General features: G+C 42.3%; 2 protein-coding genes and 1 non-coding gene across 6 annotated transcripts; 1 reads left to right on the top strand and 2 right to left on the bottom strand.

Annotated features, from left to right (window-relative positions):
• Nucleotides 1-15,358: 15,358 nt before the first annotated feature.
• Nucleotides 15,359-37,604, bottom strand: Wrnip1 (WRN helicase interacting protein 1). The gene is made up of 7 exons (XM_028881210.2): nt 36,597-37,604; nt 34,395-34,586; nt 32,934-33,175; nt 21,572-21,801; nt 17,640-17,795; nt 16,903-16,982; nt 15,359-16,093 (listed from the first exon to the last, which is right to left on the bottom strand). The coding sequence occupies exons 1-7, from the start codon at nt 37,401-37,403 to the stop codon at nt 15,818-15,820; spliced, it is 1,983 nt and encodes a 660-aa protein (XP_028737043.1). The 5' UTR covers nt 37,404-37,604; the 3' UTR covers nt 15,359-15,817.
• Nucleotides 33,161-136,629, top strand: Mylk4 (myosin light chain kinase family member 4). Of its 4 annotated transcripts, none has more exons than XM_028882536.2 (15): nt 33,161-33,237; nt 56,870-57,140; nt 108,087-108,165; nt 108,495-108,933; nt 110,153-110,442; nt 112,256-112,361; nt 116,225-116,318; nt 116,398-116,507; nt 117,734-117,875; nt 120,808-120,878; nt 121,653-121,781; nt 122,456-122,608; nt 127,803-127,881; nt 131,276-131,341; nt 134,853-136,629. In XM_028882536.2, exons 1-14 carry the CDS (start codon nt 33,182-33,184, stop codon nt 131,315-131,317), a joined length of 2,061 nt encoding a protein of 686 aa, XP_028738369.2. In that variant the 5' UTR covers nt 33,161-33,181; the 3' UTR covers nt 131,318-131,341; nt 134,853-136,629. The 4 variants fall into 4 exon arrangements, with proteins under 4 accessions (XP_028738369.2, XP_037061736.1, XP_037061737.1 ...); XM_037205841.1 differs by having other exon boundaries at nt 131,279-131,341; XM_037205842.1 differs by lacking the exon at nt 33,161-33,237 and adding an exon at nt 54,833-55,027.
• LOC114702236 lies at nt 81,437-81,541 on the bottom strand. The gene has a single exon (XR_003735943.1). It is a non-coding gene; the product is annotated as a U6 spliceosomal RNA (small nuclear RNA).
• Nucleotides 136,630-288,358: the final 151,729 nt, after the last annotated feature.

Here is a 288,358-nt window from a genome sequence, read left to right on the forward strand (position 1 = left end):
AAATGAACAGAGTGTGGAGAGAGAGAATGCAGTGTGGGGATGGCCCTAAGGGTAACCTTCAGTGTGCTATCTTTTCGAGACAGGGTTTCTCTGTGTAGCTTTGCGCCTTTCCTGGAACTCACTCAGTAGCCCAGGCTAGCCTCGAACTCACAGAGATCCGCCTGCCTCTGCCTCCCGAGTGCTAGAATTAAAGGCGTGCGCCACCACCACCTGGCTCAGTGTGTTATCTTTCATACTTCAGTAAACCAAGTGCAGGAGAGGGTGCAGGAGAGCAATGCACTGCGAGAGCAATCGGATGTTACCGAACGAGGTTTTCACAGTGCGCTTGCGCCAGCCCTTTCTTCGTTTTCTAGACTTACACCAGATCCTGTTGCAACTTCATTTCAACAGAAGAGATGGTTTCCCTGTATTTAAAAAAAGTAAATATTTTAACATTGCACAATATTTTTAGTCAGTTTTAAAAGAATGAAGATGCACTACAAATTTTAGTTTTCAGTGTAAAATATCATGTTAGTTTAAAATATTTAAGAAATTGAGATTCCCCTCCCCCACTTTCAATAAACCTAAGTTTCTTCTTTTGCCTTTCTCTTGGTGTTTTGAGACAGAGTCTTGCTGCATATCCCAAATTGACCTCAAACTTAACAATTCTCCTACTTCAACCTTCCATGTGTTTGTATTTCATGCTTATGCCACTGGTTCAGCTACCTACATGCTTTTTTATTAAGACAATACAGTAAATATTAGTAATAGTTACCTGATTTCACCTGATGAGATACCTATACAAAAATGTTAGAATTTGTGCATTTTTTAATTAAGTGCATGCGTGAGTGTGTGTGTGTGTGTGTGTGTGTGTGTGTGTGTGTGTGTGGTAGTGGGGGTTTCTATGTGTACATGGGCTCATGTGTGTTTGGGTGTGTATGTACATGTGTGGGTGGAAACCAGAGACAAACTTGGGTATCATTCCCCAGGAACTAGCCACCTATTTAAAGATAGTGTCTCTCACTGGCCTGGAACTTGCCAAGGAAGTTAGGCTAACCGGACCAGCAAGCCCCAGGAGTCTGCCAGTCTCTGCCTCCCTGGAGATGGGATTACAAGTTCAAACTGCTATGCCTGAGATTTTTTAAAATGGGTTCCGGGCATCAAACACAGGTCCTTGTGGGGCAAGGAAAATATTTTATCAACTAAACTGTATTCCTAGGCACCACTAATTGTTTTTGTGTTTAGTTAATAAAACAGCTTTCTAGTAACTGACTTGATTAGCCAATTGCTTTGGATCAATTCTAATATGGGGGCTGGTACTTTTAAATCTTTAGTATTGACTGCCAACATTCTAGGAAGCTTAACACCCCCTCTGTAATCTAGCAATCTTACCTTCTAAATGTCTTTGTATATTTCCTTTTGCTGTCGCAAAATACTTGAGCTAGGTATTGGCTCACTGTTCTGGAGGCTGGAAGCAAAAACCATAATATCAGCCTCTGTTCAACAAGTGAGGTCCTTTCCTGCTGCAACATCACATGTAGCAGAGACACCATTCTCCCAGATTAAATCATAATTCTATTGTAACCTGCAGTCAGAATTCCAGTTTACCAAAGCAATTCTTGAATTCTCTGGAAGGGCAAACAAGTAATAGAGGAAAGGGGAGTAGTCTACCCTAGTCTTCAAATAGCCAGAAATGAGAAACTGACAAGTTGATGGAAGAGAACTGCATCCAGTGAGAAGCCCAGGAGAGAATGTGGGAGTTAGTGGTATAATTAAGGTGGTACCTAAAATCCGGGGAAACAGGGGGCCTAGCAGATGTTAGGGCAACTGTCTGTCCTCTGGGGGATAAATCAGTCTCACTTCGTACCCTGAAATTTTTTTCAGCTGATTAAAGAGTTCAACATAAAAACCAAAATTCTGCATGCAAAAGTACTGGAATAAATAGTGATGTGCTGATCTTCATGAAGAGGGAAACTCAATTGAGAAATGCCTTCATGGGACTGGCCTGTTGGCAAGTCTGTGGGGGCATTTTCTTGATTAATGATTGATGTGGGAGAGGCCATCCCACTCTGGGCAGTGCCACCCTGAGCAGGTGGTCTTTGGTAGTACAAGAAAGCAGGCTGAGCAAGCCATAAAGAACAAGCCAGGAATCAGTGTTTCTCTGTGGCTTCTGCTTCAGTTCTTGCTCAAGGTCCCTACCTTGACTTTCCTCAGTGAAGGATTGTGATCAGGACACGTAAGCCAAGTTGCTATTGGTCATGGTCTTTATCACAGCAATAGGAAGTAACTGAGACAATTAGAGACTGTATTTAATGTCTTTGAAGACTTTGAAATGGGACAAAAGATGAAGGAATCAAAGTTTATGACGGGTAGAAGTTTATTTGTCTGATTCTATAAAAATGTCTATCAACATAACAAAACACATACGCACATGAGTAGAATCCCTAAGACATGTGACCAGGAGAGATGCTCATTTCAGCCATACATTAGGGATTAAAAGTTGATTAGATTGTCTCTCAGCCATAGCACTCTATGCTTCTGTGATACCTAGGAGGCTCAAGATCCAAATGGAAAGGTCTCTGTCCATCTATCCATTCAACAGGTTGATGAGAACCTAATACATATCCCTTCTTGCCATACATAGTTGCTGAATATTAAACTATGAATTAGACACAGTGAATTCTTGGTAAGCTGGCTATTTGGGAAGACAGATCCTATCATCAGTTACTGTGGTAAGAACACAATGCAGAACAGAGCCCCAAAAGATCAGTCAGTCTTGGAACTGAGCACCATGTGTTATTCTGCAGTTCTCTTTGATGTGTCTTTTAATCAACCATTACAAGCAGCAGTTTTGACAAATAAGGGTTGTCTTTGACTTACAAAGTTTATAAAACTCTTTTAAAACATTGTCAATTGTAGGGGCCATGGGAGTCTTTGTGTTCACAAGCATGCGTTAGGGGAACCTGGAACATTAAGCACACAGAGCTGTTCCTTCAAGAGAAGAAATGCAAAACCTATTTTCTGCCCAGAAGGTTGAAATGGATGTCCTTTCTAGTCTGGTGACTTTTGTGCAATCTGTGTGGCCAGACACTTTCCTAAACTGGATCCTCTGAGACCCTTCTCAGAAACCTGTTTTTCTCAGTCAATCTATAGAAACTATCTTTATGGAAGGTATCACATGTACTTTACAAAGAGTTTCAATGTAGTCACGTCGGATCTCATTTAGCTTACTTTCCTCCTCGGAGAGATTTAGGTCTGCTTTGTTGTGTACATGAGATTGAGTTAATCATCGCAAGAATAGTTTTCACCAGTTGTTCTGAGCTTAAATACTCCTAAAACAAATGACTCATGTTCAGACCCCCCAAGTTTGAACCAACTCTAGCTATTTAGTTGTGTTGCCTCGAACTTCCTTCTTTCCTTTGGTAGCTTGTCTCTCTGCTGCCTGTGAAGGTCACAGAGGCCCCCACAAATAATGATTTGATAAATGAGGTTGTCTGCAAGTTGACTGGTACTTTATGCTCAGCACATTTATCTAGGATAGCTCAAAGATGACTCACAGAAAGAATACACTTGTGTACTTGGTCACCAGTCAAGAATGTCACCTTTCAGCACTCCAGACGCTACAAGTCCCATCTAGAGACCATCAAGGTATTTTGTCCATGCACTGTCTTCATTTCATAAGCTGTGCCTCGTGTGTGTGCATGCACGAACAGCATGATCGGTCCATTTTGAGTGAACACCTTCCCTTGGGTAGAAAGCAGCATCCTTTGGGACTAAGGCAGTGTATTTGCCTTTCAAGGGTATGCAAAGTCACAAAGAATTCTCACCTTGAAACAAATGACATGAAATTCAAGGGACAAGAAGGGGAATAGTAGGATGGGAATAGTGTGGGTGTTTGGAGATAAATATGGTTAAAACACCTTACCCACATCTGTCATAATGAGACGCACTATTTTGTGCAATCAATATACACTAACTTAAGAAAGAATTTGGATCTTACTTGTTTTTCAGGCTCTAGTCTTCCCTTTTCTCTTAGATGTTAAGAAACATTGCCCTGGATATAGGCAATCTTGTTTCCAGTTACACAGGAAACCATTGTCTTCCTGAGCAGTTCAACCACAATTCTGTTGTCATGACAAATCAAACCCTTGGAAGCCCTCTTTGTCAGCTACGTTTTTGGAAAAAAATAAACTGAAATCTGCATCGCGTGACAAGCCCCAATGAAACCAAAAAAAAAGTGATTGTTTAGTTTATACTGCTAAAAATCCCACCAATCCAGAAATCAACTTGTTTGTATAAGAAATGTACCCCTCCCCTAAGAAAGACACCTGTCTCCTTGGCCTTGCACTTTACCTTCAGCTTTGAGAACAGAACTTCCTAGTCCTCTGGGGGAGATTTCACTTCATCTTGATTAAGAATATTGGCAAAGATTCTAAAAGGAAGGTATAGATCATATGGCATGGTACTTATGTACCAGAAATTATTTAAGCTTCATAGAAGCTTGTTTTCTCCTCTCATCCAGCTAATGAGTTGGATATAGCATGTCCTCACTGTATAGATGATGAAACCAATAAATAGATGTTACACAAGTTGTCAATGGTCCCACAAGGCAGCATTCATCCCAGAGAGTCTGCTCCTCCTTCTGTGTGCCGACACTGCCTGCAACCTCACCCAGCAAAGGGAGGAAGAGACCTTTCCAAATGTGTCAGGACAACTCTAGTTGACTAAGCTTTGCTACAGGTCTTGGAGGTCACTGCCCAGATCCATTTGTCAATGTTTCTGCATCTTGGAAAGTGCTAGCAGCTGGAGACAGGGATGAGTAGTGCAGACATTGCTGGCAGAAAGCATTTTAACAAGGAAAAGGCAGGATAAGGACTCCAAGCATAAAAGCCAGGTTCTGTGAAACACAGATTCAAAGAATAAAGGAAATGGTCCATCACAGAGCACAATCCCACAGCCATGGAAATGAAGACTGTGGCCCAATATATTATAATGCTTCTTCAAATCCAACATCTTACAGACTTCATGGGCCTGTGAATACATGAGACTCACTAGTCAAATGTTGGTGATCTAACCAGTACCAGGATGATAAAATAATTTGGCATGATTTGGTGTAGGGAACAGAGGAAGGCTTGAGTGAGTGAAGTCTGGAGTGAATGTGTATTTTGACACGGGCAATGCATTGTAGGGGACACCCAAAGCCTCTCTGAAACATGAGAAATCAGAAAAGTTGTTACCCATATGCTCCAGGCTCAAGAGAAACTGCAAGGCATTTCCTCAGGAGCTCTGGTTTGAGTGTTTAGGAAGACTGGTCAGTGTGTACAAAGACTCGCAACTGCAGCTTCCTCCTCCCCAATGTTTACAGCCTGACACTGCTCACCCACAGAGACCTCCTACTCTGGGATTAGCTATCCCCTCCCCCTGTATGAACCTTATAAACAGGCTGTGGTTCCAAGCTGGCACAGTAGTGGTTAGAGAACCAGCAATACCCACCCCCATCCCAGTTTCACTGTCCATGTGTCTGTGTATCTGTTTTCATTCCCTAGCCACCACTAGCTGGGGTTCTGGGGGCCAAGCCAGTAGGACGGCAGCAATTCCACAGTAGGGTTCATTGTGTTAAGGAAACATACTACAGTCACAGTGCAATTCTAAAAGGGCGAGAGACAAAGAATTCCGGCTAGTGAAGCAGATGTGCAGTCCTCAGAGCAGCAGAGGTTGTGTTTGCAAGATGGAATGGGTGAGCCGGATGCTTTGGTTCTTCAGTGTCCACCCTGATCCAGTCATGGCACAGTCATTTCTAGCTCAAAGATTTATGGGCTAATATAGAAGATTGCCAAGGGGTTATTACTGAAGGCTCTCTCTTTGACAGCCTACCATGTTGCCTGGCAACAATTTCCTTGTTGATTTCATATCTCTTCTTATCATTGTTTCTGTAACTTCGGCAAATCTATCCCTATTCTGTTCCTTCCCACATGAAATGAAGTTCCTTTATATTCTGGGATTGCCAGGCAGCAGGAGAAAATGATGGACTCATCAGGCTTAATTGTGACATGAAAAGCCAGATACTTAGCTATTATTGTAGCCTCAACTTCAGATTGAGTTTAAAGCAATTCTCACAGCTCCCATTGACTATTAAAGCACCACCTGCAAAGCCTGTGACAGCAATCACAGTCAGGATGGAAGAAACCAGGATGTGAAATCTCAGCGTTCAGATTCATATGCTGGGAGGATTTGGCCAGAACTAGACTACCTACAGGGCAGGGGAGGTCTGATCTTTGAACAACATAAAGCAGGAAGACACGGGTCCTTTTTCTAGCAGTCAAAATGCTGGAAGAGTCTTAAGTAGATCAGGAGGAATTGGAGGACTGTATCCCGACAGAATTCAGGTTCATTTAAGCCAAAAGGAATTTTGTTTTCATGTGTCTATGTTTGTGGTCTGAGTGCATGTATGTATGTGTGGGTACACATGTGGTGTGGGTGCAGGTACATGTATGTGGAAGCCCAAGGTGTCTTCCTTGATTACTCTACTTTATATATCAAGGCAGAATCTCTCACTAAGCCAGCAGCATGCCATTTCAGCTGGTATAGCTAGCCAATTTGCTCCTGGAATCACCAGCTAGGTTTACCAATGGTTGCCATACCTACCCAGCTTGTACATGGGTTCTTGGGCTCTGGAACACCAGTCCTCACACTTGCCTGGCAATAACTTTGTCCTCTGGCCTTTTCCTATGCCTCCAAAAGAGAGTTGAACAATTAATTATTCCTTGTGGGTCTTGGAGCTTCTATGCTCTGAGGTCTCCGGCAAATGCCTAAAACTCTGTAGCCAAGCTGCATCCATTACCTTCGAATTTTATATACCTGTAGTTTGAAGATGAAATGTTTGGAACATTTGTCCCCAGTGAATGGTGCCATTTTGGCAGGTTGTAGAGACTTTAGAAAGTAGGTCCTAATGGCAGAAGTCAGTCACTGGGGTGGGCAAAAGAATGCGCAGCTCCTGGTTCCTGTGGAGCTGGCTGGTTTCTGTTTTGCGGTCTTCTGTGACATGACCAGCCTCCACCCCGTTTCCTTGCTATGCTATGGGCTGCTCCGCCATGCCTTTCCTGCCATGATGGCTCCAAAAAGCTTCTCTCCCTGAAAATGATTTGGCATAGCAATGCGAAAGTAACCAATATAGGCCTCTTTACAATAAAAAATGCTTGCTGTGAAAATAATCTTTAGTTGCCATTTACATCGTAGTGACAATCAGTCACTTCTATGTTTGTGAGGACGAAGAATACAAGTCCAATATTTGACAAAAGAGGAATCCCGAGGGCTCTGGGCTCAGGAGAAAAAACAAAATGATGCCTGACTTGGACACCTTGCTGTACTATGACTTTTCTTTCTTTCTTCTTTTCTTTTCTTTCTTTTTTCTTTTTTTGGTTATTCGAGACAGGGTTTCTCTGTGTAGCTTTGCACCTTTCCTGGAACTTACTCTGTAGCCTAAGTTGGCCTTGAACTCACAGAGATCTGCCCGCCTCTGCCTCCTGAGTGCTGGGATTAAAGGCGTGCGCCCCCACCCACCAGCTGTACTATGACTTTTATAACACCGAATCCACAGATAACAATTACAGATGTATCTTGGTTTCTCCTTCTTTCTTAACAGCATTACCATTTTCATCATCCAAAGAGCTGTAATTATAGATCCTTGGGGCGGGGGCTTATTAAAATCTATGCAATAACGGAGATTCAAAATACATTGAGACAAAACTGATAAAAATGAAAGGAGAAGTTGGCAAATCTACTATTATAGTTAGAGATCATGGCACATGTGTCTGGGGAGACAGGACTTTTGAAATGGATTGACTTTGTAAATAGGATGCTTGAGTTGGGTGGAGAACTGCAGGATAGTTCTTCAGGGGACCTTGGACCAATATAGTCCCTTACCTACTTCTTATTCTTAAAAACCTGCATTCCCAAGGATGTTAGGAGTACAAGAGCCCGAGAAAGAGGACTCTTTTCTAGAAATCAGCTGTCTTTCTGTGCTTTAGTTCAGCTTGTCAATTAGCCCTGGGAAAATAAAGCCCAGGATAGTAGCATACTTTCTGGTCTCTCTCCGTGGTGGTACAAAGAAGGCTTTCATGGTAGAAAATCCATCCACTCACGCATTCCTTAGCCTTGGGGCTCAGTTCCAAGGGCACCCTGGGCTTCCACTGTCTCATGTTGCCTGTCTGTAACTCACTGCCTGTGAGTATGTTTATCTTACTAGACGCAGGTAAGTGAAAGCCAGTGCATAGTAAGATGGCTTCACAAAACCTTTCTAGACCTGTTTCCAGCAAAGATGTAGAAACAGAGGGAACTAGACTGAAGATCATGGGAGTTGGATTAAGTATAGAGTGGAGGGGCCAACTTTGTTACTTGAATGCTTATCAAAGTGTCCTGACTCATCACAGTCTCTCTTCCACAATTCACTTTAAAAAATGTGCTGGTGTTGTGCTTGCAGACAGTATTAAGCAATTAATTCAGTGAGGGCTTGGTGTTCCTAAGACTGCATAATTGGAAGAAGTTATGATCAAATGTATCATCTGTCAAATTGTAATTCTGATCTTTTTATCTCACCATGGTCAAGTTGCTGTCACATTGCAGGAATTAGATTAAGTGACTCAGATGTTCCTTTCCTGTCCTATGATGATATGTCCTGTGGCTGAATCAGAGATTGTCACCCAGCTCCACATATTTATGTTTTAAAACACAAGGAAAGCAAACCTCAGAAGGACATCACAGAATGAACGTTCAACACACCCTGGCTTTGCAGGTGTCAGAACAACTACTCCTGGACAGGTCCTAGCACAGCAAAGCAATGGCAGCCACTTCTATAAATATTCAGGACCATAGAGAAACACCTTTACTATGACCACCAAGCTTACTACACAGGGGACTTTGAGTTCTATGACAAATACTTTCTCTGTACCCTGGCATTTTGTAAGTCAGTTAGTGCATGTCACATACAGCTGTGGTGATGTAGATTCTGAACTCCCACATTGCCATGGTCTAGCTCCATCACACACCCCACCTCACTTGTGTTTTTGATGCAGCTACAGCTGAGAAACGTACTGCACTGCCTGGGATACAAAATACACGGCTTGCTTAGTGACAGGACACATTTGTTTTGAGACAGGGTCTCTCTCACAAAATGAAGGAGTTGATTCCCAGATATAGTATCTGGGAATAGCAAAGGGTATAGTATAATAATACCAGCAATGTGGTAGACTTTTAAAGTCATTATCAGAAGTAATACAGACAGCCATGATGATAATTTCACCTCTCAAAAGGCTAAGGCAAGATGCTCAGTGCTGCAAGGTGAGTCCCTGAAAATGTCAATCTTCAGTGATGAGTTTCCACTGCAGTTAAGTTCTGAAGATGAAGAAGGTGAAAAATAAAGATGATTACCTTGAGCATGAAATGGCCCAGCTAGGATTTGTATTCTAGTAGACTCACTCCTGGCCCATGCTCCTCACTGTGCATGGATGGCTGGGCTGCCGACAGAACCTTGGGGATGGGGGCAGAGGGCAAGGCTGGGCAGGGGGAGTGTGCAAAGGCCTCCATTTGTCCATTCTACAAAGTCCGGCTTGTAGGCTGTCCATCTTATCACAGCCTATGTGGGTGGCACAGCAGGAGGTGTGCAGAACATGAACTGTGTGCCCCCTGGTGGCTCTGACTGCAGCTGTCAAAAGTCACATGAAGACTGACTGCTCTAGGCTGTAGAAAATCATGAGGGGAAATAAGAAAAATCAAACCATGAAACAGGTGATGTAGGTTCCCAACTTTTACACGCACACATGCATTTGGAAAGTACCCAGAGGACATACACTGAACTATTCATGATAGTTACCACTGAGGCAAACTGTTCCCTCCTCCCTTTCTTTTATTTTTGCAGTGATCAAATATTGCTTTTGTAATCAGAGAAATAGGCTCTATTTAAAGATGTCACTTTATTTATCATGTTGATCACAAACACTGAAAACAACCTTGGCCTGCATTGGTCACTGGCAGGTGAACTGGGCTGAGGTACAGCTTCCAGAAGAGTTTGCTCCAGCCTCCGCCTGACTCCCGCGGGAAAGCAGCCGTGAGGACTACATCTACATAGACCCCAGGGAAACGTTATCCATTCATTTTCTTATTTACCAAGTATGTACTTTCACATCCTATATGCTAAGCTTGGTGGAAATACAAGAAGAAATCAAAGGCAGGGTGTAGTACGTAGCTATTCTAGCTTTGATCTGGAAGTTCCAACCCCCCACTGAGGCTTTGGTAACTGTCATGCCTACAAGGCGGGGCCGAGAGAGGACCCTGAAGACCCGAGATCCAATGCGCTGCTCTCTTGGTTCCTGGAGCCAGGATGCTGGAGGTAGACCGAGCAGAGTTCTCCAGAGAACACTGCTGGACTGCGCCACACCTTTCCCAGACCCTGTAAACTATCCCTTCACTTGTAAGTTATCCCACAAAATAAACCTCCCTTTTAACTACGTGGAGTGGCCTTAATAATTTCACCAATAGCAGGGCCCATTCAGGACCTACACAAGCTTTCTGTTTCCTCCTGTCTTCCTTAGTTACAAGTTCAGTTTGGCCGCTGTTGAGGGTGTGACATCTCTCTTGGGTGTGTTTAAAGCTTGTAACAAGTGGTCAAGAAGCGACCAACTTGCATGTGTGGTTTACATCTGGTATTTTACTGTTCAGATTTTTTTTCTAGTCGCTGAGGTGTGCAGGAAGTCTTCTCTAAGACAGCAGTTGTATTCTCCACATCTCCCTTCAGCCCCACCCCTACCGCCACCCCATGCGTGTGATGTGCATGTGGTGGGGTGCACATGAAAATGCGTGTACGTGCACGTGGAGACCTGAAGTTGATGTCAGATATCTTCCTTGGTTACTCTCTACTTTATGGGGCAGTTTCTCAACTGAACCCAGAAGTTGCCAATTCTGGTCAATCTAGCCAGCTTGTCTCTGGGTCCCATCTCTGTCTCCTCAGTGTTTGGATTGTAGGTGGCCATCACCCCTGCCTGGTGTGGCTCTTTCAGTGAGGTCTGGGGATCTGAAGTGCAGCCATGTTTGTCAGAGAACAGTTTTGTGAAGTTGCTTCTCTCCTTCCCCCTTTCCATGGTATGGGAATTGGAGTTAGAATGGCCCCCATAGGCTCGTGTATTTGAACACCTGGTTCCCAGTTGGTGGCACTGTTAGGGGCATACTTAGGAGGTATGGCCTTGTTAAAGAAGTATGTGATTGCAAGTGCGATTTGAGTTTATTACTTGAGTTTCTTTTTCATTTATGTGTATAAGTGATTTGCCTGCATGTATGTCTGTGTATTGTGTGCATACAAGACCCATGGAGGTCAGAAGAAGGCTTCAAATCTTTCTGGGATTGTGAACCACCAGGTAGGCGCTAGGAATCAAACTTGGGGCTTCTGCAAGAGCAGCCAGTGCTTTTAACTGCTGGACTCACACCATTTCCAGTTGCTCTCTCTACTCCTGCTTGTGGCTTGAAGATGTGAGCCTCCAGCTTCTTGTTCCAGAAGCCATGTTCTGCCCTTGCAATCAGGAACTCTCATTCCTCTGGAACTGTAAGCCAAAATAAACTCCTTCTTTTTTAAGTTGCCTTGGCCATGGTGCTATCATAACAGAAAAGTAACGTAGGTTCTGGGGATTGAACCCAGGTCTCCAGGCTTGTATGGAGCTGTTATCTGCTGAGTCATCACACGCACTACTCGTACCCAGAACACTGTGCTTTCTAATGCAGTATTAATAAAAGCTGGGTTCTCATTTAGAATTGGCAAAATGCCCTAGTTTGAAGATGTGTATCTTGAAAAGATGAGTGATTATTTTTCTTACAGCAGCTGGAGAGGTTCTCTGCAAGTCATTTATATAACATCATTGAATCTTAGTATGCTATCCCAGGGTAAACAAAACCTAACAGACCTGGGATGGAAGGAACGAACTGTTCGGTGCTTCCCACTGCCATTTTAGAATCTCATCATGACCTTAACACATGGCAACACAGAGGAGCTGCCTCCAGTTGGCAAATGTCCTGACTCCCTTATACACTGAGTCTTACTGAATTTTCCTTGGTATGGGCTATACTATCACATTCATGTGTGCTGTGGTACATGGTGTCTTGGACGGTGAAGATCTGCCTTTAAAAAAACGGGCTTTCCTATTTTAAGATTCATTGAATTAACAAAAAGCACTTCCCAACTTCCACATGACTTTACAAATGAGGACTGGAACCACGTCTGTTTTATACACCATAATGTCTTCTGTTGAATGACTAGTAAAATGATCTTGGACAGTTCTATGGTCTGAAAGCTTGAAGGACAGTGTTCAAGGATCTCAGTGGTACCTCAAGAAATATATCAGAGGGAATGGAAGACTCATTTTGAATGGAACCACTTTTAGGTTCCATGACAAATACACTTCTTAGCTCCAAGTGACTTCATTTCCATGTTTAGAGTTTCAATGCAAACCAATGAAACACTGAGTAGTGAATCCTAGAGAAATATCAGTAAAGCTGATGCATTAGTCCCGTATGAATTTCAGATTTTCCTACGCTTCATCAAAATTATAAAAATCTTGCATACTTCCCTAGAAAAAATGAGGTAAATGCCAGGCATGGTAGTGCACGCCTTTAATCCTAACACTTGGGAAGCAGAGGCAGATGAATCTCTGTGAGTTCAAGGCCAGCCTGTTTTACAGAATGAGTTCCAGGATAGCCAGAGTTACACAGGGAATCCTTGTCTGGAAAAACAAAAACAAACACAGACAAACAAACAAACAATAAACCAGGAAAAGAAAAATACAGTAAATAGGGGAGTTAGTTGCCACATGATGTTATGAGTCAGAAAGGTGATGGGAAAATCCAATGACGAAAGCCAGGAACCTGCTTATTCTCCAAAGAAGTTGTCTCAAAGTCTTGGGGTAGTCATTCACAAGGAGTTGCGTCAGGGGCAATCTCTTCCTACTCCAGGCCACTGCAGGACATCTGAAATGGAAAACTCCAAACAGCCGACAGTTTGAGTCCTGTTTAGTCACCAGAGGACACACCTGACTGATGCTGTCTCCCTGCTTGATACTCAGCATGCAGGGAGCTGAACCTTCACCCACAGGCAGATAACAAAGGGGGCCCCCTCTATCTAAGTGGAAAGTCCCAAGGACTGACTTCCAGGGTTCTCAACAGAGCCTGAACAGGAACAAAACCAACATACTGCCCTTCCATCCGTGTTCAGAGCTTCCAATTTCATGCTTGACATGAGGGCAGGAAAGTGACACAAGAGACCAAAACAAAGGAAAAGGAAAAGAAAAAAATTAATCTTAGGGAGTTAAGCAATCATCAAACAAGTAATATAATAAATACAGGCTTCTGAGGTGTCAGGGGGAAGACAGGACAGAAGAAAAGAATGAGAAGAGGGAGGTGGAAGGGTGGAGAGGAAAGTACTTAAGAGAAAAACAGGCCCTGGGAAATTTAAGACAGGATGGCGGCAATGAAAGAGTAAAAACTAGAGGTGAAGAATTTTCCCAGAAACTAGAGTAAGAATGAAAAATGAACAGGGGTGGAATTAGAGCGGAGGACGGTAGAGTACATCCCTCCCCAGTGAACTCCCCAGTGGTGTTCCAGCTAAATCTCCTCACCTCCCCACCCTGTCCAGCTCATTCCTGATTCACTTTTCTATGTAACACAATACTAGCTTTTCACTCAACAAATGCAAAACTGTCATTCATTCATTGGTATTTCTAAGATCAACAAGATCGCTTAGTGTAAAACAGGCAATATTTAATGAATTAGACAGAGAAAGGTCCCTAAAAGTGTAAGACAGGAATTTCCATCTAGAAAGGTCCTACCAAATGCACACAAAAACTATTGAAAACTTTTTACACACCAGAAACAGAAGATTCTAGAAGCTTTGTTTACAAAACAAGGATACCAGATCAGAATGTCCTCAGACTTCTAAGTAACACATGGGAAAGTAGAAGACAATGGACAACTACTTCCTCACCTAGCATGTATTCCCAGTCAAACCGTCAGACAAGTCTAAATGTAGACTATAAGCATCACTTGCAGTCTTTAAGGGTCTACACTAGCTCTTCTCAGCACCCTTCAATGATAAAGCTACTGAAGGAAGTATGCTACCTGAGCAAGAATGAAGTCTCTGCCTTTCTAGGTTGATAAAACTAGATATCCTGGCAGTGAGACATTGTGCAGAAAACAGTTATTCTCACCAGGAAGGCAGAGACACTCTCAGGATGACAGGTGACATCAACTCTCAATTGCCTAAGGAATCTCTAGGAGACATTACATTAAAGGAGTAAGAAGAGACCCACTAACTCCTGTGGAAATGTACAAACTGGTCCTCAAAAAGTTTGAGAAAAATTAGCATCCAGCCAAATCTAGTGATAGTGACATAACTTCAGGAAACACAAAAAATAAACTGTATTTACAAACAGAGCCACATGTAAATAAGGACTACTAGTCTTGGGAAAATACTTGTTGCAGAATTTGTTTAACTATGCAAAGATGTGTTGCATTTGTTTATGTAAAGACATGTTGTATTTGTTTATGTTGCGGAATGTTTAACTATGTGAAGATGTGCTGCGTTGGTTTATGCTGTAGAATATTTATCTACATAAAGATGTGTTGCATTTGTTTAATTATGTAAATATATGTTGCTGCTTTACCCTGCCTGCCTAAGGCACCTGTTTGGTCTAATAAAAAGCTGAACAAGCCACCTATAGCGAGGGAGGAGGTATGGGCATGACTTCTGGAGAGGGAGAGTAAGTAGGAAGAGGAATTTAGGCTGAGGGGAGAAAGAAAAGGAGACAACAGGGAGACATCAGGGGCCAGATAGACTCAGGAAGCAGGAAAGTGGGACATACACAATGAAAGGAAAATAAAAAGCCCCAAGGCAAAACACAGAAACAGGTTAAATTAAGTTAATTTAGCTAGTGGGACAAACCTAAGCTAAGGCTGAGCATTCATAATTAATAATAAGCCTCAGTGTGTTTATTTGGGGGCTGGAGGCCCAAAGAAAAATTCCAACTACAAGTACTGCAGTCTTTCATAGGCCACTTAAAGCTACACAGGTACAGTCCTTTAAAACAAACACACACAAGAGCTGGGTGTAGTGGCACACACCCGTATAATCCTAGCACCAGAGGAGCTCAGTGAGGAGGACTACAAGTTGAAGGGCAGCCTGGGCTACACAGTGAGACCCTGAATGAAAAACAAAAAATCCAATTTTCAGAAAAATTCCCTGCCTTCTCAATCTTCTGGTGTTTTCTCATTCACAGTATCCAGTTCTTGGAAATGAGATGGTGGCAGACGCTGGTGCCACCAACCCAAGGAGGAGAACATTGGAGAATTGAAGAGTACTTTGAAATAGTTTTATTGGCTCATAAGACCTTTGCATATAAAAAAAATACCCAAATCACTATGCAGTATTAAATCACAATTACATTTTCTTTTACCAATTGAAACTACCCAGAATATACATTTTTAAAAGAAAAAAAAAAGCCTACTGAACAGAATTTTGAAATGACATTATGACTTAAATACTATGACAAAATAGATAATTCCTTAAAACATTAATTAATTGCACAAAGCTGCCAGGTATTTTCATAAGCATAATCATTGCACAGAGTGCAAATGAACACAATTTCAATGGTACACATTTAGCTGAAGTAACCACCTCCACCTATGGAACTCTTAATATCTGGCATAAAATGTTGGTCTGTTTTAACTTTTCCCAGGCAACCGTCTCCAAGATCCAGTGACTTCTGGCCTTCCTCAAGGTACAAGCATCTTATTCATGGCCTAAAAGTCAACACCGCCTCTGCTTGAAGAAGTCAATTCCTCTCAGTTCCTCAGGCAGGTAGTCCTGGTCCACAGGCTCGCTGTACATAGGGTTGTACTTGTAGCCTTTGCCATAACCCAAATCCTTCATCAGCCTGGTGGGTGCATTCCTCAGGTGCAGGGGTACGGGAGGCAGGGGCCCCTGATGATTCCGCAGACAGGCTTTCACATTGTTGTAGGCACTGTACACCTCAATGGATTTGGGGGCTCTGGCAAAATAGACCACACACTGGGCCAGAAGCACCTAGGACACAGAAGGGCATGTCACCAGGAAGATACCATAAAGTTTATGTTTAGCAAAGTACTTTATGCTCTCACCTAGTTAATTCTTCAGAGATTCCCATGTTTGGTTGTTTGTTTTTAGATAATTTTTATAGCCCCACCTCCTTTCACTTAGTCTGGACAATTAATAACAAATGGAGAAAAAGTCCTATGATGTGAGAGGGAAGCTAGACCGGTGGTTCTCATTTAACTTAAGAACTTCTCACTAAATCAAGTATTTCTTAAGCCCTGATTCATAAAACAGTTGACTGGGAAAGATGTCCTGCATGGAGGTGAACCTGTAATTTCCTGTCCCCAGAAAGCCTGGAACACTTCTGAGCCGCAGGACTCCTGAGGACAGTTTGAAAACACGGTCTTGTTTCAGGTGATAGTTCTATAATCTCAGTCATTCAGGAGGCTGAGGCAGGATGGTCTCAGGTTCAAGGCCTACCTGGGCTAGGGAATGGGTTAAGGACTATTTTGAGCAACTTATAAGACCTGTTTGAAAAAGTTAAAATAGAGTTGTGGATATAGCACAGTGGTAGAGTATTTGACTAGCACGTATGCATTCTGGGTCCAAGCCCCAATGTTACAAAGCCAAAATCAAACCACAACTTCATTGATAGGAAGTTCTCATGTCTCTAGGAGGCTAAGAAAACAAACAAACATAACCAAGTTTAAAAGCTAAGCAGCTTGCTCAGTGGGCCTAACACACCAGTGATGAAGGCAGAACTTACATTCAGATCCACAAAGGACAGGACAGATTTGCAAAGAACTGAGCTGGTATCTTACCTCACACTCGGGCATGCCTATAAAGTGACAGCCTTGGTAGGCAGCAACTGCTTGTGCTAATGCTGATGGATCTGCCAGACCTGTCATGCATAAAGAGACAAAGTAAAGTGTAAGTCACAGCACACCGTTGATCCGACCTGTCAGGGCAACAACTATTGCATGCAGGCTTCGGAACAGGACACACAGCACAATTACACCAATTCATTTCTGATATCCAACCACATTAAGCAAGAACTATTTATTGAGTTATTGTTGGTGTCAAAAATGGCCTCTTGTGGATAAATATATTCTAGTAGGAAAAACAAGAGACTACATATGACAAACAGAAGGTGCAAAGGCCATGAAGGCATTCACAACGTTTTATGAAAATATAAAGTCTACAAGATTAAGAAAACAAAATCTTTCCTGATCTCTGCCTTGAATGGTGTCCAGAATCTCCCATTTCTACCTCAAGAACTATCCAATGAAAACCTTAACATTTGGCTCCAAAGCAAACTAGAAAATATCTCTTGCATTTCGATATTCTGAATGATCTTGAAAAACCATTCCTGAAGAAACAGAAATGGTGACTCTATGAACACCATCAAAGCACATGCACATGAAGATACAGACCACTGAGCTCATGACAAATCTTCCTTTTCCTACTTATTCTGCATGATTACATGACTTTCTTGGTCCAAGAGTAACCACACATCTCCTCTCAAATCCCCCACCCCTAAAGACTCTCCTCCACTCACCAATGTCCTCGCTGGCAAACCTCACAAGCCTCCTGGCCACGTAGAGTGGGTCCTCCCCTCCCTCCAGCATCCGTGCCAGCCAGTACAGGGAGGCGTTCTGGTCAGAGCCACGCATAGCCTTGTGCAGGGCGGAGATGCAGTTGTAGTGCTCTTCTCCTGCTCAGAGAGAGAGAGCACTGTCACGTGCCTGCCTTGTGTGCCTACCTGGCGTACAAAGCAGACTCAAACAGGCCCCAGGTACGCTGGGGAAGGCAGGCATGACAGCTGCCCTCCAGCCATATTCAGTGAGGTGAAACCTGGATTAATGAGCCCCAGAGGAGCTCACTCAGGGTCCCATGACTGTTTCCTAGCCAGGTCTTGTTCAGAGGAGAAACTCCTGATGACTGCACACACTGGGGACACACAGATACAGCTGGCAAAGGGAAGGGAGAAGACAGGCATTGTCAAGAGTGGTCTCTACCACAGAGGATTATCAGAGACCATAGAGGTCGGAGAGAAACTCAGTCATGGTTCCATCTTCTGCCCTCATAGTCTATTTGAGTAAAACCAACCGGGCCTGCTCATAGGCATCAGAGAGGAGGCAAAGTGGGAGGGACAGCTATTAAAGCCCATTTGTTCCTCAGTGTCACTGCCAGCTGACACCCTGGTATCTAAAGCTCATGGTCATGAAACCACAGACTGTGTGGGGACACTTGTGAGGCAGGATCTGAGGAGACTGGCAGATGAACTAATGGTTCTTATCCTGAAAGTATTGTAGTTCCATCTTAACCACTGGCTTCAGTCCATCCTTAATCCTCGATTCACAAGCAAATCAGCAAAATGTACTTTAGAAAAAGCACTTAAGTACAAGGAAATTAAAGCTAACAGTTGTCAAAAATAAGCGGTGCTCTCTAGACATGTTCCCGTGTCTTTCTGACCATCCTGTAAGCTTAAGGACACGACACCTGAGAAGGCAAAGAATACTGGGCCTACAGAGAAACACCTGCTTTGTGGTCAGTATGAGCTACAACAATGCGACTGTGTTCTGGTGGGCACAGCACTCTGGCTCCAGGAACAAATCCCAGCAGCTGCTAAGATGACATTTGGTCTTCAAATAGAATGACAAGAAACTGGCCTACCAAAGGGAGAATAGCTGCTAGGCTGATTGCAGGGCCCCCAAACTCCAACTCCCAAGGAAACCCAAGCCAGATCAATGGCAGGAGCCCCGTTACTAAACTTTCATGAATAAGCAGTGTCCCCTCCTGGGGCTTCTTCGATCAAGAGAGCCATGGACCCTGCCTGGACTGAAGTGTCCTAGATAATCTAGATGGTTTGGGTCCCTTTCTGCCTCTCTGGTTTGGATGCTCCAAACCCTGAGCCCTCTGTAGGGCAGGGCCCAGGGTTGGGAAGGCATAGGAAAAACCTCTAGTCCGCGACCTTATCTGTCAATCCTATATTCTCTAACACAAGGTTACTCATCTTTACTGGGTTAACACGAGAGGTAATCCAACTGGTACAGTGAACCAAAGAACAGGCTCTAGCCTTAGGTAGTTTAGACTTGAACCTCAAACTCACTATCAATGCAGACGTTGGGAAGTTTCCATGCTTCAGGGTTCTCACTGGGTAAAATGGGGTTGTTTCAAACACACAGACAGGCCTTGTACAGAGCAAGCACTACAGAAGAACTAACTATACCTGCTAGTGTCAATTACTAGCTTACACTAGTAATAACTCCACTTTGCTTTTATTATATACTGCTTGATAGTTGGAGATTTTATATTATTAATCTAGAAGCATTAGGTCAATGCAGGGCAGACCCTTTGTTATCACTCAGAAATTCTTTCACTCTGATATAGAGACATTTGAACTACTTGCTGGGTCATACTAGTGGGCAAGTGTGTTGTGACATAAAAAGAAATAATAAAAAAAGTCTTCTAATGGTAGGATTTTTTTTTTGTTGCTTTTTTTGTTTGTTTGTTTTGTCATCAGTTATAAAAAAGCTCTGAGTCTAAGCTAACACATTTCTAGGGCAATGGTTCTACAGTTCTTATTTATGGAGTAACTTGTAAAAGCACATTTCTTGAGAATGTAAATTATGTGTGTCCGATAATCTCACATAGAGCAGACATGCTGGCATTAGTGGGCAGTGTGAGCACACTGGTATTAGAAGGGCATGATGTATGGGATCCTCAAGGCTGTGCTACCAGATAGCTTCCACCGCCTTCAGCTCCTCCTGGGACAGCGAAGAGCTAGAAAGAAGATGATCCCTCATACACAGCTCCCTAGGGCTAAACACCTCCAAGAGTGACTTCTTTCAGTAACATGGTCTAGGTAGAGAGACCTTAGTGACTCCACCATGAGGCTAGCATGGAGGCATATGCAGGCAGTAAGCAAGCACATCTTGGGAAGTACATAAAATTGGATTTGAGGATCAGTTTTTAGCACATGCTTTATGAACGGAAAAATTTTATGTAAAGTAGGGATAATATTAATAAGCTACCTTCTAAGGTTGTTTTGGAAATCTAAAAAAGAAAAAACTGTAAAGCACTCAAAGATCATTCATAAACGTTCTATGGACTTTAACCAGTGGCCTGATAAATGTAAGATAGTTCAGTCAAAGGAAAGGCTCTTCTGGGACACTCACAAGGGGAGATAAGGCCATTGCTACTGAGCCTCCTAAAAAGGCTAAAAGCAAAGTGTGGAGCTATGCCTAGATGTTTTACTTCTCTGCTTTTCAAGAGCTGACAAGACATTCAAGGGAGAGCATGGGAAAAGGCCCCCGGCTGAGACCACACCCAGCACAGCACAGGTGGGACAGGAGTGTTCAATGCGTTCTTAGCACCATTTTCACCACCCAGTACTATCAGCTGGGGTGCTTTGGTCACTCAGAAGTGCAGCAAGCCAGCTCACTCATGAGAAGCAGTGGCCAGGACCAGAATCATTCTCCAGGCCCTCCCCAATTCTCTAGCCAATCAAGAGAATTCTCATCATCAAGAAATACCAGAATGAAGGCATAGTCAATGTGAGACCTGGAAGGTTCAATTATCAACATCTTTTTTCTGGCAGGACTTTTAAAGACATGGACGTAGTTATGCAATACAATACTATTCAGAGTCATACAAATGTTCTAGAATAGGGGTCTGCCTAATCTACAGTAATCCATCTTCATTCTACCTTTCATAAAAAAGTTACAAATATGCTGTGCTTATGATATTTAATATTGCCAGCTCACAGACTAAATAAGAGCTGGGATATCTGCCATCTATAAGCATGTTTCTACACAAATACCTAGTACACACTGCAAAATTAAAAATGTTGAGGCTACTACAAAACAAAACTATCAAAATCCTTGTAAACTTATCTTTTAGACTGAAAATGGAAGATTTTAACTCTCAAATAAATCAGTAAGTCTTTACTCACTTACTGTATTTGTAAATGATCACAAGAACCACTGTCAACTGAATTCACGTGCTTTTCAAACTGCTATATTCTACCAAGTGCCACCAGACAGCAAGGAAAATCTCTATCTAACAGCCTTACAAGATGAAGCCTCCAACTCCAACTAACTTTTTTTTTTTTTTCAAGGCAGGGTTTCTCTGTGTAGTTTTGGCACCTGTCCTGGATCTTGCTCTATAGACCAGGTTAGCCTCGAACTCACAGAGATCTGCCTGGCTCTGTCTCCCAAGTGCTGGGATTAAAGGCGTGCACCACCACTGCCCAGCGAAGCCTCCAACTTCAAAACCCAAGCTCTTCTTATTCTTATCAAAGCAGCTTGTTTTATGCCTGTTTTCAAAGGTCAGCCCTGTGTGTGAGGCTTACTTCTATTACAATATGCAGATCAAATTAGGAATCTAGGGTATGCTTTGGAGCTGGCTGAAGGTTAGAGGCTGGAAATGAACCATGGGCAGACACTTGTCCCCAAGTTCTACATTTCCCCTATCTCAATTCCTCACCTGCACGGTCATATAAAATGTGGGACCGCTGTAGGCCTTCTTTCACATCATTCTCAGTGATCAGAACTCGGCTAGGAGAATAGGTTTGACCACTCTTCTTACAGAACATCTTCCTAGAGCTCAACCTAGCCAGCACTGCCAGTTGGAGTCCATTCAAGCCAGTCCGTGCATCTCCATCACTGAGGTAAGCCAGAGTGTCCACTGCTTTATCTTCTATGAAAACAGAAGGCCTGCAATAGAAATCAGTGTTCATTAGCAACACATTCAAGTCATACCTCATTTTGCAGCACATCTTAATTAAACGTTAACTTCAGTAAGCATTCCAGTTCAAAGGTTTTGCTACTTATTCTGAATTCATATTATTAACCTAGATAACTAAGCATTTTTAGACTAAGGACTGACCAGATTTTCTAAGTCCTGAGGGTATGTCAGTACACTTGACCAGACATGAGCTACAGGGTATCTCACTCTATCTCATAAGGTGAGGCTTGATATCATATTCTATCTTATGAGCCAGAGAAGACCTCACTGTTCCTTTATACAAGCTTGTACAAGGTAGGACAAAAATACTATGCAAAGTCACTGTTGACAAGTGGGTTGTCTGTTTTTAGCCTATAGAACAGTGAAAACTACTAGATATGCTAGTACCTCATGATAGTGTATGGAAAGCCTATTTCAAGGGTAAATCACATCCGATGACACAGGAACACACAGATCACCTTCCAGACAGGGTAACAGCATCATAGCAGATTACTCTCTAATCAGAAAGCCCAAATCCCTCATTTTACAAACAAACAAGGATCTCAATTGCTCTGGCACAACAGACCAAGGATCAGGCCTTTGGAATTTGGGCTGTGGCATTCCTGGATGGCTGCATATCACTTTCTGTGGGTACCAATCATACAAAATCTGCCCAGTGTAGTGAAGAGCAGCAAGTATTTCACTCTCCTGGGAACTGCTTAGAAGACTCTCCCAGAATTTGAGTAAGCCACCTAACCTGTTAGGACTGAAATTCACACTAACATTTATTAATTTACACATTTTTTTCTGTTTTTTTTTTTTGTTTTTTGTTTTTTGTTTTTTTTTTTTTTTTTTGAGGCAGGGTCTCTCTATGTAGACCAATGTAGCCTTAACTTTAGCAAATGCCTACCTGTTTCCCAGTGCTGGGATTACAGGCTTCTGTCATACAGTCTGGACACAATCACACTTCTAAGTTCAGACATGCATAAGGAAAGTCAAACAATGATTATTTTTCAAGCCTGATTTAGTAAACTTTCTCTTCCCAATCTAGTTAGCCATCTAACACATTTCATTATTTAGGATACTTCTGATGAGTTGATAGTTGTATTTTTTGAAGGAAAAATATGCTTTTTAAAATTTACAGTACATCCTTGTCATTTCTTCAGTTGACATTATTTCTAGTAACAAGTCCCGACCACAGCTGACCAAACTAGTTACCTGGAAAACAGTGCACAGTGAATGGGCTGGGCTGAGAAAAGGTCTTGAATATGAAGAGGGGATTCTGCTTGTCTGCTGCGGTCAACATAGAGTTTATTACTATCTACCCATCCACAAAAGTGACCTGCCAATCTCCATTTCATTCAGGGAAAGATTTGTGTTTGATGTTTTAGAAACAGCCTCATGGGAGGGAGATAGGAAAACTAGAATCAACAAAAAAACTCACTAAAATTTACTTGTAAAAAGCCATAATGAAACTTAATCCTTTGTACAGTATTAAAAATAATTTTTAAAATATGACATTCTTCTCTTTACCAAAGGTGTCCCAGATTTCATTAGGTGTCTTAGGGTTTCTACTGCTGGGATTAAACACCATGACCAAATGCAACTTGAGGAAGAAAGGGTTTGTTTCATCTTATACTTCTAAGTAACAGTCCATCACTAAGGGAAGGAAGGATGGGATCTCAAGGCAGGAACTGAAACAGAGGCCATGAAAGAATACTGCTTACTCGCTTGCTCTCCATGGTTTCCTCAGCCTGCTGTCTTATACAACTGAGAACCACCAGCCCAAGGGTGGCATTGCACTCCATGGGCTGTGCCCTCCCACATCTATCATTAATCAAGAAAATCTATAGACTTGCCTAGAGGCACGCACTTTCTCCATCCCTGTGCCCAAATGACTCTAGTATGTCAAGCAGACAAAAAAAGTAAGGGCACTACAGTTCTCATATGTAGCTTGCTAATACTACTTTCTTCTCATACTCTTAAGGACCACCTAAGCCCCATAGCCCTAGTGACTGGCCTTCTTCCTTTCTAAAGGCAGTTCCAGTCAGTAGACACTTCACCAGGAGATTCAACACACATCTATCCTACACCCATTAGCATTCTGTAGAGCCTAGGAAACATTTCTCAGCAGCAGAAGGGATTTTCTGGAAGATGAACTAAAAGAAAATCAGTAGACACACACTAAAGAGGACATGTAAAGTAAGGACCAGAATCAGAGGGGTGTAGCCCATTATGCCTGAGTGGGAAGGGCATGCTAAAGAAGTAAGGGCTGGGAGGAACCAAGTCACCTAACTACCTCCTTTCTGCCTTGGAACTAAAAAGCAATGCCTTCCATCTCCCAGGAAATCTTCCTAGCAACCCAAAAAGTGGGGGCTGTCAAGCATGAGGTGTGCTGTTGATCACCACTTTCACCTCAGCATTCCCAATAAACACTGAGTGCAATGCTTCAGAAGGTCATTTTTTGAAATTATGTTTATTATCATACAAAGCAGCAGAAGTGGGGGTCTGTCCTTCTGTTGCAGTCCCAATGCCTGGTAGATATCAGGCATTCAGTGTTGTATAATGAGTGGACTAATTTAGCTTTCTAACCATCTCATGGTAAGACACTCATTTCTTAAAAAAAAATATGAAATCTTATTTTCTTATTAAAAAATAAGATTCCTATTTCCATAAACTAGAGATAACAATTACATTGTCATTTGTTAATTTTCTTTTATGATTCAACTAGCCATTAACAGTATAGCTAATTTTTAAAACAAAATTGGGATTATACTGTATAGTTTTACATTTTTCAGATAAATAGCTGCTCAGACCTCACTTCTAAAGCAAAAACATATTATATTAAACCTCCAAAAAGTCAAAGGGATAGAAACCACACATTGGCAGACTATTTTAAAATTAGCACTGTGGTATATGCCCCTCTCATGAGTGTGTCCTTTATTGTTTCAGATTTATCAACAGCACACTGACTAAGGCTTCGAGAGTGGACATGGGGTTTATTCTCCTGGGAAAATTAGGACCCTTCCTTAGACATTTGAACTCTTAACCAAAATGTATGTGTGTGGACATATGTGTTGGTGCATGTGGAAGCCTGAGGTTGATACCCAGTATATTCCTCAATTGCTATCCACCTTATATACTGAATCCAGAGTTTGCCTATGGGGCTAATCTAGCTAGCTGTCATTACAGTCAAGAGCACCACACCAGGTTCTAAAGTATAGGTCATTCTGCTATTACAGTTTGGAGTCACAAGAGTCATCACTCCTTCATCCATTTAGATATGATTCATATTCACAACGTCCTCCGTCTGTCCAGAGTATTTTAAAAACAAAATAAATCTGTCAGCAACTCTGTCCAAATAATAAAAAGGGGGCTGTGCTGATGACACTCACTGGTCATAAGCAAATCACAAAATGAAAAATCTCCTCTCAAGAATACTGTGCAGGAAGTTCTAAGGTTCTACCCACAACTTAGCTACGCCCTGAACTCCTGCTTTTATAAGCTTTGAAGAGTAATAATAACATAAAGTGTATTAAAATACTCTGGGAGCAGTGATATAGCTCAGCAGGTAAAGGTGGATGGTGTATGTGCAAGCCTGGAGACCTGAGTTCAATTCTGAGAACCTACATAAAGGAGGAGCTCCATGATTAACAGGCACTTGTGTGTGCGTTCACACACACACGATTAATAAAAAATTTAGGGGCTAGAGAGATGGCTCGGTGGCCATGAGCATATAATACTCTTGCAGAGGACCCAAGTTTGGTTCCTTGAACTAATGTGGTACAGCTCATAACTCCTTTCAGTCTTGCTCTCAGGGGATCCAACACCCAGTTCTGGCCTCTTACAGCACCTGCATACATCCACACTGCACAAGCCTACATAGTGACACATTAAAAAAAAAACTTTAAGCCGGGCGGTGGTGGCGCATGCCTTTAATCCCAGCACTCGGGAGGCAGAGGCAGGCGGATCTCTGTGAGTTCGAGGCCAGCCTGGGCTACCAAGTGAGTCCCAGGAAAGGCGCAAAGCTACACAGAGAAACCCTGTCTCGAAAAACCAAAAAAAAAAAAAAAAAAAAAAAACTTTAAATAATCAAAAAATATAATACCCTGTGACTGAATGAGACAAGGAGACAATTTATACTACGAATGATAAAACAGGAGCCAGTGAAATGGCTTAGTGGGCAAATGTGCTTGCTGCCAAGCCAAATGGTCTGAGAGTTCAATTCCTGGAACTCACATGGAAGAGAACTGACTCTCAGAACTTGCCTTTTGTCCTTCATACATATATACATCACACACACACACACACACACACACACACACACACACACACACACACACTCGGGGGCAGGGGGATAAGATGGGAATGATTTCAATTTGGAAAGAAGCTTCAAATATTAGAGAATTATGGGTAAAATCTACTTTAGGAAAAGGCTGACCAAAATTTCATAGCATCCTGGAATAAAATAATAAACAGTAAGTTATACTGTAAAGTAATAAACAGGGGCTGGTAGGATGCCTTAGTAAGTAAAGGCTTTTGCTTAAGCCTAAGTTCAGTTCCCCGAACCCACATGGTGAAAGGAGAGATGAGATGGAAGTTGTCTTTTAACCTCCACATACACTTCATGGTATGCATGCACTAAAACCCACACACAAAATAAATGTAAAGCAAAATAATGAAAAATAAATAATATGGCCATGTATGGTAGCCCATGACTTTAGTCCCAGCACCCAGGAGGCAGAGGCCAGTAGCTCTGCGTTCAAGACCAGCCTGGCCTACACAGCAAGTTCCACAACAGCCAGGGTAATATAGTGAGACCTTGTCTTCTTTTTTAAACAAACAAACAAACAAACAAACAACAACAAAACATAATAAAAGCTCTGTAATAAGAAAAAATTGGCTAAAACAAATGCATTGGAAAATACATTCTTGGTTAACAAGACACAGAAGTAAAACAGAATTAGAACCAAGCTTCTCCAATTGGAGAACAGGCTTTGGTCTTAGTTGAAAACGCCTTCCTCTTTTCTAGAGGCCTGAACTCTTTTCGCATGTTAGTTTTTGTTTGGGGGTTTGTTTGTTTGTTTCCAACACATGATACTGGAAAGTGAAATTCCTTGTGACTTCATGGGAGAACCAAAAACAGCCTGGTTCATGTAACACAAAGAGGCCAGAGCTGACATACCTGTAAAAGCGCAGTAAGCGGCACTCCTATGGTGGTGTAAGCAACAGTTAGCTGTGAGGCTGAACTTAGGCCCACTCAACAGGAGAGAAATCATGCCTGGTACTAGAAATCTAGCCACCTTCCTGGGACTAGTGAGACCACAGATCTTAGAAGATAATCTACTACTGCCACTTTGCAAAACCAGCATATCTTACTACATTTTAAATCTTATCCGTATACCTACAAACAAGTGCAGCTATCATGCCTCATCCAAGAAGTTTCTCTTTACAGCAAAGGGAGACCATCATAGAAAACCACAACTATACACAAATGCAGAGATCGACAGATCACGGGGAACCCAACCCCACTGGATACATCTAGATCACAGCTCTTGCATCTAGACTCAGGGAACATCACATTGGACAGGGAGGTTTATTGCAAGGGCCAAAACACCAGTAAATCTGCTGTAAAATATTATTTCCTAGAAACTGCTGCATAAACAAGACCTGGACAATGGTAGTATCAACAGGCATGCTAACCTAGAAGGGAGAAAATTTCACAGGGTCCCACCCCTACACCACAAACTGTGTGACTGCTGGAGAGGGAGAATTAGCCTCTGGGAGGGAGGGGCTACAGGGAGGAAAGGAAGGGAGAAAGCAATGCAATTCTATTACAAATGTATTAAAAAGAGAAAATACAATGTATTCTATACTCATAATTTACTCTAGTTGGTATCTTCTACTGCAGTGTTTGACTACCTTTCTTTTGCTCTTTGGTGGTAGAAAACATGTCAAAGGCAAACAAAATAATTAAAAAAGTAAAACTTGCTAGGAGCGGTAACTCAGTGGTAGAGCATGAGTTCCTGTTAGTAGGCGTGGGAGTGTGAGAAGGGGAATAAACAGCATTTATATAGCTCTCTTGCTTGGGGGCCATGAGGCTACCTTGTTTGGAATTCCTGGATTATAGAGAAGAACCACAACTCAGGCACAGCAGTCTACACAAGGATAGACAACTTGTTCACCTTCCACCCTGCTCTTAAAACCCTGCCTAGCTAGACAATCAGGCAGCCATTCTGGTTTATCATCTCATCCTCTTCATCTCCACAGGGATGCACTCTATCTGGTTCACAAACAACTCCTTCTTCAGGTGTTCTGCATATACACAAGTCCTGTGATCTTTATAGTCTTTATCAGCAGCAAGCAGAGTAGGGTAACAGCAGTAGTTTATACTCTCATTCTCAACAGTTCAAGATCACCAACCACAAACTACACTCAGCCCTCGCTTTCCTCCAAAATTAACCCAGCACACAGGTAGCACACTTCATTTTTTGTGTCATATAATCAGAACGTGTTTGCTATTCAACACCTTGTATCCAGAATGTGTTTGTAATCCTAGCATGTGGGAAGTAGAAAGCTCTACAGATCAAGTTCAAGGCTAACCTGGTTGCATGAGACTCTGTCTCAAAAACAAACAAACAAACAAACAAACAAAAACCCCAAAATTTAGATAGATGACAGACAGACAGAATGAACCTCCTTCCCTTTTTGAGATAGAGTCAAATGTAACACAAGCTAGCCTTGAATGAGACAGCTTAGGATGACTCTGAACCTCACATCAATCTTGTCTCCACCTCCTAAGTGCTGGATTATAGACATATGTCATCATGCCATTTTTGCAGTGCTAGAGACCAAACCTAGGACCTCCTGCATGCTAGGAAAGCATTCTCCAATTAAGCTACATTCCCAGTCCCAAGAGAATAATGACTTAATATTTTTCTATTGTTGTTACTTAGCATGTAAGTTTCAATTGTTGTATCCTTTGTTTGTACTGTTTTAGACAAACAAGTACATTGATCTCATTATTAGCAAAGGAGCTTTAATTTTTAGTGGAAAATTACATGTACACTAAACAACTGTTTTATAATAATTTTAGCTGGGTGTAGTGGTACATGCCTTTAATCCCAGCACTACAGAGGTAGGTGAAACTCTATATTTGAGACTAGCCTGGTCTACAGAGTGAGTTCCAGGATAACCAGCGTTACAAAGAGAAACCCTGTCGAGAAAAACAAAAAATAAACAATAAAAAAGTTGTGAATTATCACCAAAGTTTGATTTGCATACTTGTCTTATATACTTGGGGTCATATCAGTTATTGGATGACAAGGGTCTCTAGTGTACAAAGTTTAAGGAACTCTCTTGTACACATGACCATAGCAGAGTCTTCTGGCTTTTATCACACTACATGCTCTCTACAGGCACAGGAATGTACTTTTCAGCACTCAGCCAGTATCTAGGATATGCAGGACTTTCAATGCCTCAAGAATGCTGGGATTAAAGGCCTAAGGAATTTTTTTTACAGAGCATGCAGGCTGGGGTGGAGATGGGTGGAGCTTAGTGGCTAAGCTTATGAAAAGACCTGGGTGTGAACCCCAGCACCAAAACAAGCAAGAAACTGAATACTTCTGTCCTACTGTAATGGGGATGCACATGTATACAGTGTGTGAGAGAAACAACACCCAGAGTAGTCCTAGACACTGTACTCATCATCTCACACAGCCTTCAACAGTCTAGAATTTCTCTAGTTTCTATCTAGAGCACCAAAATACAACATATCATCACAATGCACACTCACTCTTCCCAGAGAGGAACCAATGACTGGGGTCAGAGTCTTTTCTTCTAGCTAGATCAGTGTAACCAAATCTGATTAGTGTGTTTAAGAATGAACACACAGTTGATACCAGTTAACAGAGATGTGAAAGTAAAATTTTATCCTCAATAACTGAAAGACAACATATTTTATTCTCATGGTCCCAGTACTGGAGTCACTAAGCCGTCATGGTCAGCTTTCTTACTATATTACCTATATTACTACAAAAAAAGAAAAAAAAAGGGCTGTAGTTCCTATCATTGGACATCTGCTGCATAAACTTTGACCTCTCGTGGCTTTATTTAGAGAGTAAGCTGATGGGTGGGGGCATCCTCCCAGCTCCATTTTTGTGTAATTGACAGTTGATCTCTTACCACCATGGCCATTGCTAACTGAACATTCTCATTCATTCATTAAAAGTAGTTAGGGGCCAGAGAGATGGTTCAGTAGGGAGAGGTGCTTGCTGTGTGCCTGATGGCCTGAGTTTGATCCCCAGATCTGACAGTAAAAGGAAACAATGGGAAAGTTGTCTTTGAACCCTACACAAGTGCAATGGGATACATTTGTTCAGTCTCCCCTCCCTGGGTCCACACCACATGCACATACACAAACCACACATGTTTACAATTACACAAAACAAACATGCAATTAAAAACTGTAAGTGCTGTAAAGTGACTTAAAAGGTTCTGGGAAATAAAGAATTGGGTACAGAGGACTATTTATTACATAGGGGCTTGGGTGGCTTCTCTAGGCTGCCAGTAGGCAGATCAATTTCAGATGCAGCCTACAAAGTGGTACACACCTTGCAGAGAATCTAACAGTAATAACAAAACCATTTAAACTCTGTCTGTTCTTTTATTATGACTATGTGCTGACTGCTGTAAACAATGCCAGCAATAAAATACTCTCTGGCAAAATGAAAAAAAAAATTATTCTTGGCAATTGAGGTGGCAGCTACTTATTTCAGGAAGTCATCTAAAATATGTTTCTTTTTCTGTGACCTATGACATCTCCTAACTCTTGTCAAAAATGATAGCAAGTCGGCCAATGAATGGAATTAAGGCTAATACTTATTTTACTGTGCTTGTAGCATATAAAAAAGGATATTTTCATTAAAGCAAAAGGTTCTCATACCTGGACAACAATCTCCCATGAAGGACTACACCAAAGAGTAACCATATGGCTCATATTAAAAGCTAGAATTTATTCACACCCTAACCAAACACCAAGGATGCAAAATATGCTTGACAGGGTGCTGGGGCTATAAACAAGATAATCTTCTGTTTTCTTAGCATTGCTAGGAAGGTGGAGGACAGAAACAAGCAAGAATGAAAAGAAGCCATAACTGGGATCAACTCTAAATGAATGACAGAGGAAAACATAAGAAAAACGTGTTGGATATGGGAGGTTTGCACTGACTGATACAATTTTAGCAGGTTAAGAGTGGCTGACTTATTCTGTATCTGACTCCTAAGTTTAGTAACTATATGAAATTTGAATTATTCTGCTGGATCTTCTCACACTTCATGTGCCTGCAGATCGCCTAGAAATCTCTTAAAGCACAGACACCCTCCTCATGAGGATGAGCTCCACAGTTCTACTGACCTCATTTCAATCATGGCAAAGCAATGCGTGGAAAACCTTGAAGAACTTGGAATGACACGAAATAAAAATGACCCCAAATAAGCAGGACATAACACTGCATACACATTACAACAACCAGCACACAGGATAATAATAGTTTCCTACAGCTTAGGCAATTTTCTTTTCTTCCCTTTTTCCTTTTCAATTTGTCTTTACCACATGCTGACATGAGTCTAAATTTGCCCCCACAGATTCTCTGCATTCTCAAATTCAATCAGTCTTTGACTGAAAAAGAGGTTTTTTTTTTAATGCATTTTTACAAACATGTGCAGATCTTTTCCCCTTTGTCACTAGCTCCTAAACAATAGAGAACAACAGCTATTCAAATGGCATTTATATTGTATTAGGCATTATAATCTAGGGAGGGTAGAAGCATAGCTCAGTTGTATAACATTTGTCTGTCATGAGCAGGTATTGGTTGACTGCAAAAAAAATTAAAAAACTAAAAACAATCTAATCAGAATTTAAAGTACATGAGAATGGGAGAAAATGTGTGTAGATTGAATGCAAACACTGCATCTTTTTATGTAAAGTATGCAAGTACGTGATATTAATTTGTAAAGGGTCCTGGGACCAATCCCCTCTCAGGGACTGAGGAGACTATACTGGATACAATGACCTGAGAACTACAAAAGCCCAGCCCACAAGGACTCCTGATAGAGCACAATGGGCTCAGAACAGCAGGCCCCACACTTTTTTTCTGCCACAGTCCTAATGGCCATTCTACCACAACTATACTCTGTAATAAAGCAACCTCATTCTGCCCAGGGATCCTCGGCCTTCAAGGTTTTCATGAGGCATGGTGGTGGCATTCTTCCTACATGTAAGACAGGAGCAAATGGAGAATCCAGACACAGAGAGAACTGCTGAAACCCAAAACCTGAGTACTTTAATCCTCACTGAAAAGTGGCCCCAGAACTTGGCCTTGGAGCAAGCACAAGCAGCTGTTTGGTCCATGGCATGAGGAGGTGGGCAACAGCCTCTCCTCAGACCACATTATGTTCCACCGCATTATTTCAGCCAGCACATAACCAAGGACTTCTGAAGAACATTTCTAACAATAAAGAAAACCTCTGATCCTAAAACTCAAATGGATTAACCATGACAAACGCTACAGGGTGGTCATGACGCAGAGTTAAGGAACAAAAGGGATGAGACAGCCTCTTATTTGTCACTTTCAATTAACTTCCTTACTTTCATGGAAATGAGTTTTGGAGTATGCAAAATGCTGTAAGTCACTGTGTGATTAGATCTACATTAACTTCCCCCAATACTTTGAAAAACACACTGTGGGGCAAAAAGAAATCAGAATCTAATACAAATCTCCAAAGGTTTGTAAATTAATTCTAGAAGTATGTATCTATTGCCTCTATTTAATAAGTGGCTAGGAGTCTTTAAAATAAGGTTTCCTATAGTCTTTCTACAACATTAAAGCTCAAAGAGATGTAGACATACCTATCAGTAGCCATAAGATGCACCTAAGAAGGGAAGCCTGAGGGAGGTCTTGAGGGCAGGAGTAAACACTTTCCTCCTTTATTTTCCTTACTGGCAGGACAGTTCTTCTCTGCCACCACTGCTCCACTGGCTGAGGCCCAGCCCTCTTTGGCCCTCTGCCAAGAGATTCTCAGGGAGGTGTGGGCGTCCAGGAGCTGCACACAATCTACTTACTCAGAGCTGCAGTTGCTGCTGTGGCTCAGAGGGTCAGTAGGACGGCTAGAGTCGAGGACATGGATTCCCAGTGAGTTGATAGCTCTCATTAAAATAGTCACCATTGCCTCTACTGGAAGCTTCTCAAGAACAATCACCCGACAACGGCTCAGAAGAGCGGCATTGACCTGGAAGGAAGGGTTCTCCGTGGTTGCACCAATCAGTGTGATCGTCCCACATTCCACGTGAGGAAGGAAAGTGTCCTAATCATGGGAGGAAAAGAGAAGACAGTGATTCTACCTAACAGCCATGTGCAGAATCCTAGGTAAGTTATCTATTCACTCTTTCATTTTCCTAATTTTACCTTTTCAGTATACTCCTCAGATATAGCAGATCAATTTCAAGAATATGCCTCTTGATTAATATGTGTAAAGCTCAACTTTGGGGTACAGTGTCTGAGCCTGGTCTTTGCTGGAAGAGTATGATAGAATACCTACCTTTAAGTACAGTTCTAACAATTTCAACATAAACTACTTCTTCGCTTAGAAAAGCACCTTCTACCCAATGATGAACTAGTACACTGTGTGTATACTTGTACATCAGCTGTTTACAGAAGACCAGTGTTAGTATTTCTAAAATGTTCTTCTCCTACAAGTATTCAACCATTCTGTTACTGTTCTTAACAAACTGGTGAAGAGACAACCACCAGAGTCTGTCTAAATGGGAAATGCCAAGTCAATGGTCCCATATGAAACCCTGAAGCCAACACCAGGCAGGACGCAAGTGTCATTTTACTCAGAACGATTCAAACCAGGAGAAAGAAGCTTTACTAGTTTTGTGGAATATTTCTAACTGCAGTTAAAAAGCTGCAACAATGCAAAGCAAAGAAAAAAGTACGCCTGAACAATTTTTTCCTATTTAGGTAATTCAAAACAAAGCTTTACATAAAAACAAATTGTATCATTTTATTTCTAAAGGCCTTAAAATAAACATTTAGAACATTATCGTATAATATTTATCTTGACAAGAGCTAGAAGGCACAGAAAACAGAAAATAATTTTGAACATAAAAATACTGGGGAGAAATAAAACCATGAATTGGGGTTGGGTGGGGTATAAGAGCCAGAATCTAGGGTTTTCATAAGCTTGATAAGTGCTTTATACTCTAGATTGTTCAACTGGTCACATTGTCTTTTTAAAAGTTGGAAACCGGATCAAAAGATCCTTTTCTTACACGGACAGTTCAGAGATAAAGCAATCATCTCATTTATCAGAGGGGGAAAGCATTCTCTTGTCATCTAAAAATACTACAAAAAAAAAAATTAAAAAAAAATGGCTTGATGGGTGACAAGCCTCTGTGTCTTGAAGACAGCTAACATCTGTTGCATTTGTATACTGCTTTATACTTTCCAGAGTGATCTTACATTCTATGTATCCTCGTTTATGCACATAACATCTGAAAAATAGTAAAAAATTAACATACCTGCTGAGATTTATTGAACCGATGAATCTCATCAATAAAAAGGATGGTTTTCCTTTTGAAAAAGCTCTTTTCATTCTGAGCCTGCTTTATGACATCTCGCACGTCATTTGTCTTGGCATTTGTTGCAGACAAGGTCACAAACCTTATGCTGTGTTTCTTGCTGTTGTTGGCTATGATGTGAGCCAAGGTGGTCTAAAAAAGGATGACATACAGAGTTTGAAAAACTCGCCAGACAGACTGGGCAGCATGCTTAGGTACCACAAGCAGCACCCTGAGTACTTAACCAGCTACAGTGAACATGGAGGAAGGCTGAAGTACAAAGACTACAAAATTTACAATAAAAATAGGAAGATGGTTAATTCTGACCGCCCCCCTCTCCCAACAACTCCTTTTGATTCTTTTTTGGTAGACTCTTTTAAGATCTTATGAATCCCAATAAAGAATAGCAGTCTTGATTTAGCAAAGCCAGGGTGACAGCTGTGACCTCTCACCAAAGAGAAAATTCTTTCTCCTTTGGCCAAGAGTATAATGTTGAAGGCCCCAGGATAAGAGTTGATCCCCAAACCAAGCTCAACTGGGAAGGCAGCAGATTAGCTGAGAAAAGCAAAATGAATGGTTCCTGAGGGCAAGGACAAGCAGCTAGCAAGTGAGACACCACACGCCATTCTGAATGTCCACTCTAGGAGGAAATTAAAAGCAGCAATTTGATCTTATTAATAGTTACCAGAAAACAAAGGAAAGACTGAAGAAAATCTCTTCATTCAGTACCTGGCACTTAATGGGTGCTCAATAAAAATGTATTTGCCATTATTATTAATACCACTGTTAGCAATTCAGTATTAAAAATGGGAATTTTTAGGTTGCTTACTGAATGACAAACTGTTCCTGAACAGAAAGGTGGCGCTTTTTTTCTCAAAGTTGTACAGCTGAGTGTCATTAGACACTGGCTGCTTGGTAACAAATCCCAGCTTACCTGTGCCTTTTGGAATTCGGCTCCCATGTCATACAGGCTTATGACTATCACCAACGGCCTCACTGGGCAGACTTGGCCCAGTACATCTCTTGCATTCAATCCTGCATGACTCACCTCTCATCTCCCTGCAGACTTTTCTAAAGCCTACAAGCATCAATAGCTGAAGAGTCACTCATGTTGTCACACAGATGTCAGAAGGACCACTAATGCCACTGATCAAGCCCCTAAACAGAGTAACCAATCTGGGATGGGTAGGCAAGGTGCCAGCAACTAAACAATCAGCATTGTACTTTGGAGGCTGGAAGTGTAGCTCAATGATGGAGTACAGTGCAAGGGTCAGAGCTTAAAAAAAAAAATGTTATCTGAGGTACATCTGATTTATGCTTCACCAGTGCGAACATGAGTACAAGAAAGGCACAAAAGAAATGATGTATTCCAGAAAATAAAGAGGTGTGGTTGAGAGATGAACTGCAAAGAAAAACAGGATACATATCACGAATGTGCCTGTGTATGAAGCAGCCTGACCATCCAATCAAGAAGCGTTCTTTCCATTCCAATCCTGGGCTCATTTTTTACTGTCTTATGGACGGGACACCCTATGAACAGGATTGACAATTCATCACATTTTCTTAAGTATTCTTTCAGTGACCTGTTCTTTAAACCCATGACACCCTAGCCAATTTCCTCTGGCTGTGGTAAGGACACGAAAGCATCAATGCTTTCCTAAAGTGGAAAGCAGTATGAGAAAGTTATGGAAATGCCTGTTGAAACGCTGCACAGAAAAGAGATTTCTGTTAGTTCCAAAAACCAGTCAGAATAAACCAACTAGTGAGAAGGAAAGAAAGTATGACAGAAAAAATTTAATTACTTTTCCACAACAAATGGAGTGTACAAAATATTTCTTCCTCAATTTTTGCGGCATGCCCTTTGCTTGGAATTAGGTCACTAAAAATCAGGGATGTGGGGGTACGTAGGAACACAGATAGCCCGAATCTCAGTCCGCATCTTCGCATCTTGGTTAAGAAATTCACGCATTTTCCTTTGGAAAACGCCCAACAAGGAGGTCCTGGGAAACTGGGTGAATAACACACTTGCCTCCTCATTACAAACTCAGCTCACGCACCGGGACCGCGCCCCCAGGCCTCCCTTTCCAGAGGAGCGATCGGGAATTCTGAGGACCGCACCCGGCTCCGAACACCTCGGCGGCCCTCGGCAGGAGTGGCACTCACCTTGCCGCAGCCCGGCGGGCCCCACAGGATGAGCGAGGGGATCTCGTTGGTCTCCAGCAGCGAGCGGAGCAGAGTCTCCTGCCCCACGGCCCGACTCTGCCCGATGTAGTCCTGCAGCGTGTCGGGACGCATCTTGTCTGCCAGCGGCTTGCCCTCCAGCATCTGTCGGATCTCCTCGGCCGCCAGCGCCCGGGGATGCGAGCGGCCCGCGCTGACTCCGAACGAGGCATCGGCGGCGTCCGCGTCCCAGTGCCCGGGGTCCTCCTCGCCGTCCACGTCCGCGTCGCCATCGCCGTCCACCCCCGCCTCCTCCTCCTCCGGAGCCTCCGCCTCGTCCCAGCTGTGCGGAGATGCACTGCCCGCCGCGGCGGCGGCCGCTGGCCTCTTCCCCAAGCCCTTCCTGCTGGGGCTGCTGGAGCGGGCCACGGGGAAGTCGGGGATGAGGCGCGCGCCGCTGGGCGTGGGCGGTGCGTCGTAGCTCTCACGGCTCTCGGTCTCGCCGCCGTCATCGCCCTCCTCGCCCTCGCCCTCGCTGCTCTCGGCCGCCGTCGGGGTGGCGGGCTGCTTCAGCGCCGAGCTCTCCGACAGCCGCCGCCGCTTGGCGCCGGGCGGCGAGGGCCCCTTAGCCCGCTCCCCGGCACGGTGCGGCCCGGCCGCGGGCTCCGCGTGCCCCGCGGGGTGCAGCAGCAGGCAGCGGTCCAGGTGCGAGTTGATGTGCGCGGCGGGCATCATCTGCTGGCACACGGGGCACTGCACCTGGTGCAGCTGCGACAGGAAGGGGTCGTCTTCCGGCCCGCTCACCTCCATGGTGGCCGCTGCCCTCCCCGGCGCCCGCACGGCTGCACCTGCCCCTGAGAATGCCCACGCCCGCCGCTAGGCCCCGTGCCGCGCGACCCTCGCACGGGGAGGCAGCAGGACGCGCGCGGGCCGAGGGAGGGCGCCGCTCATGCCTCACGTCCCGAGCTCCCGCGTCAACCCGCCCTCGGCCGGCAGCTGGCAACGCCTCGCGCGTCCTGTCGGGAAGTGTAGTCCAAAAGCGGGCAGCATACCCTCGCAACCGGTTGCCCCTATCGCCGCCGGCAATTTCTCGCATTGCACTCTGGGAAATGTAGTTCACGGGCGCTTAAACGGGTCTCTCGTCTTCTTCCGTCCCTGGGAATGGCCTTTCTGAGGCGTTGCCTGGACAGGCGTGATACGCGTGCGCACGCCTGCTCAGTGCCGGAAACAGCGGTCTTCCGCCCTTCGAGGGGTGCAAAAGCGGAGAGGAACTTGGGAACTTAATTGGCTTTCCAGGATTTTGGCCTTCTGGGTGCGAAAACAGAGATGCTGTAGTCAGGAAGAATTATTTGTAATAAAACAGAAACGAAGTAGAAATATCTCAAACGTGCCTAGGAAACTGGAGAAAGGACCTCGACTGGAAAAATCACAAGCGGCTACAGAGTGCACAAAAAAGTTCAACTCAGAAGGCACCTCAAAGAAACTGCAAAAAAAAAAAAAAGGTTTCCCTCCCTTGTCCCCTTTATTTTTTTTTAAACCTATGAACCTGTCACCCAAAGTACTTGCTTAAGAGTTACCTCATTGCTGATACAATAGCTGTAAACTGACAAGCATTTTGTTCTCATAAAATGATGGTAGGCATCCCTTAAAGGTGAGTGCCAGCAGCCGGAAACGGGAAAGGAGTACCATAGACATTTATAAAATACTCGCTGGGTGCGGTGGTGCATACCTTTAATACCAGTACAAAGGAGACACAGACAGGTGGGTCTCTGAGTTTGAGGCTAGCCTAGTCTACCTATTGAGTACCAAGCCAGCCGGGGCTACATAATGAGGCCCTGTCTCAAAATTTTATTTGTACTTTTATTTAAAAAAAAAAAAAAAGCAACATTGATGTGTTAGACTACATCTATGTATTACTGCTTATGATTTTATGCTTTTCTGTAAACCCCTTTAAAAGATGCAAAATGGGCTGGAAGAGGTGGCTTAGTAGTTAAAAGCCCTTGCTGCTCTTGCAGAGGTCCCTCATAAAGTTTGCAGCGCGTACTTGGTGGCTTCCAGCTGTTAACCCCAGTCCCAGAGGATCTGACTCCTTGTGGCCTCTAGGGGCACTGCACCTACGTGGTGCACAGCCGTCCAGGCAGGCAAAACACCCTTACATATAAAAGTATGAAATCTTTAAAAGATACAAATGCAGATTGTGAGGACAGAGTCTTGTTAAGTCGCTAGGGCTGGAGTTCTCAATCTCTCCAATACCTGGGGTTACTGGAAGTATCAAATTTTTATTATTGTTTTGTTGATAATCAGAAGTTAAATGTATTAAAGGAAAATGAAGACTTTTATGAACTTTGACAAAAATTGAATTTTTATTTCATCTACTACCCAACAGTATACCACTGAGAGTTCTATAGGAACTCTTTTTGCTCACCGTTTTCCCACTGAAGGTTTAATTATCTTAGTCTATGAAGTAAACTGGCAATAGCTAATGTGAGATGAAATTACAAATTCTGTTACATACAAAAGCTGTAATAACATTAAACTCAAAGAGGAACAAAATGGCTGGCTCCTACTGGAAGAAGTGGGGTTTCTGGGGTGAAGGAAGGTGGCCCAATCTCTGGGAGGCACCCCTTTTTAAAATTTCATTGTTGTTTTGTGATAGAGATTGAAGCCAGGGCCTTGTGCATAGTAACCATGTGTTCTACCCTATCTTCAGCCTGTTCCTTTTGCACATGACATTTTTTTACATATAGGAATGAGGTCATTCTCCAGGTTCCACCTCTATCTCTATCCTCTCTCTATGTACCTACCTATTATCTCTCTGTCTATCATCTATCTATCATCTATCTATCTATCTATCTATCTATCTATCTATCTATCTATCTATCTATGTACCTATTTATCTATCTAACTCCTGAAGACAAGAATAGAGTTGAGCCATTTGAATGTACTATGAGGTTAAAATGTATTAGATTTAATTTCAAGTTATCTGGAATCGAGTGAGTCACATGTGGCCCTGGGCAAAGCTACTTAACTTCTGGTCCTGTTTCCAAATTGAGGAAGAGTAAGGACCTCACCATCCATCGTGAGAACTGAATGAAAGTAAAATTAGTATAATGCCCCTGCATTTCTTCCCAAACCTTATCTTTTTGAAGTTCAAGGTTTTCTCCACTAGATGGCGATGGTACAGAAATTAACCATACCAGCAAGCACTTAAAAAAAAAAGTCACTCTTAATTTTGTATTGCTTAGCCAAACTTAGTTTGTTTTTGAATCAGCATAAATTCAAATACACGTAAACTCTGTTGTAAAATTACAGAAAATGAAATCTACTCAAACCAAAACCCTAGAATTGGATTTTCTCCTTTAGGACTTCACTGATGATTTTTTTGCTGTCCTTGAGTGCTTACTCTGTGCTGTGTAAACCATCTTCCCTCTCCTGCCTCAGATTCAGAGTGGGAACCACGGGGTCCTCAGAGGCTGGAATAAGACCTTCTAATCCAGATGTTCAATGAACACAATCATAGTGGTACCCTGACCACAATGCTAAAACATAGGTGTACTTCGAGCCTCCTCAGGAACATAGGTGTACTTCGAGCCCCCTCAGGAACATAGGTATAGGTGTACTGTGAGCCTCCTCAGGAACATCGGTGTACTGTGAGCCTCCTCAGGAATAGAGGTATACTGCGAACCTCCTCAGAGGGCTGCTGAACCCCTGAACATTGTTTCACACCCTCATGTCCATATTCGAGTCTAGTTAATCCCATGAGGCAAACATCTCAGCCGTCTTTAGTCACCTTTGTCAAAGCTAGCCTTCTGGTCATTTGCTGTTATTGCTCCATGATCCCCCTACCTTACTCAAAGCCCACCTTTCTCTTTTCTGCATTCTCTTGGTTCTGTGCCACATTGCTTATTCTTGGTACTGCAAAGAGGACTTCTAAATTCTCTTTCCTTACCTTTATTGATATAAAAAAAAGTATGGATTTTTAAAAGTTAGTTTCTTCCATACCTGCGACCTCCTGGTACTTTTAAGTGCTTTTAGGTTGACATGAATAAAACCAGCCCACTGTCTCACGCACATATAAGTCAAGGTTGTGGCGTCAGAGGTTTGTGAAACAGAAGGAGCTTCTTTCTGTCGAAGACTGACACTGACCCAGGAAGCATGTTCAGATTTATCATGCATTTGTTGGCATCAATCCAGTTCATAGGGAGAAACTGCTTACTAACAGGATGGTAAGAAGTGGACTGTTTAAGTGTCTTACGCTCAGGCATAGACAGATAGTCATGCCTTGTTCCAGGTTGCATGTTTTGCATACTCCTTTTAGTGAGAAGTATCTGGTTTTGTGTGAATGGTGAGTTTAGAACAGCAGAGGGCATCAGCTGAATGAGCAGTTTCCTTCTACACACGCTCCACTAGGGGATAGCTAGCTCATGGTTTTGCTGGTTTCTGGCAGGTTCTAGAGGTAGTCCCTGCAAAACAACTTCAAAGAGCTATGTTTACTTTATACCTAGTCTCTAGCCAATTTCATTTGTAGCATAAAAAAAATGTATCTGATCTTTTTCCAGCTGGCACAGATCTTCCAAAACTGGGGTTTTCCTGAGTGATAGATAGATAAGGTGCCTGTGTTGTGCAAACAGGGCAATGTCCAGTGTTCCTTAGGGATGGAATTTGGACAGTGATTTAACCAAGTTTGCCTATAGGATGAACCTCCAAAAAAAAAAAAAAATCAATGGATTCTTGGTAGTGAACACACTGAAGTGAGGGAGTGTGCCACGTCTTTGTAAGCAGAAGAGAGGGCATGGAGCACTATGCCTGGCCCCCAGGCCATGCTGCTAGAGTTTGGAACTGGGTATCCCCCAAAGCCTCGTGTGCTAAAGCCTTATTTGCCAACCTGTGGCACTACTGGGAGATGGTATAACCTTTCTGAGATGAGTCCTAGAGGAAGTTAGGTCACTGGATAGGTGTCTTTGAAGAGGATATTGGAATCCTAGCCCCTTCCTGTTGCCTTCCTTGCTTCCTGGCTGCTACAAGGCAGCTCTCTCCTCTTTATTTTTCTACCCTGGTGTTCTATTGCCTCACCACAGGCCCAAAGACAACGGGGTCAGCTGATTCTGGTAGCCCCTCCAAAACTTGAGTCCTGATAGCCTTTCCTTCTTTAAAGTCGTCTCAATCGTTTAGTTACAGCAATAGAAAGCTGACCAGGACACCCTGAGAAGCTCTAGGGATGGAATGAAGAACGGACAGACACATGAACAGTGTAGCTGGGATAAGGTGGGAGTTTCTTTTAACTCTATGCCCTACAACCTGAAATCTCAGCATGTTTATTATGTACATTCCAGAATGGGTGGCGGTGCCAGGAGGTGTTAGCCTGGGTAGGAGGTCTCTGGAACCCAGCCATCTCAGGATGTAAACACCAGAGAAGAGAAAGCTGAAGTTGCTAGTCTTTGCACACACCGACCATTTGTTCTTAAGTACTCAAACTTGAACTCCCAAGGAGAGCTTTGCCGCCCATGTTGGGCCTGGCCCACATGAGGAACCACCTTTGCCAAGACTCTGAAGTCCTTGTCAGGGTTGTGCCCATTGTCAATAATACACAGGACTTTAACACTCAGGGCTTTCCCCTCTCCCTAACACACTCCCTGTTTCAGTCTCCTTTATAATGAAACTTGAATCATTTAACTATAGCTTTTCTTTTCAGTGAGTTCTGCTAAGTTTTCTCCTTAACTATACCACATTTGAACCTTACCAGTCAGAAATGAAAGTAGTTTTTAGGATGTCAGTTTAGTGGGAGCCATTGTGTGGAGAACTTTGCTTTTAACCAGTAGAGGATGTACCAACTGAGCAGTTTAGTGTCAGAACTTAATTGCAGAATATGCAGCTGGTATCGGGATAATTCTTTTTGGGTCTTCCATTCTAATACTAAATGTTGTCAAGTTATTGGAGACAGCATGTCTCTTTATCTTATGAACATTTGACAACATTCTATATTAATCCCTACCATAAGCAACAAAACTCTATTAAAGCCACCTTCTTAACTATGATTTTTTCTTTTGCTTCAACCAGCAGCTGTTGTGATGTTTAATGATCAGAACCACGCAGGGTTCCCCTAGGTTTGGAACCCGTTACCTCTCTGCATAGAGTGCTACTTTGGCATCTCCCTGGCCCCAGGCCGTTTTGTTGCTCTTTGCCATAGGCTTAGTTGACCCTGACTGTCCCTCATAGCAGTTACCTGGCAGTTTCCCAACTGCTAGTTTCTATGTCTGTTTCCACTCCTCCTGCCAACCTCCACCAGAGGGTAAAGTTCTTCCCCTTGCCAGCTCAGTGCCAAGTGCTGGGCCTCATATGCTGTGGGCTGTGCTGGAACAGAATCAGCGGGTGAAAGCATCTGGGCAGGCCTAATGTGTAGGCTTAACTCATTTTGCCCAAGGCTAATGTTTGGAACATTCTGTTTCTCCTGGGAAAACCACCTGACTGAGGTTTTTAAATAAGTAAAAGTCAGATGAAGACTTACTGCTGATTTAGATATGTAGAGAACTCTTACAAAGAAAAAGGAAAAAGAAAACATTTTCAGAGGAGAGATTAAAATAGTCATCTAGGAAGAATGAAGAGATAAATCTAGAAAGAAAAAAACAGGTTATTTTTGAGAGCAGTGAGATTGATAAAAAGAGATGCCATACATTTGTTTTTTTCTCTTCCTTTACTGAATTGGATTGGAAGTCCAATGGCAAGAGGGCTGAAGGTCAGAGATGAGCAAAACTTTGATGGAAACAGGGTTCCCCCCCCCCCCAAGATCTGGAAGGACCAAAACACCCATGTTCCCAGCTTTGGCTCAGGGAAGACCTGCTCGAAGCACCTACAACATAGACCTTGGGGTTGTGTGTTGGGTACTTCAGCAGAGCTAATAGTAAAGTCCTTATCAGTGGCTTCACTGACGGACTGATTGTAGACACAGTTGAGCCTTTGAGGAACTTCTGGAAACATGAAGAGGATATACCAGGCTCTGCTAAGTGCCTGCTGGGATGAATGGTAAAGAAAAGGGAAGAATTTAAGAGACATTCCCTTAAAAGTATTTGGAATTTAGCCGGGCGGTGGTGGCGCACGCCTTTAATCCCAGCACTCGGGAGGCAGAGGCAGGCGGATCTCTGTGAGTTCGAGGCCAGCTTGGGCTACCAAGTGAGTTCCAGGAAAAGGCGCAAAGCTACACAGAGAAACCCTGTCTCAAAAAACCAAAAAAAAAAGTATTTGGAATTTATTTGGAGATCAGTAATTGGTGCTGCCAATATTTAATCATCCAGAAGAAAGGGGAAAAAAGAACTGAACGTTGGCTTGTACCTGATCCCACATGACAAACAAGGAATTCAAAGTAGAATTCAAAATTGGTTTCACTGTAATGGTGGATTCTGTAAAGCGTCTACACGTCTTCATGTCTTTATGTAGATGGTTTCTTAGAGTGGACATAAGCAGTGTTGATCATAAAATAAGTTAAATTTGACTTTATTAAAATGTAAATGTAGTTGTTGAAAAGACATTTTTGGATGCTGGGCAGAGTGACTCACATCTGTAATCTCTGCAATTGAGAGGCAGAGACCAGATAATCTCTACAAATGTAAGGCCAGCTTAGGATACAATCTTTTTTTTTTTTTTTTTTTTTTTTTTTTTAAAAAAAACTTTAGGAAAATGAAACTACAGTCTACATGTGAGAAAATGAGAAAGTAGATTTGTGTTCTTAATATGAAAAGAGATCTCACTACAATAGCAAAACAAAATAATTCCATTGTAGATGAGTAAAAGTTCCAAGACAAGATAGTTGAATAATCAGAGATATAAAATTAAAGACAAATTAAAACCACAACCGATGTCACCCCATCCCAACCAGAATGGCAGAAACAAAAACTACTGACAATATTACATTTCAGCGAAGAAAACAAATACTAAATGTCAGACTATTTCTACTCGATGTTTTAACTATAAGCACTATGATGTAAGAAAAAGAGAAAGCAATAAAAGGGTTGGGACTGTACCAGAGGAGTGGCACATCTTTATTTGTAGGTTGTATACACCAAAAATTATGTATAGAAAATTATTCTGAGTGATGTCAGTTTAACAAGTTATCTGCTTAAAATATTAAATGTTGTAAATAGGCATAGGTAGAAAGAAGCCTAAAAACAAAGCATGAAGTGGCATCACAAATATGAATTACCTAAGAATAAATCTGATGAAGGATATGAAGAGGTGGTTTTCTTCCTCCAGAAGAGGGAAGCTGTATAATAGACCTGAAGGAAAGTGTAAAGGAGTGTGATAAATGAAGTAATATTCCATATTTGCAGCTCCTAACACCCTTTAGTGTAAGATGTAAATCATTGCCAGACTCATTTATAGATTCAATTCCATCCCAGTCTATAGGCTGTAGGAGAACTTTTCTTTCCCAGCTGCCAGTCCCAAGTAACCACAGAGACTTATATTAATTACAAATGCTTGGCCAATTAGCTCAGGCCTGTTACTAGATAACTGTTACATTTAAATTAACCCATATTTCTTATCTATGCTTTGCCATGTAGCTTGGTACCTTTTCTAACTAAGTACAGTATGTCCATCTTACTTCTCTCTGCGTCTGCTGGCAACTCCTCTTCTCTGCCATTCTTCTTCCCATAATTCTCAGTTTGGTTCTCCCACCTAGCTTTATCCTGTTCAGCTATTGGCTAGTCAGCTTCTTTATTAAACCAATCACAGTGACATATCACACAGTGTAAAGGAATATTCCACACTAGGTCACAGGTGTGTGTGTGTGTGTGTGTGTGTGTGTATAAACTAACAAGCTGATTCTACAAATATTTTAAATATGCTAACAATAACTAAGACATCCTCAGCGGGTGGAGGAGCTTGCCAAAAGACAACCCCCAAGTTTACAGCTATTACTGCAGGAAGGAGACTGTCTTAAAAATTAGTGAAAAAAGGATAGACTTTTCCATAAGAGATACTGAAAGAATGTATGGAAATAGTGGACCTACTATAGTTCATAACAAATTTCTATATGGGAAGTTCAAATTATGAAGCATTTAGAAAATAAAATACTGTAGTGATATTTTGTTGTACTCGAATAAAATTTGCCTCAAGATCAGAGGTCAGAGCCAGTCACTAGATTAAACATAGAGGTCAGGCAGTGGTGGCACACATCTTTAATCCTAGCACTCGGGAGGCAGAGATTGAGATTGGTCTGAATCTCTGTGAGTTCCAGGCCACACTGGGCTACATGAGATTGATCCAGTCTAGAAGAGAAATAGAGCCAGGCAGTGGTGGCACACACCTTTAACCTCAGTATTTGGGAAGCACACACGTCATTAATCCTAGCACTAGGAAGGTTGAGATAGGAAGTGAAATGGCTGGGTGGAGAAAGGCATAGAAGGCATGAGGAGACGGGAACTAGAGCCCTTTCAGCTGAGACTCAGAGGCATTCAGTCTGAGGATTCCTGGAGACAGGATCTCGTCTCCTTTTCGGCCTGACGATTTGGTAATGGTAAGAAGGTTCCCTAGTGGCTTGTTTCCTCTTATCTTTCAGCATTTACCCCAATCTGTCTCCATGTTTTTATTATAAGACCATTTAGGATTCATGCAGGAAAATACAACAATATCAAACACAGTGTAAATTTATTTATAAATAAAATGTAATATATCAAACATAATATTTAACACATATTTGAAAATTCCTACATAGTGATAAAAATAATAGGAAATTTATCAAAGCATGAGATTAAAACCCTTACATGTGCACTTAATGGAAGCAAAACATGCATATATATGTATATATAATATATGTACATATATGAGAACTTCAACCATTTAGTCATTGGAGACATACAATTTAAATGTTTAAAATGCTATATTGTTACATGGTCACTAAATTAGCAAAAAGTGTTAAAAGCAGAGCAAAGAAACGTTACTGGGGCACTAGTGGGAATATGTTGGTTCTTACATTTATATCCACTGTAGTGTTCATAACAGCCCCAAACCAAAAACATCCACAAATCAAGTACTAGTATAACAAGAACATAAATTGTATAGTTTTGCAATATAATGTTACCTAAGTAAAACTAGTGGACACAAAAGTATAGTAAGCCAGAGAAAGATGATTTGATTGAAAAATGATGCAAAAGACTATAAACAGTATGGTTACATTCACACACAAATCCTGAACTACCATAAAGTTATATGTTTACAATGCACATGTAGGTGGTAAAACTATGAAGAAAACACAATTATCATCTAAAAACTCAGATTAGAAGTTAGTTGGAGAGGAGGTAAAGGAGTGAGGTGTGGGAGTGTGTCACCTGGTGGTGGCTTTGTGAGTGGTCATTATTATTCTTAAGCTATACTTACAGTTCTTTTGTGTTTTCTATGGGTAACAGCCTGGTGAAAGGAAAAAAATATTTTACAGGTACACTGTGGAATAATAACTTAAAATACTCAAAAATATTTTGCCTTCTAGAATCTAGATTAAATTTTTAGCTGGTACTCTTTGTTTGGGGGGATTTAGTAACATTAATAGCAATAATAGTACCAATAATAATCTTAAAGGTTGCCATCTGTCAAGTCCCTGTGATGCATTAATCACTTTCACCTCATTTCTCACCCCTCATCTCTGTGGGTAAATGTTATTATTCTCATTTAATGGTGAGTTTAGGACAACCACACAGCCACTCTGAATATACACAGTGAATGAACCTCAACTTCAAACCTCAGCTCACTCTCTGTAACGCCAAGGGTTTCCACTAGGCTGGTTTTTTATTGTGGTATTTACCACTCATTTAAGTGGAATTTCATTAATATTAAAAAGAAAATAAATGCTTACAGACCAATGAGTAACTTTAGAAAAGCATAGCTCATATCTGTTACAACAATCTTGTCTGACATTTTTCTATTCCTTTTCTCTATATAGTATCACTTAATATTTATTGGCAGTGTATCTTTTTATCCATAAAAATTAGGAATGTTGATGGGCATAGTTGTGATATCTTTAACCCCAGCACTTTGGAGGCAGAGGCAGGTGGATCTCTGTGAGTTTGAGACCAGCCTGGTTTACATAGTGAGTTCCAGGACAGCCAAAGCTACATAGTGAGACTTGTCTCCAACAAAATAAAACGAACAAAAATTTGGAACCTGCTGCAAATACTGTTCTAGAATATTTCATTTTTCTCCCAACTTGACCACTACATTTATTTTTATATGGCTAAATATGACTAATGAAATGATGTTTCTTTTTCTCATGGAGATACTATCCTATTTAAATAACTCTTATATTTACATTTGATTTTAATGTTTTATTGCAATGTATTATTATCATCATTATTATTGGCAATGCTGGAGATTGAATACCAGAGACAGATACTCTGACCACTGAGCTACATCTTTACCCCCTAATTAATGTTTTAAATATAAAAAAGTCACTATGGATAATATCTTGGTAAATCTACTCCTTTGAAATAAAACTCTTAAAAATACATTGATGTGTTCCAAGGGTGTGCTCAAAGGTGCGTTTCATAATGGTTAGTTGAACTTTCATTTCCAACCAAGTGTGTGAGAGTAGGAGCATCCACCCCACCTTGCCCAGCTTCCTTCACAGTGACCATTTGTTCTGGGTGAGAACTGGGTTGGCAGTTCAGTCTCATATTGACTACAATGTGTCTTTTCAGACCACTGAAGAATTTACACCCAAATTCTTCAATACTTTTGAACACAGAACAAAAACTAGCAACTTACTCTGAACTATTCTGTAGTTGCCCAGTTTTCTTTTACCTTTCACAGTAAATAACACATCCCAGTTGTAGGTCAGGTTTTCACAGGTCTCCCCATCAGCCATTACTGTGCCCTGGACTGCAGGGTTTTTTCTTGTGGAAAATTTCTCCCCTGAGTCTTGCCCTCTGGGAGAAGTTTGCCAGCTTTGGTGAGAGCATGACTTGAGGTTTGCACTTCTGTAATTTCATGCCTCGTTGCTATCATAAGCTGCTTCTAGCTCCTGAAATCCTCTTTCAATTTAGAAGGTAGAAAAGCATGTCAACATAAATACGCTGTTCTCCCAATTCCTAAAACTAGAAAACGATGATTCATGCCATGGTATGGGAGTTTCATGAGTGGGCAGCAGCCTCCTAGATGCCCTCTGCTTGTTTAGAATGGATAGTCTCAGCAGTGGTATGAAATTTACCTTGTCAAAAGCATCTTGCTTTCTTCTTTCCTACTTAGGCTTAAAGAACCAACGGGAGGGAAATACACATGGGGGTGTGTGGAAAGAGGCAGGAAGACTCCCGCAGTGTTGGGGTGGAATTATAAATATGTGTGAATTAGCATGTAATATAAAACAGTAATTATTTTCACTGTTATGGCCAGAAGCAGTGACACCACAGTAGCAAGGTGCATCCCTGTTCCCAGTTCTTGATTTTTAAAGAGCATCTTCATGACTTGGTTTTGATTTTGAAATGTCTTTCTTCTTTAAAAAGAACCAGAGTTCCTTGAAGGAATGGAAAATTCCAGAAATAGAGTGAAAATGTGGAGGAAGTAAAGAGTAATCAAAAATAATATTGGTGTATCAAAACTAACGCAGATGCTCTCATTGACCAAGTATGCAACAATTGGAGCATCAAAATGAAGAGTGTAAGGTGGTTTCTTTTCTTCCTTCCTTCCTTCCTTCCTTCCTTCCTTCCTTCCTTCCTTCCTTCCTTCCTTCCTTCCTTTCCTTCCTTCCTTCCTTCCTTTCCTTCCTCCTTTCTTTCTTTCCTTTCTTTCTTTCTTTCTTTCTTTCTTTCTTTCTTTCTTTCTTTCTTTCTTTCTCTTTCCTTTCTTTTCTTTCTTTCTTTCTTTCTTTCTTTCTTTCTTTCTTTCTTTCTTTCTTTCTTTCTTTCGTGTGTGTATGTGTGTGTTTGGTTTTGTTTGGCTTGACCTTGTACTGACACTTAAAAGGGACAGATGCAGGTTCAGGATGGAAGCATTATGATTTAAAAGAATGCCAGTTAGGGAGTATGGGAGAAATGGTAGGCTCAGAAAATCACTATTACATAATCACCATTGTAATCCACCCAGTCAAGAATAGATACTAAAGACCTAGGCATTGCTGGAACACAGAATACTCACAGAGTTTCATAATTTACATATCATTTAGAAAGAGATAAATATAACTTTTACGTTAGAGAAATCTGGTGGATACCACCACAATCAGATCATCAAAGTTACCTTTACTAACTAATGATGGCACAGGTTGACATTGTGTGCCACCTGTTTGGATATCCTGAGAAAAATATAATATTTCTTTGGCTTTCTTGCCATAAATCTAACTTGGTTCCATGAAGACACAATTAGGCATTTCAAACTGATAATTTATGAAGACATATTTGTCTGGAGTTTTCAAAAACAACAATTTGACATAGAATAAAAGGAAAAAAGAATGGGGTGACTGCTTCCTAAATAGAGAAAGGAGGATTTTTAAAAAGACTTTAGAGAGAATGCACTATGGGATATTTGATGGACCCTGTCATGTGAGAAAGATCTTCCTTCTGAGGACACATGCTCGTGCATGTAGGGATGAAGTGCGGTAGAAACTGCAGCCTCTAGAAAGGAGACAGAAACAGCAGATATGGAAAGCACTGACGCTCAGTGACAATAAGAAAATAGTATATAGCTATTTGCTGTACTCTTCTTGTAATGCCTCTGCAGGTTTCAACTTTAAAATGTTTAAAATTTATCCATTTTTACTGTGCTGGGGAATTGAACGCAGGACCTCATGCACCTTAGCCAAGCACTTTCCTACTGAGCTACATCCTCCTACTGAGCTACATCCTTAGCTTCTAGGTTTTGCTTTCTGTTTTTTGTTTTTTTTTTTTTTTTTTTTTTTTTTTTTTTTTTTTTTTTTTTTTTTTTTAAGGTTAGGAAGCAAAGACATAAAACAAAATGGTATAAAAAAGTCATATAAAGCTTTGGAAACTTTCACCAGTTTATTTATGAACAGTATTGCATGATGCATTTTGTTTCTAATGAAATATTTTCTAAACATCATCCCAATGATAGGCATTTGAATCCCACAAAAAAAATAAAATGGCACATAATTAAAAGAACAACTAACCCTATCACTGGAGGAATAAACAGTTTTTCGTCTGTTTAAAAAATTAATTTTAAATGATCCCATTTATGTTTTTATGTAGTTTTCTAACACCTCTTTTGTTTTCATGCTTTAAACAGTAAAAGGAACACAGAAAATTTATTACATGCCTAAGAAATGTGAGTTTGTTTCTGTGTCAGGGCCACATATATGCCAGCAGGAACTCCACCACTGAACTCTGCCCACAGCCTGCCTGGGAGTTTTAGACTCCTTGGTTTTTGTTACAAAATATTTAGCTACTTACTCACTGTCACTTGGAAAATTGAAAGGTCCAATATCAAATGGACTGTAAACAAGTCTGGACATTTGGTCACATCATTACCCTCTTGGCTGGAAGTATCCTGTCTCCAAGGAGACAATAAGTAGTAGGAGCTAACTTCATATAAGCACGTATTCTTTATTAATTACAAAATCTCATGTTAACGTGGTATTTGTACTAGAGGGAAAACAGGAGACTCTTAACTCTCACTCACTCATGTGTTTCCTTTCTTCAGCCCCAGGTGACCCAGTACTGTGGGTTTAATTTATGCCTCCCTGGATCCCAGCCTTGGTCACTTGGACCAACTAGCTCCACACTGCCCAGGAGCACTCACCCTCCCACTTCTTTTCACAAGATTAGCTTTAATGAGTCATATTAAAACCGAATTTTCTTTTTTCTTAGTGACATTAGTAAAGTATACTTTGCAGATCATAAGAGTTACTTAAGTATACAATTCAACAGTATTTTTGTTTTGTTTTGTTTTGTTCTTTTTGAGACAGGGTTTCTCCATGTAGTTTTGGTCCTGTCCTGGATCTCACTCTGTAGATCAGGCCAGCCTCGAACTCACAGAGATCCGCCTGGCTCTGCCTCCCGAGTGCTGGGATTAAAGACATGTGCCACTACCACCCAGCTAACAATTCAACGGTGTTTTAAGACATTTGGTAAGTTGTCTAACCATTATCACCACCATGCACCATCCAGTGAGATCTCATGTACAGCTAATTCCTATAGACTGGTTTTTGTTGGTTTTTTTTAATAGGATACCATAGTATGTGGCCTTTGTCTTTTTTCATTTAGCACCATATTTTAGTCCATTCGTGTCAATAGCAAGCATCCATATTTTGTTTCTGACTAGTATTCCATTTGCATGGACATACCACTTCATAATCTCCCTTCATCAAACTAACTAATGGACATTTGGGTTGTTTCTAATTGTGCCCATTGTGTCTACTGCACCTTCCAACATGTGTGTGCAAGGGTTGCATGTTCTTGCGTTTTATTTCTCTTTCCTGTGTACCCAGAAGTACTAGACTTACAGAAAACAACTTAAACTGATACTCCACTTTCAAATGTATCTGTGCCATTTTCCGTGCCTACCTCCAGTCTGACGAGAGCGCCCCTTTCTTCCCATCCTTGCCGTGTCCACTTCCTCTACCTCTTTAAAACTTTCCCAGTGGACACAAATGTTATTTTTTTGTGATTTGAATTTTCATCTTCCTGATGATTGATTCTTAGTGTTTCTGTATTTATTTTCTGCCCGTCTACTCAAATCCTTTGTCCACTATTAAAACTGGGATGTGTGTCATCCAATTAGTGAGTTGTAGCAATCTTCTGTGTGTTCTGGATATGAGCCCTTTATCAAATCTATGCTATCAAAACATCTTCTCCAGGCCGTAGCCAGTCTTTTAATTTTTCTAATGCTGTATTTTAAAGAGCAAACCCTGAATTTTGACGGAGTGCAATTTATCAATTCCTGTATTTAGGTTCATATTCTCTGGTGCTTTATGAAGGTGTAAAATGTAATTGTTAGGCAGCTGGAATGAGGTAGTCTTTCGTCTGAATTTTGATATCTATGACAATTGCTCCATGTTTGTGTGTAGAAGGCTTGTTTTTCTGGAGACACTCAGAAAGCTGTGTATAAAGAGAAACAATCAACATTTCCTGGCTTGCTTTGAATACCAAGCAGAAGGTTAGCTGTCAATGATGCCAGTTCATGTGGCTCTTCAGATTTCAATCTCTTCCTTGGATAGTGCAAATGTTGCCTAAAAAATTAAGGAATTCTGTTCTTTATTCTTGAGAATTTCATACATGTATACAATGAAGTATATCCATGCCCATTTCCCTCCTTCAACTCTTCCATGTCTCCCTCCCAACTTCATTTCCTCCTAAAAAGAATGATTTTTCCCTCCCCTAGCAGCGATCAACTGCTAATAAGGGGTGAGGCATAGAGAACACCCTCTTGGCTGGTTTGATCTTGTGCAGGTCTTGTGCAGGTAACTACAGCTGCAGTGAATTCATAAGTGTAAGCCATGTGATGTCTAGAAGACAGCACCACACTACAGCACTCCTCTGTGTCCTCCAGCTCTTTACAATGCCCTTTCTTTACTGATGATCCCTGACAATTGGTAGTGACATAGTGGGGGAGGTGGTGGTGTGGATAAATATATCCCAGTCAGTGATGAGCACTCAGTTACCCAGTGAGCTTTGTACCAGTCATAGTAAGAGTTACCCAGTGAGCTTTGTACCAGTCATAGTTAAGAGTTATCCGGTGAGCTTTGTACCAGTCATAGTAAGAGTTACCCAGTGAGCTTTGGATAACTCTTACCACAACTGGTGCAATTCTCGTAACAAATAACTGTGCCCCAAATCAAATAGAACACTTAAATTTCCTAAAGGAAGTTAAATTGTTTGATGTGCTCGATTTTGATTCTTGCTCTCAGACTAAGGGAGTGGTCAAAGCTTACAGAGAAAGCCGAGTAGCAAACCTCCACCTACCCGGTCAGTATGAAGAAAAAAAACTAGCATAGAAGAGAGATTTCTACTCAGAAACTTTATGAGCAGCCCAGATGGATATTCTGCAATGCCCATCTACTGTCTTTCCTTTACACACTGTGTCTAATTCATCACAAATCCCGATGTGTGAAATGTGGAAGCATACATGGGATTCTAGAACCAAAAAAAAAAAAGTTTTAGAGGAAAAATGAAGAAAATTAACAATTGGATTTTGTTAAGAGTGGTGTATCTGCTGGCCCTGGCTTTCTCGTGCTGTGGCTAGGAGCCAAGGATATAGGAATTCTGACTTCATTTTCATGGTTTGACTGGAGGCTGTGACTACGTACATCTTCCTTATTCTGAGAAGGATTTGCCTTTGTCAGCATTTGTACACAGCGTTATCACACCTGCAAAAGTTGGTAACCTGAAATCGGTTCAGCCTTTTGAGAATACTTTATTGAATAATGTATCTTCTTAAAGAACTATGTTTTGGAATCCTAGAAAAATAGCAACAGTTCTGCTTTTCAAATAAGATTCTGCTAGAGTCCTCCAAATGCTACTTAAAATGGAAAACACCCATTTTTGTCTTGACTGGAAAACATTGATCTACATTTTTAAAAAAAAGAAGACGAAGAAAGAAAGAAAAAGCAAGGGTACCCGAGGCTGTGGTGGCAATGGGTCTCAGAGGGATTAGTAAAGGGTGACAGCTGTCTGGGTCACGAGCAATTAGAGAGCCGTCTATAATGTCAGTTTTAGTTTGTCGGCAATGTAAACTTTATATCAAGAAAATATATCTAGGAACAGCAGAACTAGGAAGGTGGTTGCTTTCTTGATGAATCAGGAAAAGTCATGGTGTCACTCATAAGGACAGTTGGTGAGAATTCCACCTCTGTTCTTTGTACCTACCTGGATATGTATGCCTTTGACCTTCCCCCTAAACTAGGGGGAGTTAGAGACCTTTTAAATACAATTAAGTATTGAATAAACAATGCTTGCTAAATGCATTCAGAAGGCACCATATTACATTTGGATCTCTCCATAATCATCAAAACAAATGTGTATGTAACTGTGGGCTCCCATACCTTGCATCCTGGTTGCTGCAATCAGGTCTGAGAGGAGTATGCGACCACCAAACACAAATCCAGCCCTGTGATTACAAGGGAACTGAGAGAGGATGGTAAAGGTGATATTTCATCCTGCGTTCTCAATTCATCATCTCCCTACCTGACCTTTGAAATGGAGCCATCAGCTTTGAAAGGCCTGGCATCTAAATTTAATATTCTTCCCCATCTGACTAAGGAAGCAACAGCTGAGCAACATGAGATCAAGGAGCATATTAGTTTAAACAGGGGCTCAGGGTGGCATTTGAGAGAAGCTACTTCCTCGGGTGGAGACACTTGTCTGTCCAGATGACTTCTTCCCACTGAGAGTGAAGTCTCTTACAGGAGAGTTCTACAGTCGATTGGAGTCTGCAGATTCCTGTTCTCTGCTGGGAAGAATCCTCCTCTTGTGAAGTGATTCAGACTCCAGGATGTCCTCCTATAGACGGTATCACTCGGGCTTATTGTCACTGCCCCTCCAATCCCCCTTTTCTCTCTATGTCGCTCTAAACAACAAGGGGTTCGAAACTTCAGACAGAGTCAATGCTTAGTGTTTCTTTATGGAATGATATGTGTTAAACCCAAACTTTTGTTTTAATATGTTAATTTTATGACTTTCAGTATGGCCTGCGATTCAACATTATATCTATCTACAGTTCACCATTAAATAGATATGCATCTGTTCTTATTTTTATAATTTTTTCAGAGAAGTTTACAAAATAATAATAATGATCTATAGTTTATCTGTAGAGTTCTGGTTGATGTTATTTGCATTTTAATTCTTTTGAACCTAAGTACTTTAGGCAATATATAGGATTTTGTAGAGTATTATATTTGAAATACTTTATAACTCTAGTAGATTATTTTAATCTATGAATTGTAAAAATGAAAGGTGAAGTTTCACTGGCAGAATTAGAAATGATTTTGAAATAGAGAAAATGAAGCAAATTTCAGAGAATTTCCAGCAGGGGGCCTCGGGGACTAGCCACAGGAAAGCACAAATTCAAATCTTCCTTAATCTTTCTCTCCCTGGATAGCCAAGTACTGTGTGAATATGTAGATGCATTTATGTGCCTAGGATTAAGTGTTATTTTGCAGTGTGTACGTTACCTAATTTGAATGGGGAGTATTTCAGAGAGAGCATGCAAAGCCGAGCTCGGGGCACAGCTGTTAGTAAAGGTTCAGTGAGAGGTGTGGGGCTGCATTCTTCATACGAAACGAGTTTCTTTTGAAAGATCCCTACCAAATGTCTGAAGATGTGGGCGGGAGGGCTTGCAGTGTGATTCAAAGGTAGGGGTGCTTGCCTAACATGTGTGGGTTATTGAGCTCAATCCCCAGCACTGAATAACTTAGAAACTGAAGTGCAGGCAGATAATTGCTGTGGTGGAGACACTGCCCAAAAGGAGGTACAATTTCAGAGAAGAGGCAGGAGCCCCTCTTCCTGGACAAGCCTTTCCTGCAGGACTGTGAGGAGCAAGCCTTCCAATCCCAGTCAAAAACCCCAGTCCTCAAATTGTGTTTTAACCCGTCACTTGATATGGTGGAGGGGTTTGAAATTTGCCCCTTATCTCCCACAGTTTGGCTAATTTTAGTCTGTGAAGAAAAAAAATCTGATAATGACTAGACACCTAGAAAAAAACACATGCTCACAGCACGGGAGTATGAAACTCAAAGCGGGGTGCATAGTGGTCTTTTATTGAGAGCCTGAAGGGACAGAGTTTGGATTCCTGGGGTGAAAGGAAGTGGGAAGTCTCTGGAATGTCGAAGGAGGGGCGAACAGACATCAAGGATGTGAATGAAATCTTTCAGGTGGCAGCCACCTGTGGTCATCTCTGCAGGGCAGGTGACAGACCCTCTGTCTCATCTTCCTGTAGATGACTCAATCTTTCTTGGGTTCTAGAAAAGGGGGGTATATTAGATAGAAATACCTCTATTTCATTTATTACTTTTTAATGTAGATGGATATAAACTTCCTTTTACAAAAGGATTTTCCCAGCCATTCCTGTGTGTACAAAGGTCTGTGGTTTCTTTAATCAACGTCAAATACGCCGCATAAACATAACTGGGGTCAGATGTCTTACTTTCTCTCCATGTATGTCTTGTTTAATTCAGTGAAGGATGGACATAGTCACCTGGGAGGGTGCTTCTTACTATTTAACTTTGTGGGAAAATGTAAAAATAAAAGTTTCTCAATGGACAAAGTTTCAGTGTGCATATCGGCGTTGCTCTTGATTTTGGAAGTTGATAGTGAGTAAATGACTCCAACTTTTCTTGTTTCCTTCTTTTATAGTCAAGAGAAAGGAGTGCTGAGAAGTCAGGACTGTGTCCTGCTTTACAAGTCGGAGACTGAGGGAGATGAGAACTCCACCCATGACAGCAGCCTGCTCAGACTCACCACCAGCATGCTGAAGGTCAAGAGGCTGGAAGAGATCAGCTCCTGCCACAGCAGCAACCCCCTGGAGAAAGTGGCCTTCTTCCAGTGCATGGAAGAGGTGGAGAAGGTGAAATGCTTTCTGGAGGAGAATTCTAGTGAGCTGGATCTGCAAGCTGGAGACCATGAGGTAACCACATCCGCCCTCATCTCATGGCTAGTGCTCTTTACGGGACCCCCTTCAAGTTCAGTGTTGTCACGTATGTGTAGTACCGAGGAAGCCTGAGAGCAGACACATTTCCATTCCCTTCTCCGAGGATGATGTGTAAACTCTACACTTGAGCTGGGTTCATAGAACAGAAGCCTTTGAATGTGCATTTTACCTGCAGTGGCTGAGAAACTTTGAAGTGAATTTCTGAGGACTGGGAGTGTAGCTCAGTGGTAGAGGGTTTGCAGAGCATACTGGAGACCCTGGGTTCCATATCATCACCCCTCTCAACCAAATATACATGTACACATACTTAGGGAATACGCTTTGGAGACACACTTTAGAGAAGGATCATTGAAAATATGTGTTTGGGCTGAAAACTCAGAGAAGCACCCTGGGAAGACAACTGTGCAATTTCCAATTTCCCAAAGACCCTGAGTTCTGTGAGAGGTAGAGTTATTGACAGCAAAGTCCAGAGAAGGGGCAGCATTCCTTGCCGACAGCATGATGGTATAAACCTGCGCCCACTCTGCTGAACCAGAGCTCTGAGATGCACCAAATTCAAACACAGAGTTGCCTAATCTGATCAAGGAGATGATAGGTATTATGAGAGTAAGTTGGTTAATATATCCAGCACTGCCACCACAATACTGAGAAGACCCCTCACTCCCACCCACCCCCATGCCTTGCCAGGGACCTCCACTCAAGTAAAGGGGCATATCCTTGACTATACTGTAGAAAGGAATTTCAAGATGATTAGGGAGAAAGAAAGTTGGCAGCTTTATTAAATAGGTGAAAAGAGCTAGTATGTGTGTGGGCATCAGTGTGTGTGTGTGTGTGTGTGTGTGTGTGTGTGTGTGAGAGAGAGAGAGAGAGAGAGAGAGAGAGAGAGAGAGAGAGAAAGCTGGGGGGGGGAACAGTACATTTCAAGACATGGGTGTCCATGCACAATGTCCTCATATATGAGTCTGTGGATTTCTAAGTTACATTGTTCAAAGGCGTGGGCTACAGAGATGGCTGAGTAGGTAAAAGTGCTGACCATGTAAGCCTGGTGGCCGGAGTTAGAATCCAGGAACCCACAAGAAGGTGGACAGAAGAATTGAGTCCACAGAACTGTCTTCTAACCCCCACACATGTGTGGTCGCACATGAGCTGCACCCCATCTCTCTCAAACACATAATAAATAGAAGAAACTTAAAGTATTGATTTACAACAGGTTTAAAGATTAAGCAAAATTTAAAAGTTAAGTAAAAATTATAGTGGCTAGAGGAACAGCTCCATGGCTCAGAGCACATACTGACTTTGAAAAGGATATGAATTTGGTTCTCAGCCTCCACAAAAGATAGCTCACAACAGTCTGTGACTCCAGCTCCAGGGGACCAGACATCTCTGGCCTCCATAGACACAGCACTCCAGTGGACATACCCTCCATCTCAGGTACATAATAAAAATGAGCTGGTTTACTTACTTTTTCTTAGGGAATTTCCTTTTGCAAATGAAATTGTAAGGTTGTTTTACAATGTGCACTGTATAGATTTGGGGTGAGAGGAACGCTAATATGGTAAAACTCACGGCCCTAAACTCCTGGTCTCAAGCTATCCTCCTGCCACAGCCTCCCAGATATCTGGAACTATCTAGGTGCATGCAACCACCCCATTACTTAGATCCAGAAGAAGAAATTGTCATAGGCAAAATATAAGTGAGATATGAAAGATACCCTTGCAAGGACCACTAATAGCACAAACAAACAGAATTTATTTTCTCCTCATGAATTTCTGAAGGAAACAGAAAAAAACTCATCTTTCATCACTTTGCACAACAGAAATCAACTAATGGTTTACATGGATTTGATTGTCGAGTACATTTGTTCTCATAATTCTGTGATATAATTTTGTTGCTGTTGTTGTTTGGATTTTTTTTTTCCAGAGAGGGCCTTGTATAGCCCAGGCAGTCCTTGAACTCCATGTGTAGCTTAGGATGACCTTGAATTTCTGATCCTCCTGACTCTACCTTCTATGTACTAAGATTACATGTGTGTGCCACTGTGCCAAGGCTATGTGATAAAAAATTTTAATTAACTGCCTTTAAAGTGTGAGGTAATGGTGAGTTGGACTATAAGCTTTCTTAGGAAGAATTACTTTTATGATTACCAACTGTTTTAGAAAGTTCCAAATCTAATTTGGAAGTTATATATTTTGGGGTTTGTGGGGGAAAGATTGAGTCTGCAGAGACCCTAAAGGAAGTAGGCAAACACTTTGTGGCCAGGCCTTTCTGGCTTCCATGCTACAGTTGACACCATCAAAGGTAGAAACCAGCGACAAGGAGTGCCATATGTCCCGTTGAGTTTTTTATTTATAAATAGAGAGGCCCAGGGATGTCAGCAGTCAGGACCCCTGTTCATCTCTGGCCCTGTGGAGAATGGACAGGTACAGGTGTCGGCGGCGGCGGCTCAGAGTTCTTTCTATGGTGGTCAAAGCCCAGCCTGTGGTGGCCGCACGGCCAGCAGGCCTGGCAGCTGCCAGGCAGAGAGGCCACCTCAGCAGCTGGGGTGTGTGGACACAGCTGGGCTGCCAGGGCTCTCTCCATCTTCTGCAGGGCTGCAGCAGACCTCTACCGCGTCACTCCTTTCTCTCCTGGGACCATTCAAAAGGCCTGTCCCCTTTCTCACTTGACTCTCGTCTCCCCCTCCCCATTCTCGTTCTGAGAAGATTGGGGCCACTAATGGTAGAAACATTTGTTAGCTGCACTGAAAGGCAATTTTCACTGGATTTCAGACACTCTGGGGACGCAGCTTTGTTCTGGAAGCTTGGAATACAGTTTCCAAAAGCAACTTTATCTGCTCTCAGTCCCCAGAGCAGAAGAACTGTATATAAATTTAACAGCCTGTATTTGTTAAAATAGTTCAGTGAAACTTGGATGCTTTTTTCTTTTCCGGCTCTTAAGCGGGATTTTCTATTTCATTTGTTTTCCCTGCGCTGAGTTTATTTTAAACTATCTTTCTCTTCCTCTAGTTTTTTTTTTTTTAAGGTGGATTGTTAAATACTTCATATTCTACTCCTCTGTATGTGAAACATTTAATTTATTTTATAATTTTAACTTTGTTCCTTTAATTTTTCTTTATTTCCATGTGGTTCTGTTTTCTAATGTCCTTTTCCCTTAAATAATACTGTGGATTTTAAAAGGTTTATGACTTAAAGGGGCGATTCACGGGCTTGCTTTTATGTTCTCCTTTTCCATGCCATATCTCAAAATTAAAGCCTTTGAAGGGTGGCATAGGCCTCTCCCCAAGCAAGGAGCTGGCAATAGATAGGAAGTGACACTCACCTGTCCTAAGAATAAGGCCATAGCTCAACCTCCCTCCCCCCAGATGTTTTTCCTCTTCTTCCTTTATACCACACTTGTAAGCTATCCAATTCTTCAGCTCAGTCTCAACCTCCACTGGGCCTTAAATCTGTGCATCACCAATACTCTATAGTCATCAGTTCTGGGTCCCCTCCAAACTGACTCCCCACCAGCCCAATTTCTTACCTGCAAAATTTCACACAAGGACTCTCCTCTCCTCTCTAAAATGCTCAGTACGAAGCCTATATTTTATATTTGCCCTGGGCCATGTCCTTGTCCCAGCCCTCCCCCTCCCCCATGAGGACATCTGCAACACTCTTTCAAAAGATCATGCATATATGGAAATCAAATAAATGGATGAATAAAGTATGTTTTCAGCAGATAACCATGTACCACAATACGCTAGATCTAAACTTGTCCAACATATGCATTGAAATCAAGCGGAACTTAGCAAAGAGTTGATCTGAGTGAGGAGCCTAATAGCCACCATGTACATACTATGATGTTATAAATGCTAAATAGTTCTCACAACTATAATTGTAATTTGATATAATTAAATGCAGAGTTTTAATTAAATTATTATAGCCATACTTTGGTGCTATGGACACAACCCAAGGTTTCAAGGATATGCTATACCCCCAACCCATACAAGGATATGCTCTGTCCCCTGTGCCATAGTTCTACATTTTATACCCAAGATGATTTATGCTCATCTCCCTTGGTTTTCCCTGCCTTCCTGGGTGATCCTATTTCCTGTCATTTCCCATGAAGGCTTGGTCCCAAGTACAAAAACTAAGAGGGATTAGAGTATGGATGGTCCTTTTACAAAAATATGTCTTTGTGGACCACTCCTCCAGAATTGTGCTTATAGGGCTGAGTTGAGGTGGATTACTTCTGAATCTACACTCATCATGATTTGTATGGAAAAGTCTCCTTTAGTAAGTTCCAGGTTTCAGGGCTGGGAATGTACTACAGTTGATGGAATGCTTCTTTAGCATGCAAGAAGCCTGAGTTTGAGCAGCAGCACCACATAAACTGGGCATGATGACCCACTCTGTGCCTGTAATGCTAGCATTTGGGAGGTAGAGGCAGGAGGATCAGAAGCTGAAGATCATTCTGAGCTACACAGAAAGTCTGAGGCCAGCCTGGGATGCCTGAGACCTTATCTCAAACACAAAAGACAAAAAACACAACAAAACAAAAACAAAAACTCAAAATACAATACTACTACCGACAAAAACAGGTTCAGTTCTTCCCCGGTACCATCTAGAGGAGAGATTAGGATGGCCCAAATAGACACAGGGTCTCACGGTCCCTGGGGTGCTTCAGTGCCTCTCTCAGATATTCAAAGACTGAACCAAACCAAACTATTTCTTAGCGGGATGGGCAAAAGACAAGAGAGGGTTGGGTAAAGCATAGGTGTCTCTGTTTTGATTGAGTTGGTCGTTTTAATAGCAGATGCCATTTCCTGACAGCTGATGTGAAATTTTACCACCACCAGCCGTGTTAACAATGACTATTCTTAGATCTCAAAATAGCATAGTCAAGGATGAAGGTTTTTAATTTTTGAAGTTACATTCTTCTACTCTTTTTTTTTTTTTCTCCTTGCCCCGAAATGGCAAGAGAAAGCTTCCTAGCTGGCGTTGGCCCAGCAGAGGCAGCTGATACCAGTTATGACGCAGCTACTAGTCCTTGACCAGGGGACAAACACATGTGTGTCAGTATAAATTATTGCCAGCGATCTCTCTCAGCCCCTGCACCTGTCTCGTATCTGTCACAAAGAGCCATCATCTGTTTCCTTTTAAAGAAGCAGAGTATTAGTTGGTCGTGTAACCAGAGATGCCCAGTGTAGGACTGCACAAAAAAATCCCATTGCAGTCCACAATGCCCACTCCTCAGAGCAGAGCAGGGAGCACAGGGAACTTGAAAAGTGGTTTGCTAGATCAGGGCAGGGAAGGTGCCTACCAAGCCAGGGACTTCGCAGCTGCTCCCAGGCAATGGACTCCATACTTCAAAGAAAAGACTTCTGGATTGTAGGTAGCGTGTGCCTTCTGTCGTCTTCAGTCTTCTGGCGCCTGTTTCGGTCAGTGGTGACATGGGGAGGCCCCAAGCAGGCACCTGCACTTGAGGATGCACAGGTAGTGAAATCCTTTTGAATGAGGGCAGATTCATTTTGCAATTCTTTTTGAACATCTCCAGCTCAGAAGCGGTGCTCACCAAAGGCAGTTGATCCATGCCTTGCTGGATCTTTGCCCAGGACTACTGTCTTAGGAGGGGCTGGGATAATAATAGTGACATGTGGCACCTTTCATCATTTCTAGCAATTGGGCCAACTTTCGGGGAATCTTGAAGCAGCTGTATCAGGAATTAATTTAAGTTGGTGATCTGTTTGGGGTAGGAGAGTTAAAAATAATGTTGGCATCACTTCATTTTTTGGTCCTTTTTATATGTCGTGGTTATAAAAGAAAAACATAGATTTGACCTGTTCATAGGAAATCTGTTGTAGGCTCAGCAATGAAGGGTGCTGAGTACTTGAATTGTCTCCTCTCATGCTTTGGGCTGCTGCTGATACGGTTTTTCATCAAACACAGAAGCCATTTCTACAATGGAATTCTGTGGGCAAGATACAGTTCTGGAAGAGAAGTAGTTCTCAGTCTGAAGAGTGTAGTACTTTCTGAGAGGTGTTCATTTCCAGGAAAACAGCTTTCTCCGTGTGCTTGATTACTTTATTCATTATCATCTGCTAAGTCACTTTCAAACACTTCAGACAGTCTAGCAAACACCCCAGAAGACCATGAGGGGCAGCACTCTTCTCGGAAGGCAGGCTGGCAGCAGTGTTTCTCAGCACCTTTATTCTCCTCCAACACTCCCCCTTGACCTCCTCCATGAAATGTTATTTCTTTTCCTTCCTTAATTTTTTTCTGAATGGCTAGAGAGGGGGCTCAGTTGGGGAAGTACTTGCATTGCAAGTGAAAGGGCATGAGTTTGACCCCAGAACCCATGTGAAAATATCGGGCATGGTGACCCATCTTGTAACCTCGATGCTGGATTTCAGTGCTTACTGGCCAGCCAGTCCAGCCTAATAAGTGAAGTCCAGGTCACTAAGAGACCTTGTTTCAGAAGGAGGTAGGTGGTGCTCCTGAGAACAACATCTAACCCCCAACCCCCCAACACACACACACTTACATAAAATTGTTTGTGTGCATACAGTACTAGGCATCAATCTCAAAGCCTTGAAGTTCCCAGGTAAGTGTTGCTGGGCCACATTCCAGCCCTTCCCATGAAATTTATTTCTACAAATACCCTGTTTGATGTATATATCCTTGATGCATTATATGTGTGCACATCCTGTGCATATATAAAGAGTAAGGTTTTCTTCATCTCTTCTCCCCAGAGAGCCAAAGCCCCACTCGGGTGCTCTTGCTGTACTGGCAATACGTGATTTACAGTTTAAAAAATTTCCAGGAGAGGTGGTTTGATAGCGGTACATACATGCATGACTTACATCTTATCCTATGAGAACCACAAGTTCTGGTTCTTGGTAGTTTTCAGATGATACAGCTCTATGTTTCCCCAATGCCTGAGCCTTTCCTGGAGTCCTTGCTACACTGACACTTCTGTGATTATCAAGTTCATGTTCAAATGAACAGCCAAATCTTGGAATAATTTATTAAGTTGCTTTATCTATCTTAGTTGAGAACAAAGTAAAATTAGTGGGAGAAAAACAGCAACAGAAAAAAACAAAACAAAACAAACCTGAAGCATATAAAACCCTGTCTTTAGGCTAGTCCTAACATCATGGTTGTCTATCTATTCAGACCCAGTCACTGGTACCCAAGCATTAATCATGTCTGGCTGTTTAATATATATTTTTATGGGAACTATCAGGAGCACTACATTTCTTTCATGAGAAATGCTATGAGAGATTTCAGCTTCTGTGTGGAAAGGAATGGTATTCTCTGAAGCTCTGGGATGAGCACTACTGGTATTTCTACCTCTGGTATCTGACAACGAAAAGGTTAACAAGCATTTAGAAGTACCACATATATTCTTTTAATGGTTCTTATAGCTTTTTAACTGTAAAGAAAAGCTCATTTATGTCAGATTTACAACATAACTCTCATCTTTTTTCATCACTAATGATCATTTATAATGCTGACAACTGATTATCTTTGAAATTTGTCCAAGCACAACAGTTTAGAGATTAGCTTTCTCAGGGATGCCAGAGAATCCATTTGTAATGTTAATATGTTGTCTGCAGTCAAGAGGTAAAGGCTTTCTGATGCACTGTGTATAGATGCCTGCTCTTGTAAAGTTCTATATACCCTTGAATATACAGATGAGTAACCTTACTGTGTATGTTGTTTCGGTGTTTCTGAATAATCAAAATTATGATAATTTTATATCATTTCTGTTAGTTGTTTTAATATGAAGAAAGTATCTTTATTTTCTCTCTCTCTACCAAAGTTAAAACAACAGAATTCAATATATATAATTGTTCCTAGTTATGTCTGTTTCTAGGTAAGAGAATGCTTAACACATGTCTTAATGAAATTCCTAAATATAATTTACTAAACTGTGTTCCCATCCATTTCCTCAAACAATTATGGTCGTAAAATGTCCATTTATCTATTAGCATTACCCAGACCTCCATTTTTCAGACTATCTTCATGACTTTCACTGTACAATTGACCCTCTGTATCCATGAATTACACATCTGTGGATTCAGCTAGCCATGGAGAAAACATTATGTCTGTACTGAACATCTGCAGACATTTTTCCTCATAATTATTCCCTAAATAATAGAGAATAACAGCTATCAGCATTCACACTGTGTTAAGAATTATAAGTAAGCCAGAGATGATTTAAAGCATAGGAGAAGAGGTGCATGGTCATATGTAAACCTTGTGCCATTTTATATAAAACGCTAAAAGACTTGGGAGGGCTTCCGGGAACAGATCTCCCAAACATACATGCCAAAAGATGTTCTTTCACGTTACTTTTATTTTTATTAATATGCCAATCCATTTAAAACATTTTTAGCAAACACAAAATTGCAAGTGTGCTAAGTATAGATTTTTCAAGTGCACAGCAACACACACACAACATAAATTTTAAAATGATTTGTTAGTGCATGACCTCAGAGAACCTAGAAATCTCTCACAACTAAGGTGGTCCCTGGGGCACCTGCAATAGGAACTCTTTCCAGATCTTTGCCCAGAGGCATTTATTCCTCATTTTCTGTTTAACATGTGGTAACAAAGTCCAAGGACCAAGGCAAGCAAGTAACAGAGAGTCTTCTTTCTAGAGAAAAGGGGCAATTGTAAGAGGCCTTTAGTATATTGATACTGGGAAAGCTTGCTTAGGGTTTTTATGTGGCTGCATGTCTAGTGTCCCCAAATTGCCACTCCCAAGTTCCCATAAGAAAGTAGAACCTGTAACCAGGGCTTACGTTTGCATCCTTACTTTGAGGATTGACTCCGAGGAATAGGCCTGGAACCTCTGTGTATGACATAGTGAAAGGAGGAAGCTCCAGCATGGCGCTGACTGCTGGATGCAGGGCTCATAGTTTTGTGCCCCTGTTGTAGGACTGAAGGCCACCTGGCTCTGGCTCTTGGGCTAAGTTTAACAGGACCTATGGCATCTTCAGTTGCCTCTGGGTAGACATGATTCACCTGGTGTTCTCTCAGTGGACTCTAGGAAGTGGCAAGCTGCAGTAACTTGGAGGGGAACAGGAAGAGACCCTATTTAGTTGCCTCAACAACAGCTGGAGCAAAAGGTAGACCAGACTGTGTAAAGAACAGAGAGAGGAACACTTTCAAATACACTGAAGTTTCAAAGTTTAGCCTCTGAGGTGTGGCAATCAAGACAGTGTTCTTTTGCTCACTTGGGGATTGATTTTTGTTGTTGTTACCAGCTCATTTTTGTTTTTACCAGTTTCCTGCTTGCAGTGTTACGAGCTCATTTTTGGTATTGTTGGCCTATCTGAGGGAAAATCGCTCAATTTACGATGAAAGTCATGAGGATAAGGCTTCATTGGAGACTGTGGTTGAGCATAAGGGAGACAGTGCATGGCTTTGGGTCCCAGGGTTGCTTCTTGAGACTTGGGAAACAAAGCTTTTATATACATGCAGCCTCGTGGTGCATGCCTTTAATTCCATTACACCGGAGGCAGAGGCAGGCAGATCCGTGAGTTGGAGGCCAGCCCCGAGTTACATGGTTACACCCTGTCTCAAAATAAATAGTTCATACTTTAAGCCCTCAAAGGGTGGGCTTACCAGGTACACTGTTCACTGTTGCACAGAATCCCAGGATATCGGCATACCTCATCAATTCTTTCTGTCCGCATATGGTTTTGCATTTGATGTAGACATAATGTTCATGAATATTGGGTCTTCCTGCACCAGGCTCACAAACAGTGGTGGAGGTGCTTACCATTGCTCCCCACAGCTCTCTGGGGGTACTTGTTATGAGGAGAGAGTCAGCTTCCTGAACCTAGTGGAAGCTGCTTTCTGGAAGGAGCCAGGTTTCAGCGGGAGTCTTCGGTGGGCATCAGGGCCTCCCCTGCTCTGTCTCAGAGGCGCACACTAGTATTTCTGCAGATAGCTGGCGTCAGTTAATCTGCTGCACTGGTTGGTTTTACCTGTCAGGGTGCCACAACATGGAATCACCTGGGAAGAGAATCTTAAAAAGGGATCATCTAGATCAGATTGGCCTGTGGGTGTGTCTTTAGGGGGTTATCTTGACTGTTAATTGCATATGAGAGGGACCCTAGACTGTGTAAGAGTGAAGAGTACTAGCTGAGGATAAGTAGCAACCAAGTGCGCACTTATTTTCTGTTTATTCTTGACTGCCAATGTGATGTGACTAGCTGCTCGGTTTCTTGCCTCGACTTCCCCAATGACAGATGTAAGCTGGGATTGTCAACAGGATAATTCCCTCCCTCCCCTGTGTTGCTTTTTGTTGGTGTATTTGTCTCATCAACGGAAATGAAGGATGGCTGACCACTGTCCACATGCAGTCAGAGGTGAACTCAGAGTGGCCCCTCAAAACCAGCACCGAGGATTGCCCTGAGGACAGAGACAGTTTCCAGTTTAAACCACTCCAGGGACATTCTTCATGTTCTTTGAATAGCAGTGTGTGTCTGTCCCTTTCTGTCATACCGGCATACTCTTAGGGTAAAATAAAGGAGCATGCATATATGAAGATGCTTTGTAAAATGTGAAGGCTGTCACTGTTACTATTTACAGTGCATTGCTTTCTTAACATCTGGGCCTCACACCCTTATGTCTTTGTACTGGCTGGTTTTGTGTGCCAACTTGACACAAGCTAGAGTCATCAGAGAGAAAGGAGCTTCAGATGAGGAAATGCTTCCACGGGATCCAGCTGTAAGGCATTTTCTCAGCTAGTGACCAATGGGGGAGGATCCAGCCCATTGTGGGTGGGGCCAACCCTGCACTGATGGTCTTGGGTTCTACAAGAAATCAGGCTGAGCAAACCATGGGAAGCAAGCCAGTAAGCAGCACCCCTCCTTGGCCTCTGCATCAGCTCCTGAATCTAGGATCCTGTCCTGTTTGAGTTCCTGTCCTGACTTCCTTCCAAAAAATGCTTTCCTCCACAGCTTGCTTTTTGGTCGTGGTGTTTTGTTGCAGCAAAAGAAACCCTAACTAAGACAGTCTTCTTAACATATGGAGATGGCCTTAAGCATGGAGACCTTAAGCCTCTGTATGTATCTGCCTCCTAGTATTTATTTTAATAATTTTCTCAACCTTGTCTACCGTTTTTCAGAGAGAAAAGTCACTTGATTTATGAGTCCATTTTATGGAATTAAGATGATATATGCTTTTTAAAATATATGCTCATAAATCTTCAGTATTAGTCCATGGCTCATGGCTTCACCTAGTTGGAGGTTCTGCTGCTTGCAGATTATGGTGGCACTCTTTGGTAATTTTTTTTTGTATGTGTTAGTGCAGACACCCTAGAGCACTGTACTGTGGTTGTGACTCAAAGATTGGAACTTGGTATACAGTTTTATGGTCAAACATGTGCCTACGATGCACAAGGCTTTCGATTTGACTTTTGACAGACAGACACACACACACACACACACACACACACACACACACACACACAAGGACTTAAAGCATAGATCCTTGGAGGCCGGCTTATCCAAATCTTTGAAAAGAGGGTTCAACAAATGGACTTGTCCATGATTCCTGACAATGAGGGAGGGCTCTTCTGAACATCAAGGTTCTCTCCAGGCTGATCTTCTGTACTGCCAGAGCCGGCATTTTTTTTTTCAGAATTCTTGTCTCTGTTAGGGGTCCCGCCCCTTGCCGCCTCTCCGACTGCCCACATTGGATCTACAGATCAAGATCTGGCTCAGTTTCTTGAGTCCTGCAGGCCCTCCTCCAGCTGGTAAACCACCAGCCAGGCCCTGGCTCTAGCTTGTCACTAAGTGTCACTGGTGCTTAATTTCCAAGGGTCCCAGCACCACACCCATTCTCTGAATGCCTCAGCATGGGAGCTGGAAGCCTGAACAGCAGGGGGTGAGTCCAGAGACTCCTGCTATAACAGGTGTGGGGTTAATGATCTTGTCAGTGGCCCAGGCATCAGGAAATTCTAAAAAAGGAAATAACTAGGCTGGAAGCCAGTAGTGAGTGCACTCACATTCTGACTTGACTGTTATCTTCCAGTATTTGTATTCCACATATTAACAAGCTAGACCCATTCCTACCTTTTCTATGTAGCTTAATGCTCATATTAATGAAATTAGGATAAGGGGTAGGCATAAAAATGAAATATTAATGTAAACCTTTAATTCACAAGTATCTAATCCACCCATACCAGAGTCTAAGCATTCATTTAAACCATTATGTATAGATTTTATATTAATTAAAAAGCAACTATTGCCAAGCTGAAAAGGTACTGTGTTGGCTATGCCTAGATGCCAATAAAAGTTGTCAAACACATGAAAAATACATGAAACTCGCTGACCAAAGCAATTTCATTTGCTCATGGGCACTGATCATCTCAAAAAGAGACAGAAGCTGGCAAAACAAGACAGTTCCTTTAAGTGTTTAACAGGCCTAGATTCCGTTTGTGCATTCTATTCCTTTTAGTAGAGACGTTTGGTTAGGGGTCCCGTTGAGATGACTTGGCAGGCCTTAGTATTCAGAAACATAAGAACTGATGGCAGTAGGTCTCATTTAGTTCTGAGGTTTCTAGAACAAGCATATTACACTAATACATTATCCCTCCCCAGGGCTGGGGATGCAACCAGCCCATGGTGGCTCTCATTCTGTGCACAGGTGCTGTACCCCACTCCAATTTTTATGTTTTTAGGGTTGTGTTTGCTGATTACCTACTTAGGATCAATGCCTTTAACCTGGTTGTAGTTCTTTATTTACCCAGGCATTTTATTGTAAACAGTCCTCCTTGCTGTGTGTCTACTTGTTCTAAGGACTTTATAAACAGGGTGTAGCTCAGGGCCTTGCCTAGCACTGTAAAGCCTTGGGCTCAGTCTCTAGTAATGTAACAGCAAAAACTCTGTGACAACCTGAGGAGACAGATCCTTCCCTGATTGGTCACTAGCGTTGATGCTGCATGTTCCAGGCACTGTGCTAAGGATTTCCCACACAGTGTGTGGCACCTGTCACAGTAGCCCCACGAAGTTCTTTGTCTACAGGCAAATAAGACTTACTGAGACTAGGAGCTTGACCAAAGTGATACAGCTGCATGCATACTACGGTCTTTCTTTCTGAATAGATTCATTTGCTCAACATTTAAAACCAGTTATATGGCTTAATTGCAGAAATTTTTACTTAGTGTTTCTTTAAAAAAAGTAATTTGCTTCTTAGAGAAGTTTTGGGTTCTGAGAAAGACCAAGAGAAAGCTAGAGTTATGCTAGAGTTATGCATACATAACACATCTCCTATAGTTACAGAGCTCTGCATACATAGTCCATCTCCCACAGCACAGATCTATGCGCAACTCCTCTAGCACAACTGTGCTTTTGTTCTAACAAACAAACCTTCACTGATATTCTATACTCTATACTGAGGCTCATCTCTAGTGTTGTACAGTCTGTGGGTTTGAACAAATGTAAAATTTCAGGTATACACCACTATAGTAATTTAATTAAAACAAAAAGATGTTAAGTATTTGTAGACAAACAGGATTTTCTAAATCCTCATATGATCTGAAGTATTTTTCCAATTTAATGACTGTTTCAACTGTTTGCTTTTCAAATACAAATACAGGGAGCAAGCAGGTAGGTTTTAAATGTCCACATTGCCAACCAGCAAACCCAGGGTCTTGTTCGAAAATGTAAGGTAACAGCGACCTCCAGTGGTGAAAAGTTGGAAAGGCTCATGTGGGTGTAAGGACCTTTCAGGCTTTTCGGTTTTTCCTGGCGCTGAGAATGGAACCCAGGGACTTCTGCATGCTTGGCAAGTGCTTTACCACTGTGCTGCACCCCAGGCCAGGGTATCTGCAGTTGTTCAAACCAATGCTAGGACTTTCTCAACCCTGCTTGAGAAAAGACGAAGTATCCTGGCTCTGATTTGTTTAAGTATGCATAGTAAGGTTAAATTATAACCTAATACCACCAGCTCTTTAATACTTTATTACTTTTTTTGTAAATAGCTCCTATGAATTCAGTACATTGTCAACCCAACATAAGTCTTGACTATCAGATGCAACTGACATTTCACCAAATCCAGCTTTAGGAAGGCAGATAGTCCCAGAATATTCTACTTCTCTCTTTATAGCATGGCTTGGTGTTTTCTCCTTGCAGCCTTGCCTGTTTGTATTTCACTTTACCATAGTTGCAGGGTGAGACATTTTCACTTTGCAATACAGAATGACAGATGTATGACCACATATTTGAATTTCATTTGGCCTCTTGCTACTTCTGTGACACTGAGCATGTTCCATAGACCCTTTCAGTGACCCTCAATGCCTGAGATTAATACTACTGGCCTCACAGAGACTTTGCCTAGTGCAGTCTGCACAGAGCTTGTCACAGAGAACACAAGAAGCTCAGGAAAGAAGCAGTACACTTCCCTTGTGTGTAGACTGGACATGGGACCTCACACAACCCCCCCCCCTCCCACTTAGCTCTGCCCTGGGCCCAGCTTTCGTTAACCAGGAGCCGCCAGGCCATCCCTCAACTGGGTGCATCTTCTCTGGGTCCTGTTCTCTTTCCTGCTCAGAGCCCCACATTTACTTTCCGGGAAGACATTGCTCCTTTCATGTCTTTTCACGTCTCACTGTTTTCTGTGGATGGAGGTTTCTGTGTTCCTGAGGCATCTAGGCTATGATCTTTAGCCATCTTGATACCGCAGTCATGCTTGGCTTTTCTCATCCCCACCATCACACCCTATCAGACATCAGCACAGGATGTGATTTATTGAAATATGCCTTGCATTTTCTTCATCCCTACTGGAGTGATGACAAAATGAGTTCTTTTACCCCACCATCATGTAAGGATGTATACAGAAGAGTTGCTATCAGACACCATGAAGAGGGAAAAAGGAGTTCCGACAGGAATGAACGGGTCCACAGTACCAAGATCACGTGACTATGCAAATACTGTGTGATGGGATCCTGCTATCCGACTGCTTAAGAAACAAGCAACATGGGCTCCACAGACCTGAGGCGAGGCAGAAACCATTGTTTCACTGGCTACCCACTACTAAAGATCCCTCAGGAGCCAGGAAGTACACACCTAAGGTCAAGCCTGGTGCAGATTGTTTATAGAAATCATCAGCTCTGAAATTTTGACAGTTAGTATTGTCAGCCTAACAAAAGGAACAAAAGAGATCCTTTTGGTGTCTAGAATCTTGTCTTTTCAAGTGATGCAGAGCTGTACCCAACATGAACCTAGCTGGCAGATGCAGAAAAGCTCTGTTCTCACTCTCTGCTCTTTGTTCCCTGAGAACTGTCATGAGTCCCCAGCTTAGGAGCCCAGTTACTGACATGGCATTGTATTCTAATGAAATTTTCTGGGAATAAATTGAAGATTGGAAAGTCAACAGCCATAACTCTTAATTTGGTCAAGCATGTCCAATAGAATATTAAATGCCAGCCCTGCCTCGTGTTCTGTGAAGCCTACACTGTTCGATTCTTACATATCAGATGATAGGATCCCACCACACAGCATTTACTTCTTGCTTTTGGTTTTATAAAGACACATTCACATGAATGGAATTAGTTCTAGTTTAACATTTTATTCATGCTGACTCCTATTACAGTCCATAAAATATTTATAGATGAAACTCATTAAAGTTTATTTTCAATTATTCTACTTCAATATTGTTTCCCAACTCATAATTAAGAGCTTAGGGGGCTGTAAGATGGATGTGGGGGTTCATTTCTTGATTCTGGCATCCTTTGTATCCAAATTCATACCCCTGGGGTCTGTCTGCTCAATAGCTGTATGATATTACTCATTCAATTTTTCTATGTCTCGGTTCTTGGGACATCACATTGGTGAAATAATGTCAATTTTGTCAAATTATTTGGGGGAAGAATTACATAAGCCAGTGGCTTGGTACCTGGTACAGAGATGCAACCTCCACATTGACCCCTGTTCCCGCTGCCTGGCTATACTCCACGCCTTTGGTCATTTTCTCCCCTTGAGACAGCTTCTGAAATCCTTGAAGACCAGATTCAAATCTCATCACAGTTCTAATCAACTTGAGTCCCGTCTCCTTTCATATACACTGTTTTAGTACCCCATGCCAAGTGTGTGGAATCTTTGGGTGTCCTTTATGGTCATTATTGTGTTGCAGGTAAACTCTTGCATGCCCAGAAAGCTAGAGCTCTCTCTCTCCATGGGGATTGTTCCCTATTTGTTTATTTTTGTAGCATATCCTTCAGTGATATAAGTCCATTTGTATTTGTGTACCGTTTATACCATTTAGGTTTAATTTCTTTTTTCAAGTTTTAGAAGTGAAGGTGATTGATACCCTTACTCAAATATTTAGACAAAGTAATGAGCATGGTCAGTCAGGATATTTAAAAAACTTTGGGTTTGCCTATTTTTTTTCCCAAGATCTTCAAAGAGAATACACTAGAGTGAATTTTAATATGGTCAGTGTGGTCTGACATACCCTGACTATCAATATCAGCAATAAGAAAGATACCTGTTGTCCCAAGTGCCTCTGTCCCTGCTGAAAAACAGGCAATCTATTTCTCCTCAGTCAAAATGTGTTAACTTTTACTCTGCAGTGGTATGAGCACGTTGGAAATTGTTTCTAACAACAGCAGTAAGGCATTGCCCAGGTTCTGGTGTCCCTTTTAGACTCAATCTAGAAAGATTAAGCCAACTTAAATTGTTTTATAGGTTCTACTCTAGCAGTTATTATTTCATGGTGATGCAAAAATGGCCATTCACCACACACTAGAATCTCATTTTTCAACCCCCCATGCCTGCCAGCCAGTGTTGGTGTGACCAGGGGACTTGTTCTAGATAGAAGCTCTCAGGCCCACCCTAGGTGAATATTGCTGTTTAAAAAGCACCAGAACATTAATTACTTCCTGCAATTGAAAAATGAGAGATTAAGTTTTTTCCCATGAAAAAAATGAAATGTGATACTAGTAAAGTTGTGCATATATGCTTATTCTTATCTAGGTGATAGATGCCTGTATATTCACATTTATATATCCACATATGTATATTAAGTACATGTATTTATAGTGGTGTGTATGTGTGTGTGTGTGTGTGTGTGTGTGTGTGTGTGTGTGTGTGTGTGTGCTCCCAAGCTTCTCTCAGGCTAGTCCTTGAGAACTAGGCAATATCCTTTCTTGAACATTTTAAGAGCATATTTTCCTTGATAAAATAAATATGTCTATTAATAGTTGTTTCCATTAGATTTCCCAGGCAGACAAAACACAGAACTTGTCCCTCAGCCAGTCAGATAAGCTGGGGTGAGGGGACATGTGAATGGCAGCACACCCTGCCTTCCCTGGAAGGGTCACATTCATCCCCAGGGAGGTGGTCTGGACATTAAGTCCTTTACCCATTTGAAAAGAGGCGATTGTGTGACAGGACACCAAGGGACTGTGCATCATGGAAATTCCTTGGTCTGCCCTTGTCAGCAAGGCAGCAGGTGGTTTAATTGAAAGCCCTGTGTGTGCTGGGTAAAAGAACAGGCTGTGAGATTCCCTGTTGTCATCGAATCACTCCTGCCAGTCACTCCTGCCAGGTGCTCGCTGGCAGGCTTTGTGAACCTAAGTGCCTGTGGCAAGGAGCCGCTGGATCTCACTGCATTCTGTCAAGGCTAAAGTTAGGTTTGCAGTTCCTAGGGTCACATGGAAAGGTCAATAGCGTCTGGAGCTTAGGGCTCCATCTGGGCTTTGCTACTTTGTTAGATCGGCACCTTGACTTCTAGTGCATTATGAGACACCCTGATATTTGTTATGTGTTGGGGGAAGAGCCATTGGAAATAAGCATCCCTTGGGAACTCCTAGGCCCCACAAGAATCCTTCAGCAAAAACTGCTAGAGTGGGACTTAGGAGTCCATGTCTTTAATAACCCCAAGGTTCTAATGAAGAGCGTTGTTAGCGCTCTTCTTGGGCAGTCATTGGCTCACTATCCAGATTCCTCTCTTTTTCCCTTTATGCTTATGGCTGACAACTAAAAAGATATTATGTGACTTCTGGGGATTTGTGAGGCTATAAAAACCATTAAATTTTAAAATATTGACCTCTGCCTGGGCTGACTACTCATTAACCCTGCCTCCTTTTATTGAGTTAGTCTTTTGGCTACTTAGGTGTCTTTGCAGAGTGAAGCTGAGAACGAACATACCTTAGATCGCTTGAGGAAATGCTATAGGCCTATGAGCTGATTGGGTTTCTTCTCCCTTCTGTTGCTTACTTGGTTTCTGTGGTCTTTGTTTACAGGGGCTGTGACATGGGCACCTTCGGGGACTGGAGTTTTCACACACTAACTTTCCTTTTTCTGGCTTGGTGCTGGACATGGAATTCAGGACCTCACCGAGCCACATTGCAGCCCATGTCTCCCACCTGTGTGTGAGTTACATCAACACTGGAATAAGAGACATCCATGGGATTAAGAGTTGGGTTAACTCACTGCCTATTGGATGAGATGGCTTTCTTTAACAGAAGGCTAGCTTCTTCTGAGGTTTGGTATAAGGGTATTAACAGGTAGTTGTGGTAGCAAAAGTGATAAGTGCAGTAAGTTAAAAATAATTCTGAAGAAGAATATAGGCTATGGTGGACTTGACAAAGACTAGAAAATCCCTTTGCTCTAGGTGGAAGCAGGTAGAAGGCATCTTCCTGAACAATTATGAAGCAGTCCATCTTTCTGACATCTATTGAGGACCGACTAAAATCCAACTCCACAGCATTAGCTTAAATTGCATCTGAAAATAGACTCAGAGAGCAGACAGGGACAGAGGTCAAGGAAGGCTTCGTGTCTGGGAGGAAGAGCCAAGACTGGGTGGAGGGAAGCCCAAACTTTATGCAACATGGGTCACTCCCAGGAGAACTGAGGCACCAGCCCAGTCCCTTTGGCCTTTCTTGCAAGACACTCTAGACTTTCAGTTTTAGCATTGGTAGAAGATTGCAGTCTCCTGAGATGTTGACCTGACACTTTCCTGGACCCATCAGCTTGGCAGGCCTCAAGTCTCGCTTAGCACACATAGCATAGTATCGCATTCCTGGTGTCGTTTGAGAACTGGCTGATGAATTCTGTGAAGATCAGGCTCTTCTTGGGCAGGCCCTGTGTTTGTATGTGGGGTCCAGGTTTCAGATTCTATAAGCTAAAACACAAAGATCTATTCTACTCTGCATAAGCTGATTCAGAAGGCTTCTTCATTAAGTGCTTCCTGTATACCCAGATATTCACAATGATCTTAGAGGAGGCCAAAGTAACAGGATTTCCTGTGCCTACCATGACTAGCTATGGAACCAGCTTTCTGTGTAGATACAGAAGCACAAGTTAATGCTTTTGCTCTCATCTAGACTTCTGTGGAGGATAAACAGAAACTATGTGTCGAACGGTTAGCCCTGTGTCTCATATAAAGTCAGCACTCAGCAAATCTTAGCTAATATAATTACTGATATTATTGTTAATGCTACTCTAGAAAGTTATTATTTTGTTGAGGCTGAAAGGACTGATTATATAAATCAGGATGAAAACAAGACAGAAATTTGAGCATGTGTTTTGGATCCAGTAACCCCTCCGGGTGTGTCCTGTACCCCTCTAGGTGTGTCCTGTAACCCTCCAAGTGTTTCTCCTGTACCCTCTGGGTGTGTCCTGTACCCCTCTGGGTGTGTCCTGTAACCCTCCAGGTATGTCCCACAGATGCAGTCAAACTGGCTGGGCCAGGCTGACTTCTGAGACTGCTAGGAGAATTTTTTGTGTTCACTTATGTGTTTGTAAAGTGAAATGCCCTCACATCCCATCAGCCTGATTGCCTGTTGACCTAACCACTATACAATGGGACAACATTGTGACTGTCTGTCTTTTATTAACTTCTTCTTGCTGCTACTTCATTTTCTTTACCAATAGTCTCAAAATGCCAACTTCAGAACCAACTCTCCAGGTCCTTTGGAATAGAAGATAAATGGAGCATATACTTTAGTTAGAATGCCCCCAACACACACACACACACACACACACACACACACACACACACACACACACACATACATACACACGCGTGCACTGATGTGTTGCCTGGGCATGGTGGTACAGGCCTTTAATCCCAGCACTCAGGAGGCAGAGGCAAGTGGATTGCTGTGATTTTGAGAACACCCTGGCCTATATAGTGAGTTTCAAGACAGTATAGTTATGTAGAGGGATCCTGTTTAATCCCTCACCTCTCCAAAAAACATATGTTAAGGGCATAAAGTTACTCCTGCTGGATGTTGGGTGGTGGTGGTGGTGGTGGTGGTGGTGGTGGTGGTGGTGGTGGTGTGTGCAAGAGAGAGGAGGAAGGAGGGAAAGAGGAGAGAGAGGGAGAGTAGGAGAGGGGGGAGGGGGAGAGAAAGAGACTTATGGGAGGTAGTGGACCTTCAGGAGGTGGGCTTGGCACTATGGGAAGTGGTGGATCTTTAGGAATGGGGCCCATTAGATAGCATTCAGGACATTAGGAACATGTACTTTGAAGGCATAGAGTGACCCTAGTTTCTTCCTATTTCTAATTTTCACTTCTATGGCCATTTTGCTCTGCCACACATTTCTACCGTGGTGTACTATGTCACCACAGACCCCAAAAGACCAGGACTGATCATTCATGTCTTGGAACCTTAAACACTGTGAGCTCACCTCAAATACTTCTCTTTATAAAGGTTGGTTGTCTTGGGTAGGTATAGAAATGGAGAGCTAACACAGCATAGAAAGCTGGAGTCACAGGGAAGGACATTGATTTCCTTCATGAGGATTTACTAGGAATGATGGATGGATAAATGAAAAGGTTGGATACACAGTGGTGAATAAAAGAACCAGCCTAACCAACCACACCCCACCCTGGTCAGGTGATAGAGAAGGTTGCCGAGGGTTAAGGTAAGAGCAGGCACAGGAGAAGTCGACAGCAGGGGACTTAACCTAACCCACAGGATTAGAATGGCTTCCTGAGCAAGTGTAGTTTCAACCGGCTCCGAAGAACGGCCAGGTTAACCCAGTGTGGCCTAGAGCAGGTCCGCCATGAAGACTTCGTGGGGAGTTACAGAACATAGGGCAGAGCGTAGAGTGGTTGGGGACGGTCACAGCTAGGGCCAGTGGTTGGGGGCCTTTTCAGGCTTACCTTCCTGGAGTCTCCAGAGAGTGGAACACCAAGGTGACACAGTTTCCTTTCTTCAGGCATGGCCTGTAGCCTGTAATATTCTTCCCATATTTTGGTTACCGTTAAAAGTTAATTCTGGCAATCCCATAGCTCATTCCTGGGACCTCTTTGAAATAAAATTATACGTGGTGCCATTTCCCTTCCTCCTGAAATTCCTATTGCTATATTTTTAGTACATTTCGGGGGGAGTAAAAGCATCACTTACTCCTAGTTTTCCATACAACTGCTCCTGATGACTACCTTCTTTTAAAGAGGTTTTCAAAGGCTCTGCAGCCTGAATTAACTTCTCTGTGAGAAAAGGTCTTTTGTGGTTTATAAATTTTAATGCAGGATACTAACTGCCAGGATATTCTTGGACCACAACCAGGGCTTTAAGCAGCCTCCTGTAGCAGCTGAAATGAGGCCAGCCTGACCTGCACCTGGACATAGGGTCCTTTCATCCTTCACGTTCAAAGTCAGGAGACCTCCTGGTCTCGACCTTCGGACAGCAAGACTTTCCTTTTAAAATCCATTTCCTGGAAATAGGTCTTTGCTGTGCTGATGGATAATTTTTCACTTCTTATTTTCTTAAGGTACATAAATTCTTCTTTTTCTTCTTGCAAATAAGTGAAAATAAGGTATGGGGGTCCAGGGTCTTCTCCATACAAAACAGCATAAACCATTGCTGTCCTAGATTTTTAAATTCGTCATTAGCAACAGGGGATTCCTACACTGCCCTATTCATTCCCTATTCCTCTTCAGACACTGAACTTATTATTTTGATCAAAAGTGCTGAGTAAGAGAATGTTGCTGAAAATTACCCTCTTAAGTGAATGCCTGAGCCTTTAACCACACAGGGACCTGTTCTGCTCCCATGGCTATTTAGAGGCCCTTAATCAATGTGGCAGTGAAGAAAAATAAGGTGTTTTGAGACTTAGTGCCTGCCTTGTGCTTTATGCATCCTCTTTCTTCCCCAATACCAGGAAATTCTCTTGGAATAGAGAGCCACTCTAAGCCAGCCAAGTGCATTTTTGCAAAATTTTAAAAGACGCTCCCTCCGGGACTGTAGATTGACAAGGACATCCTTCTACGTGCACTGTAGACTCATCTTGGCCAGCTGACATTCTCTTCTTTGGGCTTAGCCAAGGGAGCACAAGCTGGCTCATAGCAAATTTGACTCTCTGGAGAGCAGCTGTGTTCAGTGTGTGAACTATGCACTACGGGTGGCCATCTCTCTGGACAATCCCCGGTGCTCGGCCTTAGCCAGCTGCCCATTGATTGCTGTTGAGCTGCTGATACTAGTCAGCAGGATGGATAGTGGGGTTTGGGTAAGACAGCTGCTTTCTGGGTGGAGGTGTGACGATTTCTTGAGCTCAGTGGTTCGGCTGGGAGAAAAACAGCCTAAATGACCTTTTGTAGTTATATAAATGAAAAAAAAAATCACAGAAGCCATTGCTTCTGAGATATATCCTAACAGTGTCCTCTGTGTTAGTCAAAAACTCCCCTCCGAGTGATTTCGGTATGTAAATGCTAAAGAAAGCCCCTGAGAAGGAGCCTCCTAGAAAGAAATAAAATGTGACCATTACCTCCTCCAAAATGAGGGTAAGGCTTACATAAGCACATTTGAAGAACTGATTTCTATGTGAGCACAGATGGTAGACATCTACAGGAAGTGGGGACATCCTGGGGACCACTGCATTGCATGGAGGAAAAGCAGCCACCAGAGATTTCATTATTATACTGGGCACTGGGGTTGCAAATACAAGGCAAAGGTCCCCAAATGCCAATACTGATGGGCACAATTACTGTTCTTCAGCTTCTTTCTTTCAGCTTCTTTCTTTCAGCTTCTTAGTGTCAGACCTGAGTGGATTCAGTCCAAGTAAGACTGAGGTCTCAGGGAGTCAACTCATTGGGAACAGAGTTAACAACTGCTTTGAAAAACAAGAGAAAGCACACGTGATGCTGCGTGATTTCCATGTCAGGGACAAAGAAGCCTACCAGGTGCCAAGGAATTTTTGGTTTCTATGGCAATGAGAACAGAAGTCCATTCTGTGGGCCCCCAACTGGTTCTTAGCCTGTGCCTCCCCTGGAGTGCTCATGCCCAGGAAGCCAGCGGAGCAAGCAGGAAGAGAGAGGTCTCAGATAGGAAAGAATGCAGAGCTCCAATGCAGATGGCCTAAAACATGGGAGGGCAGATGGGCTTAGGCCACAGGGAACTGATTAAGGAACTTTCAACTTTCAAAGGCCAGGCCTTACCAAAGTGTTTGATTTTGTTTCCAAGCTCTTTCTTTGGATAATAAATAAAGGATGAGTTAAATAAAAGATGTAAAGCTGACCCTCTGGAGGGGAACCAACCCCTTCCCATTCTGCAGAAAATAGCCAGGTTTCACTGCACTGCTATGACCACCATGAAAGACACTCAAAAGCAAAGTGCACACTCAATACTCAAAAATACTCAAAAGCAAAGTGTGCACTCAATACTCAAAAATACTCAAAAGCAAAGTGCACACTCAATACTCAAAAATACTCAAAAGCAAAGTGCACACTCAATACTCAAAAATACTCAAAAGCAGTGGGATTTTCTGCTTGAATGTTCACCCCCACCCAGCACTAGAGAAGGAACCCAGGGCCTTTAAGTGTTAGGCAAGTGCTTTACCATTGAACCATGCTCCTCAGTTCTTGAAACAGTTGTTTAAAAAGATATAGCTCTCCTACTTAGCACTGCCTGGCCTCAGCTACACTACTTAGCCTTTCAAGTGTATAATGTAGGGTGTGTGCTTGGTATGTATGAGGCAGAGGCAGACATTAAATAAGGACTGTTCAGATCAGAGCAAGCGATCCTAATGATAGTTATTAATAGTGATCATAGTGAGATAAGAACTAACCCTTTCAAAATACATCAAGCATTCCTGACCTAGGCAATAAAAGTCTATGATCTTTACGTTCAGATACAACTCTGGGTTCTTAAGTGTTCTGAAAGCTTAAATCACTGATATTGAAAGAAAAAAAGAATGTTTATTTATCCTTTCAGAATGTCATGCCATATTTTTAATCATATTCATTTTCCTTCCCCATTCTTCCCAGATTTTCTCCCACCTCCCTACCCACCAAACTTTAGAGTCTTTCTCTTTCTCTCTCTAAAATATGGCATGCTTCATGAATTTGGGTGTCATCCTTGCACGTGGGTCATGCTAATCTTTTCTGTATGGTTTCAATTTTAGTATATGTGCTGCTGAAGGGAACAAAGGCTTTTCTTTTCTGGAAAAGAACATTGTGCCTGGAAGTTAGCTTCCATCTCTCTCACCTGGAGTACGGATGGGACTTGGAACATGAGGGTCTCTAGTGTCTCTTGTTCTACAGTTGGCATCAGCCCTCCTGCCCACCATCTTCCTACTCTTCTGTCCACCATCTTCCTACTCTTCTCAACTTCCGAGAAGTTTGTGAGACTTTCCAGAGACTCCTTTGTTTCCAGAAGGCAGAATTTTAGAATGGTAGAGATTTCTCATGCTCGAAGCTGAGCAGGGGCTTGGTTTTGTTTTGGCAGGCAACAGCCTTTGAGTTTTACTTAATGGAGCCCATTCTTTAAGACTCAGGAAGACAGACAAAGAACAGAAAGCAAGTCCCAGGTGCCCTTGGGTTCTGCCCTTGCTGCCAGCACCTCTGCTGTATGCACAGAGAGAGGCCTTTGCAAGGACCACCTTTTAGATCACATTCTAAGATGTCCGCAATTTGAGTGCATTAGCTACCACAAAATGGGTCTTTCCTGCTGGGAGGTAATCATACCATGTGGAGGTATTTACTTGGTAATTTATTGAGCCAGAGTTGTTGGTTAAGTGTAGACAGAGCTGACAATCAGGGGGCTACTTTGGTTTGTGGTTTCTTTGAATCATTCCAACTTTTCTCTGTGCTTCCTCATCTTTGGTGAAAAACCAACAACTCTGGGCATGGCTTTTGTCTTCTCTGCATTTGAGCAGTTTTCTTATGGGTGGAAAGGAGAGCACACCAGAGTTAAGCAAACACCTATCCCTGGAGATCTGGTTTTGTGTAAATGCCGGCCTCCCTTCTAAAAACTCTTAAGACCATTTCTTGGAGAAATGGATATGGCTTTGTGTGCCCAGATCCCCTTCTCTCTTCTTACCCACTCAATCTTCTTCTTTTCTTTTTTTATTATGTCTATCTAACCCAAATGAAATTGTGTCAGCAGAGAGTCTCAATACCTATTGGACTTTCATATGCAAGGCATTATTTCCTAAATATATTCAATGTGTGGACATTTTTTTTTTTACAAGTATTCTGATGCTCCTGCCCATATGAGGCATTTGGTAGTATGTGCAGCTGAAAAAGCAATAAGTAAGCCAAGAGAAAGAGGTGGCACCCTGGGATAGCCTGCTTCTTGGGAGACGCCCTCAAATCAATGTTTTAAAGATAAGAGACCAGGAATGTTCACTTTGGTATATAAAAACAGACCTTCCAAATACTGAGATAATTATATCCCAGAGTAGGCTTCTGAAGTAAGAAGCCCATGGCTAGATAACTACCTGCCAGGCTTATCATAAAAGGTCAAATGCTCTATATACACATGGAGCTTCTGTACTATAGAATTATTGAAAACAGTAAATCCAGACAAACTGAATTCTAATGATATGCACTGCCAAACACATAAATTTATTTAAATATGCTCTGCCTATCAAGATTTAACTTAAAAGAGAAGTCAACATCTTACTTACCTACAACGTACTTTCAGTAGAGTTTCAATATGCTTGAGTTTTGTGTTTCCTATGTTATTGGAATATGAGGCTCTCCCCATCTCATGTTCTTTATTACCAGTAGAACATTTGATAATTTTCTTGTCATATGGTGTGAGATTTGTATCCTGCTTAAAACATTAGACTTTGTAGGCTTCCACTATTAACTCCATCGTTACAGAATAGATTCCTCAAGATACCCAATAAATGATAAGCTTTGGAGTAGGTTCAAGTGTCTTGAGCTTTTGGGCAACAGATTGAAAAGAAAACAAGAAAGTCAAAGGATGGATTTCTTGGTGTGTAGCCAGATGTCACTAGAGCTAATACTTGAGATAATCAATCTACAGGAGGAAAGAGTTACCTGAGGGTCAGTTTTTGATGGCAGCCCATTGACTGAGCTGACTCAGTGCTTTTAGGCCCCTGGTAGAGTAGCAGCACATCATAGTAGAAGTGTATAGCAAACCAAATCATTCACCCTGTGGTCAATAAATAAAAGAGTGAGGAGGGGTTGAGAGTCCCACACTCCCCTCTAGGACTTATCTCCCCATCCACCACCACCCATATCTTCCCACTAGGTCCTCCCTCTTAAAGGCTCTACTGTTTCCCAGTGGTACCACCCTGGAAGCCAAGCCTTGAATACTTCATATCCCAACTCTAGTACATGTTCTTTTCTAAACAATTTCCCTCTGGCTTTCATTTACTCTTCATAGATCATATCCTAAGCATGGACTGACAAAAGACTTGTAATTACTTTTCTATGTGAGCTAGGTCTTGATTTCTCCTTAGTGGGATCAAAATCAGAGGTGCCATTTTATAGCTCCTGTATCTTGGGCCTTCTAGGATTCCTGTCCCTGTCCAAATCAAGCCCCTATGACTCCTTAGATTGGGGATGACTAAGCAGTTACAAGAATGTCCAGTATGTGGATAGTTCATCTGAGGTAGATGCTTGGCAAAAAGAAATGTCACTTTTGGTTACAGGAAGAGGACAATGTTATGTTTAAAGAGCTCAGTCCACAAATCCAGTGTGAAGGGTGGCAGAAACTGATCACAGTAAGACTTCTATGAGTGTTAGAAGCCTAATGAAGGGCATCCCTCTAGCCAGAGATGACTGGAGCCAAAATGATCCACAGCCTGGCCATCTCCCCCTAAGCTCTCAATGAATATCAAAAGCCCAATTCTGAGTTTCTGAGGCTCTCCAACTAGACCATAAATGAAGAAGAAACATGGAACAACAAATACAGACCCAGTACTGCCATTAAGGACTGGAGAACCTTATGTGACCCAGGGCAAAGGATGTCACTTAGCTATTTTGAGAAACCTTTGCATCTTCCATATTTCTACACAGTTGATTGCTGGATTTCTTGAGCAAATTTGTCTCAAATTAGACCTGTAAAGCAAACTTTCCTCCATGTTTTGGGAGGATAGGAAATAGAAGGGATATGTTTCAAATCTTACTTAACCACTTTAGCAATTGTTAGCATTCACATAGCTTTTTAAAAATTAAGGAAAGGGCCTGGAGAGGTGACTCAGTGGTTAAGAGCATTTTTTGTTCTTACAGAGGACCCAGGCTCAATTCTCAGAATCCACACAGTAGCTCACAAACATTTGTTACTCTAGTTCCAAGAGGACCAATATTCTCTTCTGTGGGCCCCAGGCATGCATGTGGTATACATTCATATATGCAGACAAGACTTTTACATACATAAAATCTAAAATAAAATGAAAGAAGTATAAATATAAGAAGCTTCTATTTTATTGAAGAAATGCTAATTATTGAGATGATATAGCAATGAATGTCATACTAAATTTAAGAAAATCCATTTATATAATATTCAGTGTTTAATATTGTTATGTATATTTATTTTTGGTATAGTTATTATATAGTTATGTGATATGAAGATTCATATAGTTCTAATTAGTTTTCATGAGTATAGCAATCCATATTTCTCTTCCCATTTCTTCTTCACCAAAGGTGAACATTTTCATTTAATTTATTCATTCTTTTGGTACTTGCCTTGTATATCCAAATAGTAAGTGTGTGTTCTTTTTTATTTTCATAATTAAGTTTTTTTTAAAAAAAAGACTTCTTTAAAAAAGGAAATAAGAATTATATCTCTCCCACCTTCCACCTACAACACACTCCTCATACACACAGCTTCTATCTCCAACACACACATACACACACACAAACACATACACTCTTACACTGTTCTTCTTAGTTCTGTTCTCCCAACATGGTATCATTAAAATTTTTAGTTAAATAGAGTTGCTCTGGAAAAATCCTACTCCTGGCTGATAGCAAGGTGGAACATTATCATAACTTTACTCTTTTCTAAACTGTTTCCCTCACCCTGGAGTTATTGGTTGTCTTGATCTAAAACTTTTTTTGATTAGTAAAAAAGTATTATTATCTCAAAACTGAGCTATCCACTAATTATCTAAATCATTTCTACACACATTTAGATGTATTAGTCTATAAACTTTATGTTCTTGGAGAAAATTCTCCAGATCATTTCTGGTCAGTCTTGACTTTATCCCATTGTACCCAAAGCCCAGCTGGAATGGTAGGAGGCTGTCTGTCCTCCGCAATGGACAGACAGCCTCTGTTGTATTTTTTTTTTAACTTCTCATTTAAGTGCACTATAACTCCCACTTGCTTCCTGAGATGTGATGGAGAGCTGTAAATTCTTTTGAGACCTTATGTTTCTGAGTGTCTTTTAACTTGGGTAATAGACTTAGGTCTTTTAACTTGGGTGATAGACTTATGAAGGTTCAATATAGAACTTAAATTGCTTCTCAACCTTTTCTCTGTTCTGCTTGAGATTTAGCTTCCTTGGCAATGTTTACTTCCAAAATTCCACTGGTGTTACCTCCTCTCTCTTTTGACTACGTGTGTGTTTGCCATGCTCCAATCTCTTTACTGCGGTTTTACTGACATCTGAGGAAGCAGCAAGGCACAGTCTTCCCCTTTCCCCAAGTCTACCTCCTCCTCCTCCTCTCTTCTCTCCCTTCCTTCTTTCTCCCTGACATGCATTCCATATACTAGCCTGTTTGTGTGAAGCTGGCTGGACTAGTTTCCCCACGCGTGGGTGGACATAACTCAAGAGTGCTTGATAGAAAAGGTGAAGAGGTGAATTTCATTGGGAGTCCTCCTGGATGGACCATGTTAGCAGCATTGAGACCTTCCTATTCATTCCAAAGGGACCGAATACCTTTTAAACAACCCAAATCCCTAGTGTGAGGACTTCTGGCGTCATTGTTAGATACCCAGGACAACTTCACTTAGACGTTGCTCCTTCACAGCTAGAGATAATGGACTCGGTTAAAGTTTCTCTTTGTCTTATTTGACAAGAAGAAAATTCGGTTTTACAATAGCCTTGTAGGTGTGGGTGTAGGTGTGGTTCAGTGATAGGACATGTTGTCTAATACAGGAAAGGCCTTGGACTCTATTCCCAGCATTGAAAACAAAACTAATGGACAAGCTTACAAATTGGTTGCTAACACAGGTAAGAGAAAACCCTAGTGGTTATTACTGGAACCTGTGTGGGTAGAAAAAACAACTAGTTTTTTTCCATTACAAATGCTGCCTGATGATGTGAACTTGATGTTCCACACGCTTGACCCACAGTTTGGTAATTTTCAAATAGACTTCTCATCTATTTGAACTCAGAATTGTTTTGGCTTATCCTTATGAAAATGGTGGCAAGACAAATTGTGACAGATCAGATGTCAGTTATAACTAATGAACTACTAAGCACAGGCCGGATGATGCTGCAGATTCTCACAGCCAGTTAATACTGACTTATTAGCACTGTCCATTCAGTATTTAGACAGACCGTTATTGTGTATTTTATTGCTTCAAACTGATTTTCCGGGGCATTGTCACCCCCTTTTGATTCTTTCAGGACTGTTAGGGAACATGAAGGCAAATTATGACTCTGCCTGCCAGGTCACGGTGTTGACGTTTGTTTTTCCCACAAGCTGCCCATCGGTCTTCCTCCCTCCCTCCCTCCCTTTCCACTTCCTTCTCCTTCTCCTCTATCCTGGATAAAAATTCAGTGTGCTTTTTGTACGTGTGAAGCTGGCGGGAATGTTTTTCCCCATGTGTGGGTGGATGTAACTCAAGAATGTAGCCTGAGATTTAGCTGCACATCCTGCCCTTTGAAGAGACTTTCTGTGAAGAATGCTGGTGTTTCCTGGGAAGCCAGGAGACTTGCGCTCAGAGGCAGACCCTATTTTTGTACGGACTACCACAGCAGTCAGAGGGTGTCAGAAGGATGAAAGAACACCCTATTGTGATTCTAGAGACTGGCCTTGGAAAGTCGCTCAGAGACCAGAGAAGATTGGCTTTTCAGCTTATCAAAAGTTAAAATGACCAACCAGCGCTCTCCGCCCCTCCCTCCCCCCATCCTTCTTTATGTAAGAAGGAGAAACATTCACAGACCTCCCCCCCCTTCTTTATGTAAGAAGAAACATTCACAGACTCCCTCATAGTGGCATCTGTGCTTCTGTTATTTCTTGATGAAGAAAGCAAAAACATGGCAAATGGTTATTTTTATTCGTTATTCTTTCAAGTAAATGTGATTCTTACTAACCACATAGGTATAAGTGCCATGGAATGACCCAGCAATCAGACATTTAGTGTATCAGCTGTGGATTGTATGCATCTTCTAGCAGAGCCCTAACTATGGCAGATCACATATGTGAGATTTTGAGCCCTGTAACCAAGAATCCTGGTTAGAGAGTTTAGAGCCCAAATCTTAGACTCAACTCATATGGGTCCAAAGTAATTTCTGAGTTCCTGTTGCCGTACTGTGCTTCCCACAGCTTGAAAATGATAAGTCAATAGAAGAGCAGACAGTTCTCTTCTGAAGATTCGCATTCAGTTATGCTTCTTTTATTAGCCTCCCCCTATCTATCTGCAGCAGAACCTGAAGGACATAGCTTCATAGATATCTGTGTGGACAGAAGATGGGAGGGAGAGGATTTGCACAGATTCCTAGCAGTCTTTGGCTTGTCTGATTGACAGACAATGCTGGCATGTGTCTAGGCTCGTGTGCATAGCAGAGTCTTGGTGTGTGAGACCACAGGACTCCTCACATCTACGACACTCCATGGCTCTGGGAGAAATCTTAGGGTATGGGGTTCAAGGTACTTCTCAAAGCAGGCAGTTGAAGATAGCAGTGAAGAACACTAAATGGGAAGTCAGATGTGGATCTGAGTCCCAGCTATTCATCAAGCAAGTTGCTGACTCCTCAGCAGCTATTTCCCCTAGGAGAAGAGAAATATACATTGAGTATTCCTTATCTGAAAGTGGGGATTGGACGTGTTTTATATTCTGAAATATTTGCATTTAATAATGACATACTTGGAGACGGGGCTGAAGTCTAATGAAACCCATGTATGTTATAGAGGCACCTTACACACATACACTGACTGTCATCTTACACAGTGGTTTTAGTATGTCATATGAGGCCGAGTGTGGTGTTTTTATTTGTAGTATTCTATGGTATTCCAGAAATTTCAAGTTTTGGATAACTTTGCAGGCTTATAGTATAGTTTGTCTACTGTTTTATTTTATTTTTTTTAAAGGGAATGTCTTAATTCAGAGTCTCAAACACATCCATCCTCAATCCATAAGACCTCCAAGTTGAGTAGTCCAAGACTGTAGTCTAACTTCTAATTTAGGAGTGGGGACATACAACCTGCAAGATCCCCACCTTTCAATCCTACTTAGTAGCTACTTGGGGTGGCACAAAGTCACAGGCCCTCTGTCAGCTACCAATACCCACAGCAGGTGTCAATTAGATTTCAGAGGTGTGAGGCAGCCTGTGCCCTGGAGGTCTGCTTAGGGACTGGCCTTACAGTTCAGGGTTTTCACTTTTTATACTAGCTCATTTACAGATGTTTGATCAGGTGTGAATTTCTACCAAAAAGACTGTAAAAAAGAAATTTAACACGTGAGCCTGAAATGCCTTACGAAGGGTCAGACTTTACAGGAATTACCACTGGACTTTTAAAATCTGAACAAAGTTGTTTTCTTTTTCATTTCCTTGTGCTGCACTTGGCAGGAAGGTTCAGAAGTTCACAGTGGCCACACTGGCTACTGTCACAGAGCCTCTTTGCTCCTCTTTCCTCCTCCTTCACCTTGCAGTTGCCCAGTGGTCTTGACCATCTATCTGACACTTCTTTCAGTTCCAAGCCTCGGGAACTAAGGACCGTGCAGAAGAGATTCCCTGCTCTTCCGCTGTGACACCTGTCTCTTACCATTATAACATCAGAGGTCTGGCGAGCTTATCATTTGCTGATCCAGTTCTGAGGGCTTCCCATGTAGTCACTCATTAGGCAGTTATGAAAACCATAGCCTGCCTACGATTGTGTGCTAAGAAATAATCAGGTCAGGATTTGAACCTAGGTTCTTAACCAACTATAGAGCACACATGGCAACCATTTAAATAAATGTGTCAGTTTCCCCCACAAAAGGTCCCACTCTGTAGCACAGGCTGGCATTGAACTCATGGTAATCCAGCCCCTTAAATGCTGGGATTACAGGTGTGCCTTACCACATCCACCAATTTTCAGCATCTTTCAGGGCACAGTTCAGGCTATATAGTTGCACCCACTGACGTCAGCTATCTCCAGACACCCACTGACACCAGCATCCCCAGAACTCTTTTATCTTCATAAACTGAAAGTACATCCATTAAACACATGTTACCTTCCTAGCCCTGGGAAAGTCTTGCTATGTTCTCCATCTTGTGAATATATCTATTCCAAGTTCTCCTGTAAGCACAATCACATACTCTTTATCCTTTTTTTGATTGATGGGTTTGACTGAGAACGATGTTCTTCAGGTTTGTCTGTGTAGAAGCATGTTAGAATGTCCTTCCTTCCTTCCTTCCTTAATGCTGCTAAATATTACATTGTAAGCACTTACCACATGCTGTTTACTCTTTCTTCTGTCCCTAGATCTTTGGGTTCTACCTTTTTGGCTGTTGTATGTGAGCATTGTTGCTGTGGACACAGGTGTGCTTCTAGCCCCATGTGATGACCAGATTTATGTCAACTTGACTTGAGCTAGAGTCATTTTGGAAGAGGGGACCTTAACTGAGAAAATGCCCCCACGAGATTGGCCTCTGGGCAGCCTGTGGTGCATATTTTGATTGATAATTGATGTGGTAAAGGCCAACTCATTGTGAACAGTACCACCCCTGGGTTGGTTGCCCTGGGTGCTGTAAGAAGTCAAGAAAGTCATAAGGAAAAAGCAAGCAAATAGCATTCTTCCATGGCTTCTTCAGTTCATGCCTCCAGGTTCCTACCCTGACTTCCTTTGATGATGGACTGTGATGTGGAAATATAAGCAAAATAAGCCTTTTTCTTCCCAATTTGCATTTGGGCATGGTGTTTTATCACAGCAATAGAAATTCTAAGATACCCTGCTTTCCATTCTTCTATGTATAGACCCAGAAGTCCCTGAAGTGCAATTGCTGGATCACATGGAAGTGTTATGTTCTCTCTTTTGAGGGACTTCCACATGCTTGATCATAGCATGGAACCATTTTACATTCCTGTCAACACTGCACAAAGGTTGCAGTTTTTCTACTTCCTTAGTCAAATCCCATTTTTGACAATAGCCATTGTTGTAGAATGCACCTCATCATGGTTGGGTATATATTATTTTTCACATAAGCAAAAAGTCATTCTTTACCCTGACTTTGGATGGGAGTGCCCACCACCTATGCTTTGAAGAAAATTTTAAAAGCCATATCTGCCGCTGAATGGCAACCCAGGACACATTTGACAGCCTATACTGAAGCTAAAGAGGGATGTGACCTTTAACAGGTACTGGCTGCACCACCAGCCCTTGCTGTTCCTTACTGATATCCCAGGAGAATCTGGGCTGTGAATCCTGTCCTGACTCCTTGGGTGGGGAATGTGCTGCCTAACACATTACTAGGGGCAGCTTTCTGTGGCTGTTATGTAAACAGGACAGTGTCTTTCCACGTGTAAGGGTCAAGCATGGACACTACTCCAATTTCAGCAGAGGTGACAAGGACTCAACACTGAGATCCACACATGGAGAACCTTCTATTTTAGCAGTAGTCAGAGTATCAATGCACTGCTATGTTTGTGTAGAACTTGAAAACGCTTGGTCAAGGAAAAACTAAATTGAGTGACCATTTCCTTATTTGCCTTTTTCTACACTTTCACATGTACACTGTACATTATTCTCACAACGGACAGAGGCAGATGTTGTTTATGCCTTGCTCAAGGGCACATGGTTGGTGAGAAGACGTGGGATCAGAGCCTATGTGTTATTCAGTTTTCTAACACTATGAGAAAGTTCTGGAGATATTGGTGTATCAGGAGGGAACGTTTATTTTGGTTCATGATGTCAGAGGTTTCAGTCCATGGTTGTGTGGCTCCATTGCCTTTGGGCCTAAGACAAGGCAGACCATCATGGTGGGAAGTAAGTTATAAAGAAGCTTGTTCATCTAATGGTGACCAGACAGTAAGAAGAGAAAGGATGATGAGTTCCCATTATCTCCTTCAAGGGCACAGCTATAATAACCTAACTCCCTCACACTAGGCTCTACTTCCTGAAGATTCCACTCTCTCCCAGTGCTATCAGCTGCTGTCCAGACTTCTTACACATGGGTCTTTGGACAATGTTTATTCAGACCACAATGTCTGGCGTCCAGCTCCAAGTCAGTCTTTGGTTTTGACAGAAATGATCCCATGGAGTGAACACTTGATGGATTCGAGTGGCTTGCCTTCTTCAGGATTTTTCTGGGCTTGAGACAAGTTACTCTGTTGTGTAGTACAGAGAGTGTTCACCTATGCCTTAGTGTTTTGAAGTTCAGTGTAGGAGTTCAGCTTGGTGAGGACAGGCATATCTCAAGGGGTCTTCTTAGCCACCAAATCCCCTGCAAACAATTATTGTTTAATTTGGTTGAGTCTCTTCTGTTTGTCTTAAATTTATTTGTGTGTGTGTGTGTGTGTGTGTGTGTGTGTGTGTGTGTGTGTGTGTGAATTTGTATGTGCTCATGTGTATAAACATGCATGAAGATGCCAGACGTCAATCTTGAGTATTGTTCCTCAGGAGCCATCCATCTTGTTCTTTGAGACAGGGTCTCTCATTGGCCTGGAGCTCGCTGATTAGGCTGGACTGACTGGCCAGCAGGCCCTAAGGACCTACCTCTTTCTCTGCTTCTCCAACACTGGGATTTCAAGTACACACCACTATACTCAACTTTCTAAAAGAATTTTATTTCTTTATTTTAGTTTTGGGGGGCATTGTATGTCAACAGTGTAGGTGTAGAGGGCGGAGGACAGATTGTAGGAATTTGTCCTCTCGTTTTACCGTGTGGGTCTCAGATGTCAAACTCAGGTTGTCAGGCTTTATAGCAAACACTTTTACCTGCCAAGCAAGTTTGTCAGCAGCATTCCCACCCTGTCTTTCAGTGGTGGGTGCTGGGGTCACAGATAAGTGCTACTGTGTCCAGCTTTGACATGGGTGCTGGAAATCTGAACTCAGGTCCTCGTATTTGCATGGCAGGCATTTTACTGATGGAGACGTCTCTGCAGCCCCGACCTTGGAGTCTCAGGTGAAATTTCTTTACACATCAGGCTCTGTCTTGCTCAAAACTCCATAATTTCACAAATAAGTCGTAAATGAAAGATGATTTACTTTAGTTCATAGTTTTGGGGGTTTTACTCTAGGGTCAGGCAGCTCCACTGCTTTGGGGACTTTGGGGGGCAACATATGCAAAGAGCCTGTAGTAAAATGAACTTCATCTTATGCAGTTTGGAAACAGAGAGAGGGGAAAGGGCTGACACCCTACAATCCCTTTGAGGATATAATTCTAGTGATCCAAGATGTCTCACTAAACCTCAGGTCTTAACAGTTCCACTACCTCCTAACAGTGCCAGTTCAAGACATGACCTGTAAAGAACATTGCAGATCAAAATTATAGCAACAAGCTAATTTAGAGCATGAGATGTTGATGTAAGATGATGTTTTCTTTTTCTGATACATAGAGTTCGAAATCCTTGGCTTTGGAAATATGACTCGGTAGGTAAGAGCACTTTCTGGGCTAGTGCGAGCACTTGAGTTCAAATCCCAAGCACTCATGTAAAAAACTAAGTGTAACCACACTTGAGCATTTAGTCCCAGCATCATACAAGGTGGAGAAAGGAACATTGCTGGGGCTGCTGGCTGCCAGCTTAGCTCCAAGTTCATTTAAAGACCCCGTCTCAAAGGAATAAGGTGGCCAGAACAGGACATCTGACGTCCCCTGACCTCCGTGTACATACAGGTGTGTACACCCACATGTACACACACAAACACACACACACACACACACACACACACACACACACACACTATTCTTCTATTGTTTTAGAAGAATAAAGATATGTCTTGAAATGATTGGGGTAGAGTTGAAGGCTGGATGACTTTACCGAGAGGAGTGAGAATAAATGTGCTTGATGTTCATAGATGCCAAGAAGACTAGTAGAAAAGAGAACTGTCAGGGCGTTATGATGGCCAATGTAAAGAGATGTCAAAAAGGACAGAGATGGGCATCCTGAGCAGAAGACAGGCCACAGAAGCTGAGGTGAACAAGTCTAAGCATCTCCTAAGAGAATGGACACAACCTCAGCTTTAATAGCTGCATGATTTATAAATAAATGCTAAATTTGCTAGATTTTGTTTTTTATAAGATTCCATATCAGAGTTGCTCATTAAGAAAGAGACCCCATGATTTCAAGGTTTCAAGTCACGCAGGATAATGTATATATCCCAGAAGATGAACGCAGCTCTTCTTGTAATGTAAAGACTCTACATGGAAGTACGCACTTCCTCTATGGGAGCCACAACTTGCAATTATAAGGTGGAGTGCCAAGTAACAAGCTAAGAGATGAAGTGGGTTAGGACGTAGAGTCTCAGCTAACCCAGAGCAGCAGCCCTTGTCAGTAGCTGTGAGGATCCTAAAGCACTGGGTGGTTATCATGGCCTGTGTCAAGGTAAATATACATTTTTTTGGTGTTGTGTAATCCCTTTGGTTAGGTGATTCGTTTCATCCCCCTCACACAATCAAGATGACAAAGATGATTATACTGTGGGGCAAACCTGCAAAGGTAAACTCTGACAAGCAAAGGTCAACTCTTGTATACTCTGAAATCACTCACAAAACCATTGCAGAAAAGGGAAACCACATGTAATGATGAAAAGCTAAGTTTTAAAAGTGGGGTTTTTATTAAGGAATATTACTCATAAGCACACATAAATTTTCTTTATTACATGTGTATGAGAGAGTATGTATGTGTGTGTATAAATTTGTGTGTGTATGTGTGCGTGTTTGTGTGTGTGTGTGTGTGTGTGTGTGTGTGTGTGTGTGTGTGTGTGTAGGACAGAGGACAACTCTCAGGAGTTCGTTCTCTCCTTTCATTGTGGGTTTGAGGGATCAGCCACGTTTTTAATATTTCTAAATACAAATATGTTTGTAGATGCACTGTCAGATTTCCCAGTTTTTTTATTTTGAGCTAGTGTTTGATTATTTTCATGAATTTAACAGGGAATTTTTCTTTAACATTGCTTATTATTCGAGTGAAACATGGTTTAGAGAAAGTATGTCTTAATATAAAGTTGAGATTATTGCTATCAAAATTCCTATTTCTAAATGTTAATAAATTGGATCTTTTAGAAGGAAAAGGTTATGTGCACTCTATAAAAGTGAATTTGGTTGAACTGGTACTAATAGAAGCAATATTTTAATAAAAACATAATGCATTTAAATGGAGTGCAATTTCATTAAAAATAAATATCCATTTTGTATAATAAACCATCCTTGGTTATTTAATCATTTGAAAAAATACAGATTTTAGAATTTCGAGTTGAAGGTTGTTTTTTGTTTTTTTGTTTTGTTTTGGCAGCTGGAATCCCTGTTTTTATAATGTTAATTTGACTTTGACGTTTATTGTCTTAATAATTTTAGTAGAGAAAAAATTCAAGTGATATAAACTAAAAGTAGAATTCATAAAATGTTCTCAACATGTTTATAGCATTTACCTGGAAACTGAGCGTGCTCCTTTTCACACTAGATTACTAGCCTATTAGACAGGAGAACTTCATGCCAATACCTTTAATTTTGTTGGAGTGAATAAAAAATGAACAGCATAGTAATTACACAAAAAGTATTTTCCATGTTCAACTTTGATGGATATTGTTACAGTGAGTTACATATTGTGCACATCTGCTCCACCAATAATGAGATCGGTTTGAGAAGTATATCAGTACAGAACTGAGTCACATCAAAATGAAAATCTTTATTAGTGATTGTTCAATGACAAATTGAACTGATCTCATTATATGTATAATGTAAGTATATTTGGACTGCCACTTAAATTTTAATATGAAATAAGGATATATGATCAGAATATCTGGGGAAAGTTACTTGTATGTTTTAAAGAAGTTTCTCATTTTACAATTTAGATTTCCTTTACGCAACTTGCTGAACTATCTCAGGCTGTGATTGTGACGCGTAAAAGGGTTTAGTAATTGGAAGAGAGCACACGCCCACGGTCCTGTGTTGTCTTATGCAGCATTTGCTCGTGATATGTGCTTCAGGTGGTTGCGTTTGTGCACTTCTGTAGGGCAGTGTTCACCAAGAAGAAAAAGTTGATTAAGCAGTCGGGCACGCACAGCTGCATGTAGTAAACACAGATGGAGCATGGCTTTCTATGGGACTTCTAACTGGAAACAGACTTTCGTTCTGTTCTTGGAATACCCAGAATTGAACTTTCCATCTGCGATTGTGGTGTGCTGCCAAGGCCAGCTGTCACCTCGTTGTAAGCATTTATTTATTGAGGCTCTCAGTGTAGGGGAAGAAGAGCAAATCTGCATTCGTTTGCTTCCTAGGAGCACATGCCCTGCCCAACACATCTTTTCTTCTCCTCTGGAGAGGTCTGTGTGGAGACTACCACTGCCAAGGAGGGAAGGTAGCCTTCACAGTTTGCAAGCACTGCTCAGGCTGAGGCTGAGTTCAGGAATTTTCTTGAGATACCACAGGGCTGCTAAGTTAGATCACATATACCCTATCCTCAGCCCATGTGCAAACGCTAGGCTTTACAACAAATGTAATGCTGAGTTTGTGTACTCCATTCACCCTGAGAGCCACAGGTGGAGACACTTGGGAAACTTGGTCGACTGAGTCCAGCAGAATTCTAGTTGACGTCCCAGATGCAGTGAGAGAGCCTGATCTTAAAGCCCAAATAGAGCTTATGCCTTCTGAGAAACAGACATGAACTACCAATGCGAAGAAAATAAGTATAGACTGCTTTCCCCCCATGAGCTACAGAGACATTCTTAAGGAGGAGCCCTGGCATTGGGAAGCCATCTTCACGATGGAGGGCAGCTTCGAGGAGTGAAGGTACTTGGCAAAGCACCTGAGAAGTGGTTTCTCGTGTCAGAAGCTCCAGGCTGGGCTCCTTGATGGTGTCAAGTTTTCCTCCAGTTTCTCTGTCATTCTGTGATTTTATAAAGCTGAAGGTACAGTAGATAGCATATGTGATATATGGTCAGGCTACCTACTTAATTGACATTAAAAATGTTGTAAAGACCACCTCGACCCAGGGCAGGTCTTATTATGTTGTCTAGGCTAGGCCAGTCCTGAACTGCTGGGCGAAAGTGACCCTGTTTCAGCTCCATAGACAGCTAGGTCAATCAGTATAGTGTTCCCATGCTTAGATGGGAAGGACTTTAACAGTAATATGTAAAGGCATTTATTCTACACCTGAGTCAGTGTCAGGCATCGAAGTTTCATCAAATATTTCAAAGGAAATAACTGCTTGCTCTTGCCTTCTGGAAAAATTAGATTCCAAAGTTAGAATACAGTGAACAGTGGCCATGGCAATGACTAACTCCAACCTCTCCTTTCTCATCGAAAGTATCCATGAAGTGTCTCTGTGCTAATGTGTTAAAGAAGCTACATGTTGAAGAAGTTACAGCCAGTGCAGCAATGTGAATAACAGATCTTAACTATGCACATTAAACAAATGAACATTTGTAGTGAGTGTTCTGATTTTGATTAGGAATAAGACATTTGTTGAGAAAGTGGTTAAATGGTAAATGACTTTACAAAACCACACTAGGAATAGAGTTCCAGATGTGAGTGGTGACATTTGCAGTCCTCTAAAGGTCCAAGAAGACTATAGTTTTTCATAGAGGTACAGACTGGCAATTTTCCCTACATGAAAGTACTTTGGGGCACTAGAGGACTCTGGGAGCTGGATATCAGGGTCTGCTGCTGAAGGAGAATGGTAAAGTGTATCCTATTGCAAGCTCTCAAGAAACATTTATCCAGGCATTTAATATGCTCAGTCACTGCCTGGAATTCATCTCTCCCAAGTTGCTAATGAATGAAGCAGTCAATCAATGCTTGTCTGGCACATGCTGGATACCAAGTTAAATGTCAGAGATACTGAGATGCCTAGGCAGGGTCAAACATGCAAACCAATACTTCCAACATGGTCTGATGTTACACATGTGTGAAGTTCATGGCCAACCAAGGTAGAGAATGAGGATGTGGGAGAAGCATTTTTGAGAAAGAATCTACAAAGGAACACTTTGCCAAGTTAGGTCTTGAATAATGCATTTGGAAGTCTACATGCTTTTTTTGTAGTATGGTTTCTGCACCACTTGCATCAGAACCGCTTGCAAACTTGTGAGAGATGTCCTTAGACTCTAAGCCAGATTAAGACTATCAGAAGGGAGGAGATTTATAAATTTTAGGACCATTGCCCCAAGCTCTAAGATTGAAAAATGCATTGATAGTAACCCTCTATTTCACTTACTATCCATTACACTCTTGATTTTCAAAGTCTTCTTTTCACTGTCTCATTGCCAGTTAACTTACAAAACTAGCAAAGGGATAGCAAGAATCACCTGCTTTTTATTGAAAAATCACATGGCCAGCAGCCCACTTTTATGACCAGGTTATTTCAAATTCTATTGCTCTTTCCTGGTCAGTATTGTTTATTTATAGGGATTCAGCAGAACTCAACTGTCAGAACACACTACTATCAGGGTCTGCTGCTGAAGGAGAATGGTAAAGTGTATCCTATTGCAAGCTATTTGAAAATCAAGAGTGTAATGGATAGAACACGCTACATTACAGTACAGTTCTGGAGGCCCCCAACATGCCTGATACTGACCCTCTGGTTATTGGTTATATGAAGGCCCTAGCAGGAAGAGAGAGGGGCTCCCGGAAGTCTTGGGACATCCCCTATTTAGCAATCACTATAGAGGTTTTTCTATGCTGAGAACCAGTAAGGTACCAGGGCACCAGCTGAATAATTCTCTGATGTCCACAAAAAAACAAAAAGCAATGAAATAAAAAGATGAAGCATGCAGTAAGGTATTTACGCTCATCATGAACTGAGGATTCAAACATACCAAGCACAGCCAGACTGGTGGTACGTGTTTGCAGTCCCAGCACTTGGGAAGCAGAGTTAGGGATAATCCTGAGTTCAAGGCCAACCTGGGTTATACAAGAAGACTTTGTCTCAAAACTGGAACAAATGTAACAACCAACAAATAAATAAAAAGCTTAAAAATAGAAATAGACAAGTATAGATTATTAAAAGGTATATATTTTTGTGTAATTTGAAATTTTTATTGATTTTAGTAAAGTCATTTGACATAATAACTATGTATTTTTATGGGACACAAATTGATTTTCAATCTATATATCCATACCATAGGAAGATTCCATTAAAGCTTATTAGCATATCCATTACTGTATCGACAACTTCCCTTTTTTTGTGTATGTGGAGGGGATGTTTAAAACCTATTCTTTTCAGTTTTGAAATATGTAATACAAAGTTAGTTCTAGTCACCATCTGATGAAACAGTTCACCAACACCTACTCTTATGGCTGGCAGAATTGAAACGTTAAACTTTTGATCACTGTCTCCCCATAGGAACTGGGTGAAAAAGAATTACTTTTTATCCCTTTATGTTAATAGTCACCTTTTAAATGAAAAAAAAAAAAACAAGTTAAAACACTTGTCTTCATCATAACTGTATTCTTTGCACTGGGGGAGCCAAACAAGATACACAGACTTGCTTTCTGCATACAGGGGTTCCTGAACTTGTAGTTTCAACCAACTGAATATTTGAGCATGTACAGACGTCATTATTTCCTAAGTGTGGAGTATAACAACCATTCATACAGCATCACACTGTACTGAGCATCATTAGGAAGCTATTGATAATTGGAAGCATGTGGAATATGTGCCATTTCCATGTAGGTGCTACACCATTTTATGCAAGAAACCTAAGCATCTGTGGATTTAGTGTCAACGGAGATCCTGGGGCCAGTCTCCTTCAGATACCCTGCCAGCTGTATTTCCTGTTCTTTGGAATTCACTCTTCCATGGTTGCACCGGTCTTAATGTTTCTTTTCTCTGAGGGCCAAGCCTGACCATTCTGTAGATCCCAGAAATTAGTAGGAAGTTCTAGGCATGGTATATGAACCATACATTGTCTTTTCCCAGCTTCTGCTGGGAGTCCCAGTCATTGTCAGAGTCTGGACACTCTAAGAACCTTATTGAAGTCATTCCCAGTGGTGGGTTCTCAAAAGTGACTCCCTTTGAGGCCAGCAAACAGACAGATCAATGTTGTCGGCCACTTTCTGTTCCTCACTGTCTTTGCTCTGAGCTCATGAGGTAAGAGCTTAATTAGCTGGTGAGGCAGCTAATGGATGCAATATTAAATAGACTTATAAGGCAATCACAAATATTTGTGTAATTTTCACACCAGTTCATTGTATGGATTTTCTTGTCCCATATCCTCAAGTTTTAATGTGCATAGGAATTATCTGAGGACTGGTTGAAATGCAGATTCTAGGTTCTGAGGTTCTGCCTGCCTGCCTGCCTGCCTGCCTTCATTCCTTCCTACCTTCCTTCCTTCCCTTCTTTCTTGTGCTGGTGACTGGACCCAGAGGCATGCATGCCAACCACCCACTGTCCCTCTGAGCTGCTCTCCCAGCCCTTGTGTGCATTTCTAAGAGGCTTTCAGGTACTGCTACTGCTACCAGTCCCCAGACCTGTCTTGAATAGAAGGGGCCAGACAACTAAAGGTTAGTGTACTTAGAACCAATTGGGTTTTAAAAATATTTGTTTATTTACTTAATGCTACATGCACGCTATGGCATGTGTATGATCAGAAGACATCGAGGAGTTAGCGCTCGCCTTCCACTATGTGGATTCCCGGGATTCCACTCAAATTGTTTGGGTTTACCAGCATAGCCATCTTACCACCCCCATCCCACCCCAACTAGTTTTTCTCTAGGGTTCATATTACATGTACCAAGTTTAGGGACATTTTGAAGAGCTTTGTAGCTTCTCACTGCTTTAAAATTGTAACCTTCTAAAAGTCATTCTGCTTCATAGTGTACTGTAGTGTTTCCTACTTGGGGGGAACAAGCATAAAGCAAGTCACTAGGAGCTTAAGTACTTTACCCAGTTAGTCTAAGTTTAGCTCTCTGAGGTCCCTACCACCCAAATGACTACACATCCCCTTACCCTAAGAGACACTGTTCTAGCCAGGCATTGCCAGCACGGGACACGACAGAGAGCTAGTCTGGGGGATAGCGCTGACAGGACACATGGTTGGGGTAGGAGACAGGAGATGAGGGCATAAAAGTGAGTCTAAAAGAAAATGCATACTGAGAACACCAAGTGAAATGAATGCTCTTAAAACTGTCTTCAGTAAAAGAAATCAAAAGGTTTATTGGGTGATGAAAAAACACTGTAAACTTCATGTACAAATCTTCCAAGATCTAGTCTTGTGTAGTATAAAAAGAATTTTATGTGTAGGACTCAATTTAACCAGATGACTGTAAAGGAGCAATGATTCCATGTGAATTTGGTTTTTCATTCTCCGACTCATGTTCACAATTTCTTAAAAGTGGCACTCCTGTTTTTAACATGCTCAAGTGTTTTCCTGCTGCAGAGTCCTGAGGTGGCCAAAGGCCACCATGGCTTATGGTTTCTAGATTTACTTTTATATAAAGATCAATAAGTAATTCTGTGCCTTGTCAGATGGTGTTTCTCCCTATCAGCTTGAGTCTTGACCTGGCTGCTTAAAACATGACCAAGAAGCAAGCGGAGGGTCTTCAGACAAAGGACCAGAAGTGTGGTTAGGGATATTGGCTTTTTATTTTACAATTCTCCTTGGGTACTCCATAGGTCACTTTTGCAAGGGGAGTTGGAATCCCCAGGGTCGTGCTTTAGACTGCTTGGCAGCTAATTTTGTATACCTGGGTCAAGGGTGAGAACAAGGCAGTGGTTTGTAGATACTCTGCCATGGATGAGATCAAAGGTGCATGCAGGTTTTGTGGGGCTGAGGAATCAGCACTTGACAAGCAAAAAGGACTGACCCAAACCAACACAGGTGGTAACTGCAAAGGTTGTGGTATGCTACAATCACACTACTGTGAGTGGGGTTAGGAGGACCTCCAGGTCTCACCCCTTTGCTACCACTTCTATTCAAATCTTCAGGAGCATTCACAGAATATTTGTCATTGAAGAATACGTGGAACAAAAGAAGGCAGATGTGGAGGGAGGGTGGCAGGTGGGTCAACAGGTTCGGAAAAGTCATTGTCTTGGGAAAAGAGCAAAGTCAGCGTGCCATCTGGGGAAGGAGGGAAGTAGAAAGAAATGTAAGGTGCTGAGAAATGACTCAGCGGTTAACAGCACTGACTGCTCTTCCAGAAGTCCTGGGTTCAGTTCCCAGCACCTACGTGAGACTTACAATATAACTCCATTTCCAAAGGACCCAACACTCTCTTCTGGCCTTCTCAGGTTCTAGGCACACATATAGTACACGCACATACACACAAGCAAAACGCTTACACAATTAAGTAAAATAGGTAAAGTTTTAAAAAGGAATATGAATCTTTTATATGGTATCTTAGCCTGGTTCAGCTCAGCCATCTGGTATAAGATGAAGCAAAATAAGATATGCATGACAGAGTACCCAGTGGGACTAAACATTAGGGAAAACATACAATTTTCTTTTTTTAAACTGCTTTTTCTAAAATTGACAGAGATAGGCTGGGTAACAGCATGGAAGGGAGCATTCACAGTTGTGACCCATAGCCTGTACCTTAATAATGTTGGGGTAGACACTGGGGGTCCACACTCTGTCTTCTGTGGCCAGCCTAGGTCACTGGTCTTCTAGAACTCTTTCAGACATACCATCTATGTGGGCCTTGGGTTTTGGGTTTGCTTAGCATGCATGAGGTCCTAGGTTCAACCCTTAATTAAAAGAGAAAAGGCCTTTGTCAGCCAGCAAGGACTGGCCCAAGAGGATGATTGGAAAAACATGGTACTGTACTGGCTTTTTCTGCTGGAGAAGGCTGAGGGACGCAGCAGTTTGCTCTTCAAGATTAGAACAACAAGAACCCAGCAGTCCACCTTATATGTTCATGTATCCTTCATTTGACAGATGGTCTAATTAGACTTCGCTGAACTGGCTGCTTTAGCATCAGACCCCTGAAGTCCAGTTTTCATGGTTCTGAATGAAGTACTGTTCACAGATTTGTGGACATGTCCCAAGGCTTTCATTTTCTGGGCAGGGTTATTTACTCAGGTGACTGATCCTGCTTGATGTCATCTACAGTTCAGGGAGGAGCCGCTCGCTCAGTTCTGAGGTCAAGGCCAACACTTTCCTTCCTGGTTTCGGTCCATGGGACCCCATCCTAGCTTATCCCATGCCAATGCCCACAACACAGACTGTACTGTGTGAGAATTCTTCCTGTCTGACCAGCGACCCAGGGTGTTTTCTCTGTATTTAGAGCACAGGGAATTGGAGAGCATCTGCAGATGAAGAAAAATAGGTCTATTTGCAAATGATCTCTAAGATTAATCTTTCATCAGGCTGGTGAGATGCCGCAGCAGATAAAGATATTTGCTGCCATGTCTGGTTCTCTGTACTTAGTTTCCAGCACCCACACGGAAGGAGAGAATCAACTCCAGCAAGTTGTCTTCTGACTGCCACACTCTGCTGTGGCACACTCACTCTAAACAAATAATAAATAGATGCAAGATGTTACAATTAATGTTTTATATTCAAATAGGGAGATGTAAGTCACTATTTCTTCTAAAAACCTTTCTGTTTGTATTCTGTCAGGAATTATTTCTTCTCATTGCTCCCATTAAGAACCTAGTTAAAATTTAACAAAGTCATTTTAAATTGTTATAATTTTGTTTTTATATTACTAGACATTAGGTTAAAATGACCGGAAAGTGTTCACCATGGCATTACCACAGCAATGAGACACAAAGCCACTATTCAGGGAGCAGGTTTGGTTCTGTTCCATGTGTGATGTTATGAATTTACTGTTCTGAAGCAGCTCTAATCCCCAAATGCAGGGATGTGATTATCACATAACATTTTGTTCTGAAGTGAAGCAAGGGATATGCGCATCGGTGGCAGGGATGCATGGGCAGTGGTCCTCAGGGAAACCTTGCTTTTCTGTGAGGAGCCTAATGGCAGAACACGCCTGCACTAGCAGAACCGTTTCTGCAGGCACGTCCTCCCTTCAGCGCACATTGCTTTCCTGAGCAGTTTTTTAGAGCCCCAAATTCTCCTGTTCAAGTGCTAGAGGACCAAAAATAGAGCGAAGGCTCCATATACCAGTCGGAGGACAGATGTGTCCCTCAGTGGCACAAGAACTGACTGCAGGATTGTTGAAGTCTAGTGAAGTTTCACTTTCCCTGTCATTGGTCAGGTTAAGTCCATTTTTTAATTGATTTCTAAAGGATTGTTTTTATTGAATGGGTATGAAAGAGGGAACAGGCAAAGTTGGATTTGCGGGTTAATTTCCCACCTAGTCATCTCACTGCTTCCAGGAGAGTCGAGGTGTGGCTCGAAGTGGGTTTGAAGTACAGGACAGAAAGGAACTCCTGCCCTGGCAGTGGGTGCTACCACCGCGCATGGTTGAATCCTTTGGCAAGTCAAATTCTAGAGGTGACATGGGTGTAAAGTGTGTGATGAGCAATGAGAGCAGGTGTTTGAGCAATGAATCCTGACCTCATATAGAGAGTTTATTGTAGAAAAAACACCTGGTAAGAAATTAACCGAGAGTTATAATTATGTGCTTGTTCTTGAACCAGCTAATTAGAATGTTTCCCCCCTCAAAAACAGACAATTAAGAAAAATCAGAATATGGCTGAAATAGTGTTGCCTAGTAGCCTACCTTGCTTTCTGTTATGTGTGATAAATAGCAAGACCAAAATGTGCCTTGGGGAAGAAAGGGTTTATTTGGCTTACATTTCCTGATTGCAGTAGGTCCTGGAGGGAAACCGGGAGAGGAACTCAAGAGAAGCAGAGGCAGGAACGATGGAAGAACGATGCTTCCTGGCTTGCTCTCCGTGGCTTGTTTAGCTTTCTTATACCACCCAGGACCATCTGGGTGATATTGCCCACAGTGGGCTGGGCACTCCCACATCAATCATTAATCCAGAAAATGTCCCACAGACGTGCCTGAGGCCAATCTACTGGAGGCAGTTCCTCAGTTGAGATTCTTTTTTCTGGGTGATTAGTTTGTGTCAAGCTGATAAAAACTAACCAGCATGCCTAAAAAAATGGGTCTCTGAAATATTTGATTTTGCACAGTTATCAGTAAAAGGTTAGCCCACTCTAAAATATTCACCAATTATATACATTGATAATGTGTGTGCACACTTATTTTTAGGAAATCATTATAGTAACACATAAATTATGTTTGCCTAATTTTATTAATATATATCTTAAAATATGTAAAATACAAATCAAAAAAGAATTGTTACAAAAGGAATTGGCAGGCACTGGCAAAGGTATCCATATGCAAATTCATACATATTTTTTATTTAATTAATTTATTTATTTTGGTTTTTCCAGACAGGGTTTCTCCATGTAGTTTTGGTGCCTGTCCTGGATCTCGCTCTGTAGACCAGGCTGACCTTGAACCCACAGCTCTGCCTCCTGAGTGTTGGGATTAAAGGCGTACACCACCACCACCACCACCACCACCACCACCACCACCACCACCCAGCCATACATATTTTTTAAATGAATAAATAGACAAATCTATTCTTTGTCTATCTCAGCCAGAACTGTGAATGCAGCAGAGAAGCACATCCCTCTTTGCAGGATGATGGGAATGGTTTTATGAATTTCTTCTTTAACAGCATTGATCCTGACTTCTATATTCATAGAAAGCAAATGTCATTTTTAGATGACAGGTAAAATGTGTCCATAGATCTGTGTCCTGTTGTACGAACTTCTATGGAGGAATTGAAATGCAAAGTGAAATGCAGAATAAAGGTCCACATGGTTGCTACATAGGGAGAGAAAAGGAAAAAATACTAGTTCTGTTTATTAGAGACACTTCAGTTCCTCTAGATGTCAGTATTACATAGGGAAATAAAACTATAAATAGCCTGTGGCAATGAATGGAGGTCTTGCATTATTTAAATGGTAAAACACATGCGACTCATAATTACAAAAAGGAAGAGCAGCCCTGCTTGGTGACTGGCTCCTGTGTCTTCAGCACTGACAGTTTCCATGCTTGGCCAGGCCAACCTCTGAATGAAGAATGTGGACACCTCACGCTCACCTTTGCCAGGATACTCGTGGCTCAGACTGGTTCCACAGAGTTCTGTGGCCAGACTCTCACTTTTACATATTCTGATGGGCTGAACTAAATGAACACACACCAGGTTTCATCATTATCCAGTTCACTTTGCTCTTACTGTCGTGTCTCTGCCACACAGGATGAATCGCAAAGCATGGTGCCTGCCAATACACCAGACATTTTCATTTCAGAAGGGAAATTACCAAGAGACAAATATAAAACGCCATCAACACAATTTGTTCAACTGCCTTACTTGACTAACTTGAATATAGACTTTTCAGGTTAAAATGAAATGATCTCTTTCTCCCCTCTTCCATGTTAATTCTAATCTTTTAGCTAACAAACACATACGAACACATATGTCTTCCTTGCTGTGTTAATGCTTTTTTTTTTTTTTTACACTCCCTGCTCTTGCTTTTCTTATTCTATGATGCTTACTCTTCAGTAGATCCCAATATTAACTATCCAGGTTGGCTAAAATCCCTTTCTATACCAGGAAAATAGTACAGAGCATGCTGCCACTTAGAGAAGAGACCAAACAGAGAAATGAATTAGAACCCTGACTTCCTTATAAAAATGTGGTTGATGGTCAGGCTCTCTCAAAGAATTCCTGTGAATCACCAGTGAGTTAACCATGCAGAGTACACTGAAGAATTTCTAGTAGACTTGTCTGTGCTCAGTACATGTAGCCATCATTGTCATTGTCATTCTTATCTCCATCATCATGACCACACTATTATCATCATCATCTTCCCTGTTATCACCATCATTACAGCACCATGACCACACCACCATCATCATCATCACTACGTGATGTCTCTAGTCTAAGTACCATGGTCATAATAAACCCAACATCTAGTAGGAAACAAACTGGCCAAAACAGTTCAGTGAAGTGTTATATGGGGCACTGGTATTGGCCTAAGTGCCAAGTTCTGTGCCCACATACAGAAGTAGCAACTGGCTTTGCCTAAGGAAGTGGAACATTCTTTACTGCCATCTCTGTACTTGCACATAAAAGTGAGAGGCTTCCTATAGCTTTGCTCTCCACCCTTGGCTTCCTATAGATGTAATACATATGACTCTGTGTGGTGAGGCGCCCATCTGGAAAAAGGAAGCAATTTCATAAGGATATTTGCAATTTGTCTTAGGCACAGCAGTGTGCACTTATGTGATACTTCATATTTGCAAACCCCTTTGAGTTCTGCTCCAAAGAGTGGGGAGACTGATTTTTCTGTGGCTTCATATGACTTTATCAATTTACAATGTATAACTTAGAATTTGTGTGGGCTAGCTAATCTTTACCTTTCACACCGTGTATGGAGAGTTTGTTATGCTAATCTGGGGAAACTAGGATTGTGCGAACGTGTAACTGCTTGGGAGGAAGGCATCTTCTAGGGAAAGGAAGAAGCAATTGTTAAGCTAACTGCCTTTATCTCCTCCAGGTAGTTCAGAAAGCTCATTCACATGTGTTCTCTGATTTTTCTTCAGTTGATACATGAACCAAATCAAAATAACTAAAACGGAGGTCAGGAGCAGCTTACGGATTAGCCGTACCCATCAATGAGATCGTGCAGATGGGTTACCTTCCACACCATGACAGAATTTCTTTGAAAATAGTGAGCTCAGCCGGCGGTGGTGGTGCACACCTTTAGTCCCAGCACTCGGGAGGCAGAGGCAGGCAGATCTCTATGAGTTCGAGGCCAGCCTGGTCTGCAGAGCAAGTTTCACAACAGGCTTCAAAGCTACACAGAGAAACCCTGTCTCAAAAAAAAAAAAAAAAGAAAAGAAAGAAAGAAAGAAAGAAAGAAAGAAAGAAAGAAAAAAGAGCTCATTTTGTTTTGTTTGATATTGCTGTCTATACAGAGTTTCATTAGTTCAGACTTTTTTTCAGGTTATATGACTATTAATTTCTGTGTCTTTTCCCATGTTTGAATTACATAGTATAATAGTTTCAACTTGGGACAATTTTTGCCCTTACTTCTGAGGAAATTTAGTAATCTTTGGAGACATTTTGCTTTACTAACATTATTTTTAATTGGCAACATTTCATATAGACAAGAATAGGGCTGAGATTTTCATTTTGCACAGCAGGGTAAATATAGTCAGCAATAATGTATTATGCACCGTAAACTGAGAAATTAAATTTCAAATGTCTGGAGTCATTTTTTTGGTTATCAGAGCTGGAAGGCAGGCTTCTCCTGGCACTGGTGGGGAGAGGCCTGGTATAATGCTTAAACATCATGTCATGCTGTGATGCTCTTTACATGAAGAATTGAATAGCCCATGTCAGTAGCGCTGAGGCTAAGCAGTGTGTATACTGTAGGTAACCTTAATTGCTTGATTGTATTCCCACAGGCTGAGGAAAATGTGTGGTCCAACCCTGCATTGAATGAAAGGACAGTTGTCAAAGGTGGAAAGACATCAGCGCTCACAGGTAACAACATCCTTAGGAGACTCAGTGGTTATGGAGAGAGTCTGCTGTTTCTCTTATTTGGAGAAAGTCACACATTCTTAAATCCTGTGGGGAAGAGGGCTGTTTTCTTGATATTTTTATCTGATTGGCTTTGGACTTGCCAGCGATAGATAAGAAAATCTCTTGACACACAGTTTTCAGTCAGAGGGCATATTTCATTCTGCCTTGCTTGTGAAAACTTAAATCTATTGTTAAAAAGAAGCCAGACTAGAGATGCCATTGAATGAAGCCAAAATTAAAGTGGTCATGTGAATTCTTCATTAAAATGTTTTGTGTTTTGTGGCTTCTAGAGAGACCAGACCAGAAAGACCAATTCTCCTCCGAGAAAGAAAAGGTTACCAAACTCAACAGGAAAAATGCTGAGAAGACCAACACTTCTGAAGGCCAGAGGAGTTATACCATATGTCATAAGGAAAGACAAGATGAGGCAGACTTTGTTCCAAGGAATTCCACAGAGATAAGAGAGAATGCAGGTGAAAAAGATGGTCCATGCATAGAAAATCTGGAGAGACAAGAAAGCAGCATCCTGGGAGATAAGCGAGACACTGAGGATAAAAATGGATGTCCATCTTTCAAAGGAGGGAAAGATGAGCTTCCTTCTAAGGAAGATACCAGAGGGTTAGCAGCTGAGAAGAGAGCTTCAATAGCTGGGAGTGAAACCGTGCTGGGCAAACACTCAACTGAAAATCAGCACATCGATGAAATGAATGGCGGCCCATCCCACAAAAGGTAGTGTTACAGTTCTACACATCCACAGCTCCTGTCTCCTAAAGGTCTTTGTGCTATGGTATGGGAGCCCATTTTGGAAGAAAAATGAAGATGTTTTTAAAGGCAATGTTTAGAATTCACTCCTATCTTATATTGATTTTTCATGACTACATTTTCCTATTATCTGCTATTCCTCTTTCTTCTTGCCAATATTTTCAGTTATTTCCTCCCTGCCTCCCTCCCTCGCTCACTCCCTCGCTCCCTGCCTCTCTCCCTCAACTATCCATCTATCCCTCCCTCCCCCTTTCAGTTCCTTTTCCCTTTCCTTCTTTCTTTACTTCCCTCCACTGGGGATGGAGCTCAGAGCCTTGTTCAAGCTAAGTCTACACTTCCTCCCCATCCCCATTTGATTGTATCTAAGTCTTACACCAACATTAAGATCACAAATTTTGATATCTTCAGTAATCAATACTACTTAAAGAACAAGTAAAAAGATTTATTGTTTATCAATGAAAACATATCCTTTCTAAGGCTAAGAATTAAATAATGATTATGTTGAGTTGTAAATTAAAAACCCAAATCTGAAGGAGTTGACCTAATTCATTATAACTAAGTTTCTTAATTAAAATTAAAATGAAGAAGTGTCATGTACAAATTCAGGAATTTTTATATCCAATTAAAGTTAGCTTTCTTAAGTATGGTATTTGTTTGGAGCAAAGGGTATCCAAACACCTCTGATGTCTTTTGGGGGTCTTTAAGATATAATTGTTTCTTAGCTTTAATGTAGTACATTTTAAATTAATCATGAAGAAATCTAATTCCTATATATTAAACACTCATCATTATTGAAGTCCATCATGACAAATTGTGCTTAGGAAGACCAGCAGCTGCCAAAACATGCCAATTAAGCCAATTCTTCCACCAATGATGGTTCTTCTGTGGCTGTCAATCTTTAAAGAGATAACTGCTTCTTTCCTATAATTTATCTCTTCTGTTAATTTAGTTAGGTTTTATAAATGACCACTTTTGGTTTCACAGTGAGGTCCTTGGAAGACTCTGTGTTTCCAGTAATCTACTTAGATTTGATGTCCTCAACTGCTGGACTGGTCACCTCTGTGTCACAGAGTGCATCCTCTTTGCCAAACACCATCCTAAGGAAGTCCCAGTCCTAAGAGTTTTGACAATCTGAACATTTTTTTTCTTGAAACATTGAGAGTTGCAAATGGATTTTATTTTCCAGGTGCATCAATAATATAAAGGCCATTTCCATGCCAGGAATCCTGGGAAATTCAGTAACCGGATCCACTTTTCAGAATGCTGAACAGACAGAGTCTGCGGGCAGCAGTAAGCGCAGAGTGGCAGAGGAGTGTTTCCTAAGTGAGGACAAGAAGAAGAGCAGAATGGATGTAGTGAGTATGGGGGAAGAGCCCACAGTTACAACAGAGGAAACCAGACAAGCCAGGAGCCTGGATGATAGACCTCAAGATGGAAAAACCACCTCTAGACAGCAAGACCTGGTGGTCTCACTGGGTAGGAAATGTTCTATGTTCTGTACTTTCAAAGCTTCCTAACTATCCCCAGCAAGCATTCCAAATGAATTTTTCTTATTCTAACAGCTTTAAGAAGACATATGCCATATTAGTACTATTAGTGTGTTTAACTTGAACACTCTTTGTGCAGGCAAAAGAAACAGTCCTGTCTGTCTGTCTGTCTGTCTGTCTATCTATCTATCTATCTATCTATCTATCTACCTACCTATCTACTTATCTCTCTATTATCAACTATTTATTTTAGATGTGTGTGAATATGTGTATAGTATATGTGTGATGCCGATAAACATGTGTGCTCAGGGTGTACACCTGTACATGTGTGGAGGCCAAAGGAGGACACCAAATGTTCTGCTCTATCATTTTCCACCATATTCCTTTGAGACTGGAACTAGGCTGGTGGCCTCAACATTGGGGTTACAGGCACAATACTAGGCTTTTTACATAGGTCCTAGGGATCTGAACTCATGTCTTTAGGCTTGCACACAAAGCACTTTTACCCAGCCTGAACAAAATCTGAAGCAGTGAATGCTTCCTGAAGAAATCTCTCCTTTTTTATTTCAGAGTATTTTTATGACATGAGAGGTGAGTATTTACATAAATTAGATTCGAAGATATTTGTGCTATCTGAATATAAAAATGCTAAATTAATTAAACAAAATTAATATTACTATTTGATAGTATACCTAGAACAAGCTAAATGATCAGGAAATATATATTGGAAAAATGCCAAATTTAAAAATCATAGCTGTTTTGGAGCCAGGCAGTGGTGGTGGCCCACACATTTAACCCCAGCACTCAGGAGGCAGAGAAAGGCAGATCTCTGAGTTTGAGTCAGCTTGTCTACAGAGTGAGTTCCAGGACAGTCAAGGTTACACAGAGAAGCCCTGTCTCAAATAAACCAATAAATGAATACATAAAAAAATAAAGAACATAGCTGTTTCCACTCCCCTCTCTTTGTACCCTTGCTTTATGTGTACAGTAGCTGTTTTAATAAGTAAATGAAGATGAACAAATTCATGGACAGCAATGGCCATGGGAAAATATGAAGACCATTAGGAGAATTATTATTGAGTAGCTCTGCATGTTAGGATTCATGCTGATGTGGACTATCACTTAAATATATAAGATGGAAGGTGGAAAATGGGAGAAATTGAATAGCTAGCATATAACTTACATAGTTTTATTTCCATTCAGCCAGGAAAAAATCATCTCTGTACTTTAAATGACTCTGAAATAAAGCCTAAAACATTTTACACAGTAGTATACAACATCAAATATTTCAATGACACAAGGAAATAATTCATGTTTCTTCTTTTTATCTCTGCTTTAGTCAAAATATGGATAATACAGGATCAGTTTCCAAAAAGACGAATCAATTAATTTCTCATGATTAAATGAAAAATGGTTTCAGGCTTGAAAGCATTAAGAAAAATGTGCTGGAGACAAACCAAGACTCCTGTCCATGCTAGGAAAGCGCTTTCCCACTGTGCTTCAGCTCTAGCCCTGGAAGTGTTTGATTGTCTTGGGATGGCAGACTTTCCTCTGCCTTGCATTGTCTAGAAGTTACCCTAAAGAGTTTGTGAATAACATTGTCTCTCAGAGACACCTGATAAGATGGCCATGAGTTATAGACCATTCCTACATGAAATGGAAATGTGTATTAGGCTCATCGGGAAGAAGCCAGGATTATATTTCAGTTTTGCATGAGCTGATTTTTACTATGAGATGTGCTGCTTGATGATGGAAGGAGGTCAGACTTCTTGATGGACAGCCCTTTTCTTCTCCTCTTATAGATGATGTCCCTGCTCCTGCAGCCCCATTTTACCATCGGATCGTAATGGCCAAACACTCTGCAGTGGACTGTCTGTTCACCGTGAGCAAATCTGAGATCCTAGGAGGGTGAGTGAGGCTCAGTTTGAACAATGTCTCAGTAAAAGTAGAGAATCTTCCCAAGGCAGAGCCTAAGAAATGTTCTCTGGTCTTGACTCAAGAACTGCAAACACTAAAAAACAAACATTTTAAGAGGTTTTAACCATTTTTTGAAAATTGTCACTTGTCCCAGATGGTTGACATGGTAGCTATACTTTCCATTTAGCATCTGTTTTATTTACTATGTCATAATATCTGAGAGTAGGAAAAACCTAATGAAGTCAGCAGAAGAAGGTCCAAAGGCAGGTTTAACCCTTAGAAGGCGAAATGCAGGAGTGCATGCCATCTATGTATTTCCAGGGGGCGTGGATTTCATCTTTCCACCACTCTTACTGGTTTTCCATTTCTGCTGTGATAGCTTTCATTGCTGTTTCCATTTCAGTTGATTGCTTTCCTCACTGAGTGTCATCTAGGTGCACTGTCTGTTAAAGAAGGAAGATTAGAGTCCATCAGGGGGCAGGGTTACACTGGGGGAACTTTTCCTTTCCTGCTTTAGCCACCATCTCCCAATGACTTCCTGTAACTCAAAGCCTGCCTAACAGGATTTACTACCATCCCCATGTTTATTTAATGTAGTGGAAAACAGCAATTATATACACAACCAACACATGGAGGATACGCATGATGCCTCAGTGTGGTTTCCTCAGGATGCTAGGGGGTAATCAGTGAATTTTGTAAAGTCTTGTCCTCTCCTTACCATTCCATATTCCCTTGCCCTCTGCCATGTAGAAACACCTGAACTTCTTCCTTGGCAGCTGATCTTGGAGAATTCCCTCCAGGCATGTGGGGATAGAATGAGGGAGAAATGAGGATTCAGAACCCCAAGTATAAGACTGAAGTATTTGGGTCTTCAGGGACTTCAGTGGCAAACCAGCAACTACAACTCTGAAGGAGAATAGTTATTTGCAGAAGAAACTTTGAAATAATTCCCAGGGTTTGTCCTGCTTTGGGGGACAAGTTTTGTCAGTGGCTCCTTTTAAAGTTCTCCTCTGCCTCTTTGGGCATAGTTGGATTTGAGGTCTGATATTGCTTGTTATGGACTCCCCTCAACATTGGTGGCCATGCTGTGCCCACCCAAAACCAAAAACGATTAGAGGAGCATAATTAGGTGTGCATTGTTTCAAGATGTGGCATGGCCACCAAGCACATGTTGCCTATGAGTGGTAAGGAGTTATGCAGTAGCTTATCTTTTTCTTGGAGGAGATATTGAAACAGGCCAAATACCATGGAGTTCTTGGCTGTTTTTCTAGGTTTGTCTCCTGCACGGTGGCATTAGGGTATTTATATATCAGGCTCATCATTTAGGTTAAGAATCTCTCCCAATGTGTGTAAAAGCTCAGCTACTAGGTGGCATTATTGGGAGATGGTGGAGTCCTTAGGAGGTAGAGCATAGCTGAATGAAATTAGGTCACTAAGAGTATGTCCTTGAAGGGAATAGTGGAACCTCAGTGGCTTCTCATCCTCTCCTACCCTTTGCTTCCCAGCTGCCATGGGGTGAGCAGCTCTTCTCTCACCATGATATGCTGTGCTGTCCATGCCCAAAGCAACAGGGCCGGTTGACCATAGGCCGAACCCTCTGAAACCCTGAGTCAAAGCCAACCTTGAACCTTTAGGTTATCTCATGGATTCCATTCATACAAGGGAATCTGATGAACACAATACCTCATGTCTATGTTTAGCTAGCATGAGGATACCATTTTGGTGTTCCAGCATGGATCCTACAAAGTGGCCTCAGTATCAAGGTCCTTCCAGAACGAGTCATGTGAGAGCCTCAGCATGGACATATATCATTGGAGACAGACAGTGAGGACATCACTGCTGACCAGACAGTTCTAAGATTAGTGCTAATGATGGAAAAAGACATTTTTTTTAAATCACAGTGACATGTGTGTTCATGTGTGCCAACACGGAGGGCCTCTAGAGTGGATGCTGGAATTGAAGTAGCCACTTAAAAATGTTTATAGTGGTACAGAGTAATTCTCCAAGATCCACCTACTTCTGCAGTGGTTGGGCTGCTACGACTTCCGTACACATCAAACATGGTCACCCTCATATCTGCAGGGAACAGGAATGTGGTCTTTTCTGGTTTACTGTGTTGTTAAGGGACCTTTCCTGTCACTTTCTTCCATGATAGCCACCAATACACAGAGCAGAGACATGTGTCCTGACTTACTTTATTAAATAAGCATTAAGGGAAGCAAATCAACTTGCTTATGTGTGTGCATTTCTGAATATGATTATGTGAGAAGTGTTAGTATTCTGTTTCCTATTATACTGAATTACTGAGGCTGGGTACTGCATAATGGATATAGGTTAAGTTAATCTACAGTCCTGGAGAGTCAGGAGCATGGTACCAATATCCACTTGACTGTGGTGAAAAATCCTTTGACGGCATCACATCATAGTGAATCAAATCATGGAGAGTGAGAGAGAGAGAAAGCTAGAAAGGGGGAGGGAGAAGAAGAGAGGAGACAGAGACAGAGAAGGGGGAAAGAGAGGAGAGAGAGAGAGGGAAGGTGATAAGGTTTGCTTTATAACTACTCTTTCTTGAGAACTAATTAGGGCCCAATAAGAACTACACCAATTCATTCTGAAGACCTCTAATGACACAGTTACTTACCACTAGGTCCCAGCTTTTAAAGGCTCTATACAACTACCAACACCACCTCTGTTCTGATGACTTGGTTCCTACCGCTTAAACCTGTGGGGACACACTTAAACGATATGCATAGCAGCAACTGTCTTATTAAAGTATTAAGCTGATATCTAAGCTAATCTAAATGTCTTCATTGGGCCTCTTTGGACACAACATATACTTTTGATTTTATGTATCTACGTGCGATGTTATTGTTATTTTATTTAAATGCAGTTTCTAGAACATTTTTTTATACACCTGACCCACAGGTTGTATTGTTCATATGCTTTCAAATTCCAATTTTCTACATTCATATGCATTCAGAAAGATTCTATGGTATCTACAATAGTGGTTTTCAAGTTTTAGTATGCTTATGAATCAGCTAAAAGTGCAGACTCCAGGACTTCACCTTCCTGCCTGCGTAGGGCAGATGCAAGGTCCAGGAAACTATTCTTTTTGCCCCAGAAGTTATTTTTAATGTCTATGCTAAACAAATAACATTTAAACACAGGATAAGGCTATCAGATATTTATCTAAGTAAAACACACAGAGATATATTAACAATTCAAATTCTAAAATTAACCATCTTCAAAGAAAAAATCTTGATTAAAATTTTCAAGTTTAATTATTCCTCTTTAAAAATTTCATTTTATAATGGACAAAATAGATCAAAATTACCTTCAAAATTGAAGTATGGCTTAAAACTAATCAACTACTTCAACACCATAATGTACAAATGCAACTTAGATGTCACTCTGTTTTAAACACTGTCATTAATTCAAAATTCAAGTGAAACCTTGGGTACATCTACAGGAGACACTGACCATATTCCTCTGCCCTAACCAGAAATAAGTATTGGCAGACCACTGAGGCAAATTAACTTCTAGGATTTAGGTCAAGACGACAGACATGAGTATAATTCAAGACATAAGATTTTCAGGACTCACCCATTCCCTTCACATAGTAGATCTCTGTAGTGGACAGTGTTTCCGACTTGGAGGAATAACAAAAGACAAACACAACTTCCTAGGGGGATATAGGTGATCCACAGAACTCACTTTGGCCGATGCTGAGACACACTTGCAAGTTTGTTCACTCAAGAGACAAATGCCTGGGAACTCGTGCTGTCCACCTGGCAGGGACTGATGTGGGGCCCTGCAGACAATAGTGCCTCACTGAACTGTCTGTTCTTTGGCAGGGGGCGTTTCGGCCAGGTTCACAAGTGTGAAGAGAAAGCAACAGGTCTGAAGCTGGCTGCTAAAATCATTAAGATTAGAGGTGCAAAGGACAAGGTAAAGGCCGTTGGAGGTGCATCTCCTCTCCCTCTGGGCCAGTCTCCACCACACTAGTTGACTCTTTCCTTCTCCTCAGGAGGATGTGAAGAACGAGATTAGCATCATGAACCAGCTGGACCATGTGAACCTCATTCAGCTCTATGATGCCTTTGAGACCAAGCATGACATCATCCTCGTCATGGAGTAGTAGGTGTCCTCTCCCTCCCACCCATGTTCACACACCTTCTGCACAGTGCTCATGACTCAGCCGGAACCATGGGCAGTGCACCATTGGATCTGAGTTGCAGGAGACACGAGATCTTGCCAAAGTCAGAAGGGAAACTGTTTCTAAATGCAATCTCCCAGCATGACTCACAGATCAGGAGCAGCAATACAAAACAGATGCAGCCTGTATCAAAATAGATGCAGTTCTGTTGTTCCAAATCAAGGTTGGACTTTATCCTGTGCAACCTAGAGGAACGTGGTTTGTGAACTTCGACTCCTTCAACAGTGATTTCTCTCACCCTCAGGAGTATGTTCTAAATAAAACCTTTAGTGGATGCCTAAAATTGGAATGGTACTCAGCCTACAGGTACTTAAATGCCCATGGTAAAGATTAACTTCTCAGTTAACAGCTCATAGTGAAAGAAAGTGATTACAACAATATATCAAACAAAAATTATGTGACTGTAGTCTCCATCTCAGAATATCTTGCACTGTACCCATCACAGGTGACCGTGAGTGGCTAAAACCGAGCAAAATGAAGCTGTGGATGAGGGGTGGTTAAGCATTCAAGAGCACAAAACACATGCCAAGCCCCTGATGCTAGGCCAAGCAGCTTCATTTCAGAATCACTTATGTAAAAACTCAATCAGCTCAGGTGGTAGAGTGTCTGCTTAGCATGTGTGATGCCCTGGTTTTTATCCAAAGTCCTACAGAGGCCTACACCAGCACACCTACCACAAAACTCAAGCAGTTCTAATAGTGAACAGACACTGAAAGTTTCTTTTGTTTGCCATGGTGAATAAGGCATTTGGAAAACTAATGTGTCCAGCATTGGCCACATAGAAGCCCTTTGCCATTACACTTAATCTAAGAACTCAAAAGGTGAAGACCTTGACTCACTTTCTGTTCACACTAGAATCCAACCTCAATGTGTCCTTGGGTTCTCTTCACCACTATCTGTTAAGTGATACACACACACTCAGCCACCAATGACAGGGACTTTGGGACTTCAGATGTGTGACACTGAAAGGTCTATACATAAGGTATACTGAAGGTGTCCAACATAAGCATCATGTAACCCATACAGCAAAGAAGGCAAGGAAATACCTGTTGTGAGAGCTAGAAAAACTTGGGTAGCAACTTAGCACAGGAAAAACACATGGTGTTCATGGAGTCAGGACTGAAAGTTCCACCTCTTCCCTCCGCAGTGTGGAGGGTGGGGAGCTGTTTGATCGCATCATTGATGAAAACTGCACCTTGACAGAGCTGGACACCATCCTGTTCATGAAGCAGATCTGTGAGGGGATCAGGTACATGCACCAGATGTATATCCTCCACTTGGATCTCAAGGTAGGGCATGTTTTTCATGCTGTGAAATGCAAAGCCTCCTTAGCTCTTCCCCCATGGTCAGGGGACCTGTGAAATATTATGTACCAACGTTGGAAAGTTGTGTTGTCTCTGGTCATGTTTTCAGGAATTAGTAAAAATCTGGATTTTTTCTTTTCTTTTCTTTTCTTTTTTTTTTTTTTTTGAGAGATGTCTTGCTTCTTTACCTAGCCCAGCCATGAACTTCTGAGCTCAAGCTATCCTATCAAAGTCAGCCTCCTCATTTGGTGGGAGAGACTCATGTCACACCACCTAGCAAAATCCAGATTTTCATCTCATTCTCAACAACTGTCACCACTTTCAGGGACTAATATTTGCATGCCCATCTTTAGAATCTTTTGTTGAGATTATTATAAATTGTCTCTATTAAATCAACACAGGAGGTCATTTCCCTAAAAGTGTAGAATTAAAGGCAGCACCATTCCCACAATATTCCTGCCATCTCCTTACTATCAGATTACATGGTGAGAGTATTTTGGTCTTTAATTCCCAAGTTATAGTTACCATTTCAGCTCTTAAGAATCCCCAGTAGCCTCTTGAATTCTTCTAGGAAACTCCGGTTTGGGATTTGCTTTCCTGTAGGTTTGCTAAAACACCAAGTAGAAGCCATGGAGAACGGAACGCAGGGCAGCTGGAGGGTGGGGATGCAGTGCCAAAGAGAAGCGAGGGTACTTGTTCACAAAGCAGAAACCATGAGGGAATCCAGTCCACTTCCTTCCTCCTCTTTATCTCTCTCTCTCTCTCTCTCTCTCTCTCTCTCTCTCTCTCTCTCTCTCTCTCTCTCTCTCTCTCTCCCTCTCTCTCTCTCATTATGAAGTCTCCAGAACGTCACATGAGATAAAACCAACGAAAGACTGGACCCTACCTAATAAGCCTGATCCAGTCTACGTTAGAGTTACTATCACAAAGTGCATCTTCTTGTGTGGCTTGATCATTTCCTCATTTCCCTGTTTGCACAGCATGACAGTGAGATAAATTGTGTATTCTATGTAACATACCATATATTGTAAGTCTCCAGGGAAGGTACAGCTGAATAAATCTGGCCTCCTTAAATAGGTTTCCATGGGCCTCTCTTCCTACAACTTGGCTTCCCTCGTTGTCTTGATTTATGTGCCTTGCCTTTCCCATTCACTGTTGCACAGGAGGAGGAAGGGGGGGGGGGAAGTGGGACATAAAACGACCAAGTCAGAGGTTAAAAATCATTAGCAAAGTCCTTGGCCACGGACTGAATGTGATAATGCGCATTTTCAAGGAGCACTTTTGTTCACTGTAGATATTCTACAGATATCCCTAAAGGGATTTGATTGGCAGCTGGAGCCAGGAGCTGACGTATCATAAGTCAAATGATTCCGTCTGTGGCTTTGTAACACTGATTGAAGACTTGCAATGGGCAGTTTTAGTTATGGCCTATATATAAAGATAATAATAAAGGTGACAGCTGGATGGGTCACGAAGGACCAGGTATTTTTTCAGAGAGCTCCTTGGAAGACAAAAGACTGGTGACATTGAGTGTGCATCACTGCAGGGAGTCAAGAAGTGACTCTAAAGTATTCTTTTTCATCATTTTATTTTCTGAAAATCTTAGGTGATGGGCAGTCTTAGTTTTAGTATCATAGTAATTTTTTTTGAAGTGCCCTCTGTTTCTTTATATTCTGCAAAAGAATTTTCAGGATACAATGGTATTCTTTGATAATAGGACAGCCTTTACTTGTTCAACCCATTATTTAAGCATGACTCCAAATGCTTTAGTACAGCACCCACCTCTGTAAAATGGCTTTTATTCTCAGACATCTGTTTTAGAGACATTTTAGGAAAGGGCATCAAAAGATATTATACACAACCAAATGGGCGATTAGATATTGATATGAAGATACTACATCATTTCACGAAGTGTGTCTGGGTTTCTGCCTCTCTTGGACCTCCTTTCCACCAGACAGGATGTGGAAGGAGGTGTGGTCCGTATAAAAGATGGGGATGGAATCCTGGGTACCTGGCAACTTCGCTATGCCCAGCTCTTAGTGGAGTTGAAATTAGAATTTAAGAGTTCTTGGCTCTTCTTTGAAAATGCTATTTCTTTTTTTTTAATGGATGACCTTGGCTTTAAATGAAATTACTTATTTTTCCCAGACTTAAGGTTTTCTATCCCAATAAATATAGCTACATCAGCAGGACATTCCAGGGACACCGAAAAGTAGTGCTGTAGCTTGACTTTGTTCCCCTCCCCCAAGCCTGTCAGATTAGCAGGCCAAGTTTTACTAGCATCTAACTCCAAGGGAACACTTAGTCAAGGTTTTTAAGCACTGAAACCGAGCTCAGCAAAACCTTGCAATTTTGGAGATGAAGAATGAGTAGGAGACAAAAGCCTCCCTTTAGCATGCGACTTTCCCATAGACAAAGCACACGGGAAAAGTCTGGAGGTCAAAAATGTTCGCACTGTATTGCGTATTCAGCATGGTTGTTTAAGTGAATCAGGCCATTTCTCTTGGAACTCGTAAATCTTGAGGGAAATATTCCTCCAAGAAGGAAATATACTTAATACTTTAACAGGAGGAGGGCTCTGTCAATTCTGAGCTGGCCTCCACCAGCCGGTTTGGAAAGTGCTGGAACAGCTTCCCCTCTCTGTCTCTCCTCTAGAAGGCCCATGCCTGAACTCATGCATTATGGCAATCCCTAAAACCATGAAGAGGGACAGGCAGGGTAATGCAAGGTTGGCAGGCTACCCACAACCTCATCCACCACATAATTAGAGAAGAAAATACCCACACAGACAAGCCAGCCCCCAAGTGAAAGGCCTGATATGTTTTTCCTGAGCATCTCGTATTTTTAGTTGTGGTTCAAGGACAATTTGAGTGAAAGATGGTTGTTTTCATTGCTAATGTGTCTCTTTCTCTGGCAGCCTGAGAACATCCTGTGTGTGAATCGGGATGCTAAGCAAATAAAAATTATTGATTTTGGATTGGCCAGAAGGTATGTCCGTTTAGATGTAAGTACAGGGATAGAGGTACGGGATGGGAGCTTCATTCTTTACAAAGACTATCTGACATGCCCCAGATCTCATACCTTCATTTAATTTAATGAAAATTACTTTTACCCTAACCCTGTTAAAGTTAAGATTTGAACATTGAGAAGTTTCTATAACACAGGTAATGGAAAATGAAAAGTGGAAACTTAGTCCAGTGAAGTTTATTAACTTATAATAAATTAGTTTAGAATTTGTGTTTATCATAATTTTTATATTTCATTTATAAAGAGAATATTTACTTTAAAATGTTAGTAGTTTAAACAAGGTATAGAGGGTTCTGATTTCTTAGGGAAGCAAATAGTTTATATGGGCGTATTAACAGCTCAGAATACTAATACATAGAAAACAGATGATGTGGATTATTACAGCATCTTGTCAGTTTGGAAGGGGTTGTTCTGGCTATGTGCATGTGAAAGGACTGTATCAGGGTATTTGTCACGACCCTATTCAGATGTTCCAGTTATTCAGAGTGGTTTTCTTACAACAGTTTCAGAATATTAAGGTTTTATAGGATTTATTTTTACTTTTGAACCCCTGGAATATCAGTCAGTTTTTGACACTACCACAGATAGGCAATTTCTGGCAAAAGTTAATTTATTTTTATTTGCTGCATAACTGAAGGTGGTTTGGCCTTATAGATGGTGTCTGTTTTCAATAAAGTTCATTAGTTTTGATTTCGGATTGACATGCCCCCCTCCCTTCTTGTTCCTCAATTTCAGATACAAACCCAGAGAGAAGCTGAAGGTGAACTTTGGAACCCCAGAATTTCTTGCCCCTGAAGTTGTGAACTATGATTTTGTTTCCTTTCCTACGGATATGTGGAGTGTGGGCGTCATCACATACATGCTGTGAGCAGCTCTCTCATCTCTCACACACTCTTCCTGTAATCTGTGAATATTCTAGGAAGCCTCACTAGAATCAAAGCCTTGACCCAGGTCTTCTAGAATAACACAGTGCCATCTCCTATTGCTTAGGTTCTGTTGAGTCTTACAAGTGAAAGGAGTGAATTCCTTTCCCCACTGTATCTGAAAGAAAAAAAAAAAAAAAGACATGAATGTCTTCTTCACAGGTCACTTTGAGTCCCAGGTTACCAAGAGCCCTAAACACTGTTTGTTTGTTTGTTTGCTTGTTTGTTTGTTTTATAAAAAATCCTAGTTATTGATCTCTTTGGGTCAGTGTACACTGATCTGCTTGGATGGCACCTCAGCAATGATATTCTGGGGTTTGCCTTCTGAGTATGTGACAGTACCTTGTCTTGCCAGCTGTAAAATACTTGAAAAGAAATCTTGTTTTATTTTGAGCTTTAAAGTATAGCTATAACCTTCAATGCTGCAGTTGCTTAACTGGTAGTTTGGATGAGAGACATAGGCATGGTCCTGGCTGCAATGATGTATTATATACTTAGAGTTTATTGATATTTTCCTGCTTTTATTTTTAAATGGAAAAACTAAAATGTATCCTATCTATTAGAGATTCAAAGACTGTTTAAAAAAATACTTACCCTGAATTCTGTGTCTTGTAGACTCAGTGGCTTATCCCCTTTTTTGGGTGATAATGATGCAGAGACGCTGACCAATATCCTGGCATGCAGGTGGGACTTAGAAGATGAAGAATTTCAGGACATCTCAGAGGAGGCCAAGGAGTTCATCTCTAAGCTCCTAATTAAGGAGAAGAGGTAAGCCAAGTTCATCTCGTGTTATAGGAGGAGTAGGGATGATTAGGTGTAGAGTGAACCATGGAGTTAGTAGATTCCATCCTCTCAGTGGCATCCATAATGCCTGTGCAGACTCTGAATGCAATGAGGTTTGAATCCTTGACCAAATCTGTTAGTGACTAGGACTGTTTCAGTCATGAGGCTGGATGGGACTGAAAAACTTGTCTCTTTCTGACTTTTGTAATGAGCCAGCCAAGCCCTTCTGGTCGACCTCAGGTGACCTACCCTTGATCCCTTTCATGTCTATCAACAGTTATAGGCCAGACAGTGTCATCTGTGTTTTTGGACATTATTTCTTTTAACCACAGCTCTTAATTTCCAGAGGGAGAAGTTTCTATTGTGACTACTTTATGATGAGACAGTATGTAGTTACTCTATGATAACACTGCTAGGAAGGGGCAGAAATGACACTAAATATGAGTTGATCTTCCTCCAAGCTTACACTCTAGGCTGTCATATAGCTTTATCTTTTCCTCTCATGCAAAAAATTAATTTAAATTTTAGTGGACGAACGAGTATGATATGAAAGTATAGGGACTTGAGTTTAGAGTCACAGAATGAGAAGGTCACTTTAGATGGCTTTACATATGAATTATATGACAATAGATCACATTTAAACTCTTCAGAGCCAGTAACAGCTGCTTTATTGTCCTTGTAGCATTTAAGCCCACTAGTAAACATGATTGTGAAGGAATAGGGACGAGGATGTTATGGAGAGTAGGAGAAACAACCTAGGTAATGGCTAATGGTGTTAGGTGAGGGATTCTTTCACTTAAGCACTTAACTGGCCATCTATTGCTAGGAAATATTCCAAGGCTGGCCTGGAACTCAGTTTGTACAGCAGGCTGGCTTCAAACTCATAAAGATCTGCCTGCATCTATCTTCCAGGTGCTGAGATTAAAGGCATGCACCATCGTGTCTGGCAAGATTGGTCTTCTTAGACAGAAATGATACAAACCAGTTGATAAAATAATGGGGCCAGTTCTGAGTCTCTAGAGCAGTGGTTCTCAACCCTTCTAATGCAGCAACTTTTGTTGCTCAAATTTTAAAAGGTCTTTTAATTAAAAACCCTGAGCCACATATTGGGGTAAATGCTGAAAGATCAGAGAGACAAAGGAACAAGCCACGGCCACTTGTCACCTCACCAACTCCATGAATTCTCTGACTGAAATCCTCTGAGTCTTCACCTGAAAGACTCAAGTCGAAAAAGTCTCTTGTTCTTGTCTCCTCACACCTTACATACCTTTCTCCACCCAGCCATATAATTTCCCGTCTCAACTTTACTAGTGCTGGGATTAAAGGCATGTGATTCCCAGTACTGGGATTAAAGCTGTGTGCCACCCCTGCTTGGCTCTGTTTTCTCTCCTAGCCTGAGTCAATCTCATGTACTCCAGGAAGGCTTTGAACTTACAGAGATTCAGACAGATTTCTGCCTCCCGAGTGCTAGGATTAAAGGTGTGTGCCACCACTGCCTGGCCTCTATGTTTAATCTAGTGGCTTGTTCTGTTCTCTGACCTTCAGGCAAATTTTATTAGGATATACAATATATCACCACATTTCCCCCTTTTTTGTCTAAAATAATAAAAGATTATAACTTTAAGAAAAACTATGTATAATAAGTATATACAATATATACAGTCAATCATTAAATTAACAATGTCCAGTCCATTAACATTTGACAGATTAAGAGAAAATACTCCATTATATATCCTATTTTGGTGAGTCCAAAATGTTGTACCTAATTCATGTTCTATCCTAACTTGTATTACCAACCGAATACTATCTTTTGATGTCTTTCAAACTTAATATACGTTACACCTTTTTAGTGAGTTTCTTTTCTGAGTTTGTTAACAAGGAAAACTATAATGATCTAGTCTTCAACTACCTCAGAGACCCAAGAAGGAAATAATAATACCTAAGTAATCAGGAAATGCAAGCAAGCAATTTCTAAAAAATGTGAGAAATGACAGAAACAGCTGGCTGACTGTCACTCAAGGTTCCTCTGCAACATTGAGGCATCCATCTTGAGCCTATAAGCCTAGCATATCTGATGGATTCATCTGTGAGGCAGGATTTTCTAAAGGGCCTTGCTATCTTGTCTTGGCAAGGTTTGGCAGCCTTTTTTTGTGTGTGTGTCCTGTTTGTCCATTTGGACAGCATACTGTCAGCAGTTAAGGTAAAGGGCACTTTCTTGCCCAGTGGCTAACTTTTGCCACAAAGAAAGTAAACTCTATATGGAGTTTCTTTGATGCCCATCATCTTCTCTGAAGTATATTGGTGCTGTCAGGAGTAGACATGTCTCTTAGTCATAAAAAAATCTATTTTATTAAAACATCATAAATGCCATATTCTGTAGATCTCTGAAGTGTTTGAAGATGACCTGCCTATCTAAAATATGTTTCTGTTTGACCTTAAAAACATACCTAATATGACTTACAAGTTTGATTGTAATGACTAACTACTAACTTGCATTTCTTTATTTCCTAATTAGTTGGTAATAATAACTTTAGAGGACTAGCAATTTGTATTACATTGTTAAATGAACTGTATAGGCACAATACCTTGAACAAGATTAGAAGTATATGTACAGTATTTTCTAACAAAATTAATCTCAACTTTGTATCAATATACAAAATTTGTTTATAATATACAAAAATCCAATCCAATGTAAATATTTAAAACTAGTAGTTGCTTTTTAAAAGTAGATTCAATAATATACCTTTTTATCTCATATATTCCTGTTTTTTTCTTCCCAGAGTAGATTTAATAATCTTCCTTTTTAATCTTATATCCATATTCTTTTTTTTCTTTTCAGAGTAGATTCAATAATCTATCCTTTTATCCTATCATTTCTATATCTTTTTTTCAGAGTAGGTTCAATAATCTACCTTTTATCATATCTCTATATATATCTATATCTTCTTTTTTCTTTTTTTTTAAATAAAAACCCTGAATTTAATGTTCTTTGTTTTAGCTTTTTTCCCGACTATTAACAATTAACAACTTGTAACCAACCATTCTAAACAATGACAATTATCCATAACCCATTGAAAGGCCAAAAGCCACCCACCCCACCTCTTGGCAATGTGAGCATTGTGTTCTGAAAATTACTTTCTGCTCTCTGGGGGCAAAGGCATCTTTAAGGGATCCTGAAAAGAAAAATTTTGTGTTAATTGTCAAGTCCTGGGAGAGGTAGCTATATCATTTGTTGTCCAGTTGCATAATGGGAAAGTGCAGGGCTTGTCTCAAGTCCTGGTTAGAGTAGTCTGTTAGGTTGAATCATCTCAGCTAGCCATCTTGAAATTGTCCTGAGCAGTTTGTAGTCCAAAGCTGATCTTTAGGTGGTGTTTGTCAGCTTGGTGGCATTATCATAGTCCTGATGGAATCATTGTTGTGGGGTCCTATCATCTTTTCAGAGACTTCACCCTTTAATATAGCTCCTCATGTTATAGTGACCCCAACCATAAGATTATTCTCATTGCTACTTCATAACTGTAATTTTGCTACTTTTGTTATTTGTTATTATGCAAATAATAATTTTGTTAATGAATTGTAATGTAAATAATTTTGGAGATAGAGGTTTGCCAAAGGAGTTGCGACCCACAGATTGAGAACCACTGCTTTAAAGAATGAGGTGACTTAGCTGAATAAAAGCATCAGTCTGAGAGGAGGGGCAATTTAGAGAGTTAATTTATTTGTCCTTGACTTCTAGGCACAATAACAGCCAAGGTTGTTAGTGTTCTACATTTATGGATCCTAAGCAATATAGAGGTGGAAAAATGCCAGCTTTTTTAAACTTTGGAGGATGAAGAACTCTACATTTACTGTGCACTGTGTGTGTGTTGTGTGTGTTTTTAACTCCTGGATACTCCTGTGTTATGTGGAGACAATCACTATATTTTCATGTAAGGAAAATGAGGTTGAGAGCAATGGAGTCACATGTACAGAACAGATCCAGAAACAGGTTTTCTGGACTCAGGCGTCTTGAGTCCTGCCTACTCCCACAGTCTGGGGACTCGTTAGTATTCAAGAAGTATCAGATAACATTTTGACACATGAGCACCTAATTTAGTCTTCAAATCAACACTTGGATGAAGCTCAGGCCAAATATCACTGTGATCAAATAAGTATCCGGGGCACAAAAATGAACATGAAATATTATTAAAAGTCAGTTATGAGTACAGTCTTAATAACTTAATAGATTTTAAACATTTTTCATTGGAGTGCAGAAATAATCATCTTTCAGCACGATCCTGTTGGAGTGGTCAAGGGACCCAATAGCAAAAACCTTAGGATCCTAAATAGAACCATGTGAGGTTGGTGGAGCTGAGGCATTTTTAATAACTTCTGCATGTTCAGGGTCCTTTAACAGTGATTTTTCCTCAATAACTTCATTGTAAGTGAAGACTTACACTTCAATATTTGGCATCTAATAAAGTAATCCTCCATACTGAAGCTTCATGACTGCTCGAAACTATTTGATGTTTTTCAGAAGTTGCACTCATAGTTTTTAATCTGAAAGGTTATTTTAATGTGATATTTATCAGTACACCAAGTGAGTTTATAAAGTTTAGAGTTAGGATGTAATATGACCTTTATTAATCTTCATGTTATTTTTTTGAAGATTTGTAAACCTTTTTTTAATCTCCAAAAGAATATAGTTTCTGTATAAAGTAATCTAATATATTCTATTATGATTATGATAACTCTCCCTGTTCTAAACTCTCCAATATTCCTTCATTCAAAAGTTAGAAGCCATATTCAAAAGATTTCCCATGCAAACTGCTTCTGTATTCATTGAGAACTACTGTAGCATTTTATTCTTATAATTAGGAAACATGCATTTATTTCTCAATGATCTATTAAGAGTTCAACTTAAAAAGCTCAGATGTCATATCACAGAATAATTACTTACATTTGAAAAAGTATTCAATTAATAAGAATTTGATCATTTTCTTGTTTTTTATTACCAATGTTGTTTCTGCGGTTAGAGCTGATAGTCACCTCTGAACATTTTCATACCACACAATTCCAGAAGACAGGCTTCAGTGTGAGTTAGCCACTCTACCAAAACCTGTGACGAGAGCCAGAGATAGATTGCTGATGCGGTCGTCATTTGGCGTGCTCCTCTAACCTGTTCTGAATTCCCCTTCAGCTGGAGGATAAGTGCCAGCGAAGCTCTCAAGCACCCCTGGCTGTCAGACCACAAGCTCCACTCCAGACTGAGTGCACAGGTGACCGGGCTTCCTGTTTCCGTTTGTCTGCTTCATCAAATTCTATGGTCAACTCAGCCTTGAGTGAGATTTCCCATAGTGTCTTTGCTCACAGTTTCACATCTTGTGCTAGAAATAAATTGCTTCAAGTATTTTAATTGACATTAATGTTATATTTTATATATATTTCATAGATTGTCTTTAGCATTATGAAATCATTGTATCTGTTGTAAAATGTATTGCACCACAGACTCACACACATATACAGATATATGGCCTGAGATTTATAAAAACAGTTTGGGGAAGATATGCTAATATACATTTAGGAGAATGCTCTCCCTAAAACAAAATTCATAATTCTAAATTCTCTGTTTACCTTGTATACTTTATTCTTCTCTGGGTACCAGATCTTCTAATGCTCAACTTTGGTATGAGCATATGTTCTAGCATATGTTCAAGAGATTTTTATTAGAGTACTTATTGAGGGTAATTGAGTCCACACTATTCTAATTTCTCTTAGGGTGAAATCTCTCTCTGCTCCCACCACCTTAGTTTTTGCATTCCGACTCCCTCATCTTCTTTTTGGTAGAAATTTCATGCATTCATGCATGAGTCTTCTTAACCTTACGTCAAACTCATCTCCATCTTACTTCGCTAACAACTATTCTTCCAGCAAAGAACATCCATTATATGGCAGCAATCAGCTCATGAGCATCTCCTTTTTCCTTCCTGTCTCAGTTCCCCCATCTCATATTTCATTAATCTCCAAGTTCTGTACCTTGTATGTTCTAATTGAATTAGGAATCTCTCCAGCTCTCCCCATCCCATGTTGCCCTGGCCTGGGACCTGCTCCCTGAATTGCTACAGTAGCCTCCTGACTGTTTCTCTGCCTCATTTGCTTTTTTTCTCCCAAATAACCATGGATTTTTGAGATAACACGAAAGCAGATGCATTAAGTAACTTGACTCTTAGGCTTAACTGGGATAGAGGAACATGGAGACAGTTAGCAACCCCACCTTCAGCTTCCAGCTTATATGGATGTCTCTGATGGGTGCATTGGTTGGGTAGCTGGTGCCAGCCTGGGACAGTACACACTCTCCACACTTCCATTTATTCCTGCTCTTCTCTTCATCATCCCCACTCCCTGGGGTTTGGAAAGGAACTTCTCTCTAACCAGCAAACCTTGGAATGACTCTACTCTAGGTTCTCACTTTTTCCACAGCCAGTTTTTATTGAAATTAAATCTACATCTAAATTCAGCATCAGTACTGAGTTTTATTTGTGTCTGAATATACCTTTCCTTGATAATTGGTACTGATGCCAAATAAAAATAGACTTATTACCTAGCCAGTACCTCACCCAGACTGCATAAACTGCTTATTAGGATGACCAGCCTATTTTGAGCCCACTTTCCACCAATGTATTTTTAACCAGGAGTCTAAATACACTTTGACATGTCAGGACAATATAGAAACCACAGCAAGGAATTAATGACATTATACAGGCTAAAAAGTGTTTAAAAATATTTTAAATCATGTGAGCACAACTACAAAAATCAGCTTTGTGTTATCCTACCCAACCTGTGATATCTGAAGCAAATTGATATCATAAGAAAATAATTTTTAAAATCTCCATGCATAAGTCTAGTCATTATTAAAGTGATACTTATGTGGAACTGACTCTAACTGCTTTACAAAGATTAACACATGCAACCTCATGCTGCCCTCATGAACCTGGCATTATTACTATTGCCCACTTTGCAGATGAGGACACTGAGGTGGGGGCAGGGAAGCACTGGAGTATGGGCAAAGCTTTATCACTCTCCTGATAGATGGGGAGGGGCTTGGAGCTTATTTCCAGACCCAGTCTAGTCCTATATATGTTTGGTGTTCCCGGGTGCCTAAATACGACCAGTACATTTTATTTTTCAATAAAATACAGGTTAAGCATCCCTTATTTACGATGCTTGGGACCAGAAATATTTCAGATATTGGATCTTTTCAAATTTTGGAATATTTGCATATAAATAATGAGATATCTTAAGAATGGGCTCCGATCTTAGCATGGAGTTCCCTTGTTTCATGTCCACCTTATGCATACCGTCTTCAGGAAGTAGTGTACAGTGTTTTCAGTACCCTGCATTTTGCCTGTTAGCACAGAAAGTCAGGTGTGGCCTTTTCTACTTACAGAGCCATGTTGGAACTCAAAAAGTTTTAGGTTTTGAAGCATTTCAAATTTCAGATTTTTGGATTAGGGATACTAAACTGTGTTGAGACTAAACTTTTGCAGATTTACTTTTGAAATAATCTGCATCTTATATGTTCTCTAAAATAAGAATTTACATTGTATTACAATATTAATTCTGATCCCAAACTACCATTTGACCTAACTTTTATTTTAAAGTATTTTATGTTTTCTTATTTATCTATTTTAATTGTTTTATGTTTGAAAGCTCTTAACTAGTTTTTGGTCAGTTGAAACATACCCATCTTCTCTTAAGAAGCTTGTTTTTCCTCTCTTAGAAATTAAAGCCTGGGAATTCTCTGCTTTCTGTCTTAGACTTTAAGGGACACACTGCTCTGTCTTATATCCCCAACAATACACCACACATCCTCATCAGAAACAACCCTCTCATCTATCAGAGCTCAGTAGGTACCTCCCACAAAATTCCTCAGTGCTCTGGAGCCAGAAGAAAGAAATGTGAGCAAGGATGATGTAGCTTCCTTTCTCCTGGAACAAAACTCCCTTCTCTCTTTCTTCCTGTTTTCAGGACTGCCCACTTTGTGCATGCTCTAAAATCCAAACTGTGTCATGACAATCCCCAATCAGAAAGTCTTCAGACATCTCCCACTGTTCACACCAAGACACCAGACCAGCAGCCTCAGCTATTCTAATACATCCTAAACTCTAGTCCTGTCTCGATCGCTCTTTATCACCTAGAATCCTGTTGACTAAAGCTGATGTTCAATGCCACCTCCTTTACAATGGCTGTAGGATCCCCATCTGAGACCTTGTCTGTCTTCTTAAATCTTCCCATGCCCCTTAACTACACTGACCGGAAGCAGCCATGCCCTTTAGCAGTCATAGTCCCAGTGTCGTGAGTACTGACTCTTTTGCTTTGCCACAGTGGGCTTTGAGCAAATATACATTTACAACTTAGATACAATGAGGGAGTAAGTGGGTTGACCTGGCTACGGTGGAAGGAAGGGAATCAATGACAGGATGTCACAGTACAAGGGAGGGGGAATGGGTATGTCTATCAGAAGGCTGCTGACAATTTTATCCTCTTGGATGTCTCTAGAAGATCACCACAAACCCAGTAGTAAATTATCAGTTCTTCACATGCTGTCCTATTGTAAGTCAGAACCTGATTAAACCTGTTCTAATCCTTCCCCCACTGTCTCTGTTTCCCTAGAAGAACTCTAACTCTGGTGCTCAGAACCTCATGACCAAATAACTCACGAAGAAGCTTATTGAAAAGGTTGGTCTCAAGTTTTCCCCACCTCCTGCCATGGGAACACATTTGCTTGGGGATAACTAACTGGGATTTGCATCCTAGGAAAACCAGATTCCAGTCATCATGAAAATGTACTTCTCTGGTCTTGGGACTGTTTGCTGAGTGGTGTCTGTGTATTGCTTGCATGGATGGGGTAGGAGAGAAATGGGGTGTTTCTTGTACAGACATTGAGTGACACAGGCCGTGTTTGGGCTGGTGGGTAGAAGAAAGCTCCAATCAGATTATTGTGTTTTCTTCTTTCCAGCTTTACCATGTCATGGGGAAGAAGTGCAGTTCCCTATTGTGTGCTTTGTAGGTAGTCCACTGCTCCAGTTTGCAGAGTGGTCGCACTGAGGTAACACAGACAGAGCCCTAAGACTTCTTAGCTCAATGGGCTCCAGGCTTTGCACAGAAATTGTCTCAGGTTACCCTTATAGTTGTGATACCTGGGAAATGAAAGAGCTCACCCAAGGCTGTGCAGACTTTACCTGAAAACAGTGGAGTGAGATACCCCGTTATTCTAGAAGCTAACACCCACACCCACAACACAGCAGCTGCCCCTGACCCTGGCTATGCTTCTGACTCCAAGAAACTCATGCATGGGTTCTCTGCCCCATGTTCAGTTCCTTTGGATTGTTAAGGGATAGTTTGGGGGCATGCCTTCTTTTATACCAATAATAAATTCAAGGCATGTTCTAGAGAAGGCAGAACACAAGAGAGACTTAGAAATCCCGACATTCAGCCCTTAGAAAGGGCTACCTCCCTAATCTTACAAAGTCCATGGTCGTTCTTGCAACTAAATTTTAACAACTGCACAGGGCTTACATTTTTGCAGCGGGCAACTGGTCTTTCTCCCCCCCCCCACCTCCCTTTTCATCTTGTGGTGCCTGGGACAAATCCAGAGCTTTATGTATGCTAAGCAAGCGCTCTAACCTTGAGCCATAAACTCCAGCTCTAACTGGTTTTAATCTTTCATTCTGATCTGTACTTTTTCTGGGCCCAGGGTTTCTGCTTGTCTGTCTGCCAGGATATAGTCTTTTAAGTGGCCTTGAATCTTTTAGAGAATAAGATGGAGAGGGGAATAAATCAGTATATCATAATCAAAGGCTCAAACCAGGGTTTGGAAAGCACGTAGCCTTCTTCGTCAGGGTTATTTAAAAGTCTTTCATTTATTTAGAAATCTATGAACAGTCAAGGAGAAGGTTTGGGCTTTGTGTTTACAGGACCATGCTTGTTCGTCAGAAACTGTAAGGGCACTCAAGTGAGAGGAGGTGGAGGAAGGTAGCTCTTTTAGGCCCACAGGAGCCCTGGGCCTAAGCGACAGCACTCAGCCACAGCCGGCACTGGGAGCTGTGAACATCCAGGGCTCCAGGCAAGCAGGCCAATCCCCATCTCCCTTCTCCCCCACCCCTTCCTTTAGAAGCAGCTTTGTCCCCAGCCACCACAAACCCCCAGGCTTTGCCACAAACCACCTTCCCACAGAGAGCACTGGAGTCACTCTTGAGGCCTGGTGGGAATGAGTGCTCTGGGTGACAGGAGGTTGCATTCCCAAGGCGGGCCTGTCGCCAGGGTCTGTGGGGCAAGAATGAAGAGGAAATGGCAGTGGGAGGAGGTAAAGTCCTTCCATGCCAAAGCTGTCACTTTGAACCCAGTGTGATGGAAGACAGTGCAGCCCATGTAGGGGCAGAAACGGAAGCATGGAGCTGGTCACACCATACCCATATCGCTGGGTAGGCTCAGCTGGAATTGCTGAGCTCAGACAGGTTTGCTTCCTGATGGTCTGGCGCTGCTTGCCTCTCTTCCCTGGGTTCCTCTAGCCCCTTTGGCCTTCGAGGCTCCTTGCAGGCCAGCAGGAATGATTTCAGATCTACACGATCTTCCTGCTTCATTATTTGCTTTCCTTCTTTTAGTCTCAATTGTAGGGGTAGAATCCAGGCTTATGCTTAATGTGCATGGGGTCTCCTGCTTGCCTGGAGCCCTGGCTGTTCACAGCTCCCAGTGCTGGCTGTGACTGAGTGCTGTCGCTTAGGCCCAGGGCTCCTGTGGGCCTAAAAGAGCTACGCTACCTTCCTCCACCTCCTCTCACTTGAGTGCCCTTACAGTTTTTGACGAACAAGCATGGTCCTGTAAACACAAAGCCCAAACCTTCTCCTTGACTGTTCATAGATTTCTAAATAAATGAAAGACTTTTAAATAACCCTGATGAAGAAGGCATGTGCCACTATTTTTAAATTAAAAACTAAATGTAAGTATTAACTCAGGATGGCAAACTCCAGACCAGCCTGGCCTACAGAATGAGTTCAAAGTCAGACCAGACAACTTACTAAAGCCTGTCTCAAATTTTAAAATATAAAAGAGAGCCGAGGCTACAACTCCCTGGCAGAGTGCTCACTCAGTATGTGCAGAGCCCTAGGGTGACAGGAGACACCAATTCTCTTTGTCACACACACACAAAAAGGTGTGTGTGTTTGTGTGAATGTAGGCAACTATCAACACTGAGCAAACCCACTTGAGAAGATGAATGAGGCTTTGGGAAGATCTTATACGTGAAACTAAGTTTGAGATGAATATTTTAAAAAAAAGATTATTCTTGTGGAAAAGAAAGAGATGTAGGTTCTATGAATAAGGCACAATTCACAATGTAAATTGAGAAATATAAGTCTCCTTCAATCTGTTAGAGGTTTCCAGATGCACCAACAAAACACTTAGAACCAGCCTGGTAGCTTTCTGTCCATTGTTTCCAACCTTAAGTCTTCTCCCATCTATGAGGCATAAAAATTGAGATGTTGCTTAGAAAGGAGTCTGGGCCGTAACAATGTACAAATCTCAATCAGAAATGAGAATATGATCAGCTCTTATCTTCATGCAGCTCTTATCTTTGGATCCATTCAGCTGTAGACAGAAAATATTTAGAGGAAAAAAATTGTAGGGAAAAAATGGGGAACTCGTCATTGTTTCCTAAACAATGGGGCATAATTATTCACAAAGCCTTATACTGCTGGCATTATTAGTCACCCAGACATGATTTTAGACACGTGAAAAGCGGTATGTGGGTTTAACACAAATTTTGTGTTACCTTATATAAGGGATTTTGGCTTCTGTGGATCCTGGCATCTGTGGGAGGGTCAGTGGAACCACCCCCCACAGATACTGGGGGACTGAATCCCCTGCCTAGCCCAAATTCTCACTTTGACGCTGAAATCAGGTTGACTGTGGACTGATGACAACGGCCTAGGAGAGGCCGAGCTTCAGATGAAACAAAGAGGGCCTTGTCCTTCAGTATTGCGAATAATGTTAAAATACTCAAAGGGACTTAAAAAAAACCAACCAGCCCTGGTGAGCGGTGGAATCTGTCAAACGTTTTCCTTCTGTCTCATACACATACACACATACATTATGAAAAATCATCTGTGGTTTTCCTAAGGGGCACCACCGACTAATTACAATTTTAAAGTCCTGCTGAATTAACAAGATTGGTATTTTGTTTGCTTTGCAGGAAAACTGCTGCGGTTGCTGCTGCTTTGAGAAGGCTTCTGGAAAAATCAGCAGTTCTGGTGCCTTGACCCCTGTGATGACTGGCAGCCATAGCACGGGCAGCCTTGAACTTGAACTTGGAGAGGCTTTTCTGTGCTCAGCGGGTGACCCAGGGCCGTTCCCTAGGGGCTCAGGCAGATGCCCACATCCCACTTAGTACACAGAGGGGAAGCTGTTTCTCTGACTTCTTGGCTTCTTGTGTTTCGATGTTTGTTTTTAGTTTTGGATGTTAGCGGGGCAGCGGGTATGCTAGGCTATTTCTCAGACTACCAGGGCAGTGCTTGAGATCTAAAACTCTGGAGGATGTATTTGGAGAGAGAAAATGCCTTCCAGTCGTTGCCCTGTGCTCCTCAAGGGGGCAATTACATCACCAGGAAAATTCTAAGGTTTGGACACTTTGATTTGCATTTCTATGTGGTCTGAAATGGGATGAATTCAACAGATAATTAGTTTGCTGGAATGTAAGGCCTCTATGGCAAGAGACTTCACACATGGCACCTTCCATGTATTCTTAACTCTCTCCCAAGTGCAGCAGTTTCTACCCAGTGCCTGATTCCATGTTCAGATTCATACCACACCTTTCCACAGAGTGCACTTTGCTCTGGTCTAACGGGCAAGTTCATCCCTATTAAACATGGTGGTTTGGGGAGGTGATGCAAGGATATCTCTTTGTGGTTAGTCCTTAAAATGACAACATTCAAAAGACAAGAGCTTCCTTCACGGCCTAGGTGTCACTAGTAGGAGATAGATCTGTGTGCATCCTGGGGAAGGGCAAGGCTCGGTGTCTAGTGCTGGTGACTAGAAAGTGGTTCTCCAGCTTCTGGGTAAACTGAAGTATTTAGAAGACCAATAATCATAGTTATTCAAATTCACAACTTTGCAAATTCTCACAGACATCAACAGTTGTAAGATGATAAGGCAAAACTGATTTCTGGTTGAAAACTTTTTTTTTTTTGAGACAGGGTCTCCTTATGTAGCCTTGGCTGGCCTGCACCCTGCTATGTAAACTAGGATGGCTTCAAACTCATAGATGTCCACTTGTATCTACTCCAGAGTTGTGGGATTAAAGGTACATACCATCATGCCTGGCATTGGATGCAAACTTCTTATTTCCTAGCTCATGGGCCATTCACTGTCAGATATTTCATAAGGAACATGAGCACGAGTGTAGGTGACATTTAGGGTATAGAAAGTTTTGGGGCTATAGACAGCAAAATGGGCAGTATTTCCGTATGAAGACAAAACTTTGCAAAGCTCCCTGAAATCCCACTGCACACTCAACCTCTCCTTTCCAAAGTGCTGTTGTGTTTAGCTCAGCAAAAATGATGCCCCCATTTTTAGCCATAATTTGATGTCACCATTGCAATGGGTAAGAATAACCTAGTGATCCTGTCATTGAGGGCCAACTTAAGGTACATGGCTGATCACCAAACCCTCACAGCCAATACATTTGTCTACCAATAAATAATGCCTCCTTATAGTATTTGCATTCCCAACTCTGAAGTAAATGAGAAATAGGTGCCGTTCAGTGAAGGCCAGTACTATTTGTTGTTGTGCTAGTTGTAAAAATCTGCTCCTCTCAGCCAGTGTTCTTATGCTGTGACATGTCTTCCTTCGGCCCATGCATTCACCCAAGGTTGGTTTCTCATATCTCTATTAAGCTTAAACTTCCTTCCTTCCTTCCTTCCTTCCTTCCTTCCTTCCTTCCTTCCTTCCTTCCTTCCTTCCTTCCTTTCCTTCCTTCCTTCTTTCCTTCCTTCCTCCTTCCCTCCCTCCCTCCCTCCCTCCCTCCCTCCCTTTCTTCTGCTTCTTCTCTTCTTTTTAAAAAGAAAACACACACACACACACACACACACACACACACACACGGACAGGTTGGGGGAGCTCTGACATCAATGTTCTATTACTGTGCTGTCTTTAGCTGATGCTGTCTGTCCACTGAGTGTGGAAAAACTACAAGCCAGTGCACTCATTAATCCTCCTTGACCACAGCAGGCTGGCATTCACTCAAATGCTAAATGGGACACAAGGGTCTGGTTGGAAAGCCTGAATGGAAGGGCATTTTCAGTTCTAGGCATGGGACTCTCCTCCAGCCTGGGGCAGAGATCTTCTGCAAGACATCAGCTTTTGTGCTAACTCATCTTGGCAAATACTTGGACCTGCCACATGTGAAAAGGACAGCTTAGGTCACATACAGGCATGATTTTTCTGGCCACCTGAATCTACATAATGACCCCACAATTAACGGGTATGATTTCTTTAGCTTTTGTTTTTCAGGTTTAGAAAGGAGACTGCCGAGAGGGGCTTTTTGGATGTGCAGTTAAGCTTGGCCATTTGGATAGGAAGGTGGGTAGCCCCACGACAACAGCAGCATTTTATAGCCAAGTTCAGTCACCAAGTTGATGATTACAGACTGAGTTAGAGTGGTGCAGGAGATGGTGAGTCTGGCTTTGCCTGTCCCCTTGATCCACACCCACACGAGGCTGCTCCAGTAAGAGCCTATAACTGGTTAGATGTCAGCTGTGGTGGGAAAAGGCTTTGCAAAGCTTGGGACTCAAACCAGATGTCAGTGTGGACTCAGAAGTAGAGTCTGGCTCTTCATCAACTTTTCCAAGAGGCTATCAGGATTTTGAGGGGCTGTCTCCCATCCTCTTCATGAACAGGAGGGCTTCGCTCACCTCCCTCCCTCTGATGCTTGGAGAAGCTGTTTTCTTGAGCACATGGGGTCACAAGGCAGCAGCGGGCATTTCCTGCTGTTCAGAGAGAGACAGCCTACAAATAACTTTGAAGTGAGTCCATATTCGGAATTTGGAAGACATCAACACTTACCCAAAATCAGCTGATATTTAAGAACAAGTAGGAAAGGGCTTGTGCCTCCATTTGCTCCATAAAAAACTTTGGAAGAAATTCTTCTCTGAGATAGCTTAGGGCAAAGCTTTGCAGGTTAAATTAGGTAACACATATGCATCGAGACCCATTAGTTTATTTGTGGTGGCTTTTTGTCCAAGTGATATTAATTTATTTTGTTTCTTTAAGAATGTAAATAGGCATGTGTACTTTGATGTTTTGAAGAACATGTGAGTGATTATGAAAATTAACATTGTCAATTTTCTTCTTGCTTTGGAATCGAAATATGGATTTTATATTAAGGAAATGAAAACTATGCTCTTAATTCATTCCTTCTCCTCCCCCTGTACCCTACTGCTCCCCATTATTCCCTCACCAGGGCAATGGGGTACCAATGTGCATACATGTGCTTGTTTAGTTTGGGCTGGGGGCCAGCTCATTTGGAAAATTTATTTATAAAAGTAGAAGCAAGAGGGGGAGGCAGGCAGGAGCCTGTGGGCTGCAGTGATTAGGCTAGGCTCTGCCATCCCTGTGGGCCTCACTGGCTGAAGCTCACTGTTCAGTGTCTCCAGAGCTCAGATACTGTGTTTGCTTTTTATTTTTTTCTTCACTTATTTCTCCTTTTCTTTAGTTAGGATTAAGTCGGTCTTCTTCATTATGATATTTGTCTAAGAGCCAGCCAGCCTGTCTGCCTACCTTTTCCCTCCCTCCCTCCCTCCCTCCCTCCCTCCCTCCCTCCCTCCCTCCCTCCCTCTCTCATGCTAGAAATGAACCCCAGGGCCTTTCACATGCTAGGCACATGCTGTACCACTGAACTGCACATTAACTCCTCCGTGACCTTTTGAGATGAAAATTTATTTTCCAAATGACCAAGTGTCTCCAGTGCCACAGGAAAGTAGATAAGTGACACATTCAGTGCTGGCTTCTAGATGCAGATCATGTCTGTGCAGCTTGAAGTCTGCAGTTTCTCAAATTAGAAGTCCTCCGCATGTCTTCTTGCTCCATTTTTGGTGAGGTGTGTTTTTATAAGTGATTTTTTAAAATGTGGATAGTCTCTCTTTCCATGAAGACATATAAAGCAATGTGACTACCCGTTCAAAACAACAGCAGACACCTAACCCTGAGTGGAGAAGCTGGACATGAGTGCATGTGGCTGTCACCCTTGCTGACAAAGTCCGTGTGTCCTGAAGAGGTTCATTCACGCAGATCAGAACTGAAGTGAATGGTGTGGTAACTTCACATGTCATGTATACTTTTTATTTCTAAGTGTAGTAGGAACATTTGGTTGTATTTCTTTGCCTTAAGAAGGTGTACTGTAAGTCATATATATGTATTATATTAAAGAACAAAATGGATCTTATTTATCTTTGTTAATGATCTAAATTATTCAATAAAGGAGCTTTGGCAAATGCAACACAAATCCTGTCCTTTTTGATGGTCTGATGATACATAGCATTAAGATCTCTAAGGTACCCTAAAGGAGCTTCATATTTATAGGGGTTCCAGAACCATCTATGTGACTAGCAGATACTCACAGGAGGAAAGTAGCTGTCCCACTTGGTCATGATTGTTCCAACGTTCAGCTCTTTTTCCTATTGCTCCAAAAATATTAACCAACATTATATATTACGTGTGTGTGTGTGTGTGTGTGGGTGTGTGTGTGGTCTAGGGCCAGAAAGAGTGGAGTAGAGCTGTCCAATCTCTTTAACACAGCTTCATAACCCCTCATCATCTGCTAGTGAGAACTCCCGCACCATAGTACCTCAGTGCCAAGTGGCTGCTCTGCCATAGGCTACAATATTGTCTCTTGGGGTTGAGTGTCTGCTCTGGAGACATAACTGTTCAGCTCCCAAATCTGTGTGCACAGCTGGAGCTATACCGGAACTGGTTGAGGCCTGCAGCGATGTGCTCTTGGGCTGTCCCTACCCATGCTGACATGTGTTTTCTAGTTCCTCTGTTGGAGGTGGGAAGAGGAAGCTTGCTTTTCACCACAGTAATTGCACTCCCTTCAGGAATCCAGTCTCTCCGGCCTGAACCTTTAGGTGAGGCACCGGACTTGTTCCCCACCGGAAGGAAGCCACATTCACTCACCACATCAGTGTTTATGGACCTACTCTTCCTCAGAATTAATTTCCCAGTGTGCAGTCTCAAGGACCTACCACTTGGGGCTGAGGGCCAGTCAACCCCTGTTCTCTTTTGTCCCTCTCCCAGGATGAACTGGAGAAGACAGGTTTGTCTCTCTCAACATGCTACAGAAGGAGACTATCAGACCCTTCCTGCTTCCCTTTCCACTCCCTACCAGGAAAGTGGGGCACCATTCTGCCCTCATGACCCTCGTTCTGAGAAGATGGTATCCTCCTGCCAGTAACATCTTTCCACACCTCCTAATGTAGGTGTCCTCCTTATTTTCAGCTTTCTGTGAACATCGCTCAGTGTAAATACAGTCTCCTACAAGAGTTATCTTTGTATTTAGCTGGCTCATGGGTCCCTCATTGATCACTGTTATTTCTGGAAACATCCAAAATATTCTTATACAGGTGGATTTAGGTACCAACATGTCAGGGAGACTGGCCTCCTGTGCTAGAACAGCACAGTAAATCACCTTTGCAGCTGCACTGGTCCTTCTCAACACAGCTGCCTAGACCATGGTGCTGCCACTAAGCATCCCTCCAGCAGAGACAAGTCGTCATTGCAAACTTCTCTGATGCAACTAAAAGCTCCCAGCAGTCAGAAGCCAGTGAAGGTGATAAACAGATCCTCCCCCTCACCCCCACAACCTGTCTTCTAGGTAGGATCCGATACAAGGATAACAAGGTTTGGGCTGAATGAGGAGACACATGCACATGGTGACTAGCAAGTACACGTATGGACAGACAAATTGATATGTTAGTCTGGAAAGGCCCACACGTTTTAGCCTCTTAGGGTCTTTAGAGGTGCCCTGTATGGAGGGTTCAGCCAACACCAATATGACAATATCTGCCTCTAGTGAAGTTACAGTCATGATTGAAGCGTTCATTCAACTGGATCAGGTGACAGAATCCTTAATGAATGGGCAAACTAAGGTGCAATGGAATTAGAAAGTCTGAGAACCACCCTTAAGAGCATAGGCTTCTGGGCTTTTGAATTCTTTGTTACTTAGCATTAGATTGCCCAGGAGGAGCATGGCACACGCCTGTGGTCCCAGCTGCTTAAGAGGCTGAGGCTAGATGATCAATCATATGAACCTAGGAGTTGACGAGTAAGATTATGAATTATATTCCTACTATATTATAGTCTCATTCCTCATGTAAAGGTGGAAATATATGTGCTGCATTTCTGGCCAGTCCACATATTAGATGCTACTCACTTCACCAATTAAAAATAATTGCAATATCCATTATGCTAATTAAAAAGCTTCTGTTATTGAACAAATAAATATAGGGAAAGAAGACAGGAATTCTAATTTTCAACTCTCCCTCCTAGCTTCTGGGTTACAGTCTTGATTAAGTCAATATTTTCTGGATCTTACTTCACTTCTGTATGAGCATTTTGTAAGACATCACAGAAAAATTCACTCTACTTGGCTACAAAATCTCACATAATCCTTCCTGGAAAAATCCTTTTTTAGCTTCTTCCCTTAGTTTCCTATTGAGTAGGCTGAGGGACACACAAGTCCCTAGGAGTGGACTCCTCCTCCCTGTGCTCCCCTGAAGGCATTCTCTGCTCCAAAATGCTGGTGACGTGAAGCCCGCCTTCCCCCCCCCCCCCCCAGCACAGTACATCATCCCAGAACCCTTGCTGGGGACTGGATTGTTGAACAAGAGCATTTGTCCTCCTCAAGTCCAACAAGGAATGCTCCAGAGTAGACATGAAGCGGCAAAGAAGACTGCTCCCAAGGACGCTGAGGCTATCCCACATTCCCAGCAGAACAGCCTTGCTGTGCCTCACTTAGGATTTAAAGGAAATCCTACAATGTCTGTGACGAGTTGAAATAGCAATGGCGAAGTTCCCTCTGAAAGTCACCATCTGCCTCCCTCTGCCGCATGCACACATCTCACCTATTCACCCCAATTTTATCATTGGGGAGCACTAGCTGGAGCATCCTGGAGAGATTTCAGGTTTCATTTCCTGTCTCCTGGGCTTCTCTCTTTTTCTCCTTGAGTTCTCCACATTGAGGATTGTTTTATTTTACTTTTTCACAGTGTTGGGGATCCGCTGATTTATTTATTTATTTTTAAAGTCTAAAGATTAGAAATTGTGCATGTATTAGTGTCATTTTAAGATCTTCGTGTATCCATGTGATAGCTTTCCCACATCATCTGGGGCATTTCCCTCACTCTTTCAACCTAAAGCTATATTAAAGCCACAGCTTTCTAGGCCTCTGATGGGCCACGCTATGGCAACTTTCATGGTTGGCCTTCATGGGTGGAATGTTTTAGACATAATGTAGATTCATCTGCCTTTAGAACACATAAGCACTGAAGGATTAGGTCATGGTGGTGGTGTTATTCTTTATTACAGCCTTGGATAGAAAAGTCATGACTGGGGCTGGAGGATTTATTTCTCAATTCAGTGAAGAGCTGACAAACTGATACCAACCATGGCAGAAGCCTCAGTCCCCTACCATGGAGACTTTCCCACAGGGCTGATCCTGTGATGGCAGGCCTCTCAGAGTGATAATCAGAATTTCCACAATGCCCTTTAGTGTGGAAGGAAATGGAATAGGAAATGAAAGCCATGATGAGCATTTTGAAGGCGGTCATCATTCCACCCTCCAGATCCCCAATGAGACACAATCCTACCACTCAAAACATTCTCCCACTTCAGTACCTCTCAAAGTCAAGTTCCTCAAGGCATCAGCTCAAAGTCAAAAATATCATCTTCCAAGTCTAGTCTCACTGATGATGCATTTTCTCGAGGAAAGTTCTTCAAAGTACAGTCTGTCCAAGTTCCGACGAGAGAACTAAAGAGGAGAGTTATTCTTCCCCTCCACAGACACCTGATAGACAGTGATGGACAGGTCAAGACAGAGAGAGGAGGAAAGGAATCATCTGAGTCACTGGTCCAGAGCAGCTGTGTAGTTGAACATATATAATGGGAGGCTCTTGTTTTGGATTCAAGTTTACTCAGTCCTGGGCCTGAGTTCCATAGACCTCGGCTCCACCTTCCGGGCTTTGGTTCCATTCTGCAAGTCATTCTCATCCACTCTCAGGATGGTGAGTGTGCGTGTGCAATCATGCATGTCTCTCAGCCTAGCTCTGTTCTGCGCAAGTTTGAGAGTGCGGAGGCCATGTTGCTCTTGAGTTCTATCTGCTACTTCAGTCTAAGCAGATGATATGTTCTTCCTAAAAACTCTATAATTTCCTATGAATGTTGAGACCGACTCCATTAGACAAAGTCTGTACCTGCAAATCCTTCCAGATAAGCTCCTCTCTAGTTTGATTTTTTGGTAAGCCTCTGGAAGCTCTACTGTTTGATAGAGCATAGTCCTTGGCATTTCTTAGGAAGGTCTTGGGAAAAACTTTTAAGTTCCTGCTTGGGTCATCTTTTTTTACCAGTGTGCCTGGATTTGATATTTGCTGAAAAGCCCTTTCTTTGTATTCCTTCTTTCCCTCCCTCCCTCCCTCCCTCCCTCCCTCCCTCCCTCCCTCCCTCCCTTCCTCCCTCCCTCCCTCTTCTCTCCCTCCCTCCCTCCCTCTTCTCTCCCTCCCTCCCTTTCTCCCCCCTCCCTCCTTCCCTCTCTCCTTTTTAAGGAAGACAAAGTTTGTTTCAGCTCACAGTTCAAGGGTACATCCATCATGGTAGGGTTTGGTACTGTAGCATGCAGTTTTCACGGCTGGGTAATGCCACTGATGGTTTTTCTACCCCAGTGGCCTGCCTGCAGAGCACCCTGGCACTATGAAATCTAACCAGCCTGAAGAAAATTCTCAGGTCAGTTCCAGCTAGAGTTTTCTATGTTCCTCTACCAAAGTGTGTTGTGTTGTGGTGATATATTGTATACCCTAATAAAATTTGCCTGAAGATCAGAGAACAGAACAAGCCACCAGATTAAACATAGAGGTCAGGCAGTGGTGGCACACATCTTTAATCCTAGCACTCAGGAGGCAGAGATCCTGCTGGATCTCTGTGAGTTCCGGGCCACAATGGGCTACATGAGATTGATCCAGTCTAGAAGAGAAACAGAGCCAGGCAGTGGTGGCACACACCTTTAATCCCAGTACTTGGGAAGCACACACATCTTTAATGGTTGGACAGAGAAAGGTATATAAGGCATGAGAAGACAGGAACTAAGGCCTTTTCAGGCTGAGGAGTCTTAGAGGTAAGACATGGCAGTGGCTTGTTCCTTTGTCTCTCTGATCTTTAGGCAAATTTTATTAGGGTACACAATATATCACCACATTATGTCTTCAGCAATATGGTCTTACTGTCTAGCTCTTGTGGGCATCGGCAATAACTTTTGTTTTTGGGGGCCTCTGAGATCTTTCTGATGAATGTGGAAGGCACTCCACACCTGGCAGTGAGATTTTCATTTAATAAACCAAGTTTTCTAGGGGAAGAACCATTTATCCACTCAGGATAACTCTTCAATCTCCTTTTTAGAAAAATTATATTTTAAAGTCAGCTTATAAAATAGTAGGTTTTCACACATCTTAGGTTCGTTTGACCTGTTTCTAATCCCTCCTTTCCCATGTCCCACTACCTCCCCGGCAGCTTAAACCTCCAGCTGTGTCCCAAAGTCTGCTCCCTCTCCTTTCATAGCACATGTGTTCTACTATTCTCTCATCTCTTCAAACATCTTCCCTTCTCCTCCTCACAGGCCATTTCTAACTCTCTGAGCTCTACCTATACTCCAAACTAAACACACAATTTACCTCACTCCAAACTAAACACATATTTTTTCTTCTTTTTTTCTTTCTTTCTTTCTTTCTTTCTTTCTTTCTTTCTTTCTTTCTTTCTTTTTTGAGACAAGGTTTCTCTGTGCAACCTCAAACTCACCGAGATCTGCCTACCTCTGCCTCCTGAGTGCTAAGATTAAGGGCGTGTGCCACAATTCTAAAATTCAAAACTAGGATCCACATATGAGAGAACATGGGATATTTGTTTTCCTGGATCTAGATTACCTCAGCATAATATTTTTTAATTCCATGCATTTCCCCACAAATTTCACTTTATACCTGCTTTTTTCCAAGGTCCATTTGCTTAGAATACCCTTTTCCATCCTTTCTTCCTGATAGTATCTGTCTTCTGTGACATGATATGTTTCTTGCAGACTACAAGTAAGTGGCTCATTCTTTTTGATCCAATCTTCTGGTCGGCATCTTTTGATTTGCTAATTGAGCCATTACTACTCAGGGTTATTTTTAAAATGTATATATTGCTTTTTGCTGTTTTATTGACTTTGTAGTCTTTTTTTTCTGTTCTTCTCTTGCTTAGTATTATTCTAGCATGGTTTATTCTTTTCTGTGGCCTTATGGTTGGATTTAGTTTTCTCTTTAGTCAGAAAAGTGCCTATAAGTATCTTCTGCAGAGATGGCTTAGTGCTCATAAATTCCTTTAGTCTATTTTTGCCATTGAAAGTTTTTCTTTTAATTTTCCCTTCAATTATGACAGATAGTTTTGCTGGGTATAATACTCTGGGCTGACAGCTGTTATCTTTCAGAACTTGATATATGCCTTTCCAGGCTTTTAATGTCTCAGTTGAATTATCTAATTGTGACAGCCGTGTCTTTATTATGGCATGCTGTTTCTCTCTTGCTGCTTTTAAAGGACTCACTCTGTTTTATGTATTTACTGTTTTAATTATAACATGATAAGAGAGTTTTTTTTTTCTGTGTTTTGTTTTGCTTTTCTGGTTTTGACTATTTAGTGTTCTAAATGCCTCCTCCTGGATTGGTATCTTGTTTCCTAACTCTGGGAAATCTTCAGTCAAGATTCTTTTGGAATGCTTCCTATGCCTTTAGAATGCGATTCTTCTCCTGTCCACATAATGAGCAAAACTGGTCTTGTCAGGGTGTCGTGTATGGAATTCCCACTGCACCTTCTTGTTAGTTTATCTTTGTCCTTGTTGGATTGTCCCAGTTCCTCCACCTTGTCTCCAAGCTCAGATACATTGCCCTCTTCTTCAATGTCTTTTGCTTAGACGTTCTACAGCATCTATTTAATTTACTGGATTTATTTCCCATGTTTCAAACTGGTTTGTCTTTAGTATTTCCATCTCTTTGTTGAATGCCTGTTTCATATTATCTATCATCTTATTTCATTCAGCTGTTTGTGTCTTTGAATATATAATCAGTATTTTGGATTAACTAGGATTTCATCTAATTCACTCTTAGTAGGTATCATTGTTATAGGATTAATAGTTTTTGGAGGATTTTTTTTTTGTGTGTGTGTATGCATGTTTTCCTTGTATGTATTTCTTATGTTACTGCATTGGGATTTATACATCTGTGTAAATCTTTGCTTGGTTCATTTTTAAAATCATCCATGTTCTTTCAGTTGAAGTATTTGCAATGTTCAAGTGGGACTTGGATGTGATAGCATTGATTGCAGTTTAGAAAATAGTTGCCCAAATTAGAAGGCTTGGGTGCCTGGTGTAAACTGTATGTTATTCCCTGAGTAGGATATTAATTGGGATTTGACCATAGCTGCTTGATGTTACTACCATGCAATTTTCGCACTAGCCAATTGATAGCAACGACCCTTTGACTTCAGTAACCATTGCAGGGTAAACAACCAAGGGGTGTTTGGGGTATATCTTGGTTTTAGTTAATAAAATTAGGACTGGCAAGGATTAGTTATTAGATTGGCTTTGGGGAAAAAAACCAAAACATCTCAGTGTGGTTAAAGTAACTAGGAGGGGAAAGGTGACATACTATTAGGGTCCACAGATTTTAGAAACTGTTAAAGCTATGGAAGGTCGTAATTAAGATGTAAAAGGATGGGGCAGGTAAAGATGAGGGAAAGAAGAGAAGAAATAGGAATGAAAGGGGAGAAGACGAGGCGTGGCTGAAGTGTAGTAAAGTATAGTAGAGCGTGCAGAGATACAAACAGCAGTCCTAAAACCTAAATGAACAATGTTCAAAAAGGAGCAAAACCACAAGACATATTTGCAAAAGTAGAGATCAATTTGTGGAAAAGATGAGAAATAAAGAACACTAATGGAAGGAATTGCTGGCACAGCTGCGCTGAATTGGAAGACGATGTTCTTCCATCCCTCTGCTTCTAGTAGGTTCTCCGCGACCCTGGTGTTCTAGGGGTTCTGGCATGTGGGGGAGGGAGGTTACACCTTTTCTGACAGTTTGCTTGACTCCTACATGCCAGTGTTCCTAGTCCTGCGGATCTGGTGTCGATGAAAAGCCACACTCTCCTTGTTTCTACAGCTGTTCCCTGCAAGCCTGGGCTCCAGTCTCACAGCATTACCACTCGCTTCCCTGAAGAGAGATCCCTCCAGCTTAATAAATTGGTTCACAGACCGTGTCTCTTGCATAAGACCAATCATATCAGGTACTATCTTTGCTGTTCTCTTTCTCTGAGTTTCAGTGGTGAGGCTCCCTAGTCCACCATCTTACCCAGAAGTCCTCTGTGTCAGCATCTTAAATGTTAAGGAGGTCCCTTTTCCTAGGTGTTAACATCGTTTGATGCCTGAAGTTGGAATTTCTGAAAATTTTCTCTCTTTTTTGTTGTTTGTTGTAAGAAGCAAGAAGAACTCGGGAGTGTTTTCCGTGTTTCCCGGAAACCTCAGCTAGATCATGCAGTCCAGGAGCTCCCCATTATTGCAAAGACAGCCTGTTCCTGTGAACTTTCCAGGAGCGCACAACAGATCTCCTGTCTCCAAGTTCAAAGGGAATTTTCTTCACTGTCCTTAACATCCTCACAGTCTTCTCAAACATTGCTAGGATTTCATGAAACACTCTTCTAGGTTCTTCCAGCTCTAAATACTTTCCTCAGAATCTTTACAGCTTCTTCACATGGCTCTTAATACCAAGAACTCTTTGGGGTTTAACATGAAGTACTAAACTTGCACAGTACTTGACTAGTACTTGCATAGTACTCACCCTCCCTAGCACAGTACCTCACACTGTCAACACCAGGGCAGTAGGATTCTTTGTAATTCTAAAGTCGTATGCGTCTTCTCTTTCTTCAAATAATTTTTTATGAACTTTAAAAAAGAAAACAAAGCTAGTCTTGTCTACCTGATGAACACTGAAGCTTGCCGTTTCCCACTCCTGCACAGTCCTGGCGTTACCACGACATGCTCTCCGTGTTGGAGTTATCATTTGTTTTCTAACTGTATTAATTTTTTTCCCTTCTACCTATCCTCAGTACTTCAGGAGTTGAGGCCTTACTTTTGGCATATTGATTCTTTTCTCCAGTTCTAAGCAGAGATAGTACCCGAGCACATAGGTCCTTATTTGGCTGGATTTTGGTGAAGCACAGTTCAACACTACTGTAAGACGTAGCGGATAAAGTTCCAGGATTTTTTTTTTATTTTATTTTTATTTATTTATTTATTTATTTTGTTTTTCCAGATAGGGTTTCTCTGTGTAGCTTTGTGCCTTTTCCTGGAACTCACTTGGTAGCCCAGGCTGGCCTCGAACTCACAGAGATCCACCTGGCTCTGCCTCCCGAGTGCTAGGATTAAAGGCGTGCACCACCACCGCCCGACCCAGGATTATTTAAAGTCGCATTTTCTTTTGATTTAGACCCCTGCTTTGTTTCCTTTCTATGTTCCATCCGGAGGCTGATGGCAAGAGGATAAACTGTTATAAAGTTAACTTTCCCTGAGTAAGAATTAGGCTCCATGCTCATAATTTTAAATATTTTCTTTATATGTATGCTTAAATATGTCAATGTGAGAGAAAATAACCCAACAAAGTTATTCATAATTCTTGCTAATTAGTGTCTGAACTTTTCCCCTTCAATTATTTCACACACCTGTTCACTGTAAATTTCTTCATCCATTTTTATATCATATTAGAGTTGCTCAGAACTTGGATACACACCTGAAGTTTTTCTGAATTTTAATTATTTTCAAATTAATTTTACTATTCTGGATAATTTTGAAATTACCCATATGTTTAATAAAATTGTACTTTATATTTCAAAATTAATATTTTCTAAGTTTTCAAAAGATAGCATATGGTCTGCTTTTATGAATGTGTTTCAAAAACTTGTTTAAAGTTCCTTTCACTCTGAGCCTTCTGATTTGTCCCAAATCTTATCATCCAATGAATAACTCAGCAGCCAGTTTCTCGGGCAATAGCTCACAGATTTCCATAGTGAAATACATATTCATGCCAAGCCCACCTCTGCCAAGTTTACATCAACCGGGTTCCTGCTTGGGTCACTGTTTTCTTGTGGTGGTTTTCAGTTTCCTTCTGTGGTACTCTTCAGTGGTCTCTCGCTGCAGAAAGTGCTGCTTTGCAAACTTGATATCTACACCGGTCTCCGAGTATCACCTGCTGCTTGGTGGGAGCCCTTGACAACACTGAGACCTTGGTCATGCCACAGGGAGGAGCAGATTCGATAATGATCAGATTCCTCCCTCCTCAGGCTTTGCTCCTGCTGGACCAATCTGTGTGGACTTCTCAAAACAGAGAAGAGGGCACCAGGTTCATGTCGGCAGACTGAGGCTTCCACCTGCTCACAGTGAACAGTGTTTATCCTGTATGTAATCATTTGTAAAACATAATAACCAGCTATTTTCATTTGTTATTGGTAGTTATTCAGTATGATGTCACAGAGCCAACTAGGAGGATAAAAGTTAAACAGATGTATATGGTATATGAACTTCTGCACTTTAAAAATAATCACTTCATTTGACATATTCACCTGCACACAAGTACGCACATTCACAGAGTTGTAATAGACCATGGTAGAAAAATAAAATGAACACACAATGGAACTTCATTTGATCGATATAAACCTGACCTGCAGAACCAAACTCCTAAGCCAGTTCTTATCTCTCACCATTGTAACTCCCTTTTACTGTGAAGCAGATAGAATAATGACTATTGGATGCCACGGCCACATAAAGTAACCGGAGAGTTACTGAAGGCACACTCCTTTGATATATGCCTAAAGCTCACACATCTGAGTGACTGTGATCCTCCAGCGTCATCCTCTGTATCCAGGGTACTTTCTCAAGTACCTTGAAATGACTCCAGGAATTTACTCCATCTCACATCGTCAAGATGATGTGAAATCAAATAAGCTTTGCATGTGTTAAGGTCAGTGTGGGCCATGTTCTGCTTGGAGTCTTTCGAGCATCTTGATGCTTCTCATCAAAATTGAAAGCTTTCAGCCACTCCTTCGATATTAGTTTTGCTCCTCTCTCTCGTCCATCTAAAGATCCCCTTGGGCAGGTTGATGCCATCCCACAGATAATCAAGGCTCTGCTCTTTCTTTATTCACTTCCATCTCTGTCTTGTAGACTGCACAACCTCATTTGATTTATTTTATGGACCATTGATACTTTATCCAGCTAATCCAAATTCATTTTGGAATCCCTCTGGTAAAATTTTCACTTCAGTTATTTTGCTTGGTCAGGTGTTGAATCACTAATTAAGATGAAGTTCTATTGATATTTTTATTTGTTGATATATCACTTTCATACATAATTTTGTTGGGCATTGTTTCTTTGAAAATATTTGAAGTAACTCTTTAAAAGGCTTTTTATGCCTGGCATGGTGGTGCAGGGCCATAATGGCATCGCTTGAAAGGTGGAGGCAGGGGGATTGCTGCAAGTTTAGTACTGACTACACAGTGACTTTTAGGTAAGCTGGGCTGCACACCAAGATCCTGTTTCCATAAAAGTCCTGTGTCCTCAAAATCAGACTCCTTGGACAGTGCTGGGCTTTGCCAACTGAGCACGTTTCTACTGGACAGTGTCTATCCTTCATGTGGGCCACACTTGCTGTTTTCAGACAGTGTCTCAGAGATTTTGCTTTCAGGAAAACTGGACATTTAAAGGTAATAAAATGTGGCTGCTCTAAAAATCAGACTCCTCCCTCCCCAGGCCCTGCTGTGTCTTCTGTTAAGGATAATGTCTGTCTGATCATTATTTTGTACTGATTCTGTAAAGTGTTTATTCCCTGTCACTTGTGACCTCTTAAGTCTCTGCTCAGCAGCCTTAACCGGTGGTCAAATTAAAGATTTGAGGAAGATATTTTCAAAGAATAATTGGAAATAAAATTTAAAGATAGTGATCAGATAGACAATTAATTAATTTTTTAGGTAAGTCTACTTTTTGCTAAAAAGCTTCCTCTGGATTGGGCCACATCCTAAATGCAACAGTAATTCCTGTTTTCACAAAGCTCAAAGCCAGAGATGAGCAGTTGTCTTTCTTGGACATTTCCTAAGGATGGAGACAGCCTGCACAGTATGTGACAATACTTTCCAAAATCTCATTTAAACATCCAGCCTTCCAGTGTTTCCTTTACGGTGTTTGGACAGTCTCTTGTTTTGCTCCAGCTGGTAACCCCACCTCAGGCAAACGATAGACACTGACCGTTGTCAGCAGATGATGGGACACAGGACAGCACACGGACCCCTCCTTCAGTGGGCTGTCAGGTTGGTTTAAACCATAATAATCTCTGCACACAGGAACGTCCCCCCAGATTGCCAGTTAGATGTGATTGTGACGGTGCCCTCAGGATGGAAGTCTGCAGGACGGTCACATCCATCGAACCCTGTCTGGAGCCCGCTCGGCTGCTGGATTTCAAGACCACTGTGTGAGCTCCTTCTCTCGTTGCTGTTATGGGCTCCTGACAAGAAGAAAACTTCAACAGGGAGGTGGTATTTTCAGCTCATGGTAGAGGTGCAGTCCATTATGGCAGGGACGTCACAGCAGCAGGAGCTTGAGGCAGCTGGTCACACTGTACTTGCAGTCAGGAAACAGAGTGATGAAGGCCCGTAGTCTTCTCACAGCAGTACACAGACGAACATCCCCGTGCAGCAGCTTTGCAGATAAAGCCATGGCTACGTTGACGCCTTGTGTCTATGATCCTTTGGTGGCAGACCAGTGTCACTGAGTTTTGTACTCTGCTATCCCAAGTTAAAGTGAAGTCACAATGTACTCACTCAGAGAAGCAGGTCGGCCCAATGAGAAACTAGTCAGGGAGTACGGGAGCATGTTTACTTGTGTGAAAAGTCTTCTGGTACCCATTGTTCATCGTTATCACAACTAACTGAGCTTACACTTTGTGTCTGGCACTGTGCTGAGATCACTATCTTATTCAGGCTTCACAGCTATCCATACACTGTTAGGGCTTCGATATAAACCAGTGGTTTTCAACCTGTGGGTCATGACCCCTTTGCCAAGCCTCTGTCTCCAAAAATATTTACATTTTGATACATAAAAGTAGCAAAATTACAGCTATGAAGTAGCAACAAAAGTAATTTTATGGTTAGGGGTCACCATAATGTAAGGAACAGTATTAAAGTGTCAGCATTAGGAAGATTGAGAATCACTACTATAAACCATTTTTGTTTTTCAGCTAGGGAAACGAAGCCTTATATAGCTAGGTAACATTTAGGTCATTTGGTTAGGAAGTGGTCAAATTGAAGTTCACCTTCTGAGCTTTCCAAACTGAATTCTACCACACGACCGCCATAGCCTATCCACAGGCACACGATCAACATTAGCATGTGTGTGCTGGGCTGGCAAATATGGCGTCAAAGCTTTGTAGAGAGGCGAGACTCAGGAAAGAATGAATCCATTTGATCAAATTTAGACAACGTTCCATTGTGAAGAATCTTCCCAGGGGTTCCTGAGAAGATGGTCCTCCGACATGTGATGGCATGTCAGCTGGGGTCCTCACGGCAGCCAGCACCATTGTGGTTCTTCAGGATGTGTTAACTGGTAGCATGCTTCTGTTCTCTGCAGACTCACACACACCTGCCTCCCTACACAGTGTGCTGCCCATAGAAGGTTATGTGCACATGGGTTCATACATGAGACATCACGGGACCAGCAATGCTGGCTAAGGATGGAAATTGCGCTCTCTCTCTCTTTCTCTCTCTCTCTCTCTCTCTCTCTCTCTCTCTCTCTCTCTCTCTCTCTCTCTCTCTCACACACACACACACACACACACACACACACACACACACACACACACACACACACACGGCTTCCTGCCTGCTTGCTCTTCTTACAGAAGGCCATGACTCTAACCAGAAAGACAAGGATGTACATTTGGGAGAGTAACTCAGCATCTTTCCCAGGTCAGGCCCATGTTGACCCGGTGGCTACTGGTTGTGAACACATTTGTGAGCTTACCGTGGAAGATGCTTTGTGTCTGTTGTCCGCTGTAAAGTCCATCTGTCCCATTATTTCTATCCTTTGACTCCTAGTCCAAGGCTTTGTTCCTGTCTGTCAGCCATTCTGGAGCTGTTTAGATCAGTGCTTTTTGTTGAGTACCGGTTCCTCCTGAGGATAGGCTGGCCTGGCACTTAGCCACGGTGCTCAGCCAGGTTCTGGAAGCTCTGAGGCAGACAAGCACCACCACTGAGAAGGGGTTTTGTTCTGAAGAGCCTGTTTACCATCTCTCCCCTTTCTCCCCATTGCCCTTCTAGGACTGCCTGGGGTTTTGAGTCTCCTCTGCTGGGAGGAGCTGGCAAGAGTGTGTTCCCAGATAAAAGCTTCTCAAAGAATGAGACCTTGACTCTCAACTTCAGCTGGAGTGACCTCTCCTGAACAGGAGGGGCACATTCAACTGATATTTTGAAACATGGCAGAAATAGGATGAGCCTTCCCTGCCAAAAGTTTAAAGAGCACAGACTCCCCCTGTGGCCTTTTGGAAGTGGCTGGTCACCTTTGAAGCTCTGGTTACAGGCCAGTGTATTGTGAACAACTCCAGGGTGAGGCTCGGGTATCAGATGGTCCCAAGTGCAGCTTTCCTGCCATGTAGATCTGTGGCCTTCACTGTAGATGCAAGGCACAGGGAGGGGCAGGAAGTGTGCTCTGGAGGACCTGGCCAAGGTTAAAATTAAGCCACTGAACTGTCTTCCCATGTTCCTTTAGGACATGGCTTGGTCTAAGCCTCAGGCTGAGAGCATATAGTAATGATCTGGTACCTCCTTTTATCCTAGCATTAAGGAGACTCACATGCTGGATCGCCACCATAAAGCTTAAGGGCCAGTAGCAACCCATAGAAGTCTTCATGCTCACCCTACTGCCTCCTAGCAGCGCTCAAGGGGCTTGAAAGCAGCTCAGAATGAACTGCCCTGCTTTGTAGTTTCTCTAGGGCTAATATATTTGTACATCTTTAATCATAAAAATTGCCCCTGATGGCTTTCTTCCCTGGGCTCTGAGGCTGAGAAGTGGCCCACCCTCCTACTCACCTGGTTTCTGTGTGGCCGACTCGAGGAGCTCTAAACATGCACAGACAGATGCCTTAGCGCCCAGGATCTTTCATAAATCCCAGATAGTACCTCTGTTCATGTGCACACAGCCCCATAGTAGAGACCCTCCACCAGTGGGAGTTAGGAGCTGGTGGGAGATGCCAAGTCCCTTGTCCTTTGGACAAAAGCATTGTTGCAGTTTGGATCTGGAATGACTCCCAAAGACCTGTGTCAGAGGTTAGGATCCCAGCTCAGTGTCATCGTGACAGGACGGAACCTTAAAGATGGGCCCAGTGGGAAGCCTTCTGATGATTGAAAGTGTGCCCTTGAAGGGACTCCTGAGACCCAAGCCCTTCCTTTTTTCATTTTTCTTCCCATCTGCCATGAGGTGAGGATGGATGTTCTGCCATGTGCTTCCTCTGTGATATGCTGATTTCCCACAGCCCAAGAGCAACTGGCCATAGACTGGCATTCCAAAACTTCGAGTCGCCACCCTACGTTTTCCTCACAAGGTCATTATTTCAGGCATCCATGCCATAACTGGACACAGTTTCTGATGCATGTTTTTCACCGTTCCTCAGCAGGCCACTTGAGGGCCAGCCCGGTTGCCCACCGTCACCCAGCCACAGTCTCTGCTGACTTTTCTTACCGTTCAGTCTCCTGTCTCAGGTCCTCACCTTGCTTTCTGGAATTGCTTTCCCAGCAAACCACCTGCACCAGAAGCACATTCCAGACTCCGCTCTCAGAACAGTTCAAACTCAAATAGACACCAACTTGATGCCCTTGAACCTGGGGCTACCATACAAACTACCAGCTGGTAGAGTTACTTCAGCTCACCCTCTACCACGCACACGGGAGGAGAAAAGATACGTGGTTCTTTGGACACCAACCAACCCTGACATTCAGTTTTAATGTGATCCTAGGATGAATGTTGATTCCCCACTTTTCCCTGCCATGGAAGTCCCAGGCTCTAATTTCTGTATTCAGAACTCACCCTCTCTCATGCAAGGTTGGAGTCAACCAAACTGATGGCTAGGGCTCCCTGAGAACGGTGTTTATACACCTCCTTGTCACCAACCTCTGCTCCCCAAGCTGTTTCCCAAAGAGTGGCTTCCCTGCTGGCTCTTCTGCAAAGAGAGGCTGTGACTCACTCTTATTCCGCTAACCTGGGAAACAAACTTTCTCAAGAGGCCCCACTGAGTCCCCCTCCTAACCGCAGCCAAGTGCCGCAGAAGTGAGCGACACTGGTCACAGGTAGATGAGGAGCAACAAGTGTTGGCTACCCCAGGGCAAATGCCACCGTGATAGTATTAAAAAGAGGTGGGATTTGGAAGAAATGATTTATCCTAGCTTTCCTGAGTTATTATTTTCATTTCCTGGAGGTCAGATATTCAAAGCACACACACTCTACACTTGTCACATACCGTAGGGACAGTGGGATGAAGGTTGGTAGTTTCATACAGCTATCTACACATTCAAGATATAGGATGTTTCCATGACTCCAAAACTTCCTAGCATCCCTTTGAAGGCGATCCTCTCTCCTGATCACCAGGCACCAGTCCCTGGAAACCATGGACTGCCCTGAGCAACTAGTTTTGCCTTTCCTGGACTTTTCCATGAAGGCATCAAGCAATGTGTGTTCATTTGCCTGCCCCCCATTCACACTGTCAGCACGGTGCTGGGCTCTACATGCCCTGTGCCTTCCCTTTGCTCATCAGTGTTCGGGGCTTTGGCTGCCCAGACTGCCTATTCATTGATCAATGACTCAACTGACCCGTTCCTGGTTGTATCTGTCTGGTAGGGCCAGGAACAGTGCCACTGGAGTCTGTGTGGACATGTGACTCGTTTCTCCTAGGAAATCAAATATGTGTGGACTCCTGGGGTGGATGTCAGTGCATTTGCCTTATTACCATGAGGTTTTCCGAAGTGTTTGTACCAATCCACTCTTCTGTCAGTAGACTGTAGGAGTTCCCATCACCCCTCAAAGCCACAGCCGCGTGGCGGGAGCCAGTGCTGTCTCCACATGCTTTACATTTACATTTCTCTGATGCATGGTACATTGAACAGCTTTTCATATGATTATTGTTCAGCTAAAACTGCTGCTAAGCAATATCCTAAAATACCCTCAAGGGATGCATCCACCCCTAGGGTGGATCTAATTACCCCTGACTTACAGATAAAGATCTGAGCTCTTTAGTAGGGGCTAATGACAGAACCACATTGCTTTTTGCAGAACTGGGGTTAAGACAGGACATTGTTCCCATCTTCACAAAGGGCCTCGCAGGTAGAGACTATCAGTGACCTCAGATTGAGACAGGCTGGTGGCAGATTCTGACTTGTCTATTTTGTCATTATTTGACATCAGCTGTCTGACATTGCCCCTCGAATCAGCTAAGCCCTCCGCTGTTTCTAGCAGACTTAACAGATGGTGTCGTCACATGCGCAGTTAGCAAGCCTGACAGCTACTTTGCTGTGAGGCATTCCCTCCACTGATGTGGTCCGATTGGGGTTTGTAGGAAGTAAGCCTCTCCTTTGCCGTCCTGAACCCGGGAGCGCGTGAAAAGAGCCTCGTGTTGCTCAGCTCCCATCTCCAATCCGTTGATGCCCCAGATGCTTTCTACCCAGTTGAGTTGTTCTTTTAACTAGATGCTTAGACTCCCGGGGGTGTAAATGTCTACCCAGACCTGTAAGCAGAGAAGTAAGACGGGGCCTTAGGGGAACTGGAACCCCGAGGGGGGTAGCAATAAGGTAGGAATGCACATGAGAGGAAAAGGGAGGTGAAATGAAATCAAATACAGACGCTATTGGGCTTCCCAGGAGACAATCCCCAGGAGGCAGAGGCCAGTCAATTCCTTGTTGGGGAACTAGAGTTAATGAAAAGAATCGTGTCTTTCTGAATTATTATCACCTATGTTTGCCAGTTTAGCAACCTTGTCTATTTCCATGTAGTTTTTCAAAGAAATACTCAAAAGTTAGGAAAAAAGACCCATAGACATATTTCTAGGAGGAGTATAAAAGGGAGGATCTGGGGACTGACTAGTCTTAGGGAAAAAGGTTTTCAATTAGTGAAGGGAAACCTCACCTTCCAGGACCTTCATGGAGAGGGAGACTCAAACAGTGGTCTGGTAGAAGAGAAAGGCTGCTGACCTGGTTGTGTGTGTATGCATGTGGATGCACACGTATGAATGAGTACATCCATGTGTGCGCACACACAGGGTATACCGGCACATGTACACGCATGTATATGGACTCGTGTGCGTGAGCATGTAGAACATTCTTGTGTGCAAAGGTACCGTGTGTGTGTGTGTGTGTGTGTGTGTGTGTGTGTGTGTGTGTGTGTGTGGTGGGGGGTGAGAAGTATGTATATGGTGGATATATAAATGATGTTCGGGGTTCATGTGTTGACTGTGAGGAGGGGGTGTCAGTGGGAAGATTCCAGCAAGGGCATCTCTTTGGTTCTTATTGGTCCTTTGCTCTTTGGGGCAAGTTAATTGTCTTCAAGCCCTGACTGTTTTGAATGAGGACAGAAAAAGGGCATTCTAAGGCATTGTGACTGAGGAATGAGCCTCTGAGTGAGGAGGGGTGCACAGGACTCCCCTTCCAGCCTTCACACCTGTGTTAATGATTTTTGTGCTTCTCTTTAGGACTACCATTTCACCAGAGACCGGCACTCACTGCCAAAGCTCTTCCTCCTCCTCCTTTTTTCAGGCTTTAATTTTTAAAATTATTGAGTGATCTTTTATTTTTATGTGTGTATGGTTGTGTGAGCTTATGTGCCCCATAAGCTTGCAGGATCCTGCGGAGCAGAGGAGGGCACTGGAGCCCTTGGAATGGGGGTTAGACAATTGTGAACTGCCATAGGGGTTCCGGGAATTGAACCCCAGTCCTCTGGAAGAGCAGCCAGTGCTCTTAAGCCCACAGCCACCTCTCCAGTCCCTCCAGCATCTTTGAAGTACCCGTTGCTATATGAAATGGTCGCAGTCTGAGTTGCTGGGATTGCCATCAACTTGGTCTGACTGTGACGCCTTGGCTGTACTTACATGCACTGCGATACCACATCGGCTGGACCCGGTGGCTCAGACTTGTAATCCCAGCTACATGGGAGGCTCATGAGGGAGGAGGATGAGAAGTTCAAGGTCTGCCTGGGCTTTAAATAAATTCAAGCAACTGAATGAGACCCTGTCTAACAACAACAACAAAAACACAAAAACGGGCTGGGGATATAACCTAGTATCGAGGTGCTCTGGGTACTAGAAAAAAAGGAAAGATCTAGAAAAACCACAGTGGATCCGACCCTGTGTTTGTGCAGCTTTGTGTCAGTTAAAAATAAAAGTAACTAAAACCAAGATGAGCTTTCGCTACCAGCATGCTCAATTAGAGCAGCCCCCGAGCTCTGTGCGCCACAGCCTGCAAAGTAGCCCTCTCCACCCACAGTACAACCCGTAGCGAGGCCGGCCAGTTTTAGCACATCACCCTAGCTGCTCGGAACTGAGCCATGTAGGGTGCAGCTTGGTATGCAGCCTTGAGAATCTGTTCAGGCCATTTTCCCATGTAGCCAAGGTTGAAGACAGAAGGTGGAGACAGAAGTCCCCGGCCCACAGAATCTGGGGGAAACGCCACTAACAGTAAGACAACAAGGTGGGCTTCTGCCAGAAATTCTCACTGTTCCTCAGGCATTTTGGATAGCTCCATTGTCCCCGGCAAAATGATAAGCACAACTGGGGCTCCCCGGTACCCCAGCATTTGAAATGCTCACCACACATGTGTTTGATACTTACAACCCTTTGGGTAAGTGAAGAATGGATGTGGAGCTTTTCATTTAGAAACTGGAAGTAAGATGACTACTAGGATGTGAAAAGCAAGTGGTTACTTCAGACCTCCTTTGTTTTAAATATTCAAACGCCCAACAGGCAGAGATGGCAAGCTTCCATGGGAAAGTCTGCCCGTCTTCCAGCCACAGCAATAGTCTGGGGTTTTTGTTCTCTGGTACATACAATAAAAGCACTTTAGATTCAAGTAAAATCCGGTGATAAAATGCTGGTTTAGTCACTTAGTGGTGTTGCAGTCACCCACTCGCACACAAACTGTCTGTGAGAGCCCATCATTGGCTGTAAACAGGCTATATTTAGATGACTTCCCATCCCGTCTCCTTCCCAGACCTGGCCAGGGCTATGGTGGCTTCCCACTCAGTCATTTTTGTCCTTTGGGTCTTGTTCCCTCATAATCCAGGGTTTCTCACTTTTCCCAGGCTCCATGGAAACCACTGTGTGGTTGGACATCGGCATAGTGCCCCACCCAATCAGGACGGCTACCAGACCATGGGCAGCCCTGGCCACAAGGAGGGTGACTTTATGATGTTGGGGATGTGTGGTCCAGTCTGGCTGCTGCTCACCCTCCAGATGCCACCCAGGCACTAGGTCATGAGGACTCTGAGGTTCCCCAAAGTCTGAGTGTCTTGCTTCCAGCTCCTAGCCTACTTTTTGGTGGCGAGGTCTGGGGTGCAGCAGTAGAAGGAAGAAGAAATAATGGGGAGTTCCGGAGGAGGCTGAGTCTCATCGTGAGCTGGCTTTCAGTAGATCATGACTAATTACACCCACTACTGTATTGCTTTCTGTTCTGAGACACCACAGCGAGACATTGCCTTTTTGTAAAGCTCCCAGGCAGAGTGTGATTGTCACATCAATCAGAAGCGGGCAGCTGAACCACCTTGAGATGGTTGTGATAAAAAAAAAAAATTCCATTTGGCCGAGGGCAGGAGTCTGCTATGAGAAGTAGCATGACCATTCTACTTTGGGGAAATAGATGCAGAATTGAGTGTAGGGACTTGAACAGATGTCTACATTTATTTCCACAACAGTGTTATTTACAGTCGCTTGAAGGGGGAAAACAACGTCCACTGACAGGCAGCTGGAGGAGCAAATATGACGAATCTCCGCAGTGGGATACCATTCAGCCTCAAATAGGAGAGAAACTGTGACGCGTGCTATGTGGATGGGACTGGTGACTTAAGGCTACACGAAACACACCAGTTGTGAAGGGGCAAGTATTGTTATCCCACTTCAGTGGGGAGCTCAGCGCGGTTCATTCACGAGGACAGAATGTAGAATGCTGGCTGGATGCTGAGGGCTGGGAGTCAGTGAGGAGCAGGTGCAGTTCCGGTCAGAGACGAGGACAAGAACCCAGGGGCCAGACGGCAGTGACGCTGGCACACATGTGAATGTTCTTTTGACAGTAACTGCCCCTAGGAATGGTTAAGCGGACAACTTTGTACTAGATATATTTTCCTACCATTACAAAAAGGAGATGCCTTAAAACCAGCGGACACTTGTTTCCATGGTAGAGGAATCACCACTCTCCCCATTCCACCTAAGGGAGCCCTACTCTGGGGCCATCAAGTGCCAGGTCAGTGGTGGGGAAGGGCTGAGGTTTCAGAACATGGTGTGGCGTCCACACACATTCCTCATTTTATTCATTTCCTTTCCTGAGTTGTGTTATTTATTACTTCATTCCAAAACATCACTTGTCTGGGTCTGGAGAGATCTCAGTGGTTAAGAGCACTTGCTGTTCTAGCAGAGGACCCATGTTCAGTTCCCAGCATCCATGTGGTAGATCACAGCTGTTGGTAACTCCAGCTCCAAGGGATCTGATACCTTCTCCTGGTCTCACTGGGTAATAGACGCACATATGGTGTATAGCTACACACGTAGACAAAACCCTCATACACATAAAATACAAATAAATAAATCTTAAAAAATTAATCAGCAATGAAACATCACTTGTTTTCAAAACTAACACTTCTACTGATCAGGCAATTATATATCCCACCCCCACCCCCCCACCCCCGCCACACACACACAAAGGACAGCCATAATGAAGCTGTGCTGTGTTATGATTGTTTTGAGACAGGCTTCAGGCAGCCCAGACTGGCTTGAACTCTCCATGTAGCAGTGACTGTGAACTCTGGCTCCCCAGGCTTCCACCTCCAATTGCTGGGGTGACAGGCCTTTGCCACTTCCCCCCAGTTTTGGAGTTCTGTCACGAATCTACAGTATTTTTCTACTTCATTTATAAGTTGGCATTTATGAAGCATTCCTTGGAAGAAACTCTGAGGGCTTTTTAAAGAACCCGTCTTACCCATCGTTTCCACACAAACGTGTGGCGGGATGACAGTCAGGAATCTTTTAGTTTATGAAGAAATAGAGAGTGAGCTAAGTAGCCAAGATATACTTAACTTTCTTAGAGTGAAAAATACCTACAGGAATATCCTGTTCTGGACTCCAGTCCTCCACCTAATTCCCAGGTTCACTATAGGTTTCTTCCCACCCTAGGTTGGAGGAGTTTACACTGAGCCATTGAAACCTTAAAGGGACAGCCTGGGAAATAGGCTTCATCACACATATATGTCTGGCTACCAATGACTGTTCTTCCTGGACCTAGAGGGAGGTACTGAAGCCAGGTTTTTGGTTCATGGAGAACCTAAATTATAAGTTTATAGAGTACACAATGTGAAAACTAAACACAAAAACTTACAATAATGGAACATGGCATTTTTGCATAATGCAAGAAAGAAAAAACAAACTGTTACACTCTAAAACAATGGGATTTTTACATGGGTTTTCTCCTTTGAGTCTTTGTGGCTTCAGCGCTTCCTGGGGGAGTTCTTTACATTGCTCAATTAGGATTTTTTTGGGATTAGTGGGAAAGCTTAGTACAGAGACTCCGGAGTGCAGCCTGCATTCTTTCGGCATCCTCCTCAAATTAACCACCAGAGGGCAGTGTTGTCATTCACTAGCACCCTGGGCCCCGCCCCCTGGGGGGCTCGCAAGCTTTTTCCAGCCTCTAGTGCTTATAGTATTTTGTGTTATTATTTTTTTGATTTATAAAGCGCCATTCCTCAGCAGATTTCTCCTCCCCCTCCCCCGCCCAGTTTCAGAGAACCTTGCAGAAGCAATCATGAGTAAGAAGTACAAGCCCCTCGAAGTATACGGTGGTGGACTGATGGGAGTGTTCAAGTGGATACACGCAAAACAAACAAACAAACAAACAAACAAACAAACAAACCTGGAGCACAGGACCTGGCCAGAGTAGGGAGGCTTCCTCAGGAGGCAGGGAAAATGACTGTATCCAGTCGGGCCCTTGCACAAATGTGTTTTCACAAGAGAGGGAAGATCGACTTTGAACTTCAACAATCCATGCCCATGGAATGCCCATGCAGCCAAGACCTTCTGGGACAGAATCAACCTTGGTATTTGGTCCAGCCCTGCCCCTGGCTTCAGACCATTGTGCTCCTCATGACTTAGGAAAGGATGTAAATGAACCCAGTGGACCCACCAAGAGCAAGCCTGAGGAGGGCTGGAAGTGCTGAGTCCTGAGGGCCCGGGGGTAGGGTGTGTTACCAATGGGTCTTTTTAAGGATAGCCAAAAGAGATTATAGCCTGCCATGGGGCATTGGAAAAGAGCAGTCATTAGTGGGGCAAATCAGAGATGCCTAGGTAGATGGGATAATAAAAATGAACAACCTGATCAAAACAGCACATCGAGTCAACAGATACCAGGAGACGGTAGAGTTGGCCGGCTGCTGTGCCCAGCCAGGAAGATCAGGGCCCCTCCAAAGCTATTTGCCCCAAGCTCCCTAGCTCCACAACCAGGCTGCCACATTTTATTTTCATTTTTGGCAGTTTTTACAACCCTCCACCAAAGTGGGTGTTAGCTTCATTGTTTTCCAGATGAAAAAACAACAAAACAAAATTGTAGGTCAGATGTTCAAGGCTACACAGCCCAACAAGATAAATACAGGAGCTGGGCACTCACTCCCACTGGCTCCAAAACACCAGTTTCTGGCAAATGTTTTGCTGGCTTCTCAGGCAAGGCTCGGTGACTAAGTGCCCAAGCGTGAGACACCAAGAAGGATGTTCACCTTTATCTCATGACAATTCTTGCTAGCGGAGAGGAGGAGGGATGGCTAGTGCTGGCCTTGTCTGTTCTTCTTGCTGTCCCAGCCCAAGGGTGACAGGGGTCCGGATGGCACTGGTCTCTCTACGGTGGTCTGGGTTGCACTCTGCTCTTGTTCTTCTATCTCTGCTCAAGAAGCAGGGGGAGGTGGGAGAAGTCACAGCCCAGAGGGACAAGGAGAAGGCCTTGTCTGAGTACACAGCCACAGACTAGTCAGAACAAGCCTCAGAGATGACTTAGGACATTGTCAGCCAGGGCCAGCAGGTGGCATGTAAACTGGGTTCGAGAAGGGGGCAAATCATGGCTATGTGGAAAAAAAAAACACAAACCTTTAATGTGAGCCATGTAAAATATTTTCTTTTATTATTGAAACAAGACCAGTGTTTCGCAGAGGACTGAGAAATCTCTCTCTTCTACAAAATTGTGAGACGTGGTGGGAAAAGTCACCAGGAATGGTTGATGGTATAAAACGTGACTGGGCTCCTGTGGGGTGATGATACAAAGAAGGACGAGGACCATGGAGCTCCCAGAGAAGTAAGTTTCAGGGAGAGGGTGTGGAACTGTGCGCCCCTCCACTCCGCGGGGATTTGGGAACTGATGACACCCGACCGAGGCTCCCAAGTCTTCTCAGGAATCTAATCTAAGGACGGGAAAGCTGGCCAAGGAGCTTTGCCACCAGCTAGCCTGACAACTTTCTAAAAATTGGATCCCAAAGAATGGAAGGTGGGGGCGTGGCCGAGAAAATAAAAAACAAAGGAAGGCGCCGTGGGTAGGGAGCTCAGCCTTGTGTGTGGCTGAGCTGGCGTTTCCATGGTGGGCCCGGGTTTCGGTTGTGTAACCACCAGCCAATTGTCATCCCTCAACAATGAAGCCCTGGTGAGGGCTCACTAACCTATTTTTGTCTAACACATTTGTGGACTCCATTCAAAAGCTCTGTGGTGCCAAGTTAAAATAAAGACGGGGTTGAGTCACAACCACCTGGCTCTGCCCTTGGTGGGTGGTACTGGCAGGGCAAGATGGCCTGGAGTGGCATGTGGGGGTATGTGCTTGTGACTTGGGTTGGCTTCCATGCTAAAACCTAGATGTGTGGAAACAACGTCCTCTGTCAGTGCCCATAGGGCCCTGGCACCCTTGCAGCCCATGTCAGAACATTAGGAAGCGGCACCAAACTCATCAGCTCTCATTTTCCTGGGGTTGTCTGCCTTGAGAGAAGCAGCGCGTCTGTGGAAAGTGAGTCTCCCCTGAGGACTTGGCTTGGAGGGTTTAAAACCTTCACCGCTTTCTGAGCCTACTTCTAGATGTCTGGCATATAAATTAATGACTTTTCGCTTCAGATAATCCAAGGAGATAAATACTATTGCATCTATTCTGCAGATGTGGAAACTGATGTCCTCAGTAGCTTTATGGCTCATGCAGGTCACAGCTGATGGGGTAGGTTTGGAATCTGAAAGTCAGGTTTCTGGTTCACAGCATTTCCATCCTCCTCCTCATTCCCATGTTTTCTTCTCATTAAAAATTACGTCATAGATTTGATAAAATAAAGTGAAAACTCAACCCAAACGCCATCCTCTGTGGACAATCAGGGATGAAAAATGAGCTTGCACATGCTGGTATTCCAAGCACTTGGAAAGCTGAGGCAGAAGGTTGTGAGTTCAAAGACAGCCTTGGCCTCAAAATAAATAAATAGATAGATGATAGATAGATAGATAGATAGATAGATAGATAGATAGATAGATAGATAAACAGATAGACAGCCAGCCAGATGAATGATGGGAAAAGAAAATAAACATATAAGAGAAAAAAGAAAGACTAGGGCAAGACTTTATCAGTTATAATTAACAAACAGCTCCACATTGCCATGGTGAGGTGTCCATTCCTCTTCCTTAAGTGTCAGTAAACAAACCAACCCGCAGGCATCTGAGGGCAGGCATCTGAGAGCTGAGTGGCTTGACAATACTTGGCATCCAGAGCCTCAGTGAAAGTGACTTTGTTTTTATTATTGAGCAAAGTGTGTTGTGTTATGGTTTACTTTTCTGAGTCAGAGGAGAGACCCAAACAATTATTTGGCTGTGGAGTATTTGTGAGGTCCCAGTGGAAGAGGCTGTGATTTGATTTTAACACACATTGACTAATGGCTTAATAATCTGAAAGAGAACTGACAGAACCCTGATAATAGAAGATGAATTTGGGTTGCAAGATCTGAAAATTCTGATCTCCAGGAAGGTCAGTAGATTAAAGATGGGATAGTTGCTTCTTGGCATTGTATGTGTCAGGAAAGAGGGCTTGCTGCAGAACGAACATACCCCAAGGCCTCAGTTATACAAGAAAGGGGTCCTTCTTGTGCGTAGTGATGCACACCTACACTTCCTGCAGCTGGGAGAAGATGAAGGTGGGAGAGTCAGAAGTTCAGATTCTTCAACTGTGTAACAAGTTCAAGGCCAGTCAAAGAGACTGTCTCAAAAAGCCAAAATCAATCAATCAAGTATAAGTGTACTTCTTGCTCATTAAAGGCAAAGTCAGGCTGCTCTCCAGGACAGCTCTGATCTACCCATAGCCTTGACGGTTGGAACACGTGGCTCCCAAGGTCACCAAGGCAAGGAAGAAAGACTCAGAGGACAAGTGGCAGCTTTTATGATCATAGCCTGATGCCAAGATTGAGTTTGTGAACTGCCCAAGAAGGACAGGAGTCAGTGGGGGCTGCTGAGCCAGGCAGCCTTCAGTACATGCTTTAAGTGAGTTCTTCATTTTCTCTAAGGTGTATTGGCACAATTTGGGGTAATGGTTCTGGAAGTTTGGAATCAGAACTGCATTCTGTGTTGGGAAAGCTCATCAGTGGTCTTAGGATACACTCTGAGTCAGACTGGTATCACAAGCAGATCCCTAATTACATCTTTTAACAAACAATGCCACATTCACAAGTTAAGGTGAAAGCATGTTTTGGGTGGGGAAGGCATTATTCAACCCAACACAAACACCATTTGGGAAGGACAAATATTACCATCATGTCATATATGGCCCAGACAGTTATTACAACAGAACTAAGCTTTTCTGATAAAACTGAACCCTTCTTTGGGTCCCTTTCTAGCCACACATATTTACGTGTTTCCTAGTAGATCACAACCCCCTGCTTAGTTAGTTAGGCATCTTTCCAGCCCACATCTTTGTATTTTCGTCTCAGCTTATATTTTCCATAATTGAAGCTTAGGAATGGTTTGTCTTTTAAAAATTTACATAATTGGCATCTCGTTAAAGTATTATTTAAGACTATTTTGCATAGTCAGCATTTCATTGGCAAATGGAAAATCACAAACTATTCACTCTGATGAATATACTGTATTATATTATATGAGTATGCTAAGTGCTATTTATGAAATCCATTGACAATTTAGATTGTCTTCAGTTATTTTCCTTACAGACTCTAGTTGGGCTCTTCAGAGAAAGAGAACCAATAGGCCATATAGAGACCTTAAGCTATCTGTATCTCTCTATCTAACATGGACAAAATAGAGGGAAGAAGAACGAAGAAAAGAGGGGGGGGGTGGAGGGAAGAAGAGAGGAAGGAAGGATGAGAGACAAGTGTGTCCCATCTTCACATGCTGCAGTTTAGACCTCAATCTTCCCGTGGATCCATATGTTAAAGGCTTGGTCCTGACCCATGCTGTCCCTGGGAGGTGGTGGGGCTTTTAAAAGTGAACCTAGGATATTGGGAACGTGCCCTTGGAGAGGATTGCAGGACCCTCTACCTCCCTCCTCTGTCTTTTGATTCTTCAGCCATCCCCACCCTGGTGTTCTGTCTTCCCACAATTCCAACAGCAGCAGGAGCAGGGTCAATAGACCTTGGACTGCAGCTTCTTTCAAAACTATGGACCAAAGCAGGACACTCCTTCAAAGATCTATAACTATCTCATTCTATGTAGCATCCATTGTGTTTAGTTTATCATCTCAGCTGCCTTGTCAGGGTGGGAGAAGGCTGCTGGCACATTTAGAGGAGATTCAGCATACCCCCAAGGGCTCCAGTCAGCTCTCCGCCGCACCCACTAGTCTTATAGGCTCACTCACATTTTGTAGGTTCAAACTCAAATAAACAATAGCTCTCTGGTCCCCCAATCCATTTTCAGGACCCCTTGCCACCCATGGACATTTCATGAATTGTTCCGGCATCTATGTTACTACTCAGAGATGGATGCCTTGCTTTCTTCCCAGTACCTGTCTGCATTTCCATTTCTCCTTCGCAATGCCCTCTGCAATAATCCCAACACTGGAGTGTCTCAGCCTTGGCGTTCTTGGCAACTGGGGACAGAGAAGCTTTGTGGAAGAGTTGACCTATGCACTAGAGGATGAGTGTCCATTGTAGCTAGAGTTTTCCTGCCTTGCCCACAGTCAGGACAAATCTTTGTCACCCGCCAGTCCCACAGCCGCTCAGACCCAACCAAGTAAACACAGAGACTTATATTGCATACAAACTGTATGGCCGTGGCAGGCTTCTTGCTAACTGTTCTTATAGCTTAAATTAATCCATTTCCATAAATCTATACCTTGCCATGTGGCTGGTGGCTTACCGGCGTCTTCACATGCTGCTGGTCATGGCCGCAGCTGGCAGTGTCTCTCCGCCTCAGCTTTCTGCTTCCCACAATTCTCCTCTCTCCTTGTCCCACCTACTTCCTGCCTGGCCACTGACCAACCAGTGTTTTATTTATTGACCAATCAGAGCAATTTGACCGTCCCACAGCAGTCCATGACTCTACCCACTAGATGCAGGAGTACTCACCCCTTTTTTTGTGACAATTACAAATGTCCACAGACGTTGTCAAATACATCCAGGCTGGCCAAATCACCCACAGTGAAAACCAGAGACAATGGAAACTCTGAAATACAGAAATGGTGGCAGATGCTCCCAGGAAAACCCCCTTTGGGACATGCTGGTGGGGGGAGGGAGGAAGGAAGGGAGGGAGGGAGAGGGGGAGGAGGAGATGTGTAAAAGCATTCCCACCACCTGGTGTCCTCTCTAGCAGCACCTGCTTTCTGGTTGATCTTAAGGCTTAGGTTCTGACCAGAGTTCTCTGCCTGATATGTAAAGGGAAATAATAACTTCATGAGCAAGACAAATCAAGAGTAAATATAGAAAGAATCTGTCTTTTATTTTGATGGCAGGAAGTGATAGTAACCTAACAGGGAGTTTTGCTTAAATTTTCTGTCTCCTTAATTGAATTTTCTCCCTTGCTTTCACAGCGGGGACTAAGCTAGCAGATGTTATTATTGCACCCTGCCTTTTGATGTTAAGGGAACTTTAAGGCAACCAAGATAAATAAGAATAAGAGTCATCCTTTATTTATAGGTCAGGTATCTGTCAGTCACTGCAATGTAAGGCAAAGATCTCAGAAGAAGCCAAGTTCTGATGTTTTACAGTTCCCAAGATGCACAGCATGGATTACCTTCACAGGGAATTGTGGCTGTGCTCACAGAGAACTTCATCCAGTCAGACGTGGAGTTCCGCTACTGGCTGTCCATGCAGCAATTCAGGAAATAGTGACTGTCACTGCAAGTGGAGAAAAAGGATTGCTTACACGCTGCTGAGAGAAGATGAGTAACAAATAACAAGAAACCAAGAGCAGTAAGACAGTAGTATCTTATGACCTCAAAAGCCTTAGAAGCTTGAGGTTCCTTAGTCTCCGGGATAAATAGCCATAGGTACTCCACTCTTCCCCTGAAAACCATTACAGTAGAACAGAGCACTGGACACATATAAAGATGGTACGGAGTCATCAAGACAGGTTAATTTACATAAAATTAATTAGCTCTTATACCAAGGCAGTGTTAAAGCATCTTAAATATAACTGACTCAAGAACAGTGTAATGGTTGGACAACACAACTGTACTTCATGAGGCTAGGGAGATGGCTCCATGGATAATGTGTTTGCTACACAAGCATGAAGACCTCAGTTTGGATTCCCAGGACCCATGTAAAGAGGCAGGTTTAGTAGTGTGCAATTATAATCCCAGTGCTGAGAAGGGAGGGACAGGATCACAGGGGCTTGTTGGACAGTTTGACCAAATCATCAGGCTGCAGTTCAGTGAGAGACTATTTCTCACTGAGCAAGGTGGAAGGAGCTAGAGAAAGACATACAACATTGACTTCTGGGCTCCATATGCATGTGCACAGGTATACACACACACACACACACACACACACACACACACACACACACACTTCATGCCACTGGCCTGTAGAATTAAAAATGAACAGGAATTGTCTTCTTTCATTATTAGGATTGAATCCAGGGCCCTGTGTACTAGGCAAGAACTCTGTTGAGTTCAATTTCCTAGCTTGTTTTTTATTTTGGGGGGTACAGGGTCTCACTAAGTTGCCTAAACTGGCCTTGAACTTTCTGTGTACCACAGCCTGACCTGAGATTCTTTCATTTTGGGGTGGGAGGAGGATAATTTATGATTTTATAATTCTTTAAAAATATTTCAATTATTCTTTGGAAATTTCATAAATATATTTTTCTCATATTGACCCCATTACCATCTCCTCCCAGATCTACATCCAACCCCCCACCAACCCAATTTTGTGTCCTCTTTTTTAAACACATGGAGACCTATTTGTTCTGTCCAAATACTCTTGGGTGTGATATCTACCCTGGAGCTTGGTTGACCTACCAGGAGCCATACCCTTAAAGAAAACTGACTCACCTTCTCTCCACAGATATCAATTGCTGATAGCTCTCAGGGAGGGGTGTGACTTTGCATTAACCTCTCCTCCATGCTGGGATTTTACCTGGCTTGAACTTGGGTAGGTTTTGAACATGCTGTGAAATTGCTGTGAGTTCATGTGTGTCCAGTAGAAGCAGTCATTCACCATCTCTGGCTCTTATAGTTTCTCCACTCCCTCTTCAGTGATGATTTCTGAGCCTTTGGGAAAGGAGTTTGATATAGAGGTTCCACTTCAATCTGAGCACTCTGCAATCTCTTAAGTTTTATATGTTATTAGTTGTATGTCTCTGTATTAACTGCCATCTACTACAGGAAGAAGCTTAGGTTGAGAGATATGCTACTCTATGGCTATAACAATAAGCCAGTTTATAACCACTTAGCAGAATAATAGTAGTTGATTCTCCCTTACTACTTGCTGGCCACAGGTTCTTGGTCCCAGTGCCAGTGCCAGGTATGGGTTCCATCCTGTGAAGCAAGCCTTCAATCCAATCGGAAAGTGTTTGGTTGCTCTAACAACATTTGTACCACTGTTGCACTATTGGGGGTATCTTGCCAGACCAATCATTATTGTAGTTCACAGTGTTTGTAGCTGGGTCAGACTGTTGATCACTTTTCCCCTCTGATAATAATATTCATAGAACTTTCCAGAAGTATGACACCTAGGCAGCAGAAATGAAACTTCTATGGCCTGGAATGATTTTATCTCCCTGCTGTAGCCTCCCAACTGTCTGGGATTATAGGCAGGTATCATTCTGCACAGCTGTTTTGAATTTATCATAGTTTAAAAATTTTAATTTCTAAGATAGTTGAGGGTTTCCCAATGTATCTGGTGTGTGTGTGGGAGATATAACCCAAATGGTTAAAGTGAAAAATAAATGTGCTGAGTTGGAGGTGGAGGTCAGTGGGAGAACATGTGCTTAGCATAAGATTGAGTTTAATCCTCAGCACCAAAAATAAATAAATAAGCTATGCCATTGAGTAAATGGGTGAAACTAGCAAAAAAAATCATCCTGATTGAGGTATTTCAGACCCAGAAAGACAAATATGGTATGTATTCACTTACATATGGATAGTAGCTGTTAAGTCAATGATAACCAAGTTATAATCCATAGACCAAAGAGGTTAGGTATAGAGTAAAGGACTAGAAGGTCCATATAGATCTTATTAAACAAGGAAAACAGAATATATGGATGGAAGGGCCCTGGTATGGGAAGATCAAGGGCAGAGGGTGAGAGAGGGAATATGGGGAGAGATAGCTAAAATTAAGGGCTATCTGAAGAGTAGTATGGATACCTAATACAGTAGAATTTTCCTAAAATATACACATATATGAAGGCAATCTAAATGATATTGCCAAATAATGAAGAGACAGGGTTCCAACTGGCCATTTCTTGCCACTAAATGAAGCAGCCAGTACCAGAAATGGGTTACATCTTGTTGGCCAAAGGAGTCCCATGGGAATCCCCAAACAACACAAGCTGTTGCCAAGGCTATAGGTTGTTCTCAACAAACTGACAACCAGGCCCTATTGCTAAAAATAACATTTATACAACTCACTGAACATGGAGAAGTTGAGCTGGAGTCTTCACCCCACATTCTAGTGTCTTTGGTACAGGAAGGCACTCCGCATGCTACCAAAAGAGAAACATAAACACCAATCCAGCCACAAACTTTTTGATCTACAATGGTGTCCTGCCTGCAAGATATTCTAGGGCAATGGTGTCACAAAGCTTGCAGGAGTAACCAACCAATATTTGATTTGATGTAAGGCCCACTCCACAAGATGGGACCCACACCCAACACTGCTTGAGTGACCAGAAACTTGATAGTCCAGAGACTTAGGGTGAAACCAAATACCACTGTTCTGAAAAAAATTAAAAAGTAGCAATAAAGTGATTCCTAATGACACTCTGGTATACTCATAGATCAATGCCTTGCTCAGCCGTCATCAGAGAAGCTTCCTCCTGCAGTAGATAGTAACAAATACAGAGACCCACAACTGGACAATGTGGGGAGAGTGAAAGACCTTGGAACACTCAGCCTCAAATGGGATGTCTCCGTCAAATCCCTCCCCTCAGAGCTCAGGGAACCCTGAAGAAGATGAAGCAGAAAGTATCTATGAGCCAGAGGGGACGGAGGACACCAAGAACAAAAGGCCTTCTAAATCAACATGAGCAAAGCTCATATGAACTCACAGAGTCTGAGGCAGCATGCACACGGCCTGCACAGGTCTGTACCAGGTCTTCTGGTGTATATTATGGCTTTCAGTTTAGTGTTTTTATGGGATTCCTGAGTGAGCAAACAATCTGATTCTTGTGTCTTCTCTTGTGCTCTTTTCCTTCTCTTTGATTGTCTTGTCCAACCCCAATGTGATGGTTTTTGTTTTATCTTACCATAGTTTCTTATCATCTCTCAGAAGCCTATTTTTTTTTTTTTTTTTAATGAGAGAAAGAACGGGAGTGGATCTGGATGGGAGAGGAAGTGGGCAAGAACTGGGAGGAAGAGAGTCAAGGGAAATTGTCATCAGGATATATGATGTGAGAAAAAAACTATTTTCAATAAAAAGCAAAATATAAAATAAAACACCATGTTTAAGGCAAAAATAAGCAAAAAAAAATAAGCTGCTTAAAGGGTTAAAAAGGATTGCCTTGATGGCTCTCTCAGTAAGTCTTTATAAAAGCAATGTAGTGAGTGAAATGCCACTGGAATTTATTCAAAACTAGTAAATAATCATATTCTAATGAAAAGAATGAGATGTCATGATTTGGGGGGCCTGGGTTTTATTTTTAACTCTGACAATGAAATATGACTACAAATCCAGTGGTTTGGTAATGGAACTTTCCCATACTCTGAGGCTGGCTCCTCTGATGAGTGTTAGCCAAGGGTTTCCACATGAGCAGTGAGAGCTGATGGATGAAGACATCCACTGTCTCAGCTGATAACAACGAACAGATTCCTGGTGGCACGAACTGGGCAGAGTGTCCATCGCTCATCTCTGGATTCAGAGGCATGCCTGGAGAGACTTACTAGCAGTCATAATAGCCAGGCTTTAGGCGCTGACTCACATAAACCCACACCACCGCCATGTTCCCAAGACCACACTGTCTTGGTACATTGTCAAGTGTGCAGGTATGTCTCAGTGTCCTGTCAAGTGAGAAAGTTGCTCATGTCCACTTTCTGAACCTGGGCCCTGACAGTGTATTTCCCTTGACAGTTCTGTGTTCCCCGGCAGAGCTGGAAGAGAGCTGCAGAAGGGGCATAGATCATTGGCCAAGACTTACACTGTGTTTGGAAACGTACTTGGTTTGTACAGATGACCTTTCTGAGTGCTAACAGTTTGTTTGTTTTTAAGACAGAAAGGTTTGCATTAGAATTCTTCTTTTTTTCCCCTTAAAGATTTGAGATCCCTAATGTTCTTCTAATGATTTTAAAATGCATTTGATCTGATTGAAGGCAAACAGATTTATTCAAAACCTTTCATTTCCATCACACACAAATCTCCAAGCACATTTCTCAGCTAGGACAAGGGGAGTTGTGAGAATAAGCAGACGTCCCCCACTCAGTGGACACACAGTCTTTGGGGCAGAGTTTGAACATATCAATTGTCAGTCCACTGGGAAGCTCTGGGCAGCCAACTGGGGTGCCATTCTCTGAAGAAAGGAAGTTTTTTTTTTCTAAATCGTTTCCATAGGAGAGAACTAACCACACCAATTTTTGCTTCAGACTTTCTAGACTATTTCTCCAAGTCTATGGAGGCTTTTCAAACCAGTTCCAAACATTCTTGTCAAGTTGAAATGGCTCCGACTCTCTCGTCCAAGGGCAGAGACATATTTGAATGAATAGGGTGTGAGGTAGTTTTCTGAGAGTTGTTTGGATTTCAGGAAGTGAGCAAGATAAGCTGAATGGCCTTTCCTGCTCTGACTCTAAAGAGAAAGAGAAAAAAAGTCTTGTCCGTGCCCAAAGATACTTGAGACAAACCACTGACATTTCCTAAGTTCAAAAGCACAGAAAATCTAAGGAAAAGGGAAAATTAGAGCTAGAGGTCCGGGATGCGGTAGAGACATAGCAAAAGAGCCACACAGACCGTGACAAGTGAGGACAACCATGCAGCTCCTGAGGGTGTGTTCGGTGCTGTTTGTTTTTGTGTGGCGCCTGTGCAGTGAGAGGAAATGGTGGACACCTGCGGGTCTGCCTGGCTTCCCTTCCCTTCCCGTGCAGTTCAGTCAGGAAGAGAAGTCATTTGGTGGCACTGATAGACCATTCCGCAGAAAAGTTCTACGTAGCAAAATAGATGGTGTGGAGCCAGGGTGTGTATTTGCTTTTCTTGACTTATTTATTTATTTAAAACAAGTAAAAGAGAGGCGGCCTGGTGTCCCCTCCATTGTAGGATAAACCAACATGTGAAGGAGGGTTTATATGCAGACCTCTTTGGATGACCTAGCTCCAAGCCAAGCTGCTGAGCAAGAAGAGGGGAGCTGTACTCTGACTTTTCAGGAGCTAGGCTTTTCAAACAGAAACTCGGGCATTCCAGGTTCCAGTAAGTACTCACTCTTACCCTCCAGAGGAACACTGTGGCCTGCAGCATACCTGGGATAGAATGAGGTGATCAGGAAACTTGTTTGACACTGGGGACGGGTGCAGGGAGCGTGGGGTCCTGATGACTCCCACAAACATCGTTTGCATATGCTTCAAAGGAGATCTGCTTTCAGTTTCATGCCTTCTGACCTTGGGCACACTGGGGACAGAATGACAGAACACTGGTGGGGTATGAAACTGCACTGTTTCTCATTGTCCTTGAAGGAGGAGCTAGCTAGAGTTGGACCCCAAGAGTCTTCTAATGACCATTTATAGAAAAAAAGAGCCCAAACCCCAGCTTTTCCTTTTCATTGTATCCTACACAAACTGCAATGTCCATAAAGGAAAACGTTCCAGGGCTGAGAATATTGCCCAGCTGTAAAGCACTTGTTCAACGTTTGTGAGGCCCTGGGTAAAAACAACCAACCAATCAACCAACCAAAGCATTCCATTTCTCACAAGAAGTGTTCAAACACTGATGCATGTACTGTTTGACTGGACTTGATTCACAAAGCACGTAGGGCCTGGGATCCCGATCTGGTTTGTTCCGGGAAATTCATCTTTTCTGGGTCAGCCAGTGAAGGGCAAGCACCCCATACATAGCTCTGTCCGTCTCTATTTGCAGTTATTGACTATGACGGAGACTCCGATCGCTGAGCCTAGTTTTCTCATCTCTAAACTCAAAAGGGCTTATCCGATCTCTGCAGCAGACATAAAGCCTGTGTAGAGAATCTGGTGAAATGCCCAAGCACTGAGGCTTGCTTCTAGTCAGATACTCCAAATACAGTCTTTCTGTCCCTTTTCTGAAGAGAGGCTGCTCTGGAGAATGGCTGACAAAGCCGGTGACAGGAGGGACTGTTACCTCTCGGTATAGCCTCATAGACAACTGGGGGATACACAGTTCCCAGCCACCACCTCGCTAAGACTCTTGGGACTGTTACCTCTCGGTATAGACTCATAGACAACTGGGGTATACACAGTTCCCAGCCACCACCTCGCTAAGACTCTTACAGATCAGTCCCTGCTCTATCAGCTGAGCAGTTTCCAGGAGCTCCGTGATGAAGTTCTCTTTGAAACTGTCCCGCCCAAGACAGATGTGGGAGGATCAGCGTAGCGGTTGGACAAGCACAGGAGTGTCTGCCTCTCACCCGCGTTCACGGGTCTAAGCTTGGTCTATTCCAGAACATTCCATCCTTTCCCCCAGAGAATGGAATCACACTGTCTTATCTCTTAAGACCCAAGGGCTTGTGGTGGCACCTAAACACACTGTTGGGCCACATCCAAATGTCTGTTACTCTGGTGCCTGCAGGTGGTGTTCAAGCTCCTCTGTCCTTTCTCTGGTCCTGCCTCATCTCTACCCCTTAGCTTTCTCCCCACCTCTCCACAGCAACTTCTGTGAGACCTGCGACATTCCTTTCTTCACTCATGAATCCCAAAAGAGCAACCGGATTACTGTCTAATGTTAGAGAAGCCTGTGGAGACCATCCTCCCTACAAGGGAGATTAGAGCGACATTTGCCGAGGTCCCTCCTTGCATCAGTCTCAAATGCACCTTTCTTCCCATGTACTGGTTCATCTGAGATGTGAGACCCCAGCTGCCCGCACAGCACCCAGGGGAGAGGCTCTCTGGCTGCCTTCCCGGAGGGGTCACCTATCTGAGTCCTTCCTTGTTATGGGAGGAAAAGCACCTGCCAGTGCCTGCGGCCACTTGATCCCAGCTTCACAGCACCCTGTGGGTGGGGAGAAGGCTAGAAAGGGGAGCCAGCTGGTGAAGGCGCCAGGCTTTGCCTTTTTCCCTAGTCACTAAGCAATTCTCTCGTCCCTGCAGGCACTTTACTGCTGAGATTCAGGGCGAAGGTATTTGAAGTCATGCCAGTAAAAGCTCTGGAAACAGGGATGGGAGCTTGTGCTGGAAGCCAGGACAGAGCCCCATGCTGATTCCCTATTCCTCTTATTTATTTGCATGATCTGAGCTAATTTCTCAGCTGTAATCTACACCACCCACCACCTAGGAACTTCCCAGAAGTGTCCAGCAGGGGAGGGGTGGGAATGAGAAAGAATGTACCCCACTCTTAGGCAGTGTCCACGTTGCCTAAAGACTATTCCCAGACTCTCACAGCTGATCTAAAATAAGGAAAATATGTTGGCAACAAATAATCAGTGGAGGATGCCCCAATTTTATAAGAGGACAGGGATAGGACCTTATCAGAGAGTGAGTGCCACACACAGGGACCCAGTTCTTAGGTTCTTACTTACATTCTGGTCATTTTTTCCTTGGATTTGTTTGCATTCATTCTGATCCGTAAAAGTTATTGGGGCTTGAGGTGTTGCTTCCTGGTAAGGCATGTGCCCAGCTTGTACAACACGCTCTGTGTTCCATTTCAAATACTGAAAAAAAAAAAAAAGTTTAGAAAACTTAAATGCATGTTGCTAAGTGAAAGAATCTGGTCTGATATGGCCATACTATGTAATTCCAACAAAAATATCACCCTGGAAAAGACAAAAGGAAGGAAATAGTGAAAAATAAAAAGGAGAGAGAGAGAGAGAGAGAGAGAGAGAGAGAGAGAGAGACAGAGACAGAGACAGAGACAGAGACGGGGGGGGGGGGCTTAAGCAGCTACTCAGAGTGAAACTACTCAGTGTGACCCTATTGTAACTGACACACGCCACTACGCATTTGTTCAAATCCGAGTGCCTACAACACCCAGAGTGAATGCTTATGTAAACTCTGGTGAGCTTGGTGACAATGATATATCTATGTAGACTCATCAGTGGAGAGCTACCCACATCTCTGCGAGTAGCTTTCTATATTGTATGCAGACTCCAAGCTGTTTGGCTATTACAGACTTAATCACCAAAAACTTGTTAAATACATATTATTTTACCTTAAAATACGTAAGGGATTTTTGTTTTTTAGAGTTAGAGAAGTAAAATTATTCTCCTATTTCGCTACTTTTTATTGTATGTGTATCAAGGGTAGAAAGAATCAGAGTGAGTGAGACTGAAGGGAAAGACTCACACAATGGTCCCGGTCTCCATGGGACACTGGGCCAGGATCCTAGAAGGACACCAAAATCCACACATGCCCAAGTCCCATGTGTGAAATAAATAAATGTTTGCACAGAACCCACCCAGAGCTTTCTCTGCACTTTAAATTATGTCTAGCTGACTCACAATATGTAGTACCAGGAACATTAATCTTGTTATACTGGATTATTTAAGGAACAATGAAGATAAGTCTTCACATGTCCAGTAAAAGCTAAATGTTTCCTTTCAAATACTGTGTATCACTGGTTGGTCTAAGCGGAGGATTTAGAACCTGAAGGGTAGGAGGGCTAAGAGTATGCCGGCAAAGCGGCTAATGGGCATGTGCTGTGGAGTGATGGATGGCTCAGCCTTCCTAACTCAAAGGGACACATGTGCAGGCCTGGATTTCTGCAGCTCACAGAGTCCACAGCATGGCAGGGCTGGGCTTTTGTTCTGGATAAAAGCTGAGGTCAAGATATGGGCTGAGCTGAGTCCTTTGGAGGCTCTGGGGAAAAGCATCTTTCCATTACGCTATGGACATTACATTTCCTTTACACTATGGACAGAACCCAGTGCCTGCCGTTGTAGAACCGAAGGCCCCGTTTCCCCAGTAGTCATCGTGTTGCTCCTCATGACTTGTGTTAGTTCCTTTGTGGCACTGTGTGAATTCCTGATAGCTTCCAAGAGGGAAACCGTCCCTGGGCTCAGGTTCAGTCTATCATGGTGGGAAAGGCGTGTTCATCGTTGTGGGAGCACATAGCAGAGGCCCCTCGCATCAAACTGGGCTAGGAAGCAGGGAGTGGCCATGGTTAGGGGCTGGGTACTATCTTAAAGGATCACTCCTGGTGACTTACTAGTACCCTCCAGGCCCCGCCTCCTAAAGGTTTCACAGTCTGCTCAAATAGCATGACCAGCTGTGAACAAGCATTCAAAACTTCAACCTCTGGAGAACGTTGCAGATTTAAACCATGGCTGATCATTTCTTTAACACTCCCTCGTGTGTGTGTGTGTGTGTGTGTGTGTGTGTGTGTGTGTGTATAAGTAATGTGCATGAATATGTGTTTACATTATGTAATTGCACAAATGTGATGTACATGCATTTGTATGCACATACAAGAGTGGGGACCTAAGACTGATGTCACATGCCTTTCCATATCACTCTCCACCTTGAACAATGAGGCAGGGTCTCTCCCTGAACCTGGAGCCCACCCTACTTTGGCTAACCAGCTGGGCTTGGCCACCATTCCATCTAGCTTTTCCAGCATGTGTTCTGGGGATTTGAATTCTGGTCCTCATGCTTTTCTGACAACTGCTTACCCCTCTAAGACATCTCCCTCCATCTTCTAAGGATGAGCTGGCTTTTCCTCTGCATCTTTTGTCTTTGAGCCTTTCCAGCTAGGGTCTCTTAACCAGATTCAAAAGATGCAGGTAATCCAGTCAGGTCCACAGGCAATTTTTCTGTTTTAAGGTGAAGTGGTTCTGGACCATAACAACCTCTGTAACAACCCTTCATAGCAGTACTTAGTGTTGAACTGAGTGACAGGGAGATGTATCTAGAGCATAGCCAGACTTTCACCTGCCCTTTGAAATGTGTGAGGCTGTTGGGTGAGTAGCTTTGGGGTCTTCCCATTCTGTTCTTGCTCTTCCCACATGGATGGCATGCTTGACCTCTGTGCTTTGCTACTGCAGACAGCCCTGAAGCCACAACAGCTACACCTCCAAGGCCTAGAAGGAGAGCTGTGGAGTCTGTCTCTCTTCCCAGGCAGTGTGAACGTGGGCCAAGACCACCAGCACAGGTGGTAATTGTGACAATTTTCTTTGAGATCAGATTACTGGCTGCCCCCATCCCCTCCTGTCATGCCCAACCCCCACCCTTCCTCAGATGGAAATGATTTGTGGACCTTAAGTAAGTGTGCTCTAGAGGCAGAGCCCTTCCTAGGTACTTTCAAACACCATTTGGCTTGGTCCCCCCCATTCTCCAGACATGTAGCACATGTTGGTGATGCTGGTTATGACTGCTCTGATATAATAGCTCAGAGGTGCGCATCTTTCTAACGGTCGGTACAAAGAGAAAGGGAAGTGTGTCGATTACCAAAATTGTGATTTGGGTTAGGGGCATTAACTAAAGTTTGCTTTTGTTCTCTGAGGAGAAAGACTATGCTAATTGTAAAAACGTGGCAGATTATTCTGCCTAAAATTCTGTAAAGGATTAAAGACCATTTCTAGGTAATCCACTCACTAAGTATCAACCTTTTCCTTACTGGATGGAATGCTTCCTGCTTGCTCCCCATCACTCCCATGCCAAGAAGGGGCTTCTTCCACCTGACTCCAGAGTAGCTTTTGTGAATGAAGCTGTCTCCTGCTATCAGTGAACTTTCCAGAAATGGGGCCCACGATGGCTGTTGTGTCCTTCCTCTTCTCTCCACTTGAGCAGCGAGCATCTGCACCGAGTCTGTTGTTTGGGGTAGAGGTCAGGCTCTGCAGGAACAAATCTTACCACTTGAGATCTGCAAAGTCTTTGTAAAACTGTCATTTACAAGACTGGCATACCATAGAGAGGACAAAGCATGCGTTCTTGCCCCAGTGTCCTGGGGAATACAAGGCCTTTGGAAATGAATCCTTGTGTCAAAGTCACTGTATCATGCTACACCCTTGCTAGAATCCCTCCAAATGCCATCCATACAACCTGTCTGAACACATTCACCAATCTTTGTATATTATGTAGTGTTAGGTTATGGCTAAAGTCTTTGACGTGTTCCTTTAGATTTTTTTTCTGTTTTAAGGGGAAATCTTGGGAAATCTTCCTTGTTCAGACTTAAGAATAGTGGTTTTATTCTCTCTCTCTCTCTCTCTCTCTCTCTCTCTCTCTCTCTCTCTCTCTTTCTCTCTCTCTTTCTCTCTCTCTCTCTCTCTCTCTCTCTCTCTCTCTCTCTGTGTGTGTGTGTGTGTGTGTGTGTGTGTGTGTGTGTAGTGCTAAGGACTCAACTCAGGGTTTTCCATGTGATAGGCAAATGCTTTACTATAAAGCCTCATGCTCATCCCTGTATTTTGACTCTTTTTAGTTAGATTATTGTCAGCTAAGAAGCTAAGACTCCACTACCCTTTACACTACAAAGAGCAATCTATTGCTCCTTTGGAGAATCTGAGATCCTACTAGATTTGGGACCGTTTGAAAAAATAATATACCAGTTTTAGAGCAATTTTAAGATAGACAGAAGGGTTGGCTGGAAGGTACTGGGAGTTCTCACACACCCTCTGCCCTGCCCCCACAAGTTCCCTCCGCTAATAGATTTTCATTAGTGTATCTTACTTGTTACAGTTGAGAAGGTCTATGGTTTGGATTTTAAGTGTTCCTGAAAGGCCCATGTAGTAAAGGCTTGGTTCCTAGCTTGGCACTATTGGCTGTTATGGGACCTTTAAGGGGCGGAGTCTCCTGGGAGATTGTAAGGAACTGAAGCTTGTGGCTTTAAGATGGGTTCTGATATCCTGGTCTCTTCCTTTTCTTTTTTTCTTCCCAGCGGCTGTGAGGGAAGCAGGCTGCTCTGCTGCATACCCCCAACCATGGTATTCTTCCCTGCCAAAGTCACAGAGACAATTAAACGTGGCCCAGAACCTGCAAAACCATGAGCCCCCACAAACCCTTTCTCGTATCAGTTGGTTCAGCAATGCAAGGCTGGCTAACACAAGGATCAGGTGTTGATGCACCATTGTTAACTGCTCTGGGCTTCTCTCTTTGGTTCATTCTCCATGTTGTAACTCTATCGGGTCTGATAAATCTGTGGTGTCTTGTAGGTTACTGCCCTGGACCGTCTGCTATGTTCACAGACTCATCCCTCCCTCTCTCAAAACCCTTGTCATCGCTGACAGTTTTCCTGCTTTTATACTTTGGTGTTTCCCAGAATGTTTCATGGTTGGGATCACTTTGTGTGCAGCATTTCCAGTTTTGCACCGTTCACCTAGTAACATACAGCAAATGCTTGACATAATAAGAAGATTATTGTCTGTCACTTAGGTGACTGTATTAGTCTCCTTTCTGCTGCTGCAACAAAACTCCCTGACAAAAGCAACTTAAGGAAGGAAGGATTCATTCTGGCTCACAGTTCCCCAGCAAGCACAGTCCATCATGATGGGGAAGACATGGCAGCAGGAATGTTAGGCCGGGTGGGCAGTCCAGAAGCTGGCTGCTCACATGTCATCTGTACACACAAAGCAGAGAAAGAACAGGAAGTGAGGACAGGGTATCTAACATCAAAACCTGTCTCTGGCAATGTACTTTCTCCACCAAAGCTCCACCTCCAAAGGCTCCATAACCTTCCCAAATGGCCTCACCAAGTGTTCAAACATTGAGCCTACAGGGGATGTTTTATATCCAAGCCACAACAGTGACCAAATGGATTCCACATGTACTTTCGTTAACCGAGACAAACACTACCATTTGTAGGAAAAGGACGATTTTCTTCACATTTTGGTAACCTTGGTTGAATGTATGTCACACGCATGCTGCATTTGTCTACAACTGGTCAAGCCAGCAACTTTCTCAGAAATAGGAAAATTCAGTGTCATGGCCATTACGAGAGCACCCTCACCAGCTTTATTCAACATTTTGGACCTTTCTGTACGACAGGCAGAGCATTTAACATCTCACAGGTGTGTTCTGCACACTCACAGTTACAACCTTCCTTCTCCCCTTCTCCCCCAGAGGAAGAAATGGAGGCTTACCAACGCCACCTATCAGCAGGTGGCAGTGTTGGGCTTGGGACCCAAGTTAGTCTTTGATCAGTGTCTATAGACTTAACCACTTAGCCTCTCATCAAAGGTGTAGAAGAAATATTACTTTGCATAGTTTCAAATGGAGCCAAGGAATTCCCTAAGCATGGGCGGTCTTCAGCTCACTGTGGGATTCTAGCAAACTCCACCATGTGTATTATGCCTAGACCCTCTACACTACAACAGACCATTTCTCCCAGCTTCTGTGTTTGGCACAGTTTTGCTGCATGAAGTATACAATGATATTAAATAACTGGAGAGAACAAAGGATGAGAAAGTCCCCAGACTTACTTCCTCTGGATTTCAACTCCAGTTAAAATGCCTGAGGGTGACAGTGCCCTGATTACCTTTAGACTCCCCAAATGCCCACATTCTCCAGGGCCAAACAGAGCACAATGGTCTTTAAATGTCAAGTGTCCTCAAATTGAACTTTGTCCTTTATAAGCGCTGCTTGTTTAACAGGGATTTCTTTTTCATGGCTTCAGCTCTGAGCTAAAGCCAGAGACCTTCATGCATTCATTTCTTTATCAGACATGCCTCGAAACCCATCCTTGTATCATATAGGGAACAACGAACATTAGTAATCAAATAACAGAAATCAAAGGCTCCAAGTGCTATAGTGGAAGTCACCATGGGCACAACAAGGCAATGCAGCAGGGATTAATAAATTCTGCTTGTGTGTCATGGAAGGATGCACCCAGGAGATGTTGCTTGGACTGATATTAAACGGGTATGATAGGGATGCATCAATGAAGAGTGGTGGAGAATAATAGCTGGTCCTTCATATCTTTGGGTCTGCACAAATGTAGCACAGAAAATATTTCCCAGCCAGACATTGCATCTTCGCTGAACATGTACAAACCTTTCCTTGCCATTATTCCCTACATAATGCAGTAGGATTAATTATACAATATTCACAATGTGTTAGTTATTACAAGTCATCCAGAGATGGTTTTAAAGATACAGGAATAAATGGTGGGTTATATAAAACACTACTGCATTTTGTGTAGGGGATAGGCATTGCCTGATATTCTGAATTCTCTGATCCTCTGAGGATACAAAGGGACGGCTGTTTGTGCGATGTATATAGGGGTGGGGGAATAGTGGCACATTTGGTGATTATGGCACTGTTGGCATACCTGAAACCTATGATTTGAAAGGGGAATGGGGGTGTGGGATTGGACACCAGATAGACAAGGATAGAAAAGGTTTAGCTCTTAGACATGTAAGACATGAACTTGAGAAAGCACAGCATTTGTATATGTAAACGTTAACTTCCACCTGGGATGTTTTCTACATTTTAAAAATACTCCTTCTCAATTCCTATTATTGTCCTGATAACATCATCGAATTCTTCAGTGATGTTGTGTTTATATGATCACATTTGTTGTTGTTGTTTTGACCACATTCTCCAAAAAGTGCTATTTTCCCTATAGATGCAGGAAGTTCAGTTTTGAAAGAAAAAAAAACCATAGCTTTGAAAACAAAGCATTTCCTCTGCTGAATTCAGAGCCCAGGAAAGTCTGACATGAGTCATCGGTCCCAGGCACATCCTGGCTCTGCCACTAACTACAGCACAGCCCCAGCCAGTCACCTGAGCCTTCTGGGCCCCAACTGCTCCAGTCAGAAAATTGTCGGGTGGGGCAAATTACCATTCACATCTCTTTCAGATCTTCCACGGAAGTGGAAGTGTGGCTGTACCACAGTTACTGACCTATACACTAACTACCCTCGAGGACAGACTGCCGTTTTGACTATACAGGGTTTTTGTTGTCTGCCAATCTTCCACCTATCTCAGCTGGAGCCCATTAGTGTGAAGCTAACTCCCAGGTCCCAGGCATCATAGCTACCAAAGGGAAACCACACTAATGCAGTTAAACCCCAATGGCTTCCAATGGTTCATGGAAAATCTGTCTCCTTTGGTTGAGGGCACGCAGCACAAGGGTGATGTGTTCCCTTTTTTTTTTTTTCTTAAGCAAAAATGCTCTATTTTGCGTGCCTGTCAAAATAGCATCTCACTCGATTCGCAGGGAGTTACATGAAGTGTACGCAAGAAGCACTGGTAGGTCTAGATTTTCCCAGAGGGCTTTAAAGAGCAGCAGAGGGGCCGCTGTAGAAACTAGACACGGATGGGTGCTCTCTCTCTCTCTCTCTCTCTCTCTCTCTCTCTCTCTCTCTCTCTCTCTCTCTCTCTCTCTTCGTTTCTCTCAGCCCCTTTAGTTTCTCAATGTCAGTAATAAGCCTCCTATGACATAGTTTCCTATAGTTACACTGAAACATCAAGAGTCTGGTGTCCAAGTTCATTTACCACCCAGACGGAGTGGAGACAAGCTTCAGCCACAGTGGAGAGCTGTCTATACTTTTATGGAACACACATACTCAATGATGGCAGGGGTAGAATAGAGAAACTTGAACCTGTGAGAAACATTGTGTTTGTGTGTGTGTGTGTGTGTGTGTGTGTGTGTACACGAGCACATGTGTAGGAGTCAGTTCTCTCCTTCCACCACATGGACTCCAGGGATTGAACTCAGGTCATCTGGCTTGGTGGGAGTGTTCTCAACCTGCTCAACCACCTTATTGCCTACTCTTCCCCCCTTTTATATAAGGCAAAAACCAAGGGATCCACATAAACTTTGATCAATATTTTGATTTTGTGATTGTTAGTACTGAGAAGGCTTTTTGCATAAATACATAGTATGAAATAGTAGAAGTAAATTTAGCACTTCAAACAGCAACTTTGAAAACTATCCTAACACAATAATACTATTGTAAAAAACAAACAAACAAACAAAAACCTTCAAACCAAAGAAAACCATTGCCAACTAAATGTAGATTCCACCCATGCCATGCCACCCCTGTCACAGCCCAGTGTTATCTTCCACAGTGTTGTGGGAAGCTCTTGATTGTGACAGAGTTCTTTTTCCACGGTGTGTGGTATGAATGACTTGGACATCTGAGCCTTGACACTGTAGTGTCTATAAGAAATAGTATTTCAGGGGCTGGGGTGGTATCTTAGTGTGTCTGGTGCTTACCACCAAGATGTGAAGACCCCAGTTCAAATTCTAACATCTACCCAAAAAAGGTTGAACACAGTGCTGCACACCTGTAATCCCTGTGCTTGGGGAGGGGGGAGCTTGTAGCTGGAGAGCTTCTTTCCGGGTCCCAGTGAGCCCCGGCAGTCCGACAGCCCACTTATAAAATAAACACACAGGCGCTTATATTATTTAAACTGTTTGGTCTGATGGCTCAGGCTTCTAGCTATCTAGTTCTTACATCTTAAATTAATCCATTTCTATAAATCTATACCTTGCTACATGGCTCATGGCTTACTTGCATCTTCACATGCTGCTTGTCATGGCAGTGGCTGGCAGTGTCTTCCTCCTCAGCCTTCCAGTTCCCAGAATTCTCTCAATTCTCCTCTCTGTTACTCCCGCCTATACTTCCTGCCTGGCCACTGGCCAATCAGTGTTTTATTTATTGACCAATCAGAGCAATTTGACACACAGACCATCCCATAGTGATGGATAGGAGCTAGATTGCTGGGATTCACTGGCCAGCTCTCCTAGCTTAATCAGTGAGCATCAGGTACTCACGGGGACCCTGTCTCAAAAACTCAAAGTGGATAGTTTCTGAGGAAAAATATCCAAAGTTGACTTCTGGCCTACATGCACATAACCAGCCCCACCTACACAGATATACACACACTCACACACACTCACATATGCACACTCACACATACGTGTGCATGAACATGTACACACATCAGCACCTGTACACATACAAATACAAAAGAAATAATATTCTTCTTTTTTAAATAGGTTCTTCTTCTTTTTTTTAAAAAGATTTATTTATTTATTATGTATACAGCATGTATGACCAGAAGAGGGCACCAGACCTTATTACAGATGGTTGTGAGCCACCATGTGGTTGCTGGGAATTGAACTCAGGACCTCTGGAAGAGCAGTCAGTACTCTTAACCTCTAAGCCTTTTCTCCAGCCCAGAAATAATATTCTTATAGTAACAAAACACAATAGTGCATTTTTCATATCTTGAGACATTATAATATATCTTGATACAATCCAAGGTCACACTAGCTTGATACTTTCAAGGTGAAGAATGGTATTAGGAAACTATTCAGTATCTGTTTTACATAATTAAAATACTGTATTTCTATAAGAGCAGAACTCTGTATGTATAGTAAAAGCACCAGCATTCATAGCCTACAGAAATCTTGAATCTGGGCAAAAGTATTGCAAAAAAGCTTTACTGGCAATGCTGTGTGTGTGCATGAGCAGTGCAGTGTGCACACACTGTGTGCTGGCAATGCTGGTGTGTGGGCCTGAGCAGTGCAGTGTGCACACACTGTATGCTGGCAGTGCTGGTGTGTGAGCATGAGCAGTGTGGTGTGCACACACTGTGTGCTGGCATTGCTGGTGTGGGGGCCTGAGCAGTGCAGTGTGCACACACTGTATACTGGCAATGTTGGTGTGTGGGCCTGAGCAGTGCAGTGTGCGCACACTGTGTGCTGGCAGTGCTGGTGTGTGGGCATGAGCAGTGCAGTGTGCGCACACTGTGTGCTGGCAATGCTGATGTGTGGGCATGAGCAGTGCAGTGTGCACACACTGTATGCTGGCAATGCTGGTGTGTGGGCATGAGCAGTGCGGTGTGCGCACACTGTGTGCTGGCAATGCTGGTGTGTGCGCATGAGCAGTGCGGTGTGCACACACTGTATACTGGCAGTGCTGGTGTGTGAGCATGAGCAGTGCGGTGTGCACACACTGTATACTGGCAGTGCTGGTGTGTGATTGAGCAGTGTGGTGTGCACACACTGTATACTGGCAGTGCTGGTGTGTGAGCATGAGCAGTGCGGTGTGCACACACTGTATACTGGCAGTGCTGGTGTGTGGGCCTGAGCAGTGCGGTGTGCACACACTGTGTGCTGGCAATGCTGGTGTGTGGGCCTGAGCAGTGCAGTGTGCACATACTGCATGCTGGCAATGCTGGTGTGCAGGTGTGAGCAGTGCACTGTGTGCACACTGTATGTTCAGAATCAAGGATGCAGAGAAGTGGTTCTACATACCCTGGGCAGGTGGTGCAGAAATATCCTGGATTAGTTATGCTTTTGATTTAGAATTAATTTTTGGCCCTGGGTTCAGAAACCTTTGACTGATGCTACGTTTTTGTCCCCTAAATTCAGTGATGTGATTCTTACATAGGCTTGTGACCCACAGTTTAAGAAGTGTGGAACCAAACTCATGATAGATGCCTTGGGGTTTGCAGCAGTTTGAACCTCCAGGCTCATGCTTTGAGTCCTCAGCCTGAGGTGTTATTTTGAAGGCTGTGGAGCCTTTAGGAGGTAGGTGGCCTTGGTGGGCATGAGCTCCCTGTGGTTAGGTCTTTCCCAGTTATACAAGCTTCTGGTTCTGTCCTGGACCCTGCCTCTTGTCCATGCATTCCTTCCCTGCAACAGTTGACTGAAATCACAAACTGGAGTAAACTCTCCTCTCCTCAGGTTGCTGTTGTTGGGCATTTTGTCACAGAGATGGGAAACACAATGAAGAACAGTGGCTTCTGGCTTTTTCTTGACTTTCATTCTTTTGAATCTGTGTTACTGTATTTTTTTAATAGAAAAATCTTAAGTCTTTTCATAAAATATTCACCTCTTCAAATCTTAAATCAGTACTTAGGACATTGGTAAACATCATAGCTCTTCCTGTGGCTTCAGGGGCCATTTCATCCCTTGTTTCTTATTTTTCTTAGCTGGAAATGGGATCACAGCTAGACCTCATTAAGTCAGAGACGGACTGGTTTACCATGAGTAGAAGGCAGAATAAGGACCCAAAGATGTTCATTCATTTCTTAGTCCCTACAGCCTGTGAGCATGACCCCCGATATGGCAAAGGAGGATTTGAAGTTGTAAAATTAAGACACTAGGCCTGTGGAGCTGATTCTGGGTCCTGACATTCCAGGATCCTCATAAGGGTCTTATGAGGGAGAAACAGAACATGACATGATATAGGGAGTAGAGGAGGAATTATGGGATGTGAGAACTCAGATTGTTGATTTTGGCATTGAGTTTTGATGAAGTAAATCACAAGTAAAAGACACTTGTATGTTTAGAAAATGTTGAAAGTGTGAAGTAGATTCTTCCCAAGGCAACACTATTCTGTGAACACCTTTGCTGTGGCCCAATGATACTTGCTGTGGACTACTGATCTCCATAGCAGTGACACAGTAGTCTTGGATTGCTCCAAGTCCTCATGCTTGTGAGAGTTTGTTACAATAATAAGAAAACATACACAGACTGTTCTCTCATTGTGGGTCTAGTACTAATCATAAAATATTGTTTTCTTTTTCTTTTTTTTTTTCTTTTTTTTCTTTTTTGAGACAGGGTTTCTCTGCGTAGCTTTGCACCTTTCCTGGAGCTCACTTGGTAGCCCAGGCTGGCCTCGAACTCACAGAGATCCGCCTGGCTCTGCCTCCCGAGTGCTGGGATTAAAGGCGTGTGCCACCACCGCCCGGCTTATAAAATATTGTTTTCTTTCAGTATCTATGAGGCATGGCGTCCAGGATCCTTTACAGGTACCAAAGTCCATGGATCCACAATTCCCTTCTAAAACTGTATTTGCATATAACCTACACACATTTTCCTGTGTATTATTTCTGTGTCATTTTGTTTATAGGATAAGGGATATCTTCCCTTTGTATGGGAGCCTAACAATGTATATCCCCTTTTAAAACAAATGTGGCTTGTGCTTCTCCACATGTATCATCTCTAGCATCTACCGCCCCACCTCTTCCCCCCTCCCCGCCCCCACTCCACTCTATCTGTGCTAGGTGTCATCTGTTGTATGGGAAACCCCCTATCTGGAGCCATCTATCTTGCCATATGATCTTCCTCAATTTTTTTTATTATTGTTGTTGTTGCTGTTGTTACTGTGTGTGCATTGATGGTGTGTGTGTGTGTGTGTGTGTGTGTGTATGTATGTATGTATTGGGGAGTCACATATATCACAGAACTCATGTTAGAGGACAACTTTGTGAAGTCAGTTCTCTCCTTCCATCTTGATTTTGATTCCTAGAACTGAACTCAGGTCGCCAGGCTTGGGTAGCAGGTGCCTTTACTTGTTGAGCTATTGTGGCCCCTCCTCAGTTTTATGTATAAGGTCTATTGTCTTCAAAAATACTGCCAAAGATAAACCTACATTTGACCTCACTCTATACCCCGAAAATTTCTCATGTCCCAGTTCCATATTAGTTCAAACAAAACTTATTTCTAAGGTCATTTATTCCTGTGCCAGCTCAAGAAAATTGTCCTTAATGTCACTGCAAAAAAACCAGATACGTGTTGGCATCTTGTCTATGACTGGAGTGGCCTTGTTCAGTCCATTTCCCATGGTTTAGGTCACCTATAGCTGACATTAAATGGAAAATTTCAGAAATAAGCAATTCAAATGTCTTAATTTTTATGTGACCTGTTGGTCACTTAGTAGCCGGCTCAGTTACCAGCTCATCTACCATGGTGTTGCAGAGCTATGTTAAAGCAACCATTATTTCCCCTAGGAGTAAGCTTCAAGTGTAAGAGTGACGAGTCTAGCAGCTTGCATACAACAAAGAGAAGGTATAATGTGTTCTCTTTGAGTAAAAGGTGATGATTTACCCTAGGTTTCTACAAACAGGAGCAGAGTTTGATGTCGCTCACATAGTTTGATGCAGTCTTCAATGTAGGCGTCCCTAAGGATCTTGGAGTGATCCTCCAGCCCCCAAGAGTAAGGCGGATGACTACACTTAATTTCCTCTTTCGTCTCCCTGAGTCTGGTTTCCACTTGCCCCACCCCCATTTGACCAACAGGTCTGCTTGAGGATGGGAGTGGTAGTGCTTCATGTTGTTCCAGATTTCCCGTGTCATGCTATGTTCATCATAAATTTGTCAAACTGTAGATTGACAACTCCCAAGGAAAGAGACATGGTATGTTCATTCACCACTGTACCATGTACCCAGCACCTGTCACAGCGAAGGCTCATGATACAGTGCCTGAGTCAATGAATGACTAGAAACAATACTGCAACATGATAATGCAAGCATGTAAAAAAAAAAGAGAGAATAATCAGGGCACATAACTGAGTTCTAAGTTGAAATACACAAGATGTCAAAGAAATCCTATTTCATCAAAAACACAGCTAAATAAACAAAGTATCACTGGGTTATAAGCAAAAGGATTAAATATCTATGAACCCAAACTGATAATAAACAAATGATTGAATAAATAATTGGTAAAGAATACAAACCTTTTGTATGGAAAATATCAAGTAATTTGTAGAGATACTCTGCCCTAAAGGAGGGAGAACCTAACTCCCCACAATAAATTTGGACTCAGATAGCACACACACTTACTTCTAAAATTACAGAAACTGGGTTGGGGATGGGCAGAGCAAAAATCTTTCCTCAAGGAAGATATATTTGCAGAATAAGTTATTAGAAAAATAGTGTGGGATCGAAGGGTATATATACCTATATATTAGTAGATATTTATAAATTTCCTGTAAAAGTTGAACTCAACACATTTCCTATGAGATTTTAGAAATGACTGTCTTACTCCCTTGTCATCATGTTATTTTTCTAAGAATAAGTTGGAGCTGGAAAATGGAACTTGGGAATAGTTTTGATCATATCATGTATTTAATTTTCTAGTTTGTACAGTTTGGATCTGTAGTGTCCCTAAGACTCACCTGTTAAAGTTTTGACCCTTCCCCCCCCTCCGGTTCGTGGTGAGCTGATGAAACTTTTAGAGCTCCATGGAAGGAAGCTAGGTCATTGGGGGTGTTTGAAAGAGGGGGTACTGGCACTCCAGCCCTTTCTATTTCCTTCTTCTCTTCTTGAGCACTCTGAGGTGAGCATCTTGCTCTGTCATGTGCTCTGCCTTGATGACCTACTTCCCCAAAGACCCAAAGGCATTATTAAAGTCAAGTGGGAGAATGGCCAGCCTGATGCTACTGAAATCATGAGGTAAAGATAAATCTTCCCTCTTTTCAAGTTGGTGGATCTCAGGCATTTGTTGGTGATGAAAAACTGCTTACCACGTATCATTCTCCTAGTAATCTGCAGAGAATTGATCCTTTTCTTGCTGACTTGTGGGACCTATCGGGAATTAGGCAAGCCATCCCTTCCACTCTGAATGAATTGATAGTGCTGTCCTCATTTGGTATATGGAGATTACTATAATGTGGATTTGGATCGACTCTTAACCGACTATATTTTCAGTTTCCTTGAGGATTCTGTTCTGTAGATTAGATGTTGGTGGCTTATACTCTTTCATCCTCTGGGATGACTTATATATTGACAAATAAAAAAATAAATGTGAAGCTCAGTGACAGCATGCTTGCCTAGTACCTGCAAGGCTCTGGGACTGCTGGGATTGTTCTATAGGTCGAATATATGCTGCTACTGGTGTGTGTGTGTGTGTGTGTGTGTGTGTGTGTGTGTGTGTGTGTGTGTAGCATGAATCTTAAAAGTCCTTCTTAATAAAATCAAACCCGAGGCGAGTTATTGGGGTCCATGCTGGTAGATCAGAGAGACAGAACAAGCCACAGCTATCTCACCTTGCCAATTCCTCAGCTGGTCCTGTTTCCTCAGACTGGAAGCTTCTGTGTCCTCATCCCGATGGCTCTCAGCTGAACTGCTGCTTAAAAGCCTGAATGCTTAACCAGTCAAATGCTGAACCAGCCAAAAGCTTCTAGTTTCTGGTCCTCACACCTTATATATCTTTCTGCTTTCTACCACCACTCCCTGGGATTAAAGGCTGGCTTTCTGGGATTAAAGGCATGTGTCACCATGCTTGGCTATTTCCAATGTGGCCTTGAACTCACAGAGATCCAGAGGGATTTCTATCTCTGGAATGCTAGGATTAAAGGTGTGAGTGCCACTATTTTCTAGCCTTTGTATCTAGTGGCTGTTCTGTTCTCTGACCCCAGATAAATTTATTCGAGTACACAATATTTTGGGGAACACAATACCACCACATTTCCTCTCTTTTTGTCTAAAATTAAAAAAGCTTATAACTAATACAAGAAAAACTATCTTCAATAAGTATATGCAATATACAGTCAAGATTACATTAACAATGTCTAGTCCATTAACATTTGACAGATCCAGACAAAAAACTCCATTATATATATTAACAATGTCCAGTCCAGTAACATCTGATAAACTCAGACCAAAAAATTTTCATTACTTATCTTATTTAAAACAAGTAGTTCCTTTTTAAAAGTAGATTCTATAATCTCCCTTTTTATATTATCATATCCATATTCTTTCTTTTTTCTTTTCATAATAGATTCATTAGTCTACCTTTTGTCATTTTTATATCTTCCCCTTTTTCTTCAGTGTAGATTCAGTGATCTACCTATTTATCCTATTATTTCTTTATCTTTTTTCTCAGAGTAGATTCAATGATCTATCTAATATCTATATTCTCTTTTTCTTTTTGCTTTCTAGGGGTGAAGATATCTTTAGGGAATCTTGAAAAGAAAATTTTTGGGTTAATTTTCAAGTCCTGTATCATTTGTCCAGTCTCTGCATAAAAGGAAAGTTCAGGGCTTGTTTCAAGTCCTTGTTCAAGTAGTTTGTCAGGCTGGGTCATCTCAGCTAGCTATCTCAAAATTGTCCTGACCAGTTTGTAGTCCAAAGTCGATTTTTCCATGGTGTTAATCGGTTTAATGGCTTTATCATAGTCCATGTGGAATCATTGTTGTAGGATCCTGTCATCTTTTTGAAGATTTCAAAGTCACTGTTAAGCATGGTCATGGTTTCCTGCAGACTTTTTTTTTTTTTTTTTTGCCTCCTCTGTGGTTTGGAGCAATCACATTCTGATAAATGTCTGTCTCTCGGAACCATGAACATTCTTCCCTAGAACAGAAAATCTTCACAACAATTTCTCCCCACCATTTGTCTTGCCAAATTTTTCCAAACTGACCTTTGCCGATGCTTTCTTGTAACACGATGGTCCTGGCAATTCTTCTCTGAACCAGCAGCAGTAAACCCTTCGTCCCAGGTAGCAGCATCACCACAGTCACCAACACGATGAGAAGGAGCTGGCAACGTGGAGCAGTAGCCACTGCTTCCATGGTCCCACCACTGTTTGTGGTTCAGTCTGGGCCAAAGCTTCTCCCAGGCCTCCTAGGCTGGCCTCAAACTCAGGATCCTCCTGCCTCTGCCTCCTTCAGCAAATCTTGCCAGCGTGCGCCACCACAACCGGGTAGCTTGGGCCTGAGCTGGGGCTCACAAGGCCACAGGCAAAGAGCTTTTTCATGAATTCGTAACACGAACGTTGGGCGCCAGATGTAGCATGAATCTTAAAAGTTCTTCTTAATAAAATCAAACCCGAGGCGAGTTATTGGGGTCCATGCTGGTAGATCAGAGAGACAGAACAAGCCACAGCTATCTCACCTTGCCAATTCCTCAGACTGGAAGCTTCTGTGTCCTCATCCCGATGGCTCTCAGCTGAACTGCTGCTTAAAAGCCTGAATGCTTAACCAGTCAAATGCTGAACCAGCCAAAAGCTTCTAGTTTCTGGTCCTCACACCTTATATATCTTTCTGCTTTCTACCACCACTCCCTGGGATTAAAGGCTGGCTTTCTGGAATTAAAGGCATGTGTCACCATGCTTGGCTATTTCCAATGTGGCCTTGAACTCACAGAGATCCAGAGGGATTTCTATCTCTGGAATGCTAGGATTAAAGGTGTGAGTGCCATCATTTTCTAGCCTTTGTATCTAGTGGCTGTCTGTTCTCTGACCCCAGATAAATTTATTCGAGTACACAATATTTTGGGGAACACAATACCATCACGTGTGTGTGTGTGTGTGTGTGTGTGTGTGTGTGTGTGTGTGTGTGTATGTGTGTGTTGGGGTATGTGTGATTTGATTCTTTCTTTTGTTAACAAATGAATACGGTTTCCCCTAATTTGGAAGAATCTCTATGTAACACTTGTAATATTTTCCACCAGTAATTCAAATAAAATAATATTCAACATTTTTCTGCATAAACCAATTTTTATCATCCTGGCAAAATAAAAAATTTGCTAAGTAAAGAAAAGTGATACACAAAATATTGATATATAATTTTAATGTATTTTGGTCCAAAGAAGAAAACAAAGACATTAGAATTCATTAAAGCTTTACTGAAAACATACAGGGATGACCGTTGACTTGGAATTGTTTGACTTAAATTTTCTAATTTTATGGTAATGCCAACCAAGGTAATAAACTGTGCTGTGAACTTTGAGCCTTTACAAATCAGGTAAATGATAAGCATCCAATCCTCCCTTCCAGTGAGCTGCAACTCCCAGTCAGTCCCACAGTCCCTAGCAGAAGCCACAAGTAGACACACTGTGGCATCACTAGGTCAGGATACTCAATGAGCTAGGTACAGTAAATGCATTTCCATTTCTGATATTACAATGGAAGATGAGTTCCTTGTTGTGTAACCCCCACCACAAATTAAGGGATATTCACATTGGCCTTCTGGCTTTCAGTCCCCGGGCCTCTGTTAGCAAAGCTGCCCTGACTTGTAAAACAATGTCAGGCAGAGCCCCCATCCCAGAATTCTGCAAGCACATCTCTCAACAGCAAGAGTCCTGGTTGCTGGACACTGGAAAGGGAAAGTTAGGGAGGGACTCTATGTCACATCCTACCACACCTGCTCATTCATGCTTTCTACTCGCGTCTAGGAGCCTCAGAGAAGCCCATGTGACCTTATCCATGGAGGCTTAGTGGAACAGCATTCTGCTCCCCGAGGAAAGAGGTTACAAGGTTAACATTTTGAATGATTCTCTGTTGTTAAAAATGTGTGGTTTATCACAACCCTAAAAAATGCCAATGACCAGGATTATCCCATTTCTCCTTTCCTGTGTGCCTTCAATTAGCTGAATGAAAGCAAACCCATGGCTTTGGAACACAACTAGCTGAAGCAAAGTGACGCACACTTCAGTGAGATGAAAGAGTGGAACCCAGAAGCCTAATTAAAAGCAACTGAGAGACCAATATTCGATCCAGAGTTTACTCACCTGAAAAAATAAACCGAGAGCCCTGGCAAGGCTGTACTGGAGGATTGTGGGAGAAAGGCTGAGAGGTTCATGAGGTCAGAAGAAGGCCTGGCTTGGAGGACACAGAACCTTACTATTCCTTCACTCTCGGAGTCAGAGGAAGGTCAGCCAGAGCCTCAGCCAGGACTGCACTGGAACTTAGAGGCAGTTGCCATGAATGAAAGAAGAGGCCTTTGCCCTATGTGACAAGGACAGTATCTGTCCATCTTCCAATGATTCGCCTTTTACAACCTATCAAAAAGTACGGTTACTTAGACAGCATGTGCTCCTTTAATTTCCAAGCTTCCTTTTCATTTTATGCCCCCTCATTTCCTCGTTGCTCCCACAACACATTACCTGTCTTAACTTCAGAGCATTTTTGGATATTCAGCATATAGACTGTTTTTGATGGCATGAGCTATCAAGGACTAACCGAAAGAATTAGCCTCCTTTACCAAAAGGAAAATTCTCTTGGTTTTGAGATAAATCAAGGCCCAAGGTCAGTCAAGAGAGGAAAGAAATAAATGAGTCCCTCTTTCATACACTGCATATTTTTAACCTACAAATCAGCTCTCCAAAGCAGAATGCTGGCAAATAAAAATGGTTCCGTGATCCTTCTAAATGTAACTGCCATCTTGTCCAAGATTTTATTTGGAGTCAAGAGAAACGACTTAAGCTAATTTTTTTGGCCCTTAACTGCTGGGGCAGGGAGGGGGGCTCCATTCTTTTTCTTTCCAAGTTTGATATTCATTACCTCGGTTAGGGTGGGAGGTAGGGAATGTGGAAAGATGTATATGGTGTCTCTGAACAAATGCATGGGTTTCATTACTACAAATAACTGAAATGACATTCCCTCACTTGGAAAAGTCTGCTCAGGAAGCAGACATGGGATGTTTCCAGCTCTGCAGGGTCACAGTTTGCTCTTCTGGGCCACAGGCTTTATCAGATAGACTTCTGTCTTCCCCAGACTATTGACACAGAGTGGACTTAAGAAGTGACAGTCCACTAAGAAGAGCTCATACTGGCATGACTGCTGTCTCTGAAAAAATTGGAGAGCACCAGGTACCTCATATCCATGAGGCCTTTGTTGCCACCATGGGCCACAGACATCAACGTAGATCCGGGCTGTGGCAGACCCAGACGTGGTCCTCAGCACCAGTCCAGCCTTGGATCACTTGGCTAGTGTCTGCAGAGAGGTTTTTTTGGGGAGGTACTGAGGCCATGACCCTTACCTGAAGGCAATTTGCCTTACAGGGACATGTTTATGGCAACCCAAGAGCATTCACTCTTGTTCCTAGAGTTCTGCTCCCTCAGCTTTCCTACCGATAAATAAAATCTACTGCAGTAGGCCATGGATTTGGATGGCACTCTTGTCCTGGACCCAACACCCCAAACTAATATGGAGCTGTTTGTACTAAAGGCAACTCATTCCTGCAGGAATGTTTCTGGCAGGTTCAGAAACAGAGATTTAGTCCATTATAAGGGTTGGCTGATTCGAATAGGATTGTGGCATTGTAACCAATTAAACTGTCCTTTTGCCCGATTCCATTTTTCTGTCTATAAATACTGCCTGGCCACATAGCAAGTCAGAATGTTCTGGTTCTGACAGCTGCCCAATTCACAATGCCTGATCACTTCAAGCATCTTTTGCAGGTGTGGGGTGGGGTGGGGGTGGGGTCTTGTTTTGTTTTTGTTTTATTTTTCTCAAACACAGTCAAATTTAAATCTCTCGAAGGTCTTTCCTCTGACTCTCTTCTACCCTGCCTCCCACTTCTGTTTCTGTCTTTCCTGGCCTCTTGCTACAGTTGGACAGGTGCCCAGTAAGCTCACATGTTCAAGGCTTGACTTCTAGGGTGCTGTTACTGGGAGGCCGTGAAACCTTTAGCTGGCCCACCTCAAGGTCCTTGTGTCACTGGGGGTGTGCCCTTGAAGAACTATGGGGCCCCCTTACTTTCCCGCTTGCTCTCTGGTCATAAGGTGAGAGGTTTGCTCTGACGTGTACTCCCTCCATAATGTGCCACCCCAGATCCGAAGCAATGGGGTAACCAATCACAGACTGGGGCCCCAAATTAACCTTTTCTCTTTGCAAGTTGGTTATCTCAGGTACTTCATCACAGTGATGGGAACTGACCAACACGCATTAGTTATTTCCCACCAAGAAACTCACGTAGTGTGACGCTCACTTGCTGCTATCCAGAATGCCTGCTTTCTAAGATGGTTGTTTGGTCTTGCTCATTCTGGACTCCTCACAGAGATTTAACCCCTCATATTTCTCAGTCCAGCCAGCACTAGCCTCTTTGCCTGGCTCTTCTTGTTCCTTCTATCCCCTATTCCCAGCTATTTTCCCACTCATATCTTTGGGCACAGTGTAAGATTTTGACAGAGTCTATAAGAATTAAATAAATTGTACATTCTTTTCATATGTGTGTACATTGTTTGGAATGCATATGCATCAACTTTTTAAAAATTTATTTATTTATTTTACATTCCAGCTGCAGTTTCTCCTCCCTTCTCTACTCCCAGCCCCTCCCCTTTGCCCCCCAGTCCACTTCTCTGTTTTTGTTCAGGAAAGGGCAGACCACTCATGGATATCAACAAAACATGGTATATCAAGTTGTGGTAAAACTATTAAGGTTGGGCAAAGCAACCCAGTATAAGGAGTAGGGTCCCAAAAGCCAGACAAAGAGCCAGAGACAGCCCTTGCTCCCACTGTTAGGAGTCCCACAAGAAGATCAAGCTACACAACTGTAACATATATGCAGAGTGTCTAGGTCAGTCCCAATATGTATCAACTTCTGTGGATAGCAATGCCATATAAATCATTTCCCTTTCTATTTTTCTCACACAAGACTAAGCTTTTAGGTGTTGTCCAGGTTGCTGTGCACACATCTCATCCTGCCAGTTGCTGCATAGATGGTCATTGCTCACAGGCTATGGTCTACTGCTGCCCCTCCCGCACACTGGCAGAGGGAAGCACAGATCTTCTAGAGTGAGTGCTCCAACAGCCACAGCAATGCACAGTAGCAGATAATACAAGAACAATCTCTGGCCTTGAATAAATGGGTAACCCTGATGGGAGGCAAAGTAATAGACCTGAGGCCCTCCGTGATTGCCCATGTGGCCCCATGGGCTTCCCTTTGAACCACATTCAGGGATGGCTGGTGAACATTCAAGAGCCCCCGAGGTCAGGACTGGGTTTGCTTGCAGACTGCTGCATCCACAGGGCCCATCAAATATCTAGGAAACAGGAGACTCACCATTCATGCTTATTGGATGACAGTAGTGATTAGCAGCTGAGTTAATAATAATGCTGAAAAGCATGGTTCTTGGGGTCAGCTATACCACTGAATGATGTTCCCAACTGTCCAGAGTCTAGCATCTCCCCTGGAAAAGGGGAAGCAGAGGCAGGATAGCACAGCAGGGGTGATTAAATGACATGAAAATGGCAGAGTGGTTAAAAAATAGCTTTGCACTTGGATCTAACTCACAATAAAAGGAGTTATTTTCAATCCAGTCCTCTAAGGGATAGTGTTCCATGAGGGCCATCAGAGCATGCATATACATAACTTCAGCTTTAGGATATAGGGCTTGCCAGAGAGGATCTTGGGTAGCTGAGCTCTGACTCAACAGCACCAATCAGTTCGGACTAGTCTGGGGAATACAATGAGACCTTCCTTTAAAGATATGGCCATAATGCTACCTTAGGTACAGGAACACAGAGTGAGGAGCATTCTCAGCTACAGCAGGTGCAAAAATGGTCCAAGTCCAACCTAATAATTGTTGTGTCACAGGTGCTTTATGAAACTTGGAAGAAGCAACAGGTGAAGACGGACTAAATGATAGACAGAGCACAACACCCAGGAGTTTTCTTCCAAAAGGATTCAGCCAACTGTGGCCTGTGCCAACTCTGCCCCACAATCCCTTGCGAGGGGGATTGTCCTTGGCTACTTTCAAATGGAAGAGTTGACTAGTGCAGCAGAGATGACCTGGTCCTGCAGAGCTCAAGATATTTATTCTTTGTCCTCCATACAGGAAGTTTGCTGACTCTTAGCCTAGAAGGGGACACAGAACAGCTACTTCTTTTTAAGAATCAGGTGACACAGTTACAGCGGAAATATAATAATGGTGAAGCATCATTGCAAGAGTGAATTTGTGTGTGTGTGTGTGTGTGTGTGTGTCTGTGTGTGTCTGTGTGTATATGTATGTACATGATCTTTAATAACCCAGTACCTGAGCATCTCAGACCACATAATTCATTCTTGACAAATGATTTTTCACACAATTTCTGTGGAAGCACTCAAGGTTCTCAAAGCCTGCCTTTTCATCATTGAGAAAATCAAACAGAAAGAATTGGAGTTTAAAAGAACCTGAGAGCCCTCCATGCACCCTCTACCAATGGGCCTCCCTTCACCACAGAGTGGCAGAATGTGGGATTTAGCTGTGAACCTGTGAAGTGAAATCCAAGCTCAAGCTTGCAGACTTCTGCTCTCACATCCTCTACACCCTCAGCTCAGATTCCTTTAGGAGTCCAGGCTAATGACCTGTGAATCCAGATGCGTCACTCCCTAAGCCAACTATACAACACACCTGGCTTACAGTTCCCACTAAAATTCCTTTTCTCACCAAGGTCCTCTAAAAAAGAAAGAGCCAGAAACATTTGTTAAGGCACCCAAGAAAAAAAGAGCAAAGAATTCACTGGCTGAAGACGCAGATCTGCAAGTTTCCTTTTTAACAATAAAACCAGTAACTAAATCCTTCTCAACCTTATTTTCCCAAACTTTTCAAGGAGAGTGGTTGATATCCCATAGAACCATAGAGCCATTTAAACTGTAGATGTGTGTGTGTGTTTCATTTGGGGTATCGATAGAATCCAGGAAGCTAGAAATGTACCATTGGTGTGTGTGTGTGTGTGTGTGTGTGTGTGTGTGTGTGTGTGTGTGTGTTGGGTGGGGGGAGTTGGAGGAAAGACCTTAATAGAGGGGAAATAATAGAGTACAGGAGATATGAAAGGGAAATGGAGGACTAGGGTGAGGGAGGCTTAGAAGGGGAGAGGAATGGAGGGGGGCAGAGGAGCAGGTTGGGGGAGGGATAACTAACACTAAGGAGATTTGAAACAGCCATATGGAAACTTGAATGTGGTGTGTGTGTGTGTGTGTGTGTGTGTGTGTGTGTGTGTGTGTGAGAGAGAGAGAGAGAGAGAGAGAGAGAGAGAGAGAGAGAGAGAGAGAGAGAGAGTCTTACTATGTAGCATGGCTAGGCAAGAACTTGCTATGTAGACAAGACTGGCCTCAAATTCATAGAGATTCGCCTGTCTCTGCTTTTCATGTGCTGGGATTAAAGGCATGTGGCACCGTGCCTGGCTGGAAACTTACTATTTTACAATGTTCTACACACACATACATGCATACATATACATAATACATACACACATATATAAATATACATACATACATATGTACATGTACATATGTATATATGCATGTATGTATTCCTTAGGAAAACAAAACAAAGCACACATATACATATATGTATACATTCAGCTTCTAACTTCACTGAATTCCCTGTCTCAGTAGAGCCTGTTCCCACATAGCAAGAATGTCACCAGGCTATGATCTTCCTGACTTCAAAATTCTGAGAACCTGTAGTGTTCTGACTTTTATTCTACATGTGAAGAGAGGGGTATGACAGTGAATGTGATTACATTAGCAGTATGTTACGAGGTAGCTCAGAGGTGGGTCCCTGCTAGGAAGCCACACACACACAGCCACCATGGTGCCCACAGACACACCATACACACAGCCACCATGGTGCCCACAGACACACAGCCATCATGGTGCCCATGGACACACCATACATACAGCCACCATGGTGCCCATGGACACACCATACACACAGCCACCATGATGCCCACAGACACACAGCCACCATGGTGCCCACAGACACACCAGACACACAGCCACCATGATGCAAACCGACACACTATACACACAGTCACCATGGTGCAAATGGACACACTATACACACAGCCATCATGGTGCAAACCGATACACTATACACACAGCCACCATGGTGCAAATGGACACACTATACATACAGCCACCATGGTGCAAATGGACACACTATACATACAGCCACCATGGTGCAAACCGACACACTATACATATAGCCACCGTGGTGCCCAGGGACACACCATACACACACAGCCATTGCTGCTGCTTGCCTATGCAGCTGAGCACTTGTGAAAAAGTTATTCCTTTTTTTTTTCTAAGAGATTCACATAATTGACTGATAACATTTCTATTTAATTAAAGAAAAAAGTAGACATCAGGATCAGCCCTTCAGTGTGCATCAGCTATGGAGGATATGGACACGGACACACACACACACACACACACACACACACACACACACACAAATAAGCCCTTTCCCAACCAATTGGGTAGAACACAGTCCCTGCTAAGATGGGGTCCTAGGCACTTACGAAGGTTTGGTGAACCTTCGTCAATCATGGTGAAGCCTAGAGTAGAGTCTGCATCTACCACAGTGTGTGGGCCGGGTGGTGTCTACTAACCTCAGGGCATCTCCCATTGGGTAACAGGAGTGTTTGTGTTTCCAAAACAGCTAGCTCAAAGGATACTGAAAGAATCTCTGTCCACACTGACAGGCCCAGTTTCTTCATTATTCTGACAGAAACCAGAAGGCCAATGTGAGTTTCTCTGAGTCAGAGCATGCTGGGAATAGCACTGAGGCTCTTGCTAGTGTAGAATGAAATCAGTTTCCGAGCCTGACACATAACTGGCCCCTTTGTGGACTTTTTGATCCACTCTAATTCTCTAATGTGTGTCTTAGAATATTTTGGATTTTGCTTTATTTTCTTAAGACTGTAAAGGACCTCCTTATGTTTCCATTCACTTTATTTTAACAGCATTTTTTTCTCTTAATGATTTTTTTTTCTGGAGCTATTTCTATGTGAAGGAAGTGTGGTTTTGTATTTGGAGGAAGCCATGTGTCTGTGGCCTGTTTTCTTTGACTGGTAGCAGAGTTTCAAATAGAAAACGGCTTCACACACTAAGAAGTCTGGGTTGGGGCTATGGGTTCAGTGGTTCCCTAGTCCCTCCCCCACCCACACCCTCACCAAGAAAGGCCTAGCTCTATCAGAAGCTGTACAGGAGATTGCATTTGTCCAACATGACCCTTTCCACACTTGCAATAAACTGTTGTGTAATTCAAGTATGACAACATGTCCACAGCCATGCAGTCATCTAATAAAGCCTGGCTGGTGTTTCAGTCTGTTTCTGTTGCTGTAACAGAACACCCAAGACTTGGTAATTCAGGATGAACACTCCCCCCCCCCTCATACTTTTATAGGCTGAGAAATCTAAGATCCAGTCACCACCATCTGGCAAGGACCTTTTTGCTGTATCCTCCTACAACACAGGGCAAAAAGGCAAAAGGGACCAACTCTCCTTTTACAACAGCAGAATTCCACCCTGGAGGGTGGAGCCTTGAAGACCTAATCATGCCTTGAAAGCCTCACCTCCTAATACTGTTACCATTTCAACATGCGACCGAATTTCAACATGCGTGTAGAGCAGACAAACATACTAATCACAGCAGCCAGCTTCACAGGTGAATGATCTGGACAGCTACCTGATGAAGGTCCCAGCTCAGAAGGGAATTTATGTTCGCCTGCATGCCAGGAGAGGGCATCGGATCTCATTACGGATGGTTGGGGGCCACCACATTGTTGCTGGAAATTGAACTGAAGACCTCTGGAAGAGCAACCCATGCTCTTAACTGCTGAGCCACCTCTCCAGTCCCCAGAAGGGAATTTATCGTGGTTAATCTTGTCAGTTCGACCCGATCTGGAATCTTTTTGGAAAGAAGTCTTTGGGTATGCCTGTGAAAATATTCAAATCGAGTTCCCAGAGACAGGAAGATACATCTCAACTGTGGGCATATCCCTGCGAGCTAGGATCCTGAACAGAGTGAGGAGGAGAAAGTGAACTGAGCACCCTAGCATTTGCCTCCTGGACTTCACCATTAAGAACTTTATTCTGACTATGAGAAAATAAACCTTTCTTTTCTTCAGCTTTCTTCACTTTAGGTATTTTGTTACATCACCACCACCAACAAAGTTACTACAGAGTCATTCTGGGTTAAATTCTATTGTCATTGCCTTGAAATCATTAACATTTTTAAACAAAGGGCCCTGTAAATGATGTATCTAGCCCTGGCCTGAGTCTCAGATAAGTTCTTCCCTATGTTCCAAGCCCCACCCCTTGGAGACAGTTGCTGCTGACTGGCTGTTGATGAAGTTCATGATGGTATTGTCATCTAGACGTGGTTCGGCAAACCCATAGGGCTAAGAGTATTATCTCAACAAAGTGAATTCTGGGACTGGAGATGAGCACTGTTTCAGGTTGGGTTCTCAGGAAGCTGCCTCTGAGGCAGAACTGCTGGCCTATGCACCTGTCACCAGGAAAGTGGTTAGACTAACCCATACTGCATTCCAAGCTGATACAGCCCTCATTTATCACAGCCCAACTATCTGACATAGGCTATGCCTGAAAGGGGGGATGGTCCTTAGCAAGATGGCCTTTTCAGTGTGGGGAAGTGGTTCCTGGTCAGGATGATTTTTGACCCTAAAGGACATTTAGAAATAACTATGGTTATTACAACCAAGAGGAGGGCATCTAATAGCTAGAGGCTAAGGGTATTATAAACACTACAATGCACAGAACAGCTTCCCAAAGTGCAGAAGGAACAGCCCCAAAGGCCAGTATTGTATGATGAGGAATCTCTACCGAAGGCAAGTCCCAGGGAAGTCAAAATCTTGGCTATCTGTAGACAGGTTGCCAGAACTCAGGAAAATGTACTGTTAGGGGCTGAATCTAGAATGTCCCAAAAGGCCCATGTGCTAAAGCCCTGGTCCCCAAGGTTGTGGGAGTACCTTTAACACATAAGCCCTAGTGAAAGTAACTTGGAGGGGATGTTAGGACCACAGCCCCCTTTCTTTCTCTTCCTTGGCTTCCTGAAGGTGAATGAGGAGTTAAATTCTGCATTCCTGCCACAGTATTCTGCTTCTCACAGGCCCAAAGAAAAGGGCCAACAGATCATGTATTAAAGCCTTTAAAACAGATTTCTCACATTTAAAAAATAAGTTAATTAAATCAGGTATTTGATTATAGTGCCATAAAGCTAACACACACCTTGTAGATGCTAAGTGGCCTTGGGGAGGAAACTCAGTCCATCAGAACAACCTATGTGGCTAGGCCTCATTTCCTCCTAGAGAATGAAAAAGCAATTTTTGCATAGGCCTGGTGGGCCTCCTTGCCTAAAACTTATGAGAGGAAGTTAGTATAGAAAAAAATGACAGCCAAGACTGATACCAAAGGACAGAAGACAAAAATTGCTGTTGATTCTAGATTCCCATGTTGGTTTTGATGTTATTAGTTATTAGCATTATCTCTCAATGCCAGGCCTGGTGTGGGGCTCTAGTGTCTCTGAGACCCACATACAGACTTTACCTTCCCTAAACAAATATCAGTAACATCTGAACTTCAGCAGAAGCTGGGGGTGGGGTGCTGTGCACCATGGGGTTCCATCAGTGACTGAGGGAGAAGGCCTGCTGTAACCCCGAGGTTGGCATCGTGCTGGCACCTGCATACGAGACTCCCTGTGCTCTCTAGCCTTGCTCACATCTTATCCCTAAGATGCCACTTCCATGTTACCATGGATAGCTTAGCTGGGCTCCTCCAACTTCACAACTTGGAGGATCTGATGGAACTCAGATGTGAGGGGCAGTTTAGGCTTTGAGGTTACCCGGTGACACACCTCAGGCACTGTCTCTCTACCAGGTAAGCTAGTAGCTGACAAGGAGCAATTTTTCCATGATGTGTGTAATTCTCTTCAGATGACCCTGCTCCAAAGGCCTGGGGGAATACAGGGCAATTTTCCTGCTGGGGCTGGTCACACAGTCCACAGAAGATGTATCCCACCACAGGACCCTAGAAGCTGATGGTGAATTTGATAGTGTTCTCAGCAGCAAGGCCACTACCTTGCACCATAGCCTACTTTGTCTAGCACTTCAGGTGGCAGCCTCTTTGTTTCACTTGATGTAGTGGATTGATATGTAGTGGATATTCCTCTAAGACAGTGGTCTCAGCTTTCCTAATGCTGTGACCCTTTAATACAGTGACCCCCCAACCATAAAATTATTTCATTGCTACTTTATAACTGTAATTTGCTACAGTTATGAATTGTAATGTAAATAAGCAATATGTAGGCTATCCAATATGCAACCCCCCAAATGGTCACATTCCACAGGTTGAAAACTGCTACTCTAAAAGATGTGTCTAGGTCCTAACATCTGGCACCTATGAACTCAACTTTACTTTGATATAACTGAGGATCTTGAAATGTGTTTGTTTTATATTTGGACTGTTGTATTAATTACTTGCTATGATAAAATACCATGACTGTGGTGATATTTTATTTGTGCTCTAATAAGTAAAGCTTGCATGGAGTTCAGAGGAATTCACTATATTAAATATAGAGGTCAGGCAGTTGTAGCACATGCCTTTAATATTAGCATTTGGGAGGCAGAGATTCATCCGGATCTCTGTGAGTTCAAAGTCACACTGGGAACAGAGCCAGGTGTGGTAGTACACACCATTAATCCCAGCACTAAACACAGAGATCTAGAGGTCTGGACAGAAAGACAGGAAGTGATAGAGCTGGCCGGAGAGAGGAAGTAAGATAGCAGGGCACAGAAAGGTTTATAGGTGTGAGTATACAGGAAGTAGCTCTCTCTGGAGGCTGAAGAGTTGGTAAGGTGAGGTTGGCTGTGGCTTGTCCTATTCCTCTGATCTTTCAGTTTTCATCCCAATATACAGCTCCAGGTTTAGTAGTTTGTCTTATACATGACCAAGGAATGTATAGAAAAAAGGGTTTATTTTGGCCTTACAGTTTCAGAGGGTCACAGTCCATGGTGGCAGAGCAGAGGTAGCAGGAGGTAGGCAGCTGAAGCAGTGGCTGAGAGCTCACATCTTGAACAACAAGCAAAAACAGAGTATAACAGGCATGGCTTGTGGCTTTTGAAACCTCAAAGCCCACCCCTAGGGACACATCTCCTTCAACACAGTCACACTTCCTAATTCTTCCCAAACAGTTCCACAAACTGAGGATCAAGTATTCACACATATGAATCTTTGGGGACCATCCTCATTCAAACCACCACAGCTGGGTCCTGAATCCAATGGCAAATGCCCTAAACCAAGGGGAAGATTGGAAACATACAAAAGTACATGAGGCCGGGCAGTGGTGGTGCTCACCTTTAATCCCAGCACTCGGGAGGCAGAGCCAGGCGGATCTCTGTGAGTTCAAGGCCAGCCTGGTCTACGGAATGAGATCCAGGACAGGCACCAAAACTACACAGAGAAACCCTGTCTCAAAAAAAAAAAAAAAAAAAAAAGTACATGTGAAAAGTTGTCACATGAAGACAGAGGCAGAGACTGGAGTGAGCTGCCATGAGCCAAGGAGACACAGACAATGGAAGGAAGAGTATTTTCTTAGAGCCTTTCCTAGCAGCCAACCTCTGGATTTAGACTTCTGGCCTCCATGGCTCTGAGAAAACTGTTTATGTTTCAAGCTACTTAATTGCTAGTATCAATTTGTTTCAGTAGCCCCAGGAAATAGTATATTTATAATTCCCAATTTATAATGGCACAACAAATACATCTTCAATTTATGAAGGTGCATTCAGTAGAAACAGAGCTTCAGATCTGGAATTTGTCTCTTTCCCAAGCGCCTGATTCTTTCTGGTCAGAGGCAGGTGATACCTCAGGTGGCCCCAGTGTGGTGAGAAGAGGCCACCTCAACCACAGTGTGCTGTTGTAAGCTATGGTGATGGGTAGATTAGGGGGACTCAATGCCCCTTTGACTTGTAATATTTTCACCTCATTATAGGTTAGTCATCTAGGAGCATCTGTATCATAGGCTAGGCATGGCACCTGCTATCTCCAATACCTCTCAGACATTGTCCCTCCTTCTTCATGGTAGGAGATGTAACAAGCGATATGTTCCTAACTCTGGAACAGTCCCACGAGACACCAGACCCCTGCATCTCTGAAGCCTTTTTGATGATGTGGTAGAGGTTAAATCATCTCGGAGCTCATGTCCCACACTTTGCCATGTGTGTGTCTGACCAGAGCCCCCAGTAGATTACGCTGTAATTAGCAGGGGTCCTCAACATAGTGGGCGATGTGACATCCCACAGGCATCCAAGTAGTCTAGCTTTCACCAGATTCTGTATTACAGGGCAGGGCAGATGAGTGGTTATGGCTTTGGGCAGAATTGTCCATATATACTGCTGTCTGTTCAAGGTAGCTGTGGTTGTCTTCCTTTATATAGAGAGGTGCATTTCAGTGTGTATTGTCCACCTGCTTTTTAAAAAGGCCACAGCTGATGAAGCAACTACAATCGGGACAATGATTTTGAACTTCACCCTTTGAAGATCCTTGTGCCCCTGGGCAGCAATGCTGGTTGGTGAAATGGGAATGTGAATGGGGTCACCAACCCTATGTCCTTCATGTTTTAAAGGATGGCCCTCATTTCTGCTGTTTCTATAGAATGCAATATCACTTTACTGATATTTACTGATGTGCGTTTGGGGAGGGGCAGTTTCTGAGGCTTCTACATGGCTTTCCCCATGACAGATCTGACTTCAATGACCAATGGCACATTTTAGAGATAGGAAAATAAACTGGTGATCAAACCTGTTGGTTCTAATGCTACCATCAGGAATGGAGACAATGATTTCCAGTGGGTCTTGTGAACATGTATGCATGTGAACATGTACGCACATTTGTGTGAATTTGTGAAGCCAGAAGACAAGCTCTAGTGCCATTCCTCAGGCACCATCCATAGTTTTATTTCAGACAGGGTTTCTCACTGGGCTGGAAATTGCCACAGAGTTTAGGCTGGCCGGTCATTAAGCTCCAAGTGGGCACCAGCGTGCCTGGCTTATAAAGTCAGGCCCTCTTCCTTGAGAGGCAAGCACCTCACCGAGATCACTAACTTCCCGGCCTTCTTTAGTTGTGGGTTTTTGGGTTTTTTTTTTGACCTACTTTAGGCCTAATCCAATGACCCACATCTAGTAGCTGGAGAAGGGGGATGGCTGCCTGGGTCTCAGGCTTGTTCACTGTCATTACATTGGAGACTAGAAGGAGACAGAGCAGGGATTTGGTGTAGATAATTGCTGAATTGTGGGGTAATCTTTGTAGCTGTGCCCAGATCCTGTACAATGGTTCGCTTTAGAGATAGGAAAATAAAGAAGAAATGAGGAGTAAGTCAGGAGAGATAGCATCGGTGCCCGGGGGCTTGACTGAGACAGTGCTAGGGCAGCAGGGACTCTGCTGAGCCCCAGACCGGGGAAGCAGGAGGGATTTGCAGGCCCTGTCTGCCTGTCTTTCCATTTTGTTTTAAGGCACAACACGATAAAAGAGCCTCTCAGTGTTCTGGCTCGCTTTTCCTGTCCTTAATTCCTTTTTATTGGTTTCTCCTTCAACTTTATACCTTTAGTTTAGTTTTGTTTGATGAAAAGTGGTTTTGGAATTATAGATCAGAAATGGAGAGATTCTTTATGTGTTTTTTTCCTGGACCCAATAAAACCGTGAGCCAGCTGCTGCCAAGTGCTGTGGTTTGGGGTCTCTCCTGCCATCTTGAGTATTTTCTCATGTGGGGTCTGAAATCCTGAGTCTAGGACCCGTTGTTACTCTATTGGCTTTCCTGTCATCTAGTTTATAAATTCCATGAAATAAAATCACATTTTCCTATCCTTCATTGACATGTTTGATCAAATAACTGTGACCTCCCACTACCTCCCTGGGTAAGTGACCACATCCTCTGTATCTCAGGGCTCATGTTCATTATTATAGATAATGAGGTACCCCTTCCTCCCTCCTTCATGTACATGAGTGATGAGAAGTTTATACTTTTAACTACTTACTCAGCTCCCAATATTTCCCAAGAGTACCCTGTTCCCCACCTCTCTCTCTCTCTCTCTCTCTCTCTCTCTCTCTCTCTCTCTCTCTCTCTCTGTATGTATCTGTGTGTCTGTATATGTGTGTGGTTGGAGTTACCAGCCAGAACAGGACACAATAGAAAGATATCATTATCTTTATCCTTCAAGAACATACGATTTAGTGGGGTAGATAAGATGGCCACATTAAATAAAGCAAACAGAGAAGGAAAAGCTGAAATGAGAGAATAAGAAAATCTACAACAGTCACTGACAATGAGTATTTGTTGAGCAATTAAGAGCTAGCTGCTAGGCACTGTCTTTAGCACATTGTGTGCGATAGCCTATGAAGTATTTCTTTTATTAAGTTAGGAACTGTGATTGGCCCCGCTTCCCAGGTTAGATGATGAAGGCTCTGAAATTTTAAATGACTTGGCCCAAATTGTATAGCCCCTGCAAACTGGTGACATCTTGTTCTGGAGTCTGAGGTTGTAAACACAGCCAGGCTGTTGCCGTGTGTTTGACAGATTATCAGAGAGGTACAGGGAAAGAGGACTCATAATGCTGAGCCAGGCCTTGAAAAATACTCAGAAATCAAAGGTACAAAGTCGGGGCATCTCAGCAGACAGGAGGAAGATGGGGTATACATGTCACAAAAAGGAACACATGCTGAGAACAGCTTCATAGGGCCTAGGCACAGGAACTGGCAAGGCGTATCGTGGGTCCCAAGGAATGGTCTTTGGTTTTTAATGTCTAGCGGCACCCCGCAGGCCTGGGCCAGTACTAACCTGGGGGAGACTGGGACCTACAGCATGAATATGTGAAATCTCCCAGGTTATTCCAATTTCTCCTTTTTGAAATTCCTTTTCTTTTACAGTAACTTTAATTTTAGTCATGTTTCTGAGCAATGGCTTTGAGATCATGACTCAGAAGTCAGAAAAAGAGACATCAGGAGATTGATCACCAAGAGGGCTAGACACAGACTCAGTGGGAAGAAAGGGGAAATCAAAGGCTCTGCCTGGGTGTCTGGAAGTGTGGCCCTGCTGGCAGAATTAGGAAAAGGAGACCATTTGGGGAAAGAGGATCTCATTCTTGGATAATTTAAGTCAAGGGAGCCATCCAGACAACAGCTGGAGATGCAGTGGGAGGCTCTGCTGCTGAGACAGATGTGTATTTTCCTTTCTATTTCCAAGGAGTCCTGCACTACCACGCCTACATTCTCTCTTTAAAAAACAAATCTTTCTCTTACGTATGGCTACCAGACTTTTCTAGAAACTTTCAGACGCTTGTGGTCCCGCCTCTATATCTTTGTCTCTATCACAAGCCCGGCAAATCTGCCCCTGGGGGAAGGCAGTCCGGATTCCTGGCCATCCCTGGGAGAGAGAATGGCTCATTATCAGTGGTCTGTTGAACTCTGGCTGTCTTCACAGAGGGGGCTCTGGCTTCAGTTAGGCCGCGGTGATGCACTGTCCCAGCAGGGCTGGCTGCCAGAATCAGAGCAGAAACATACAGTGACAGTTTCTTTTCACAGATAATATCATGTGTGTGTGTGTGGCTGCTGACTGAAAATGTGGATCCTGTCAGGACCAGCGAACTCACTCTGAAAACACAGCCGCAATGTGTGACTGTCCAGGCTGGTGCTAGCCAGAGGTCAGGACCCAAGGCCTGTGGCAATGGGAGCTGTGAGTGCACTGACTGAAACATGGACCCTGTCGGCAACACTTCATCCCCTCAGCCTCCATCCCCACAAAGCCTGGAAGACTCCATGAAAGTCTTTTAGTACTGAGACACATTTCCTGTGTTCCAGAGTCTCCTACTGACCTCCCCAGCCCTGGCAAGGCTTGGATCACACCTTTAAAAGTGGCTTGGGAAAATATAGTGTTTAACAAAAATTATGAAAGCCCATTGTTTCAACTAGGTTCCTGCACCGGGTCCAGCAGACCAGACCCTAACCAAAATGGAGTCTTTCTTGTTAAATGCCATGTAAGTGAATTGAAACTTAAAGGAAGCAGAGGGGTCTGCTTCAACTCAACGGAAAATGTAACCCCAAGTAACCTGGTCTTATACACCAACAGGCTGTGTGTGTTTCTAGTGCCCTGTTTTCATAGTCTCCCATCACAAAAGCCACTATTCTGCCACACCATGTGGAACTTTGTATTCTATTTTTTTCTTATACTAGAGGCTTCCATTGTTCATAAATATGAAGTTAAACAACAACAACTAGATTTACAAAATAGCTTTTTTTTTTTTTTTTTTTTTTTTTTTTTTTTTTTTTTTTTTTTACTTTTGACAATCGGCACACAAAAGCTTTGTGTACTCGCTTAATAAGCACAGAAGAGAGAACTTCGGCCCATCTCTGGATTCCCTTTTCTGCCACTTCCACAAACCCCTTTTAAAGAATCTGGAATTGGGGCTAATTATTCCCTCCAGGCTACAGCTCATTGGTGCAGTGGCCATGCCTGTCTCCCCCTTCACACTGCTGTGCCTTCTCCCTGCCAGGTTATCTACAAATGGCAAACACCCTTCATCACGAACTCCTCAGAAGCATGACTTTAGAACATGCTCCAAGAACAGCTGGTGTCTTCTCTTCAAGAGGCAGCTCTGGATTTCAGTGAGCAGAAATGGGTTGTTCCCAGGGACCTCCTTGGTCACTTTTCTTCTCACCTATCACAATATTAGACAAGTTGACCTCCAAAGTTCTCTCAAAATCTCAAATTACATTATTTCTGTAACAACTGGGCCTTCAGTGAGCCTTAATCAAAGCATATTTTACACTTGCTAATGCTCAGAGCTGCCAATAGTAGTGGAGGTCCTTGAACTCTCATAGGCTGCACATTCATTGGAACATTCTAGAAATTTGCCTAGCAATGTGAATTTAAAAAAAATTAAGTGGTACATATATTTTTACCTTGTAAGAATCTATCCTAAATTCCCTCCTCCTGCTCACTACTTGTTGCCACCCTCATTGAGGCACCTTGTTCTATAAGATCATGATGCCCTCTCTCTTGTGCACCCTGCCTGTGGCTTTTCCCAGGTGTCTACCACTGATCTGTTAGAATCTACTAGTGAATACTTACTAGAATCAACTTGTTATCCTTTAGATCTAACCAGTTAGAACCCATTAGACTCAACCAATGACTTTACAGAATCAATCAGAGATGACCTACTAGATTCAATCAGTGATGATCTTCTAGATTCATCCATTGACCTATTAGACTCAACCAGTGACCAACCAGAATCAAACTGTGACACAGTAGAACTGACTGACTTGATGAAGTGGTGTTAACAGATGATCTAGAGCAGAGGTTTTCAACCTTCCTGATGCTGTGACCCTTTAACACAGTTCCTTATGTTGTGGTGACCCTCAACCACAAAATGATTTTGTTGCTACTTCATAACTGTATTTTTACTACTGTTATAAATTGTAATGTAAACATCTGATAAACAGGATATCTGATATGTGACCCCATAGTGGGGTCGCAACCCACAGGTGAGAACCACTCACTGGTCTAGGGGTTCACATGGCTAGAGATTCAGTTACTGACCTTGACCAGACCACAGACCTCATGTCAAACACAGATGTGAATCAGGAAATCACACAGACTTCTGTGTCTCAATTTCCATTGAGACAGTCATCTCCAGCTTTCTGGAAGAAGCCAGTGAGACCAGAGATGGTTATACTACAGGCTCCATGAGATAAGATTTTAACCAGATCGGCACCTCACTGGAAAGGAGTTAGCATAGCTCAGTGTAATCTTAAAATAAAACTCAGTTTCCACTATCCCCGAGCTCTCCTCCACTTCATGAGAACACTTGATTTTTGAACAAGCCTACCACTAGCCTTCTGGACATTGTGCGGTTATAGAAAATGATTAAGTCTGAGATGCTCCCAGCAAAGGAGAAAGAGTGAGGAATGAGGAAGTGGTCCTGGAAAGGGACTGTTGTATATTGTACATTAATGGGACAAGCATTTCTGAGCTATGCTCTGACCTTGTATGGGCTCAATAAATAAATGTTCATTGGCATAAGAAAAGAATCTATCCTACAGAAATAAACGGAAGTACAGATAAGGTACATGTATATTTATGATACATTCTGTCTCTACAGAGAATTAGAAGTAATTTAATATCCAAAATGGGGTAGTGGTTAAGTCAAGACACACAAATACAATATAAAATCAATGCTGTAAGAGAATATTTATAAGAAACACACTTATGTTCTATATAATACATAAAAGTAAATTTATAGTAGTCCTTATGTTTAGAAAAAAAGACGAATAATATAAATGTGAACTTTAAATAACTGAAAATAAATGCTAAAGAACTCACTTGAGTTTAAAAAATTCTTCAGAGGGGCTGGAGAGATGACTCTAGGCTAAGAGCAGTGCCTGTCCTTCCAAAGGATCCTGGCTTGCTTCCCAGCATCAACATGGTGGCTCACAACTGTCTGTAACCCCAGTCCCAGGGGGTCCAGCGCCCTCTTTTGGCCTCATGGGCACTGTACACATGTGGCACACGTGTACATGCAGACACACACAAACATATAAAATAAATACACAACTTTTGTAAAATTTTTCATGATTAAATTTTTTTATCTAATTAACATGCCTATTTTATACTTTAAAAAGTAGGACAAATGTGACTCTCTAGAACTTTACCTCAGGAATATTTGTATTTTTCCCCAGTCCACCCTCTAAGTACAACTAAAACCTCTGGGCACTTTATATAAAACAAATACGAAAACTTGAGGGGCATGGAGAAGGAAGCGCACCACCGCTAAGCATCGAGGAGTTCCGCAGCAGTGAGTTTCAACAGGCAGCGAGGGGTGGGGTGGGGGACACACGACACGACAGGGACGATTAACAAAACCTGTGCTCTCATGGCCAAAGGACCAGGGATAGAGCAGATTGGCCAGCCAGAGCTCAACAGCAAGAGCTTTACACCTGCCAAACACCTCAGCAGAGAGCATTGGCTCCACCCACACAACAGCCAAACACCTCAGCAGAGAGCATTGGCTCCACCCACACAACAGCCAAACACCTCAGCAGAGCACTGGCTCCACCCACACAACAGCCAAACACCTCAGCAGAGAGCATTGGCTCCACCCACACAACAGCCAAACACCTCAGCAGAGAGCATTGGCTCCACCCACATAACAGCCAAACACCACAGCAGAGAGCATTGGCTCCACCCACACAACAGCCAAACACCTCAGCAGAGCATTGGCTCCATCCACACAACAGCCAAACACCTCAGCAGAGAGCATTCATTGGCTCCACCCACACAGCAACAACCAACTAGGAAGCTCAGACTTGTGAAGTTAGAAGCCCCGCTCTCCCCCGGAGTGCTGTGAGGAGAGAATGGGTGAGTGGGGAGCCGTTTCTCTGTACATGCTGGGTGGTGATTCTTCGCACACTCCGCTTTCCAAGGGTCAGTGGATAGCCCACAGGGAACTGGACTTTTGGCCCTCTCTGCCCCAAGTCAAGCAGAGTAACAGAAGCCAGCTACAGCAGCAGGCTTAAGAGGCAAGATCCCATAGTTCAATGCTCAAAGGGTCCAATAAAAAAAGAAAAGAAAAACAAACAAACAAACAAACAAAACAAAACAACAACAACAAAAAAAAGCTGGGCGGTGGTGGCGCACGCCTTTAATCCCAGCACTTGGGAGGCAGAGGCAGGCGGATCTCTGTGAGTTCGAGGACAGCCTGGGCTACCAAGTGAGTTCCAGGAAAAGGCACAAAGCTACACAGAGAAACCCTGTCTCGAAAAACAAAAACAAAAACAAAAGAAAAGAAAAGAAAAGAAAATCACTCATCATGCTAAGAACCAGGAAACCCACCATTTGAATGGAAAAAACAATCAACAGATGCCCACACTGAGATTGTGAAGATGCCAGATGGTCTGATTAAAAATTTTAAAGTCAGCAACAAATATTTCAATAGTAGTTCAGTTCTAAGCACCCTTGAAACATTTTTAAGTCTTGGAAAAGAACAGAAAGTGATTTATTTTTGTTGTTTGTTTGTTTTGTTTGATACAAAACAGAATCAAACAAACATAAGAACTAAAAAACCACCAATAACCTAAAATTTAAAACTCAGTGGGAGGTAGAGTGGAGAAGAGAGAAAACTGAGTGAAGTTGAAGACTGAATAGTAGACGTTTACCAAACTGAACGTTAGAAAGAAAACGAACTCAAGAGGAACATTACTGTCTTGGTTGTTACCTTGCCTGGACTCGGAACTACCTTGGGTTGGTGAAAGACACTTGTGTGTTTCAGAGAGGATGACAGGAGGTACAGTTACTGAGAGGGACAGGCCGCCTGCCCTTGGTGGAGACAGCTCCTTCTGGTGGGTGGCCCTGATAAGAAGAGGCCTGAGGAAAAGGCAACATGTCTGCTCCCGCCTTCTTTGCTCCAAGTGAGAGTGTCGGTCGCTGCTGCTGCTGCTGCTGCTGCAATCCTCTGCCACCGCAGACTCCAGCTTCTTTTCAATCAACACAGAGACGCATAGCTGGTCCACAGGCAGAGAATAAGAGACTGAGAAGTGCTCAGCTCTAACTTGGGCATCCCTATCACATCCGGTGCCTGCCAAGGATGTGGCAAAGGTGGTCAGGAGATGACAGAAGCCAAAGGTAGTGGACTTCTGCAGAAGAGACTGTATTTGCGGAACATGGTAGAGCTGCTGGACGTATGAACTTACAGCAGCTGTGACTGACTGCATGCGTAAGACCCGCAGGAGATAGAGCCAGAGAAAAATAACGGCAGGAAGAGGGGAGGGGCTCGTGGACCACCACCACCCGCGACAAGGAGCTATTGCAGCTGATGGCTCCTGGGAGAGGGAGAGTCGGTTTTCTTCAGGGATGCAGCCCATCTAGTGGATGGTACTACATCCATGTACTTACAGGTGGCACTGAGGAGATTCGGTGGATATTTTCAAAGAACCTTATGAAGTTAGGAGGAAAAAGAGGGGAGGGGGATGAGGAGAAATGAAGGAGGAGAAAATGGGGACTGGAGTTGATAGTAAAAACATATATGTACATGTGGAATTCTCAAACAATGAAGAATATATTTTTAATTATTTTTTACATTTTACATATGGAAATTGAAAAAAACAAGACCTTTGAAAACTACTTGGGAAACAAAATTTTGTTATAAAATGAAAAGAACAAAAATAAACAAACAAAAGCAAGGGCTGGGAATATAGCTCCGTTGTAGACTGCTTGTCTAGTGTGTGTAAGGTCCTGGGTTGACTCTTCAACACTGAAAAAAGTAAAGTAAACCAAAACCAACAGCAACAGCAACAACAACAAAAAAAACCCAACAACTATCTGGCTCTTGGGGGGAACATTGCCAGCTCAGACTGAAACTTTCATTTAAGCCACACATGTATATTTATACACAGTCCTGCTTGTATTACAGGTATTTGGGGGCAGATCATTGATAGTATGACTCCTTACTACTTTTCAGGCATCCTTACGGTTGTTTTACCCTCCTCTCTTTCCTTCTGTATTATTTCCCTCCATATCCCTATTTAGAGCCCCATTTTCCCATTTTTCCAACCAGATCACTCATATCCTGCCATTCTTTCTATTGCTCCCCTAATCCCAGACCCCCAAATGGTCCTTTTTTACTTTACTGATTTCTGCAGTTACTCCAGGATATGTACTCAAATCTGTAATTTGAAGCTAGGAGCATTATAGGAGAGAACATGGAATATTTGCTTTTCTGAGTTTGTGTTTTCTCACTGAGTTCGATCCTTTCTAGTTCCATCCCCTTACCCACAGACTTCACTTCTCTTTAGAGCTCAGTACTATTCCATAGTGTGTATGTACCACGTTTTCATTATTTGTCTGTCAGATGGAGGACATTTAGGTTATTTCCATTCCCTAGCTATCGGGAACAGGACAGCAATGAACACGGCTGAGCAAATAAATACCTACAGAGTGAGTGGGACATCGAGTCCTCTGGGCATATGCCAAGGAGTGGTGTAGCTGAGTCATTTGGTAAATTTATTTTTAGCTTTTTGAGAATTCTCCACACTGATGTCCAGAGTGGCTATACCAGTTTTCAATTCCACTAACGATGAATTAGAGTACAATGAAATCTCAAGGTTGTTTTGATTTGCATTTCCCTATTTTCTAGGGAAACAAACCTAGTTTTAGACATTTCTTAGATTTTTATTGTCTTCTGAGAAATGCTCTGTTCAGGCTCCAAGTCCATATTTTGAAGTTTTGGTTCTTTACTTCTTTATATATTCTGGTTATTAATCCTGTGTCAGACACACAGCTAGAAAAGGTTCTCTCCCATTCTGTGGGCTTCCTCTTCACCAGTCTGAGTGTTTATTTAGCTGTGCAGAAACTTTTTAGCTTTATAAAGCGGTAGTTGTCAATTGTTGGCCTTAGTTCTTGGGCAAATGGAGTCCTCTTCAGGAAGTCCACCTAGGGTACTGCTTATGTTGTTTTTCCAGCAGTTTCAGTGTGTCGGGTTTCACATTTAGGTCCTCAATCCATTAGGAGTTGATTGTTGTACAAGACAATAATACAGGTCTAATTTAATTTTTCTGCATATGGACATCCAGATTTCCTGGAATCATTTGTTAAAGATTATTTCTTTTTTCCAGCATATGCTTTCTTTTTGGAGCATCTTTGTTAAATATTAAATGGCTGAAATTATATGTACTTGTGTTCGGGTCTATGATTTTGTTCCACTGGTCTATACACCTCTTTTTGTGTCAGTACTAAATTGTTTATATTACTGTGGACCTGTGACATATATCATAGGATCTGGAATGGTAATCCCTCCAGCACTGTAATTTTTGCTCAGAATTATTTTGAGTTTTCAGGGTCTTTTGTGGTTCCATATGAATTTTAGGGTATTTTTTCTGTTTCTTGAAGATTTACATTAAATCTGTAAATAGCTTTTGGTAAAATGGCCATCTTCACAATATTAATTCTACCAATCCATTAGCATGGGATGTCTTTCCATTTTCTAGTATCTTTATTCCTTCCTTCAGAGGTTTAAAGTTTTAATTGTAGAGGTTCTTCATTTATTTGGTTAAGGTTTCCTAGATGTTTTATTTTCTTTGAAACTATTGTAAATAGGAGTATACCCTTCTCTGTATATTAGTTATTGGTATATAAAAAGGGTGTTGACTTGTGCAAGTAGATTCTGTATCCTGCCACATTGCTGCTAGGCATGAGAAGCTCTCTTTTGAGTTGTTGCTCAAGGTGATCCAAAAGTCTTCCAAAACATTATTGGCTATTTCTAATGCCCTTGGTTGCCACCCAGAAATAGAAGGCAAGCCTCTATTGTCAAGGATACACTTAGGGCACAGAGCCCAGAGGTGTCGGAGCTGAATCTGACCTGAGGGCCTCCTCCCTGAAGGCTCACTTTCGGGATATGAGAAGGTGCCATGCAAGCTTCCCAATGAAGGAAGCAAACAACAGTCCTGCCCAGCTCTAACGCCTGTGAACTGCAGCAATTACCAAGATGGCACAACTACTCTAAAGGTGCAGTAGTGCCACGCACACCTTCACAGCTCTGTGACTGGACTTAAGTGTCAGAAAGAGGAGAGCCATTTCTGTTACTGGAAATCTAGCCAACAACCCAGGGCTAGTAAAGTCATGGATCTCGGAGGAAAACTGACAACTTTCACTCCACAAAGCCATCATAGTCTCAAACTACATTCTAAATATTTGTCCTTATACCTATAGATGAGTGTAGTCCTTACCCCTCATTGAGGAAGCTTCCTTTTGCAACAGATGGAGACTATGTATACAGAGAACCACAACCATTCAAAATGGAGAGTAGTGGAGCCCAGTCCAAGTGGATCTATCTACTACCCAACTCCCACACCTACGGCCTGGAAATCATAGTGGAAAAGGGGGCAGAAAGACGATAAGAGACAGAAGACCACGGGGTTTGCTGTGAGACTTTGCCTCCTAGGAAACTCAGAAGCTATATTCATAGGGCTCACCAACATGGCTGCCTAAAAATGAGCTGAATAAGGACAACAACAATCATGCTAAAGTGATTAGGGCAAAGGTGTGTGTGTGTGTGTGTGTGTGTGTGTGTGTGTGTGTGTGTGTGTAACAACATTTTTTTAAAGGAGGCCATAAAATTGAAAGAGAGCATGGAGGGATATATGGAAGGGCTTGGAAGGAGGAAAGGGAAGGGTAAAATGATATAATTACACTATAATCTCAAAAAAGAAAAGAAATAATGAAAAATGAACAACAAAACCAAGAGAGTATAGTATCCTAACACATGCACCAAACAATATTACTGCAAAATATATAAAGAAAAAGTAAATGCATAAATAGAATTGATAGATAAAAATAATAGATAAATAGAAAATTCCAGTTATAATTAGAAATTTCAATAATGTTTCTCTCAACCATTGGTGAAGCAACTAGATAAAATGTTATCAAGGACACAGCAAACCTCCATGACAGCATCAAACAAGAGTGTCTAATAGACATGAATAGAACAATAGCAGAATGCAGGGAAGCATCCATACATTATAATCCATACAGTAGAACACATTATTGGCCCAAACCAAAAATACCTCAGGAATTATTTAAGTGTTTTAAGTCATATAGATTACATTTTCTACAACAGTAGAATTAAACTATAGTTTTATGACAGAAGGATAGCAAAAAAATTTACCCAAGCATTTAGAAACTAAACAACATATATTTAAACAATATGTAAGTTAAAGAGGAAATGTCAAGGAAATTGAAAAAATATATTGAACTGAAAATTTAACACATCAAAATCCACAGGGTAGTGCTCAAGCATTGTGATGCCAGGGAAATTTCCATCCTTAAATGTTCAAATAGAAAAATAAGAAAAGGCTTCAGGTCAACAGTATGAGCTCCACCATAAAAATGAACATAAAAATTAGGGGGGAAAGGCAAGAGTATCAAGCAACAAAATTTAAAAATCAGTTGATAAAATGGATTCTGTGGAAGAAAAGATTAACAAAGTTGACAGCCTGCTTCAATGTTTCAGTGAAAGAAGAAAGACATCGTTGTGAAAACCAGAAATGGCATGGGTTATCATGAGAGAGCCTGGAGATGCTAGCAGGGCAAGGAAGCAATACTACACAAAACAGGAGTTTGCCAACTCAAATAGATCAAATGAAAACCACAACTTTCCACAACTTGCCCAAAACAAAATACATTATATGAATAGGCAAATCACCAGCAAAATTGAATTCAACTTTTAAAGACCCAAAAGTGAAATCTCAATGCCCATCTGTTTTATTAGGGAATCCTACTACATGTGCACAGAATTGACATTAATTCTGTGCAGTCCCTTTCAGAAAATATAAGTGAAAGAAACTTTTCCCAAATAGGTATTATATTTAGTTGATCTAGTATGTGGCCTTTGTATGTGCTAGGAATGGATTCTACCATTCAGCCACATCTCCATACCATCACAAGTAGTTTTATAAAAGTAATATTACTCTGATTAAAAATTCAGGAAAAGATAACACAAGAAGCCCCAGAAAAGAAAAGACCAGAATAGATACAAAATCCATTAATAAAATAATAGCAAATAAAGTTTGGTAACAAATTAAAAAATATACATCATGACCAAGTAAGGTTTATTTTAGTGGTACAAGCCTATTAAGTATTCAAAAAATGAATCAATATGAAATTCCATATTAACTTGCTTTAAAAATACATAATTAGTTAGATAAATTAATACCAAATTAATTAGAGAAAAGATGTTTGAAAAGCTTCCAAACCCACTAATAAAAAATATGAACATAGAACTTCTTCAACTTTTAAAAAGGTATTTCATTGTTTTATCATATAGGTGTTTTGCCTGCATGAATATCTATGTGTGTGCCTGTTGTCCTCAGAGGCCAGAAGAGGATGTTGGATTCCCCTGGAACTTGCAGGTACAACCAGTTGTGAGCCACCTTGTACGTGCTAGAACAGCAGCCAGTACTCTTAATTTTTGAGCCATCTCTCCAGCCCAGAGAACTTCTTCAAGTTGATAAAGAAAATCTACATAAAGTCTCTGGTTAACAGTACACTTAATAGTAAACGTCTTCATACTCCCATCCTACCATTAGAAATAAGGCAACTCTCCCTCAACATAGTACTAAAACTTTTATCCAGTGAAATAAAGCAAGAAAGTCAAACAAAATGAATACAGATCACAGTGGAAGAAATAAAATTATTGCTATTTGTAGATGATATGATGATCCATGTGAAAAATTCCAAGGTAGCTATAAAAACTCCTAAATTAATAGTATTAACAGTAAGCTAACAAATCCAGGAATGTTATATGACTTATAAAAATCAACTGAATTTCTATTTACTAGTCAAGAACATATAAAAAACAAATGTAAAATACAGCACAATTATAATCACCAAAAATAAGAACTACCTCAATGAAAATGTAACAAGCTGTATGGAACTTGCACATGGAAAACTACAAGCTTATAATGAAAGAAATAAAAGGCAATCTAAATAAATGTGAAGACAGGCCCCAAGCTAACAGAGTGGAAGAACCAGCATAATTAAGATGCATAATTTAGATTGATATGCCCGTTATGGTAGACAAAAGTTATTTTTTAAATCTAGCTCATAATTCCGGGAGCCTGTAAATATTCCCTCCTACAGAAAAATAAGCTTGTCATGTGTGATTAAACTAAGTGTATTAAATAGAGAGATCCTGCATTAACTTCTCCTGAAGAGATATGAACAACTGTCTGTTCACTACAGAAGAACACCAGATGACAGAGCAAAATCAGTACAGTTTCACCAAAGTACAACTTGAGATATCAATGAATTCATTGAGCTTTACAAAGCATGAGCAAACAGTTACAGGGAACAGGAGTGAACCCCGCCCCCCATCCCCCCAAACAACTCCATCACTGCAAAGTCCCACCCCATGATGGATTACCTCATGGAAGCAGCATTATGGAGTTCCACTCTCAATTAACCTCCTGCTTCCTATATATTCCAGCATCTCCCAAGATTCCTTATGTCTAAAGGAGGGAGTAAGAATTGGAATCCAAGGTGAGTCTCATGGTTCTCTTTAATGAGTGTTCATAGGACATTACCATTACCATAGATCTGGCTACTATTGTATTTTTCTGCTTTAGCTGCCAAGGCTCTCAGGGCAAAGTCCCAGATGAGGAAGAAAACAATAACAAAAACAAAAAAACAGCTGACATACAACAGAAGATCATTCATCGTTTGTGTGTGTGCATGTACGAGCGCGCGCATTGGCTTGAAATATATTCATTTGTGTCCTCTTAAGATGTCAGAGGGATATTTGACACAGATTCTCAACACCGTCATATTGTCTTAATTTAAAATGGATCAGAAACCCAAACGAAAACAATTCAAAATTCTAAAACTTCCAGAAGAAAATTTGATCTTGACTTAATGACAAGTTTTCAGTTACCCCATCAAAAGCATGATCTGTGAAATAAAATCATGTTCAATTGATTTTGTTTAAATTAAAATTCTTCTTCAAAAGATGGTCTTGATATGTGGGGAAAGAGAGCCTTCATTCATAGTTAGTGGAATTGAAAGCTGGTATACCCACTCTGGATATCAGTGATCTAACAATAAGCTTGCCTGAAGATCAGAGTGTGGAGCTAAGCTACTTGTTATCTACAGAGGCCAGGCAGTGGTGGCGCACACCACTGATCCCAGCTCTTGGGACTCACACTTTTAATCCCAGCACTAGGGAGGTGGAGACAGAAAGTGAAATGGCTGGGTGGAAAAGAAATATAAGACAGGAGGAGACAGGGGCTCAGTCCCTTTTCAGCTGAGGAGTTGGTGAGGTGAGAGGTGGCTGTGGCTTGTTCCTTTGTCTGTCTGATCTTTTAGCATTTACCCTGATATCTGGCTCTGGGTTTTTATTAAGATCAATTAGGATTCATACTACAATACCCATCTGCTTGTCCACGGCATTTATTTTGCCCATTTTTTTTGTTTTGTTTTCTTAGAGTATGTGGGGTATCTGTCCCTCATCGCTTCTTAAACAGAAGAAAATGAACTGAAAATATTAGTAAATTCTTCTACCACTAAGCTCATTGAGAACAAAATATAAGGGCATATCTCTATTGCCCTGGGGCACAGGAAAATATCAGAAGTCTTATTCTTAATTCCCCGAAGTTGAAGGAAGATGTCCAGTAAGTAGATGAATGAGTAAACGAACTGTGGTGTTTTGTTCTAGCTTGCTTCCTGTCACTGTGATAAAACACTACCGAGAATCCACCTGGTGGGGGGAAACTGAAACAGGAACCACCGGAGGAACACTGATGACTCACTTCTTTCTTCTGGGTTCCTCAGCTATCTTTCTCAGATAACCCAGGACCAACTGCCCAGGGATAGTGTTGGGGAATATTATTTTAAGGTGTGTTACTTTTATGTTGCATTTGTTTAACTCTGTGAAGCCGTGTTACTGTGCCTGTGTAAAACACCTAATGGTTTAATAAAGAACTGAACAGCCAATAGCAAGGCAGGAGAACAGATAGGTGGGGCTGACAGGCAGGGAGAATATACAGAAGGAGAAATCTGGGAGGAAAGAAGTAAGCAGAGAAGGAGGAGGACTCATGGGCCAGCCACTCAGCTACACAGCAAATCACAGAGTAAGAAACAAAGAAAAAACCCAGAGACAAAAGGTAGATGGGATAATTTAAGTTAAGAAAAGTTGGCTAGAAACAAGCCAAGCTAAGGGTGGGCAATCATAATTAAGATTAAGTCTCCAGGTGTGATTTATTTGGGAACTGGGTGGTGGGCCCCCAAAAGAGTAAAACACAACTAACAACAGGATAGCACTACTCATCGTGGCTAAACCCTCCTGCATCAATTTTCAATCAAGAAAATGTCCCACAGACATACCCACAGGCCAAGCTGATGGAGGCAATTCTTCAATTGTGATTCCTTCTTCCCAGATGCCTCTTGTTTGTGTCAAGTTAAGAAAAGCTAACGTGTACGCAACTCTACCCAGTCCAGAATGATACCATGGAACTCATCATCATACCACACTTCTAGCCAGAATCTCAGACAATCTTACTCATTACCCTGAGACTGGCTGCAGAATCTACGGTTAGTCTAACTGAGACTTAACTATCTGAGCTTTCTTACAGAACCCAGCAGAGATACCAGCACCCCTGAACAGTAGGAAGCAATTCTAAGAAAATGGCGTCCCTTTCTCTCAAAGGTTTCATGTTTCTCAGGGTTATGGATGATGGTTATAGGTTTGAGGGTGGAAGAAAATACTAGATTCAGTATTCTCCTTAAGAAAAGAAAAAGTGTCTCAAAAAACAAAAAACAAAAAGAAGAGAAAAGAAAAAGTGGAATGGATAAGTATAAGATATTATGGTAGATTATTGTATATACTAGCAAACAAATTCAGTAAAATAGCAGCCTTAGATAATTTGCACTGTTATGGATTCTTGCATATTGATACAAATGTAAACTTTTTGTTTGTTTGTTTTTGTTTTTTGTTTTTTGTTTTTTGTTTTTCGAGACAGGGTTTCTCCGTGTAGCTTTGCACCTTTCCTGGAACTCACTTGGTAGCCCAGGCTAGCCTCGAACTCACAGAGATCCGCCTGCCTCTGCCTCCCGAGTGCTGAGATTAAAGGCATGTGCCACCACTGCCCGGCACTATTTTTATATTCCTGTTTAAGATAATTTGTATATTGATACAAATACAGAACTATATTTGTTGTAGCATACTTAGATTTCTACTATTATTTGAAATACTTTGTATATTGATACAAATGTAAATTTTTATCTGTCATACTATATGTATGTTCTACCTCTGTTTAGGATATTTTGTATATTGATATATATTTAGGGTCATTGTCATATTGCACTATACATTCCTACCTCTGTTAAAGATATTTTGTGTATTGTCACAATTTTTTAAGTCATTGTCCTTTTACCATACATTTGCTTACAGACTGTTTACCTTGTTTACATGAAGCCTTAGTCCTTAGGTTATTTAGGTAGATAAGACTTACAGATTTATAGTCACCTATGCTTGTCATCTCTATAGTTATATTAGTTAGGTTATCCAGATTTACAGATACATAGGTCAGATGGACAGGTAATCTTCAAACACTTCATGGACCTAGAGAATATGGAATTTAAATAACTTAGAATTCTGTTGACATAAGACACAATTGATCCTGGCAGCACCAATTTGATCCCGAGGGAATGTTGGGGCTTCTAAGACATTTCCATTTGGAAGTTTGTCTTCTTCTTGGCACAAAATGGCCTATTGGGCAAAGAACTGCCCTTGCCTTGCCTGACAGTATGAATGCTCTCCTTTCTGGACAAGTGGGACACAAGGAAAAGTGACTACTGAACTCTGCCAAGACAGGGTAAGATGGTCTTTCAGAATTCCTGATTCTGAAAATGGTCTGTCAGATACTCTAGGCCTGTAGCCAATTTGAATGCACCAATGATGTTGACTGTCCAGGCTGCCAGCTGTGTCTGTCTACTCTCAAAAGACTCCTGAAAGTTGCTTGTGTTCTTTTCCCACTTCTCAGTTATTTTTATATTCCTTCTCAGTCTTTGTTTTTTTGTTTTTGTTTGTTTGTTTGTTTGTTTGTTTGAGACAAGGTTTCTCTGTGTAGCTTTGTGCCTTTCCTGGAACTCACTTGGTAGTCCAGGCTGGCCTCAAACTCACGGAGATCCGCCTGGTTCTGCCTCCTGGGTGCTGGGATTAAAGGTGCCTGGCTACCTTCTCATGTCTTTGATGGGATTGAAGACTTAACAATTACAGTTGCAATCTTCTATCTTAGCTAGAACATATTTAGTATTAGATTCAGGCTCTTCAGGATAGTGCACCTTTTGGAATAATCTCTGTAATGTGCCATTTACCCATGCTCCAGACTTCTCTGGATTTTGCTATGTGTCTCTTGTTTGATATTGTTTGTGTTGGTTGTAGTTCCATCTTGCCTAGGTCATTATCCCTTATTCCTCCTGGACGATATTTGATAATCATTTCTATTGTATATAGTTTTGTATTAGGCTAGAACTTTCTTATTTAGACAAAAGAGGGAGATGTAGTGGGTAGCTGTTCCAGCTTTGACCTGGAAGTACTACCCCCATTGAGGCTTCCAGTAACTTTCACACCTATGAGGTGGGGCTAAGACAGGAGCCCTTAAGACCTGAGATCTGGATGTGCGGCTCTCTTGGTTCCTGGATCCTGGATGCTGGAGGTAGACCAAACAGAGTTCTCCAGAGAACACCACTGGACTGCACCTCACCTCTCCCGGACCCTGTAACCTATTCCTTTACTTGTAAGTTACCCCACAAAATAAACCTCCCTTTTAACTATGTGGAATTGCCTTAATACTTCCACCAATACTAACCAACACATGAGTTCTGTCAATGGGACACTCTTAAGTGATTTAGAGAGGGCAGGGATTGTGATGGAGAGATGCAGCAGCCAAAAGCACTGGCTGTTCTTCCAGAGGACCCAAATTCAGTTCCTTGCATCCATGACTGCCTCTGACTCCAGATCTAAGGGGATCAGACTCCTTTTGGCCTCCACAGGCACCCTTGCATACATGGGAGGCATCCACACTAATATGCATAGATATACATGAAAGTAATGAAAGTGAATCTTAAGAGAAAGAGAAACCTAAAATGGTGATTTCTGAGTAAAAGAAGCCAATCTTAAAAGACTGCCTATTATGATTCCCTTTATATGACATTTTAGAAAAAGATAAAACCATGAAAGTGATGAACAAATCCATGGTTTAGGGTAAAGGAATATCTAAGTAGATTAAACAGAATTTTTTAGAGTTATGACATTTTTATAGTGGACAATGAGACTATGTCTTTGTCAAAACTTACTAGGCCAGACAAAGATTTTCTTTGGTCAATAAAATAATGCTGGGTGGTATACTTAGCAGAAAGAATGCACCTTAATGCATAAGAATTTTTAAAAATAGGTTTAAAGAGCCTTTGAGGGAATATAGGCTATAACCAAACAGTCTGAGAAAATGTATGAAACTTCACTGAGAAGTCTAAAGGAGAAGGATGCTGGTCTAAGCAACACAAAACAAGTGGACAACTAAAGGTAAATTAACTATGTACATGCCTTATACTCTGGCTGACAGCGTTGTTTCTGTGAAGATGTGTTAGCTGGTCTAAAAGTGTATGCATTCTGGAAAAAGAACAATTAAAATAGGTGATGGATGTTGGAAGTGGACATATTGTTGGAGGTTGTAGACAATAATGAGGAAAGGTCAGAATGATGTATATAGTAACAGACTGAAGCTAGAGACGCTGATACAAACCCATGGTTGCTTGATAAATATACAGATGATAGACTGAGAAATGTCTCTGCATGTCTGCACATACAGAGGCTTTCTTGTTCTGTTAGCTAAGAATGCCCAGAAGCTATGATACAAGAAACAACTCTAACACCCAGATCTATTCCCTAGTTAATGTGTCCTTGTCATGGAGAATAGGAGTCAGGTAGCTTCCTATTTTATGAAGTTAGTTCAAGGATGAGGGCCCAGTAGAGAAGAAGTCTTTACAAACTGACAGAGCTGGTTTCTCAGTGAGTTCTCCACAGGCAGGAGCCTAAAACTAATCTCAGGAGACCTCTGCAGACAAGCTGAACTGGCTTCTGGTTTAACTTGACATAGACCCTGAATGCAGAAGCTGGACCCAGAACCTGAATTAGCTGAACTTAGCTCAGAAGTTGTAAGTTCAGCTCAGACACCTTCCTTCTGCATATGAATACTGGACTGGGCCCTGAGAGCACAGCCTCAATAAAATGCCCTTTCTGTAAATTTAGCTCAGAAGCCATGGATTTTAAAAGGCACTGGCTCACTATGATAAGATGTCTTACTGTGACCACAGCTCTTGCCCTCCTTGGCTTCATGGTTCTTCTTCCACTTGGAAATTCTTAGTGGGTTTTTCTCCCATTAGGTGGGTTTTTCCTGGTTTTATGCTCTCCTACTTTGTCTCCCACCCAACCAAGTTCCTGACACTCATTCAGGTCAGAAGAAAAGAAGCCTCTTGTGGGGAGTGAGTGGACTCCTGTAAGAACAACAGGACTTGGGGGTGGCCATGTCAAGGACTCCAGTGTCTCAGACTCATGGGAATGGCAAGGCCTTTTTCTGGTTTGAGTACTGGTATTAGCAGTGTGTGCAGAAAATATCAATCACAATGTCTTAGTCACTGTTCTGTTGCTGTGAAGAGACCCCATGAGCTCTGAAACTCTTATAAAAGAGAGCATTTATCTGGGGCTTGCTTACAGTTCCAGAGGGTCACTATCATCATGGCGGGGAGCTTGACATTGAAGCAGTAGACAGGAGCTACATCCTGAACTGCAAGCAGAGAGGCAGGCAGGGGTGAGGGTAGGGGAGGTGGGAGAGGGAGAGAGAGAGAGATTGGACCTGGTATGGGCTTTTGAAACCTCAATGTCCACTCCCAGTGACACAGTTCCTCTAACAAGGCGACACTTCCTAATGCTTGTCAAATAGTGCTACGCCCTGATGACTAAGCAGTCAAGTATATGAGCCTATGGGGGCCATTCTTATTCAAAGCACAACACAGGTTCTCCCTCTGGGGACTGCTGTGGACGACTACTTCCTGACAGAGACCCCCTACCAAGAATAACTACCCTTTCCTCTTCTGGCTATATATAATAAACTCCCTGACAGATATCCTCTACCAGGATTAGCTCACCTCCCCCTCACACAGCAGGATATAATAAACTCCGAGTTTCTGGACTGTTGGTGCCTCATCATCAGAGCTCATGACTCACCTGACCACAGCCTTTGTGTGCCTGTACCTGCTGTTTCTTCCTTCCCTGTTATCCCAGCCAGGTCAATGCAGATTCATGCAGGTCGCTGCAGCCTTTCCATACAGGAGACCCAAGTTAATCAGGCTGGCTCAATTCAGATTTCTATTGCTGTGATAGAACATCGTGTCCAGAAGCAATTTGGGAAGGAAAAGATTTATTTCAGCTCATACTTCCACATCATAGTTCATCACTGAAGGAAGTTGAGACAGGAAACTCAAGCAGTGTAGGAACCTGAAGGCAGGACCTGAAGCAGAAAGCCATGGGGGAGTGTTGCTTACTGGCTTGATCTTTCTTCGTTTGCCACCAGCTCAGAGTTGGCCCCATCCACAATAGGCTGGGACTTCCCACATCAATCACTAATTAAGAAAATGCACAACAGACTGGCCTACAGGCAAATCTTATGGAGGCATGTTCTCAGTTGAGAGTTCCTCTCTTGCAAAATGACTCTAGCTTAAACTAGCCAAGACACAGGTTCAGATACTGGACATAAGGTTACCCAGCTGAAGACCCAGGCTAGAAACTAAACTTTGATCCCTTCTCTTGCTGTATGTAGGAAGCTGCTTCTACCTCAACAAAACTTTGTGTGTACTCCCCCCCCCACCCCCGTCCTTGTTTGTGATCATAATACAGTAAACCTGAGAGCCACTGGCTCAGACTGGCTTGGGTGGTTTGTTGTAGAATATTACTTTAAGATGTGTTACTTTTGTTTATGTTGCATTAGTTTAACTCTGTGAAGCTGAGTTACTTTGCCTGTCTAAAACGCCTAATGGTCTAATAAAGAACTGAACCGCCAATAGCAAGGCAGGAGGAAGAATAGGCAGGACTGGCAGCCAGAGAGAATAAATAGGAGGAGAAATCTGGAAAGAGGATAGATCTAGGAGTGAGATAAGGGGAAGGACATCAGGGGCCAGCTACCCAGCTATACAATGGGAAACGGAGTAAGAAAGAAAGATATACAAAAAACTGAGAAAGGTAAAAGCCCAGAGGCAAAAGACAGGTGGATTAATTTAAAGTTAAGAAAAGCTGGCAAGAAACAAGCCAAGCTGAGTTTGAGCATTTATAATTAAGAGTAAGCCTCCATGTGTGTTTTATTTGGGAGTTGGGTGACGGGGCACCCAAAAGAGCAAAACCCAGCAGCAACAGTGGTTGTTGAGTTTCCTGCACCCTAGTTCTCTGGGCAACCTGAACCAAGAAATAGGCTATTTCATTCTCAGAGAACCCTACAGCACTTGGAAAAGTAGCTGGTCCTAGGGTTGGGGCAGGAAATATTTAAGATGATCTTGGCTCTGTACTGTCTTGGAAACTTGTACATTCAAGTCTATTCTGTAATAAAAAAGTAAAAAATAAAAATTAATTTTTTAAAGCAGTAAACTATCCTTTTAAGAGCTAGTATTTATATCAAAGATCTGCAAATAAGATTATTGTTATTAAGTTAGTCATAGACATATATTTTATATAAGGTAACAAAATATGTATGTTTTTAATGTCCATTTTGAGCCTGTCTCCAAGTTCAAACATTATGCTAAGTAAGAAATAATCCTTATCCTCGGTAAATTCACATATCCTTGATCTTGTGACCAGATGTCTGCATCTCTGGATGCTCACAGTTAAAGAACTCATTACCTTCTTCATTGCCAAGTCTTAGGCATGTGACCCAGCTCTTAGGACCTATGTAGCACGCTAAGCCTGGTATTTATGGGGGTTTTGTTTGTTTATTTGGTTTTGCTTTTGAACTATTGGTTGGTATTTCACATTTTTTAAAATTTATTGAAAAAAAAAAAACCAGCCAAAACTTTAGTAATGTAAGTCCACCTAGTGCTCTTAACATCCCACCCAGTAACCCAGAAAGCTGTAGGAACTTTCCTAAAGAGCCTCTCCGAGCTACCATTGCCTCTGGATTTCTGTCAGTGTGGTCTTTCTTCTATGTTCTTGGTCTGCTCAAGACTGAGAGCAGCGGTCAGGCTAGTGCCTGCTGTATGACTGTCTCTCCGGCACTATGCAGTTTCAGATCAGGGAGCTTATCTACTTCACTTTGCATTGCATTGCAAATGCCCAGCACAGAGCCCAGGGGGCAATAGGCACTCAGTCCCTGCCCTGCGACATTTCCACCATCCGATTACACCCCTGTGCATCAGAGCGCACACAGCCTAGAGTGAGAAGGAAGAGAATACAAAAATGACTTTCATTGGGTGGAAAAGCAAAGAAACAGTTTGAAAACAAAACAAGCACGTCAGAGAGCTGGGAACCGTTGAGGTTTGAGTGAGAAATGCCCCTCTTAAGTTCTGGCATATAAACACGTGGTCTTTAGCTGGCAATGCTGTTTGGGAAGCTTATGGACCCTTTAGGAGTGGAGTCTTGGAGGAGGAAGTACATCACTAGGGCACGCTTTGAGCCTGGGCTCACTACAAGTGCATTCTCTTTCTCTGATTCATGTGTGTGGATAAAATGTTATCAAACTGCCCGATGTCTGTCAGGCCGGCCTCAGGCTCCCATGCTCTCCCTAACTTCAATTGTCAGACAATTGTATCACCACAACAGAAAAGTAACGAATATAGGAGTATGTCACCAAATTTCTTCCTTCTTTAAAGTATGTAGCTGTTATATGGAACATCCTGGGAGATACTTCAGGGTATCAACACATAGCCACTGTATCTAGAACCTCAGGCACCTGCTTTTGTTTCTGGTGCAAGTGTTGGTCTGTCTACTGGGGGCTTGTGTTGTAACATTTGATCCACCACCATGTAACCGGAGTAGAAAAGTATCTCACTGCAGAACCACAAACCAGGGCTGACACACATCATCCTTTATACAAAGGGCTCATGTGCCTGAGCTCCTGCAGGCGGCTACTGGGCTTCCGCCACCTTTCAGAGCCTGGAGCCACTTCCCTAAGCCCCTTTTAAGCCCAGGTAAGAGCTCTAAATAATGTAGTCCCTTTTGTCCTTTCAATTTACTGACGGTACTATTAATATTAATTAGTGCTAAAATGGAAGCAGCAAACAGTCAATTTGTGGCTTCCCACGTCACTCATTTTCTGTCTCTTATTTGGGCCACACATGTGGGTGGAAAGGACTTTTGCTTCAGGAATTAGTTAAAAATAAAAAGGATCATTTTGCATCCCACAAAGAAAAGCAGTTGCCTGTCTGCCCCAACAATCACCTCATACATTCCCATTGCCGTCTGCTGGAATCACAGGCGATTTCGATCCTGCCAATTGGCAACTGTGGATTGCATTTTTAACTCACTGGGGAGTGAAGCAAGGAAAACATTTTTGTAAGGCTGTTTAAAAATTATTTGCAAGGGAAACAATTTGAAAAAAATGTGTGGCCATTTTCTTGATGTTGAAGAAATGCTATATCCAAAGTCCAATTCCAGTGGGCCAATTTTCTTCTGTGAGATTTATGAAGCAAAGGCTGCCAAGCAGACAGAAATCTAAATAGTAACATGTTTCCCTCTAACAAGACTCTAACTTAATAAGAATAATACGCAAACTACCCAGACAGTTTTATAGCACTCCGGTCACAGTATCCCACTTTCCCTTTGGAGCCCTAGGGATGACAAATACGCTCTTGTATGTCACCACCAGCAGCCGCCTGGTAACTGGCTGTCAGGATGGCCCTGGCTGGCCTTTCAATCTCCCAAAATTAATTGGGAATTTCATTTCTCAATGAGCACGATTATGCCACATCTCTAGGCAATGCAATGTTTCTACTCCAAAGTCCCTTCTTGGTCTTGGCAGATGGCAAGTTTGAGAGTAATTCCCTGATTTTACCCAACACACAGCAGATCATCTGCAGACTCTTACAGTAAAGTCATACATGGCTTTTCTTTTTACTGTTTTTTTTTGGGGGGGGGCGGGGGGTTTGGGGTGGGTGGGGAGGACATAGTATCTAAACCGAGCAGAGGCCCTTCATAAAATCACAGACTAGGGTGTTTCAGTATACATCAATATTCTAATCTGTTACTGTGTTTGACTTTGCCCCTAAGATTGGTTTACATTTTGAGAATGAGCATTTGATGCATGGTTCACACAAATCCATGTGAGAAGAGTCCCTGTTACAAGGACTCTGTTGGCATTCACACTTGCAGCTGAGTTAGTCTGTTTGGAGCTTTGATTCAACCCTGCATTGACTCATTCTTGGGCTGTGGCTTCTGCAGGACTGGCATGCATGCTGCTCTCCTCTGCACACTGGGCAGACACCAACCTTTTGCAGCATTATTTCCTGGTGAGAGCAAGCATGGCTTCAGAAGCCCTCTCGGCACGGTGTTCTTTAGAAACATCAGCAATCCATTAAGTGAGCTCCTCATTGCCACATACCCACTGCTTTCCAGTCTATTTACTTAGATAATTCAAGCAAATTACTCCTTAAAACAGTTTGGGGAAAGCAACTTTGTACTCCATTAGGTAAAACAAAACAAAACACCCAAATCTGAGTGTCTGCATGTCTTCTGCTCTTGCTCCTTCCCAGTGGGCTTCATTTGAGCCGCTAATGTTACTTGCTATTTGTGGGAGAGTCCTTTGCCTCTTCTGCCAAGTAGATTCCCTGCAGTTCAGGGATACTAGGCTCCGTCCCCAGCTCCAGGCACAGGCTGGGAACATTGCTAATGCCCTGGGGATGGGCAGTGACTGAACCAGCCAGAGTGTCTGATGCCAGCGCCGCAGCTGCAGTCCAGAGTCTCTGCAAGAACAGCTACAGGCTTTCAAGAGTCCAGGACACTCTTATATCCTTCTATCCATGGGACAAAACCAGGCATGGTCAAAGGCACAAGTGGGGGCCAGGGCTCCTAGCATTTTAATTACAATTAGAACCACGAGGCAGCTATCAAAGTGCATTTGCTAAGCCAAAGTTTATCCAAACCCTGGGAATGCCTCAGTCAGCAAAACTGGACAGGAAACCCTCCTGAGAACAAGCTGTCTCAGAAGATTTCCGTTACCTGCTGCTTCTAGTCCGACTGAAAATACCTCCAGGGCAGCCTTTTGCATGGCGGTTTGGCACCTCTCCCCCCAGATGGAGCCCAGAAGTGCAAAAGTGCACAGAAATCAAATGTCCTGGGAGGGGAGTTGATTAAATGTTTTCAAACCTCAAAAAAGAAGAGAAATGAAAAAAAGATCAGTTCAGGTAGAGTTCAAGTTGGGGGGTCAAGCTAGGGGGACCCCTGGGGCTCTTTTGTAGTGAGGCCATTAACCGACTCCTTGAAATTGGACCCTGGAGAGCAGACCACGGGTGGCACCGCTAGTCCACAGCATCGCCATCTTTGTTTTGTGTGGTCTGTTTGTCACCGAAGGAGCCCAGAATCTGCCCGTACTCTGCCTTCTAAAGGGAAACGTGAGCCACGGCACAGAGGAATCGAGCGAGCATCCATTCTGAGTCAGACGCTGTTTCTATTTTCCACGTTTCCTCCAAAAGAACTTCAGAATAACCAACTGCTGCGGAGACTGGCCTTTCCTGCGGAGACTGCTTTGCTTTAAGCTGCCTTTTTCCACTGCCTTTAGCCGTCCGGTGATACCCTCCCAAGATGCTGATGATGGTGCTGGCGAAACAAATGAGCAAAACAAAAACAAACAAACAAAAGCTCAGCCTGTGTGTGTTTGATACTAAACGCTTCCGCGATTTTGGCCAGTGCTGAGGCCTTTCCAGATGTCTGCGGTGGCTGCTTCCAGGATGCACTGCTGTTTTTCTGAAGAGGAAACTTGCTTCGTTTTCATTTGGGTACAAGAACAATTCGTGAAGAGACTGCTACAGTCAGTCACCTGCCTCCCCCAGAGCTCTCCCTGGGCCTCCCAGCCTCACCCTGTGGAACTGGCTACCCTTGCTAAACTTTGTCTTTAGTGACCTTTATTTTCTATGCTGCTAGCCATCAAAACCAGGGCCCACAGGATGGAAAACACCCTAGGCATGTGTTCTATCACCAATCTATAGCCCCAGACTATACTGATTATTATTTACAGAAGAAGGCTAATATCCCCTTCAACTAAAAGAAAACAAAATCACAGTATGTCAGAACATCTACAGATAACTAGATAGCAGTCTATTATAACTGCTAACCACTGAGAAAACAGCTATAGATAATGATTAAACAAATGGTATGACCGTGTTACAATAAAACTTTATTTATAAAAACAGGCATGGGCCATCAGTTGTTTGCTTATCCCTGCTTTAGATTCAACCATTTTCTCCCTTTTTTTTTTTCTTTTCATTTTCAGTGTTGAGAGTTTAACTAGGAGAAGGTTCTCTTCACCTCCGGCCCTAGATCAACTTCTGTTTATTCATCTGACACTTGATTTTGATAAAAGAATACTAACCATGATGATAAACTATAGTTTAGGTTGCCCAGGTGTCATATAAACACACGTAATTATTTTAGATTTAGTTGTTTGTATTTAAGGGAATTTTCTTTGTAACATGCAGATGTTTCAGCCTAGCCCACCCTACTGAACAGGCCCCTCATATCGTCACTCAGCACAATGACAAGAGCTTGCTCAAGCTTTGACCTTGAAAGTAAACATCAGAAGTGTGTAAGCACTTCTCATCCAAAGTCAGAAGACATTTCAGTTGGAATGGTTCACAGTCAGTCCTGTCTCTCACTTAGAAACTTTCCTTCTCCATGTATTCAGTTGTGACATAAGACTTTTTTCTATGTCCAGACCTGCCAGCTCTGAGCCTTGTCCAAGGACCCCGACCAGGTCTATCTGTGCCCAGAACCACAGCCCCCACCCCAAGAGATGAGATACAAGAGGTCAACCAGAGGTCACCTCTTCTCATCACATCAGAACATGTGCAGAAGCTATCTGATTGCACAGTTGGTTCCATTAGGTTAACATGTGCACATTCAGCCACACAGGTGAAATTGATTTATGCCAGGCTGCAGAGGCCAGGGGCTGCCCACCATGTGGGAAGACTAGGATTCTTCTGACTTGGAAATTGTGAGAAATTCAATTTGAATGTGCACCCTTTTCACCCCTGAGGCAAGCCTGAGGCCACCTGAATCAAAACCAGATGGTTTCTCAGGCCTAAAGATAACAAATAGCCGTTCAGAGTCCTGTCGGCAGAGGACCACCAGAGCAAGGGCCAGCCAGACATGCAGCTGGCTGGTTTCTAGAACTCTGCTGCGATGCATATTAATGTTCAGCAGATCTGGAGTGGAGCCTCAGCCCTCCCGCTACCCCCAGTGCCTAAGAACGTCCCATCATTGTAAACTGGTTATTTGAGACTGTTCAAGTGAAGCATGGAACCCCTGTGCGCAGAGTCCCACTTCCTTTACCATCTGCCCCGTGCAGGGACTGGTTTGCTTTGGCAGAGCAAGCAGGTGCCCTCCCAGCTCTGAGATCTGAGCTCCATCAGTCAGGAGGCAGCGGTGACCCAAAGTCTTGGGTGGCCGCCTTCACACACACACTTCCTGTCAGCTGATCCATCTGCCACCCACACACTGAATGTCCTGAGCTCAGAGATTCCTGAAGGAGGGGGCAGCCCACTCACAACCCCAGCCTGGCCCATTGGAATTCCCAGAGCAGCTAACAAATAAAGCTCTGCCTTTCCACAAACAAGGGAGGTGAGATTTCAGCATGAAGCCTGTGAAATGTGAGCTTCGAGCTGATCATTGAAACAGGGCCTTATAAACAAAGGATGGCAGTGTCTAGAAGTTTCTTCCAAAATCACCTTTAAAAAGAAAGAGGGAATCATATAGGATGTTTTCTCAGTAGCTGGGTTTATTTGGGGACCCCGATCACATGGGCATCACCAAAATAGACCCTTCTTCCTCCCAGCAGACTATCATTACATTTCTGTGTGTCATACCAGAGACTCAGGAGAGCCCTAAGAAGCTCCTCCATGTATCACCAACCCCATCTCCACTGTGTAAAAACAAAGTGGAGGAAGCCCGCAGGAATTGGGGGGCTTGGATTCTTTATCTACTCAAAGTATAAGTCATTCATTTGGGTACTCAAGGCATAAATCATGCGTTCAGATTACATCCCCCAGTGGACTTGCAACTGTTTTCCTCATGTTGCCCAGGCTCTGACCTTGGTCTCAACACTGAAAGGAACCGTGAAATTCCCACTGACTTCAGGGCCAGTGCATGCCGAGCTGTGGACCTGGTGCAGGCATAGGTGCCAGGGCCTCTTAGCCCTCACAACCTGCCTGACCCAGGCACCTGCCATTTACTCCCCAAGAGAGGAAAGCACAGACTCGGTGGGGCTTGGTCCTCCCTGCATTTCCTCTTGTCTCATAGCAAGAAGTAAATGCAGGTGGCACACGCATCACATCGCTTACCTGTAGTGCCAGGAATGCAAATACTGTAGCATCTGGAGTGGAGAGGGGAAAGGCCTGTGTGCAAGCATCCCCTCTGAAGACAAGGCTCCCAGAGAGCTGTGCCTAAAGTCAGGGTCTCACCGACACTGAAATAGAGATAAACCAGACGTCTGCCTCAGATGCTTACTGAATCCCTTGCAGTGTTCAAGTCAGCCCGGGAAAGAGGGCTGTCACAGTTACTACTGCATACAAAGGATCTCTAAGAGGGGGTAAAAAAAACTTGAGGGGCATACAAGAAAAGCTCCGTGTTCTGGGAGACAGGAGATGTAGATCCTTAGTACGGACTTCCTGGGTCTCTTTGGCATATGGCACTTGTTTTCACAAGTACTATGTCCCTAGCACTTTGTTAGTGAGTCATGTACATTGTTTCAATGTTCACAGCAGCCTTTATTGTATGCACTTGTGTGAGACTAACAGATGTACAGAAAGTGTTTGGGCTATGATGGGGAGCTCATCTACACAGATGGTGGAGTTGGTGGAGGACCCTTAATCTTGTCCACCACTGTGTCCCTCAGGCATCATCATGGCAGACAGCTAGCTGCCTCCTAGGCAGCCATATTTGCTGGCCTAGCTTTCTTTGATGCAATTGTAGGAGAAGCTCAAGATGTTGATCTGAGAGAAATGTGGCTACCGTGCCCAGTAGAGACAATAGTCACTGCCAGAATAACCACATGAGTGCTAGGAAGCAGATACACATGCCGATACACATGTATGCACATACTACGTACACACGTGTATATACAATTCAAGTGCTTACACATGTGAATGAACTGAAGCTATCACTTTAACAGTCTAAGGAATCAGGAAAAAAAGGAAAGGAGGTAGATACTGAAACAATGGCTCCCCATATTAGTCAGTTTTTACGGCTGTGCCATAACACCACAACCAGGAAAACTTACAAAGAGTTTATTTGGGCTTACAGTTCCAGAGGGTTAGAGTCCATGATGGCTCAGCTGAGTCAGCAGGCACCGTGGCTGGAACAGCAAACTGAGAGCTGATATCATGAACTGCAAGCAGGAAACAGAGAGCAACCTGAGAGTAGCGAGAGACTTTTAACCCTCAGAGCCCATTGTCAGTGAAGTACTTCCTTCAGCAAGGCCGCACTACCTGCACCTACCCAAAGAGCACCACCAACTGCAGACCAAGTATTCAAACATCTGAGCCTATTATGGGAGCATCCCCCCTCCACCCTCTACCTTCCCACACACGTTTGTCTACACCACACCTAGTTCTTCAAGGTGGTGCCAGGGGAAAGTCACAAGAGTGTTGGGAATGAGCTTATGCTCTGAATGCTGTGTTCCTGGACAGTGCTGATTTGAGATCAAAGAAGAGTAGCCAAGATGGCTGTGCCCAAGAGAGGGGACAGGACTGGGTTCTGTCAAGGAGGGAGTATGTGTGTACCTGTGACTGTAGGTAGCTGCCAAGGCCTCTGTGGGATTGCTGGTGAGAAACAGGCAAGGGGCAAACAGGGTTGGCAATGCCAGAGGACTGAGGGTGCACCCTGAGTTAAGATGTCCCAAGGAATCCACATCTCAGGCAAACTACAAAGGTGAGTGTAGTTTATGATGAGTCCAATCTCAGAGCATTCAGTCCAGATGCTCAAAATTCGCCACGGGAGCAGAATATGTTTGAGTTCTTTTTCTAAAATCTCCATGTGGTGTGTGTGTGTGTGTGTGTGTGTGTGTGTGTGTGTGTGTGTGTGTGTGTGTGTCTTGGGGTGCACATGGAGCTAAGTGTGAGATGGGAACAAATAGGAAGCAAGAAAGAACCTGCAGTTGTTGACCGTGGCTATCCCGATACCATAGTTGAATAAAACCTCAGAGGGTGGGAAATCTACTCAAATAATCAAATCAGAGCCTCTTGTCATAGTGCTGAGCCCTGGGCAAACACTTTAAAGTCCCTGCTGCACCTGATCCCACTGTGCAACTTATAAAGACCTATCGAATAGCCTGGTGAATGGTGTATCGGGAAAGCATGTTTAACCCAGCGTTAGATGGAGAAAAGATGGTAAGTCTCAGAACTGACCTGGAAAACCTGATCCAGCAAACAAAATCCTATTTGAGCAATTAGTATTGGCAGTATTTTTGTTCTCTCTCTCTCTCTCTCTCTCTCTCTCTCTCTCTCTCTCTCTCTCTCTCTCTCTCCTCTCTCTCTCCATGTGTTAGTTGGCCATAATTATGTGCACTATTAAAATAACCTTCTGAATAACCGTCAGTGTTGGTACCCACCCTGTTCCAGCGGCAGAGGGTGCCTGTGGACCTACGTCAAGAAGCAAGGACAAATGATTACTCCTGCAGCTTATTTTTGCATTTTGAAAGAAACAGAGAAAGGGTGGATGGGAGGGAAAAGAGATTCCTCTAAAGAAGCTTGGACCAAGAGATATCTAAAAAGCTACAAACAGCAAAAGCATGAGCCCTAATGTTGGTAGCAGATGCCATAGAACTTCTGAAGTCACCAGCTCTAGAACCCCCTAGAAACCCGTAGAAAAGATTTTAAGAGGCGATTCCCACACAAAGAAAAAAAATAAAAAGACAATGAGCTATAAAGACAAAGATAACAAAGATTTTAATTGCTTTCTTCTACTAATCATCTGTGCATCTATCTATCTATCTATCATCTATCTATCTATCTATCTATCTATCTAAATCACAACATATGTGGTACACCTTACACATAAACAATACAACATATTTTAAAAAGGAAAATCAGAGCGGCTGCTTCTGCCCATGCTGTCCGTGGAGCAGGTCTGGTGTGGACTGCTCAGAATGTCTGCTCTAGGCTGGACACCAAGCAGCCAACCTGTTTTCACATTATTTGAAACCTTCTCATCAGGTGTAGTTTGAAGAGATGATATCAGTCAGTCAGAAAGGCTTTTGGGTCTGTTTCCTTCATATCTGACCTGTGCAAGACTGGATGGGCCAGCTCAGTCAGTAGAAGCTGGGTCTGCGGTAGGACCAGCAGTGAGGAGACATGGAACAATGTCCTTGTCCATCAGGAAACATTTATACAGTCCTTCACAGCTGAGCACAGTCCGAATTGCAAGGCTTTGCTCCCAAACTATTTTAAAGATTTTGGTGGGCAAAATTACAGTAGAAATTTAGCAAACAGTCCCACATGAGCTGTCTCTATACCAAATATGTTTTGATGTAGATAAAATCAGGCTTCAGAAAAATGGAAGCTTTTATTGGCAATTCACATGTATTTTCTAAGCTGCATTGGAAGTTTGGGCTTCTGAGTTGGGGATTGGGTTTTCTATCAAAGAGCCGATCCTCTCATAGCTCCATGTACAGCAATCCAGAGCAGGAATGGGGGCTTGTTTGTTAGTTTGTTTTCTGATTTTGTACCTATTTTCTTCACATTTTCTGTATACCCTCCCTTTATATTTTAAAAGAAGTATTGATGAGGAAAAGTGCCCATTTTAAAATTAGGTCAGAGTTTGAACATTTCAAGTGTAATAAAAAATAGTAGAGAGTCTGTATTTTTAATTTTTAAATTATTTATTTATCATCATGTGTGTGTTGAGGGACAGGCACCATGGTCTTTGTATGGTGGTCAGAAGTTGACTCTGTGGAACCAATGCTCTCATCCCACCTTTATGTGGGTTTCAGGGATCACACTCAGCTTGTCATTCTTGGTACAAGTGTCTTTAGCCACTGGGCTATTTCGTTGGCACTGTAATTTTAATTTTAAATCCAAATCTGTTGTTGTCCATTGCAGAAAAACAAAACAAAACAAAACAGTTTTATCCCTAATGTGACTGTCAACTGCCTTAATCCCTTTTTATAAACAGGACCTGCTTACCTACACATGTGGGTATACACAAGTTCAATTGTAAAACTGATTCATTTACTGTCATGATATCTCTATGAGGGGAAGGGGAAGATCAGATCATAATTCATTTTAGGATGCAACAGAAAGCAAGGCTGATTAATTAGTTGACTAGTTCACAGAGGACCTTGAGGATGCTAACAGAGCCTGTTAGTAACCAATAAACTAGCACCATGACTTTGGGCAACTTCCTTAACCCAAGCCTAGCAATTTCAGCAACAAATTGAAATAATATAGCCATAGTTAATGTGTTGTCTGTCAAAAGAAATGATGGTTGGAAAAATGTTTTGTGAAATCTAAATTACTACCCACTTCTGTATATAATTCCACACTATAACTGTGTGCTTCATTACTAGACATTTTCTATGTGTTATATATATGTATACATTATACCAATGTATTCTTACTAAAATTGAGGCTAAGCCACCTCATTTCATAAAGATAAGGTGCATTTTCTGACTTTTGCCAAAAGGAAGATTTTTGCCCTTGGTGCAGTGGAACTGCATTCATTTTAAAAAGAGATTTCTTAATGTGATTCTCATTTAACTCCTGTCTCTAAGCCCCAGCTCCAGATACAAAAGTTCTCCATAAGGAACAAGCACCTTTTGTGATCCTGAAGAGGCTTCATATTTAAAGTTGTATAGGATGGAGACCAATCTGATGGCTGAAACATAAATTACTTTCTCTTTCAAGGAATATATGGCTCATGTCCTTTTTATTTTTTGGCTTCGGAGACAAACACTGGAGATGTGCACTCCCCTTAAATTTTAAGACACCTAAAGAAAGATACTCAGTGATTTCACAGGCCTGAAGCCAAGGCTTCTAGGCTCCTTAGGGCCAGTGCTGCTGGATAACCATCTCAAAGGTGGCAGGAGGAAAAGCTCACCAGCACTTTCATCAAGTTCACCAGAAGCCACAAGTGCCATGTTGGACTTTGGAAAGCCGCTTCTATTTTCTAGGAAGGCATTCCAAGAATATAATCCGAATATGGGCAAGGCTCACACACAAGGATATGAATCAGACTATGTTCAGAGTAGCAACAGAAGGTTGTTGTCACATATTTTTGCATGCATATGTACAGTCATTGACACAGTATTTTCAAAGTATGTTCATTAGGGTTGGAAAAGACCATGCCACAATGTCTGATAAAAGCTACCAAGTGTATAATCAAGAATGTAAGGATTCTGGTTTTATAAACGTAGATGTGCACGGGGAAATACAAAGACTGAAAGAGGGTAGTTCAATGTTAATTCTTCAAAGGTGTGTGTGTCGGGGGATGGGCGATAGACCTGGAGATAGCTCCATTGGTCATATGCTTGCCTTGTAAGCATGAAGGCCTGAGTTTAGTCCCCAGAACTCATGTTAAAAAAAAAAAGCAAGGTATAGTGACACATACTTGTAATCCCAACACTCAGGAAGAAGAGATGGGTGAATCCCCAAGGCTCTCTGGCTAGCCAGCCCTGGCTTACTTCATGAGTTCCAGGCCAGTGAGAGACTCAGTGTCACTAAGATGATGCCCGAAGTTGACCTCTGGCTTTCACACTCCCTCCCAAAAGAGTATTCACATTTTCATATAATATGCACAGCCTCCCCCAAAAGAAGTGTGGGATAAGAGATTATGCTGCTGAAAATATATTTTAAAATATAAGCATGGTGGCTCATGCTTATAAACCTAGCTCTCAGGAGAAAAGAGAATTGGAAGTTCAAGGCCAACTTGGGCTACATAGCAAGACTCTTTCAAAAAAAAAAAAAGGAAAGGAAATCAGAAAGGAAAGGAGAGGATGCTGGGAAGAAAGGAAGAAAATACAGCTGGTGATAATAATCATGGCCACTTTCTGATGATGTATTTGAGGAAATTCAATGCTATTCTGTGTTATATAGCTTTTCTATGATAATCATATGTTCTAATGGGGGGTGTTATTTTTGTCAAGAAGTTCTTTCAAAACTGTAGATTTTGTCTTGCTCAACAAGGAATCTGTGAAACATAAGAATTTACTTTGTCAACATTGTCATACCTTTCCATAGATTTTGTCCTTTTCGGTGCTTGGGAATGAACCGGTAGTCTCAACCAACTAGACAGACACTTAGTCTCAGAGCTATTTTCCTAGACCAGGCACTCTTCAGGGACCAAGTTACTAGTCATCTTCTGAACCACACGTTGCCTGTGACTAGGCTGTGGCTGTTTCAAAAGGACTCAACTTCACAAGCAAAGCAAGTAAAGGGACTTGAGAAGATAAATCCATTTTGTTTGTTGGTCCAGAAAATACTTTTAGTGTTTTTATTTTTATGTTTAACCGTTCATTTTGGAAGCATGAACTTGAGAGAGAAAGCGAAAGAGATAGACAGACTAAGACAGAGGCAGAGAGAAAGAGAGAGAGAGTTCATGGCTTCCTGCTGTATCTCAAATGGTAGGGAAGCATTATACCGCTGAGTTACATCCCAATCATTTTGCCTTCTTTTTTCTTCTTGTTTGAAACAGGGTCTCACTATGGAGCCTTTGCCTGCAGAGTGCTGGGATAACAGGCATCCATCACCATGGGTGTATGTGTTGGGGGGTGGTGCTCTTTCTTTTGGAGACTGTGTCTTGCTAAATGGTTCTTAGAAGTGACAGTTTGCATTTCTGCACAGACTAGCACAGCTCTTGATAGATGACCTTGATATCTGAAATTCAGAATGTATTTCCTGAGCATGTTCTGCATGCCACACAGCATGGTGGGAACCTTAGCTGTGGGAGAGAGGTAGGAGACAGCAAGCAAGACTGGTATTTGAGAGAGAACCACAGAAAGGAGGAGACAGTAGGGTTCCACCCCTCTTCTGGCCTTGCCACTGTGAATTTCTGCACCTCAGCCACTCTCTTTTTCTAAATATTTTAGGTAAATTTTCCATGTACCCTACCCAATAAAATGTAACAAACATTTCTCTTCTGCTTGTAAATCACATGAAATGTCTGTGGTCAAGAGAACACACGGGAGATTAGAGACCATTGCTTCCTCTAGTCTCCTCTCTGGCATATATAGAAAGCTGTATCCATGTGGTGGTTTGAGTAAGAATGTCCCCCATAGTCTTATATATTTGAATGCTTAGTTACCAGGGAGTGGCACTACTTGGGAGGGATTAGGAGGTGTGGCCTTATTGGAGAAAGTGTGTCACTGGGGGGTGGGATTTGAGGTTTCAAAGGCCAAGCCAGGCCCAGTGGCTCTCTCTCTTCCTGCTGCTTGTGGATCCAAATGTAGAATTCTCAGCTACTTCTCTAGTATCACGTCTGTCTGTGTGCTGCCATGCTTCTTGCCATGTTGAAAATGGACTAAACCTCTGAAACCATAAGAAAGTCCCAGTCAAATGCTTCCTTTTTATGAGTTGCCATGGTCATAATGTGTCTCTTCATAGCAATAGAACACTGACTAAGGCAATCCAGTCAGCACATATTATTCTATTAATAAAGCATCAGTGCTAGAGTATTCAGGACCACCCAGGAATTAGAGTATTGTGTTTACTCCAAAGAGCACACAATTATTAGCTTGTAGTTTTCCCTGGTACTCCCATTCCATGATACTTTGAGGTCATCTTTGATTCTTGGGGTTCAGAACCAAGGTCCTATATAGTGTTTAAAATGTATCAATAACAAAGTCCTCTCCTCAACTTATTACCAGTTTAAAAGACTCTCAGTTAGTTTTTAGTAACCTGACAAAGCTAGGAAAATCTGTGGGGTGAACTCCTAGAATACATACTACATCCATCAAGAAAATGTTCTTTAAATTCCTTATATATACTAGATATTTTTCATGTAGGCACAATGTAAATACTTACATGTATGTTCAATATACATAAAAATGTACCTATAACATGTGTTCAGTATAGGTAACACTGTACAAAGCATTATAGTATATGTCTGAATGCATGTATCATGTATGTATATAGATACTCTATCTAGCAATATACAAAACACATGTAGAATGCATGCACATATGTGCAGTGGTTGTAAAGTGCCTGTAACCTAGCTGCTTCAGCTTTTATATGTACATAAACTCTTGGGAGCCTCCTAGGTCTGGGAAGAGGGGCCTGAGTATTTCCCTCTAGCAAGCCCCCAGGTGTTGCTACTACTACTACCACCACCGGCATTTTAAGCAGCAAGGATCTTTAGATTAATTTTATAAAGAGAAGTCAGAGCATTGGAGAAAAGTTCTGAGCTGTCAAAAATAAAGATGTTCTCTTGTAGAGCATAAAAATGCGCCTTGGGGAATACTCCAGGATGCACATGGGAATTTTGTCTTTGGAAGGCTGTGCAAGGTTGAGTCACTGTTCCGGCGCATGTGAGTCTGGCACATTACAAAAGCCCTTGGGGCTGGGAGTTGCCATGAGTAAGGGATGCTTTGGCAGCTCAGAGCCTTGCAGGTAGGGTGTGGAAGTAACATGCCTTCAAACACACAGGCCACTGAGATATGAAGTGTACAAAATAAATGTCAGATGATATTATCATCATCACTGTTTTGCACAATGTACTGGGTCCTGTGTTAGTGGGTGTGAATATAAAAGACAAACTATTCCTACTCTAGAAAACACTGGGTGGCACTGGAGATCTTTACCAAGGACTTAGTGTGGCAAAGGCTTTGGCCACAATGCAAGCTTTTACTTCCTTCTTATCATCAAGCAGAGCGTGAATGAATTTGTTTGTTTTATCATCAGTCTTAAACAGACAGGCTGGGGTCTGTTCCAACCCCCATATAGATTTCTTAACCATCCATCTGTCTGTTTACCTAGTTATTATCTATTTATTCATATATGTGGGGATATGTATGTATGTATGTATGTATGTATGTATGTATTCATTTTGTTCTACATTTACAGTTTCCATGAGGTTGAAATTTCTTGTTCCTTACAGCTGCATGTGGCTCCTGGTGTTTTATTTTATTCTGCTGTTTCCATCTGTATTGTGGGTTGATCTTGGACAGTGAGCAGGGACACAACTTTCCACTTGTGGTATATACTGATCTCTCTTCATGCTTGTTGACTACTATCAATAGCAACAGTGTTTACTCAAGAGTGGGAAGTTTGTTTTTATTTGTTTGGGTCTCTGATGGAAACTCTTTGGGAGGGGGGGATGGAATTACCTTGTTCTTGACAGAAACTTTGTACTTTATCTGATTGGATATGTCTAGAGAACTGTAGAGAAGAAACCGGGCTTCAAAGCCCACTTTGTTATCAGTAGACTTGGTTGGGATGAAAGTGAATAGAGAAGCCCAGATCAAATGTTTGTAGCAGCTAGCTGATTGTAAGGCCAAGTGGGAACTTCAGTATGTTACTCCTTGTCTTCTACTACATATCCAACAGCTGGTTACTGACTACCTACCATGAGCAAGGATCTTGGTCACTGTGGTGAAATATGCAATACCTCAACCTATGCACATCTGTCATGGTATGTGAACATGCACTGAAACTGGAATGTCTGTCCCAATGTACATGTGCCTAATGTACATCTGTGGGTGTGGATGCCTGTTTATGAAATTGCCCATGCATGTAAGCGAGGAGTAAGCTCACAGGTTCGAGGTGCAGACTTCTATAAAACACTACACTAGAGAACAGCAGAGGTGAGGCTAGAGCGCAAGGTTTGGAAGATAAAGGCTGCTCTTGGGAGTGACACCCACACCAGGACTTGAAGGACAGGATGAACAGGAAAATACTTCAGACAATGCATAGGAGGAACAAAAGTGTTTTATCAAAGGAAACATTGTATCCGGGGGCCCAAGAAGAGACTGTTTTTGAATGAATAGAGCTGTGAGTGTGGTTCAGGAAACCTGTGAGGGTCAACATGGGGGAGACAAACAGAGAGGGACCAGGCTGAAGGATGCCCCAGGAGCTCACAGCATGCTTCAGAATTCACCTGCAGCTAGGACAGTAACTCCTGCAAGGCTCTTCTTCTGTGCTTTGTTTCCTGGCAGAACCTGAAAATCTTCAAACTTGTCTCCACCCCACTTCTTCCTCCTCCTTGGTGTAAACATTGCCCAAGACACAAAAAGATTTAATTGTGGCAGGTGTGAGACAGAGGAGGAGGGGTGGCCTTTCCCTACACTGAAGCCATAGGCTCTTTGCAAACAATGATTGTTTCTATTTTCACCTTATAAAACATCTAAGCAAAGCTGTGGTTGCAATTGGATAGCATTGCTCCTGCTGGCATGCACAAGGCCCCAAGTTCAATCCCCAGCACCAGAAAAATAAATACATAAGGCATAAAACATCCATGCAGGATGAGACATCGGAACAAGTGTTTTAATAGATACCACACTCCAGAGCTGTTGCAAGCATACAAGGCCACTTTTGTGTAGTCACCAGTTTAGACCATAAAGTAATGGATAGAAAAGGCCTGATGGGGCTGTTTGGGCGCATTTTCAAATAGTCCGCCTCCTATGAACACATGAGTGATGCAGGGATGTAAATGTGATGAAAGAGCCCCCAGGACAGCCTCAGGAGTGACCCCACCGAGGGGACCTAGGGCAGGGGTGCTCAGCATCCCGGCCTCTACTAAATTTAACACGACTTGCCAAGTAAAAGTCATTATTGAGAAAATGTAGAAGTCCAGCCAAGAGCTTGGGTGATGGAAAATTAAATATAGTTGAGACATAAAATTTTACAATACAGGGATTGTAGGGCGATTGGATGTCTTTCATAGTTTAAGAATGCAGTTCAATGGACCATCTCTCAGCATTATCCTGAAAACTTATACTTTTGATTAAAACCATAAAATCTATCTTAGAGGTCCAGGAAAGAGTGAACATACCTTAAACCCAAACATTCTACCACCTGGACGGCCAGTAGTCTCATTTTCCTTCCATCTTAATTTAATTAAGGCAACCATGGCCAAGCTGGAATTCTTGTATGTGAACTTTGTGTAGGAAATTCAAAGAAATCTGAGACTTTTCAAGATTATTTAAGAGTTTACACATAGGATCGTTTTCAGGGGTTACAAGCCAGCCCCAAATTTAGCCCAAGGCTTGGAAAAATGACCCGCAATCTGCCCTGGTGCTGCCTTATCTGGAGGGGTGAAGGTTGTGTGGGGACACCAGCTCGGCTGTGAGTTGTCCTACAACCGTCAGGCACTGGTGTGGAGGAGCTGGCAGTGGGGAGGGAGGTCAGCTAGAGCCAGGCTGGACTGGAGTCCTGGCCATGGTCCTGCCCAGCTGTTGTTCAGTTCATTTCTACCTTGTCTGCTTCATTTACATCCACTTTCCCAACTCCGCCAGAATCACACGTTCTCATGTAATTGTATTGGCCTCGATGATGAGAGCATGGTGAGGTTTGGAATTACTAATGCCAAGATCTGTCACACTGGCGAGCATTGTGTGCCGTGAACAAGAAGCCCCGAGGAATAGAAAAGTAATAAAATAATAATCATGGTTATGAGGTGTTTAACAAATCCAAATTTCCATGAGATGAAAAATAATAAAAAAAACCCTTCTCAAGATATGTCTATCCTAATAGGAAGGAATCTCATGCTATTAAATCAGTTGGTTCCATTTCAAATTATCACCATCTTCTTACACCTGAGGAGCTTCAAAAAAAAAAAAAAAAGGAGTAAAAAGATGAGTCACACACAGTCACATGTTCGTTCAGTCCTTCTTCCTTTCTCACATGAACACAATGGCAACATAGCCATGGAAATGGAATTTTTCAGTTGCTCTCCAACTCTGAGCCAAGGACTATCTAGACCCCAAGGCTAGAAAGTTTATTGGGACAAATATTAGAAGCTCATCCCCAGGACCTTTACAGCTACATGACTATTGCCTTTGTTTCTGCCATTTTAAGAGTACATGAACTCTTGGGACTGAAAAAGCCATCCTGTAGAACCAACACAAAGGTCTGAAAGTTGTTAACACTTAGTCTAGCTTTTGGGAATCTGACTCAAAAGACCAAATCAAATAGAAAAGTCAAAGAAATACAGAAAAATCCTCAGCCGCTTCTGAATGTTGAATCTGAGGTCTAAAGCATACACCCAGGACAGCTACTTTTATCTTCCAAGGCTAGCTGCTTTCATGCTCTAAATTAGGCTGCAAGATTTAGCAAACAACAACAGCAAAACCAAAGAGCAAAAGTGAAAGCAAGAAATGCAGCTAAATTTCAATTCCAAACCAAGTTCCTCATCCAGAATTCAAATTCAACTGAGTGTCCTGTATGGAATCCACAAACCCTAATTACAATCGACCCTCCACAGGAAGAGAACACTGAGTTGTGGAGGGATTATGCTGCATTTGCTGGAGCAAGCTCTCTGCTGGAAGCTTCTCAGTGTCGCTCTACTAACTTAGTCTTGCTCTCTGATATTTTAATTTCATTCACTTTTAATATAAGCCAAAACTGTGTGCGTGTTTCTGTGAGGATGTCAGTAGCCTGTCAGGGGTTTTTCCTACCCACCCCATAGTCCTTTATCGGTTCATTTGGCCTCTGTCAAACTGTTCGTTTCTTCATTGCTTGAAAAAAACTGTTGCTGTGTGTGAAATCAGTGAACTAGTGGTACATGGGAAATGATGCAGTCCATAGAACACTCTGGGAAAAACCACTTGACAGTGGACTAAATTCGTCTGCCAAAGAGTGACCCAGAAAGGGAAGAAGAGCATTAGGGGATGTTCTGCTGAGGGTTTGGGACTAGAGCATGCTACAGCACATATGCTTTCAGATCCAACCTCTACTCAGATTCAGGTCAGTTAGATCTATTGATTTGCTCACCTGTATTTGAACACCCATGTGGGAAGCACCACACTAGCCACACTAAAGATCTGAAACAGTGGTTCTCAACCTGTGGGTCTTGACCCTTTGGGGGTCAAATGACCCTTTCACAGGGGTCACATATCAGACCTTTATATTACAATTCACAACAGTAACGGAATTACAGTTATGAAGTAGCAAAGAAAATAGTTTTATGGTTGAGGGTAACCACAACGTGAGGAACTATATTAAAGGGTCGCAACATTAGGAAGGTCGAGAGCCACTGCTCTGGAGAGATTGGCACTTGCTTTTGTGGATCAATGGGTCAGAGCCATGATGAAGCCCCATGCCTGTCAACTTTGTGTGGATACTCTAAACTTAGTTAATAAAAGTCACACGTGGGGCCAGGAGTGTAGCTCAGTGGTAATACACTTACCTACTACATGCCAGGCCCCTGGATTCAGCATGACAAGAATAAAATTCAGTAAATGAACAAACAAGCAAATTACAAGCCTCTCTAGTCCCATTTCAAGTACTCAGTGTCTGGTCATGTGGTGCTAATGGTAGCATAAGTTATATAAAACTTCCCAGAGTGTCACAGACCTGTGGAACAGCAGGTTTGTGAGGAAAACAAATCTGGAATGATTGGGCTTTCAATTTCATTAGTTGTCATAATTAATTATGTTGCCTGGCATAAAATGGCCATTCAAGAAGTTGTGTGATGGAATAGTCAGGGCAGCCTCTTTGGAGAAGGGATCTTTGATGAGAAATGGGAATGATGGGTAGAAAGTCACACACAATAGCTAATGAGCACAGAGAACTGTCCAAGGAGAGAGGCCAGAATGTGCTAATGTCCTGGGGTTTGGCGGAAGAGAAACATTGGAATAGACAGAAGAGACAGAAAAGAGAGGGAGAAGAGGAGAGAGATACAGGGGAAGGTTAGGAAATGAGCCCAGAGGGTGAGGTGAAGACCCAGTCTTCAGCTGAAGAGTGACTTATTGAGATGTATGCTTACCGCACTGCTTATACCTACCTGGACGTCAGAAGGGTGTGGGTGCCACGGTCCAGTGAGACAGGTCACGTAGTTTGTTAAGAGTCCTGGTCTTCAGGGCTGACAGCAAATACCACCAACCTGGGGGTTAAACACAAAAATGTGTTTCCTTCCTTGCTGTTCTGGAAACCTAAGTTTAATATCAAAGCACGTGCAGAGCTGGTTTGTATTGAGTATTGAGGCCTCCCACATTGGCTTGCAGATATCTTCTCCCTGAATCTTCACATTATGTGAATGTGTGTGTGTGTGTGTGTGTGTGTGTGTGTGTGTGTGTGTGTGTTCTTACAAGGACACTAATCAAATTAGAATTAGGACCCACTCTAAAATTAATTATCAAAGATATCTCTTATTTTTAAATAAGAATACACTGTAAGGTCTTTGGAACCTTAGGATACGATTTTGGTACAATTTTTCAACTTCCAACCAGTGTTAGAGGCAACCAAGCATGAAGATCTAGGGGCACCACTAAAACACACAGGACAGAAAAACCTCTGCTTGGCATGTTCTGGCTCGAATATGTATAAAGAGTTCTATGAAGAAAACAGGGTTCACAGAAGCTATTGCTTATCAGAAGCACGGGATGTTGTAAATTCCAGCTGTCTGGTGTGGTGCTAAGCTGTCTGGTGTGGTTAGGTGAATCTCAGTGCAGTTGGCTCTAAGAAACTTGCTCAACTCTCCTACACCACCTCCTATTGACCCTTTCTCTTTCTCTGGAAATGACTCACACAAGTTTAGGAACATCATAGTACTCTAGGATTCTACTTGGCTTTGGGCTGTACATACAGCCTCCTTCTAACAATGCACTTGGCAACCTATGAGCCTTACTTGCATGTAGTATAAGCAAACACCCTTCTCTGAAGAATACATCTAATAACTTGTTGGTAAGTTGGATCTCCTCCCCTCCACATGAGGCTGCACATATGCCTGCTTTACACAATGAAAAGAAGTTACTACCCCTAGCAACCCCCATGCTTAAACCAAGGGAGACAGGCTGATCTGGCCTAGACTGGTTTGGGGAATATGCATAATAAAGCAAACTGTGTCCTCTGAGTGAACTTACAGGGACAAATGCCTATTTACATTTAATGCCTGCACATAGCTGGGCATGTATATAATTAAAATCAATTGCCTCATGGACACACACAAGGAACAAAGGCTTATGTAATCCAAGCCTGTCAATTGAAACAGAACCACCAGGCTAGACCCCTTAAAAACCAAATCCCTCCTTCTCTTGAACCCCATAAAAGGAAGCCCTAAACACTAATCAGGACCCCTCACTCATGTGGCTTGCTGATGCTCTCCACAGTATATGGGACTCTTGTAGCCAGAAGTTTCTCTGGTTCTGCCTTGCCCACAATCCTGCAGCTGCTTATGAAATAATCACTCAGAGGCTTATGTTAATTATGAACTGTATGGTCTATGGCTTCAGCTTCTTGCTAGCTAGCCCTTTCATCTTAACCCATTTCTATAAATCTATATGTTGCCACGTGGCCGTGGCATTACCTGTCTGCTGGCATCTTATTGCTCCTTCAGCAGTGAGCAGTGTCTCCCATGACTCCACCCTTCTTTGTCTCATCTTCAGTTTAAAGGTACCACCTAACCTTATCGTGCCCTGCCATAGGCCATTGCAGCTTTATTTATTATCCAATGAGAGCCACACATATTCACAGCATGCAGAAAGACATCCCTCCCACAGCAGACCTGTATGATCACTTTGCTTTGAGTAAAGTTTTCAGACAACTTGTATTAGTCCTTACTTTGTTTGGATCTTTGATAAGAGGCCAACAGCCCAGACACCTCCAGCCTAGATCCCGACCACCAATAATAGAATAGGCTTTTCAGTCCTGATCCTCAAGTCATTTGTGCCTGGCTTAGCCACCACCTCCTCTGGGAGGTGACAATGCTTTTCAAGAAGGTGAAAGTGTCTCTTACCCCAACTATTGTCTGCCTCACCTGGGGCGGTAGCCAGTGCTGCCCAGTCCAAGACCTCTGGGTGGAGCCTACAGGAGCTGCATCACAGCACCTCCTAAGAAGTGGGGAGACACCAGTGTAATCAATCATTTCATAAGCCTGACTATCAGGAACAGCCAACTAGAAAAATCCCAAAGGAAAAAAAATCTGAAACTGACAAAAATATTTTTAAAACTGAAAAGTTCAAGAAGCAAGAAAAGTGAACAGAAATATGACTTTGAAAACGTATAACTCAGAAAGAAAATTACATCTCAGACAGCTATGTTTCTAAGTACTGTCCTGAGCACTGTACCTGCATTGTATCGTTACTACAACACACAGGAAGGGATGTTAAGACACATTTAACTAATGAGGGCACTGGGGAAACAATGCGTTCATGTTCACACTGTGTTGTGTGATTCCAAAATTGTATTTTTAAATGCTGTACTGCAAAAGCCAAACAGCAACAAACACAAACCCAACGGTAAAAAGCCCCACGCTACAGATAAAAGATAGAGGAGTTAGCCTGCAACATCAGCAGAAGTCCTGAAGGGACTCTGTTGTCACCCATCTCTCTCAGTGTTAGCTGGTGGCTCTCAGCCCAGTGAGAATGAAGAGAAACAGCTTTTGACGCTCTACAGTGTCTCCTCCTGCAAAAGTGAGGGATTCCATAGGTTTATCAGGCAGGACAAGAAGAAATTTTTATTTCTACTCCTGTAAGACTCCTAATTAGGAATTATTCCTACAACTGGTAGGAATTTTAGGTTTCTTCAACACATTTTCTCTCTACAGTGTGTGTGTGTGTGTGTGTGTGTGTGTGTGTGTGTGTGAGAGAGAGAGAGAGAGAGAGAGAGAGAGAGAGAGAGAGAGAGAGAGAGGAGAGAGAGAAAACATGCACGCACATGTGTTTGTGTATGTATAAATGTATATAGAGAGGAGGCTAGAGGTTGGTGTCATGGCTCTCCCTCCATCTATCACTCTTCATATTTTATCATTATCATCATCATTATATTATATTTTATTTATTTTTAGACAAGATCTCTCATTGAACCTGGAGCTGGCTAGTTTGATTAAACTGACTGGTGAGCAAACCCAGGTATAACCCTGTCTCTGCCCGCCCAGTGCTGGGATTGCAGGCACATGCTGTCTCACTTAGCTTCTACAGGGCTGCTGGAGATTTGAACTCCCATCGTCATACTTGGCTGCAAACTCTTTATTGACTAAGCCACTTCCCCAGCCCCTATTTAATGCATTTCAACTGATGGTGTTCTCAATTTAGGGTGAGTTTATTGAATTATAAATCTATGAATATAACCCCAGTCAAGGTAAGCCAAGGAACACTTGTATATAAAACCTGTTTAGGAAATATCACAAAGAAGACAATGCATCAAGATGAGAAGTTCCCCAAATTTTGATAGCATTGTTTTTATTCACTCATTCATTATTAAACATTTTTGGAATGTTTATTATGTTTCAGGCTTTATTTCAGCACATGTGGAATAGCAATGCACAAAACAGACAAAAATCTCTGCCCTGGGCCTTATATCCCAGCAGGAGAAAGTTAGACAGTAATTTCTTAGTAACTGCTAAAGCACTGGTTCTCAACTTGTGGGTCGTGACCCATCTAGGGGTCAAATGACCCTTTCACCGGAGTCACCAAAGGCCATTGGAAAACACAGATATTTACATTGCTATTCATAACAGTAGCACAAAATTACAGTTATGAAGTAGAAACAAAAATAATTTTGTGGTTGGGGGGTCAGCACAACATGAGGAACTGTGTTAAAGGTCACAGCATTAGGAAGGCCGAGAACCACTGTGCTAGAGGAAAGTGTGCTAAGAATCATAAATAGAGCAGGCAGATGATTTGTGACATGTGGCTTTTTGAGAAGCTGAGGTCTGATCAAATCCTGGATGGGAGTGTCAGCCTAAATGACAAAGAGGGAAGGTTTCTAAGGCTGGAGAGTTTAACATCTCGGGGGGAACATCATAGCTCAGTAAAGTGTGAGCACATTCAAATGTGGTGAGGCAAGCAGAAGGCTTTAGAGGCAAAATGAGGAGAGTGTTATAAGCTATTTTGAGTCAATTACTCTTGGCTACAAGGCTACACAAAGCTCGTGCCAGCCCAAGGGCAAACCGGTGGTTACTGTGTAGAAGTCCTCAGGAAGTGCTTTTGTGCAAAGCTGGTGTGATTCTGGAAGAGTCTTTTGTAATAGTTCTTGTTATCAGGTTTGCATAGTAACATGAATTTTTTAGCTTCATTATTTTCTTCATTCGTACTTAACACAAATGACATCCTTTCAATTCCAATGATTTTCACAGATGTTATGGTGTTACAGATGTGGATCTTGGACAAAGAACATTCCAGGCAGCAACCCTGAGATGCAGAATGCCTAGTTGGTTAAAAGAGAGCAAGAAGGCCATGCACAGTATCTGCGCAGAGGTAATAAGGAAGCATCAGATTACATGGACCTCTGGGACACTTCTTTCGGCCTAGGAGCAGGGTTTGAGCAGAGTGGTATGGGCCACATTCCAGTGGGACTGAGAGATCTATCATAATAGTAAGAAAACACAGGGGCAAGGGTAGCAGCATGCACACCATTTGGGACATCCATGGGAGGGACCCAGAAAAGAAAGCCAGCAATGATTCCCATGGTGTGGAGTCATGTGTCCTGGACAGAAGTTAGAGCCTACAGAGACACCAGGTTTATATTCATGGTTGTGGTGATATTGTGTTCCCCAATATATTGTGCAGCCTAATAAACTTATCTGGGGTCAGAGAACAGAACAGCCACTAGATATAGAGGCCAGAAAATGGTGGCACACAAACCTTTAATCCTAGCATTCCGAAGGCAGAGATCTGTCTGGATCTCTGTGAGTTCAAAGCCACACTGGAAACAGCTAGGCATGGTGACTCATGTCTTTAATCCCAGGAAGCGATGGCAGGAAGCAGAAAGATATATAAGGCATGAAAACCAGGAACTAGAGCCTGGTTAAGCTTTCAGGCTTTTGAGCAGCAGTTCAGCTGAGATCCATTTGGATGAGGACACAGAGGCTTCTTCCAGTTTGAGGAAATGAGATCAGCTGAGGATTGGCTAGGTGAGGTTATCTGTGGCTGGTTCTGTCTCTCTGATCTTTCAGCGTTCACCCCAATACCTAGCTCCAGGTTTGTTTTCATTAATAAGACCTTTTAGGATCTGTATTACACATGGTAGAGACTGGTTTATTATTTAATTTTGTGTATAGTTGTCTCTCAGCGTCTTTAGAGATTTAGATCTTTGGTACACAAATCCTCATGTGCTCAAATGTCTTCTACAAGATGGTGTGTCATTTACATAGAATCTACGTATGTTTTCTCATGTATTTTAAGGTTTAAAACATTTCTCTATTATTTCTAAAACCTAATACAATGTAAGTGCTATATAAACAGAAATTATATTTGCTTATTTGAAGATCCTGTTTCAAAGGAAACAAATACTTTTTATATTGTTGTGTTTTGAGACAGGGTCTTGTATGGAACACAGGATGGCTTCAAATTCACAATTCTGCTTCTATTCTCAAAGTGCTGAGATTCAGGGCATGTGCTATCATCACACTTTGATATGCTGTGGGTTTTGTTTGTTTTCAAGAAAACAATGAAAGAAAGATTCTATGTTTAATACATGGAAAAATTTACAAGTAACTTTGACCCATTGTTGGTTGAATTAAAAATAGCTATTAAATGTATAGCTATTGAGAGCCAATTATGTATGTTTCTCATTTAATGACTGTATTAGCTATATGAGGGAAAGACTATTATCTCATTTTATAAATCCACAAATGGGCTTTCAGAGTACAAATGACTAAATAATGGAATGCTATTCATGCTCACATCTTACTCGGTGTCTTTATTTAAACTTATTTTTTATCCATTAGTGTAGAATATAGCATAAAATGGAATTTGCCAGCTTCACCATTTTCAAGTACATAGTTTAGGCATGGTAAGTCCTATTCACATGCCGGCTCAGCCATTGCTACCTTCCATCTTCAGAACCTTTTCATTTTCCCAAACATAAATTCTGCACCCGTTAAACAGCATCTTTCCAGTTTAATTGTTTGAAAAACATTGATGTACTATTTTACATTTACAAAAACAAAGTCGCCTATCTGTACCCACTTACTCAGAAGATAACTCAACATTGGATGAGGTTAAGGTAGTTTTTGCAACGTGGTTAGTAGTCTTTTAAATTTTAAATCTTAGTAAGTTATATACCAGGACAATCATCTTTCTGAATGATGGGATAAAATAAAAGGAAAAGCTGCTGTGAAAGGTAGTCATATTTCCTTTCAGTAACAAAACGCGCCTTTTTGTTGTTGTTGTTGTTGTTGTTGTTGAGGCCCTGGAGATTCAGAGGACAAGACACAAGAGTCTAGAAAACCAGACATTGCAGAACAAATCAGAGTCAAGTTAAGCCAACTTTTCATATGTTTACATAGCCATTCCCACAGTGTTGGGTCTGGGCTGTTTGTCACACCTCACCAGCCACAGTGCAACTTGCTCTCCAAAGACTCAAAGAGCCACAGTCTTGGTTTTCCCTTGCCATGGACTCACTTCAGACCTTCCTGAGAGGGTCAAGCCTCCTTCCTAAAGACTTACTTGACTTTAGCGTGTTCTTATATGGGGGAGAGGTAGGAGTTTTTGCACAGCAAAATAAAAAGTCTTCCCAGAAACCCCAGCTAGAAACACAATAAATGGGAAGGCAAGAAGGCTCTGCAGATAAAGGCACCTGTCTCCAAGCCTGACAATCTGAGTTTGCTCCATTGGACCCATATGGTAGAAGGAGAGAACCAATTCCCACAAGCTTTCATCTGTCCTACACATGTGAACCATGTATGGTGAATGTGCATGCACATGAGTATGTGCACACACACATTCTTATGTGCATGCACACACAAAAAAATAAATAACTAAAATGTAATGAAAATTTAAAAGAAGATCTAAAGTAATCAAGAATACCAACTGGGTACACCTATAATCCTAGCACTAAAAAGTGTGTGTGTGTGTGTGTGTGTGTGTGTGTGTGTGTGTGTGTGTGTGTGTGTGTAGGGGGAGAAGAGTACAACAGTACAGGCAGTTGAGAGACTGTATGGCTTCTGCTTACTTTCCCACAAGGATACTTTAATCACTACTCTCAATGCCTCATTATTACTATCTGACTTCATTGAGCTAATTTGAGTATAAAAATCTGTAAGACAAGAAAAACACAAATTAAAAATGCTTTAGTTCTGACGCAGAACTAAAGTTTGGTGAGTCTGTGTGTTGAAGTGAAACATAAGATAGAACAGCCTGAAGTGCTGTGTTCTATTTCTACTATGAAGTGAGAGGAACAGCTGCCTGTTGGCCTTACCCTGAAGCTGTCGGGACAGAACATAATGAAATGTGGGATTTACATAGAGAGAAACTCGGGGAAACTTCAGTTCCCATCAAGTATCTTGGTAAACACCACTTCCTTGCTAGGCAAACGCTCATATTTTTCTAAACATCTGCTAGCCTTTCAGTTTGGCCAGAACATAGATATTCAGCCTCGTTTATCTCTGTAAATACCCCTGTACTGAGCCAAACAGCTGATAATTTATTAAACAATAACCATCAAGCATTGTTATTTTTTTTTATGTGTTAACTCATTTTGTCCCCATAACAACTGTAGGAAGCGAGTGTTGTTACCCACTGTGGCAGTTACTAAGCCATTATAAAATCAACTCTGAAAACCATCAAGAACCTTGGAAATGTTAAAATAAGTATGTGAAGCTGGTCAGAAAACAGCACGCATTGCATGACTGCACTTGTACTGAGGATGAAATGTCAGAAAGAGGCAAATCTATAGAGGCAGAAAGAGACTGGCGGGTGCCAGGGACTGGGAGAGAGTGGAATGAAGAGTGACTGCTAGTGGGTTCAGGGTTTCTTTTGGGAATGATTAAAATAGTTGTGGTGATAGTTGTGTGACTGTGAATATACTAAGAACTATTGAACTGTACACTTTAAATGTCCCAATTATGGGTTTGTGATCAGTTACAGATACCAAGATAGTAGTGGCTTGCTATATTTCCCCAAAGTTCATACATTAAAAGCTGGGTCCTCAGCTTGGTCCTTCTGGGAGGTTGTAGGATCTTTAAGGATTAGGGCCTGATAGGAGGAATTTAGGTCATTGTGGGATGTGCTTTCAGTGGGGAGACTAGTATGATGCTCCTCTCCCCCCACCTCTTGTGATCCCAGCCATGAGGTAAGTAGACTCTGCCATGTGATGGCAATCTGCAATATGCCCAAACCGACAGAGCCAACCAGTCATTGCCTGATACCTTCAAAACTGTGAGCTAAAATAAATGTCTCTTTTTTAGTTGATTTAATCCAGTTTTTGTAACAGTGACAGTTGACTACCACACAGCTACATGTATCTTTATTTTTGCAAATATTTTATACAAGTTTTTATTGACTTAAGTAGAAGAAAACTGTATTCAGGATCATGAAAACTGTTATAAGGACCATGACAACAGGGTCCTGCTGCAAAGAGGCCCTACTGACTCGAGTTCCCTGTCTGGAGACCCCACTGGCTGGAGCTGCTCATGCAGACCAGGCCACCATTTGCCACCTCTCTTTGACTAGAACCAGGTCTCGACAATGGGCTTCCTCCTGCAGCTTTGCAGTCCACACCAGCATGGTCCCCAACATCACAACTGTGGGATACATGGAGTTCAATATTGTCTGGATGGCCACTAGCTGTGTATTTTGTGAATCTTGATGCTATTTCATCTTTATTAGAGGCACTTTTTTTTGAAGCCTGCAAAATTTCTTCAGGGAAGCAGTCAATGGCAAAGTCTCAATAGACAGTACCCAAGTTTCCTATGCCACTTCTTCCAACCTCTGTGCTGACACAAATAAAGACTTCAGCCCAAATGTGGTGTAATCCACTGAGGAAAGGCTTCTCCACAGAGGAGGTGACCTCTGCATGCTTCCCACCGCTCGCTGTTCAAATGATGGGATCAGTCATTATGTGTTGCAGGACTGTGCCAAAAATAGATTTGTCCTTTGGGCAACCGAGATGAATAATTGGCAGATAGGCCTTTCAACTGGCTCTTGTGCTGCCTGATAGTCATCCTCCTGCATCTGATCTTTTGAGGGTGAACATGTCTGAAGGGCAGGCTCACTTCCCCTCCTTCTTGCCGACAGAGAGAAAGTGGCAGGGACTTTGGTGAAGAGGGAAAGTATCACTTTCAGATGGAGGGGCCGATTTGCTTGGGGCATGCTATCCTCTTTGTGTGCCTAGCATTTGAACAGACAGCAGGATGCCTTTATTGCATTTCTGGCCTTGAACCAGACCAATGACTCATTGCAATGAACAGTTGCAAGCAAAGTTGTTTGGGCAAAGGGGTATTCTGCATGAGGCACCGCAGCTCCCAATGCCAACATGATGAGGGGGAAAGGAGGAGCAAAGTGGCACACACATGGCGGAACTGAAGACAAGACAGCTGGGACTGGGTGAGAGAACGCTGTGGCCAATAGAGGAGCAGATCATTACCAAGAGGGTTGGCAAGATGCTTTTGGTTTTTTGTTTTTTTGTTTTTTTCTTTTGGAGGATGTCTTAGGATTTCTATTGTTCTGAAGAGACACCATGACCACAGCAACTTTTAAAAAGAAAGACATTTAATTGAGGTGGCAGCTTACAGTTTCAGAAGTTTAGTCCATGGCAGCATGGTGACATGCAGGCAGACATGGTGCTGGAGAATTCTACATCTTGATCCAAGACAACAGGAAGAGGTCTGTCCACCACATACTTGCTCATCATAGGAGCACCTGCCCAGCCCATGCTGCACAGCAGTGGGCTGTGGCTCTGGTTGTCTTCCTGTCCTGGGCGATTCTATATTGACAATTCAAGTTGACAATTCAAACTAATCATTACAACTCTCAATTGGGAACTTCTGCATCTATGTTCACCAGAGAGATTGGTCTATAATTTTCTTTTTGTTGTGCCTTTATCTGATGCAGCTATCAGCATAATGTGGGCTTTAAAAAAAGCATTTGGAAGTATCACTATATTTTCCATCTTATGGAATAATTTGAGAAACATCAGTTTTAGTTCTTCTTTAAAGGTCTGGTAAAATTCTGTAGTGAATCCATTCGGACCTGGACATTTGTTGGTGAGGAGGGTTTTTCTTTTTTGTTTTGTTTTCTTTCTTTTTTTTTTTTTTCTGTTTCAATATCATTGCTTGTGATGGTTCTGTTTAAAATTTAAAATCTCATCTTAGCTTAACTTTGGTAGGTCAAATGCTTTTATAAATTCGCCCATTTCTTTGAGGTTTTCTGATAGGTAGAATATAGGTTTTTGACATATGTCTTTATGATCATCAGACTTCATCAGTATCTGTTGTAAATTCTCCCTTTTCTTATCTAATCTTATTGAGTCTATTTCATTGATGTTTTCCCCCTGATGTTGATTATTTCCTTCTCCTACTTTAGGTTTAATTTTTCCCAAGGCCTTGAGATCTATCATCAAGTTATTTATTTGAGATCACTCTGATCTTATAATTTAGGCACTTATTACTAAAAACTTCATTCTTAGTACTGTCTTCACTATATTTCACAGATTTTGATATGTTTTTAATTTTTTTTCATTCCTTCTAGTATTGACTTCTTCAGTGACCCAATTATTCTTCCATAATGTGTTGTTGAGACTCCATGAGTTCATGTATTTTCTGTGGTTTCTTTCACTGCTGATTTCTGGCTTTGTACCATTGTGGTCAAATAGGATTCAGATAGTTGTTTTAATCTTTCTGTGTTTGTTGGAACTAGATTGTGTACTAATATGTCATCAATTTCAGAGTGTATCCATATACTGCTGAAAATAATGTATATTCTGTAGTGTTTGGATTAAACATTCTGTAGATATCTTAAGTCTATTTCATCTATGGCGCCATTTAGCTCTACTGTTGGTTAATTTTTCACCTAGATGATATATTTATTAGAGAGCAGGTTATTGAAGGTACCTAATATCACTGTGTTAGGGCTAATGTGTGACTTTATATCTAGTAGTATTTATGTTATGAAATTAAGTACAACTGTGTTCAGTGTATATATAATTAAAATGGTTATGTCATCTTGTCTGGTTGTTATCCTAATCAATATGAAGTAAGCTTTTTTTGTCTCTTCTGACATGTGTTGGCTTGAATTCTATTTTGTCAGTTATAAGAATAGCAATTCCTAATTGATCTTGGTTCCATCTACTTGCAATGTATTTACCCCCTTCTCCAAGCTAAGATGGTGTCTATCGTTGCTGTTGAGGTGTGTTTCTTGTAGGCAGCAAAAAGTGGACTCTTGTTTTTTGATCCAATCTACCCATCTATGTCTTTTGATTGGAGAGTTGAGACCAATCTACCCATTTATGTCTTTTGATTGGAGAGTTATAATAGAAAGGTGTGTTTTAATTTCTGTCATTTGTTGAGTTTGCAATGTTTGGTGTTTTTCTTAGTTTTCATTTGTTTAAGTAATGTCTTGACTCCTTTTATTATTTTATCTGCAGTTTTGGTGTGTTTAACATTCTCTTTCATTCAAAATATTCCCTCCAGTATCCTTTGTAGAGCTGGCTTATTGGATATAAACTGCTTCAAGTTGTTTTGTCATGGGAAGTTTTTATTTCTCCTTTCATTATGACTAATAGTTTTGCTGAATATAGTATTCTGGGTGGTAATCAATAGTCCTTTAGGACTCGAAGTAAATTGCTTCAAGATATTCTAGATTTTTAAATTTTTCCATTGAGAAGTTAGCTGTTATTCTGATGATCCTATTTTTATATGTGACATAGGCCTCTTCTTTTTCAGCTTTCATCATCTATCTATCTATCTATCTATCTATCTATCTATCTATCTATCTATCTATCTATGTATCTATCTATCTCTATCTATTTAGTGTTTTAACTGTAATATTGCTTGAGGAGTTTCTTTTCTCATCCTGTCTATTTGGTATTACCATATGCTTTTTGTACCTGGATAGCTATCTTTTCCCCTAGATTTTGAGAAATTTTTTTCTAATTTTTAAAAATTAAGATTGATTCTTTTGATTCTTTTCCTTCTATGTGAATAATTTGTAAATTTCATCTTTTCATAGTACTTCACTGATCTAATATGCTCTATTCATAAATTTGAAAACTTGTCATTGATTTTAATTGAACAATCTTATTCCTCTCTTTTACCCAAAGGCTTTGATGTTCTATCATCTACAGGACTCAATCTTGGTAAGGCTTTCCATTGAAGTTTTTATTTGGTTTATTGAGTTTTTCTTCTCAGGTATCATTTCAGTTTTTTTTTTAACAGTATTTCTATCTTTTCATTGAATTCTATTTTCATGTTTTGAACTGGCTTCTTAATTCATCTATTTATGTTTCCTTGGAATTCATTTAGGAGATGATCTGTGTCTTCTAAATCCATTCATGCATTTGTTTTTGCTCTCTTTGAGATCTTTGGACATATCTAGTGTAATGAATATCTAAATTGTTCTAGTATAATAAAAACTCAGGAGTCAGAAATTGAGATAAAGGCATGATAAATCTAAAGACAGCAGAGAATAGATTGGCTGACCTTCTCTCCACGTCTTTCCAGAATCTTGGAATTCCCCACCCCTGGGAAATCCCTCTTCTTTCTTCCTGTCCCTCTATAGTAGACCTCTTCAGTCCTCCAAGAACTCTGTGTCTAATCCTGGTCAGCCAATTGCTGATTCCATCCTTTGATTCAAGGTGGCTTTACTGGCACAATGAAATGGCTATACAAACCTTTCTCCCACAACATTTCCTTCTTTTTGTCTAAATAAAAAGAAAAGGTTTTAACTCTAACATAGTAAAATTATATACAATAAGAATAATTGTCAAGTAAGAAATACATTCACAATGTCCAGTCAATTAGTATTTGACAAATTCAGGTAACATGCTCCATTATTTATCCTATCTTGATGAGTTCAAAGCTCTGTATCTAATTTACCTTCTATCACAAATAAGGACAACTATAACTATCTAGTCTCACACTCCATCAAAGACACCAGAGGATATAATATTACCTGAATAAACAGAAAATGCAGATCAAGCAAGTTCCAAAACTATAGAAATGACAGGGACATCTGGCTGCCTGGACAGTCACCCAAGTTTCCTCTGCAACATTGGGACATCCATCTTCAGCCTATAGGCCTAGAATATCTGGCAGACTTTTCTATGAAGCAGCAATCTCAAAGGATCATTCCAACCTTGTTTTGGCAAAGTTCAGCAGGGACTTTCCTCTGTGTCCTGCATGTTCAGTTTGGATAGCATATTATCAGCACTCAAGGCAAAGGCAGTTTCTTACCCAAATGGCTATCTTTGCCACATTGAAAGTAAACTCCATATGGAGGTTCTTTGATAACCATCTGAAATAGATTGGTGTGGCCAGAAGCAGGCGTGTCTCACTGTCATAAAAAGATTAGGTTAATAAAACATTTTAAATGACATATTCTGTAGGTCTTTGAAATGTTTGAAGAGCATCTATCTAAAACATATCTGTTTAACCTTAAAAGCATATCTAATATGACTGCAAGTTTGATTATTATAGATTACTAACTACTAACCTGCTTTTCTTAATGATACATTACATTGTTAACTAAGCTGCATAATAAGCACAATACCCAAAGCAAGAGTAGAAACACACATACAGTATAACAAAAATAACTTTAAATTTGTATCAATATGCCAAAATCCATACCAATGTAAAATATTTGAGGTTAAATTTGTCTTTTTATACTATATTCTTATATTCCCCATTAAATGATGCCAAGCATCCATAACCAAAAACCACCCACCCTACCTCTTGAGAATGTAGGCATTATGTTCTCTAGACTGCTTTCTGTTGTCTTGGGGGTGATGGCATCTTTAGGGGACCTTGAGAAAATTGGGATAATGGTCAAGTCTTAGAAGAGCTAGCTATATCATTTGTTGTCCAGTCTCAATGTAATGGGAAAATGCAGGGCTTATCTGAAGTCCTTGTGAGAGTAGTGTGTGACCATCTCAGCTAGCAGCTTTGAAGATGTTTTGGATGAAGAATTTTGAGGAACCTGTAACAGGGGCTTTCTGAAAGGCTGGATCACCTGGGAAACTTGTTTTTATTGATGTCTGGTCCTTTTTTTAAAACACAAACTTTTAAAGGTAACATATATTTCTGTATTAGTACAAGTATGGAATGTGCAGTGTGCACAAATCAGTTAAAGATGATTTGTTTTGTTTTATTTTTTGTTTGAGCAGGTAAAAGGCATCTGTTAACTTAATAAATGTTTAGACTGTCTAACCAAATACAACATAAATCTATAACCATGCCATAGGAAAGGATGACATATAGTAATAACCCATGAGTACTCTATAGCCAACAAGATTTATCATATGTCATCCAGTCTCAGAGCTGTTCCCATGTCGAAGGATCAGCTTACACATCACCTGTCTTGTAGGTTTTTTCTTTGTTTGTTCCTTCTTTTATGTTTGTAATCAAGATTTTTAGGAGGTCTCTCCCAGTCAAATCTAATCTTGATTTTTTAAAGGAATCTATAGCTTTGCATTTCCTATGAAAACAAAAACACAATTTCTTTCCCAATGCAACACATTTTTTACTTCCATTCTGAAGTCAAGACATCTCTAAAGTAGGTAGATTGGTTTAATTCATCACTCCCTTCCATAATCCAATGTCTCTCAGCAACTGCCACTTGATCATTAGCATTAAAAAAAAATCAAAGTCAACAAAACACCATACAGAATCCAGATACCCTGTATGCTTTCCATCTTTACATGGCCTATATTTTTTTGTTTGTTACATAACCCTCTCTTTAAAGACTATTATTTTTAAACTATTTTTATGACTGTCTATACCCATTTTCTCTTCTTTCTTTACCACCTAAGTATATTTTTAAACATACTGTACCTTTCCAGAACTTTTCTGTGTCTGCACCTGGCTTTACTAAGCACCTGCAGTTCTTTGACCACATGAGACAAATCTTTTTTTCTGCTTTTTTTTTCATTTTACATACCAACCACAGTTCCCCCTTCCTCCTCTTCTCCTCCTTCTACCCCACCTCACCCCCCACTCACTCCTCAGAGGGGGTAAGGCCTCCCTTGGGGAGTCAGCAAGGTCTGGCACACCAAGTTGAGGCAGACCAAGCCCTTCCTCTCTGCATCAAGGCTGAGCAAGGTATCCCACCATAGGGAATGGGCTCCAAAAAGCCAGTTCATGAACCCAGGTTAAGTTCTGGTCCCACTGCCAGGCACCCCCAAAAAAATGTCAAGCCATGTGACTGTCACCCACATTCAGAGGGCCCATTTTGGTCACATGCAGGTTCCCCAGATGTCAGTCCAGAGTCCATGAGCTCCCACTAGCTCAGGTCAGCTGTGTGAGACAAATCTTAAACTGCTATGTAAGCCACTGTGGGAATCAACTTAATACAAGGCACTAGTACATGGCACTGACTGCTGCCTCCAGCACACAGCCAGTGGCCAGTAGCCATGCCTCTATATGCCAAGCGCCAGTCCTCCTGAGATACTGCAGGACTAGAAAGCCACATCTGGCTTCTTGTCCAGAACTTTTCTTAGCTTCCTCAGGCCCTATGTTTAGATATTTGAGCCTCCCTGGTGGATGTCATATAAAACAACTATCTAAATTGTTCCAGTATAATAAAAACTTAGGAGTCAGAAATTGAGATAAAGACCTGATAAATCCAAGGACAGCAGAGAGTCAATTGGCTGACTCTCTCTCCATGTCTTTCCCGAGTCACCAGCCCTGGAACTCCTCCCAGAAATCCCTCTTCTCTCTACCTGTCCCTCTCTAGCAGACCTCCTCAGTCCTCCTAGAACTCTATGGCTAACCCAAGTCAGCTAGTTGCTGACTCTGTCCTTTGATTCAAGGTTGCTTTATTCGCACAGTGGAATGGCTGTACAAACAATTCTCCTGTAACAATTTGGAACTATTCTTGGTCTGGAATTTTGCCTAAGTTACTGTTATCAGTAGCCATTAGTATGGGAATGTCAGTTTTTGGAGGAGATATCATGGCATTTCACATTATGGTGTTTTATGTCGGATTTATCCAAAGGGCATAGATTAGTAAGATGTTGTGGCACAATGGAGTTTGGTGGGTTTTTTTTTTTTTTTTCAGTGCTTGGTGTTCCCATTGCTTCCTAAGTCTTGACCATGTTCAGTATTGCATGGGAAGCAGAGGATCCATCAACACTTTCCTAATTGTTCCAGGAGCCAGACAAGCCCTACATTCATTTTGATGTAAGGTAACTTTACAATCTACTCTTTAAGTAACAACAGCCCATTCAGGGGAATTGTAACTAAATTTAAGGAGTAATTAACATACTCTGCTCTGTCATACTGGGGCAGGGACTCTGCAAACCACAGATCTGCTTTTCTAGCTCAGTCCTTGTTAGCTTCTGCCTATTGCAATGGCTAGGAGGGGACAGAGGAGGATTTGGTTCTTCCTGAAGATGTACTTTCTGGTAGCAGTTCCTACGAGCTTTGCTTGACATGCTTCTTCAATCTGGAAGGTGGGTTTCTTCTGTAGATGAATTGGTTTAAAGTTTTTCTAATCCTTGCAGTATAGCCTCTAAGTCAGCAGCACCTTCCAGCTGGTTTCTCCTTCCCAGATGTCTGTGCTGCAGACCTCCAAGCTCAGAGATTTGAATATCATCAAGTATCATGTCCTCTTCAGTGATCTGTTTTGATTCTATGTGGCCTACTATGGCTTGAAGTCTAATCCTCCAGTACCTAAAATGGCTCTTAAGTGGAAGATTTCATTACTAAGTTAAGATGTAGTCACTAGGCTGAACTCTACTCCAAAACAACTGGCTTCTTGTGAAGGGAGAAGTTTGGCCACAGAAATATGAACATGGGAGAAATCCAGGAAGAGCTGAAGGCAGAAGCCAAGTTGATATTGATGTAACCCAAGACAACAAAAATGGAAAAGAAATGCCTGGAAGTTCTGGGAAAGACATAGAACAGATTCTCTGCCATAGTCTCCAAAGCCAACCTGGCTGACTTGTTGACCTTGGCCATGCAGCCTCCAAAACTGTGACAAAGTAAGTGTGCTGCCTAAGGCACCAGTTTGTGGTCCTTATGGTGGCAGCTCTAGGGAACTAATGCAGAGGCCCTTCTCCAAACTCTAAATGTAACAACTCCAATCTTTACCTGGAATCTCTGTCCTGGGCATGGTAGCTGTTTCCCACAGTTTCTTTCTGGGAAGTATCTAATTGTTCTTCGTTTGATTTTTTTTTTTTTTTTTTTTGGTTCCCTAGTTCACAACTTTATACACCAAGTTAAAGGTGCCTTGTTTTAAATTCTGTCCTGATACTTTGTGAGATTTAGGTATACAGTGATGTTTTGATGCAACAAGAAGCTAATTAACACACTCATTACTTCACCTAACTACCTTTGGGTGTCTATGTAGCAAACACATTGTATTCTATTTCAAGTTTACAATGGATGGTTATTGGTTATAGTCACATGATCTTAGAATACACACAAAATAAACTCAAAATGAATTAAAAATTTATATATAAGACTTGAAACCACAAAATATCTAGAAAAAAATTCTGTAGGGAAGTTCCCTGATGTTGGCCTTGTTAATGATATTTGGGTATGGTATCCGAAGCAAAATAGGTGTGGTGATACCAAACTATTACTAAAATGTTTCTGAACAACAAAGGAAACAATTAAGAAAATGGAGAAGCAGTATACAGAGAAAGAAAATTTTTTTGCAAGTCATTTATCCAGTGAAAATTATTACCCAGAATGTGTAAGGAACTCATATAACTCAAAAGAAAGCTAATAATCCACTTTTAAAGAGCAAAGGATCTAAATAAACAACTTTTTTTTTGCAAAGAAGTCAAAAACACATGGCCAGCTATATTGTGTTCAAGATGAGAAACCATTGAAGACATGCAAATTAATACCGCTGTACTCCTTTTATGACTGAACCTTGGCCTATATCACTATTTTTAAAATATAGAAATTAAGTATGAAGAAGTTAATCAACTTGGCCCAAGTCATAGAGCCATGGAATAGCAAACCTAGGGTAGTATGATTCTAGGAGCTTTCAACCATAATACATAAAGACTAAGACTCTAAATTAACTGGTCACTGCACGTGGAAAATGTCACAGTAACCAGGAAAATAGCACCTTTTCCCCTAAAGACTGCCTTTTCTTACTTATTCTTTGTCTTTATAGGTATTTGTAACCCACACCAGTCCAATTTCTCTGAGAAGCAGAACATCTGAGGCAAGCCAATGAGGTAAATTTTACTAACATTTCTTACTAAAAGAGTACCGCTTCTAGACCAGCTTGAGAACTCCAGCATGCTTGGTCAATCTTCAAGCCACAGATTTGGGAAAACACAGGCTTGGCAATGCCATCATGTTGAGACCACAGGGGTTGTGGCTTGAGGTTACGTTTGCTACAGTAGATTTCCTGGAAGGCAATGTCTGAGTACTGTTTCACCATGGCTGCCACAATAATACATTTCTACATTGACATCTGAGGAATAGCTACTCATGGTTCCTGTGAGTTTTCCCTCACTGAAGTATGATGCCTAACCTTTTGTATTGACTTAACAGAGCCACAGGTACCTAGATAAACATTTTTGTGTGTCTGCGGGATTAGCATTTGAGTAAGTTGAACAGTAGACTGACCTCCTCAAGGTACCCAATGGTCTGAATAGAACAAAATGTAAGAGGAATAATTCACTCCTTTTTGTCCTGCCTCACTGTAGTTAGAAATTTTCCTGTGTCCCACCTGGTCCGCAGCTGCTTGGACCCAAATAATCACACACAGGCTAATATTATTTTTAAACTATGGCCATGGCAGGCTTCTTGCTATCTAGTTCTTATATCTTAAATTAAACCATTTGTATTAATCTATAAGTTGCCACATATTCCGTGGCTTTACTTATGTCCCATTACATGCTGTTCCTTGGGCAGCTCACTGGTGTCTCTCCCTACCTTCTTCCTGTCTCTCTGTTTGAATTTCCTCCTGCTTCTAAGCTGCCTTGTCATAAGCCAAATGGCTTTATTTATCAACCAATCAGAGAACACATATTTGCAGAGTACAGAACTTCTAAGCCTCCATACTTACAAAAGCTGACCCCCTTGTTATTTGCCCGTCTGTCTATCTGTCTACTTGCCTATCTATCTATCTATCTATCTATCTATCTATCTCTCCATCTATCTCTATCTATCTATCTACCTACCTATCCATCCATCCATCCATCCATCCATCTATCCATCTATCCATTCATCCATTGTAGTTTAATGAGAATTGTCTCCCAAGGCTCAAGCACCTGGTCCCCATTTGGTGATGCTGTTTGAGGAGGTGGTGCTAGATGAAATATGGCACTGGGGCTAGGGTTTGAGGGTTCATAGCATGGCCTCATTTGTATTGGATTTCTGCTTTGTGTTTGTGATTGAAGATGTGGCCTCTTAGCTTCCTGCTCCAGTTGCTATGCCTTCTGCTATCTGCCAGCTGCCAAACCTCTCCATTATGATGGACTCTTATGCCTCTGGAACCAAGCTAAAATTAACTTGTCTTAAATGTTCCACAGTCTTCCATAATTACCACTGCTTGCTAGGAAACAAGCATTCAAAACATGAACCTGTGGGAGACATTTCAGATTCAAGCCCTAGAAAGGAGTTAATGATTTGGTGCTTACACTGTTCTGAAGGAAGGCACTCTGCAGTTCCATTCTCCCTCTGAATTCATGCTTCAGGTTGATCTTTAAAAGACTATTGCAGTACTTTATGAGGCTCGCTGCTTCTGAATCCCCTAATAGTAAGTGCTAGAACCAGTAGATGCGTTTGTGCCTCCTTCCTCTGAAGTACATTCTGAGTCAATGCTCAATGCATATGCCTGTGCTTCTATGAGGCAACCATTCTTCAAGAACCTGGAGAGTGATTTTTACTGAGACTCAGAGGGCAGGGGCAGCAACCCATGCCTGGAAGGGGCATTCACCCTTAGAGAGACAAACTAAAGGCTCTTCCAGGAAAAAAGAGGACCTGTATTAATTTTTCTCATTGTGCTGATGAAAATACCTGACAAAAAAACAATGTAAAAAAAGGAAAGGATTTTATTTTAGCTCACAGTTTGGGGGTATTGCTTATCATGCTGTAGAAGGCATGGCAGCAAGAAGGTGAGGCAGCAGGTCCCATTATGTCCACAGATGTGAAGCAGAGAAAAAATAATGCTAGCACTCAGTTTGCTTCTCCCTTTTTATTCAGTCCAGGACTGAAGTTTATAGTCTGGTACTACCCACATTCAGGATGGGTCTTCCCTCATCCATCAAACCTTTTGATGGATGCTCTCATAATCATGCACAGAGCTTTATTTCTTAAATAAATATATTTTTAGTTATTATTTATTTATTTATGTTTATCTGTATGCACATACACATGGCACAGCCTGTGTGTGGAAGTCAAGGACAATTTGTAGGAGTTGGTTTTCTCTTTCCACCAGGTAGTTCCTGGGGATTGAATTCAGGTTGTCAGGCTTGGCAGCAAACATTTAGAACTGCTGAGCCATCTCACTGGTTCCTCTTTGATGAAAATTAGCCATCAAAGAATCTGATGTGGATCTCACCACCAAGACACCAAGGGATCTCCTAGAGACAGAGAATCATACTGAGGACACTGAATAGCTCTCCTTGCTGAGGGCTATTGAACATCAAGAGATAACAGTAGCTGGGCTGGCCTTGTTAAGGGAAAATATTAGCCCTTAAGGCTGCTATGGCTACTCCATCCATGTACTTGAAGGAGATCAATAGCAAAGGCTGGCCAACCTCAACTAGATGAGGGATTTAGCTACTGCTTTAGAGTATGGTTCATGATGGACAACAACACAGGTTATAAAACTGTCATTGTTTGAATCTGACCTTGACATCTATAGTTGGAATCAGACCTCTTTGTCTATGGTCTTAACCTCTCCATGTTTTCATTCAGCTGGTAAAGCCATTTGTCACTATATATTCCTACCTTAGGCCACAGAAAATGGATAAACAGAGATGCCACTCACAATTCAGTGTGCTGGGGAACTAACTGCACTCACTTCTGTTCCACCCCCAAAAGTAACTACAGTGCAACCATTGTTCATTGTTTATTTATTGCTTATCATGTTGAAGTTTGTATGTGATCCTCATCCAGCTGGTCTCAGAGGAGACATATCACCTATAGATAGGAGCTGAAAGATGAGTTATGTGGATTAAATGACTATGGTTAGTGATAGATGGATATGGCTATCTATTCATGCAACTTTCCATTCTTTTATCATGCTCAGCTTTGGATCCCAAATGTGCCATCCCTATCTAGTGATGAAGAGCTGTTCTAAGCCCAGCCAACACCATGACTAAGTGGTTTTGATAGTGACCAGCCACTTATGCCAAAGTTTCTTAACAATACTAGGTCCTGGTTAGCTGGTAAAAGCTACTTTTCACCAAGTATTCAATGCCATGCTACATATGTGGTTGGCACAACTACACTCAGGACCTTTGAGAAATAGTCTGATATTTCTACTGGAGTTCAACATAAATTCCCACTGTATGCATATAGTCTCACTGACATCTAATATACCCCAATGTCTGGATGATTTCTCCATGTTCTAGTCATGTTACAGGCACCTCTTAAAGCTAGCAGCCTTTCATGCTAGCTAGTGCTGGGTCAAAGCACAGTCTTGGTGTGCAAAGGTACCTGAAGAACTCAGAGGTCCACCATACAGTGTGCTCCCTCCTTTGTGGTTAGAATACACGAGGCAATCACTTATTGGTTCCTTTGGAGAAGGTATCTTGGTATCTTACTGAGTCCTGGACTTCTAAACATTTACTCACTGGTCAATCTTGAGTCTTTAGGTGATTTAGTCTCTACCTTTTGAAGCATGTATATCAAGACTTCCACTAAATTCGCCTCTAAGCTCCTGGCACTTAGTGAGAGCATGCAGTTATCAACTGAATGAATCAGTATAACATTTTTCAGAATATCTGATATCTTTAATTCCTTGGCTTAGCAGAGGAAAATAACTAAAACTGTAAATGTACACTCATGTATATGTCACATAAATACAAATATTGCTGGTCCATTGTTTTGAATGGAAATAGAAAGCACTCCCCACCTCAGTATCAAGTCCCTGAGGTCTTATACACCTCTCCCAGCAACAGTACCACATCTGACCTCAGGACAGCATTTGTGAATGAAGCTGCTACTTCACTTAACTTAGGGAATCTCCATAATACAGAAGAAGTAGGAAATATGTGCAAGGTTACATGGGAACTTACAGGGCCAGAATGACGACTGTGTACAGAAACATACAGAGCTGCTTGTAGATGGTAACACTTTTAAGTTTCCTTCTCTTTGTTCATTGGGTGGGGTCCTGCATCAGTTCCTGGTGAGGGCATTCTTCCATTAGGTCTTGCTACTCGTGTGGTACCAACTACCTACCAACTAGTTTTCTCTGCCTTTTCAGCGGAACAGTTGGCCTGTATACATTCAGTTGCAGAGTTGCCTTGATAAAAACCATATGAAAATACCACAAAGCCAGAGTACTGCTGCATAAAGGGTATTTTGTCATAAACCACAGTTTTAACATTTTAAAACTATCTTTTCCTAAGACATAGTCATTCAACCAAGACTACACAATTCCACTCCATTCATTGTGATAGCTCTAATCCAAGAGTAAAGATGCTCGTGTGACATTTGATACCAGTCACAACTTTGAAGAGGAGAAAGGAGACAAACTTAGAACAGACGACTTCTGGGGTCAGGTTAGCACCAACCCTGAGGCGGTTCAGAGTCAGGGGCCTCACTATTTGCAGAAAAGATCCATCACCTTTATCTTCGTGATGCCTCAATTAAATAAAGGCCCTGAGAGAGGGAGAGAGCCACCTCATATTCTGATCCTTCCTTTATCATATTTCACAAACTCCACCTCATCATCCAAAATGCCCACTCATTCCCCTGCCAAGGAGAGAATTATTAGGTGCCGGCACATTCAGTAGATTTGATTGCACTCGAAAATGTTCATTTACTGTAGCAGGCTCATTATTCTAAAACTGTAATTGGAACCCAGACTGTTATGACCTCAGGAAATAGGATGTAGCAAAGCTATGCAGAAATATTAACTTTGCTGCAAAGCAGGGCAGCCCTTTCCTCAGAGAAAGTAGAAGACGCCACCCCACCCCACCCCCATCACCCTGCCTTTGTGTCCCCTCAGGAACGCACAGATGGGTGGATCTGAGGAACTTCAGACCACTTCTAATAAAAACCTACAGTCTACTCCCTAAAAAATAGAATTTCTACTGCCCTAGAGAATGTTAGCCTTTGGAGTAGATAACCAGACATGGAAAACTTTGGGAATGTGACATGGAAGCTGAATGGACCAAATGTTGTAATGAAAAATGCCAAAAACATTTCGAAAGTCCAAGACAAACTGAAGGAGGAAAGGTAAAAACCAAAGCCAAATAGTTTATAAAAAGCAAGATGATGAGGGTCTGTCCAGTTCTGACATCCTACTTCATGATGCTTATTATGTTTTTGAAAATTGTTAATTAAATGGAGCTTAATTTATATTTATAACACACTTTGCACCAAATAGTCAGTGAAGAAATCTGGCTGGAGATTAATGGTTTAGACTGTAAACTCTTCAGCAAGTGGGTTTAAAATAATTAGATGTTATCCCAAGTAAGTGAACAAGGCCCAGACTAAGCTGGGCCTTTACATTTAAGCCTCGAAATAGCTGTGTCTTAGAGACCCCATTTGAATTTGGTTTCCCTTTTTGGCATCAAGTTTTATGGCCACATGTGACTTTATAAGAAGGACATCATTATATGCGCTCACATGTACATATGAGCCATATTTGAATTTTCTAATTCCAGCCTGAACAAAGGCTAGTTTGTAGTATAACAAGACATATTTACTAGAATTAAAATGGCAGACTTATTGTAAGTTTTATAACATTAAAAATGCACTGGGAATATTTTAGACCCCAAATAATTTATAGTGCTTAATATTTCTCAGTTGGGTTAAAAATACAAAACCAAGAACTAACTTCCAATAGAAAACTGAGCTTAGGATATGATCAGATAGTTCATAGGAAAATAGAATATGTGAAATGTGGAAAAAAATCTTAATTGTATCTATTATAAAAGAAATGAAAATTAAACCTAGAGAGAAGTGTCACTTTTCATATCGGGTTGGCAAAATCTCATAAGCTACTGAGCTGTGGATACTTTGCACTGGGAAAATGCCCACTCATGAACAGCACCGTGGGAGTGCAAAGGGTACAGCCCTGGTCAAGGTTTATGTGACAATAGCTATCAAAATTACAAATGTATTCACCCTCTCTCCTCCTTTCTGTAACTTTAACTACAGATAAACTTGCACATGTGCACGGCAATATAAATGTAAATAACTCAGTGTTATATTATAATAACAAAGAGCAAAAGCAACCCAAATTTCCCTCCATGTGGAATGCAGGTTTGTTGTGCTTGGTTTTTGTGTTTGTTTGTTTGTTTTTTACTTTTTTAATGAAAAGGGTAGTCAGCTACCCATTGCTGTGACAAGTACTGGAGGGGATCATCATAAGCTGTGGGTCACAGTTCCTCCTGGCTCAGTCCATGGTTAGTCAATTCTTTTGTACCGGGGCCACATGCCAAGCAAAACATCATGGTGAAGTGTGTGTGTGAAGCCAAGCTGCTCATTGTATGGTAGCCGGGAAGGAGAGAGGTACAGGAGAGGCTGGAGTCCAGGGCCATGGCACCAATGACCTATCCACTAGGCCCTATCTGACGAAGGTTTCAATGCCTCCTACTAATGCCACCAGCTGGGGACCATGTCTTTACATCTGAGCCTTTGAGGGACATTTATGATCCAAACTATCGCAGACTCTTTATACATGGTTATGGTAATATGGCCAGAAACACAATTTTGTAGGAAATGCAAAGTGAAGGGAAAAAAATGATAATATTATTCCTTTTGTGTGAAACTGAAAAGAGAGATAGGAATGTATACTTGTATTTACTGATGGTGCTGGCTAGTTTTTTGTTAACTTGGCACAAGCCAGGGTCATCTGGGAAGAAGAGATGTGGTGATATTTGTAATCCAAGAGATAAAGCTTGCCTGAAGATCAGAGAACAGAGCCAGCCACAGAGTTAAACATAGAGGTCAGGCAGTGGTGGTACACACCTTTAATCCTAGCACTTGGAAGGCAGAGATCTGTCTGGATCTCTGTGAGTTCAAGGCCACACTGGGCTACATGAGATTGATTCAGTCAGTCTAGGAGAGAAACAAAGCCAGGCAGTGGTAGTAGCATACAGCTTTAATCCCAGTACTGGGAAGGTTGAGATAGGAAGTGAAATGGCTGGGCAGAGAAATGCATAGAAGGCGTGAGGAGACAGGAACTAGAGCCCTTTCAGCTGAGGACTCAGAGGCATTCAATCTGAGGATTTGTGGAGACAGGATCAGCTGAGGAGTTGCAGAGGTAAAAGTGGCTTGTTCCTTTGTCTCTCTGATCTTTCAGCATTTACCCCAATATCTGGCTCCAGGTCATTATAAGACCATTTAGGATTTGTGAAACAAAGGAACTTCAATTAGGAAAATGCATCCATTAGATTGGCTCATAGGCAAATCTGTGGGGCATTTTCTTGATCAGTGATTGCTGTGGAAGGGCCCAGCCCATTGTGGGTGGTGCGGGTTCTGAGGTATATAAGAAAGTACTCTGAGCAAGTAAAGAGGAGCAAGCCAGTAAGCAGCATTCTTCTATGGTTTCTGCTTCAGTTCCTGCCTTGAGTTCCTGCCTTGAGTTCCTGCCCTGAGTTCCTTCAGTGACTGTGATGAGGAAGCATAGGTAAAACAAACCCTCTTCTTCCTAAGTTGCTTTTGGTCATGGTGTTTTATCACAATAGAAAGTTAACTAAAACACTGATATTTATATTTAAAAAGTTTTGATAAAACACAGAAAATATGTGTGTATGGTAACTGAATGATACTTAGAAAAGGTAGGCAGAGAAGGTTTGACATAGCTTTTGATACATCTTTGTTTAATCTTGAAATCCATGGGGATGTGCCATTAATGAAAAGTTGAAAAATTAGAATATATTAAAGAATATAATTGACTTCTAAAATTAAATTTCTGGGGGATGTAATGAAGGCCAGTCAGTTAAGCACTTGCTGCACAAGAATGAAGTCCTAAGTATGGACACTGTCCTGGTTGATGTTTCCGCTTGACACAAACTGGAGTTATCTGGGAGGAGGAATCTTGATTGATATAATGCTTCCATCAGCTTGCCTGTTGTCAAGTCTGTAGGGCATTTTCTTGATTAATGATTGATGTGGGAAGGCCCAGAACCATGGGGTACAGTGCTACCCTTGGGCAGGTGGTCCTGAGTTATATAAAAAAGCAGAGCTAAGAAAGCCACGAGGAGTTACATTCCTCCGCGGCCTCTGCTTCCCACCTGCCTCCTGGTTCCTGCCTTGAGTTCCTATCCTGATTTCCCTCAGCAATGGAGTACAACCTAAGAATTTTGAGCTGAAATAAACACTTTCCTTCCCAAGTTGCTTTTGGCCATATGTTGGGAGGCCTTCTTGGTCAGAAGTTGCAGTCTACCATGTCCTGACAGCTCTCTCCAAGGTCAGCAATATGGAGACTCCCTCCCTAGCAAGACTTCTTGCTCTGTACCTACCCTTATGATGGAGGATGGACCTTATCTGAAAGCTGTCCCTAAGCCTGGATGCCTAATTTATCCCTAGTGTGACCTTGGCATAGTTCCCTGCTAGAGCTCTGCCCCGCTTCCCATATGATAACTATGACTTGTACTAGGAGCTTTATAATAGGACCGTGATGTTTAATGCAAATTAGGTGATGCCCCAGCCTTTGTATCCCTCTCCCTTTCTGGAATAAAGTGGAGCTGTAACACTTAAACTCTCTCCATGGGAAGCTGTCTCCTTAGACTCACAAGTCATCTGACCCTACTCACTCGCTTCTGCTTCCTCTGCCCCATGCCGACTGATGGCCAGTGATTGAAAGAGAACCACAGTGGTGCTTTATCACAGTAGCAGAAGCCGTGACTAAGGCAGACTCTCAGTACCTGTGCAAAAATCTGGACACCGGAGTGTATACCTGTAATCCTAGCACTGGGAAGAAGGACATAGGCAGATCCTGGGAGCTTGCTAGCCAGCCAGCCTAGTCAAATGAGTGAGCTCTGGTGGTCTTTCCTGATCAAAACATCGTGTCTTGATGCCTGACCATGCTTAAACAAGTGACCAAACATACCCTCTCTCAGTCTGGTTCTACTGCTACAGACTGGAATTATATCACTAGGTATTGGCAATAATTTGGATGTCCGTCTTTCCTAATTTAGTATCTTGCTAAAATTCCCAAAATATGGGGGCTGGAGAGATAACTCAGCAGTTAAGAGCATTTGTTACTCTTTCAGAGGGCCCAGGTTTGGTTCTTAGCACCCATGGCAGCACACAACTGCCTAGTTATAAGTGTTCAGACACCATCTTTATATCCCTGGAGGCACTAGAAACACACATGATACACAGACATACATTCAGGCAAAACATTTATGCACATAAAATAAATCTTTTTTAATTTCCAAAATAAAAATTTTAATAGTTAACAACTCATTTTAAAATATCAAAGCATATATAATGCTAGTTGCTTCTGCATTAAAAAAAAATACCTTAAGCTATTTTCCTTATCAAGGCCTTTGTAACCTAGTAATCATAAAGGACATGATACTAATTTTGGTCAAAATCTACAATGATCTGGTATTATCTAAAAATCTCCAGATCCTGTGTTTTTACACTGATACTGCCATGTCTTAGGATGAAATGTTGTAACATTCAAAGGTTGGCCTTGTACCTCTGTGCAACATGGCAGGACCAAGAAGCTGCTCTAGGTCATCCAATCTGGAAGGATGGGGACACTGGTCACACTTGGGTTTTGTTGCCTTTTCAAGAGCAAATGGCACTGAGTGTGACAGGAAAAATAAAAGAATAATGGCAAACTCTAGAATGCACATGCTGAGGGGCTACAGGCCAGAGGCGCCAGTGTGGGCTCTTCCCTGCCCCTGGCAGTTCAAACCTAATCACAAGTGACCCAAGGGTCCTCACGTTCCAAGAGCTGCCAGTCGCTAGAGGGCAGGAGGAAAGAGGTCTATTCCTTGAATAGAATGTTTCTTTCAGGGGCGGGCATCCGAACACAGACAAAGGCAGAGGGGGAGAGGGTTGAGAGGAGCAGAGGAGGTGACAGAGGAAGGAAATGAGAGAGAGAGAGAAGACATGAGGGAGGTAGAGCATGGGAGAGTAAAAATTTCATGTGTAGTTGGAGGATCAGCTTGGGGTAATCAGCTTTTTTATATCTACGTATTTAGTTTTGATTTAATTTGTTTGGATATATATGTCAAATATATTCATAAGATACATTTTTCCCATACAGTTGTTGATACGTAAATGAAATCAATTTTTCTGAGGCTTGGGAAAGTATACCATATAGCAGGGATTTCAGACCTGTCACCACAGGTATGACAGAACCAGTTTTGTCTCTCTATGGGCTTGTGTGTTTCATGTTTTAAAACAGCTGTGGAGTAAAACACAAATATGCCCTTGAACATAGGTGCTTAAAGTGGGGAATCTTAGACTTCACAAAGGAATCCACTTTAAAACAGTGGAGCTTGCAATCCCTAATACCAGTATAATGGTTGTGAGTATACAGCACTACATGTTAGAAAAACGCACAGGAGATGCATAAAACAATATACAGAAGTTCACTGTGAGCAGGAGAGTTGTACCATGTTAAATCTCATGCGGGCACATCTCATGTGTACATGCACACAGTGGACAACAGAAGACCTAAGCAACCAATAATGAGGCAGCTCTTATTGCTGTGTATCAAACTCTTTGTTATAATTTAAAAAGGGAAATATGTCTTGTGGTTGTCTTGCAGTATAATTAGACACCAGTAATAAAAATAGAAACTAAAACTGCTATTTAGAAGTAAACCTACTATTTAGAACTATTTTAAAGATTTTCTTAATTCTTCAACCACTGAAATATCAAACCCAAAATCATAGGATATTTAGAAAACCATGTTGATGAATGTTTATATGTTCAGTTTAGTTGGTCACCATCTTCAATAATAATCAATATACAAATGTAAACTAAGGTTTAAAAGTAAAAAAAAGGTTAATGAAAACAAGATGGGTCATGACTTATGGATCATAATTAATGCAATGATCAAAGAAAATGTATATTTTGCTACTTGTGTAGTTAAAAATAAAGTATAAAAGCTGAGGAAGCTACACATATACTTAAGAACCTGGAAAATAACAGAATGGGCCAAAAGAAATGAGAAAGTGTGTGTTTCTATGGATGGACTTGGACAGTCATCGACTCAGCTTGTCTCCAGGGTATGTAACGTGACCATGAGCTTATGATGGAGGTCTTGGATGCAGAAGCCAGGAGACAATGATGTAGAGACTCATTTTTCATGGTAAATGCTTATGAAGTTTTTGAATATTTGACAAATCTGTGCATAATCTTTCATTGTTAATAAAAACCTAAGCACCTGCCTCTTTTGTTCTTTGTTCTCTGAGAAGTCAAGGGACAAAGGCTTTAGAGACAATGTGAAGAAAGATACATCACATGAAGTACTGGAGATGGGGAAACCCAGAATTATATTCTACATATACTACCCAGTCCCTGTGTATTTAGCCAATGTTTTATAGTGTGTCATATGCTACACATACATAACCTTTTCTAGCTGCTCCAAAGTCCTTTGAGTTTGATATTTGAATATTTCATTTCATAAATATTTGGTTCTTCAAAGACTCAATAGAAAGCTGTCATGTCTATGGTGAGCTTCATCTGCCTCTCTGTCAGCACAGACTATCATTCTTAGGCAGAAGTCTAGAACTGAGGCACAGGAGGTTGTCTTCTGCTATCATTCAAGCATGTGGAGAGTCCATGCACCAGCAGCATGCTTGAAGCCTAGGTGACAAGCCAAGCTAAAGTAAATGTGGACTGAGCCAGAGCCCAATCCAACCTTGGTACTCCAAAGGCCAAGTTTGTTGAGTAAGAATGGCCACAGGGCATGATGGCATGGTCTTTTCATGGTGGGCACCTTGGGCTTTGGAGCCTCAGGACACCTCAAGAATTCTGTTCCTTAAGGAGAACACAGCCACAGCACAGCCACAAGAGGCGGGGGGAGTACTCCCTATGGATGATACAACCATTCCCTACTCAGAACAGGTAGGAGAGTAATCACCATGAGGGATAAGGACCATGCACTCTCAGGATAGGCAAGGGAGCGTTCCCTATGGAGGACACAGCCACAGCATACTTATCACAGGTAGAAGGATGCCCCCATGGGAGACATAGCCACAGCACACCCACATCAGGCAGATGTCAAGGGTCTTCAGATCTAGTCTAGGGATGAGCATCCTGTTTCAGTTCCTACCACATTCTGTACCTCACTGGTGCTTCCTCTTCCTCAAACTCACCCGGACTCCAACCTCAAGGACATAGAACTGACCAAGAAGGAAGAGGAATAAATCTGGGAAGGTGATTAACACAGCTTTTCTCACCCCATAGGTGTATCTCGATCATTCAGCAGTTACATCACAGGCAGAACTTCTAGGCCTCTCTTTTACTGCATGTTCACAAGAGATTGATGGGGCTCACTGTCTTGTGAGTAAGAACAATCTAGGAAGTTAAAGTGAGCTATAGAAGACTACTGTGTTTTTATGAGAGAAAAAAACCACTCCAGAATATCCCCTACATAAGTAGAAATTCAAAAGGCAACAGTCCAGACATTTTCTTCGGTAGCTTTGCTTGGAGTCCTGTGGAAGTCAGCACCGAAAACACAAAGCCAAATGCACTCCAAAGACAAACTCTACCATTGTAAACTAGGATTACAACCATCTATGCAGGGCCATAGGCAGAGTGATGTAATCAAATCATATCTGCCAAAATGTTTGTCCAACTAAAATGACCTAGGCAAACGTAAGGTCATGCTATTTGCTTATCTAATCCAGCAAATTACTTAATGTATGCTCTTCCCAAACAAGCTTTTAGCAAGTACCTACCATGGTCCAAGACTCTCGTAACACAAGCTTTAGAAGTCCAGTCAGTCTGGCGGTCAGAAAATCCACCAGTGAGCCAAATCGTTCTTACCATTTTATATAGATTTTTAATCTAAAGAAAAATAGTCATTCATGATTTATAAAAATTATGCAAAATACAAATTTTGTGTCCATAAACAAGTGTTTCCTTGGAACACAGAGTCTATGAGTTCACTGTTGACTATTGCAATTTGGAGCTGTAACCACAGGGTTGAGCCATCAGGACCAGCATTGAGTGCCTTAAAGACAAAAATAGTTATTAACTGCCCCTTTACAGGAAAAAATATATTGCTGAGTAGAAGATCAAACATGAATCAAATGCCTTCAGCAAGTATGAATTAAGTTTATTTATGAACGACAGGGAAAGAAGTGTATCTACATGTGGGAGGTAAAGGGGCTAAGCAAGGGGAGCTGGGAATGGGGTTTGTCTTTTAAGAATGTACTGAAGGTGTATGTTCCTATAATCTGAGCTACTCAGAAAACTGAGGCTGGAGGATTGCCTGCCAGCCTGGGCAGCACAGCGAGACTCTGGCTCAAAATAAGTAAGTGAAAAAATAAACCAAGTAAAACAAAAACAAAACAAATGTGATCTGCGGAATGTACACAGCTGCAGGACTTCTCAGAGTAACTTTCCAAGGTGACGCTGGTTTGTCCAGGTCCTACCAAAGAGTCACCCGGGTTCTCTGGGTATGCACTTGCTATACTGCAGGGTGAATAGATGTCTAGACGTTTTTGAGACACTGTATATGACTGCGTCTTTCAGAAATAGAAGCCATTCCAATGCATGGATTTATCAATGGGATGTCATCAAGCACACTGACAAGTCACAGATGCAGGAAAGAAATTTGTCATTGGGGGGGGTATTCAAAGATGAAGAATAACCAAAAGAATTGGGTAGGGAATGGCCCATCACTGCATGAAAACTCCAGGATTGTAAAAAAAACAAAAAACAAAAGCCATCTCTCACTCAGGGAAGGACTGTGATTAGAAACTGAAAGCCATGATTAAGGGCAGGAGAGAACAGTGAACCTATCCAATATCATGGCAAAGAGCAGGTTGCCAGGGGACGTCTCAGAACACATAGCTCCTGAGGCAGGCAGGATAAAAGAAATTCATGTCTTTCTCCTATACCAATCATGACGCGAGGAAGGCCACTTATTTGTAATGAGCCAACAGTTCTGACAATGTATTCTGTGAGACAGCTTGATGCTGAGCTGGTGACAGTGTTTGTGTTCTACATGTGTTCATCACACTCCATGGAGACAGATGCTGGTAGAAGGATGGTCTCTGATGGGCACAGGGGAGGATTCTCAAAGAATGTCAGAAGGAAAAGGACATGTGACCAGCACACCAGATTCACAGAAAACCCTGCCTCAGGGAAGGGAACTGTAAGGGCAGTGTAGGTCCTATTGAAAGGCTCTGGGGAAGCCTTCTCCTACCAAAGCTCCCACTTCCCCACCTTTAGTTACTGTGAAGGGAGACACACATCAAAGGAGCCACGCCATGACCATGCCCCAACACTTCCTCTCAAAACCATTCTTGCCGGGCGGTGGTGGCGCACGCCTTTAATCCCAGCACTCGGGAGGCAGAGCCAGGCGGATCTCTGTGAGTTCGAGGCCAGCCTGGGCTACCAAGTGAGCTCCAGGAAAGGCGCAAAGCTACACAGAGAAACCCTGTCTCGAAAAACCAAAAAAAAAAAAACCATTCTTATTCATCTTCCCAACTCCATGACAGCAAAGAGCTGTGGAATCTTCACCCAGTGCCCCAGGTCATTTCTATTCCCCAGAAGCTGTGCTTGATTCCACGTTTAATCCTATGACACCTAGCTAGGAGTTACATAGGAACCTTGACAAGACTTGGTCCTTAACTAAAACAAACCTAGTCTATAGTGTTTCACAGATGCAAAGGGCTTACATATGCAGCTTTATTATAATGCTGCAGAGAACATTTATTCCCATTTTATGGATGAGACAACTGAGGCACAGGCAGGCAAAATGATTTGACCCAGAAGCTGTGACTAGTAAGTGGTGGAGTCAAGACATGCCTGACTCTTCAGAAGCCAAGTCCTCAGCAGTCCACAGTCCCAGGCTGTCCAGACACACACTAGGAAAACAAAATCACTGCATGAATCCAGTGCATTCCACAACAGTGACTCTTAGGATTTATGTTAGTCCTGCTTGTCTGTGGTTTGACTTCCATTTCAATTACCTGAGGTCAAGTGGAGCTTAAAAATGTCACATAGAAAAATCCCCCAAATGCATAATTCATAACTTTTAAATGGATTTTTATTAACACTACAGCATATTATAATTTATAATAATCATTTTATCATTAGTTGCTGTTGTTAATCTCTTACCATAGCCAATTTACAAACTGAGTTTTAGGCTTTAAGTGTGTATAGGTGATAGAATTCCTAGCCACTCCCCCATGACTACGCATGCACTGGCAAGACAACCAATCATCCCAGGGCCTTATGTCTAATGTAATCCGTGTGCTGTGTGATCATGTAATCTATGCAGATGTATGGCATAGCTATGTAAGCCCATATGTGCATGTGCAGGTGCCGGGGGGACCCATAAAATCGGGTCCCACATACCCCTCCCCTCTCTCCCTGCACAATCTTTCCATAGGCGTAAGCACATCCCTTCTGTTCCCCTTCCCCTAATAAACTCTTAAAGTGGGTTTTGTTGTGCCTCATGGCTTTTCTCGAATGGTAAACAGCATCGCTTAGTGAATAACATTGTGCCACATATTAAATAACAATGGGGGCGGGCAGGGGTCCCAACATCTGTCTATAAGCGCTCACTCTCTGTGACTCACAGTCCCAGGCATATGCTGAGAGTCCTGAAATCATCACCCACGACAATGGCAGACAACTGCAAGTCCATGTGCCCACCCTCAAAGAACTGCTGTGTCCTTTAAAGGGAGTTATGATGAACACATTGAGTATGGTCCCGTTGACTTAGAAAGTCTTGTGCACAGACATTGCCCTCCCATTCCCTTTGTCGCTTTTCACTTCCTACATCTGAATGTTCAGTGTCACTGGATGGAAAGACATACCACTGTTTTCAGTTTCCTCTAGTACCTGAGAATGACAGAACCCCAGTGTTCTGAGGGGTAGACAGTGTGTTTGAATGATCTGCTGGCTAGGGAGCTACCTAACGTGAACTTGTGAGCCACTCACAATTTTCCTTGGAAATAATCTGCACTGAATGAGTCATCAATTTTATCTTTCACTTAAGAAATTCCATTAGGAGCTCTAGACTCTGAAGTAATGTAACTATTTTAAAGTTGCCTTTTTCCTAACCGCCAAATGCTTTCTGAGGGTCAAAGGTTACTTAAATGCCTCAAGTGAGCAGTGCTGGGACGGTGTATTGAGTACACACTACAGAGAGGCACCAGGAAGCATTTCGAATAATTGAACACAAGGCCACATTACGATCCATGTTTGCAAATGGGAAGCCAGAAGTCTGAAGTTTAATGTTAAGAATTTGCCCAAGAGTACCTAACTAAAAAGTGGTGGAGCTGGCCTCACAGTGCTCTGCCTGATGTGGACACTTGCAGAAGAAAGGCCAACTCTGCTCCACCTGCATCAGGGTGTCACTCTTCCCAAGCAAGGCTCCCAGTCTCCCTTGTTCTTTCTTGCTGTCTATATAGAAGGTAGGTACCCACTATTCTCTTGCCTTGGTTTCTTTTGAGTCCACTCAGTGAAAACCACTCTCAAAAAAGACCTAGTATCCTGACCCCCCTGTCTGGGGGCCCCCCAAACAGTTCGAGCCAAACAACCGTCATCCATATCCAGAGGGCCTAGTCCAGTTCTATGGGTGCTCCATAGCCACTAGTCTACAGTTCATGGGCTTCCATTAGAGTGGCCGGTCATCTTTGCACATCTTCCCATCATGATCTCGACGTCCCCCACCTGCAGTATCTCTCCTTTCTCTCATCAACTGGATTCCTGGAGCTCAGCCTACTGCCTGGCCGTGAATCTCTGCATCTGCCTCCATCAGTCACTGGACAAAGGCTCTGTGATGGTGGTTAGGGTATTCACTAGACTGGTCACTAGAGTAGACCAGTCCAGGCACCCTCTAGACCACTGCCAGCACTCCCAGGTGGGGTCATCCTTGTGGGTCCCTGAGAGCCTCCCCGGCACCCTGCCTCTTCCTATTCCCATGATGTCCTCATCTATCATGGTATCTCTCTCCCTGCCCTCCCATTCTGTCCCTGTTCCAGCTCAACCATCCCATTTCCCTCCCCATGATTTGGGGGATGTGAGGATGTGGGGTGGCTTGGGAGGGAGGGCTGGGGGTAGAAGGAGAGAGGAGATGGGATCAATGGGTGGTATGTAGAGTAAGTAGAAAATTTCTTAGTAAAGAAAAATGAAAAAAAGAAGAAAAAGACCTAGTAAACTCACTGAAGGATCAAAAGTGCCCAGAGAAGCTTAATGTGTACTGTCTGTCAGGAGGACAAAGTCCTTGGCCGGCAGACATCAAAGGCATGGGTCAGTATGATTGGGATTTCAGGCTTCAGTGAGCCAAGGAGAAAATATTTTGAAAGGCAAGAAGGTCCAAAGTCACATCATTAGCCATTTCCCACAGAGATACACCCATTCTGAATGTCATTTCTGTACCTTTCTTCCCTGTGCTGCTGAAGTGTGAGGTGTGTGCAAGGCTCCGTCCTGTGGGCTGGAGAGATGAGCTGTTTTTATTCAAACAAACAAACTAACAAACAAACCACCACTACACACACACACACACACACACACACACACACACACACACACACACAAATCCTTGGTGGTATTCATCACAAACTGAATATTGTTCTAAGCACCTTATATACGTTGATCCACATTCTTCATACTGCTGTGCCCATTTCACAGAGAGGATAAATAACTTGCCAATGGGATGGAGGTAGTGGAAAGAAATCCAAGCCCAGTATATGCCCTTGTTCTATTCTGATATTCAGAGACTAGACTAACTGATGGGTTTTCTAGCCTGAGGGTTGTTTTCACATGAAAGAATGAAAGAGAACCGCTGGCAGGCGAGGAGAATCAATGTTGATACTAACTCACTAACCCCAATAAGGGCTGAGGACCACAATTATATGCTGAAATTTCTAATATTAAAACCACAGAGTGAATTCAATGAGCTGACAACCTAGTCCTCAAACCCTGAGGCTCATGAGACACTGTAAGTACAGAAGATACATTATAATGAATATGAACATTATATGATATGTACATATTTAAAAATGGTGTGTGGTCTCTCTGTTTGAGGACAGCAAAAGGCTGAACAAAATAAGCCACTCTAAATATCAATAGAAAAGAGAGATCAGAGGAAACACACAAGTCACTTGGACTGTCTAGAATGCCATAGGCCTGGCAACAGCGCTGTCTTTGGGAGTAGTTCAAGGAGGAGGAATCTGAGCCTGAAGGACGGAAGTCTGTTTGGTCCTTGGCTACACCTCCCCATCTGTCCATGACAGGAAGACCATTTTCTGCATCACCAGTTTCTGGTGCATGTTTACTTCAATTGTGGAGAGCTCTTGAGAAGCAGTTAGAGAAGCGAGTGCTTGTAAAGGTAAGTCTGTAGGCTGTGGCATAGATTTTATTTACAATTTCCCATGACAGTTTTAATCCTATTGGCCCTCCTTACCTTACTCTTCAGAGAACTTTTATCCACGAAGCATAGTAAATTGTCCATCCTTGAAACACGAGATAGTTTTGTGACTCTGAAAGCATTATGGAAATTATAAATGATAAGGACACTCTGAGCCAAATTTAAGTTTTATGTGACTCTTCATGATGGGAGTCTGACCCTTTGAGAGTTACAAATGTTCTTGAGACAGAGAAGATCTGATGTGCAGAAGCCAGCATGCACTAAATCATATCGTGGTACAATTATCTCCCAGCAAAAATCCATGAATTGAAGGTCGAGCTGTGGGTTGAGAGGATGGTTAGGGAAACAGGGTCCCTCTTGTTAAAACAAAGCAATTAGTTTAATATATACTGTAGGGAAAGGAGAGAAGGGAAGGGAAATTCCCCTTGTCAAATGTCAAACATTTAGAATACTGCTTAAAGCAAAAGTAATAAGGCTCTCTTCATGAAAAAAAATTGGCCATACACCATGTCTAAATGCAAACATGTGTGTTCTTTATGTCCTTAATTCATTTCAACTTCTGTTAACTGGGAATATTTTTATGTGCATTCTCAGCCCTCCCCCTTCTCACTAGAACAAAAATGTGTCAGAGGGCAGGGGCAGGAATGGTGCCCACGGTCTCAAGTACATTTAGTTACCGTAAAATATTTAACAACTCTAGTATGGCTAAGCACCACCAAG

The sequence above is a fragment of the Peromyscus leucopus genome, chromosome 5 (genome assembly GCF_004664715.2).
Source record: "Peromyscus leucopus breed LL Stock chromosome 5, UCI_PerLeu_2.1, whole genome shotgun sequence".
NCBI classification, from domain to species: Eukaryota; Metazoa; Chordata; class Mammalia; order Rodentia; family Cricetidae; genus Peromyscus; species Peromyscus leucopus.

What these genes read in the sequence shown, in the direction of transcription:
- Mylk4 (XM_028882536.2), top strand. Translation starts at nt 33,182, where the DNA reads ATGGGAGGAAAAGAGAAGACAGTGATTCTACCTAACAGCCATGTGCAG. An exon ending in ATCATCCTCGTCATGGAGTA is followed by an intron (nt 116,508 to 117,733) that starts GTAGGTGTCCTC and finishes TTCCCTCCGCAG; the next exon opens with TGTGGAGGGTGGGGAGCTGT. An exon ending in ACTCCAGACTGAGTGCACAG is followed by an intron (nt 127,882 to 131,275) that starts GTGACCGGGCTT and finishes CTGTTTCCCTAG; the next exon opens with AAGAACTCTAACTCTGGTGC.
- Wrnip1 (XM_028881210.2), bottom strand. Translation starts at nt 37,403, where the DNA reads ATGGAGGTGAGCGGGCCGGAAGACGACCCCTTCCTGTCGCAGCTGCAC. An exon ending in AGCAGCAACTGCAGCTCTGA is followed by an intron (nt 21,802 to 32,933) that starts GTAAGTAGATTG and finishes TTTCTATTGCAG; the next exon opens with GCCTTCTGTTTTCATAGAAG. An exon ending in GTTTGCCAGCGAGGACATTG is followed by an intron (nt 16,983 to 17,639) that starts GTGAGTGGAGGA and finishes TATGCATGACAG; the next exon opens with GTCTGGCAGATCCATCAGCA.